The sequence below is a fragment of the Anthonomus grandis genome, chromosome 9 (assembly GCF_022605725.1).
Source record: "Anthonomus grandis grandis chromosome 9, icAntGran1.3, whole genome shotgun sequence".
Taxonomy (NCBI): Eukaryota; Metazoa; Arthropoda; class Insecta; order Coleoptera; family Curculionidae; genus Anthonomus; species Anthonomus grandis.
This window is the reverse complement of record NC_065554.1, coordinates 10,368,438-10,605,840: the sequence shown is the minus strand read 5'-3', so window position 1 is coordinate 10,605,840 and position 237,403 is coordinate 10,368,438. Positions and strand designations below refer to the sequence as shown.

Here is a 237,403-nt window from a genome sequence, read left to right as displayed (position 1 = left end):
CCATTGGCAGAAATACAGGCGATCAACAGAGATATGGTGGAAATTTTACCAGTGCCTACCAAATTAAGGGGTAAAAATGGGTTTATGTGGTCAGGTAAGAAAGGCGCAATTCATCGTACACCAAAACGAAATCTGGTTTTGCATTTACCTGGAAACAAAAACGAAGCAAAACATATAACATCGGGAACTGAAGCTTGGAAATTATGTTTCACTCAAAAAAATCTCGATAAAATTACCCAATATACTAATAACGAGATTTCAACGATTGAAATATTCAAATAAGAACGATGACCAAGATACTGATGCACCTGTTATCACGCCAGTAGGTAAGAGACCCTCTTGGACTAAGGATACAAACAGCATTGAACTCCAAGCACTTTTCGGGCTATTTTATTATGCCGGTGTTATGAAAATGGCCGGAGTTTTGACCAAGGAACTATTTGATAAAGACACAGGAATTCCAATATTCCGTGCTACCATGCCCGAGGCACGTTTCAGGTTTTTGATAAACTGCCTTCGCTTTGATGATAATGCAGCTTTTCGAGAGGTATTTGAGAGGTCAATCGTTAAAATGAAAAATCTATATACTCCTTCAGAATATATTACAATTGATGAACAATTGGTTGGTTTTACAGGGCGATGTCCTTTTAAAATGTACATCTCTTCAAAGCCCAATAAATACAGAATCAAAATTGTGTTGTCCTGTGATGCCAAAACAACTTTTGCACTTGATGCTGAAATTTATATAAGAAAAGTTTCCACAGCAACTGATGTTCCTGTAGCTCAGTATTACTGTAATAAGCTAACCAGTTCTGTCCAAGGAACAAATAGAAACTTGACCATGGATAACTGGTTTACTTCTATTGAGACCGCGAAACATCTTTTGGAGAGGAAAATTACCATTGTTGGTACTGTGAGAAGAAATAAAAAAGAAATTCCTGAGTCGTTTTTGGAACTCAAAGAAAGGAATCAAAATTCTGCCATGTTTTGCTACATTGGACATCTGACACTGTTATCATACTGTTCACCCAAGAGTGCTAAAAAAGCAGTAATTATGCTTTCGACAATGCATGAAAAAGGTGAGGAACCATTTACGACCAAGTTACCAGAAATTATTCAATTTTATAATTCTACAAAAGGAGGAGTGGATACTTTAGACCAGTTGTGCCACACTTAATCTACTGGTAGAAAAACACGTCGCTGGCCATTATGTCTGTTCTATAATTTGTTGGATATATTGGGATATAATTCAATGATTCTTTTGCGTGGCTCTGGTGAAGTGAATAAAGAAATTGTAAAGCACAGGAGAGAATACCTCAAGAAGCTTGCCCTTGACCTGGTCAGACCGCACATGATGAGTCGTTTGGAAGCTCCAACTTTGAGGCGCGAACTCCGTGAAACTATATGTAGGGTCCTCAAGATAACCACTTCCGAAGAAGTACCTACTAGGCTTACAACAACAGTGGGTAGGTGTGTGCTTTGTCCCAGAAGAGAGGATCGAAAATCGAGAGTAAGCTGTGCTGTATGCAAAAAGTTCGTGTGTTTGCAACATCAAAAAAAAATATGCTCAGTATGTGCCGCATGAACATTTTATTATGGATGTGCGTTAAAAGTGTTCTTAGAGGCTCGGTTTAAGTTATTATTTCTCTATAAGTGAATAAATTTTTCGTTTTTCTAAAATACGACATGTTTTATTTGGGGCACGGTTGTACCCCTGTGTAGCAGATGCAGAGTCGGAAATAAGTGTAGCATTCCAGGGTTAAAAGTAATCAATTGTACTAGTATTATTATTTTAAAAACAGTTGATTTCCGGTTCAATTTAAACGAAAAGCAGTACTTCTTATCTTTAACAATATGTAGACATTATTTTCATTTATGTTCTCCATGATAAATGTTTCTTAAGAACAGCTCAACTGGGCCACGTACGCTCTTCAACTAGTAGCCAAATTTAAAGAAACTGGTGCTGTCACGAATAGAAAAAGAAATCAACCGAGATTAGTCGATGAAACAGCCAAATTTGAAATTTGAGTATATAATACTATTTATTTAAATAGGTATATTAATAAGCAAAACTGTCGTTACTGGAATAACGAGAACCCACACGTATTTAGAGAAGGGCATACCCAGTACACCCAGAAAATTAATGTTTGGGCTAGTTTATTGGAAGATGGTATTATTGGCCCAATATTTATTCCAGAAACGCAACCTGATATCCAGAGAAACATTTGTAAATATACGTGAATAATTTAAAAGTAGGCTTTCTTATTGTCTTCAAAATAACGGCAATCATTTTCAACATTTAATTACATGATAATAAAAAATTTAAAAAATGCTTTTATTTATTGTTTTCCTTGATAAATAGAGAAGTTCATTTAAAATATAAAAATTTTTCAGAACATTTATTTTTAATAGTTATAGAACCACTACCCAAAATTACTTAAAATAATTACCCCTGACAAATTCATCCCCTAAAAACCACCTCAACTTTTTTTTTCAACATTATTTCTTCTAGTATTTGGAATGCTTGTAAAATTATTAATTCAATTTCATTAAAAAATCATGTGCTAACATCAACGTAAGGAAATTTTAAAATTAAAATGTTTCTGTTGCAAAAATTAAAATAACAATTTTCTTTTTAAATGCAATTTATTTTATTTATTATACAATATTTTAACATCATATTAATCTGTTTTACAAAATTTAAATCTATTATTTAATTAAATGCTCAAATTGAGCTCCGTCGGCTTCCACGCAAGCTTCCTATCGCCGAAGAATTTCTCTTGTGCAATCTGCAGTAATCATGAAAGCAGTAATTGTTCGACAGGCTTCACTAATTCGGTTTTTAAGCTCTTTAAGATTATTGGATGGACGTTGATAAATAATATCCTTTAAACAGCCCCAGAGAAAAAATCCATTGAGGTCATATCTGGAGAGCGGGCTGGCTACCTAATAGCAACCCTATTTCCAACCCACCTATGAGGAAATCTATTGTCTTAAACACTCTGTAATAAAGTGGAGCGCCATCTTGTTGCCAAATCATTAAATTGTGCTATAAAATAGGCACGACTTCTTCACACAGTGAATTTTAAAGAAAATTGAAATATTGCTATGAAGTTAGTGTACCTTCATAAAATTAGGGTCCAATAAATACAGGTTTATGCCAATTATAGTTTGAAAACGAGTCTATCTGGGACAATTTTCACACCAATAATGTGCATTATCTCTATTAACTAGCCCATTATTATTAAGGAATCTACTTTCATCAGTCCAACAGATTTGTGACAAAACTTCGGGATTGTCATGAATTAAAACCCGAAGGGATGCAATAAACTCTAATCTTTGTTGGTAATCAGTAGGGCGAAGTCCTTCTTCTAGGTGGATTTTAAAAGGGCGATGTTGGTGTCGAAAAATTCGCTGAATTTTTACATTCTCTTGCGATAGTTCGAATGGAAAAATGTGGATTTACTGCAACATAAGCAAACCAGATATGACATTTTCCTCATTTCTTGTTGCCATTTGATGATGGGAATGTTTTAAATTTGAAAATGATCCGGTGCGCATTTTTTCCTCCACTCTTGAACGACTTATATGAAGGTGTAGGAGTAAGACGATTAGGAAAACGTTCTCAATAAACGATTTCTGCTTCACGACAATTTTTTCTACACTCTCACTCTCGCGAAGTGAATTTTTAACTAGTGTCAATAGTGTTTGGAGCGTTATTGGCCAATACTCTTGTTCTTTTTAACATGTTTGAATTACTTAAATAAAATACTAATAACTTGAAGATTTTCTAAGGTTTTTAACAAAGGCATAAGTGAACTAATAAGAAAATCAATAAAAGATATTCTGTGCCTTACGTTTATTTTTTTATGAAATTGAATTATTAATTTTACAAGCATTCCAAAAATAAGCCTTTTGAAAAAATAAGTTGGGGAGGTTTTTAAGGGATGAATTTGTCGGGGGTAGTTTTTTTAAGTAGTTGTCCTATAACTATTAAAAATACATTTACTTAAACATTTTTATATTCAAAAATAAAAAAGTTAGAGCCTGTGATTGTTGTGTTGATTGTGGGACACCCTGTATATTAAATCTTTCGATAAATTTTATAATTCTGTGTTTAAGAATTTTCTCAACATAAAATCAGTAAAGCAGATCTAGTTTTTTACATTATTGGTGACTCCCTTAAAACATTGAATACACATACGGCATTCAATGTTCTAAAAGGTTACTCCAGACTTAATATGTAGTCTGAAGACTACTCTGTATAGAATATACAGGGTGTTACAATTGTGCCAAAATGTAAGGGTGGGTAGAGGGTAGATCTCGCCAAAACAAACGTTTTTTTACTTATTAACCCATAGGTCATGCGCTTATTTCGGTACCAATAAGGTATCACAAGAAAAAAGTTTAACATATGTTACAAAATAATATCGATATGGAGTGCACAGCTCTACCGATTTTAACGTTCGAGACCAATCGACGCGCGCCGGACACTCGCATTGCGTAGACTCCATAGAGAAAGTAAAAGGGGTCTAAGAGCTACTCATTTATTATTGCGTTGTGACAATGTGTAAAACCTAACTGAATCTAAATTGTAGAGTGACTGTTTAAAATGCAGAATTTTACATCGCTGAATTAACAGACCTATACCTGGCTTATGGCGCTGCTAATGGTAATGGAAGACACACGTTGCGGATTTACCAAGAACGCTTTCCGCAGCGGCGCTTACAAAGTAGAAGACTATTTGCACGTTTGCATTCAAGATTGCGAGAGACCGGATCATTACGGGTAAGATTTGTTAATAAAGTGTTATTCATCCGGATTGTTTATGGCAACGAAACATTTAATTTGCAGAAGCCGGTGGAGCCATATGGGAGAAAGACCACGTACAGTTCGTATACCAGGCATGGAAGAGGAAATCTTATCGCAAATTGGCGAATCTCCTTCCATAAGTATCCGAGCTGTAGCGCACTCGTTGCTAATAAACCATGCTCGGGTATGGGAGGTTTAACATGAACCACATCATCCATTTGATTTTTAAAAGGTGCACGAACTTCTGCTTGAGGATTATCCCCGTCCGCTATAATTCCCTTAATGGTTTTTATAACAAACGAGGCGAAGACGAGTTTACGGATGAAGCCACGTTTACCCGCGAAGGGATTTTTAACAGCCCTGTTTGGGCCGAAGAGAACCCCCATGCTATGCGCCTGCGTGGTTTTCAACAAAAATTTATGGTGAATGGTTAGGCAGGACTTGTTCATAATACTCTGGTTGGCTCGTATCTTTTGCCACTTTACTTGACATTTCTGCAAAAAACGCTTCCCGAATAGTTAGAAAATCTTCCCCTGAATGTTAGACAAAACATGTGGTACCAACACGACGGAGCCCCAGCACATTACCGGTTAGCCGTAAGGGAATATCTGAACCAGGCATATTAGGAATGAGTGATTGGCAGAGGCGCACCAAATGCATAGCCTCCACGTTCACCAGACCTGACCGCATGCGACTTCTTTTTCTGGAGTCACATGAAAGTTCTTGTGTACAACACTCCGGTTTAAACAGATGAAGAGTTAGTAGGGAGGATTGTCGCGGCTGCTGCTGAAATTCCGGAAGTTTTTCAACATGTGCTGGAGGAAATGGTACGACGCTTTCACGCTTGCATTGAGGCGGGTGATCAGAATTTTGAACATCTTTTAAATTAAAAGATGTTTTTTTTTAATAAACTTTCCCAAATATGCTTTGTGGGTTTATGTAATTTACTAACATGGTTTCCGGACAAACACGTTTCTCCGTGTCGGAGGTTGGATACCACTGCGCGGACTTTAATGCGCTATTATCCCTGAACGTCCCTTGGGTTAATAAGTCCAAAACGTTTGTTTTGTCGAGATCTACCCACCCTTACATTTTAGCACAATAGTTTCGGAAAACCCTGTATAAACCTTTCTTAATATTTGGATTCAGAAAAAAAAAATTCATTAAAAAAAAATTTACCTCAACCAAAAGCGCCAGCCGCCAAGGGCGGTTGATCAAGAGCGACTAATCTTTGTCTCCGCCGCCAAGGGCGGTCTTCTCTGAAACTAAGCCGCTAATTTAGATTTTAAAAAGCATATACCTATTATAAACCCTTAAGAGTTTATCAATCAATCAATCAATGCTTTATTGTCAAGAAATTGTTACAATTTGTAGACAAAGCTGTAAAACAAAAAAGACACAAAAATACAAACAATACACAATTAAAGAAAAGAAATATAAAACAAAATTAAAAAAAAATAAATAAATAGAATAGAAAAGAATATCTACAATATATACAGATTAATACAATTTAAAAATTGTAAGTAGTCAAAAATATTATTATAAAATATACAATTTAATGTATACAATGTAAAAAAAAATTTACAAAATGTTTAAAAAAGTAAAAAATTATAAAAAATCCTAAAATAGCTACACAAAGCATTATACCTAAACTTGTACAGATAGTAAAAATACATAATCAGCTAGTGCGAAATTTCAAATCAATGATTACAAAAAAAAAATCGTTAACTGTGTAAAAAGCTCTCTCCTGTAAGAATTCTTTTAATGCTTTACGAAATGCAAAAAAAGATGTGATGGATTTAATTTCCAATGGCAGAAGATGTGCATTTTTTTTGCATTATATAATATGGAACTTTTGACCAACTCTGAATGTGGGGTAGGCAGGTATAGATCATGAACCGTGTTTGCGTATTAGACAAACGGACTCAAATATGAATAAAGATGGAAGAGTTAATATTTGAAATTTTTTAAAGAAATGCTGGCAATGACTTCTGTATTTAAGTCTCAGTGTATAACGTAGAGCTCTCTTTTGTAGTCTAAAAATACGGTCAAATTGAGTTGCACTACATGTACCCCAGAATGGAAGGACGTATCGAAGGTGCGATTCAAAAAGCGCAAAATAAACTGTTCTAGAAGTAGACAGGCTAAGCTCCTTAGAAATTGATCTTAACGCAAAACAAGCGGAACTTAATTTTCTTGATAAAGAGTATGTGTGTCCCATTTTAACGAGTTGTCAACAGTTAGCCCTAAAAACTTTACAGAATCAACTTCGTCAATTGTTGCGTTACCAAGTACAAAAGATTGCAAGGTATTTTTATAGGACAACATTTTAGTTTTGGAAATGTTGAGACAAAGGAGATTAGAGTCGCACCATGATTCGATAGTAGTTAAATCACTAGATACGGTTCTATGAAGTGTAGAAATATCCGGATTACTCCAGGTAAAACTAGTATCATCAGCAAATAGACAGACTTGAGCGTTAATATTTAGATTAGCAATGTCATTGATGAAGATAAGAAACAAAATAGGGCCAAGTACGGAACCTTGAGGCACTCCACTTTGTATTGGCTTGCAAGAAGACATAGTCGAATCACTTCTCACAGCTTGACTTCTGTTATTGAGATACGACTTAAACCATTCAAAAGGCGCTCCTCTAAACCCGTAATATTGCAACTTTTTTAATGTCATGATTAACACAATCAAAGGCTTTACAAAAATCATAGAAAATTGTTGCTGTAGGGTGTTGGTTGTTTAAGCTAGAGTATACATTATTAAAAAGAGAAAACATAGCATCATTTGTGCATTTGTTATCTAAAAATCCAAATTGATGGAAAGTAAGTATTTTATATTTTAGCAAAAATAATAGAAGTCTTTTTTTAACTAATCTTTCAATAATTTTTGAAAGTGTGGGAAGAAGATATTAGGTATAAGGCGCTAGTTGGAAGACTGATCTTTGTCTCCGCCTTTATGTAGTGGAATTATTATCGCCATCTTAAGGTAGTTAGGAAAAACACCTTTTTGAAAAAACTGATTAATTAGAGTAATAAGATGACATAATGTACATTCGGGCAGATTTGAAAACATTTTGAGAGTAAGTCCATCAATTCCAGAAGAACTTTTGTTTTTGATTTCCCTAATTGAACTGCAAAGCTCTGGTAACACTACGGGCGTAAAGAAAAAACTGTGGAAATTTTCATTTGCAATGGGAAGATATGAAAGTGGATCATGGAAAGGAGTTATGGTACTCATTAAATTATTTGCCACATTTACAAAATAATCATTAAGGTTCTCAGATGAAGTGGAGATAGTATTCGACAAAGAAGGCTTATTTCTCAAAGCATTAACAATCGACCATGTTTCCTTAGCCACATTTTTAGATTTAGCCAGTCTCCTATTATAGTAAATATCCTTGGCGGCTTTTAAAGTTCTTTGATAAATCTTTTTGTAAAGTCTTAAGTATTCATGAAAAAAGCGCTGTCTGAAAATTTCTTAAGATGAGATAATAAGCGCATGTTCTTATCAGATGTACGCAAGCCTTGGGTAGACCAGGGGTTATATTGCTTCTTTTTAAGAGGTCTCAAAGGAAAGGATTTGTGAGAAAGACTAGATAGCGTTTTTACAAATCTAGAGAATTCTGAATCAACGTCGTCAGAGAGATTATTCCAGTCAGTTGATTGACAAAGATGCCTAAAATGTAAAAAAAATTTATCCGAGAAAATACGGCCTTATTTGCGTGGAACATTTTTACTTTTAGATTTAGTTATGGAAAACTTTGTTAACACTGCTTCATGGTCTGAGAAACCTGAGCTTAAAAAACAGTAAAATCGACAAAATCTGGCTCAAAGGAAGATACGACATAATCTATTGTACTAGAGCTGGTTTTAGTTATTCTGGTAGGTGATTTAATGTGCATGATTAAGCCAAAAGAGTCGAAAATGGACTGGAGAGATTCTTGAGCAGCACACACACTGGAAAAATCAATGTTTAGGTCGCCACATAAAATGAGTTTGCTTTTTAACGGCAGAGACTCAAGCAAGCTTAGTAATTTTTGGAAAAAAGTATTTACGTCAGCATCAGGTATTCTGTAAATACAAACAAGTAAAGATCAAAATTATTATTGTAGACAATGGAAAATTCAAATATTTTTTCAGAAACTGAATTATCGAACTTGGTTACCATTGAAAAGTCGTTGTTAGTAGACAATATCACAGTACCTCCATGAGTTAGATTTGTTCTATCAAATCTGGTAACTGTAGCGTAATTATCCACCATCACAGGCTCACCAACATGCAACCAATGTTCAGTTATGGCAACGATTTCTGAAAAATGAAGCTCTTCTAGTAAAAGAAATAAATCATTAGTTTTATGTCTTAAGGACTGAATATTTAGAGAGAAAATACTAAGCTTGTCATTGTCCAGTATTTCAGAGGGTGCTTGATCCTCTGTTCGCGTCAAGTCCTTTAAAAATTTTTATTCCTGGCGGAAGATCCACCAGAATAATAATTGCTGTTCCGAATGACTCTCTCTGATTTTTTGAAGGCGTAGCAGCTTTTCTGATGAGAAGAAGGACCTGAAGGCTGACAGATCTGCTTCAACTTCAGTTGGACCAATACCATAGGCATCATGGTACCAAAAGTAGAGCCTCCGCAAAGAGTCCACGTCACCAGGAAGTCCCTCTGATGCAAGTGCCAATCGGATGCTGGTGTTGGTATGTCCTTCAAAACACACACTGGAGGGTTGATCATGCAGATAGGCAAGGAATAGCCTAAGAGGTTTTAAGATGGAAGGGTCTCTCAGTCTGGCCAATAAATAGCGACCATCAGTCGCATCTGAGTCTCTTGATAGTGGCAATATTGGTGGAGTCAACGAGTCCATATTTGCTGCTTTATTCGCCACTCAATTATTATCGATGACAAAATCAACCTCTAATAATTCTGTTGCAAGGGATTTAGAGGCAGCAATGGCCTCCCTATCAGAACTAATTTTCAAAGATGGAACCTCTCTGGATATTGTAGCAGATGTTGATGGAACTGAGCGATGTGGCAGGTTATGGCTGTCTGGAGAGTGAGGCTTAGACTTAGACTGGGAAGGCTTAGATTTGGGCGAGGTGGTACTATTTATTTGGACTGGCGCTTTAGAGGTTTCCAAACATGAATTTATGAGAGTGCCCGGTGGCCACATACTAATATCCTTCAGCCGCTTTAAGTGATTTAAGTTCTGCACACCAATTTTGAAGTCGGAATGTGCAATGTCCTTGGTTTTTAGCATTGGGAAACATCGGATAAAGTCCGTCGTTCTTAGTTTTTCTTTGATGAAGTGTGCAAGCTGATTTCCGGTAAACGGAGGTGGGATATTTGATACAACCACGTAATGCCATTCATCCTTGTTAATTGTGTTATTTTTGATTATTCATCTTTGTTCTTCGGTGACGTCGGAACATTTGTCCTTCGGTGAAGTCGGTTTTTCTATACGATCAGTCTGGCAGGCTATCGTCCTTTTAGTTACAGGTTGGTAACTTTTAACATTAGATTTTTCTTTGGCTGATTGTTCTATGGTGCGTGCCATTTGTTTAACATCTTTCCTCAGATTCTCTACTTCACTTTTTAACTCTTCACTGGAAGAATCATGGACCTGTACCTTTACCGCCTCACCATGGTTGTTCATAAGAATTGATGACAGGTTGAAAATTTCCTGTTTTATATCTCTGATTAAATGGAAAAGAGATTCTTGTCCATTTTCAGAGACAGTATGGAGGCGATGAATGTCATCAATTTTGTCAAAGAGATTCTTCCATTTGGAGTCGTGAGAATTTCAAATGTCGTACATCTCTGAAAACACTGGAAGAAGGTCGTTATTCTTCTTTAGACAGGTTCCCAGAGCATTGACATTTTCTAAAGATATCTGAGAGTTTTGCAGCTGCGAAACTTTATCATGAAGATATTTTAATGTTGGTGAGTCGCAAACACTGCAGAAAAATCTAATGTTGTTGTATTTCTGCTGATGAAGGGCCTTTGTAGTTACCTTGTCCAGACCTGTGCAGCCCATACAGAAATTACGGCGGCATTCCCCACTGCAACGAAGTTTGTATTTCTCCTTATCCGAGACGATTTTTTGGCAGGAATCGCACTTGAATTCAGCCATTATTCTTTTTATATGTATATGTAGCATGCTAGTTGCGCCATCTGCTGGAAGTCAAGAATGGCCGCCGACTACGTTTCTTAAGTGCCGTTGACAGATTACGAACCATACCCTTTCTAGGTTCTCTCAAATGGCAATTTTTGGTCTATGTCATAGGTGACGTCAGATTAATACTATTAATAGATCAAAACAAACAAATTGGAGAGGTTAGGATTTAAACTTATGTAAAATTTAAGTTAAAAATAAGTTGTATCTATTTACGTACACTTTCTAAAAACTAATATGAATTTCGTTTGCAGACAATTTAGCCGAGCCATGGCCGGTCAAAACATGTCTAGCAAGTTCAGAGGCTGTTTAGTGGGTTCATTGTTTGGGGACTGCATGGGAGCCCCATTTGAAGGCAATGATATCTCAAGCGGAGATAAACTCGTTATACAAAGATATTTCGATAGAATGGAAGATCCCAACTTTAAGGGTACGATCTTATAAAAACTTATGAAAGTTCACATCAGTTCTTTTCACAATTTTAGATGAGTACTAAAGTTTAAAAAAATCTAACTTTAAAATAAATCTAGTTATATTGTCAGTCATCTGTGGTATGGATCATCCCACACAAAAAGTAAATTTTACTCTTGGGCCAAATGTTTATCTTACAGCATCAGTTACTTGATTTTAGGATTAATTTATATGTACATTATGCTGCAAGTAAATTAAAATTATTTACAATCTTGCCTTATTCATATCCTCACAGTCTGATTTTTTTTAACATTAAAACTATTAGGCATATTCTTCTATTAATCAATTCATTTGATATGATCTTCTCAATTAAAGAAAAGTTATGATAAACTATAAAATTGATTCTTACTCCAGGAATTAGTATTCATATAGTATTAACATCACTATTAAATTAATAAAGTATTGAGTAGTTCAAATCAGAGATTTCTTTTAGGTTTGCAACATGCCTTATATCGAATTTAGACAAGAACTACCAGATTGCCTTTTTAATAAATTTCCTTACCCGACACTAAAATATTTCAGATACCATTTATCAAATAGTCCATATGCTAGGTAAGATTCTGTGTTTTTGAGAGCTCCCCGCAATGTTTTTGCAGAATATTGTTGTTATATGAGTACTTATTACGAATCGGTTTGTTACCACACCCAAATTTGGCACATTAAGTTTTTATACAGGGTGGTCCCCTAATTACCCAAGTAACAATTTAGGTTCTAAAAAGGTTATAAATAACTCCTAGAACCTGTTTAAGAAAAATTATTGATTATGCCATTGAGCACAAACAATGTTATTTATTAGTACGCATAACCTCCTGTAGTAAAAAAAGGCCCAGCCCTAAAGAGGTTGTCGTTGCCAATAGGCCCTGGCCAATTTGAAACCAGATCGCATATCACAGAGCCTATATAGCTAATAGAAATAACCTTTATCGAACCCGAAGATGCCTAAAAGTAACCTGTGTAGAACCTGAAAGCTTTTACTCCTACCTGTTTACAACCCTTTAGCAAAGTCCTTTTAGACTTTTAGCTGGTTATATAGTTTGGCTTGTTCGCCGGCTTTTGGCATTTCAGATACATATTGAAGTATTAAAATTTATGATATATGAGACAGTCAGGGTAAAAATAAGACAACGCCAAAATAAAAAGCAATGGCGACATTTTCAGTAAGTATGACTTTATTTTAGAAAAAAATATATTATACTGGAATAGATAATCGATTTTCATTGCGCACACCAGTTTCTTGGAAAAGTTGGGTGTAATTTAACTGTAAAACACGCGCGCCTTTGATATCTTACAAATTAAACATTATTCAGTGCCAATAAAAAAATAAAAAATTTATATATTTTTATTTCTGAGATGCTTTAGTGATAATATGTACTTAAATGATCCAGTGTCTTTATATATTATCTAAATTGTTTACATATTACATTATTTTTGCCTGTATTTGAATAGCTTATAAAAATGGAAGAATTTTCATTTATCATTTCATTTCATTATCATTTATCATTTCAGGAATCATTTTTTCTTCAAAATGGACGCCTAGCAGGATATGCTTTTAAGCTGCTATAATAACTTTATCAAAAGCTATGTCGTGGGACAAAAGGCTTAGAAAAATGCCAGTGGGTTTAAAAAAAAGCTAAAACAGGGCTAACTAGCATCTTCCAGGACTTATAGGCTACTTTTAATAACCAATTAGCTGGCAAAGTCTGGGCGAATTTCAATAAATGGCTTTTAGGCATTTAGTAGGATCCATTGGCATTATTTATTACTACGCGGGATTTCTTGAGACTTCTTTATTGCAATTCAGTTTGCATTTTTTCTTGGTGGTTCCAGTTACTGTGAAAATGAAAGTGTGTTTTTTTAGCGTTCAAATTGCATTCAGGGATGTCTTGGCACAAAATTGTAAGAAGTGGTAATTTTAAAAGAAAAGTGAAGCGAAATTTCCAACGAATTACAACAACCGTCCGCAAACTGTGTTTTATTGTGACTAGTTGGTTAAACCTTATTCCATAAAGTTATCTGATTATCCATATGACTTTTAGCAAGTCCTTTAGGTGTTAAAAAATGCTATATTTTCCGGAATAGGCCGTATAAAGTGCCAAATAGTTAAGCAATTGATTCAAGACCATATTGTTCTGAATAGGTAATTTTAATGCTAAAATCGTTCTATATTGGAATTTTGATTGCCAAATTAATGCTGAAATATAACCTCTCCAAAACCTTATTATCTCATAACCATCAGGCCCTCGTTTATGGCCATAAAAACGTTATTGTTGACACTTGACTAGAACTAATTAGATTTTTAATTTACCTAAGGTTCCTAGTTCCTATTAGCACAAAATTTAACCTAAATAGTTCCATCAAGCAAGCCAATGACTATTGCAGAACCTTGGTGCGGCTAAAAGGCAACTTTAAAAACCAACTGCTTGAGAAAATGTTACTTGGGTACAGTCTAAAATTTTGCAAATAATATGGTTTGGCATATATAAAGTTTTTAGTTGCGATATAACTTTTAATTTGTCTTATAATTGTAAAATAGAGTAGACAATAATATATAGCAAAACAAATTTAATACAGGGTGGCCCAAATTTTAGAAAAATAATTGCAGTTAAAATAATTTGAACACAATATACTTTTTACCTTTATTTATTTATTGTACGGATTTTTACACTGGTTTATTCCTCCTTTACAATAACAAAATGAACAACATTCTAACCCAGCAGCCCTACAACTGCAACTATTTTGCCGCGAACATTTCGTGTAATTGCAGCTTGGTAAAAGATCGTCACTCGGGGGAAAAAGGTTAGTTACTGATTTTGGTAAGAGGCAACCATTCTCGATCTTGTATCCAAAACAAAGTGGATCAAGCAAAGTGGTATGTTCCAATGTATTTAAACAAAAGTTTTGATTATAAACAATAAAAAAAAGCTCTTAAAATATGAAATCTAATATTTGCACTAGTTGGGGGTAACTTTTCTAAAGAAACATTTTTTTGGTGATCATAAATCCAATATGTCAGTTCATTAAAATTTTTACATGAACTGTCCTTGCGGTATACTTTTACCAAAAACTCTTCTGCAAGCCGAACAGAGCTTTCAATTTCACTTCTGGTTAAACCTAAAAACAAAATAAATAAGTTGTATAATTTTATGGATTATAGTGGTTATATATTATTATGCCTTGTGCAAAGTTCAAAAGATACTTTTCTGGTTCGGCTTGAAAAGCAGCACGTTTTGTGCCAACTTTGCTCGTATAATCCACTCCAGTCAAGTGGTAAAGTGCAGGAAGTACCAAACATTTAAGACTAAATGTTTTACAACAACTTTTAAGAATAAATGTTTTAATATCTACTAAGAATTTTTTTGTGGTCTCTTTAAATTTTTCATTAATAGCATGTGCTTCTTCCAAATTTTTTTCAAGAAATGTGTCTTGTAAGTTTTGAATAGAAATTATTTCTTTTTCGTAATTAGATGAGTCATATTCTTTAAAAAATGCTTCGAATTGTAAACGTTGCAGCACTTGTTTGCGTGTTCGGGAGTTAAAGAAACAAAAGACCTGACTTTTGTTTCTTTAACTCCCTAATAGGCGTAGTTAAGTTATTAGACGAAGTAAAAATTTAATGTTAAAATATATTTTAAACATAATATATCAATTTAACACGTTAAATAAAAATTTAGATGTTAAACTCTAAGCATAATAATATGTATAGAAATTTGGTCTGTACTTTTCGAATATTTCGGCTTACGTTTCGCATTACGCTGCACACCCTCACTTAAAATGCACAAAATGATTTTTAAATACTATTAGGATCATTTACAAACTTATTTAGAATTTAAACTACAGCCCCAATTAAATTTGAAGCACATAACATGCAATTTTAATCCATCAGATTAAAAACGTCCATATAAAATGCATTGAAAAGTTGGAAAAACTTAATGTGCCAGAATATTGAGAGGTAACAAACCAAAACATGCTTAGAATGGACTAAAAAAACATTATCAATTGTAATATTGCGGGGAGCTCTCAAAAACACAGGATTTTAGTTAGCGGTTGTATTAAAAGTGGTTTTTTTTGTTAGGCTAAGTTTTACAGAATAATTTTTCAACTGAAAGTTTAAGTATGTATTGGCCATTGAATTATTTTCTTTATCATAGGAGCATTTATTAGAATCAATAAGAAAATAATCCAAAAAAACATTGTCCATTTTATAGTATCAAATATAAATCATCAGTTAGTAAGTTTTCATTATGTATAATTTCAGGGATATACATTTGCCTGTTTCATAAAATAGATAATTTTTTAGAATAGCATTATATGCTCTAAAACTGCATTTTCTGGATGTCATTATCAACATTTCTGTTGCTACTTCTAATAATAAAGATACAGAACAGTTTTTTCCACCAGGAGCCACCTTTAAAAATCTGGATATTGTCAACTTTAGTGCATTCACATATGTTCGTAAAAATTGTGCTATAGTAATTTTAAGACTTTTAGGGTTTCAAGATATATAAATCAATATTACATTTCAGTTGGTTTTGATAAGATAAATATTTTTAAACATATTTTTAATATTTCCAAGATGTTTTTGAAAATATTGGAAATTTACATTTTTATTTTAATGGAAATATTTCAAAATATATTATTATACTTATAGTACTATTTCACATCCAATTCAAATTTTAATTCACTATTTAATTTTTTTATCATTTTCGTTATGATTAATGTAAGATGATATAATTTTATTTTGTTTTAATTTCTTTTTAAAAAGTAACTAACTGATTTTCAGTTTCTGAACATCAGTTTTTTGTCTAGCACATGTTGGCTTTGCTTTTATCGTTGGAATGTAGAAACGCATTAAAAAAAACTGAAATCTTGCATTTTTTATTCCAGTACTTGTGTAGTTCAATTGATATTGACATTCAAAATTGGATAACTTTAGCTGAAACACTGCAAATAAGAATAAATCGATAATTTTAGGGTTATATTATTTGTGGTTTTACTAACTGCTAATCTATATTATATTTTCTCCCATATCTAGGACCATTCAAAAAATACACTGATGATACCGCAATGATGAAAAGCGTAGCGCAGTTTCTAATTGATACACCCGAACCAGATTTAAAACACTTGGCCGAACTCTTTACAAATGAGTTCTTTAAACAGCCCAGAAGAGGATATGGAGGAAGCGTCGTTTCAGTTTTCGAGAAACTAAGAAAGTCCAAGTTTAATGACATTTTTTTACCATCTAAAGAGCAGTTTAATGGCCAAGGGTCTTATGGAAACGGAGGAGCCATGAGGATAGCTCCCATACCCTTGTATTTTCACGACGATTTTGACAATATGTTAAATATCGCCGCTGAATCCACCAAAATAACTCACAGTAACGAATTAGGGATACACGGAGCTCTATTGCAATGTCTGGCAGTACATCAGGCCTTTTTGGCTGATCCTAATACCCCAATAAATGTTGATGAGTTTTGTAACAAACTGTTAGAAAAAATGAAGGCTATTGAAAGAAGTTATTACAATGACGTGTAAGTTTTTATTAGCCTATATAAGAAAATATATGATTTTTTATTTTTTTAGTGAATCAGACAGTGATACTCCATATTGCGAAAGAATCAAGTTGATTCAAAAGTTTTTATCCACAAAATATTCCGACGAGTATGATGATGAGGTCATTAGGGATTTAGGAAACGACATATCCGCTTTTGAATCTGTCCCTACCGCAATTTTTTGTTTTCTGAGAGCTCAGAACACGATTCCTGGCATAAAGGTATGTTAATTGACAATAACAAAACAAGGAGATAAGCGTATACCCATAGACATTTTTTCAATATTTATAGAATTCAGCCAATTAGTAATAAATTAAAAAAATACAAATACAATTATTAGTCATTGGTAAAAACAGTGTTTTATCATCAAACCTTTTTATTTAACTTAAAAACTGAATGATAACTGAAAAAAACTAACTGAATATACAGAAAGTTTCACCACAGTATACTCTAACAATTTGTAATAGGTGTTGTTATAGTATACTGTCAGGGTCGGATTTAACTTTTTGCCGCCTATAGGCTAATATATTTTTGCCGCCCTAATTTAATATTTTAAAGTCATTATTTTTTGTATATCGGAGGCATTATATTATTAATGTAAACTACATTAGAACTGCTTATAAACATTTAATAAACACATTTAACAAAAGTAAACTGTAATACACAAACACAAAAAAAAACTCAAAATTTAACAAAAGTAAAACGCAAAATTAAACAACAATTATTCTTTAAAACAAACACATTTCATAGAATATACAAAAAAATAAAAATAAAATATTAAAAAAATAAGTCTTACATTTTTTTTCGAACTTTCTTTTCTGCAAAATCATTAATGATATCGATAAAATTTACGTTATTTGTCACACCTGGTTCAATATTTAATATTGCCAAAGCTTCTAGTCTTTCTTGTTCGAGGGTTGGTCTTAAATATGTCTTAATGCGTTTCAAACAAGAGAAACTTCATTCAGCAGAACAGTTTGAGACCGGTAAACAAATGCACAATCTAAATACAATGTCAATATTTGGATATATACTTTTTAAGTTCATTGTTGTAAACCACTCATATAGTTCTAAAATGGAGCACTGGGTGTCTTTTTTAGAATTTAATACAATGCTCCAGAAAATGTGATGCTTCACCTTCAAAGTTTATGTCTAGATCGATGGGATAGCTCTCCTGTAACAGTTTTTTTGAATTCACCAGAAATCATATTCCTCAGTTGAGTAATATCTAGGAAAGAAAATTTTGTATTAAATTCTTCGTAACATGCTCGCCGTTTGAGAATTTCAACTAGAAGGGAATCAATTATAGGTAAAAAGGTTGAAACTCTAAATTCATCTCTTCCAGTCAAAACTACCTCGTTATCTCTAGTTTCACCAGGTCGTAGTTTAGCTATTTTTCTCCGTTTGTGGTCTTTTTCGTACGTTACTTCACTTAGTACACAAATTTTCTTCGCATCGTTTTCATATACGTCAAATTTGTCTCGGACTGATTTGAACAACGCAATTAGAGAATCATATAATGTAATGGTTTGAATTATATTTGTCTTTACTTTTTGTAATAATGTATTTACCACATTTATCCTTTCCAGAAAAAATCCCCAGAATACTATTATAAAAGTGGTTTCAAAGCGCTCAAGTTTTTGTCGAAGCGATTTTGCATCATTACGAGTTATTGGTTTTTGTGCAGTATCTTCCTCAAACCAACATAAAGTTTCATAGATTTCCTTTAAACACATGTTTAAAGTTTTACAGGCGTCATCTCTAGCAGACCATCTAGTTGTAGATAAGCTTTTTAAAGTCTTGTTGCACTTTGATTGTAAGTGACTCCCTCTCACAGTCGACGCACCAAAAAAATTATACAATTCTTGTAAAACTGAAAAAAAGTTTGTTGTTTCTAAGCAACATGCTGCCGCTACATTTCCAACTAAATTGAGGGAGTGTGCAGAACAAGCAACATGATTAGCTTCTGGACATACATGCTTGATTTTCGCTTGTAGGCCATTATATATTCCTGACATGTTTGCGGCATTGTCATAAGACTGTCCCCGATATTTAGGTTTTTAAAACTTTCCATCAAAGTATTAAACATATCTGCTGCTTTATGTCCAACATTTGGAAGAAATGTTAAAAACCGCTCCACTGGAACACCGTCTTGGCTTACGTATCTAACAATTAATGCAAGTTGGTCTATATGGGCTATATCTGGGGTGGAATCTACAACAATAGAAAAATATTTAGTCTGTTTTAATTCTTCTACTATAACATCTTGCACTCTCTTCGCAATGATTTTAATAAACTCCTCATATGTTGTTTTTGAGAGGTAATTTGTGGTACGCGAACCTTTTCCACCATAACGAGCAATATGGTCAGCTAAAAAGGGGTCGAACTAGGCCAAAAGTTCTATGCACATAAGGAAATTTCCATTATTAGTCGTTTCAAGTTTTTCCTCTTTGTCTCTTAAACCTAAACCTCGCGAAGATAAAGACTTTACAACTACTACTACTCGCTCCAGGACACTTCTCCAATAGGCAATTTCATTTTGTGTCCCTTAGTACCAAGTAACAAATCAATCCTTTCGAGATTATTTTGCCGGCATAAGAGATTCTAAGCACATGTTTTATGGCTGGTTGAATTTTCATGTTCCTGAACCCTTTTAACCACATTTTTCCAGTCATAAAAGCCACCCGAGCCAAACTGATAATCAATATTTTTTAAAAGCAAGCAAGCAGCACAAAACACTCGACCTAATTTTTCCGAATAAACGATCCAGTTTCGGCTAGTTTTTTCACCATTGGGTAATTTTCTTCGGAATACTGATATTGGGCAATATCGTGTCTGATCTGTACATGTGATAGTTACATGTATATTCGTTTATTATTCAATTACTAGGATCTTCTGATATGTTGACAGAACGTTCGCTATCTTCTTTTTGTGCTGAAGATGGTCCAGGACTACACGCATCTTCTGGCGTAGAAAATGTAGTCGGTGGTGTTAGATGGACTCTAGGTAAATTTACATAATTAGAGCAAGAAACTTCCTGTACTTTCTGGTCGTCCTGCTCCTGTGTATCCGAGTTGGTTAGTTTCTTAAACATATCTTTTAATTTAGGGGTCTTTTTAAGAACTTCTTCCTTTTTTTTTTTTCCTCTCTTAAATATTTGTATTGGTTTCCAGACAGTCGTTTGCGTCCATCACTCATCTTTGCTGTTTATTGGACCTAATATAATATGAAGCTATTATATACCTATTTATCACTAGGATTTTAAAAGCATTTAATTTAATTTAAAACTATTAAGCCAAAGCATAGCTGTTTTGTCGAAAACAAAACAGAGGCAATTTCGGGCAGTCCATTAGCCTTTTTTAAAAACTCTAAAACCCGTCGATTTTATTTATAACCTCCTAAGGGGGAGTGGCACCAATCCTAATGTCTCTGTTAAAAAAAATATATATATATATTTTTTAATTTATAATTTGTTTATAACTAATAGATAAATGAATAATTTGAAATAGAAAGGTACAAACAGTTTTCCTTTTCTTCCTAACTAAATTGTTTGGTTTTTACCACATGTCAAAAATGCTAAATGAACTTTTTCTAACTCACTTATAAAATAAAGTCCAGAACTTAAAACTAACGTATGCCCAAAATTGCCTCTGTTCCGATTTCCAGGCGCCACTTTGTATTTAAATAAAATCGTCAAAATTTTACCTAAATCGCTATCCCTCTTAATAAAAGTATGCACAAAAAACAACTTAAAAACGTCTATTAAAAATAAAATGATTTGCACTCAGTCCCTGAATTCACCCTCTGTTCTATTTGTTGACAATAGACAAAATGATATGAATTTAAAATCCTTTTTAAACTTGAAAACGAAGAATCAAAAAAAGAAACCTACCTTTTTATTGTTTACAATTTACAATTCAGCTCCAGTCTGCTCTAGAGCTCTAGTCTACACCCAACCCCAACCTCTTCTAACTTGTAAACATCGAGTAAGTAAAATCCGCAATTCGCAAACCAAAACTATCAACAATTAACAATTTATTAAAAATAATACAAGTTTGTAGAAAAAACACCGGCACTTCTCTAACGAATGTAAAAAATAGTGATGCGAAGAGTCCGGATTAATCGTCCGTTCAATCCGAATATCAAATTAGTCCGAATCAATCCGGATATCTAAATCGTCCGGATACACGCCGCCCGTTCGACCGACAATTAAATAAAAGCTTGCACGAAGTTACACGAAGTTCCACGTTCCACCGGCTAAGAGAATCCGAATTAAATCGTCCGGACAAATAACCCGGCAATCGGCAATATAGTCGCGTCGCCTTGTCTAAACCTATTGCTTTATCTATCCTTATTGTACTCATTTAGAAACATAAGAGACATTATGAGAACGCTCAAACTTTTTAAGGGTCGCCTGACCTTCAGAAGTTTTTTTGTAAACAAAGCATTTTTGTAGGGATATTTTGCATCGTTTAAAATACACTTGATTTATTACATACATAATTAGCTATTTTAGTTTTAACATCATGTAAAAATGCGTAAAAGCGAAATGTCTAATGGGTTGCATAATGCATACCTTATATTCAAAAAACAGCTATAAAAAACGTTTATCGGACGGTCGAGCATCGAGCCCGAAACATGGCATAATTTGCCGAACGGGCGAGACATCGAGCGGATGAATTAATCCGGATGAAAAAACCGAATTTTCAATTCATCCGAATCAATGCTGTCCGGACATTGAATTAATCCGGATTTTTACAACACTAGTAAAAAATGTAAACTGAAAAGCGACGGCGGCTCCGATCTGCGCAATATAATACATATATATGCCTGCTGATTTAAGGAAGGGCTTTCCTGGAAAGCCTACGCTGCGTATAGGTTAGGCCGAATTCAAGTGTTTTAATCAAAATAAGCCTGCCTATGACGAGTGAATTCGGCCAGATTTTTTTAAACTATTTTTTTTTTAATTATTTATTCCGATAATTTTTTTTAAACGTGATTTTGCCGCCCCTAATATTTGCCGCCCTAGGCTTCAGCCTACTCAGCCTTTGCGTAAATCCGCCCCTGTATACTGTGGTTTCACTAAGCGTGGATCGCGGCTATATCTCGAGAACTGTCAATCTGACATATTGGAATTTTTTTTGACATTATGAAAGTGATCAAGAGAAAATGCTAAAAATTATTTTTAAGTTCAAAATTTGGCCACTAGGGAGCGTAATTAAAAGCTCAATAAATCAATTTTAGTTTTCTTCAGATCAGAAACTTTGGAACATTTTGGTCAAAAATTCATTGGCATATCGACCTTTATAAGGTAGGGGAAGGTAATGACAGTGTAATTGTTTAAATAGCTATAGCTTTTAAAAGTGTAATGTAAGTGCTTTCCAATATTGTATTCAGTAGTACCCGAAAGTTTTTAGTAAAGTTGGTAGAAGACGTAAGTTGAATTAAAATCTGTTACTTTGATTTTTCGACAAATATTTAACTGGCACCGTATAATTTTGATAGCAGACTCAAAAAGTAGATTGAAATTTACTAAAAAAAAACTGAAAACCGCGGTCGGTTATCTTTTTTTACTTTTTGAGTGATTACCAAAATAAGAATTTTTGACGCTTAATACAGATATGTCACTTGGCATTAATAATTATTGGGTTTCTTTTGTTTATTTAACATCTCCTTTCGCAGTTTATTAATAAATAATTTAATTGAGTTAATAAAAAGACAATTTAATTTAAACATTATAATCCTAAAAAAATTAAAGCATGTTTAAAGGCCAACGGTAACTAAAGAACAAGAACAAAAAAAGAATTTTAGAAATGTTCTCAATTTTTTTCCTATAAACGGTAACAGTAGTTTCAATTTTCGCTTGAGAAATGGAATTTAGAGCATTTTGAATACTCTCAATCATATCTTCTCTTGTGTGTGATGGGCCTTGTTTTGTGCACAATGTCATTAATTCTTTCCCATAAGTAATAGTTCAACACAGTTAGATTGGGAGACCTAGGTGGCTATAGTATTTAAATTGCATTTAAAATTCATAACACTAGTTTTTGAAATATTTAAACACAAGTTTGTTGCAATCACACCATTTCTTGATTTCAACAATATCTCTGTTAACTGTGGTATTTAGATTCGCACTCGTGTCATGCCATAAAATTGTTGAATCATCCGCAAACTGAATGAATTTACCTGAGATCCTAAGATTGGACATGCCATTAATATAAATGAGGAATAGAAGTGGCCCAAGAACTGAACCCTGAGGAACACCATGAGTCACAAGCTGCTCCCTTGAAAGGGCACTATCCACAGAAACACTCTGCATTCTAGTATGCAAATAAGACCCAAACCACTGAAGAGTCAAATGCTTTGGTCAAGTCACAAAACACTGCTGCAGCAATATCACCACTGTTCAAGCTCAAAAATAAGGATTCAAGGAATGAAAAGATTGCATCTGATGTTCCCTTGGCACTTTGAAACCCAAATTGCTCCGATCTTATAATTTGCTTTTCAGCTAAATATGACATAAGTCGCTTTTTAACCAATTTCTCGATGATTTTTGAGTGGGTGGAAAGCAATGCTGTTGGTCTGTAAGAAGAGGGTAATTCTAAAGCTCCCCCCTTAAACAAAGGCATGATTCTGGCTACTTTAAGACAATTGGGAAATTGGCCATTATTGAAAGAATGATTAATTGCAGATACAAGTACCTCCAGTGCCGAATCAGGTAAATTAAAAAATAACCGTACATTAAGTTCATCATAGCCAGACGTATCTTTCTTCTTTATCTCCTTTAGAGTAGACTTAAGCTTAACTAGATTAGTTGGCAAAAAGAAGAAAGGATCTGGTCCAGCCCTATACTCAAAAAACTGTTCATAGTTGGAAAAACCCTGAATTTGACTTGCTATGTTACTACCTATGGTACAGTAGAAGTTATTCAGCCTATCAGGTTCAATATTTACCTTTACAATATTGCCCCGATTACCTCTTAGTTCATTTACTATCTTCCAAGCCTCTCCCTGAACATTATTTGAATTACCTAAGCGACTTTTAAAGTATTTTTGCTTTGCAGTCTTAGTTGTTAGTCTGTACAGTGCTCTATATTTGTTAAAATAGTTAATAAAAGCAAGGTTATTTATATAAAATTTCCGAATATAGTGCAGTGATCTAAGATTTCTAGCAGACACCTTAAGACCCTTGGTAATCCAATTTTTTTTTTGTTTTCGTTTTTAAGGTTTTTATCGGAAAACATTTATTAAAATTTTCACAAATAATTGCGTGAAATGACTCTAAAGGGCTTGCAGTAGACAAAAGGCGTTGCCAATCCTCTGATCTACCCAGTTGCAAGAAGCTACTATAGTTTTTTTGCTATAAATTCTGCCCCTTCTCTTTCCCCTCATTTGACTCTTGTGACCTATGCAAAAATCACATGCAATAGCCTCATGGTCAAAGAGCCCTGAATTTATAACATTACAATTAAAATCATTTGCATCTATGTTGGTGCACACATAGTCAATTTGAGTGGTAGAGTTAGAAGTTATTCTAGTTGGATTATTGGACTACAAAATTTAAACTATAAGACCTTAAAAGGTAAGTCAACTGGTTTGTAAAATTATTAGACAGATTTGACCAGTCAATATTAAAATCTCCGCACAAAATTACTTTCAAAAACCATTTAAACCAGACAATAACACTTCTAGTCTAAATAAAAAGTCACCTACAGCGGCAGCAGGAGCTCTATATAAACATATAACATACAGATCAATAGAGCTACTATATATAATTGACAATTCAAATACCCTGTCATCAGCTAAATAATCAAACTTACTTACTTTTACAGAACTAATTTCCTTAACCAATTCAGAATGCAAAAAAATTAATGACCCTCCATGCAACATATTTGAACGACAGTACTTATCAATAACAACATAATTCTCTAAATTTATAAGTTCATCAGGTTTTATCCAGTGTTCACATAATAAAACAAAACCTGGATGTTTAAGCCCTTCCAAGAATATCAGAAGTTCATCGATTTTTTTTCTTATAGATTGGATATTAAGATGTATCAAAGAATATCTAGTTAGAGGGTACTTTTGTTCAAAAGGATGAAAATATTTTTTTTTTCTATGTTATTTCTTTTAATTTTCTTATTTCTTGAAAATTCAATGTCTTTTCGAACATCTGTAGTTAAAATCACACTATAATCATTCAATACATTTACAAAATTAGATACTTCCTGCAAGTTATTTGTTGTTTTTACGTGAATTATTGTTTTGTTTATTTTATGGCTTGGAGGTTCCTGATTTACTAAATTAGACAACAAACGAGAGACAATATAATTTTTTAACTTTTTACCTAAACTATCGCAAATGTTAGCAAACAGTACACAATTTTCTGTATATCTATTTACAGTATTTAAAAAGTCACAAAGTCTTTGATTATAATTTAGAGCTCTTTTAAGATTAATTTTATCAATGTTATGTCCTCCTGTTGCCGATAAAAATATAATATTTGTCTGTAAACATTCTTTTATTTTCTTATTAATAAGTCCCATTTTGGGATATTTACCGTTAGTCAAATCATTTGTACCGCTTCCCACTATCACAAAGTCTGTTGCTGACAAGTCCTTGGTTAAGCCGCTAAGATTTTCTAGCACCTGCTCCTGTGTTGCATTAGGTTTTACAAACGATTGTATGTTAAAAACCCTGCCAATACCAGTTTTGTCAAGGATCTGTTTAAACTCATAACCGTTTCATCCCCCAATATGAAAATTCTGCGAAGCTTGGAAGGACTCTCAGATGAACAGTTTTTTTGAGGAGGAGAATTCCCTGAAAATACAGAATCCTTGGTGGACATAGAGTTGAGTGGTGGGCAAAAATTGGTGATATTGATCACTTTATTCATATCACTAATTTTCATGGAATGGTTCTTATTTTCTTCTTCTAATACTTTAATTGATATGATCATTTGGTTCTTGAGGATATTTAGCTCTTCAATCTCCTTCTGCAGCTTTTTTAGATCTTCAGTGTATCCCACATTCTCCTTCTCCAGAGTACTAATTGTAAGTATTAAATTCCTATTCAACAAACTTGGGTCATTTACCCCTTTCTCAAAATCATTTTTACTTGTTTCAAGCGAGGTTACTTTTAATAATAACTCTGTTTCTCCTGTTTGGAGTTCTTGAATTTTCTCACAAAGTAAATCATTTCTTTTATGTAATTTTTCAAGATCAGAAGAAAACTTTTGTTCTGCCTCTGTCACCTCACTTTCAAAAACCTGACTGTTTCTCCTAAGTCTTTCAATAAATATATCCTTTCCTTTTAATTCTTTTAATAAATCCTCGATTCTCTTTTCATACATCCCTTTTTCAGTTTCACTTTCATTATAACTATCTTGACATCCTTCAGAACACAAAATTTTATATCCTTGTATTTTGATGACATCTGAAATTCTATCTAAACAGCTAGGGTGAAAAACTGACTTGCACTAGACACAAATGTAATTTGAAAAGTCCTTACTCTTGCAACACTTGAAGTTACGATTCATTTTATAATACAGTTTATTTCAATTCAATATCTAATTTAAAACGCCAAATAAATTCTCAGCAGCCTTGCCCACTCCACCTGTTTTGGTGATTTACTTTTCGCACCCAATGAGGGATTTCCTGGGCCCGATAATGCATGTTATGTAAATTAACATTACCACAACTCAAATTACGAGTTTTACCACTAACTTGACTTTTCAACTCTTCCATATTTCACATGAGCTTACAACATTAATAAAATTGATCTTCTGGTTTGTCCTATGTACTTTTTATCACAATCGTTGCAATTAATCTCATAGATCCCGGGATTTTCATTGGTCTCTATTTTATCTTTTGCGTTTCCTAAAAGATTTCTGACTTGGCCGAATTTTGATAGATCATTTTTAGACCTAAGTCTTCGAAAACCCTATCAAAGCCTCTCGTCAGGATAGAGTCATATGGTATTGCAACGAAAGTTTGCTTATTTTCATCTTTGTGTAAAGTGGTAGAGTTTTTAAGATTAACTTTAAACCTATGTGTTCTAATCAGCGTATCAATAATCTTATAGTCATAACCATTAATCCTAGCAATTGTTGCCCTTTCTTTATTAAGTCTGTTATTATTTTAGAGTGAGACCAAACAATGCACCAAGAAATGCATGCTAGCCATTTTATGTTAAAAACAATGGTTAGAGTCACTAGTGTATCTAAAAATGGAAGTCGGTTATTTGTTTCTTGTTCGAAGGTAAATTTAATAGACCGAAAACAGTTATTGAGTTGTTCTACGAAATTGTCAATATTGCATTTGCTTCTGTCGAACACGGCAAACACATCATCAACATATCTTAACCAAACTCCTGGAAAGTATTGGATTGTAGTTTTTGCATTTAACTCAAAACAGTTCATGAAGAGCTCAGCTAGGAAGGGAGAGAGGCAATTACCCATTGCTGCACCTTCCAGTTGCTTATAGTAAGAGTTGTTATATTGAAAAATACGTTTAGACATGCAGTTTTGTTAATTTAATTATTTCTTGGATATTATCGAAACCATTACTTTCCAAAAGTTCAATCGGAGTTCATTTTCATTTAGAATGAAATTATTGACTTTTGAAATAAACTGTTGGCTGTTTTTGACTGAAAAACATTCATAAGGTAATGTCTCAAATTGCTTTACTAAAAATTTTGAAATGTTGGAAGTTGGAGACCCTCTAGTGCAAATAATTGGTCTCATTTTATTGACGGGTTTATGGATTTTTGGTAAACAATATAATTTTGGAATTCTTGGGTCCGAAAGTCATAACTTGAATTTTTCTGAAGAGGAAATAAGATTTTTGCAATCATTTAATGCTGTCTTAACCTGGGAGATCATTTTTGATAAAGGGTTTTAAGAAATCTTTTTATATAGGTCATTTTCAATAAGATCATCAACTCGTTTAAAATATTATTCTGCTTTGTCTAAAATAATACCTTTGTTTCCCTTGTCAGCTTTTAAATAGAAACAATCTTTTTCTCTCAGTCGTTTAACAATATTAGAACCTGATTTGTTTTTTAATTTGGTAAGATTTCTTGAAATTTGGTTGCGAATCTTTAGCAAAACATTTTTGCAAAAGTTTTAATCTTTTCCCGAAGATGCTAACATCATTAGCAAAACAAGTGTCGAGAGTAAAATAAAGAGTTTTGGTTAGTAGTAAAAATGTCTCGTAATGTGTCACATCAACCATAGGACTATTACCACAACTAGAAAAATTAGCTTCATCAGTCCATCAGATTTGAAAGAGGAACTGGAGATTTTCGTTGCACATTTCTCAAGTGTTTTTCTCAAACACTTTTGTCAAAAATTATTTTCCAATAGAGCTTGGTGCAAGAACAATGTGGATGAAGAAGAAGAACACCAAAAGATGACGAATTTGTAGATGAAGCGAAATTTCTCTCCTTAAATACGGTACAACTTTAAAGCATGCAAGACCGCTTATAACATTATCTTCATGGTTTCTTACCGGACACATTTTAATTGGAACATGCACTTCCCGTTGTCCTTAAACGTTTTGCCAATCGTCGAAATATTTTTCCGTTATAATGCCTTCGTTCAGGATATTTTGCAGCATATTTACGCGCCGCAATAGGAGGAAGTTTCAAAACACACGTATGAAAATATACGTTGAGCATGTCATAAGCCTCGGCCTTAGAACATTGAAAGGCTAGAATTAGCATTGACGCGGAACTATGGACAGTTTTTTTGCTTGCAACATATGTGGTGCAATGATGCCAAATGCTTATGTAGAAATGGCAAAAAAAACACATCATAAATATAATATAATATCATAAAAATTTGTCACTTATTTTGACAGGGGCACAATATTATTCCTCTTTAATAAAATATGAATCATTTTTTTCATAAAATATTATAAGATACTCTATAAAGAAGTCAAGATTCAAAGTTAAATGAATGTAGATAACGCATTGTTGATTCCACCGAAACAAGTAATCTTTACCAGTGACGTCGTCAAAAATATTTACATGATAAATATTTATTATTACTAGATTATGCTTTAAATTATAAACAGTATTACCGTTTATAAACTCTTTATGCATTTTTTAACGTACTCCATTAGATATAACATACTTTCGTAAAGGTACTAAAAGTATTTTTATGGAAATTAAATATTTAATAATTATTATAGATTTGTTAATAACTTTTTATTATTCTATGTTTACGACGACGGTTGTCCCTTGATATGATGTTATGACAATATCGTTATTTACTTGTGAAAAGATCGGCTTAAATCGTCCTTTTTCCATGGTGTGGCACAAACGGCACAAGTTTTTACTACTATACTAACACTGAAATAATTCAACCTTTTTCCTTTTTTATCCAAAAACTAAAGAAAAAACACAGAACTTCTGTAAACACAAAGCCGTTTATCAAGATGACATTAGCTTTTGCCTGCGGTATGCATAATATAATGGTATCCATTATATTATTGCACTAATGGATGCTGGTTGTCACAAGTTTTGCGAAAACCTCTAAATTTTTATATTAGCCTTGATAAAGACGAAAAATATATATCGTCGAAACGTCGGCCAATTAAAAACTTTGGTTTGATTTGTTGTTGTGGGATTATCCCTAATCCCGCTATTTTCACCATAATACCTAATTGAGGGACACTATACTCTGTCAACATGCAATTATCGTTTTATTATAATAACTTCAGAATTTTTAGAAATTTTGCTATTTTTACATAACTTGGATTAGTCCGATGCTTGGATAAACTGTAAATAAAGGTGTCAAATAAACGAAAAGAACCCAATAATTATTATTACATGTATTAGTATGCTAAGTGACATACCCGTATTAAGGGTCAAATATTCTTATTTCGGTAATAACTCGAAAAGTAAAAAAGATAGCCGGCTGCGGTTTTTAGATTTTTTATAGTAAACTTAATATACTTTTCGATTCTGCTTTAAAAATTATATCGTGCTATTTAAATTTTTGTGGAATAGTCCAGTTATTAATTTAAATTAGGCCTCCTACCAATCTTACTAAAAACTTTTGCGTACTACTACATACAATATTTAAAACTAGTTATATTTCACTTTTAAACAAGCCTAAATTTAAAAAAATCGGGTAAGTCTTTTAAAAGTTATAGCCATTTAAACAATTACACTTTCACTACCTTCCCCTACTTAATGAAGGTCGGTACGCCAATATTTGGCCAAATATACCTTAAGCTGATACTTTTCGGAGAAAATTTAAATTGAAATATTGATCTAGCCCCCTAGTGGCCAAACTTAAAAATAATTTTCAGCATTTTTTCTTGCCGACTTTTATAATATAAAAAAATAATTGCAATAATGTCAGATTGACAATTACCAAGATATAGCCGCGATCACGCTAAGTGAAACACCCTGTATATAAAGTAAAAAGATTGTGGTGGAAATTTCTTTAAATTATTATTTTTATCTAAACAATTCTGAAGTGATTGACATACTAAATTTGATGATATTATAAGGTGCTGAAATTAGGTTTACAGTTTTTACTTAGTATTTTTGTTCTGCAGACTGATAATATATTCAGAAGAACCATACAATATGCGATAACATTAGGAGGAGATACTGATACAATAGCATGCATGGCAGGTGCAATTGCAGGAGCTTATTTAGGAGAAGAATCAATAAATAAAGCTATTTTGCAACACTGTGAAAAAGTGGAGGATATTGTTAAATTAGCTGATAGTTTATATGCCGCCAGACCTCATGATGGTAAAGGATAGTTAATTATTATTTATTATAATTAACATTATTGTTTGTTTTGTTAGTAGTTGTTAAGTAAGCTTTGTAAGTAATTATTAGGCAAAAAAAAGTGATTATATTATATCACCATATTGTAAATATTTATACTTTTACACCTAATTCACACAAAAATGAATCAGCACATAAATTTTTGCAAAAATACATGACTTTTATAGAAAAACGTGCTTCTTAAGTATTAAGTACCTTTATAAGTATAGTTAAAGAGAAAAATGGAAGGTTTTTTCCTAATGGAACATGAAAATATAAATTATTTTTAAAATGAATAACAAACTATATATACAGATTTTTAATTTTTATTACCTAAATGTTAATATAAATTTGAATATATTGTACCCTGTTTTCCAATAGGTTTACGAAAATACTTTGATTTTATAACGTTTTTGTAGCTCTTAAGATATATAAGATTCCAATAATAGAGCATAAAAGTTGTTATAAGTACTTTATTATACCTACTGCTTGTAATATCGTGCTTTTGTTCATTAAAATCCTTCAATTTCTACAAAAAATTACTTCAAAAGTTGGACTGAAGTAAAACTACCATCATTTTTCAATATTGGTATAATTTATAGATTGGCGAACGAATATTTATTATCTCTAACCGACTCAAAACACATTCTCTATGTGTGTTCGTAAAAGTGCTCATATTGGTTTTTAAGCAAATAATTTTTCTTAACAAAGTTGCTCATAAAGGTTATAAAACAACTGATTATAGCTGACTGAATAATTGTAGTAGTGGTTAGTAGACATATTATTGCCAAGTCTGAAAGACCAATTCAATACAAATTGAGCTATTGTTTGATCTATCTCAGATGTGTACAAGTGTTCGATTAAGTTATTGTAAAGATGGCGATCATCGTAGATGGCGCTTAGACACATTTGTGTTGCTCTGGTCTCAATTTTCGTTTCTTTTTACGTGTAAAGCGTACGCAAACATATTATCGTGGTTAAATATACACGGTGTTCATTTGAAAACTTCCCACCACGGATTTATCGAAAACCACTGCTTAAAAAAAAAAACGCCGAAATACGTCAAAAGGTTTGTCAAGGGGGACAACTTTCTAACCTAAAATTACTTCACCCCCTTTCACCCATTGCCCCCAGGGTCATCCCCTTAAAAATTTTAAATGACAAGGGGTATCGAGTAATAGCTTATTTAAAAGGTCTTTCGCAGTCTTTTTTTTGACTTTTGATTTTTTTAAATCGGTCGATTCGTTTTCGAGAAAATTAGAAAAATCTTTGTTTATCTTAATTTGTTCAGATAGAAAACAAAAACATGAAAATATCAGTTTTTATTTCAATAAGTGTTCAAAATGTTTTACAAATATTTTCAAAAACATGTTGTGGGATATCATGGCAGCTGTCGATGATGCGTTGACGAAGTTCATCCAAACTTTCAGGTTGGGGAGTAAACACAATAGATTTCAAATGACACCATAGAAAAAAGTCTAACGGCGTTATATCAGGAGATCCAGCAGTCAATTCTATAGGCCCCCTTCGCCCTATCCATTTATCTGGAAACTCGTCGTCTAGCCATTGTCGAACGGGAAGAACATAGTGAGGAGGAGCGCCGTCTTGCTGGAAATATATTTCAGCCTCATCAAGTATAGCAGTGGCGGCTTTTGGGGTAGAGCCACAGTGCCATGGCTCTACCTAAGAAACGTTGAAAATAAAAAAAATAATTTATTTTTTAAATTTTACGTCAGTCCAAAAAAATATCTGTATATTAATATTTAATACCAATTATAAAATTAAAATACTGGAACCGCAGCCAGTGCAAGATTCCGCAAATTTCGCTAATGCGAAATCGAAGACGTAGTTGTCCCGCCAGGCCCCGTATCGATGCGTGTTACATCGAATAATCACAGCAAATTGTCCTTGAAACAATGTGGTAAAGCTACGGCAAATTAAATAATTTTGGGCCGGGCTCCAAACCAATAGAATCTTTTCTAGCGAAACGTGCGTGATATTGTTTGTTTTGATTATTCATGGGGCGTTCGCGGTTCCGTAGAGATCTTTTATTTTATTTGGCTGGCGTTTTCGGCTTTGTTGATGTTTTTTATTTTTGAATATTAAAAACAAAGAATAAAATTAGTTTTTTAAAAGCAAATCCATTTTCCACTTTATCATTGGAACAAAAAGTAGAAATAAAGGAGTTAGGGCGACCGTTGCCCGATTTAAATATAGAAAATTTTTTTTGAGTTATTAAAAACAATAAAATTACTTATTTGTGTACCTTACTGTAAATATGGCAAACTGTATGTTGCCTGTGACCTGAAGTATTGACATTTCCACGTAGTTTTTGTAAGTTCATTTTCTTAAATTTCAAAATTTTTAAATGTATATTTATATTTAAATTTATATTTCGATCACTCGTTCGGTCATGATAAAATTAGATCAAGGTTTGGCCCTACCTCCCCGAACTGTCAGGAGCCGCCACTGAAGTATAGGGTTTCCATCATCATCGATTTGGTTTTCAATGGATTCAGTGATAAGCGGATTGATGGTATTTTCCAACATATCCAAATAAATGTCTCCATTAAAATTTCCGTTAATAAATAATTGCCCAATCACTTTATTTACTAAAATGCCTGCCCATACATTAATTTTTTGAGGGTACCTTCTACAAATGCATGAGGATTTTCATTGCTCCAATATCTACAGTTATGCTTATTAACAAATCCATTTAGATAAAATGTGCATTCATCGCTGAAGCAGACATTCTTTACATGAATAGTATTATCATTAATCGCTTCAGTCATTTTTTCACAAAACTCAACTCGCCTATCAAAATCGTCTTCGGTTAACTCTTATATTATCGCAATATTTTCATTTTGAATGGATGAAATTTATGAAGTTTGGTAACTGTGTGAACAGAGCCTAATGAAATACCAGTGGCAGCAACAATTTTGCATAATGAAGTATTAGGATTTATTCCAAAATGACCCAAAACTTCAACTTGAGCGGCTTCATCCAAAATTCGCCGATGATCACGTTTTTTATTTGCAACAGATCCAGTTTCAGTAAACTTAGTAACAAGGTCCAAAACATACCTATGCGAAGTTATCTTCTCCGGATGTCTAGCGGTCGGGGATGTTAAACGTGACGGCAGCTTGCCGAGCACATTGATTTTGGGCACCATAAATTAGAATAATTTCCACTCTTTCGGCTAGTGTAAACCATTTTGGAAGTAAAATCTTCAATTCAACAAATAAATTTTCCCTATTCCAAGACTGTCACAAATGTAACTGACGGCAAAATAAATTCTTTATTTTCCTGAGCAACTATATATAACTAAGCAGGTATAACAATAAATACAGTTCGCCCAGGATATCTGTGTTGATGAAAAGAATGCGGAAAAAAATTCAGGTTGTTATTTAGTTTTTTCCACGTCTAATCTTCGGAATTGCTGTTTATGTTGGTAGTTTTCGTTTTAAATTATAAACGAATTGTAGATTTGGCAAATCCTAACGGGCAACATTTTGAACACTTATTGAAATAAAAACCGATATTTTCATATTTTTGATTTCTATCTGATTCTTAACAAATTAAGATAAACAAAGATTTTTCTAAATTTCTCGAAGACGAATCGACCGATTTAAAAAAATCAAACGTCAAAATAAAAGACTTCGAAAGACCTTTTAAACAAGCTATTACTCGATACCCCTTGCCATTTAAAATTTTTAAGAGGATGACCCTGAGGGGCAGAGGGTGAAGTAATTTTAGGTTAGAAAGTTGTCCCCCTTGACAAACCTTTTGACGTATTTCGGCGTTTTTTTTTAACAGTTTTCGATAAATCCGTGGAGGGAAGTTTTCAAATGAACACCCTGTATGTAGCTCTACTTGTGATACAGCTGTGAGCATACAAATCCTTAAGTGTAGTGTATTAAGTATTTTGTGCACAATTCTCCTTCGAAACATGGAGCTGAGCCGTTCGGATCATGAAGCTATTTGAAAGTTTTTGCCGAGGAAGCAAGCAGCGGTGAATTTTATCAAAGGTTGGTTGATGGTGTTTTTAAGAAAATAGAGGAAAAGTTTGCTGAAAAGTTAACCAATATGGAAAACGAACTTTCTTAAGCCAAAGGGGAGATATCAGATCTGCGCAATAAAAACAAAGGCTTGCTGCGCATGATGAATGCCCAGGAACAGTACTCTAGGCGCCTGAACATCCTCATTTTTGGCCTACAATGTCCCAGCGATGAAAACGATTCGAAATTGCAGCATTCGGTATCAATTTTGCTGCGATACAAAATGCAAGTTACACCTTCGAGATTCAGATATCAATAGATATTTCCGGGTTAGACAAAACACGTCCGAGCTCACCGTTAAACCGTCGGTCGTAATGGTAGAATTTATAAACCTAAACCAAAAATCGTGTGGTGTGTTAAAAAAATTCGGAAGTACTTTAAAGGTACGGGGATTATGGTAAAAGAGGACTTAATTAAATGAGACAAATGGTGTTTAAAACTGCATTGGTTCGGTTTCCTAAACAAAATGTGTGGATTTCACATGGCAATATTTACGAAAAATTCGGGGTCTAGTGCATTGCGTACAGAATGAGGACGATTTGAATGCTATTTAAAGGTACTTTACGGTTTGGGATTATTGCTAGCTTTCAAAAGAATCTATACTTATATCGTTTTTTATTTTTGCTTAATATAGTGGTATAAGAAACACAGAGCCACATAAGTGAAAAACAACTGTTATTTCATTTTATTATTATTGTTTTTATTTTTGAAATATTTTCTCTCTTTACTTTATATAATACAGTTTTATTCTATTTTCCGTGATTTCTAAGTATATAATTATTGCTTAAAGGAAAGTCATATATCTATAATAATTATATTATAATAATTTTTATTTTTCCTTTTTTGTAAGTTTTGGAGAATAAGTTGTTGGCCTTCTTTGGTTAACTAATAATAATTAACTTTAAGTTTCAAATGGCTGAAACCTTAAGTGATGTTAAGTTTGGTCACCTTAACGTGCGTTCACTGTCTACACGTTTTGATCACTTTTCGGATTTAATTGTATCAACTGGGATTGACGTTATGTCCATTTCTGAGACTTGGCTTAGTGATGATAGATCTTACAGTTTTCAATTCCAACTTATAAGTTATTTGTGAGAAATAGGGGGTGCGGGGGAGGAGGGGTTGTTATAAGCTGGTTAAATATAAGGTTACTATTAAACTCTTTATAAAAGAAAAAAATAAAGCTTTATCGAGATTTAAAAAGTCTAAGAGTTTACCCGATTGGCTATTCTATAAGCAACTACGAAATAGGTAGTTGGATGATTAGGCGGGAAAAGAAAGCATATTTGGAACTAAATAAAAAAAGCAGCAATATTAAAAAACTATGGAAAGCAATAAAAAACCTTAGTCTCAGAATTTCTTCTAACCGTTCTATACCTGTAAACCTTTAAAATCCTAACAAAATAAATGATTATTTTTCGTCAGTTCATCAGATAACTGCCCAGAGACAGTCGAATATTTTCTTAATCATAGATTTAGTCCTGATCTCCAGTTTTCATTTCGCTTAGCCACTGTAGCAGAAATTTCAAAAATAGTTTTAGACCTTAAATCTAATGCCTGTGGTAGTGACTGCATCTTAGCGAATATGCTCCAACATTGTATTCAACATCTTGCTCCTCACTTGACTCATGTTATAAACTTCTGTTTGGAAAGAGGTTATTTTCCTGATGTTTGTAAGACTTCTCTTATAATGCCTTTAGCTAAAATCAGTGATTTAAAGGACTACTGCGACCTTAGACCTATATCCGTTATTCCAGTAATTTCGGAAAAGTTTATTCAGACACAGATTTATGATTTCTTTATCACAAATAACACAATCCCGCAGGACCAGTCTGGTTTCCGAAAGCGGCACAGCACCACATCTGCCTTGTTAAAAATTACTCAAGCAATCATTGAGGCTTTGGATAGAGGTGATACTACAGTGCTCGTATTGCTTGACTTTTCTAAAGCTTTCGATACGTTGGATCACAGCCTGCTTTTAGCAAAATTGACCTATTATGGATTCGGTAATAAATCATTAAACTTCTTTAGGTCTTATCTTTCTGAAAGAAAGCAACTGGTGGTATTATAAGAAAAAAATTGTCTTGGATAATTTACAATTATTTGTAGGGGGAACCCAGTTAAAACTAGTTGATAAAATTAAAAATCTTGGTGTAATTTTCGAGGAAGACTTGAGATTCAAAATGCACGTTTCTGGCGTAATCAAAAAATCCTATTTTGTGCTCAAACCATTGTACGCTAATAGAAGTATCATTAACTACAAAGTATTTATACGAAAGAAATTATGCGAGTCCTTAATGCTTCTTATTATGAACTACTGTAACATCGTTTATGTTTCTTGTTTAGATAAAGTCACCCTGTATCGTTTGCAGAAGCTTAAAAATCAGTGCTGTAGATTCATTTTTAAATTAAGAAAATATGACAGTTTCAGAAAAAGTCTGTACTTTTGAATGGTTGCGTTTAGAGAATCTTTATCTTCATCAGTTGGCTATTTTTGTGCATCGATTGCTTGGTACATCCTCCCCTTTTTACCTTCGTGAAAAATTCAGCTTTCGAAGAGGTGTGCACGACGTCAATCTAAGGTGTATAAGTAAATTATCGGCTCCTCGTTTTCATTCTGCCTTATTTCACAGATGTTTTCTTTTTAATGCTGTTTCGGTGTATAATGAACTTTCGAATTCACTTAAGTGCATGTTCATTGCTAGTTTTAAAGTAAAATCAAAATCGCATTTTCTCACGTTACAGATGATCTGCTTATAATTTAAAGAGAAAATGTGTAATTTTTTTTTCTTCTTTTTTAGCTTTATGTCATTGCTTATTTTCCAACTCAAGATAGATTTCATGGATCTCACGGGTTTATCTTCTTTCTATAACTGCTATCTATGTAATTTGGTATATATTTTTGTTAATGTAATTAGAGGTTAAGTTGATTAGCCCTAAACTAGACTTCGCCTTTGTACATTTTAGTATAATAAAGACATTATGTATTTATTTAAGAATCTAAAATTTAAATAACGTCTAGGGTGTTCTATTTAAGTTTGTATTAGTTACATGTCACACCCATTTATTATTTATCGAATTTATTTTAAGTTCACACTTGCGGGGAGATCTAAGTCGTATTAAGTTGAAAGCGGCGACCGCATCGTATGTTGCAGTACAAGCAGATAATACAAGTACTTCATCTTACAAAATAAAATTTTAATTTGCGTGACAATTTTTTTATATTTATTATCATTATTGAAATTCATGAATTTACAGCCCATATACGAATCGTATGGGCCGAATATATTACGTCCGCAATGCCGATGGTGTGGAGATGGCGCCTTAAATGCCAGTGTCCGATTAAGAAACCCGTCACTAGCCGAATTTTGCGTACAGGGACCCAGACAAGCTGAACTCTGCAGCACACCCTTACCAGTTCCTCCAAGACCTTTATGCACCAGTACCAGCTTCGAGCTCAGTTTTTCCGCCCCCTTAATGACAGCCCTACTGTCTGAGCAGATTGACACGACTGCGTTGCGATGTCCGCAGTTTAGGATTTTCTCTCCAAATTTCAACACAGCAAATAAATACTTCACAAAAGGAATCAACACAATCTCTCAACTTCGAAATGGCAAAATGGCTTCGAAACAACCTATTGCACACTGATTCTACCTGATCATACCAAGATGTGTTGGTATGATTGGGGTGAACACCATAAAATTTGTTTTCAAACTGTTCAACCAAATACCATTTCTCCGACACCAGAATACAATGTCAGCTATGCATTTGCTGGCCAGTGAATGAAGATCTGCATAGTCTTCACTACCCATTATGGCTGAAATGTCATTTGCAAAAGGGTTATAGAGTGAGGACGCGCAAGTTCATTTAAAATTCGGGGTGTGTTAGAAAAAAAAATGCTCGGACACGTCAACTTTTATTTTTTAATGATGAATGAATGTATATAGGGTAGACCAAAAATGATCTACGACTATCAACTTAATTTTTTTAAATAAACACTCATTTTTTATTTTTTTTTAAATTCTGTATAAAATTTTAAGTATATTTTGTATAGCATGTCCTATACCTAACCTCAATATTTATTAAGAAAGTTGCGATTAAATTTTTTATAAATAACCATGAATTTTTGGAACAGTTTATAGAAAAAACAAAACAAAAAAATTAAAGTAAATGTTCAAATTGTTGATCATTAACTTCCTGACAGTAACCAAGTCGATATTAAAATTCTTGTAATACTTTACTTATTGTTTTAGGCCAGACTTGTTGTATTTCGGCTCTAATTCTATTTTTTAATTCTTCTAAATTTTCAGGTTTATCAAAATAAACTTTAGATTTTAGATAACCCTATAGATAAAAATCCAATGGGGTTAAATCTAGCGACCATGCTGGCCATTCAATAAAATTCCCCCTTCGAATCCATCTATTTAGGAAAATGTTGGTAAGGTAATCTCGTACGGTTCGGGAATAGTGTGGAGGGGGCGCCATTCTGTTGGAACACTCTGTTGGAACACTTCCTCACTGTAAAGCAGTCTTGAATAAGAAGAGGCAAATCATTTATAAATAGCAGAAAAATGAGTCCCAGAATAGTTCCTTGAGGCACCTTTCTCTTCATCTCACAGCCTTACTCCTGAAAAATATGCTTTCAGCCATTCTAAAGCAGTGCCTCTGACATTATAATGAGACACTTTATTTAATAGGCCTGTGTGGCTTATTATGTCGAAAGCCTTGGTAAAGTAAAAAAAGATTCCAACAGACTTCAGGTTAGATACGTTTTGCCACAAGTAGGAATTCAGCACAAGCAGCAAATCATTTTTCAATCACAGAAGATTTAAATAAGTTGCCCATGTGAGCGCAGCTTTTCCGCTTTCCCTGATATTGAAGACTACTATTGTGATATCGTTCTCATGTGGGCCTTCTTGATATGTGGGGGTAATTCAAAGCTTCTCGTAGAAGTCCATCTGCTTTAAGACCACAGAGAATTTTTAGCAATGACGACATTGTTTCGCCATAAATGTCTCAAAGCAACTAAATTTTAAAAAATATATATTTTTGTGCATTCGGTCCTGCCGCTGCGATAAAATTGGATCATTACTACCTGAACTTACAGAGTCGCACTGTTTTAATGTTTATATTATGCAAAAACTAATTTAAGTAAATTTCTTATTATGTTATAACAATTAGGATAGTTTTTTTTGTTAATTGGTGGTTAGTGTTAATGAATAAATATAAGAAAATCATCATATTCAGATTTATTTCTGTAAAATAATGTACAGTATCTCATATATATAACAAAAATTATCCTATCTGTATCGGTATATCATAGAGAATTTGCCATATGTCATCATCATAAATACAATACTTAACATGTACAAGGCAGTAATTATCCTTCATATATCCACTATTATGAGAATTACTTGTAAAAACTAACTTATCACTTAACCTGAATATTATATAAGAATAAGTTATTTTTTACATAAATTTCCAAACAAAAAAATCTCACTAATCTGAATCCGAACCTGATTCTGAGAGGCACAAGTCTTCGTCCAAGGTTGCCAGGTCGTGGCCGTTTACCTTGGATGGTGGGGGAGCGGCGGGTGCGACGTTGCCATACCCGTTCTTCATTTTGACATTATCGTTAGTGTCGCTGTCGGAGTCGCTATCACTACTTGAGCTTGAACTGAAAACAAACAAAAAATCTCCAGTTATTTTAAGATACCATTGAATCAAATAATAAAAATTAAACGTTTTATCTATAAAATCGATAGTATGCCAAATGGTTAGCTGATATTTGTTTTGTCTTTTGTGTTCTGATCTGATTTTATAATTTGAATCTTGTTAATTTTGTTTAAAAGAGTAGTTCTATTAATATAATTATAGTTAATTTTATAATTAAGTTAATCAGAGCTATGTATCATCCTTGCAATGATTTCTTATTATTTAAATTGCATTTTGGTTTTATCGAAATAGCGTCACCATATATCAAACGACGTAAACTCCCTATACTGATGATCAAGTTATTTGCTGCGAGTTAAATGTACTGTTAATTGAGTCTTTTACGGATTTATCTATTTTGTACAATTTGTCAAACAGAATACGATGTCTTATAGTGAATGACTATACTCTATTTCCTTTTTGGTGAGAGCACAGTGCCTCATTAATTATGCAAAAGTAGCATAAATATAGGGTGAGTTTTCCATTTTTCTACATGTAACAAAATGATAAACCAGGCTGTTTTTACCAATTTTAAGTGGACAAGCCCTGTATGGTCTCAAATACAATAGGTCGTAAAATTCGGAACAATGGTTTCGAGTTCATTTTTATGACAAACGGGTTGCCAGTGTCGTCCCGACTATGGATATTGATTTTAATTTTTAAGTTAAATAATTATCTGTTATGAAAAATTTATAAATAATGTTGGATTTTATCTATTATCTATTAGATAAAGATTTTTAGAAAAAGTATGGTTGGTAGGTATAACCTATATTTATTAAATTATTTATTTATTTATTTCAATATACGGCAGAGCCAGTTTACAAAAACAAAATAGATAATACAAAATACTAGACAATATAGCAATATAAATACAATACTAGAATTACAAAAAAAAATATATATATACCAAGATAAAACCTCTGAAAAAACAGTCATCAACAGGGCTAAAAACTTAGCACTATCCAAGGAACGTAGGTTAAAGTGTAAGATTATTTATTTTTGATTTGAATGACTGTAAGCCGCCGGAAAATGGATCCAAACTATTTTCATTAAAGAAACGCAAAGTCCTAGTCAGTGGAGAAAAAAACCCATAGTTGGCCGAATGAAAGGGTAAACGAAACATAGAAGAGTTGATCCTTCTTTGACAGGTGTTAAAAGGAATTGCTTCCAAGATGGTAGGACAATGATATAAACCATTTAAGATCTTATAAAACATTAAAGCATCAGAATAATGCCGTCTGACTTCAAGATTAGGGATGTTAAATTAGACACTAATAGCATTATAGTCGATCTGTTTTTGAAGGTGGTAGACAATGGTACAGTGAAAACATCTTGTCGGACTTGCATTGTCTTATTTATTTATTGTAACACGACGTTTCGGTTGGTAAGTATCTCCAACCGTTATCAAGTGTAAACTGAAAGCAAACTACTATTCTATAGGCTTATATACTAGATGTGTGCAGCGATATGGAAGGGGAGGGAAGGGAGGGAAAGTCATCCGTGAAAAAGAGTTGGGGGGGGGAAGGACACGCGTCTCTCTAGATCCTACACTGTCCTGAGAGTAGAGGCTTCCAGATGTTGGGTATTACATCATCCGAGACAAACTAAGCAAGGATGCAGCTTTCTCAACTCGGACCACACTGCCTCTGGACGGGGTGATGGAACTTTTGGAGATCTGTCTACGTAATTCTTACTTTCAGGTCAAGGATAGATTCTACGCCCAAGACGAAGGACTTCCGATGGGTTCATCTCTTTCCCCAGTAATAGCAAACATCTTCATGGAATGGTTTGAGGAACATGCAATAGATGCCTCCCGGTGCAAACCGAAGCTCTGGCTTCGATATGTGGACGACACCTTCATCATCTGGGACAAAGAGGAAAAAGCACTTCAGGAGTTTCTGCTTCACCTCAACAGTTTCAGACCAACAATCAAATTCACGATGGAGACAGAAAAGGACTCAGCTCTACCTTTTCTAGATGTTCTCGTTAAAAAGGTCGGCGGAAATCTACGAACTTCAGTTTATAGAAAACCAACACACACGGGCCAGTATCTGCACTATGAGTCCAACCATCCTGCAACCACCAAAGTAGGCATCATAAGATCCCTCTACAATAGAGCTCGAACCATCTGTAGAAACGACGAGGATCTCAAGACTGAAGTGGATACCATCTACAAAGACCTACAACAGAATGGATATCCAAAGAAGCTAATAAGTAGGACCATCCAAAGGACGCGTCCAAATCAAATCAGAGACGAGGCCACCACGACAACCAGACTTCTACCCATACCTTACATTAGGGGTACATCGGAACAAATCCGACGCATTGCCAGCAAGTACAATATTAGAACTGCCTTTAGATCTAGCACCATTATCAGAAGCGTGGTTTCAAAGACCAAACCAGATGGCATGGTGGATACCAAAAATTGCGTCTACCGGATCCCATGTGAGTGCGGTGACTCATACATAGGTGAAACGAAGCGCCCCCTAGAAATCAGAGCGAAGGAACATCGCAGCTGGACCCAAAGAGGAGAGGTTTCCAAATCCGGGATAGCAGAGCACGCGTGGCATAATGGACACAATATCCATTGGTCAGAAGCCAAGATTCTGCACAAGGAACAGCACTGGCGGAAGAGGAAGTTCGTAGAGGCAGCTTTCATTTCACAGAATCAGAGGATCTTCAGCCAGCCAAGCGTCGATATACCCAACATCTGGAAGCCTCTACTCTCAGGACAGTGTGGGATCTAGAGAGACGCGTGTCCTTCCCCCCCCCCCCAACTCTTTTTCACGGATGACTTTCCCTCCCTTCCCTCCCCTTCCATATCGCTGCACACATCTAGTATATAAGCCTATAGAATAGTAGTTTGCTTTCAGTTTACACTTGATAACGGTTGGAGATACTTACCAACCGAAACGTCGTGTTACAATAAATAAATAAGACAATGCAAGTCCGACAAGATGTTTTCATTATAGTCGATGTAATAATTACGAAAAATATTAACTTCAGCTCTATAAGCAAGGGATCTTAAGAATCTTCTTTGTACAGCCTCAAGGTGTTCAATATGAGAATCATATTAAGGGGACCAAATTACAGACGCATACTCAAGCAAGGAACGTACCAAAGAGTAATAAAGTAATTTGAAACAATAAGGTGAAAGATGTACACTATTTCTAGTGATAAAACCAAGACTACGCATACTCCTGTTAATAATATCCAAAATGTGCGGCAAAAAAGTTAGCTTGGTATCAAAAAGAACACCTAAATCTTTAACTGTATCAACTGACTTGAGTTCGTTATTGTTGATTGTGTATTGATAATTAATAATTTTATTAGAACGACCAAATGAAATACATACACACTTCTTTACATTCAGTTCCTATTGCTATTACACCACTCAGCAACACTATTTAAATCCAATTGAAGTAGCTCAGCATCAAGATATGACTCAATGGCTTTATACAGTTTAAAATCATCAGCAAAAGCAAGATGTTTTGAATGAACAATTACATCACTCAAATCTCTTATGAACAAGTTAAAAAAGACCGGTCCAATATGCGAACCTTGAGGCACGCCTGAAGATACTTCAATACCATTAGAAATATAATTACTTATCCTGACCAACTGTGTGCGACCAGTCAAAAAACTGTGACAAAACTCGACCAAAGTCCTACCAAGGCCCATAGCCCCAAACTTCTGAACCAGATGTTCATGACCAACCCTATCGAAGGCCTTCGAGAAGTCTGTGTACACACTATCGACCTGTACAGACCTCTCAAAAGCACCAATCAAATCATACTGGTAAGTCAACAGGTTAGTCACCGTAGATCTACCCTGACAAAAACCATGCTGATGATCACTAAGCAATCGCCTACAGTGCCACGAAAATCGCACAGAAAACAACCTGTCAAACAGTTTAGGAACTACAGACTAAATACACACACCTCTATAGTTACAAATATCAGTTCTATCCCCATTTTTATGAATTGGCGTTAAAAAGCTTACCTTCCAATAATCAGGACATTTGCCTGATGTCAAGCAAAGATTGAAAAGGTGATGCAGAGGCTTACTCAGAGTGCACACACAGTTTTTAAGAAAAACAGATGGGATACCATGGTTTTTCTTATGGGAATCCTGATGGGATCAGGGCCAAAAGAATGTTTGTTCGGAAGGCGTAAGATTTCATCAAATATGTCCAATAAAGAAAAAGAGATGCGATTTAAATCCAGACTGTAATCAAATTTTTAGTCAGGAGCCTTGCGGACAGGTTGCCTGTATGTAGTTTCAAAATACCTAGCAAATAAGTTTACAATATCTTGACCATTACCAGCAACCTCGGCTTCCATATGCATGCTATTGGGGTATGAATCAGACCTACGTAATCTATTGATGTGTTTCCAAAATGAAGAAGGATCATGAGAAATTTCAGTATTTAATCTTTCAATATATGACCTAAAACATTCATCACGAAGAGTTTTACATTTATTCCTCAAATTTGAAAAATTAACATAATCCATGGGATTCTTACTATTTTTGAATTTTGTGTGAGCAATCTTTTTTTGAATAACAAGATTCTGTAATTTTCTACTAAACCAAGTGGGAAAATTAGATGATTTAAAATGTTTAATTGGAACAAACATCTCAATAGCAAAATAGGGAGCATTGTAAAAAATATCAATGCATTTATTAATATCCTTCTGATTAAAAGCAGTATCCCAATTCATGCAAGCAAGGTAATTATTAATGGCAACAAAATCACAGTTTACAAAATCATAATAATAAACATCATACTTAAGACTAAAATCACAATTAATAGGAATACTTATTTCATAAGCAGAATGGTGGTTTGATGCCGGTGATAAATTTTCAGTAGCATATATGACTTTGACATTTGACAAACTTGAGAAAAACAGATCAAGAAATGTACCAAACAAATTTGGCAAGCCATTCACCTGCTTAAGATTAAGATAGTTACAACAACTACATAGCACATTTGCAGATGTTATAGACTCAGCCGTCTCAACATGCAGTCCGTTCACAGAGTTCCTCCATACCGCATATGGAAGATTAAAATCACCACAAAATAGAATATCACAACTAGTATGAACACTCACAAGATCCATGGATGTAGAGGCAAATTCCTCATAAATTGATAAAGGAGAAGCAGGAGGGATGTAGACAGCACCAAAAATGATATTCTTGTCACTGCATGATACAAGCACAAAGATGTGTTCCAGGGTTGAATCACTGGTCTGTAATAACCTGGCTTTAAAACATTTACAAACAGCAATCAAAGTGCCACCACCCCTTTGCCTCCCTGTATGTGTGTAACTTCGATATATTTCCTGACGGAAAATATTGAAGTCAGTGAACCTTAACTCCGAGTCTAGAAAATCTTCATTAAGCCAAGACTCCACCAAAATTACAACATCATATATGCAACTGTTGACAGCATACCGCAGATCAGCTATTTAGTTCGCAAACCACCTGCATTATGAAAGTATACATTTAGTTTTTTGGAGTCTGCTTAATAACATTATTCCTCTATTGTTGGACCACTTTAGGAATGCCATTAAAATATTGTATGCATAAGTTCTGTTCTGTACGTGAGCGCAAAGTAAGTTCTTCATAAGCATTTTTTACTTGCTTATGTTGAATAGGTGTTAGGTCAGCTTTTATTTTTATTTTAATTTGAGAATTATCAAGTGATTTACGATTTTTTAAAACAGAGGATGCCAGCTCACTATTAGAGAAAACCACTCTTAAAGGTCTCAATTTGTCTTTGTTCAATTTGCCTAGACGATAGGCTTTAAAACTTGGACAGGTAATATTTAGTCTTAGAAAGCACTCAGTTACATACTTCTTGTCGTGATCTAAACGAACTTTAGATTCTTCGGCATTACTCTCAGGGACATCATAAAAAATAACATTCTTGGATCTGGAAGCTCTTTCGTGCATTTCCTCGTAAATCTCTGCAGGGGTCTGCTCAGCAGCCATGTTAGTCTTACTTACCCCCTGAGATTTTAATTGATCCAACTCATACTTAAGGTCTTGGACCTCAGATTTAAGCTCAGATACCACTGAGCCAAGGTCGCCTGTCTGAATAGCCTTAATTTCATCCAACAGACATGTCAGCTTAGTGTTCTGATCGTTAATAGCATTAAAAATATTTAATATGATCAAAACAACATCCGACATCTCAATATTCTGTTTGTTTACTAGACGATCTTGAATTTTCTCTCCTAACCTCGAAAAGTCGTCAGCTGTTTCAGCGAATTGATCCTGTGCACTGTTCGAAGCATACGGCTGCGAAACACGTTTACGGGCTGTAACGAAATCGCTGTTGGCGATCGCAGGCGACGGCAACAAGTCGGACTGATGACCAGACATTACTCGACCCGACAAAGATGCCTGCTGATCTTGAACCTGATCCGGGTCACTCAACAGATTGGATGGCGCCAACGATGCACGGCACCTAACCTTAACGGCGGCACATTTTTCACAACACCAATTGTGTGAACCAGTCTTCCTAGCTTGTGCGACAACTTTATTAAAACTGGAAACCGAAAGGCCCGTGCAGCCCCTATGGAACCAAGAATTACACAAACTACACTCAACTGAACTAGAGTTTGATGAAAACCCACGACGACATTTACAACAACTACTCACGTCGGCCATCTTGTGTAAATTATAATTATAATAAGAAACATTTCTTAAAAGCGGAAAAGCCTCATTATAAAACTATGGCAAATAAAATTAAATATAAAAATTTGATTAATACCGCAATTTGATTGTTTTTTAAATCTTTAAAAAATTGTTGTAAAATTTCATTTTTTTAATACCAACCAATAAAAAATGCAACTCTCCAAACATATCTTGTCATTTATAAGAAAGGTACATAAATATAACGATCTTTTAATTTATTAACCATATTTACATATATTACAATAAAAATATTTACGAAATATACAAAAAAAAATCAATTTATAAATCACACATTTCATTGCTCTCATCGCTTTCATCCGAATTAGACATTCTCACTGTTATAACTCAGGGTTCGACAGTTTCTTCTAGAAGATTATTGAGGGTCCACATCTTTTCTTCTTCTTTTATAGCATGATTCACAGCATTGTTCCAGTTTTCTTGGGTAACGTTATCCACTGCTGCTTTCAGAAGTTCTCTTACACCTTTCAATTTAAAGGTTTTATTATTTCTAGCCACAAATCCTTTTACTTGAGCTCAAATTAACTCTATAGGATTTAATTCACAATGGTAAGGTGGCAAACGAAGTACAGTTATATTGTGTTGCTTTGCCATTTCGTCAATAACGTGTCTTTTATATTTTGATTTATTTTCTGTAACTATTGTCAGAAGCTCTGCTTTTACCGCGTCATCTCCAAAAGGTATTTCTTTTTCGGTAAGCCAGTTTTTTATTTCCCCTTTTCGCCAGCAGGATGATGGTAATTTTTCTATTAATCGTGAATGGTAGCTGGCATTGTCCATAACAATAATTGAATTTTCGGGAATTGACTTGATCGTTTCGGAAAAATAATCTTCAAAAACATCAGCGTTCATTTCTTCGTGGTAATCCTTAGTTGGCTTCGATTCGAATTCAAACAGACCGCCATTTAAAATTCCTTTATAGCTCCCAATATGTGTAATAATTAATCTGTGGCCCTTACCAGAAGGAGACTTCAAGCCAGTCGATAAACCTTCTAAAAAAGCCTAACGGGAGCTTCCAACATTTTTATCCTGACAGCACTTGCTCGCGGTGTGTCCTTCGTTAAGCCAGGTGTCATCCAAATAATAAATGTTTCTTCCTTCCTTTCGATACTCCTTAATTTGCCTTAAATACTTTCTTCTCCAACAGACTATTTCTTCTTTATCTATTAAAATAGATTTTCTATTTTGCTTTTGCCAAGAAAAATGTAATTCGTGTAAAATTTTCCATAATTTTTTCCTTCCCATTTCTGGTACATTTTCGTCTTCTGTTATAAGTGTCAAAATTTTGTCGATAGTTGGGATTTCATTCTTAAAATAAAATGAATGTACTGTCCTCCTGATGATATGTTTTGCTGTCTCATCAACTGCTATCGGCTTCCTATCGGCAGTTTTCTTTACACTCTTCTTAGGCAAGTTCTCATGGTTTTCACTTTTTCTGTCACTAAGAAGTCTGTAAATTGTTGCTTTACTTATGCCTGTTATATTGGCACATGTAGAAACTAGATTTCTAACAGTACTTAGAGGCATTTCATGCACAAGTGCATCATGTACGTTTAGTACTATAGTCCTTGCTTTAAAATCTAAAACACCTTTACACACTACGGGGCTAAACTTTGACATTCTTACAACAAATGCGCAACAATACTGAAAAATAAATTAAGTTTTTAGGATATATCTACATTATAAACCATAAAATATAACTACCTGTTTGCATTTAAGATTGCACAATTTAGGTACCTATAATACTTATACATCCATATTTACCTACCTAGACAATATCTACTTATAAGGCTTAAAAAGAACTTGTTCATTAGGTACTTAAGTAATTCAAAGAATTTATGGCTAAAATTGGCCTATTTCTTGCACTATTAAATAAATCCAACAAATGGAAACATTCAGGTCTTAATGTACTTGAAAAGTGGGACGCCAATGGTTTACGACCGTTCTATGGCTATCGACCCTTTCGTGTGCTCCTACGGATTAAGAAATGGACTATAATGCTTTACTAAAATCAAGAAATATGCCAATGCACAGATTTCCCTTCTTTAAAGTTTTGTAAACAGATTTCAAACAATAGAAATCAGAGCATCCTCAGTGCTGCAATTATCATTAAATCCTTACTACTGCTTTTAGATTATTTTATTTTTCTATAGAAACTCGTTTAATCTACTTTTTATACACTTCTCAATTAATTTAGAAAGAATGCTTGTTAGTGCCATAATATATTTGAAAGATCTTAAACCTCATAATACATCTCATTTTTATTTATCATCACTAAATAATAAAATAGGACCATTTTTTGCAATACGTACCTATCACTCATGGTTCCAACTCCATTTTCATTATCACTATGATCCGAGAGGGGCGAAAGACCCTTTCCGTTATTGACGGGCGGTTGTGGGGGTGGTGCCGATAAACGGCTGTTATGGTGCACGGCAGGTTGGGACGTAGGCGGTGGAGTAGGATCGGCGAAATCGTCCATCCCAATCATCGGAAGACTGGCAAGGGTACTGGGATTGTGTGACCTGTGAAGAAAAATTTTCTCATTCAAAATTGCGATGCATCATATAACTTTATACAATACAATAACTTAATCAAGTCTATACCTATACGAGTGTAGTGAAAATACATAGCTAAAGAGAACATTTATGATGAAACACGTAGACTTTCAGAGTATAACCAGCTGTAGCCAAATATAATGTTAGTTGCAAACCTAACCTAAAAATAATTCATTATTTCTCAATACCTACAATAAGTGCAGTGATATAAATGCTGTTAAGAAATGCTTTGCAGAATGTACTTTTTACATGTTTCTTACTTTATGACCATATCTCTGCCACTATAAAATTAAATTCTTTGTGAGTTTAGTTCAGTGTTTAAATGCTACAACTAGAAGTTTAAATGTTTTGAAGATATATTTGTGACTAGGCTGTTTGATATTTGTTCAGTTTGTGTCTTTTTTTTGAGTATTTGTGGTTTTTAACTGATAAGGAATTTTTTATTTTATTTTACAAATTCTTTTATTTTTTAATTAAGTTTGTGATTTTATTTATTATATTTTGTTATTTAGCTATGTAAGCGAATTTTCATTGTAATCAATTGTAATTCATGTAATATATATTTCATTTTATTTCAAAGTTGGATCATAATAATTCGAATTATTTATCTAGAAAAGTCTTAAAATATGATTATTATTAACTTGACCAATGTGGATTTAGTTAAGGATTTACCATGTCAGCCTCTGTTGTAAATAGAGATGTAACGTGTTCAAGTTTTTTTTCATTGTTTTTTTTTCAAATTTACTAATAGATGGTTTTTGCCCGTTCTTTGCAAAGAAAACAACTCATTTTAGTAGTAAAATATAGATAAGAATGTAAAATATTGCTTTATTTTCTGGAAATAACGGAAACATTTAATGACAAAATAACACGCATCACATATTTTACTTTTCCGGTAATGTAAGTTAAATTATAACAAATAAAGTTTTTAATATATTTATTTAAATTTAGGTTACTTTATTGTGGCATAGCCGGATAGCCCTGTATAATTAATAACGTTAATGTATCAACAAAATGGATCATGTTAATTGTAAATTCATGTATCTTTATCTGATGAGACACTTTCCCTTTCAAAATAATTCTCAGGTAGAAACCCGAGAAACGCTTCTTCAGACTCAGATAAAACTATCAACTCTTCTTCATAACTCTCCACCTCCACAACATGGGTGGCTCCTTTCAAAGTTAAATTTTGACTTGTCTTTCTATCCATCTTCCTTTTCAGTACTCCATCTTCCAATAATTTATAGCTGTGGCTTATATAAAACAATTTTGCAGCATTGTAAGCCTATTCCTTTTTTGTGTGAACATTTGCATACATTTACATTGTAATTATATATACATTTGCATGCCGTCTTTTATCTCGAAATGGCTCTTCGAATCTAGCCTGAGAACCCCAGCCACTCACCAATAAAAAGCAAGACACCAAGTCATTGGTCTGTAGCCAGGGAATCTTTGTCGCCCGTCATCACTTTATGAACAGAATATATTTAGTGCAAATTATATAGCAATTAAAAAAAAAACTAAAAAACTTGTAGGATAATAAAAACCTTTCATTTTAAAAAATTAACATAAAAGACTGTGGATTACATATGGACAGGGGCGGCTTATATTTTTTTAAATATTTCTATGTATATCAATTTGATGCTCCAAAAGAAAACTATTCCGAGGCAACTCTAACCAATATTTTCACGATGGATGGACGCAGAACGCCAACGTCCATATCGTAAAGCAAATGGCCTGTAGCGGCGATCAAAGCCGATTAGGGCGATCGGGTGTGGAACGCGGTGCGGGGGAAACGGTACTGGGGACTCGATGTGGCTGAACCCGTGATCGGATTTTCGCCTTCGCTTTTCTTTTGAATCGTGATGTGATTGTGAAAAAAGTAGAAAATGAGGCTGTGTGATTTGAAAAAAAGCTGTTTTTAGCAACTTAAGTTTAGAAGCAAAGGCGGAAATTAAGAATAACGCCGGTATTAAATATAAATCAAACACAAAAAGGGTGTAAAAGCAAACCCGGTTTTAAGTATAAATTTGGCATAAACGTTTCAATAAATTTTTGTGGTTGACAAAAAAAATTAGGTGAGTAGTTGTAGTAGTAGTAGTACGTATAGTAGTAGTTGTACCTAAAAAATGTACATTAATAAAATTTGTGCTTTATAAAATAATATTAAAATTTACTAAATAGGAAAAATATGGGTATATAAAAGGTACATTTTAAATTTCAACATTTATGTTGTATATCCAAATATTATTTTTGCGCCCCCAAACTTATGAGCAGCTACTGCATATGGTATTATATGTTCAATCAATAAACAGATAAATAAAAAAAAAATAAAAATAACCTCAATCTCAAATAAAACAATTGAACAGGCTAAAACTTATTATGATAAATATAAGATTTTGAACAACATGAACGATACTAAACAAATTCATAAAATCATAGCCAGCCAAACTGGAACTAGCCTATTATTGTGACAAATATTTTGCAAATATAGGAAAAAAATCGCTGTTGAAATTCCTAACAGCTTATTTAAAGATATAACCTACCAAATTCTACGATTCTCTTTTTGGCTTATAAACAAAACAACACTTAACTCATTATCCCAAGAATAGTACCTACAGCTCTTAAATGTGCTATTATACCTCCCATATACATATATATAAAAAAGGAACAAAAGCAGACATTTTCAACTTACGCTACCCTTAAAGTCATTATAACTTTTTAAAAAATGTTTGAAAAATTATTTAAGGTTAGACTTAGATTTTTTTATATTTTCAATTTTCCTTCCGCTTTGGACGACATAACAGATATCACATAATGGGTGGGAATGGAACAAGTTAACTTGTAAACTCCAGATCGGTGTGTTATCGGTATTTTATCTTTACTGTTTACTAAATGTTTTGCCAAGTTGTTTTTGGTTTTAAAACAAATATTAGATTTAGTGACAAATTCATTGGACTTAAAACAATGTGCGACACTAGAAGAGACGTTGCCAAAGTAAGTAATAGATCGATAAGATCTGAGGGTGTTGGGTTTACTGACTAATAGTTTATTAAGTTTTTTGAAAAAATGTTTGTTGTATAGCTTCTTAATAACATTTATAGGATATCCATTGTTGCGAGCGATTTAAAAAATTATATTTTATTCTTTTTTGAAATTAATATCGTTTAGTGGAATATTGAACAATCTATGAAAAAAACAATTTAAAGCGGCAAATTTGACCTATATGCACAACTGCCTTGGCAGCCCACTGTTTCGTCAATTCAATTCATTCAATTCAAGCGGCAAATTTTTGGCTAAAGGGATGATTAGAGGTAAAGGGTATTACTGTATTTCTGGCTGTAGGTTTACGATATATTTGAAATTCAAAATGGTTATTGTGATTAGTGATTAAAAGGTCTAAAAATGGCAAACTTGATTCTTTCTCTAACTCATAGGTAAACTGTATGTTGGGATGAACAGAATTAATGAAATCAACAACATTTTCTAGGTCGTCTTTGGTTCCATTAAAAATAGTAAAAATGTCGTTTACGTAGCGAAGCCATGTTTTTAAATGTTTTTTTAAATAAATGGTGTTCCGAAATTTGTTGTTCTAGTTTGTACATAAACAGTTCCGCTAAAAAAGGTGCCAAATTAGAGCCCATTGCTAATCCAGTTTTTTGTTCGAAAAAATTATTGTCAAATTGAAAAAAGTTTTGAAGGAGCACACAATTGACTAGAGAACACAAATCCAAAATGAAATGACTGGTTAAATTAGTGTTAGTATAAAGTAATTCTCTGAGTATTGAAATGCAATCACTCGGAGGTATGCTCGGAAACAAGTTAGTAACATCAAAAGAGATAAGCCAGGATTGGTGGTATCTGGATAGGAAATAAATGTTCAGTTAATTCAAAAGAATTTTTTATAGCAACAGGATTGTTGAAGTTTAACGTAGAAGGTAAAATAGAAGATAACCAAGAAGAAAGTCTGGAAGTAGGAGAATTCATGTAGGCAACTACTGGACGAACAGCGTAGTTAGCTTTATGTATTTTCGGTAGGTGTTATAGAGGGCAGCAGCAACTAATGCATTATTTAAATTGGTTGACTAATAAAATAAACTTCTCGTCTCATACTCTCATAGCTACTTGTGACTCAAGAAGTATGGGGTCAGGGGTGTTTTATTGGATGTTTTTAGAGAGATATTTACATCGAGGTCTCAAATTAAGCAGATAAAAAAAGTTATAGCAATCCTCAAAATGTCCCAATGAGTGGGTCACAAAGCACAGTACTTGGTCCATTATTGTTTATTTTCTACATAAATTCATTCCAAGATCTAAATATTAATCTCATAGATCTTTCATAGATGATACAGTACTGTGTTTTACTTGTTCGTCATGGGATACCTTAAAAAACTAAATTATTTTAGATCCAACTAAAATAAAAATATGGCCAAACTCTCTAAAATTATTGGAGAGTTTGGCCATATTTTATTAATGTACTAATACTATTTATGTTGCTGTTTCTGTTATTGAATCAAATATAACTTCAAAAATTTCGCTACGTTTTATCATTTCATGTATATCCATATGTAAAATCTAATAGGTTAAAGTATGGACTTCCTTGGCGCCAAGGTCTTCGACTTCCACGTCCTATCCAGTAAAAATTTGCATTTAGATACTCTCTCACCGGTCTAGCGCAGCAACACCATCTTGCATAAAAACCATATCTCGTTGCATATTTAAAGGTAATTATTCTAAATTCTAAAATTAGTAAGTTTTGTTTCTAAAAAGTTTTAATTTAATTAGATTTGTAGGTAACTTGTATGGCCCCAAGAAAAATGTGTCTATTACCCCACACCAAATATTAATTTTAAGTTCGTTCTTAAAGTTTGTTTGAGTAATGAGGTTAATTATTAAAAATTATTAAATAAAAATTATTTTATTTATAAATAAGGGATCTTAATTATGTTGAGCCTAAAAATAACGGGCGAAATCTAGTTTTGCTGAAAGATCTGCTTCCAAAATTTTTGTTGAGGCTTAAAATGATATAGATAAAGATTTTTAAAAACTTTAAAATTTGGCTTCCTCCCGTTTGGATACAATTGCGCATAACGTCGACAAGCTTTTAAACGGCAGTGATTTTCTTGGAGATGTACGCAACGCATATCTGACATTTCCGAATAAGAAAAAATTGGTGCCTAGACATTTTACAACTAAAGTGATACATAAACAATGAACACTTGAAGTAACAATAAATAACAATAAGAACGCAATAAAAGGCAATAGCTAACGTTACTAAATGTGTGAGTTTAAATTTGTATAACCACTCAACTGGCAAGAACATAAACCCTGAACAGCCTACATAACAAATATTTTAACCTGAAGAAAATAAAATTTTATCTTGAGTGCATTGAAAACTTTAAATGTATAATATCTCGAAAAGGGTGAATCGTAGCGAAATTTTTGAAGTATACCTCATTTAAGCAAAACTGTTTGCACAATGCATATTTTAAATTAAAAATTCAATTAAAAAAATGCTGTTAAATTATTAAATGATTAAAAAATGATGCTATTTGGTGTTAAATTATTTACCATTCTTTATGGGACAGCCTCTATACTAAAAATAAAACTTTACAATTAATTTCATAGATCTGGAGCTGTTCATTGATAACATAAAAAAATTAAAAATTCTAACTGATTAATATTTTGGACGACCAGAGTATTTTCAAATTGAAGTCAGTTATTTGTTCAAAGGTAAATTTAATGCTATACCCTCAAGTTGTTCATAATATAAATTTTTGTATTGAAAAATATTCTGTGACATGCAAAATTTTGTTAATTTAATTATTTCGCGGATATTATCGAAACCATTACTTTCCAAAAGTTCAATCAGATATTCCAGTTACATGTCTGGTACCCGAATGCTTGAGAACAAAGAAGATACATCAAAAGAAACAAGAATTTCATCTTCACTTAAATTAAATTATTGACTATTGAAATAAGCTATTGAGTATTTTTGACTGAAAAACCTAAGGTAATTTAAATGTCTCAAATTGTATTATCAAAAACTTTAAAATGTTGAAAGTTGGAGGTCCTATTCTGGAGACAATTGGCCGCAGTTTATTGTAAGGTTTATGGATTTTCGGTAAACAAAATAATTTGAAATTGATGAGTTCGAAGCTACTATAATGGTTTTCCTCTCCAAAGGAAACAAGGTTTTTGCAATCATTAAGTCAATAAATATTCAAACAATAAAATATTCTGCTTTATTTAAAATAACAACCTTGTTACTTTGATCACCTTTTAAATTGAAACATTTGTTTTTCTCAGTCGTTTAAAAATATTAGAACCTCAACGAAAAATAGTCACTGACAGGCATAATTTATTTTAGGCACCCGCCAAAACTCCTGCTTTTTAGTTGTCACAACTGTTGCCAGAGTCGGACTGGACCGCCGGGCAACCGGCATTTGCCCGGTAGGCCCCCACCTTCTAAATGTAAATGGGCCCCTATTAAAACTATTAAAAACACAAAAACGTAGAACAACAAAAAAAAAGTTTACATATAGACTGGCAAATTGCCCCTAGTGAGTAACCATTAAAGCATAAGCCATTAAAAAATAAGAACAGCCTCCAGCCAGGGATTCCCCGCGTTCGCTTGCTGGCGACTTGTGTGTATGTTTACGTATGCACTACGTTTGAGAATTATTTCTGTTCGCATTGAATAAGTTTTCCTTGCAAATTTTTTTGTTAATAATTTTTATAAAGGTTTAGTGTAAGTGTGACGGTGTATCTGCTGTACAGTGTATTATAAGCAAGTCAGTAAGTTTAATTTTTTTTCTATTACGTGTTATTTGCCTATTTAAATGATTTGTATGTGTTAATGTTTTAGGATAGAAAATAATGTCTAGCAAGAACGATGAACTGTCCGAAGCCGAACCACCCCTAAAAAAGAAAAAGCAGTTTTTCACGTCATTTTTTAATCTAAAAGAGCGTTTACCTACTAGTAGCCAAAATGTCATCATTCATAGCAGTGTAGTTGCAGACAAAGGTAATAACTGTAGTTCCTTGGAGCCTGATGTTCAGGATTTAACAGATTCGGCTTATAAAATATCAGAAGCTTCGGCTTTGTTATCTTCAAACTCTTCAGATTCAGAATCGGATTTATCGGAAAATGAATATGACGCTATGGAATTAACCGATATTTCAACTAAGACAAATAATGTATTACAATTTTTTTCTTCTCCTACCCATGCAACAGTACAAGAAAAGCTAAATTTTGTTAAACAACATCTAAATCAACCCACTTATTTCGATTATCCTAAGCTGCTGTTTAATCCCAGAGAAAATTACCAAACGGGGAACTCGTTGTTAGAAACTGGTTGTCTTATTCTGTGGAATTAAATAAGCTGTTCTGCTCTATTTGCATGGTTTTTAGTAATGTTAAAAATAGACAAACATTTAGTTCAGAAGAAATGAGCGACTTTCGGCATTCAACTCAACGTGTTAAAGATCATGAAGAGTCGCTCGGTCATTCCTTATCTGTGCAAGCCTACTTTAGGGCAAAAAGCAATCAGAATATCGAGGTAAAAATAAATGTTGATCTGGCTAATCAAAGAAAAAGTGAAATAATTAATAACAGAGGAATCGTAAAAAGAATCATTGATATAATTCTTTTTATTTCCAAGCAACACCTTGCGTATCGAGGTAAAGAAGAAAGTAGCAGCTAATTAGCTACTACGAATTTTAAAATCAACTGTGGCAACTTTCTTGAACTATGTTTGTTGTTAGCAAAATATGACAATATTATGAAAACCCATATCAATAAAATTTCTTGTCGAAAACATGATAACATGAAAACAAGGTAGAGGGTCTCATTTAACTTTTCTTAGTAAAACATTTGTTAACAAAGTTATTTTTATCTTGGTGAGTTTTTGAAACAGAAAATATCTTTAGAAATTCAAAAGGCCAAAAAGTTTAGTGTGCAAATTGATTCAACTCAGGATGTAAGTGTAAGGGAACAGTGTGCTATTATTGCAAGATATGTTTATGATGGTAAAGTAAATGAACGTTTGATATCTCTGATAGATTTTAAAAAATCGTCAGGTTTAGCTTTATACAACCATTTAAATGAAGAACTTAAATTAATGAATTTGGAAATCGCTAATGTTATTGGCTGTTCCTTTGACGGAGCCGCAAACATGTCTGGGCAATACAACGGATTACAGGCTCATATCAAAAATAACGCGAATTATTCGGTATACACTTGGTGCTATGCCCACGTCCTAAATTTAGTAGTATGTGATACAATAGAATGCTTAATTAAATGTAAAAATTTGTTTGGTCTTCTTTATCGCACTGCGGCCTTTTTTTCTGAATCTTATAAGCGTGATTCAGTGTGGAAAGACCAACGTAATGATTTTAGAACCTTAAAAAAGATTTGTAAGTAAAGGGCTTTGGAAGTAATTTTCGGATCGCACCAAAATATATCCGATGAGCTATACTCCAGCCTGCTCAAAGCTTTAAAATATATATCTTGCGATCAAGAAAACGAATTTGATGGTAAAACATCGTCGGAGGCAAATTCTTTATTAAATACATGGACGAGTTTTGAAACTATAATTTTAAGTTTAATATTTCTTCAAATTTTTAATATATTAACCCCAGCAACAAATTATTTACAAACCGCAGGACTAAATTTTCAGGTTGCTTTTAAAATAATAATGAATGCAAAATCCGAAATAGAAAAAAATTTTTAATAATTTCAAAAAAAAATTATGATAACACTAAGAAATTTATTGACTTAATAAATAAGAAACCATGTATTATAGAAAAGGATATACTTATTGAAGAGAACTTTCCGGTACATAGAACAAGAAAAGTCAAAAAATGCCTGGAGAAGATGCCTCCGACGAAATTTCCAAAATTACTGAGCTGGGTCTTTACAAAGCTTTTGAAATTGAGACATATAAAGCAATAATAAATCAGGTAACGTTTAGAAAACAGATTTGAAAAGCACAAAACCATTTATGATTCTTTTTACGTTTTTGATCCGCGAAATTTTGAGCAATTAGTAAAACAAACTGATCGTTTAGATAATAGTGTTTTTGAGGAAATTTCAAAACTGTCGGGATTACCTACTTCTTGTATTAAAACAGAACTAATTAATTTTGCAAAAAATTTTAAGGATCTAAAAATCCTAACAGAAGATTCTTCATGCTTACCAAAGGGATTTTATGTAGAAATAGAAAACAGTGAATCCGAATCTGATGATGATGATAATAAAACTTCTCCAACTTCACAAAAGAAAAACTGTGCAGGTTGCTTACATTGTTGTCTAAAAATACTTCTTGAACATAATTTGCATGTTGGAGCATATAGTCATCTTTATATAGTATACAAGTGTCTTTTGACATTATCTTGTACGCAAGTTGCTTGTGAGCGTGTTTTCTCCAAATTAAAATTAGTCTTAAATCGTCTTAGGTCCCTTTTAGGGCAAGACAAAGTAGAAGCTTTTATAATAATAAGTTCAGAAGCAGATTTGCTTGAAGCTTTAGACTATGATCATTTAATTGACAAAATTGCAAATTCTACATCGATGTTGCAAAAAACTTCTTATCTAATAAGTTTTTATAAATTTCTCTTTTTGTTTTTTTGCCATTTTATGTTATACTTTTATAGGACTAGAGCTTGAGTTTCTGATTTCTGTTAACGTAGCTTTAATTAGTATACTGCAGATTATAGAATATGTTCTTTGATTTTGTTTTAATATATAATAATTTAAACTTTTTATTTGTTTTTTTTTTCCATGGGTAGATAATATACCCAGTTTTCTGGGCCCTATTGAGGTCTCTGTCCGGTAGGCCCTTATGTCACCAGTTATTTACATTATTTGCTATTTACATTATTTGTCAGGTTCTTTGAAAGGTTCCAGGAAGTTCTTTGACAGGAGATAAAATAAATAAATTTTGTCTGGCGATGACTATATGCTAAAACTCAACAATAAATAAGTTTCCTGTACATTTCTTGAATAAAAAGAGATTAGATGTGCTTTAAGATAAAATATTGAATAAGCTCTTAACTGATATATTGCCAGAAATCATAACCAGATTTAAAAATAGCAATCAATTATACAAACTCTACCAAAAGAAATAACTAACAATAAACTTACTCATTTGTGGAACCATACATGCTCGATCGGCCAGGACTTCTCTGATGGTTGCCTATACCCGCATTTGGTGAGGGATGTCCGGGACTAGCTCTGAGAGGTGAGTGTTTGGGTAACAACTGGGTGATTGGCCGATCCGGTCTACGGCTGCCGGATGTCACGCGGGTCTTATTTGATACTCGATGTCCGACCACATTGTTGACTGGCGGGGTGGCGGCTCGTTGAGCGAGGCTTGTACTACCAGACGCCCCACTGGCGCGGTCAGTATGCGAAGACTGTAGTCTGTCTGTAAGATTTGGTATATTAACAAAAAAATCGAGGCCGTTTAATACACGACACGCAAATTGTTTGCCTTCCAGATTTTTGGGATTTTCTGATATTAATTCGAGATTTTATAAGTATTCAATCCAATTTATTCATGTCAATACATTACAAATGTTCACATATGTCAGACGAAAAATACAAAAATGAAAGTTGTTAAAATGTAAAACACTTATTTAAACAAGAAAATTAAAATTTAAAATCCTCGTCAGAGGAATAAAAGGAGTTACATAACAATATTTTCCTGATCTTACTCTTATATTACTTAAATGGTAAGCCTTTTATACTTTCCGGCAGCGCATTAAAATAATTTATTGACCGGTACCCTGGTCCACTGCGACACCTTTTCAGTCTCCAATAGGGCGCAATAAGTTTTATTCTGTTTCTAGTGTCATGACCGTGGATGTCTGTATATGAGATATAAGTGAACCCTCATTTTGCCCTACAAATAGCAGATTCTCAAGGACATAGTGTGAAGGAAGTGTGAGTATCCCGAGAGTTGAGAGCCTGATGACTGAAGTGAAAGCCCCCCTACAGTCATCCCGATAACCCATTCTGGCGGATACCCGCACTACTCTGCGCTGCATGACAAGGACTCGAACAGCACCAGCCGAGTGACCCCAGGCTAGTATGGCGTAGGACAGGGCAGAGTGAAAAATAGTATAGTATGCTGTTAAAAGAACTGCTGGCGAGACGTTGTTTGTCAGGTTGCGTATCACAAAAACGCTTGGCTGCTAATTTCCGGCATAGCCCATCATTGTAAATGTGGGTCTATTTGAACCACCAAATATTTCACACCCTCTACACCCTCATTCACATCGCCAATCTCCTGCAAGGAGAATACTATTCGATTTATTTTGTCATAATTAAGCAACAGTTAATTGGAACTAAGCAATTCTTGAGCCCTTTTCTGTGCAGCCTTGCAACCCTCCAGCGACATGGCGAGAGTATCAGCCGTGTAAGAGATGGTAGTGTCCTTCGCAAAGAGTGTATATCGCTCAGACGATCTTGAATCGGGTAGATCGTTTATATAATAAGGAATAGAATGGGTCTCGATATTGATCCTTGGGGAACACCAATATTGAGAACACTCTCTGCCGAGGACACCCTCCTCACCTTACCAGCTTGCCTACGATCAGATAGGTGTAATGCAAAAAGTTGTATTTTAGTTAACTTTCGCAGGAGGATGTCTTGATCAACACAGTCGAAAGACTTGCTCAAGTCGTAAAACAGCACATACTCAAAGTGCAGTCCATTGAATGACTCCATGATTCCAGTAACAAGATCCAAAGTTCCTATCACAGTACTCTTATTCTGTCTGAAACGGAACTGATTTACAGAAAAAAATTATTGCATTCAATAAAGTGAGTTAGCTGAAGAGCCATGCATTTTTCAAATATTTTTGAGATAACTGGTAGTAATGGTATGGGTCTGTAATTTCCAGGTTGTTCAGCATCTCCTTTCTTATAGACTGGAAAAATTGTTGCACGATTCAAAACTGAAGGAAAGACACATTCATTGATACATTGGTTAATTAATTTAAGTAGCGGTTTGCACCAAATTGTGCAGAATTTTGAGCTCTATTCTACATCATAATTCTGTAGTAAATTACATTCGCAGTTTGGCGAAAATTCATTAAATTCTTGATTCCATGTTGTCTACTGATAAGTGAAAGAAAATTTTACAAGCTTACTTGTTAAAAAAGTACCAAATAGGCCGAGAGTTTTCTCACTAAGAAAAACAGTGAGAGGTGAATTATTGGTCATCAAAAGGTTTGGACCAGTAAAGGAACCTTCGTTTTCGACTTTGAAATAAAGAATTTATAATGGAAACGTGTTTTAAGTGTCAGAAATCCTGTACCTATGTCAATGTTATTAGAGACCGGACCATTAAAGATCTTTTTGGACGGTCATTGCGATACGTGTAGCAACATTGTATGCAGAGAATGCTCAAAACGGACCTCCAGTGACATAAGAGCATTGATGACACAATCTTGTATCGTTCTGTATTTCTGCGAAGGCTAATTTGATACCATTAAGCAAGTGCGTAACATACAAATGGCTCTTGAAGATTTACAGAATAAGCTCGATGATTTAGACGAGAATTGTATCAATATGAAAGGGGATATTCAACGGATTAAGTCGAAAGTTTAATAATATTTATAATATTAATAATAATAATGGAAAAAAACTGATGATATAGGAATAACCTTTGGTAAACTAAAACCAGGTGACTTTTAAACAGAAAACGGTCAGATAATTAATCCTATGGACGGTCCTATGATATCCTATGATAATCTAATCAAGCAGGCGCAAAAAATAGACCATAGAACTCTAAAGAATCAGCTGACTGCTAAGGTCACAGGAATGCGACGACTACTTTATACAAGTTTTAATAGCAGAAACTTATTTAAAGCTATTAATACATATGGAGTCAGTTCATTAATTTTCTCTTTTAGTATTATAGGATGGACTAAAACGGACATCGAAAATTTGTAAAGAAAGGCTAGAACACTCCTAATGAAAGCCAATAAGCATCATCCGCGCAGTGCCGTAGAACGAACTACGCTACCTCGACAGATGGTGGAAAGAGGAATGACTGACAGCTGACTCAGCAAATTAGTAACTTGCGATCCTTTTTCTTAAGAAAGGCTGAAACATCAGACATTCATCGTGCCGTATGTGAAACAGACGACTCAACACCGCTTAAACTCCAGGAACTTGAGCTACCCATACACCATAGCACCGAGCAAGAAAAAATGCAAGCTCGGATAAGAAAACCACTACATGGCGGGCATGTTCACGAGCTTCAACAAGGGTATGTCGACATAGCGGTGTCGAACAGCTTTTTCCCGAAACTGAAGGGGCTCTTATGGCTATCTAAGACTCGACAGTACAAAGTAACAGATGACAACGGAGTTCATTCAGCATGTCACCGGTGGATGTCAAATTTTTGCACCAATGGAATATAAAGAACGGCATGATCTAGTTGCCATGATACTGCATCAAGAACTCGCAAAAAAAACTAAAGCTCTTACCAGCAGCCAAGGTACCATATTATAAGTTCTTGAAATAGAGCAACACAAATTGTAGTGGGATTACACTGTACTTACAGAGTAAGTGACAATAGGCCTGACCTAATATTATTCGGTAAAATTTCTAGGAAGACAACCCTTAGAAGTGCGGACAACCCCAATTTTTGTGCGAACAACAGGAGTAATATCAAAGAGCCTAATCGAAAACATAAAACTGCTGAACCTCAAGGAAAGCATCTATGAGCTAATGAATCTCGAATCGTCAGAAAGTTCATTGGTAACGCAGATAACGTCAACTAGTTTAAGAAACATGTAATTTTAGTTTAACTGTATTATGTGTAAATGAAGGAAACGAACAGAGTCCGATAACATGTAAAGGACGCCCTCAGAGCTTCATCCTTCTGGGATACCTGGGATAAGTGAATGTTTCCCCTTACCCAGGGGGAATTTAATTGTTCTTTGGCATGACATCTTCATAATAATAATAAAAATAAAAATAATAACTTTTATTGCCAACAACATGATATTACAATCACAAAGCAACGTCGAATACAGTGCACCATTTTGGTGCTTAAGAGAAAAAAGAAAACATTATGTACTTACACCTAATATAAAAAACTTAAAATTCGCACTTGAGAAAAATTATTAATTAAAATAATCAGATAGGACAACGTTTAAAATAATCAATTGATCAAAGATATATAGAAATAAGATAATATACATAATACAATGAACATTGATGTAGTGTGTTTCAAAAATTTACCACTTGTTAAAATTATAAAAACAGTTTTCATGGATATATTTTACTGTTTCTTCCCTAAAGATTTTGATACAGCCTATGTCTCTAATATGTCCTGGAAGAGATAGATATTCTTTAATAGCTCTAAGCTGAGGACCCTTTTCAAAGAAACCTGATTTATATAGAGGTATGCAAAGGTTACCCCGACCATATCTGTTCACTATAATGTTGTTCATTTCTTTGAAAAAGATCAGGTTTTTTTTCTAACAAATAAGGCCAATGCGAAAAAATATAACGATGATAGAGGTAAAACACCAAAAATGCAATGGATGATCATCACTTCTGAGCTCTAAAATAAAAACAGAAACAGCCTCACTGGAGGATTCCCACAATATTGTCATGCCTCTAATCTTTCTGTCCCTAAAGATAACAGATCAGAGTTTAATTTTTAGAAAAGCAAACTTTCCAAGGATGTATAGTTTACTACAAGAGTGTGACTGGTCTTCGATATTGGATTCTTCTAACGTCTCAGATACTTGCTGTACCCTTTATGATACATTCCAAGGCATTTTTGTTTCAACTACACCCCTTCGGCAACAAAGACGACGAAGTTTTCCTTCTTGGTTTACCAAGGAAATAATAAATAATATTATTAAGAAGGAAAAAGCCTTTAGAGACTTTAAATCCCATTGCACTTATTTTTATTACTCCAGATACACCTCCTTGCGTCGGGGTATAAAGTACCAGGTGGATTTAGCTTATCGAGATCATGTTATGCAAGCAGAGGATAATATACATTCGGATCCATCAATCTTTTAGTCATTTGTTCATAGTAGGAAGGGTATGTCACAGATTCCTGCATCTATGAAGGACTCATTTGTTTCATATGTAAGCCCAGAACACATTGTGTCAGCCTTTGCCCGTGTCTTTAAGAACGTGTACAGGGACATTAAGCCATTAAATCAACAGAACACTTATGTAACATGTGACTCTGACTATGTCCACATTAGCCCCACTATCACCACAGATGACATTATTAGTGCTGGTAGATCCCTGAAAAATAAAATTACCGCAGGTTCCGACGGGATCCTTAGCTTTGTCGTTAAGGATTGTGTGTAGGTACTTTCATTACCACTAAGTCATATATTCAATTTAATAATCCATACTGGCACATTTCCTGAAACGTGGAAGACCGCAAGAGTAGGTGCTTCCAATTTTATTGAAAACTACCGATCTATCTCGATCCTATACAACTTCTCCAAATTATTTGAAACAATCCTCTACCGTGATATTTTTTTTAATTCGTTCTCGATTATCTATCAACCAGCATGGATTTTTCGCAGGTCGATCATGCAGTACCAATCTTTGTTGTTTTTCTCGCCAGGTGTGTGCGGCTATTAATGAAAAATGCCAACTAGATGCGATATACACAGATTTCAGCAAGGCTTTTGACCAGATCGACCATCAAATATTGATAAACAAATTGATGTGTATGTATGGATTTTCAGAGATTCTTATGAAGTTAATGGTTTCCTACCTGACAAACAGAAAACAATTTATAGAGGTCGAGGGATTTAGGTCTGTTAGTTTTACTCTAACTTCAGGGGTACCCCAAGGTTATAACCTGGGACCACTACTCTTTCTATTATTTATTAATGATCTTTTAAATATCACTGATTGATTGAAAGATTTTCCGGAATGTTACTACCCTCGAAGACTGTTCCATCTTGCAGCATAGTTTTAACTTGGTTAGGGAGTGGTGTGTTTTACCAACTGTTATATCATACTATACGAATAAGAATTCCATAATATTTGACTGTCAAATAAGTGATGTCTCCCTAATAAGAAAATCTAAAATTTCTGATCTAGTGTTTGACAGGGAACTCACTTTTGTACCGCACGTTGAGAATGTTGCCTATGGAGCCTCAAGGATGTTAGAATTTGTCTTAAGAAACTGTAAACTATTTAATAACCCCTCAGCAATTAAAATACTTTTTTATAGTTTTGTTTAAGACTTGAGTATCGCTCTTTAATTTACAATCCCTACTACATTTGCCAAGTGAATACTTTGGAGGCCGTTCAAAGGCATTTTTTTAAATATTTGGCATATCGAAAGGATGATGTCTACCCAGATAGAGGTATACATCACACTTTACTGTTATCAAGATTTGGAGGAGTGCCCTTAGCGGAACGTCGGACGTTACATTCAATCAGTTTTCTTTTGAAGGTCATTAACAAGAAAATTGATTGCCCCCTTCCTTCTGGAGCAATTATCTTTTCATGTACCCCGACTGGAAGCAAGGTATAAGCCTGCTTTTGCTCCCAAGCAAGCTAGATCGAATTTTATGTTGCATGATACCATTTTCATTATGTCCAAAAATTTTAATCTCATCTCTGATGAGGGTGACATAAACAATTGCTTATTATAATACTTATGAAACTTATCATAATTATAGATTGTATGTAGAAATTCCCCTATATTTGTCATCTAATTTTTATGTTCTGTGTGCTGGCTGGAGGTTTGAGTACATGTTGTATTGAAATTTGAAATAAATGCTTATTATTATTATATAATGCCATCATTTAAAATAGACTGAATACAGGATATCTATTTACTTGATAAGTTATCACTAAGTCTACGCATCAGTGCACAGTTACTAGTATGTTTGGAAATAATTATCGTTCAATGCTGATTCCAGTTCAATAAAGGGTCAAGATGGACCCCAAAGACCTTAAAGGTTACCACTTTTGGAAAAGTTAATTCTTACACTAAATCATATCCTTAAGTTTTATCAAGTGAAACCAGTTCCATGAAGAAAGAGATTGGCAACATCAAGGATTCATTCATCAAGGGCACAGTTAATCTTAATCTCTTTCGAAGAACAACAAAATGAATTGATCAAGACCACAGAAACACTAAGGAAAATTGAAAAAGAAAATAATACCCTTAATTAACCATTAGCAAAATTGAGAATAAATTGATGTGAACGGAACAGAAGGGAACCGAAAATAATGTAATTATTTCTGGTTTAAAACGGCTAAGCAACCCTTTGGATTTGCCCAGATATTGTGAAGACTGTTTTTAGACGTTTGAACCTTGAAATCCCTAAAAACTCATCATTGCAATGCATTGAATAATAGAGAAAATTCCCCTATCATGGTTGAACTGAGGAACAGGATGGAAAAGGGTTTCTTATTTAGAAAAAAAGAAGGAATTGGAAAGGATAAGTTCGGAGTCATGTGGACTTTAGGCTGGAACCATTTTTTTTTAATGCGGACCTTACAAGAGAGAATCAACAACTTATGAAGCTTGCGCGCGATGCCAGGAAGCAAAAGCGCATTGAGAGTGCCTACATATACTTTTAATGGCCCATCAGTATACAGAATGTCCCGCTTAAGATAAATACAAGCCAATATCTTGGTTGTTTGTTGAGCGGTCTTTTTAATTTTTGGTAGGAAGTTGTATGGTTAAAAAGCGCATATTTTTCCTAGGGTGAGAAATGCGATACTTTATAGACATACGTTTTAATGAGGTTTGATGATCTGTTAAATTATATTGAGTGCTCCTTACCTAAGATACTCAAGTTCTAATTTTAATAAATATTAATTTGGAGTATGAAATTATATATTTTTAATTAAAATAAGATATTTTTTCAATAATTAATAAAAAATTTTTTGAAATATTTTCTAATAACAAGATTTTCACACAATTTTAGTTTTAAAAAATTTCCTAATTAAAAATATGAACAAAGCATTATAAAAATCAAAATTGTATATTTTTCTTACCTTGAGGCAAGGGCGGTCCCTTAGATTTTAATAATGCACTTCTTGTCTTCTTCAGCTGTATGTTGCAGGTTAATTTCTCTAGAGTAAGTTCCCCTGTTACCCTGTCTATTATAAGAACACACTCTTTTGTATAGGGGCGTTGGGAACCTTTAAAGACTGTTTGGGTAGTACCTGCTCCATCTAGTATTATTAAGAGTATTTTGTTAATGTGACAATAATGATAATAAATAAACTAATTTTCTAATATTTAAACTTACTAAAAAACGAATTAAAAAACTAAACTAATTAAACTAAAAAATAATTATTTATCAAGTATATTAGGTATTCATGAAGTTATGAAGATATTTGATTACTTACCAAGATGAGGTACTGTCACAGTCACCTGGCTATTATCTCCCACATCAAGAGTAGCCTTTTTATTTGTATCCACTGAAGCTGGCTTGAAATCATCTAATAAAAGCAACAAGAAAAATAATTCAAAGATGGGTTATCTAAAAAGATAATTTTATAGTGTGTGTTTGGTTTTAATGACTTTGAGACCCCATTTTCCATTTGCTTTGCAATTTTTTTTAAACAAAATATACAGGTGACTTAAGTTTTACAATAAAATATAATTATAAAATTGTTTAAAATCTATGAATGAAAAAGTACATATTTCCATTAAATTAACCATAGTAGAGTATAAGATACATAATAATATTTTTTTATTAAGACATATAAAAAACAAATTTACGATTTTTAGATCTTGTTATTGATGGAAATTTGAAGACCATTTGACTCTTGCATCCAAACTCCTCTGGATGTTTTGCAGTTAAAATAGCAGTGCAGGAACTAGGAAAGGTGGTTGCATGGTCAGTATATATTGCACTGATTGAGTCGCATCTCAGATATGAACTGCCCTTTTGGGGTGTGTGTACAAAAGGAATGTTGAATATTGTCTTTGTAATTCTGAAAAAAACTGTGAGACATCTTTGTTGGCCATTGGTTTAAGGAGTTCCTGCAGACCATTCTTTATTTCAGAGCAAATTTTAACTGCTCACTTACTATATATATTGGAGACACTTGCACTCATCTATAAATCTGATAGACCACTACCAAATACTGGATCAAATACTCATCAATTCCGTGATTTTCCTTTGCCCATACCAACATCATCTCTCACTATAAACTGCTTATTTATACAGGGTTACTGGTAATTCGATACATTCCTTTGGAGATGTGATAGGGGAGGGGGTAAGAAGTAAATTGAACCCTAATATGTATTATGCAAAAGTTGATAGTTTTCGACATATTTATTTTTTTCTGTTTTTCTTCAAAATGTAGACCTTAGTGGTTTAAAAGGCAGTTTCCAGAAAATCCGCTGTATATTTTTTTAACTTTTTAGGCAAAATACATGCTCAACACAATAGTGTTACGTTTGTAATGGCAAAAGTCCCGCAAATAGTTGTAACCATAGGTAAATTCTCGATGCAAAGTGTAATTTTTTTTTCTTAAATAAAATACTACACTTTCTAGTGGATATTTTTTGAAAAAAAATTATGCTACATTCTTCAAAATTTACGTAAAACTTTCTTATTATCTAAGCTAACTCATAGGCTATAAATGCTACCAAAAATTTTAACAGAATTTTGTATTTTTATTATTAATAGTAAGAACGCACTTGAAAAATGCCAAGTGGTATTTACTTCTATGGTATTTAAGTACTATAGCAACAATTTGTTTTTTTAATTTTATTGTTAAAAATTTGATGTGTAGATAGTCTGACAGCAATAATTGTTGTGGAAAGTAGTTAAATTACGAGTTTCGAGTTTATTTTTCTCGTGTTTTCAAAGAAGGTATTCTATTGGTTTCTGCGCTATGGAGATACGCTGAATATGCAGATATTATGTTTGTTTATGGGTTTTGCAATGGTAATGCCGCGGAGTCTCGCCGAGAATACCAACGTCGCTTTCCGAACCGCCGCATTCCAAATGTCCGTGTTTTCGCTTCGACCTACCGAGCTATCGCTGAAACTGGATCCGTAAAACCAAGAAGAGGTGACGCTGGCGCTCTTCGCGTATATCGAGCAGAAGATGAGGAGGAAATATTAAGACATTTTGAAGACGATCCAACCACATCCACTAATGCCGTAGCGCAGCAAACAGGATCATCGCAATGGAAAGTTTGGTCCACGATTCGGCAAATGGGAAGCCATCCTTACCATTATACGCCTGTCCAAGGATTGGAAGAAGGGGACCCGATAAGAAGGGTAGAATTCTGCAGATTTATTATAAATTCTGATGCAGACAATAGAACTTTTTTAACCGACATTTTGTGGACGGACGAGTCAAAGTTTAGTCATGAGGGCATTACAAATTTTCATAACCTTCATTTTTGGGCCGAAGAAAATCCCGGTTTAACAAGAGAAACCAGTTTTCAAAGAAAATTTTCTGTAAATGGGTGGATGGGACTTATTGGCCGGGATGTAATAGGACCACATTTTTTTCCCAGACCATTTAAACGGGGATATTTATGAAAATTTTTTACGACATGACCTACAAGATCTTTTTGACGATATTCCTCTCGCCGTTAGAGGACGAATGATATTTCAAGATGACGGCTGTCCAGCTCATTTTCGGCGGTCAGTTCGGCAGTTCCTGGATGAACGTTTCCCGAATCGTTGGATTGGTAGGTCAGGTCCAATAGCTTGGCCAGCACGAAGCCCTGACCTAACCCCGCTTGATTATAGCATATTGGGTCAAATGAAAGCACTGGTTTATGCAACCCCAATAATTACCCGGGAAGATCTTATCCAAAGAATAACCAACGCTGCCCAGCAGATCAGGAATACCATAACAACTAGAACAACAAAGACTGAAATGAGAAGGCGCTGCCGAGCCTGTATTCGCAATAGAGGCTCTCATTTTGAACAAGATTTGTGAAGGTAAATACTGATAAATGCGTTACTTTACAATTTATAATAAAAATACAAAACCATGTCACCTAACTTTTAAGCATTTGTATCCTGTGAGCTAGCTTAGGTAATAAGGAAGTTTTAAGTAAATTTTGAAGAATGTAGTATAACTTTTTTTCAAAAAATATCCACTAGAAAGTGTAGTATTTTATTTAAGAAAAAAAAATTACACTTTGCATCGAGAATTTACCTATGGTGACAACTATTTGCGGGACTTTTGCCATTACAAACGTAACACTATTGTGTTGAGCATGTATTTTGCCTAAAAAGTTAAAAAAATATACAGCGGATTTTCTGGAAACTGCCTTTTAAACCACTAAGGTCTACATTTTGAAGAAAAACAGAAAAAATTAAATATGTCGAAAACTATCAACTTTTGCATAATACATATTAGGGTTCAATTTACTTCTTACCCCCTCCCCTATCATATCTCCAAAGGAATGTATCGAATTACCAGTAACCCTGTATAAGCCGCAAGATTTATAATATGTCCTTCTCTCCATCAGAAAAATAGCATGCTTTAAAATGTTCAAGAAGTGCCTTAAAAATCTAATTTGTTCCTAAAGCCTATTATAGCCTTGAAGAGTTTGTTAATGATTCTTTTTAGTAATAGTTTTCTAGTTTTGTAAATTCTGTTATCTTAAGTATGTTAGCTATATTATTTTTATTTTTTAATTTACCTACCAACGTATTATATTCTTTTTTTGTATGCATGTGTAGTGATCATAAAGTGTTAATACTTCATTGTTTAGTTTGTAAGAAAATTTGTACCCAATATTTGTATCTTTTGTTATAAAGTAAAGTAAATTCTGTACACTTCGCCATTTCATTGAAGTATTCTACACAACAGACAATTTTTAAAGTCAGAGAGTGGTGAACACTCAAAATGTCAATCACAGGGTTGAGTTAACAATTGATCAAGTGCTCTATCCAGAGGAGCGTGTTGGCCATAGTTTGTTGGATGGAACTACAATACAAATAAATTATTGTTGCGCAGGTACATTAAAATTAATCAAGGATAACAATTCCGAACAGTCAGTAATAGGGTTTAGAATTTTTAAAACAACCCTTCTATGTTCCAAGATATGTAAATTCAGTCTCCCCATTTAAGCTCTATGATAATCAGACATATTATTAACATATATAAATGCTAATTTCAAGACTGTCCATACCAATAATTTCTTTTTTTTTTATTACTTTATTTCAGATTATATAAATTCATACAATACCTGTAAAAAACAAATATAAGGTGAAATGACATCAAAGATCCCCAACTACCCTATTAAGTACACAACACAAACAACCTAATACTAATAAATCAATAATGTTACTAATTCTAAGTGTTCAAATATTCTTCAATACAATAAAACTCAAGATTAGTTAAGAACTGCTTTAATTTTAGTTTAAACTGCTTCTCACTCGTAATGTTTTTTATATTGCTACTTAACTTGTTATAAAGCTTAATGCCCATATAATAAGGACCCTTCTCATATAAGGTTAAGCAATGTACTGAAAAAGGGATATTATTTGTATGTGTACTATAGTTGTAATTGATATTCGCCGGGAACCAAGTTTGGCTGTTTTTAAAAACAAACATCAACAGTTCAATATTTACAGAGCATAAATGGCCATGATTTTCTTAGATCTAAAGATGCCACGACATGATTGTAGAAAATGCAGTTTATACATTATTCTTAAGACGTTTCTGTGTTATAAAAATTTCTTGAGCCCTAGAGTTAGAAGCCCACAAAAATAATACCATATCTAGCAGTGCTTTCGAAATTCGCAAAATACAGTATTTTTTTATATGACTCATCTACATATTTTTAAACAAATCTAATGCAATAACAAATTTGATTGAGTTTTCCATTCAAATATTCTATATGGTAAACTTGGTACTGCTTCCTATTTTAAACTGGGAATTACTTATTATAAGTGAATCAGGTTTTTCTAATTTGTTTAATTTGGTCCTGAATAGAACTAGATTAGTTTATTCCTTATTTCTAGGCTGTTGTTCTTAAACCAATTATCTGCCAATTTAAATACAAACTCCCTCTTTTCAGTAAGTTCATTGATATTAGATGCTTTTACTGCAATGTGACCACACGTCCCGATTTTTCCGGGACAGTGCCGCTTTTTAGAATAAATCTTAATTTCTTATTTTAAATGCACTGTAAAAATATACAACTTATTATTTATTAAGTATGTATGTATTATGGTGAAAATAGAGAAACAAAAAATAAATAAAAAACACGTAAAATGCATTCAGAGTAAACTAAAATAGGCAATGTACCAAGTTAGATCTACTAGGTGGTGACTTGACGTTCGGTTTTTCGGTTCGGTCTTTTAGCCTTTGTAGTAAATTGTTTATTTATTTCTAGCATAATAAAAGATGTGTAAAAAAAGAGTATGCATATTTAAAGGGCTAAATAAAAAATTTCAATTTATTAAAAAAATCAAGACTCTATGGTATGGTGCGATGCTGATGCAATGCTGAAATTTTCGGTCTCGCATGGTGGAAAAAACGATATTACTAAACGTGCGACAAAGAGATAAAGAATGGACGGAGTTATTCCTTGATTTTAAACAGAATAATATTCATTATCAAAATATTTTGAAAATTGTAGAATTTGCGCTCTACTTTATTTTAATAAACTATCTGAATTTATTGGAGAGTATTCACTCGGATCAAAAATATGACAGTGAAAATCATATTTTTTTAAAATTTTTATATTATACAAGTATATGTATAAGAATGATAATTTAATTATATGTATATATAATGAAATTATCATTCTTATTTCATTCCATTTGTCCCACTTTGTCTCAATGAAAATGTGGTCACTTTATTTTACTAATAAATTTGTGTCACCTGCAAATTATGTTATATTGTAATATGGGTAATGTATTTTAAAACTGAAATCATTAACAAAAATTATAAACAGAATAGATCCCAATATGCTACCCTGAGACACTCCTACTGTATTTTGTGGTATATCTGATTTATGCACTATGCCATCTTTCTTAATGATAACTCTGTGAGATACCTTTGACTTAAATATGATCTAAACCATTCAAGAACGCATCCCCTAATTCCATATATATACAGTTTTCTCAAAAGCATTTCCCTGTTTAGGCTATCAAATGTCTTTGAAAGGTCGAAAAATATACCCACATCACCCTGATTGTCTAAAAAAGGTTCAGGTCATCAGCAAACAAAATGCCTTTAATATGATATAGAACATATTATATTATATGATTCACAAACAGATGAAATCAAAGCCGAGCACAATGAGACTTCTGTGGTAGCCTCTATGTTACATTAAAGGTATCTGACACATATCTATTGATTCTTACAGATTGTGTTTGATCCTTTAAAAAGCTCTCCAATCAAACTTGAAAAAATCCCAGAGCCAATAGCTTACCCACAAGAATCTTAAAGTTAACCCAGTCAAAGGCCTTGGAAAAATCAGTATAAAGTGAATCAACCTGATAACCTGTCTCTGAGGCCTCCAAAAGGATCATCTTATATAAAGCCCAATCCTCAACAGTAGACCTACCCCTCACAAAACCAAACTGGCTGTCATTTACCAAACCTTGACACTGTCATAACTTATCAAACACTCTAGCCATTGCTAATAGACTGCATACTATCCTGTAATTAGTAATATCATCATTATTATCAGATTTAAAAATTGGGGTGACACAACTGTGTTTCCAGTAATTAGGAAAGGTACAACTCTGATTGATTATTTCTGAATTTTCGTTGTGGTCTGGTATAGCAGCAAACAAATGTTTCATAATTCCAACATTTTAGTAGAAGAGAAGGCTTTGAAAATCTTGTAAACAAATTTAATATATATAAATATAAAATTGCTTTGTATTCAAATTAAATTTTAACTTTTAATTCAGTAATAAGAAAACATTGTGTATCAAAAACTGTCTTGATTATTTTGTTTTTGATATTATAACTTTAATTATATTTGTATCAATATAAAAATAAAATGAGACATCAATTATGCCCTTGTCGAGTCACATCTTCGCTATGGGATTTGTTTCTGGGGATCATGCACCCACTATCTCTTTAATACAGTATCTGTTCTGCAAAAAAGAGTAATTAGAGCCCTTTGTGGAGTAATTTGTGCAAAATAGAATCTTCACCCTTTGTTGCTTATATATGCTTGAAACAATAACTATTGTATTCCAAAAGCACCAGCGGAAATTGTAGCAGGCAGTTGCTTTGGAACTGGTCTTACATCCACCCTTTAGTTGTATGTAATTCCACATTCCACCATTCCACATTCAGAGCAAGTGAGAAGTTGTTTTATTTACATGGGTAAAAAAAATGTTTAAATCACCTTCTTCTTCATATAAGAAAACTTAACTCTTATATTAGATTTAAAAAGATTGTTAGTTACTAAGGCATATTAAACATTAGACAAGTTTTTTAATGATGTTTTGTCCTGATTACCAAATAAGTATGTGTGACTCCGGATCGCGCTGTTTTCAGCTGTTTTGCAGGCTTTGACAAGTTTAAATTGATTGGTAGTTTTCGAAAGTTTAGTTTTTAACGGTAGGTATTACAGTCGACACTTATTGCTTCCTGGCCTTCCTACACCAATTCTGGGGAATATGGCTCCAAGACGAAAGCATAAAACATTATCTTTAAAACAAAAGCTTGATATACTGAACAGATTAGAACGTGGCGTGAGTGGAAAAGCCTTAGCTAGTGAATACGATGTAGGCACATCCACAATTTCGGATATTAAAAAGAACAAATTGAGCATTAAAAGGTATGTGCCAAGGTTTATAAAGACGTTTTATTTTTACTAATGTTTTGTATTTTATTTTTAGTTTTATTAGCGGTTGTGATAGCGTACCACAAGCTAGGAAAACACTAAGAAAACCAGAATATCCCAGAATAGAAAAGCGATTGTTCGAATGGTTTTGCAGGCAACGTTCCAGACACATTCCTATATCAATTTTAGCAGCCAAAGCAAAGCAAATCTACAACGATGTTTATGGAAATGAGAATTTTGCAGCCAGTCGAGGTTGGATCGCAAATTTCAAAAAAACCCATGGTTTGAGAGCTTTAAAAATTTGTGGTGACAAATTATCCAATGACAAAACTGCTGTTGAGCCTTTAAAAAATATGTTGGCACAGAAAATGAAAGACCTGAATTTAATTCCTACGCAGTTTACAATGCTGATGACTCAGAGTTGTACTGGAAAATGTTACCGGAAAAAACAATTGTTCGTTCTCAAGAAAAGACAGCACTGGGACAAAAAATAAGTAAGGAGTGGGTTACTTTCCTGGTATGTGTAAATGGAGATGGTTCTCACAAATTGAGAAATCTCGTGATTGGAAAAGCAAAAATCCCAGAGCATTTAAAAATGTACCCATACCTGTAGAGTACAAAAATTCCTGCAATGCTTGAATGACATCTGCAATATTTAAAGAGTGGTTTCATAATTCGTTTATTAGGCAAGTAAAAGAGTATTTAAGAAGCCAAAATCTAACTGAATGTGCTCTTTTAATCATTGACAATGCCTCAAGCCATGGATCGCCAGAAGAACTGAGAAGTGAGGATGGACATTTCCAAACAATCTTTCTTCCGCCAAATTGCACAGCATTGCTGCAACCTATGGATCAAAAAAGGTTGACTAAATTGTTTTACCGTAAGAGCCTTTTGGCCCAGATTTTATCACAAAATGAAGAAAATGTTATCCAGGTATTAAATACCTTAAATCTCAAAACTGCAACATACTTACTGAGCAACGCATGGTCAAAACTTACTGTAGAGGTTTTACAAAAATGTTGGGAAAAAGTAATTCCAAAAGGAACGGTTTTTGGTAATGATTTAGAATACGAAGCCGATGATCTGATTTCGCTAAAGCAATTACAGGAAATGCTACGAGCTTTAACGGGTGTTTTGGCAATGCTCCAAACAGCAACAAGATAAATCCTAATAAAGTGAATAACTGGATTGAAAATGATGACAACTTGGTATTAGATGAGATAGAAAGCAACAAAATGCATTATAGCAGCGGCGAAGAATGTGAAGATGATGACGAAATTCAAGGGAGAGAGAAAGGAGTCAAAAATGATGAAGCAGTGAAGGGCTTCAATTTATGCTTAAAGTGGGCTGAAGAATATTGAGTGCCATTGCATGATATTCTTGTTCTTCAAAGACTTAAAGAAATGGCTTTTTTAATTAGCTTTATTATGTACCTACTACATAGCAAACATGTAATTTAGTTTATCCTTTTAATTTGTATGTTTTTCTCTTTTAACACATATTTGTAGGCAATTTTTTAGTTATACATATACATATAATATTCCCTAATAAAAAACATATACATATGTATGTAAAAAGACATCAAGTTTCAGTAATCCGAATTTTTCATTAATCCGGATTACCGTCGTCGTTATTAGTCTGGACTATTGAGGCTTTACTGTAATCTCTATTTTAAATAAAATTTATGTGACATTCATTATGTTTTATTGAATAAAATTACATAATATGTATATGTACAACTAAAATAAAAAACCATTTTACTTTAGTTTTATTAAAGGACATACATGATATAATATCTTCCAGATAATAATAGTTATATAATAAGAATTTAAGTTATCTAAAAAGATTGTATCAAATTAAAATTTCAAGAGGATTTAGGTATCAATGGTTTTTGTATTAAACTGTAGGATGTTGTGTTTAAATTAATTTTCAGCGGATGAAATGGAATTTTTCCTGTGAATTAATGTTGTAATACATTTTTTATCCAAGTAACACTACCCTAATTAAAATTTGTTATAATATATTTGAATTAATGGATATTTAAAAAAATGGACACTTGTCAATTAAATATCTCACTTCAACAGCTTATTTATTTTGTAAACCAACATACAAGGGCATTAAAAGCACTTTTTACTTATTTATTCATTCATTCATTCATTCATTCAATGCTTTAATCTCAAGATAATCTTAAGTGATGTAAACAGTCTAATTTATGTCACATATTAATGTTAGCATAAGAGGTAAGAGTCTAAGGGGTAGAACATATTTACTTCTCGCTTACACTGAACCATTTTATGCCAGTATAGCTCAAACAGAGCTCTTAATAATTCAAATATAAGCTTATAGCAAGAATAAATTCAATTAATGGTGGAAAAATTAAAAAAATGGTATTATATAATACATATGAGAAGACAGTTATTTACATGTTTTAATGTGTTTTATCATGCTATAGTTCATACATTCATAGCAACTGAAATAAGAATCAGAACAATTGATTTGCATCAGAATGGTATAATCCCTGTAGAGAAAATTTATTTTGGTCACCTGTCAGACAATATAAATTTCTGGTGGAAACATAATTGTGACAGGTAAATAGCAGGAATTTTGACAGATGTCCAAAATAAATTATATCTGGTGGTAAAAATATCAATGAAGCAAAAATCACAAATATTTAGAAATATTCTTCATTAGGGCTAAAAAAACATCAAAAATTGGCTGCAGAAGAAATAACATTGGTGTTTTGTATTTAACATGATGGTAACATTGTTATTTGGAAAACTGTTGATAAGAATTTAAATAATTGGTAAAGTCCAGTGCAACGATATATTAGAATGGTCACCTGTCAAAACACCAGCATTCCACCTGCCAAACAATGTCATCCACCTTCTATTTGCATTGTTTGAGAAGTAAAATGCGGGTGTTTTGACGGGTGACCATTCTAATATATCGTTGCACTGGACTTTAAGAGGTTCTCAAAGAATATGGAAAAATATTTCACATAAAAAAATCAATCATCTAATCCATGATCATGTTTAAATAAAGTGTGTACACAGACTTCTCAAAGGCCTTTGATAGGGTTGGTCATGAACATCTGGTTCAGAAGTTTGGGGCTATGGGCCTTGGTAGGACTTTGGTCGAGTTTTGTCACAGTTTTTTGACTGGTCGCACACAGTTGGTCAGGATAAGTAATTATATTTCTAATGGTATTGAAGTATCTTCAGGCGTGCCTCAAGGTTCGCATATTGGACCGGTCTTTTTTAACTTGTTCATAAGATATTTGAGTGATGTAATTGTTCATTCAAAACATCTTGCTTTTGCTGATGATTTTAAACTGTATAAAGCCATTGAGTCATATCTTGATGCTGAGCTACTTCAATTGGATTTAAATAGTGTTGCTGAGTGGTGTAATAGCAATAGTCTGGAACTGAATGTAAAGAAGTGTGTATGTATTTCGTTTGGTCGTTCTAATAAAATTATTAATTATCAATACACAATCAACAATAACGAACTCAAGTCAGTTGATACAGTTAAAGATTTAGGTGTTCTTTTTGATACCAAGCTAACTTTTTTGCCGCACATTTTGGATATTATTAACAGGAGTATGCGTAGTCTTGGTTTTATCACTAGAAATAGTGTACATCTTTCACCTTATTGTTTCAAATTACTTTATTACTCTTTGGTACGTTCCTTGCTTGAGTATGCGTCTGTAATTTGGTCCCCTTATTATGATTCTCATATTGAACACCTTGAGGCTGTACAAAGAAGATTCTTAAGATCCCTTGCTTATAGAGCTGAAGTTAATATTTTTCGTAATTATTACATCGACTATAATGCTATCAGTGTCCAATTTAATATTTATTTATTTATTCATGCCAAAAAGTACAAAGCTTTTACACAAGTCAGTCAAAAATATAACTCCAAATAAAAGTATTAAACTGTAAAATTCGTTTTACCTAAGAACAAAAATAAAACACATATAAGCCTAAAAAGTAATGCTTAAAAACACTTAACACTAAAAGTCAAGAGACCCAGCCTATGCAATAGCACTGAAATTTGAGCTCAGGAATTCCTCAAATGAATAAAAAGCATTGGTGACTAAAAAATGTTTTACCTTTGTCTTATAAGCATTAAGAGGCAAATCCTTAACGGAGACCGGCAGGACATTAAAGAACTTAATTCCATAATAAGACACGCCATTACGGGTACGCTCGAGTCTCCTAAATGGTGCCACCAAGGAGCCGCTATTTCTGGTGTCATGACTGTGAGTGCTAGCATGAGTCGCAAACCTGGGTAGGTTTTCCCTAATGAATACAAGGCACAGAAGTATGAAGGCGCTTGGTAAGGTGAGAACTCTCAGAAGCCTGAAGTGGACCCTACAACAATCCCTGTATCCAATCTGCGCAATCACTCGCAGACATCGACGTTGCAATGCAAAAATCCTGGGCATATGCGCTGAATGACCCCAGTTTAGTAAGTTATACGTCATTAGAGAGTGAAAATATCCAAAGTAAGCTGTCCTGAGAGTACCTGCGGAGACAGACCCAGACAAATTGCGAATCAGGAAAGTACACCTTGATAATTTGGTTGACAATTCATCTATGTGACCTTGCCACGTCAAACCACTATCCAATCTAACACCCAGAAAATCCACAGACACACCTAAAGATTGTTGCTGGGAATCAACGTCCCGAAGGGAAAAAATTATATTTTGAGTTTTGGACTCATTTAAGCACAATCTATTGGAAACGGCCCAGTCTCTAAACTGAGAACAAGATTCTTGAGCCTTGAGCGAAATGTTTGCGCAACTCCTATTAGTACACAGGGATGTAGTATCATCAGCATATAAATAGAAAGTGCAATCAGGGTGACAAGTTGGTAGGTCATTAACAAATATAAGAAACAGGATAGGCCCGAGAACGGATCCCTGAGGCACTCCATGCACAATCGACAAACTCTGAGACCTACATCTCCCAAAACAAACAAACTGACTTCGGTCACTCAAGTAGGACTGTAGCAGTGACAGACTTCTCGAACAAAATTTGTAGTGGTTGAGCTTTTGAAGAAGAATATTATGCTCCACACAATCAAAAGCCCTAGATAAATCGTAAAATGAGGCTTGGGAGTACAGAGCACTTTCAAATCCGTCAAGCACCACGTCACACAGGTTCTGGACCGCACCAGTGGTGGAGTGTTTCTTTCTAAACCCATGTTGGTTCACATAAAATAAAGAGTTTTGTTCAAAATACTCCTCTATTTGAGTCTTGAGTAAAGACTCAAAAATCTTTCCAATGATAGGCACCAGAGAAATGGGACGGTAGTTTTCAACATCCACTTTTGAACCCTTTTTGTGAATAGGAATGACCTTAGCAATTTTAAGACAGGATGGAAATGTGCCCTCAAAGATAGCCAGGTTGATTAGTTTGGTCAGGGGAACAATAATTAAATTCTTAATAGTCTTTATGAGTCTGATATTCAAATCATATGGATCATTGCTTGCACTATTCTTCATGCCATCAATCACCTGACGGACCTGGATGAAAGTAACTTCGGCAAAGGAAAAGCCGGGTCCGCAAGGGCCAGTCAAATAAGCTAAAGGATTCTTGGGAGGCAGAGGAAGAGTCTCTTTTAGTTTGGCAGGAACATTCACGAAAGATTCATTAAAATGGCTGGCATTAATATCACTCAGCTCCGATTCCTTTACGCTAGGGTTCAGAGCTGTAATTACCCGCCACATTGCCCCCTAATATCCCTAATCTTGAAGTCAGACGGCATTATTCTGATGCTTTAACGTTTTATAAGATCTTAAATGGTTTATATCATTGTCCTACCATCTTGGAAGCAATTCCTTCCCAATTTACTTTTTAACTTTGATTTGAAAGATGTTGTCCAGACTAAGAAGCTGCTGACTGACTTGTGCGAAACTACCGTCAATGTGCTGGCTGTTAGTAAATTTGGGAAGCCGAATCGTAATGGGCGGCAGGCTGTTAGGGTGACCCTTGGTGGTACAGACGATGTTAGGCTTGTTTTGAAGAACAAATTGAAGACTGTCGGTAAATTCTTCATCGAGACAGACATGACGCCTCGGCAGCGCAATGAGCTTATGGCAGCCAGATCGGAGTTAAAGCGGCGCAAAGAGGAAGGAGAAAATAATCTTTATATAAGATACATCAATGGTTCCCCCAGAATTGTAGCAAAAAACTAGATTCGCCTTTATTTTCACATGCTAGTGATGCCCACTTAACCTGTTTTTATCAAAATGTTCGTGGTCTTAACACTAAAACTGAGACTTTTTTTCTTGCCGCCATTGCTCAGGATTTTCACACCATATGCATCACCGAGACATGGTTGAGGCCAGAGATATCTAGTGGTGAAATATTTCCAAAGACTTATGATGTTTACCGGTCGGACCGAAAATTTGAATCCGTAATTGCCACACGAGGTGGCGGAGTTCTCTGTGGAGTTTCTAAAAACATTGTGTCTGAAAAAATTAGTTTGTCTGATTTTTGCAACAGTATTGCGCCCTCTATCGATGTTGTTGGCTGTAAATTTACTATTAGGTTACAGATATTTTACATGATTGTTTTGTACATCCCACCATCTATCACATCTGTAATTTTCGAGCAATTTCTGGATCAGTTTACACTTTTAATATCAAAGCTAAACCATAATGTAATAATAGTGGGCGATTTTAACGTGTCTGATTTCTCTATTAACTCACCTACAGGTAATCATGTTAGTCAGAAGTCTATTGCTGTGAATAATTTTGCTAACACTTTTAATCTTGTTCAATGTAATCACATCCTAAACTATAATAACAGACTATTGGATCTTGTTTTATCTAACTTCACCTGTACTGTTTCGCGTAGTGACGTGCCTTTTGTCTCGGAGGATTTGCATCACCCTGCACTGGAAATTGATTTTACCGTCTCAGGTCAACGTGTTCATAATTTTCAGCTTAATAAAAACTTATCTCATTCTTTTAATTTTAGAAAGGCCAACTTCCATCTCCTTTATGACTCGATCCTTGAAGCTGACTGGTCTACTGTGTATTTATCCTCTAACGTTAATGATGCATGCGGAGCCTTATATGATATATTGAATGGCATATTTGCCGCACACATTCCTCTTAAGCAGCAACGTAAAAGAAGATTTCCAAATTATTATTCTCGAGAATTGATTAGGAACATTTATAGGAAAGAAAAGGCTTTCAAGGACTTTAAAATGTACAATTCTCCATTCTTTCAAAATAAATTCCATTCTCTTAGACGCCTTATCAAACTACAAATACGCAATGAATATAAGTTGTATATATCAAACACCGAAAGGAATATTTCTTTGGACCCATCTAGCTTTTGGAATTTTATTGGTTCTAAGAAGGCTGGCACCAGGATTCCTGGTATGATCAGGCTACCCGATGACGTGGTAATTAAAGACCCACAAGACATAGTTGATGCTTTTGCACTGTTCTTTGGTGAGGCATTTATACAATCAAATTTCATTAACCATTCGTCGACGTCTGATAATGTGCCCCACTTTGACATTGCCAACGTTGATGCTTCCCAGATTATTTTGGCCAGTAAAAAACTCAAAAATAAGTTAACATCTGGTGTAGACGGTGTGCCTAGCTTCTTGGTTAAAGATTGCATTGGTGTCCTGGCAGATCCGCTGACCTACATTTTCAACTTAATACTGTCAACAGAACAAATCCCTGAAATTTGGAAGACTGCCAAAATAATACCTATTTTAAAAGCTGGGGACTCTGATTTAATCGTGAACTACAGGCCAATCTCATTACTCTGTAACTTTTCAAAACTTTTCGAAATTATCCTGAATCGGTCGCTATTTAGTCACGCAAAAGAACTCATCTCTGTAGACCAGCATGGATTTTTTAGCGGGCGATCTTGTGTTACTAACTTATCCTGTCTGTCTAGTCACATCTGTGAATCACTTGATGTTAATACTCAAGTCGATGTTATTTATACCGACTTCCAAAAAGCCTTTGATCGGATAGATCACTATATTTTGCTGCATAAATTAACTCAGTATGGTTTTTCAGGGAGATTATTTAATTTATTTCATTCCTACTTGATTGGTAGATCTCAATATGTCGAATATGAGGGCTTTAAATCGAAACTTTTTAACGTAACGTCGGGTGTGCCACAGGGCTCGAACCTGGGTCCGCTCCTGTTTAGTTTTTTTATAAATGACTTGATTGAGTCACTCACTTGTCATAGGCTGGCTTTTGCCGATGATTTGAAGCTATATTTAAATGTATATGGTTTGGAGGATTGTGTTTTTCTTCAGAACTGTCTAAATACATTGGAGGTATGGTGCGCTGTTAACAGGTTAGGCTTGAATGCGGCTAAGTGTAGTGTGGTCAGTTACTCTAGATCAAAAACACCCTTAAATTTTAATTACTTTATTAATGATACTATTTTGAGTAGATTAGAGCAAATTACTGATCTTGGTATAACCTTTGACTCTGAATTTACATTCGTTCCACACTTCAATAACATAGTCAAGTCAGCCCTGAGAAGGCTTGGGTTCATAATTAGAAGTTCTCAGAGTTTTACTTTGGAGTCTACATTAAAACTGCTTTTCTGTTGCTTTGTGAGATCAAAACTGGAGTTTGGCTGCGTTATATGGAACCCGCTCTATCAGAATCATGTTGGTCTCCTTGAATCTGTTCAGCGTAGATTTGCTAAGTTTTTGGCCTTCAGGCAGGATGGCATATATCCGGTAAGAGGGTTTGATCATCGGCAACTATTGGAACGCTTCAATCTACATCCATTACAACTCAGAAGAATGATCTTCTCTGTAAAATTCCTGCATGGGTTACTGAATGGATTCATTGATAGTCCTGTACTTCTTTCCGGTGTACGTTTCATGGTGCCTAGGCTTAATGCTAGACATCCCCTAACATTCTTTCTGCCAAGGCCTCATACTAACATCCTGTTGAAATCGCCACTATATACAATATGCTCTATATTTAATCGGATCTGTCACATGTGCGATATAAATTTCTCTCCGGTTCATGTGATTGTCGATATCTTGGTGGATCATTACTCTTGGGATTAAGACCCATGTGTTTAAGTTATAGTTAGTAGGTATATTGCAGTTAATTTAATTTAATTTAATTTTGTTGAATATGTGATTATCTTGTTAAACTTTTATAATTGGGTTTTTATATCATATTAATAGTTATTTGTTCTAATTCTTTGGATAACTTTTGAGAATGTGAATTTACTTTACTCTTTTTCTTTTCTTTTCATTCTTTTAGGTTTGTTTGTGTGTGTTTTTTTTTTTAACTATATTTTTCATTGTTTTGCAACTGTTTCCTGTTATTGGGCAAGTTGCCTGTTGGAAATAAAGGCTTATTATTATTATTATTATTATTAATTCCTTTTAACACCTGTCAAAGAAGGATCAACTCTTCTATGTTTCGTTTACCCTTTCATTCGGCCAACTATGGGTTTTTTTCTCCACTGACTAGGACTTTGCGTTTCTTTAATGAAAATAGTTTGGATCCATTTTCCGGCGGCTTACGGTCATTCAAATCAAAAATAAATTCAAATTCAAATTCAAATTTATTAATCATTTTGGTTATATTATAACAATTTTTAACTTAATTATATTCAATAATAATAGTTAACAGTCATTGTTTTTAACATACACCTAGATGTTGTAACATCTGTTTGTGTATGCTGAGAAATCACAAAATTTTAGTAATAATATAAAATATAACTAACCATAATCTACAACTAAACAAAAATTCTCCAATAAAATTTCCCTTCCCAAAACTATTTAAAAAAATTAAATTTATCTATATTTGAATAAATAAATTTTCTACAGACCTTACTAAAGTTTTTAATATTATTTATATTTTTTAAGCTGTTTGGTAAGATGTTATAAAATTTCGGGGACAAGTATCCTAAAAATCGTTGCCCTATAGTTTTTTTTATGTTTGGTATTTTTAGGTGTCTGTTTATATTATTTCGGGTTGTGTAGGAATGACTAACATAATTCTTATTTTTTTCTGATTTATGTGTATAAATGCATGTTGACAATATGTAAATTGAGCGTATATTAAAAATTTCTTCAGAATATAATTGTTGTGTAGGAAATCTTTTTTGTTTTTTGTATATAACTTTTAAAATAAAGTTTTGTACTACATTAAGTTGTTTTAAACAATTCTTGTATAGACCTCCCCAGACAATCACCCCATACCTTAACAAGAACTCAACCAAGGATCTATAAATTAAAATTAGTAGTTTTTCATTTAAGATATTTCTCAAAATATGAAATCGATAAATAAGTTTACGGATGTTTTGTGTTAATTTTAGAATGTGTTGGTCCCATTTTAAATGTTTATCCACAATGATACCCAGATATTTAGTAAATGAAACTTCCTTGATATCAATTAATTCAAGTTTAATTTGTTGAAAGCTGGGGCGATTAGCAGCTGTTATAGAAAATGCAATATAGTTTGTTTTTTGACTACTGAGACTTAATTTAAAAGAATCCAGCCAGTTCTTGACTGTTGCTAGACCAAGTTCTGCAGTTTTTTTTGTGTCTCCCCAAGAAATTCCGTGAAACACCGCAACCGTGTCATCTGCATATGATATCAGTGACCCGTCATGAATTTTAAGATTGGTAAGAGCGTTAATATAAGTTATAAAGAGTATAGGTCCAATAACTGTTCCTTGTGGAATTCCAATTTTTATATAAGATGGTTCACTAATCTCATTATTTATTTTTAAAGACTGTTTTCTGTCCCCCAAGTAACTTTCAAAGACCCTTGACACTGGACCTCTAATACCATAAGATCTTAAAGTATCTAGCAAAAGCTCATGCGGTACAGTGTCAAAGGCCCTTGCTAGGTCCAGAAACACTGCCAAACACTTTCTATCACCATCAAAAGCCTGATTCACTCGCTTTGTTAATTCGCAGACAGCATCGGATGCACTGAGCCCCCCAATGAAACCAAACTGATTTTGTGTTAATATGTTATTTTTTTGTAAATAGTCAATAAGTCTATCTTTCAAACATTTCTCGAAGAGCTTGGAAAAATTATTGATCACACTTATAGGACGATAGTTACCTATTTCACATTTATCACCTGATTTATATATTGGAGTGATTATTGATACTTTAAATTGAGTAGGTACTGTTCCTGTTTTAAATATTAGGTTGATAATGTGAACCAATGGTTCAATAAGGTAAATATGAAATTTTTTTATAAATTTTGAGCTAATAGTATCTATCCCAGGAGCTGAATTGTTTTTTAACGAAAAAATATGTTTAATTATTTCATTCCTATTAGTTGGTTTTAGAAACATTGAAGATACACTGTTATGATTAATTTTGAATTGTTTTTTTGGTTTTTTTATTTGGTTTTGCATATTTACTCCTACGTTTATAAAATACTGATTACAAAAGTTTGCCATGTCTTTGTTATTTGAAAATTCTTTGTTATTATTTTTTATTTTTATTATGTCATTTCCTTTAGTAGTAATTTGATTTGTAACCTCATTTATAACCTTATACATTTTGCTCATATTATTCTTAGATTCCTCAATTTTTGTTTTGTAATAGTCATTTTTACATTTATTTATTATTTTACCCAATGAGTTTCTGTATGTTTTATATTGTTGTTCTTTTTCCAAACTATAATTTTTATTCAATTTTCTTTTCATTTTGTCCCTATTTTTTATTGAACATATAATAGCAGCAGTTATCCAAGGTTTTATTTTTTTAATTATTTTTTGTTTTAATATTTTTGTCTCTTCACAGCTTTGTATAATATGTTCGACAACATTATAAAAAATTTTGGTTGCAATTTCGACATCATTAATATTTAAGATAGTGTTTTCCCAATTTTGTTTTATAAGTAAATCTTTTGCCTTCTCATTGTTTAATATTTTTATAGTTTTAATTTTTATATTATTGGAAACATTACCTGCCCGAACCTCGTCTCTAGCAAAATTAAGCAACACAGGATAGTGATCGGTAACATCAGTTTCCAAAATAAAAGAAAGATGTTTATTTTTGTTTTCCAAAAATTTTTTTTTAAGGAAAATGTGGTCAATACAGGTCCTTGATGTTAATGTGACCCGTGTAGGACCAGTTATAAGGGAGTAGAATCCGTAAGACATCAAGAGAGCTAGGTAGTTATTTGTATCAGCTGAATTTTCAGATAGAGTATTTATGTTTATATCTCCCAGAAGTATTTCTGTTTGCTGATTACATTCACGTAATAAATAATTTTCCAGGTCATCAAGAAAAGACGATACTACCGTCGAGGGAGGTCTATATATACACGTTATGCCATATTGTATATCAGTTATAGCTAAAGTTATCCTAATCAAAGTAATTCCCGACCTAATTAGTTTTATATTTTCTACTTTGTTTATGTTTAAATTATTTTTTATATAAACAACCACCCCATCATTCTGGTTACAGTCTCCCCCATTATAATACATTTTAAAGCCCTCTATATTAAATTCATTACCAACCAATTGCCATGTTTCACCCAAAACAATAATGTCGCAGGATATTAAATTATATGTTTGTAGAAAAACTATCATTTGATCAAAGTTTTTTTTTAAACTTCTTATGTTAAAATGAATGATATTTAAGATAAAATAATCTTACACTTTAACCTACGTTCCTTGGATAGTGCTAAGTTTTTAGCCCTGTTGATGGCTGTTTTTTCAGAGGTTTTATCTTGGTATATATATATTTTTTTTGTAATTCTAGTATTGTATTTATATTGCTATATTGTTTAGTATTTTGTATTATCTATTTTGTTTTTGTAAACTGGCTCTGCCGTATATTGAAATAAATAAATAAATAAATAAATAAATATTTAATAACCAACATACATAGGATATCCTTACAAAAGACTGTTTGGATGTTAAATTTTATATATGAAATTAAAAATTAATTTTCCAAGTAGCATAACATAACATTTATCAATGGTTTAGAATTTTAACTTCCCTACTTTAAATTTAAGCAAGTAGCCGAGAAAATAATTCTTTTCCTATTTTGATCTTTGACTGCCCACTCCACCTGAGACTAAAACAATCTGTTCTTGAATGTATAGAGGAATATACATATCAATAATATAAAAATTGCAAAGCTAAAGTAAAATAAATATTGCCTATTTAAAAACTTTGCCTTTTTGCAGTAGTTAACAATAAATTTGGATAGTTATTTGCTTGGAACATTAACTATAATTCCCTAATAAGTATAATAGTGTGATTTAATAACATTTTGTGCCAGTTACTTAATACTTACATCTAACTGTATGAAATGCTTTAGATCTAGGATTGGTAAAGCTCTGTCCTATTTTTAATACCCTCTCTTCTGTTCCCAAACCCAGTTTTTCTGCCATATTTTCCACTTTTACCACATTCACCCGACCGTTTTTCTACTAAAAAGCGAAACTTTTCTATTAAACAGACTGGATTTTCTTCACATTTTTACTATGTACTTGTTTAGTCACTTACTTTCCCCTAACTTTTATTTAATCATCTGAAAATCGGATTAAAACCTTCACAAGAACAGTCGGACACACGTATTAAAAATGTGTGAGAAATATTTTTGTCCCACTTTTTAGGATTTTTTTGACGTATCAAATAGAAGACGTCAATCATTTGAACTACTAAGACAGTGGCGCAACACGCCATCTAGTGAGAATATTTAAATTTTGTCCAGAAATTCGATCTGATAACCTAATGATTAATAATTCCATTGAAAGTATCAGATATTCAGTATTAAAAGAGAGTTCAATATTTAAAAAAAATGTTTTATTGTAGTCAACTAATGAGAATTAAAAACCTACCTGGTAAAACGCTACTGGTAAAACTGTCAAATTTTGACATTACCGATAAAACAGTATCCTGCAAATAATATTGACCAAAATGTTTTTGCAATAGATTTTCCAAAATATTTACTTTTTAGCGATTTTTTTCCCAAAATCTATCGGTAGAACTAAAATTCATATCCAATTATTACCCACCCCTACTGTCCAAATGTATATAAATTAATAAAAAAATCAAATAATAGATCATTGAACTCTCGCCTGATTGGGCGGGGTGGGGATGAAAAGAAAATTTTAGTAAAATGGCCGCCGTGTCCTGCGAAAGTGTTTTGTAGTCTTCAGTGATGAAATTTCCGTAATTTAGTGCTTAAAAATGGAAGAAACTAAAGTAATTTATCATATTGACGACGAAGAAACCCCTTACTTAGTGAAGATACCGATTTCGCCTGATAAAGTGACTCTGGCGGACTTTAAAAATGTTCTCAATAGGCCCAATTACAAGTTTTTCTTCAAGTCCATGGATGATGATTTTGGGTAAATAATCAGATATTTATGGTCCTAAACATAATGTTAAACTTTATAAAATAACTAAAGTAATTTGATTTAAGTTATTCCTGAAACGTGTATGATAGGCATCAATCCCTTTTTAGAAAATTTTATGCTATAAAAACCCATTATAACCAGATGTAAACATACATCCCATATACTTTTGACAGCACATAGTTCAAGTATGTGTTCTTTTTTATTGCTTAACTGGTTATTTTAATGCCTTTTGCCCTTTTATAAATATTGTCACTTGTGTATTTTCTGAAAGCAGATTGTAAATAATGTAATTTATATACCAGGATACACTTTTATTCTGATGTCTGCTTGTAACCAGTCCACCCACACTTGACACCATTGTGTAAAACTTATAATATAGCCCATTATGAATTTTTCATAATTAGGAAAAAAATTACATTCATCTAATGGACTAGTTGATTTGAATCATCTTTCTTAATTTCCATATTGACATGGAGCTGAATTACATGATAAAAAGCTGTCAATCAATACTATTTATTTATAAACTTCTAACAAAAGTCATATTTAAAAAAATATAGTTAGATGTTGAAAATAAACCTCTTTATATATAGTACTCAGGTAAATAGAGCAAACAATACCAGAGTTTTATGACCTTTATTACAAAAATAAAAATTATAACACTGCTTATTAAAATCATCATAGGTACAGTATAGGTTCCTCTTATTATGCAGAGATGAATATGCTAATAGGGATGCAAATTAGTTTTTGGGTTCTGGTAATAAGTTTACTATTTAGTCCATAAATTTCATTAAAAGGAAGCACTGGAGCTTTTTAATGAATTTATTGGGGTGATAAAGTTATAGGCTCTTTGAAAAGAATGATTTACTTAGAAATTTACTTCACTTAATAGTTAGATTATAGGTTAGAGTGCACTTGTCAGCTTCTTAACAGATATTAAATTACAGTCAAGTTGTGGTATAAACAATACATTATCCAGATTTAATTTAACAACTTTTCTAGTATCAATTAAACAGTTAATGCAGAACTGACACCTTCAATTTTTGATAATTTTGAGGCTATGAACCACAAAGTAGATTTTCCATTTAAAGCCCTTGTATTTAAACACAGAAATTTACAATCACTTAATAGTTAGATTATTAGATGTGGAAAACAGTTCTAGTAAAGCCACTGCTCAAGACTACACCTATCAGTAATCTGGATGAATGAGCCTCTTGATGATACTTGGGAAAATGCTTAAATGACATGATGAACAATTTTGTTCATCCTCAGCTGCCAGACCAGAAATGCAGACTGCCAGATGTTCAGTCTGCATTTATAACATGTCATAGCACAGCAACAGCAACATCCTTTTTTGGGTTTTCTGATCAAGCTTGTAGCTGATTCTCATATATTCTTCATCATATCTAAGCCATAGAAGGCAGGTTGTGAACCTTAATGGGACTAGATCTGACATTCAATATCTTTAAGATGGAGTGGCTCAGGGGTCCATTCTTCCATACTTTTTGCCCTTTTTACTGCTGACTTACCATCTCAGATTCATCAATGCTCCTCACATCTACAGTAGTGGAAAAATGTAGAGTAACATTTAATAAGTTGCTAAAATAAAATATTAGAAGATAACTTTTAGCATAAAATGTCTGTAGATAAAAACATATAGTACTTATAAATGGTTTGCCGATAAAAACTGTTAATTTTTATCTCATTTTACCAAAGGACACAAAAAAGAATACTTCAGAGTGGAAAAAAGTAAAGCAACATTTTTGAAATATTTATTTATTTATTTTATTTATTTATTCATCAATGTATATAACATTTCAAGTACTTATTAATAATTAACAGTAGTCTTAAGTAAAAACTATAATACTAATAAACAATACTGTGCTAAACATAATCCAAAGAGTGGGAGTAGGGCACTATCCCAAGATAGTTGCCCTAGCTGACGACTTAAATTTATTTAAAGATGTACTGAAAAAATCAAGATCTTTTGCAAATCTATTCACTGTAGAAGCTATTCTATTTATAGGACTGTTTAGTAGATAGGATGTGCTGCAAAAGGGAATGTGGAGAAACGCCTGACCTCATGTTGTGTAAGAAGATACATGCAAAGAGAAAAGGCACAGACATTCCGGACTTCTAACAATACCATTCAGAACCTTAAACGCAAAGCAAACATCAAAGAACTGCCTTCTACTTGATAAGGAGCTTATGCTCAGGTAGGACATGGTCTCTGAACAGGTAAGATCCAGGCCTGACTTCATAAGAGTATATCTGGCAAACCTGATAAACTTGTGCTGGATATTTTCAAGCCTCTCAATGTGAATCAGAAAATGAGGTGACCAAACAATATTGGAGAATTCGAGAAGAGGCAAATATATAGTGTCTTCAATGCTGACACATTAGTAAAGTCTTTGCAAGATCTTTTGATAAAACCAAGCAGTTTATTAGCGCTATTTACAGTATTTTTGAAGTGGTGGGAGAAAGTAAGACTCGGGTCCAGAAAGACACCCAAATCCTTGACTGAGTCAAGCTCCTTCAAGGGGATACATCAATAACATATTGACAAGGAGGGGAGACCCTTAAACGAGTAAACCTCATAAACCCACATTTCCCAACATTCAATGACATTTCATTCGACTTACACCAGGAAAACACTCTGTTTATATCTCTCTGAAGCACCAACTGATCCTGAGAGGAGGAAATCCGCCGAAAAATTTTCAAATCATCAGCGAAGAGCAAAAACTCAGACTCCAGTAGGGAGCCGAGGTGATTGATAAAGAGACTGAATAACAATGGTCCCAAATGGGAGCCCTGAGGGACCCCTGAAGTTGTCAAAAATGGGTTGGACAAAAAACCACCAATTTTAACACGCTGCTCTCTATCCATCAGATAAGACTTGATCTAAAGTAAAAGAGATCCGCTGATGCCGAGATCTGAAATATGAGAGATAAGAATATTATGGTTGACCCTATCGAAGGCTTTACTAAAGTCCGTGTATATCGCATGTGTTTCATTACCGTCGGCAAAAGATTTGAAGATATAGTTGCTAAAAACAAACAAGTTTGTATCCACAGAACGACCTCTGGTGAATCCATGCTGTTGATCTCCAATTATTTCCTGAAATGTGCCAGATAGAACCACCTCTACACAGTGCTCGAACAGCTTAGGAATTGCAGAGAGGATACTAATGGGACGATAGTTAGTTATGTCACTCTTATTCCCAGATTTATAAATAGGACATACATGAGATAGCTTCCAGTTCTCTGGAAAAGTTCCAGAAGTTAGGGACAAATTGAAAATATGAAAAAGTGGAAGGAAAAGGGAATGGCTGCATTCTTTCAAAAGCCTGTTTGGAATTCCATCGGGACCCGCTTCCTTTCTGCTGTCCAGTTTAGTTAATGCTGTTTCAATTGTAGTAGCACTAAGGAACACGTGGTTGATATGGTTAAATTTACATGAGGTATCGAGACCGTCAGAGACATTAGAAGGGTTAGTATTCTTGTTAAATACAGATAAAAAGTGGGTGGCAAAGAGATTTGCAATAGAAATACCAGTATCGGCCCTGAGATCATGAAGGAACATCTCATCTGGAACGGTAGAATCGCTTTGATTGGACTGAAGTCTTACAAATTTCCAAAAGGTCTTGCTATCGTTCTCTATTGCATTTTCGGCTCTCTCAATGTAGTGTCTGTAGCATTCACTAGATAATGAACGGCATTCTGAGCGCAGAACACTAAGACTGTCTGTACCTTCTATGTGCTATTTTTTTCTGAATAACTAGACTTTTTAGTTCTCTAGAAAACCATGGTGGATAATGTTTCTTGGGAGAGTGTTTTTTTATTGGCACAAACAGATTCAAACAATCATAAACAACAGAATAGAAGTTTGCAACAGTGGAATTTAAGTTATCGTTAACAATTATAGACATCCAGTTGTATGTAGAAAAGTAGTTATTTATAGACACAAAATCTGCTTGATTAAAGTTGTAAAAATATGTTACAGGTAGTTCCAGGTAATTGGACTTACTATTGGGTAGTTGCAGCTCAAGAGCAGGATGGTAAGGATCTGACCCGACTAAACCATTACATTTAGTTGTTAAAGTGGAATGAAAAGTTGTAAAGCAAAGGTCAAGAATTGTTCCATGATCATTAACCACTGCATTGAGCTGCATTAAACCTAGAAAAGTGAATGTATCACATAAAAGATTTTCTTTATCAGATGTAACATTATTTGGGGTTAAGCCATAATGATCATCACTAGGTAACCATGAAATACTAGAAAGGTTAAAGTCACCAACAATAAGAACATTATTAAAGCTCTCGCAAGCTTTGGTAACAGAGGCACAATGCGCTGCATACACAGATAGATCCATGGATGGAGGAACATAAATGCAGCCAATGCAATAATCCTCGCCATCACCAAGACGCACAGAGATCCAGATTTCTTCAAGTGAATTGTCAGTAGTTGGCAAACGATGGGATTTTAGGGTGTTGCTCACTGCTAGGAGCACACCCCCGCCTCTACTTTTTGAACTGTTACTAGTGTTGCGGTCCGTTCTATACACACAGTAGTTGGAGCTAAGGAATTCACCGTCGTTGACTGTAGGATCCAGCCAAGTTTCAGTTAGGGCAAGAATGTGGTAGTCTTCTGCTTGGGCCGCACAGAGAAATCCCTTTAGTTTAGTTTTTAAGCCCCTCACGTTCTGCTAAAAGAACGATACATCATCTATTTTAATACCCATGTAAATACTATTATAACTAAAGCATCTAAGGTCCTTGGTTTTGTCCTGCGCAATTGTAAGGATCTGTCGGTTGAAACTTGCAAAAGGTTGTACATATCACTTGTTGTCTCTTTGTTGGAGTATGGATCAATAATTTGGTCTCCTCTGTACATGAATAATTGTATGGCACTGGAGAGGGTTTAAAATAAATTCCTACGATTCTGCCTTTATAAACTTCGCATTCCAGTTCCTAATGACCATTGTTATGATGAAGCAATGAACTTGCTGAATATGCGGAGTTTACTTAAGAGACGCACTGAGAATGATTTGGTGTTTATTTATAAACTTTTGAATGGCCTTGTGATTTGTCCGGAACTACTTAATAGGATTTCATTTAATATTCCATACCATAATCTGAGGGCAAATCGATTGTTTTCTTTGCCTTATCATCGTACCAACGATGCTATGCACTCGCCTGTCGAAAGGACCTTGAGGCTGGTAAACTCTACTGGAATTGAAGTTTTAGGAATTTCCTTATTGCATTTTAGGAGTCTTATTAAGAGTTTGTTTTTTGAATTAATTTTGCTCCATGATTAATGATTTGAAATACATTTGATCATTGTCATTGATAATAATATATTTTGTTTTTTCTTAGCTAATTTTGCATTGTTAATTGTTCTGATTTTGAGAGAATATTGTTACTACTTGTAAAACGGTTTAATTATCCTTGGTATTAAAATTAAGTCTGATAATTATTGTTAATTAGTAATTAGTGGTTAGGTAGTATAGCTTTTATTTCTTTTTCAAGAATATATATATTTTTTGTAATGGGGTTGATCCCGTGTATAAATAAATAAATAAATAAATAAATAAATAAATAAATAAATAAATAAATAAATAAATCTACTGTAGGCGCTGAGACAGTGTTGGGTCTAACTGAAAATTCGCCCCTCGGCCCTGAGTGCGCCTGGGACGAAATTCCTTGACCGCTATACCGGCTGGCCAGAGGTTCGGGTCAAGTAGTCCCTTCAGTAGGAACTCTTTTACCCCTATCCTAAAGGATACAACATCCTCATTCTTATCCAATATGGCACATTTAACATCTGAGATGTTTAGTTGCTTCTCAAGGTATTTTAGAATCTGCTGCTCAGTAGTGTCCGGATTGCATCTGCCCAAATACAACCACTGACGTCTATCAGCTGCACATAGTGAAGAAGCTTCAGAAGAAGTCCCAACGATGACTGTTTGTCTGCCAGGGTTAGTTCGATGGATTGATTGTGGTGTCGACCTATTCTGTGATTTTGCTTCAGAAATGCTACTAGGCCTTGATCTGATTGGATCAACCCTTTTTGCGTAGGTATGGGCTACTGTTTCTGTTTCTATCGGCAAAGACACAGTATTGTCCGGAGACAAAGATGTTAGAGAAGTTATGTTAGTTATATTAGTTGGGTGGCAGGATGACTTTGATGGAATAAGATCCTTGAGCATGTTTAAATCCTCTTCCAGTGTTGTCAACCTGGCCTCTAGCGCTTCATTTTTTGCTTGTAGTAGTTTTAACAATTCAGAATCACTGTTTGAGGCGGAAACGCCCTTTCCTCCGATTCCTTTCTCGACCAATCTCATAAGTCCCTCCTGGAATGCAATATTAGCATCATGAAAACCACAAGAAATTTGGTTGGTGATTGTGTTTTGAAAGGATTTCATTTGAGCTTCCAGAAAAATAGCAGCATTTGTTGGGGAGCTGTTATCCGTGCTGGTTATCCGCAAGCTGGGTTTGCACACAGAACACACAAAACACATGACTCTAGTCTTCATTTGAGTGACCTGAGCCTCTGATGTAGTAAATTTTGAACATGATAAGCAATGCACGACACTACAGAAGTCGCAAACAATCTTATATTTTACCTCTCTATCTGTTAGACTTGCACCACACCTTCCGCAAGCCATGATATAGATCAAAATAGCAATTTAACAGGCTCCCAAAAACTCCAAATCCGAAAACACGGTGACTTGGAAATTATTATTAAAAATCAACAAATCCAATTCTTCAAACTCGTTGTATGTAATTAGTTTTGTCCATATTCAAAATTAACTTTTGAGTACACAACAAGTTTTTTACATGCTTCAATCCATCACACAAAGCCCCTTTAGCCTCTTGCCATGTTTTGCCATTAGAGATTAAGAAGAAGAGGGAAGTGGCTGTGTTGCTCGAAGGATAGTACAAATTAATCAAACTAGATATATTCAGAGCGATTTATTAATATACATACGCCGAAAGCCCTCTGCTACGCTCTTAAAAATAAATTGCTTTGAATATATCTAGTTTGATTAATTTGTATTAAAGATTAAAGCAGTATCATCAACAAATGACATTATTTGACCTGACAATGGTACTTTTAAAAGAGAATTTAGGTATCTTAAACAATATAGGTCCCAGTATTGTTCCTTGAGGAACTTCGATGGATACATATAATGGATTACTATAGGTATTATCTATTTTAAGGACCTGCTCTCTCTTTTCAAAATAAATTTCAAATAGCTCTAGTGGTATACCTCTAATACCATAATGATTTAAAATTTGAAGAATATTTGTATGCGGTATCATATCAAAGGCCTTCGCCAGATCAATGAAAAGTGCAATATTTTTTTTTACCAGTATTTCAATTTTTTGTTATTTAATCAATCAATTACATATTAATTTACAATTATTATGAGATGTAATATGCTTATAATATCCATACAGTGGACATAATCTGTCTCTGTGTATGCACATTCAGCTCATCAATATTAGTTCATAATGAACTTCAACCTTCAACTAATAATAGTAACATATATATACCTGATTAAATAATATTATCAAATTCAGAAATATTAAATTGACTAAATACTAATTAGTTATAATTTAATGGAAGTTAATGGCAGGCTTGATGGAATTTATTTTATTATTATTTTTTTTATTTTATTTATTTACTTTACGGGATCAACCCCATTACAACAGTAAATTAAATACAAAATCAATTGAACCTAACCATACTTAACAGTAAAATACTAACTATTAAGCAGTAATAAAGCCTACTTATAAATCTAAAATACCGAAAATAGTTTTATAACTTAAATCAATATAATAGAATTCTAAAAATACTAAAAACATACCCTACTAAAGTATAATATTCAGTATTGCACTAAAAAAAAAAAAATTAAATTAAATAATTTCTCTTATTTGACTCTTAAATCTAGATAAGGAAATGCCCAAAATTTCAACCTCCCTAGTATTGACAATTCTTAGAGTTCTTTCAATAGGAGCATGTAATGCATAATTGGTGCTATGAAATGGTAATGAAAAGACACGATACTGCCTTAAATTCCTAGATGGAATATTAAATTGTATTGTCATCAGAAGTTCTGGACAAATTATCCGACCATTCAATAATTTATACAAAAAAATTAAATCTGCATATATCCGTCTTTGTCTCAATGTCTTCATATCAAGCATTTCTAAAACAATATCATAAACATGATCATCCGGAATTCTTATTGGAATATAAGTTTATAGAGACAAAACCTAATAAATTTGTTCTGAACTCTTTCCAAGGACAAGCAATTATTCATGTAAAAGGGCGACCATATCACTGAGCCATATTCCAGCAATGAAACAACCAATGACATGTATAACCTCTTACAGGTCTCTATAGAAAATTCTTTACAGTTCCTTAGTACAAAACCCAGATTCTTAGAGGATTTGAGAACAATATTGTTTATGTGTGCATTAAAGTTTAAATGAACATCAAACGAGATACCAAGATCTTTAACTATGCTGCAATATTGAAGTGTACTTCCTTGAATGTTATATGAAGTGACAACCTTTTTAGTACGCTTGAGAAAACTTATATAATTGCATTTGCTTACATTAAAAAACAAATTGTTGTTAACACACCACTCATTCAATCTATCCAAATCACTTTGCAACAAAATCTGATCAAGTATTGATAAAATCTCTCTAAAAAACTTCAAATCATCAGCAAATAAAAGGAAGTCACTGTTCTCAAAACAGGCACCAATATCATTCACAAAAATATTAAAGAGCAAAGGTGAACAGTGCCCACCTTGTGGAACACCTGAAGTGACATTAATATAGCTTGATCTTGCATTACCTATTCGTGCCTGCTGGGTCCTCCCTGACAGGGAATTTACAAACCAATTCACCATAAGATTAGAAAATCCAAAAATATCCAATTTTTTTGCCAAAATACTATGGTCAACTCTGTCGAACGCCTTGGAGAAGTCGGTGTAGATTACATCCATCTGACATCCCCTCTCCAAGGCATTCAATTTATTAAACAATTATACAATTAATTTATTATACAATTAAAAAAAAAATTATGTCCATGATTTATCTTTAATCCATGAGTATAATTTTGTCTTTACAGTATAATATTTTTTGTTTTTAAATTGTTCCGGCAATATATTTAATAATTTGGGAGCTAGATATGTTAGACATTGAGTTACATTAAAATATTTCTGAAGTTAATTTGTATACTGCATGCGATGTATTCAGGCCCTCTGTCAATCCATACTGATTTTCTGAGAATATGTCTAGTGACTTCAGAAATGTTGTTAAGTGGTCAAATCAAATCAAAATCAAATAAAGCTTTATTCATCTAAAACACCAAGGTGTTGTTAACAAAGCTGTGGTAAAAAAAAAAACATATATATATATTTCTTTTTAAAAACAATCAACAACTGATCACAATCAATCATTAATTTAAAACATATTAGTGTAACATCAAAATAAATAAATAATAAATAGCACAACACAAATATACAAGTAAGAAATCAAAATCTAAAATATGTCCATTATTATTGCTTAAACAGTACTTACATTACAAACTCAATCAATAGACATCACATAGTGTATATTAATATATAGTTCAAAAATGCTCTGTGAAGTATTCCTCCAAGCTATAATATGCCTTATGAAGCAGGATTGTTTTTACCTGCTGTCGAAAACGTTTATATGTTGAATTTTCCGTAATGACTGGGGAAGATGATTAAATACTTTTTTTGCTCTTATAAAAAATTGAATTTTGTGTCAAACTAGAAGTAGGTATTGGTAAATTTATGTTAAAAGATGACCTGGTATTATTTAAGTTAACACAGTTATGAACAAATGGGGGAGAAAGTAAACTCAAAGTCCAAGTCTCATAAATCAAGCATCTATTTAGAGGTTCCGCGTTTCGCCGCATTAGGGCATCATCAGACCTAAGTAAAATTAACAAAATTAAATAATACGGAACAGAACGCTAATTAACAGAAAAGACATACCTATCTAAATACAAAAAACTGCACACTGACTCACACTAACATAAATAAAAATAAAATAAAATAAGTTTACACCCTCGCGTGTATCGTTATTGACTAAAATATGAATTTTAAAACGCCAAATATCACATCCAGTAAATTCTTTACATATTATTTTATAAAGAATGAAAACAAGTACAATTATGAAAGGAAAAAAATATATACAAAAAATTTTTCAAAAAACACAGGGATCGAACCAGAGACCATTGGATCTGAAGTCCGAAGCATATACCTTGTCGCCAAACCGGGGTAATGATGTAGGATGCGAGTAATTACGTTATATGAGACAAGATTAAAATTTTTTATTGGATATTATTGAAAATGAGTTTAGGTTCGAAATTAAAGATATCATTGACACAATTTAATATTGGGCTTCTCTTAGCTCTTGTAATCTCCAGCTTTTCGAGGAGATCTAGTTTTTTACCTTTTCGACACTCATGTAATATAGTTACATCATCCGACACCGAAAAGTTATGACCAGTCGATAAAAGATGATTTGCAAAGGCTGACTTTGTTTCTTTAATATTGGTGTCCTTACAATTGTTGAAAAGACTTATATGTTCTTTCACCCTAGTGGAAATTCTTCTACCAGACTTATTGCAGAGCTGCAAACCAGATTCATCCATGTTGTATATGTGCCCAGGTTTAGTCATGATATCGTTTTCCTGTAAAATGGAAACCAATAGTTCAAAGTACTCCGTTACACGTGGTCTTGACATTCCCACTGCCCGAGCAACAGACACGCCTTCAGATTTTCGTACCTATAATGTACTATTTCGCCTCAGAAACGAACTCCAACTCACTCTTTGGTCCAACGAGCCCTTTCTGGGCATTTGCGCTTGTATTCGGTACGCATTCTGCAAAAAGGCATACAATGTTTAAAACATACTCTTTAAAAATTTCAATGGGGCATCTATCCCAAATGCATGGGAGAGATGCCCCACCCCATAGTTTGCGACTAAGGTATATTCAGTAAACCTAAATAAGTTTAAATAGTCTCTTTGACATGCTATTATACAAATACCTTCTAAAATTTTGAAAACGCCTACAAAAAATAAATATTCACAAAATATTATACACTACAAAATAAATATTAACATACCTTAAAAAAATAAACGTAAACAATTTCGGCGATGTTATTACCGGCACTGACTTTCGACATCAACTACACGTGGTCATTGAAAACCCAATCGTTACACACTAAAACAACGCACCTCTAGCGGAATATATGCGAACCACGAGTCGTGGCCATCTTTCCCGATGGGGCGTCTCTCCCGGACTTACCCTACTCTTTCTAGCTATACTCTTATTTAGCTCACACTTGTTCTAATTGCAAAACAGCCAGATGCCAATTTAGTGCAAAGCTTCTCAATGTGTTTATCAAACTTTAGTTTATCATCAATAAACAACCCTAAAAATGTATTACAATTTGTGACATTAACATGCTGTGGACCCAAATGTACATCATCTAAACTACACTTGAAATTTAAGATATTTGTCTTTGAGACATTAAAAGACAAATGGTTAACATCACACCATGTTTTAACATTTGCCAAATCCTGGTTTATCACAATGCTGAGGGCATGTGAATCTGTGCTACTCCAAAGAAGTGTAGTGTCATCAGCAAATGATGTGCACCGTCCATGTTGTAGTACCAATGGTAGATAGGTCTTTAATACATTTTTCTAAAATTTTTGCAAAATTATTAATAAAGCTAATTGGGTGATAATTCTCAATCTTATTAGTTAAACCTTTTTTATGTATTGGAGCTATCACAGATTGTTTAAAGTAAGCTGGTATTTGGCCACTTGTGAAAATTAAGATTTATTCTCATGTAAATAATAAACATTTAAAATCCAATTTTCATGTTGACCTCCACTTTGTTATGTTTGTATATTGAATTGTAAAACACAATTCTTCATCTTATCTTACAGGATACTTAACTGCAAGGGACATTTTACATCATCTTAACTATAGAAATGTGACTAATTTTGATATTCTTCATGACTTTTATCACACAACAAAATTTGAAAACTGCTTTGCCTACAATGCAGTGGAATTTCTCTATGTAAATTATTTGCTGGTGGCTGGCCCTGGTCATTATTCTTTCAAAAATCAATACGCCAAGGTTTTATAACAGATGATAACTTAATTTTTTTTGCAAGTTTTAACTGACAGACCTTAGATGCTTCAGTATTCACATGGGCATTAAAATTCAATTTTTCATCAAAAAAGATATCAAGGCCTTTTACTACTTCAGTGTACCTAAGATTAACATTATCAATAGTATAGGAGGAAATTACCCTGAAACTAATGTTAATGCATTTACTCACATTCAAAGCCGAACCATTACCAACACACCATTCACACATCTATTCAGATCATCTTGCAAGAGAAAAAACTGACTTTGAATAGGAAAAGCATACACTTATGGAATAAAATAATATATCATATTATAGTTTTGTTTGCTAATAAATTGGTTTTTTTTATAATAGGGTTGTCAAGGAGGAAATAATAGAAGATTCTGCCCATCTACCATGTTTTAATGGCAGAGTTGTGAGCTGGGTATGTCTTCTAAGACTAAAATTTGAAGTTTTTATTTATTTGAATATTTTATTCTAGTTGGTATCTGCTGATGGTTCAAACCAATCAGATGGTGGTTCTCAATGCACTGATAGTGTGTCACACCAAGCAGAGCCAAGGTTACCTCCACAGGCTCCAGAATCTGTCTGCACTGACACCGAATCTATTATAAGCTCAAGACAGGGTAGAAGACATCACAAATATTCATCAAGAATCAATGGGCATCTTCCAAGGTACCTATTTTCTTGATTGCTTATATGAAATATAACTTCACTGATGAAAAAACATATTACTTTGTTTTTAGAGTTTATGAGACAGCTTCCATTGTAAGTTCTGACATTGAAACTACAAGTTTTCAATCTGAGACTACTGGCAGACATACTGCGCTTTCAGAATGTTCAAGTGTAAGCCGGCTGCATGTAGCCGGCAGGAAAAGGCCGCAGAGGCGGAGAAAACAGAGACTTCAAGTATTATTTCCACAAAAATTTACATTGTTTCCCTGATTTTATTTTATTTTACTTTTTAGGCAATATCCCGCACAAGTTCTTATTCCAGCATAACAGATTCCACAATGTCTTTAAACATAATAACTGTTACCTTAAATATGGACACTGTTAATTTTCTTGGCATATCAATAGTTGGGCAAAGTAACAAGGGTGGGGATGGTGGGATCTATGTTGGTTCTATAATGAAAGGGTAAAGACTTACAACAGTTTTTTTAGGTTTAGTTTATTTATTGTGTATGTATTTAGGGGCGCAGTGGCTCTAGATGGGAGAATAGAGCCAGGCGACATGATCTTGCAGGTTAATGATGTCAATTTCGAAAATATGTCAAATGATGAGGCTGTTAAAGTTTTAAGGGAAGTGGTTCAAAAGCCGGGGTATGGAACTGAGTTAGTGTCAATACGGTTTACTTATTTAAATTGATTAAATTTTTAGACCAATAAAATTGGTTGTTGCCAAATGCTGGGATCCTAATCCAAAAGGTTACTTTACCATTCCCAGAACAGAACCTGTAAGACCCATAGATCCTGGTAAGTAATATGTTTATTTTTCTTTCGCAAGTTTTGTAATATTTTGGATAATTTATAATTTTGATGCTTCAATGTTTTTTTTTAGGTGCATGGGTAGCTCATACAGCGGCTGTACGAGGGGATCCAGTAGCCAGACCTCCCAGTAGTTCAACTGTCTCAAGTACTTCCATCACTAGTACTATACCAGCCAATGAACGTGAGTGTCTTCTAGGTTCGGGTAGGTATTTGCACTGCGCTGCTTTGGTTTAGCACTCTTCATTTACGTTTTAGATAAGTTTATGAACTCGAGCATTGCTTCGCTATTTTTCGTTAATATTCTTATTTGAACCAGCTTTATGTAGAATCTCATATTTACAGCATATATAGCATTTACAGGTATTATAGTACAGATAACATAAATCACAAAAAATAATTTATAATTAAAGCACAAAAATTCATACATCGCAATTAATCTATAAAATATTTTTTTACAGCAATCACAAAATATGCTTTAAATCTTTCTTAATTTTATCACTTCAACTTTAGAATTTAATTTAACATTAATTAAAATAATTATTTGTTTATAAGGATTAGCCTTACGAAATTAATTAAGAATCAAGGCTTAATAATGCCATAATTAGTCTTATTTCTTTCTAAAGGGGATTCTCTAAAGACTTACATTCTAATTCACTTACATTCCTCTATCCTGATAACCAGACCTAAACTCCATGACTCTTAAAAATATTTTAAAAGGAAACACTTTTTGCATGACTAAAAACATTTGATTCATTCTCTGAAACATGCATGCACGCATTAGAGGAACTGCGAATTGACAGAGGAATGTCATTAAACAGTTTTATCGAATTAAAAAACGATCTTTGGAATAGATTTATTCTGTGTTTAGGTATTCAATAGACACATAGAACATCTGATCCCTTAATCATCTCAGAATACAAAAATAATGGCTCCTGTTCAGTGACAATTTTAGAAGTTTTAGTTCTTATGCTTACTTGAAATTTCTCTGCTAACCTCAACCAGACACTCTCGGTATACCCCTGACAATGGGGTATATTCAAACTTCTATGCCTGAAAGCAAAATGCAAACAAAGAAATTCTATTTTTTTTTGTAAGGTTTGTTTATCTTTATAATTGCCGGTCAATATACACTCCTGGACAAAATTATCGCACCACTTGATTTTCAAAGATTTTTTTTTAAGAAAGATAAAAAAAAATAATTAAACATTCTTAACTATGCATTATTTATTACCAAAAAAAATTATATTCTATTTAACAAAACGAGATTTAAGTAACTAAATTCAATACAAGGAAAAAACATCGATTTTCACTAACTTCAATTTTGATACAAAAATAAAAAAATAGACCCAAGAAAAACAATAATGAATTCTCAATATCGCCGTGTATTGCCACCTCTAGCTGCAATGACCGCTTGAAGTCTTCGCGGCATTCCTCATATCAAATTTTGAAAACTTTCCTGCGGGAATGTTTTCCCACTCCTCACGAGCAGCATGTTCCAATTCAGCTAATGTTCGGGGAGGAGGATTTCTTTGCCAAATGCGCCGTTTTAACATGTCCCAGGCATGTTCTATAGGATTCAAGTCGGGGCTACGGGGCGGCCAGTCTAAAGTGGTAATTCCCACATCACCGTGAGGGCGACCATTATCATGCATAAGTAAGAAATCCGCTCCTATGAATGGCGCAAATGGAACTACATGTTCTTCAAGGACCTCCAACACATACCTACGTGCATTAAGAGCTGGTCTAGGTATGGGCACTAACTCCGTACAGGCATCGTAGAACGGCCGTCTGGTGATCGCAATGCAATTCTCGTCTCGTCTGTAAACAAAACGCGCCTCCAGTCATTTATATTCCATACCGAGTATTGTCTTGCAAATCTTAAACGACTAACACGGTGTTGTCTGGTGAGGAGTGGTCCAGTTGCGGGTCATCTGTTATTTAGATTCGCTTCATGGAGGCGTCTTCTAACTGTACGATCTGAAATATTGACATGGCGTACTTCCCTAATCAAATCATTTAAGCTACGGCTGGTTGATGTTCTGTTTTTTTTTTTAATGGTAAACACAAGCACAAAAGGAAAGTCCTATGTCACTCTTGGAGTGGTGCTTGCGCGAAGATATTTGTGGGCATTTATCTTGAATCGCTGCAGGTTGTATGCGTCGGGAAATATGTGAGGTGGAAGCCCGTTCCACAAAGAAGATGTTCTCCAGATGAATGAGTCCCGATACAGCGACGTTCTTGGGGTAGGCAGGTGGATGTTGATGAGCCGCAACTGCTAGACGCGTCCTTCTTGCCGGAACAGCCCTGGGTGGAATCAGGCCTGCCAGCTCAGAGGAGCACTTACCGTGATAATAACGGTAGAATAAACAGAGATCGGCCACCTTTCTTCTGTGTTCCAGACTATCCAGACTCTTTGTCAGTTCTGGTTTGTCGATAAGACGAATAGCTCTCTTCTGTATAGAATCTAGCAGCTTTAAACTATGCTTGGGTGCAGAGCTCCAGACATGAGAGCAATACTCGAGGGAAGGGCGTATTTGAGCCTTATAAAGAGTCAGTAGCTGTTCTGGTGTAAACAGTTTTTTCGTTTTGAAAAGCACTCCGAGTTTTTTGAAAGCTGCCCTGGCGATCTCGGCAACGTGGTCATGCCAGGACACACTGTTGGTGACTTCGACTCCTAGAAGATGTAAAGATGATTTCATTGGCAATGTTTTCCCTGCCATAACCAGCTCCGGGCCATCAACGTTAGTCTTCATCGTAAATACTGCAGCCTGCGTTTTTTGAGTTAAAATTGACCAGATTGTTACCGCCCCACTCCAAGATTGCTCTAATATCGTTGTTGGTTGAAGCTACTTATTGCTGCCTAAGATTCTGAGAAGTTGCGGCTGTCGTTGGTTTGGTGGACTTAAATGTGGAAATAACTGTGCTATCGTCCGCAAAGCTGTAGATTGGATTGACAGTGGTTCCTAGCAAATCGTTAATATATACCAAGAAAAGGGTGGGGGATAGAATGCATCCTTAAGGGACTCCAGCGTTAATGTTAAATGACGAGAGATGAAAAGAGAGGTGTCCATCGACGGCTACTTGGATTGTTCGTTGTTCAAGAAAACTTTTAATCCAATTCAATAATGAGCTTTATATGCCGATTGAGGAGAGCTTGGTTAGTAGTCCCTCATGCCACACTGTCAAATGCCTTGGAAATGTCAAGAGCGACTGAGCGGGACTCGCCGTGCTTCTCCATGGCCTCCGTCCACAAGTGTGTGACGTAAGCCAGAACATTGCCGGTGGATCTAAGCTTTCGGAAGCCGTATTGGTGATCGCTGATTAGTCCAGATGATTCCAGATATCTTAACAGTTGTTGGTTGACTGCTTTCTCCATAATCTTCGATATTACTGGAACTAGTGCAATCGGGCGGTAATTGGACGGCAACGTCTTCTTACCCTTTTTGGGTACAGCTTGAGCAGTTTTCCAGCTTGTTGGAAATGAGCCCTGTTTGTACGATGCCGTGAACAGTCTACATAAGGGAGGAGTCAATTCGTCTGCACAACGTTTTAGTACTAGGGCTGGAATTCCATCGGGTCCAGAAGCTTTGTTTGCGTCTACGCTTTTAAGAATTTTATTTATAATTCGTTGGGGAAACGAAATTTCTCCCATTGATGAATTCACCCTTGGCAAATATGGCGGTGTTTTGCCTTGCGAGTGCAGAGTAGAATTGGACGCGAAGAGTTTACCCAGTAAGTTTGCTTTTTCCCTTGGTGTTACCACGATAGAACCATCATCTACTGTTAGGGGTGGCAAGGCCGACTTAGCAAATCCTTGACTAACGGCTTTCGATACCGACCAGAAAGATCTTGTTCCATTTGGGCCGTTTAGCAATTTGTTTTTGATCCTGTTGTTGTGACTCTCTTTGCATTCATCAATAATTCGCTTGCAGCTATTTCTGGAGGTTAAAAAGTTCCTCCAATTTTCGGTGGAAGGATGTTGACGCCATTTGCGATATGCTGCGTTTTTTGTGTTTACTGCCTTTTTGCAATTCAGGTTGAACCATTGCTTGTTGTTTGATCCGCATTTAGTAGAAAAAGGGATATAAGCTTCCATTCCTGCCAAGATCGTCTCTGTAATTTGTTTGCACATTCTGAGATGTTATTGGTTCTAAAGCAGACTTCTTTCCAAGGGAATGAGCGATAAAATTCCCGAAGATGGTTCCACTCTGCTGATTTATAGTGCCATACCTTCCGCGGCATCGGAGAATCCTGCGTTTTAACATCCAACTGGCAAGAGACTGTTATCAATTTGTGGTCCGATGTTCCTAGGGGGGCCTGTACTGATACAGTGTACGAGTCAGGGTCTGAAGCCAAGACCAGATCTAGGAGACTCGCGAACTCGCCGTCTCGATCGGGGATTCTGGTAGGTTCCTCCACAAGCTGCGTAAGCCCGCCTATGGTGGCAAATAGCTCAGCTTCTCGTCCTTCATCGTCGTTCTTGTTGCAGAAGCGCAGCCAGTTGATATTGTGAACGTTAAAATCACCCATGACGATGATTTCTGCGGTTGGGTAGTCAATTTGGAGTTGGTTAATGCAATCAACCAGGTTCAAAAAGAGCGGCCTATATTGGATGTCGCTTGGTGGTCTGTAGATCCAGCAGATAAATTTCGTGGCTCCACTGGCTATTATTTTGAACCACATAACGTCAAAGTCCGCAGGTTCAAGCGTTTCCTCCCGCTGGCAACTCAAATCGCTCTTGACAAATACTGCCAATCCAAAGTTTAGTCGAAATCGGGTGTGTAGATCGTATCCAGGATAAACGAGGTGAACATTTGTTGTTGAAGGTTTCACCTTTGTTTCTGCCAATGCCAGAAAGTGAGGCTTATTTGATTGCAGGTGTTGGTGTACTGCATTAATATTGGTGTTTAGGCCTCTGATGTTGCAGAAATTGATTGTTAGGCTTTTAAATCCGCCTGATGAACCCCCCCGACCAGCCTCCGCCCGGAGATCCGAATGGGAGGCTAGTTTACCTCCGGAACGTTTTGGTCGTGAGGGCGCCATCATGCATTAATTTTATTACTCCATTTCTCCTTTGGAAACCGGACACATCGACATGAACTCTTAGAACATTGAGGCGCAAGAAATTGTCATCTCTTTGAGAAGTAACTCTATGTCGTCCTTGTCCTGGTCTTCTTGTGTGGGTTCCAGTCTCCCGAAACCGCTGCACAGCTCGTATAACTGTTGTGTGATGCACGCCTAAAATGCCAGCCACATAACGGTACCTTCGACCTTCTCCAACTAAAGTTACTGCTTGGACCGCTTCATTTTCAATTAGATGACGTGCCGCTCTCTCCATACTCAATAAAAAGGACGGTTTATGTTTCACAACAGTTGTTTTAAATTATCACCTTAAAACGTACGAAGTACTACTGAAACTGTTCGCTTTAGGTACATATGTAACGAAAAATGCAAAATAAGGAATTTAAATGTTCAGATAAATTTGACCTTGCATACCAAAATAGAGCATAAACATAGTTCTTGTCCAGTTCTGCTTTTTGTATGAGAAAAGATATATATATATATATATATAACTATTTTAACTGTTTAGAACTGTTTAGATATATAACTGTTTTAACTGATCCAGGAGTTTATAACATCACAATATGAAATAGTGGAGAGAATAAGTCTATCACACTTAGTTTTATGATAGTACTAAAGAAAATCTTTGCTTGAATATAGATTTTTCAGTTTGCAGTAGGAAATTTGGACCAACTTATTTATATGGGAAGCAAATCTTAGGTCGGAGTCAATTATGAGACTTTTTTTTTCAGCAAATTCACTAAATGTAAGCTTTACATTATTTAAGAAAATTTGGGAATTGGCGCTTTACAAGATATAATTCCCTATTAGGCTAAATATCACTTCAGTTTTTATCTCATTTAAAACTAACTTATGTACAACATATATACACGTTCGGCGGTTGGAAAATTTCGAATATGATTTTTGCGTAATGTGTAAGAAGGAGACGGAGTAGAGCGAGAACAAACTTGGCTCCACCCTGGGCGGCTATCGCGTCGTCGTTGCGCTTATCAGTCCGGTTAAAGTTCGGTTGCAATTCCTCGCATACTTATGTACGTGTTAGCCGATCATGTTTACAATTTATTTCAACCTTTGGTACGAAGACGGATACAATAATAAAATAAAAATGGTTTTCGTGGTTGATCAAAAGATTAATATCATTAAATTGTATTGTCATGCGGATAGTGCAGAAGAAGTTGTCGGCCGTTTTATATTTGCATATCCTGATCAGCAAGTCCCTACTGCTAAAACAATTTATAATATCTGGCATAAGTTTGAGCAGTCGGGATGTGTAAATCGGTGTGCAAAATGTTCTAGTGGCGATCAGGAACCTCGTCGAACACCTGACGCTAGCATTGAAAAGGAGGTTAAGGTGTGTGCTTTTGTGGAAGTAAGTGATCCTTGTTCTAGCTCCCAAATTTCTGAAGAACTTGATATTCCAAGTCGTACAGTGCGTGATATTTTGAAAAGAAATAATTACAAAGCCTATAAAATTAAAAACACTCAAGAAATTTTTCCAGAAGATCAAATAAAATGCTTGGAGTTTTGTGAAAACTAAAGAGAAAAAATTGATCAAAATGACGACTTCACAAGTAATATTTTATTTACAGACGAGTCATCTTTTTCTCTTGTAGGTCGACATAATTCTTCAGTCGTGAGATATTGGTCTCGGGAAAATCTACATTTGAGTGTACCATTACGAACTCAATACCCGCAAAAGGTAAATGTTTGGGCTGGTATTTTAGCCAATCACATTGTAGGGTCTTTTTTTATTGATGGTACCTTAAACTCTAAGAGATATTTACTTTTATCGCAACAAAATATTATACCCGCTGTACGAAACTTGGATGTTATCTTTAAGGAAATTTGGTTTCAACAAGACGGATGTCCCGCTCACAACGCTAGACAAGTGCAGGACTATTTAACAAACACTTTTCCTTAACGGCTTATTTCCACAAGACGTACCATACCATGGCCTCCGCGATCTCCTGATCTGACGCCTTGCGACTACTTCTTATGGGGCTATTTGACGGAAATTCTTTACCAACACCGACATGAAAGAGCCGTTAATTTGGACGAATTGCGACTTAGAATTATTAATATTTCTAAGTCCATTACACCTGAAATGTTAGCCAATGTACGTAGAGAATTTTACGACAGGTTGGGATACTGTGAAGCCCAACAAGGAGGTGTATTTGAACAGCTTATTAAATAATCCATTTAATTAGAATTATTATTTTGTTTTAAGAGTTATTTTTCATTTTATTTTAGAATATTGTATTTAGTTTTCACCAAAGGTTTTTAAGATTTGAGCATATTAAATTTGTTTTTTTGACTTGCGATTATGAGCACGTTAAAAAACAACATAAATTTTTATCTTTCGTGTGCGCGTAAAATTCCAATACTTGATTCGAAGCTAACCTACCCATCTCCAAGCGCTTGCTAAATAAACTTTTGTGGGTTATCTTGGTTGCTATAGGAAAGTGTTTGCATTGAAAAATGCAGCAAGAGGTGCAAAAAGAATGCAGCCAGAGGTAGGCATTATTCTAAATAAAATTAAGATTGTAAAATGTAAGTTAAAAATAAAATTGTTAATTTACCCACCTAATTTAAATACCGAATTTTTATTCTTTTTAAAACTCAAAGCGAGTATCAAAATAGTTTGGTAGTTTAAAATTTTAAATGCGTAATCTTACTATAAACTACAATAATAACTGCAGTAAAATATTATTTCGAATCAACGCAAAATATGTGCCCCAGTGCGGAATTTTTGCCATCGCGATGCGGTCGTCGCCTCGCATGATTTCGGCTTCTGTTGTGAGGTATCGATGGAAGCGGGGATAAGTGTCCAGGCTAGAACTATTGATCGGCTACGGTCTAATACATTAAAACTCAATCCGTAAGATTCAACTCGCCAAACGTGTATAAGAGCAATTTCATTAAAATTTCGATCCGTTTTAAATTTCAAATAACCATTTATCATTACAGACCTGGTAGAACCCCTTACAGTCAACTCACCAATGTCTGAAATAGTACAAGCGATGCAGAGGCCGGACAGCGGGCTCGAGATTCGCGATCGAATGTGGCTGAAAATCACTATACCGAACGCTTTTATTGGTACAGACCTCATTGATTGGCTGTTGACGCATGTAGAAGGATTTCAGGAGAGAAGAGATGCGAAAAAATACGCTTCAAATCTCCTTAAAGCTGGATTTATTCGACATACAGTGAATAAGATTACTTTTTCCGAACAGGTAAGGATAACATTGATTTAAATAGTTTTATCATTTATTTCGTGATTTGATGATAATTATTTGATTTATATGAAGATGTTAAGGATGATACGATTGGTTCATGCTTTCAAAATGTTCACCTAAGATTCTGAAAATCTGTTGTCTTATTGACCCGAGGAATAATAACTAATGAATTGTTATTAGAGTCATACAAAGAGTAGCAATAATGTATTTATTAATAAAGGGTGATTCAAATTGAGCTTCCACATTAAAAATATTAAAAAAAAAAGAAGACATTGAAAATTATAGAAAAATATTTATTTTCCCCTTGAAGGTAGTTAATGACAATTATGTATGAAAGATGACATCATGTAAATGACCGCCGCGGCTCATGTGGCATGACGTAATCCGTTTGGAGAAATTTTCGACTACTCTGTGGCACAAATCAGGACCTATGTTGGTAATTTCCCGTCTAATCTCTTGTTTCAGCTCCGCAATGGTGTTCGGGTTATTCTTGTAGACTTTGCTCTTAAGATACCCCCATAGAAAATAATCTAAGGGAGTTAAATCACAGGATCGCGGCGGCCAATTGATATCACCGTTACGTGAAATAACGCGACCTGGAAACTTGCCGCGCAGTACTTGGATCGTTTCTCCTGATGTGTGACAAGTGGCACCGTCCTGTTGAAACCAGAGATCTTCGATGTCCATATCTTCCAACTGTTCCCAGAAAAATTCTGTTATGATGTTCCGATAGCGAACGCCATTAACCGTAACAGCGTTCTCCGCATGATCCTCGAAGAAAAATGGACCAATTACGCCTCCGGACCAAAAGGCACACCAAACAGTCACCTTTTGAGGATGCATTTTCACTTCAACAATCTGTCTTGGATTTTCTAATCCCCAAATACGGCAATTGTGAGTATTTACGAAGCCCCCAAGGTGAAAATGTGCCTCATCGCTAAAGATTATTTTCATTGGAAAATTTGCCCCTTGTTCTCTTATCCATTCGGCAAATACACGGCGCTGTTGATGGTCCCTAGGCTTCAATTCCTGCGTTATTTGGACTCTGTATGGGTGTAACTGCAAATCTTTTGTTAAAATCCGCTGTGTAGTGGAATATGTAAGGTCCAGTTGCTGCGATCGATGACGAATCGATGTTCTTGGATTTTCGTTCACACTTTCGGCAACAATAGCAATATTGTGTTCCGACCGACCTCTACGAGCATGCCTAGGAGTTTTGATGTTAGCGACGGATCCAGTTTGCTCGAATTTTTGTACCAAATTCCAAATTGTCTTCTCACAAGGCCGATTTTGTGCGCCAAAAAATTCACGTAAAGCACGAAATGTATTTTTCCTTGATCGGCCGTTTTCATAATAGGCTTGGATAATTTTAACACGTTGTTCGGTCGTATATTGCTCCATGACTGTTTTGTTTATATTTTGACGTTAGAAATGTCACGTTGCCGTTGACAAATTCAGTAGCGTTTCAAAAAAAAAAAATTGTAATGTGGAAACTCAATTTGAATCACCCTTTATTATAACAGCAATTATTATAGCTGGCCGATTTTTTGTGTTTTTTCTCAATTTTGTAAATTTTTAAGTTACTGAATGTGTCTGAAAACCAAAACCTTGTACAATGATAAATTATTTTAGTTTTAGTACCTGTGGGTTCTCATCATTCCAGTAATGACAGTTTTGCTTTTAAATAAATAGTATACTCATCACTGAAGCAAATATTTTTAACTAGTCAAGTTTCTGTCGTAATTCTATTAGTCATTATTTCACAAAACTGGATTCTTCCATCCGGGTCGTCAAGATGGCCATTTCCAGTTTTTAAATTCTCACTTTTTTCAATACAGGGTTATCCAAATTAAGTGTCCACCATTGGTAACTTTGTTATTAGTGAAAATACTACGTTGTTTAAATTAGCAAACTAGTAGCACTTTTAACGCTGATAAAAATGAAAAGAAAAAAAAAACAATTGAGAATTGTATCTTTGAGTTTTTCAGTACATATTTTTAAACGGAAACGCCTGTATATATTTTTTTTTGTTAAAACATCAAATTTTAAACAAAAAAGTTCATAATGACTTTTCGGATAGAGTAAAAATTAAAGTCAAAATAACGATAAATATTTTTAATTAACTTTTAAAATTTATTTTTGAATATGAAAACAACATGTGCTTCGCGATTTGATAACATTAAGATAAACGACGACAAATGGCTAAACAGGATATCCTCGCAACTAGAAGGCTTTGGAAAACAATGATTAACTCAAATAATGTGAAACATTAGTGTGCTTATCAAATACTCATTTATAAGCTTTATTGTGTCAGTTAGCAATTTTAAGAAAAATGATTTTCTTTTATGAAGAAAAGTGCGATATGTTAAAATTTAGTGTGCAAAAAAAACCTCTTTGAGAGCAATAGAATACGACACTGAATTATATCCCGCATGCATTCAACCGTATGAACGATATTTTCCCAGGCTCTATGGAAAATTTAGAGGCAACGAAAATGTTTTTGCTAAAACAAGGGCAAAAAAAGAATTCATAATAAGCGAGGCCACGGAACTTGCAGTTATTGGATTTTAATATATTTCGAAGCTTATCGTGAGAATTCAATACCAGCTATTCTCAAGGACTGTAATTTTAGTTATGATACTGTTTAAGGGATTTTAAAAAAGTACAAATTTATTCCGTATAAGTATCAACCAGTTAAAACGCTTTTGGCTTAACTTCTGTCGCCAAAATGTAAATAACTTTCATTACATTTTATGGACAGATGAATCAAATTTTGAAATGTTTAATAGACAACACCACCATTATTGGTCAAGAGAAAATTTTTTGTTAGTACATACAAGAGGTCCACAAGTCCTTTTTAGTGTCAACGTTTGGTGCGGTATAATTGGTTCAATAATTGTTGATATGTTGAATTTATGACGGAAATTATTAGACGAATTAGATCTTATAAGTAGAGGTTGGTACCCCTGTATGTGCACTGAAATATTACTTATATACTATTTCCTAAAAATGTAAATGTATCATATTATTCATCATTCATTTTCCTATTTATTTACAAGTGTGGAATTAAATCCTATTTTTCTACCCTATGACATAAGTTTAGAAAAAGTTTCATAATTATTTACAATAAAGTCCTTACACCTCTCATTAAAAATCTTAATCCTACTTATAGTTTTAATTTTATTTCGTATTAAGTTGTAAAATTTTGGCGGTAAATAATTTGCAAGTTTTAAATTTATAGTTTTTTTTATTTGGTGGTATAATTAAGTGTCTATTAACATTTGCCCTTGTTTGATGATGATGGTTTTCGAATTTTTTTAGTATTTCTTTTTTATTTATATAAGTATAGTCTTTTTAATCTCACTTGAATGACGATAAAAACGATGAAAGCGTGCCGACGAAAAGACCGATAGACCGAGGCCAGTTTTAAACCTACTGCTTTTCCCAGAATTATCTTAAGATGGCGGTACACTGGCAGCATACTATGCCACGGCGGATTTGCAAAGACACCGCCCGATGCAGGTCTGCGTCGGCATCGGTCCTCAATAGCAGATAAATGCCCATGCCGCAGCAAAAAAATTGCATTTATTTTAATTGGATTATTTTAAAACATTGGCGTAGTATTAAGTTATATCGTAAATTAAATAAACTTAATAATATAATATATTTAGATGAAACATGGTTTTACCCATGACGTAATTAAATACCGTTGGGTTGATAATTCCACGTATTGTGTTTTGAATACACCATGCTCAATAGGTAAATGAGTCATTATACTTCATGCGGAAAGTACAGAAGGATTTGTTAAAAATGCGTTACTTCTCTCTGCTTAAAATATTTTTCAATCTTCAGCTGATTCCCTTAAAGATATGACTGCGGCATTATTTGAAAAATGGTTTTCAAATCAGCAACATTTATCAAAATTCAGTAATTGTTATGGATAATGCATCTAACCATTCAAGAATGCTAAATAAAATACCAAATACTAGTTTCAAAAAACAATAAGCATATAACTTTTATGAAAATTAAGGACATTCCTGTTGACGACAAATTCCTATTCAAAAAGGGATTAAGGTCTTTCATTAAGATACAAAAAAAAACTAGATTCATGTAACTGGAGAACCGCAGCATATTTTTGCACTGATCTGTGTGTATATTGGACAACTGCATCGCTAACACGGTCAATATTTTGATTAGTGCGCACATTTCGTACGATTCCAGACGGATGAATAATTTCAATCCCTTTCTTTAAATTTATTTATCCAAGAATTGATGAGATGAGTTGGTACTAGGTGCTTTACTGACATTGTGAAGAGCATAACGAGCACCCAACCGACGTAAAACTGCGATGTAGGAATGATTTAATTTATAAAAGCTATGGACATAAAACGCACGTTGTTGGGTATCAAATCGATTCATTATTGCATCTGTCAATTCCGACAATAAACTTCGCACGCCTCTGAGGGCGGCAGAGTTCAATATATTTTTTTTGCGGTCGCTTAATATTTGGCTTCTTCAAGTAAGAATAAAAGGACCATACAAATATAATGTATGTATAAACCGTCTAAGTTACAGATGTCGCTGTTATACAATGAATTAATTGGATATCGCCGATCTTTCCTAAAAATTATCTTTAATATGGAGTTTTGTATTAGCCATAATGGTTGTTAATTTTTTTGGTATGTACCCCCTCCCCCTCTCCCCCATACTACAAGGCCGTACCGCAGCAATGATTCAACCAGAGATTTGTATAATAATTTGATCAGTCTAATGCAGAGAAATTCTCTAAGAACATAAAACTTATGAATTAAGATGCGCACTTTTTTTCTGTCTATTTTAAATGCTGATCAATAACTATTCCTAAATATTTAGTTTTCTTTACCTCTGGGGCCGTATTTTTGAAACCATGCGAGAATCTTCGAATGCGAACAAAGTCGAGCGGCAAAATTCGCACACGAATTAAAAGTCAAAATTTTTTGTCGAGTGAGCAAAAGAAAGAACTAATTTCATTTATGGCAGAGCACCCGGAAATAAAGTCGGGCAAATTCACCCAAGATTTTTCAGCTAAAATTGCACAAGCCTTGTGGATAAAAGTAGCAGACAGATTACAGTCTCCCTGAAGCACATAAAGAGCAAATTAATTCCATCGTAATAGGCTTGCTTAATCTATATAATTTAATAAATTGAGCATCTGAATACATTTCAAATGGGTCAAGAAATGAAGAGTACATCCTATTCCTTCTATCTGCCAGAGTTTCAATCCCTTCCAGTGCATCGACGACGTTTCTTTGCACAAGATTGTTTAATCTTACCATTTGATTATAGTTGTTTTTTTTCAATAAACAATAAAAAAACACTACGAAAATACTTAACGAACTCACACAAATTTAAAAAAATACAAAGCTAGTTTAAAAGCAAAATAAGACAATTGGCAGAATCAAATTGAAAATCGCTTACGAACTTTGAAATTCGAATGGTATATACCCATTCGAGACACCGCATGCGAATAATTTTCCGTGCGGAATCCTCTAATTTCGTATACGAATCAAATTCGAATCGTTTTAAAAATAGGGCCCCTGATATAAAGTGGTTTTCTTCACTTGTCTGAATTTCAGTCAAATTTGGTCTACTTGTGCTCGTTAGCAAAAATGCAATATAATTTGTTTTGGTTAAATTTAGGGATAATTTAAAGGAGTCTAACCATTGTTTGACAACACCAAAACCGCGCAACACTCTTTGTTTTCTTCCCATGTCTTACCAGTAAAAACAAGTACCATATCGTCAGCATATGATATAATTTTACCATTTATGTTTAAATTTAGTAAGCCATTAATATATACTACAGAGGTTTATCATTTTTTAAGTACTACTTCTAATGATCAGTGGATAGGAACATGTGGCCACATTCAGTGGCCTCCCAGATCGCCAGGTCTATCGCCACTTGATTACTTTTTGTGGGGTTACTTAAAGAACCAAATTTACAAGCGAAGCTACATAAAGTTTCTGACGATCATAATCTGGGAATGTTCGAAATGTTGATGATAAAGAAAATAGTACCAAAAACAGTTTTTTTGCTCTAGAGCCCAAACAACTAATTTGCGGACATATGTTTATTGGACAAAAAATATTTGTTTTAATGTCCCCTACCACCTTCTGAAGTTTGTCGTTTTTTGAGACAACTGGTATATATGTAGGTAGTTTCACACAAGTAAAATATTCCATTTACTGACAAATAGTCCTTTACCTGCTGTGCTGTAGGTATTGTTGCCAAGTTATTGTTTGCCTTGTCAAAAATAATCTTTTTTGTTTGATTGTCAGACACAAATCTAAAATATATTAAAAAAGTTGGAAATTTAACTGTCTTAATTTTTCAGGTTTTAGGTTTAAATAAAAATCATACACCAGCTTTAATTGTAGTATAATAAAATAAATGAAAAACACTCCAAACTACTCATTATACATCTCGAAAGTTATAGTCGCCGCCAGACATAATTTATTTTAGACACCTGTCAAAGCTCCCGCTTTTTCCTTATCACAACTATGTTGCCATCTGCTATTTACATTATTTGTCACATTCTTTAATAGGTGAACAAAATAAATTATGTGTGGTGGCAACTACAGTGTGACCAATTTGTTTTCGGGTCACCCTGATAAAAAGTTTATTTTTGGTGGGATTTTGCTCGCGTTTTTTTTAAATGTTAGGCCCAGAAAAACTGTATCATTATAATAAAAAAAAATTCTGGCATGCAAATTCCAAGGCCTACTAATGTAAGTTTTTAAGGGCCAAATTTTAAGAAACCATGCTAGGCATTTTTTTAGCAAAAAATTGTGCACACCACTGGATTCAGCATCCCCCAAAACGGCCTTATACCAAATTTCACCAAAAAATATTAAATAATAACAATTTTATGATAAAAAAAAAAGAAATGCGCTTTACTTCTAAATTGTCTCTAAAAATTATTGAAATATTGAACTATTGTGTCTAAAAATTATTGAAATATTGAATTGTCACATTTGACATCTAACCGTCAAAAGTGGTAATAGAACGTGTTTAGATAGTATTAGTAATCATGGAAAATTTAAATTTAAGAGAAAAAATTGAAATTGTTCGTCTTGTTGGTGGTAACACGCGTTCGATGAGAGAAGCTACCAGAGAATTTAATATTAGGCATCCTGATAGACCAGTAGTAAGTCTAAGTACTGTGCAACGTGTTAATAAAATTTTCAATGAAACAGGATCTGTTTCGAAAAATCTACTTAAAAATAGACATAATGGACGGCGTGGGCTCAGAAGAAATGAAAATTACATTTTGGAATATTTTAACGGCAATCCTCGAAGTAGTGTCAGAACGGCTAGTTTGGTCCTTAACATCCCCAGAGAAAGTATAAGAAGATGTTTGCAAAAAAAAAACATAAAAGCATTTAAGCCAACATTTTTGCACACCTTAGAGGATGGTGACCAGGCAAGAAGATTAGACTTTTGCTATTGGCTTCAGGGAGAATATTTAAACAACAAAAACTTTCTAGATGAAATCCTTTTTAGCGATGAAGCCACTTTTACCACAAATGGCGTAGTCTCCAGTCAAAATTGCCGCCACTGGTCCGTGCAGAATCCAGAATTTATAATAAATGCAAGGAGACAGTATTCGCAAAAAATTAACGTTTGGTGTGGAATACTAAGCGACAAAATTATTGGCCCTTTTTCTTAAATGGTAATTTGAATACAATTGAATTTTTGAATTTTCTTGAGAATGAATTTTCGAACGCATTAGAAGATTTACCCTTAAGATATCACCTTAATTTGAAGTTTCGATTAGATGGTTGTCCTGTCCATAATGCTCGTTTAGTAAGAGAGTGGTTAAATCAACATTTTGAAAACTGTTGGATAGGACGAAATAGTCCTTTCGTTGAGTGGCCACCAAGATCCCCTGACTTAACGCCACTCGATTTTTTTCTCTGGGGCTTACTTAAAGAAAAAGTGTACAAATCAAGACCTCAAAATTTAGAAGATCTACAAGTCAGAATAATCCAGGTTTGTTCAAAAATTACTCCAGAGCAAGTCCGTAAAGTTATTTTAAATGTAGGCAAAAGGAATGTAAAATGCATAGAAAACAATGGTGGATAAGTAGAAATTTCAAATATTTAGTAGCGGTTAATTTTTAATTTTTTTGTTTGTTTTTATTTTATTTGTATTTATTTTTGTTAATTTATTGTTTGTTTTTATTTGTATTTAGTTTGAAATTGTTATTTGCTTGTATTATCTTTGTTCAATTTGTTTTTTTTTCATGGCTATCTACACATTTTTAAATGTAAATAAATGCATAATTTCCCTTTTTGTTTTTTGTTATAAAATTGTTATTACTTAATATTTTTTGGTGAAATTTGGTATAAGGCCGTTTTGGGGGATGCCGAATCCAGTGGTGTGCACAATTTTTTGCTAAAAAATGCCTAGCATGGTTTCTTAAAATTTGGCCCTTAAAAACTGACATTAGTAGGCCTTGGAATTTGCATGGCAGAATTTTTGTTTGTTTAGTTATCTTTAATTCAAGTATTTTCAAAGAGTTTTGTCTTCTTGTGTTTAATTTTGTTCATTGTTTTGTCAATTTTTGAAATTGTATTTTTGTTTTGTTTTTTTAGCTTGCTACAAGCATCCTTTGTACACAAGATTATTCTTACGTAATATAGCACATTTTCTTTCTTTCTTTCTTATAATGATGCAGTTTTTCTGGACCTAACATTTAAAAAAAATCCGAGCAAAATCGCACCAAAAATAAACTTTTTATCAGGGTGACCCGAAAGCAAATGGGTCACACTGTATATTTCTATTTTTCACATTTTATTGCTACCTTCATATTGTAGCTATTTTATGTACTTAAGCGAGGTAAGCGGCTGTAGCTCAAAAATGATGGAAAATATTTTTTTGAGTTTACTGGTCGGTCGCTAGAGGGCGTTACAACTACTTAAAAATTTAAAATTAATTTTTTTTCAAAAACCTTGCAATAACAGGCATGTAAAAATATTATTGTAATAATCTCCAAACATTTCCACACAAAAAAGTTTAAACAAAAATGTCTGTCACTTGTCAAACAAAGCGGTGGGGGGAGTTTTTAGCTTGAGTGAGAAAAACAGCTGAAAGTAGGCTCTAGGTGAGCCGATTTTTTAAAAATAAGTTTTGATTAAGTCTCTTTACTGCTTTATTTTTATATCAAAAAAATAGGGGTTGTTGTCTTGGGATTTACTCTATTTCGACAAGTTATTTTAAAAAACTGTAATGTCTTCTTAGAGTTCCTCAGAAACACAGTGCCAATTTTATTGGGAGATGTACATCTGGAACTTGGGCGCAATATGTTTTTGCAACATGATGGTTGTCCAGGGCATTATTGCAAGTTTTTTAGAAAAAATTGAATTTTAAATTTTGAAGTAGCTGTAACACCATCTAGCGGCCGACCAATAAACTTAAAAATATTTTATACATCCGCTTACCTCGCTTAAGTGGCCACCCGGTACACATTTTTAAAAACTGCATAGTAAAAATACATAGAATTTGTAAAGAAAAACATGAAGTAGTTTTTAGTCTTACAACAGATTTATGAGGGTTAATTATTCTAGTGCTACTACATTTTCGGCGATCTATGCTCTGCGATGAGTAACTTAAAGCTTCAAGGAGACACGGATAGTGTTGGTCCACTTCCGAACGTTCCCAACTATATGCCATACAGTGGAACTTACAATCCCTTGGAATATATGCCAATGCCCTTCTACAGCGAAAACACCGTTTACGGATACAATAAAGAAGAAAGCGTGCTTAGCGGAAGCGGTAAGTTTGATGTTCGATGTCTTTAGAATTAGTTCATTTTTGTTAAATGTCATAGAGTAGATGCTTAAGTGGTCGATGTTTTTTTTTGAGCTTTTTTTGAATATTTAAGTAAACAAGTCATGTTGCTTCGTGATAAAGCCTTTGGATGATAATTGTATTGGTCCTTATAAATAAATTCTTGATTTAAATATTGGGTAAAAACCATCTTGGGTTAAGACTTAACACATTCGTCACATTCATTTAATGTATGTAAATATTAAAGAACAAGATGGACTTTTCAGTTCAATATATAATAAGGCTCTCTAGGCTGTTTGCATATAACATGTGATACTTGGTAATATAATAGAATTTGTTAGTCTGTTTACACTCATTTTAATCGCATTTCTTCAAAACCGGATCGTTCGCTATTAGATGATATTTTACAAAATCGTGAGAAAATTCAGGTTTTTTACGACTTACCAGTCTACCCAAATTTGATAGAATTGATTAACTATTTTTAAATATAATATTTTGGTGTATATTACAGAAACACTACTAGAAATCTTATTTGGGGATTTATGCAATTAGATAAATTTCTTATTGGATCAATTTATCCCAACAAAAATTCAAACAAAAGTGCTTTAAAGTGGTTCATATGATGTATGAAACCAACTATTGTATGAACCAAAGGGTAACTAAAATTGTTTCTGTCATCCTCCACTAAATTTATTTAAAAATCATCTACATGTTTCGGACATATAAGATGTCCATCTTCAGGGATCTATAAAGAACCGAGGAAACTTATAAGCTAAGGATAAAAAGTGTTGAAATAAAAGGTATTAAAATTAACTTACATACAATGAGGGTTTTCGTCACAACATATAACCAGCTATCATGCTACTGGCAAGATCAAAAGTTAAAATCTCAACAATAAATAAAAGGGCATCTACAATAATGATAAAAAGCCTTAATTAATTAACAAATAAACAATTGAACGTTAAAGACAAAAAACTCACATTAAGATGCATAAGAAGGGACTAAGCAGGGTCTATACAAACATTAAAATCACATAATTACAAAACTAGGATAATTGTTATGTCAACAAGAACTAAGAACAAAAGAAATATATAACTTTTCAAAAGATAGGCGCCCTATTTAAAATATGGTACCTGTAATTTGTAAAATTAGACTTTGTTAAGTTGGCTACAGATGGCGGTACTAGAAATGATACTTATAAATAAAAAGTTTTGACTCTAATATGAGAGAAAGAAAAGGCGTTATAAATTATCATTAAAATTTAATGAATTAAAAAATGTGTAGATGAATGATTAATTTGATCATTGACACATGTAGTATTATTATTTTGTATAGCTCTATTTATTTCTAAAATTTCAAGTAAATCCAGTTTATTACCTTTATGGCAGAAATGTAAATATTTAGTGTCTAAAAGAGGATCGAAGTTATGGTTATTGAGATGTATGTGTCTAGCAAAATTGGATTTGATATTTGAAGGGCAAATATTGCGTTTTCTAGCCTTTTTGATCTCTTTACAATGTTCAGTAACGCGAGTGGAGAATTTTCTACCGGTTTGACCGATATAAAAAACGCCAGTTATCACTAGAGCAGTTTAATTGATAAACACCTGATTTTTGGTCGAGGGGTTCTATATCCTTTGGGTTAACTAAGAAGGATTTAAGAGTGTGTACGGTTTTAAAGCTAAGTATTAATAAGGTAAGAGCTAAAGATGTTTTTTAATTTATGTGATATCGGACCCCAAAACGGCAGTGAAAAATATTTAGTTTCTTTAGGTTCTTTATACACTAAATTTCTGTTAAGTGATTTATTTAAATGTTTGTAATAAATTTTATTTATTACAAACATTTAAATTTAATTTAAATTAAAGACCAACAACTCTTCAACTTCAGCCGCTAAAGCTATAAATTTAGCTACGAAAGTATGGTTAAAGGAAGAAATTAAGAAACATTATTTTAGACTTAACATTATTGATCTTAAACTGAAATTCTTGTATTTTAGATTAAGTTCGTTGTTGCATGCTGCCGAATGGGACACCTTAATTTCACAATTTTTAGACTTTATTTATGATCAAAAATATATTAAATTCCAACGATTAAAAAATAAAATTCACATTTTAAAATCTAGAAAAGAAAAATCGACTTCTTTTAACCAAAATCAGACCCCAGTCTATGTTGACTATCACTCGACTAAGAAGAAATGTTTTAATGCAACTTTTTGCGAGGGTGGTGATAAATCCCTAAATGGTGATAAACACCTCAAAACATGATACCCCACGTTTCAATTTTCGCCCTAGATCGCTTAATTTACGCAACACCGTCTTTACAGATAAAGAAACACAACTATTAAACTCTGGAATTAAATGCAATTTTCATATAAGTCCAAAAAAACAAGATTTGGAACTGTTGGCGGTCGACTGTGAAAATATATTCTCTGTTTTAAATAATTTACCCTTAAAGGATACTTTTAGGTCCCAGACAGCTTCTTGTTTGACTAATTATTACAATAATTTAAACAATTTACCATCTAGATTTGATTCAAACCTTAAAACTTTAAAAGACTTAAAGAGTAAAATAAAGAGCGATGATCTTATTCTGACCAAAGCAGACAAAGGCAATTGTCTAGTAATTTTGAATAGGACTCAGTACGTCGATAAAGTAGATCTATTTTTGTCTTCTGACAATTTTTCGCATATTACTTGTAACCCCTTAGAGAAATTTTTCATCAAGTTTAAAAATACACTGAAACAGGTATCAAACACTTTAGAATTTTTTGGGACTAATAAGTTTAAGCTCACGCCTTCCAACCCTTCCACCCCCCCATTATATGGCCTCCCCAAAATCCATAAGCAAGACATTCCTATTCGTCCAGTGGTGTCCTACTGTTCTTCTCCTTGTGATAAAATCAGCTCCTGGCTGAATCACATTTTGCTTTCAGTTACCAACTTTAAGAGTCCCTTTTCCATTAAAAATTCTTCACAACTAGCGGATGAATTAAAGGATCTGAGTTTACCACCCGCAACATTTCTAGTCTCTTTTGACGTCTGTAATCTATTCCCAAGTATCCCCCCCAGTGATTGTGTTTTGTTGGTGAGAGATCTGCTTAAGGACTGTTCCAGTTTTTCCCAAATTCATATTGATAATTTATCCCTTTTAGTTGAGTTAGTTCGACAACAAAATTTTTTCCAGTTTAATGGATGTTTTTACCAGCAAAACACAGGAGTTGCTATTGGTTCAAGCTTATCTCCTCTGGTAGCAGAGATTTTCATGTCTAATTTAGAACACAAAATTAAGAACAGTTCTCTTTTTCACCACATCTTCTTTATCAAAAGATACGTGGATGTTTTTGTCATTTTTCAAGGGAATAAAGAAGAGTTAAACACTTTTGTAACTTTTCTAAATGCCTTACACCCTTCAATATCGTTCACTTTTGAAATAGAAGAAAATGAATCATTGCCTTTTCTGGATCTTAATCTAAAACGCTTCAACAATAAAATTAAATTTTCGATATATCGTAAACTCACGAGTACTGACCGCACCAACCCCTATAGTTCCAACCATCCCCATAGCCATAAACTTGCTTCGTTTCATTCATATTTCTCTAGACTTTTCTCTATCCCCGTAGGAAGAAAGGACAGACTTCCTCTCGGAGTTGAAGATCATTAAACAAATTGCAAATAACAATAATTTTCCACCGAATCTTATAAATAAAATTTATTACAAACATTTAAATAAATCACTTAACAGAAATTTAGTGTATAAAGAACCTAAAGAAACTAAATATTTTTCACTGCCTTTTTGGGGTCCGATATCACATAAATTAAAAAACATCTTTAGCTCTCACCTTATTAATACAAGCTTTAAAACCGTACACACTCTTAAATCCTTCTTAATTAACCCAAAGGATATAGAACCCCTCGACCAAAAATCAGGTGTTTATCAATTAAACTGCTCCAGTGATATCTGTGGCGTTTTTTATATCGGTCAAACCGGTAGAAAATTCTCCACTCGCGTTACTGAACATTGTAAAGAGATCGAAAAGGCTAGAAAACGCAATCTTTGCCCTTCAAATATCAAATCCAATTTTGCTAGACACATACATCTCAATAACCATAACTTCGATCCTCTTTTAGACACTAAATATTTACATTTCTGCCATAAAGGTAATAAACTGGATTTACTTGAAATTTTAGAAATAAATAGAGCTATACAAAATAATAATACTACATGTGTCAATGATCAAATTAATCATTCATCTACACATTAAATTTTAATGATAATTTATAACGCCTTTTCTTTCTCTCATATTAGAGTCAAAACTTTTTATTTATAAGTATCATTTCTAGTACCGCCATCTGTAGCCAACTTAACAAAGTCTAATTTTACAAATTACAGGTACCATATTTTAAATAGGGCGCGCCCTATCTTTTGAAAAGTTATATATTTCTTTTGTTCTTAGTTCTTGTTGACATAACAATTATCCTAGTTTTGTAATTATGTGATTTTAATGTTTGTATAGACCCTGCTTAGTCCCTTCTTATGCATCTTAATGTAAGTTTTTTGTCTTTAACGTTCAATTATTTATTTGTTAATTAATTAAGGCTTTTTATCATTATTGTAGATGCCCTTTTATTTATTGTTGAGATTTTAACTTTTGACCTTGCCAGTAGCACGATAGCTGGTTATATGTTGTGACGAAAACCCTCATTGTATGTAAGTTAATTTTAATACCTTTTATTTCAACACTTTTTATCCTTAGCTTACAAGTTTCCTCGGTTCTTTATAGATTTCTGAAGATGGACATCTTATATGTCCGAAACATGTAGGATAGATGATTTTTAAATAAATTTAGTGGAGGATGACAGAAACAATTTTAGTTACCCTTTGACTTATTAACTCCACTGCAAGTATGGACTACTTTTTCAACTTTAAAATATTGTATGAACATTTAACTTTAACCCACATTTACCAAATGCCATTTGGATTTCCCTTCGAATATTTTATTTAAAATATAAGAAAACCTAAAAGAGTTTTAGAACCGGTTCTTTTAAAGTTTTAACTTTTTGAGTGTAACCCCACACAGCTTTCTAACAAAGTAGCGCAAACCGACTTAAGGCGCTTTAATAATTCTATTGGTAAAAAAAGGGCTTATTAATTAAACGAACTGTTCGCAAAGTGTGGTAAAGTAAAAAAGTACCAGTTTCGACAGACGACACTTAAAACGAGTAGTAGAACGTTAGGTATGTAGCTCCAGTACAAACAAAATATCAGAATACGTAACTCTGTTTGTTTCAGATGTTCTTCTGATACAATCCTCTTAAATTGAGCGAAAAATACTAACTGGAGAAAGTTGATCCCAGGAACTCAAACGATAATTGTTGTACCTTTGACAGTGATGACTATAGTTTTAGGCCTTTTACTAATTAAAATATATAGTTTTAGTAGACTGGTGCTTAGTTCCTATTTTATTTTATATTAAATTTTATCCAATGCGTTAATTCTTCTACAAAAATTTTAGTTGTTCTGGTGTATCTTTTCCCATGCATGACAGATTTTCAGAGAATACATATAAATGAAATTAATAGATTTTTTATTAAGTAAGTTGAACACAAAAATTAATGAATTTTTCTATAAGTCGTCCTTTTGTAGTTACACTTTGGTAAGACAGTAAAAAAAAGTAAGAACAAGGTTAATAAGTTTTCCAAAGTTTACTGTCAAGCTTGGGCAGGATACACTGGTATTACAATAATTCTATACAGGGTATGTATTTTAAGTGGGTCTATAATTGATAAATTGGATTCAATAGGAGTTTTAAAGCGTCGAATTAAAGTTACAAATAAGGAAGATATGTCATAATAAGGTTTATTTAAGGGTAATCCTATCTTGTTTTTTATGTGCTCTTGTTCACTAAGCAAGAATAAAACTTTCCAAGGAAGAAAAAAATTCGTAAATAGTGAAAAAATTAAATTTTCTGAGTGAAGTACCTCCCTCGTTTTACGTATCCTCTTGCGCCCTTTATAAATGTTAAATCAATTATCATCTCCTTTCATTGTTTCATTTCCTATTATGTCTATCTAAATTTTAATGCCTCTCCTGTTGAATTTCTATGTTGGGTTGATCTGTGGTGCAGGCATTGCAGATTAGAGGTAGGCGAAAAACTACTTTTCGATTTCAGGATATAAAACTCTTCAACTGAGTTTTTCTCCAAATCATATTTTTAAAGTTGGCCATAATGCTAGCACCTACAATTCTCAACTGATCGGTTGCAAATTACAACTGTAGGTTTACAAACGTATTGTCTACAATTTTTTTAGGATTTTTGCGATATACAAAAATGTATGCATTCAGTCATATCATTACCAAAATCAATATCATTTCTTAAAAAAACCAAACTTTGACAGTTTATAAACAGTAAGGTGTCAAAAGGTGTTTACACCCTTTCTATTGAAATTTATTTTTTAAGTGCTCAAAATGTGCTCCGTTATTCGCGAGACGATAATAAAGTCTGTTTTAAAATTCCTCACGAGCATTCTTTAAATCATTAATATGGGGTTTTGTAAACTTTGCTTTCTAAATACCCCTAAAGGAAAAATCTAGTGGTGTTAAGTCTGACGACCGTGCGGGCCATTCCATTGCACCAAAGGAAACTGTTCATAACTGTCAAAGCGTAGTGCATTGAGCTCCATCTTGTTGGAGATACAAATTATTTTCGTTTAGTATCCCAACAACAGTTTCATCCACACAAAATTATTTGGACTCAATGAACTGTTTATTACCATACATTTTTACTCGCGGTAAATTGGTAAATCGCTTCAACTTGTATCAATTTTTTTGGCGAAGCAATATGGAAAATTATTCGCCATTTAAAATAACACTATGGGGCAACCATTTGACCTACCAAAGTTTAAGTTGATAAAATGTCTGTTATTTCCACACATTTTTGCTTACTATTCGCTTATACGTCAACCGATTTTGGTTTTTTCGGTTTGGTTAGATAGGATGTTGTATGCCCCATTAAAATGATGTATCACATTTCGGGTAACCGTTTGAAATACAAATGTTTGAGGTCGATGAAATATCCATTATTCCCAGACATTGTTGGTCACTATTTGCTGCATATTTAATTTTTTTGCACTGTTGAATCGACATTTTGAAACACGATGGGGGTTCCTATTTGACATATCAAAATGAGGTTAGCTCGAGGTGAGAAGGTGATTGACAGAACTTACAATAGAAAATTAAATGTCCTTCTGTATATCTAAATTGACGTGTTTTTTTAAAGAAGTTATTAAGGGTAGCTCGTTTTGAAATGAAAGCACTGGATACAGTATTGGCCATAATGGTTGGAACTTTTAAGAATTTTAATATTTCTGATTGGTTAATTGTAAAATCTTATTAACTAAACTCTGTGTACTGCAGATCAAAGATAAGTAATGGTAATATATGCATAAATCAAATAGCAACTGAGCTTTGGAATCAAAAATAAGCTGGACAAAATACTTGGAACAAAATCTTTTAATTATTAAATAATATACAAAACTTAAATTTCTTATCTTAAATATTATACGAATTAATATGTAGTGTGATAACCTCTTATATTAACCCCTGCTTGCATTCTTCCAGAGTCAAGAATTTTACGATCCAGAAGTTTCCATAAATTCTCAATCGGATTTAAATCCGGACTTTGGGCTGGCCACTTTAATAATGTAATTTTTTCTTGCTCCAAACATGCCTTTACCAAACTTTGAAGGGTGCTTAGCATTGTTGCCCTGTTTAAACACAAAATGATCTGGCATTGATTTAAATGTGTAGGGCTCCATTACATCCCACAGAATATCTCGATACATGAACCAGCCCATTTTTCCTACCACCCGATGAAGAGGCCCCGTACCATACCAAGAAAAGCAGCCCCACACCATCAAGTTACCACCTCAATGCTTAATTGTTAGTCGAATATACTTCTTACCCAATCTTTGGCCCCTTAATCGCGGAACATGTACTATTTCATCACTAGAAAATAGATTATATTTGGATTCGTTGCTGAACAGTACCTTCTTCCAATCCTACACTGTCCAGTTAAAGTGATCTAGTGCAAATTGTAAGCGTAGCTTTACGTTCTTCTTCCACAGTAAAAGTTTATTTGCAGTTCTGTAACCCTTAATGCCACTAGAACATAGTCTTCTTGGTACTGTCCTTGCCGAGATATTGGAAGGTTCACTTTCATTTAGTGTTAGCCAAATTTTGGGTGAAGAAAAATGGGTAATTATGAGCAATATTTAAAATTCGCTTATCCACCCGGGCAGTAGAGAAAACATCACAGCTTTAGGCCTTCCAAAGCTTTTTCCTGGAATCGTTTGACGAAATATTCTGTATCTTTTAATGATTCGTGAGACGGTGTTCTTTGGAACTTTTAATCTTGTAGAAATATTACACTGCTTAATACCCTGTTTGTAGAAGTCTATAATTCTTTGACGAATATCGCTAGAATATGATTTTCCTTGTGCCATCTTAACACAAATATATCAAATATATCGCTAATCGTTATAAATTTAACTGACCTGAACACTGGCTATTCAGGAACTACTTAAAAAATGCATATTTATGAGTTTAAATAGACAGTTCTAATCATTTTGACCAGACATAAGTTGAAAATATTTCTTATTGTCCAAACCAAGATAAGCCAAAAATATATTCTGTGGTATTTTGTTATTTAGTGATGTACAATGTTTTAGGATGCATAGTAATGGAAAATAAATTTACAATTCTAGTAATATTTACAAAATTGAAAAGTTCCAACCATTATGGCTAATACTGTATATCCGTCTCGTCTAATTTAAAACAACCTATTGATTATGACTTCGCTATTTTGTATTTAAAAAACATAAATTAAAACAAAAATAAAGCACGATTTCGTGTTCACAAAGTAGGATTATCCCTTAAACTAGGCTTTGAATAGAAGTTTTCTAGAAATGGAAACTTTCTGACTTTGTTTCCATGATTTGTTTAAGATAAGATATTTCCATTGCCAAATAGTTAAAATAATTAAAGAAAAAGACTTTTTGAGTTTAAAGAATGGAAAGAAAAGGAAAGCGTGAAATAACCTTTATTTCAACTTAAAACCAAATACATTACCCATTTATGAATAGAAAATAAGTAAATCAATCGTGCTTCTCTACAAGAATTTATTTTTGTATTAGCATGCCCAGCTTCTATGCTTTTTTGTTCAAGTGAATGCCTCTGTGTTGTACTCATTTATTATAGTTGCACCAGTTTACATATTCATTAACTTTATTTTGTTTTTATGTTTAAACATATCAATTTATTTTTATATATTTTTTTTGGAATGCTTTTTGGCTTCCATTGATAAATAGTCTAAGTTGGTTCATCTTTAGATATTTACGATTGCTGTTCCTTACATCTATTATGCAATTTAATACACAAATGATTTCTAAACATAAATCAACTTGGAATATTATAAGACTTACTTTTGTGCCATTTCATTTTTATTTAATTTTAGCAGCTATATACCTTTGATTTTGCAGTGGAAATTACACTTCGTCATTTTTTATTTGATAATACTGCAATATAAATGTTTTGTAGCAATCCACTGGAAAATTAAGAGGGCCTATTAAAGTTACTGTCATAGTTAGTTCCAAATGTATTTGCATGCATTTATATTAAGTTTAAAAAGGCTGTAAATAAAATATAATTTAAATATTTAGCTTTTTTGTGTGTATAGCTATTATTGTGTTATAGTTGAATAGATAGATCTCGGAGTGTAATTTTTTTTATTTTGCTCTTCTAAATTTTCAAATTTCCCGCTAAATTTGAAACGTTTTTTGCATCTTAAACTTTTTTGAAAACGTATTACAATTAATTTTATTTCTTATTTATTTATTTATTTGCACTTTACAGATTACACTATTACACTAGGTAGCTAATCCTATTACAAAGTAAAATCCTAAATCTAAATTATTTCACCGAACTATAAACAAATTACAGTGCTCGTAAAATTCTTTTCAGTTGAGGTGTTAAATGAGTCTATTTTATCGCGTATTTTATTATAGAGGTTACACATATTGAACAGAGGAGAATTTAGATGTCTATTGTTATATTGGCTACATATGGGAGATAAAACTAAGAGAATTTCTGGTATGGTATGCTGGCACATTAAAAGAAAGTTTACACAAGAATAGAGGATCATTAATAAGGTCATTTAGCAATTTAAAAAGATACACTATGGTAAAATTGGAAAATGGAATAAGAGGAATTATTATTGTAATATTTGTTTTCTGTAAAGAACATGTAACGCGCCAGAGATCCTCCGATTTATTTCCTCTTAATTTCTTTTTGCGGGGACATCTGAAATCAAAAACCAAAATACTTAAAAAATTTCGCTTCGATTCGCTTCGATATGACCTCGATTTGTCTCAATACATTTTAAAATTATTTTACCCAAACATCGTCGAATCTTAAAAAATAATTTTTCGCTTGGGTTTATTGTATTTTCGTAAACAACTGATTTCATGTATGCAAAAATCGAATGGGTTAAAGCCTGGACTTCCTGCGGGCCATTATATTTGTTTGGATTGGAAGGGAACTCGTATGGCCCAAAAAATTTTAAATTCGTGTTGAAAGTGTCTTTCTATAATGAGGTTCAGATTGTAAAAATTCAGCTTGTTTCTAAAATTAATAATTTCCCGTCGGGTAAAAGTCGCTTAATCCATAAACTTAATTTTATTTATGAATAAGGGATCTTAATTTTGTTGAGCCTAGATATAAATAAATAGTCATATATTTCGAACAGGTAAATCACCTAATTACAGGCAGGAAATACAAAAATAAATAAATCTTGATAAAGTTTATAAAATAAATAACAAAAAAAAAACCAAAGAGGAAAAAAACAAAAAAGAATTTAAAAAGGTTACTTAATACATCATAACCCTAACCTAAACTATAAAATAAGTAAACAATAGAAGACAGTAATAGATCAATTAACCTTGCTAATTATTGCTTTCAAAGAATCATAGAAAATATCACAATGTGTACAATAAGTATTAAACAAATAACATATATAATTTATTGGTGCTATAGTTAATATATTAGTTCTATGATGTTGACAATAAAAAGTTAAAGGAATATCTTGCGTTTAACCTGGGAATTATGTTAATTTGATTTAGTAACTCGGTATAATCAATTTTACCGATTGATGAGATAGAGCGGGCCAAATCTAGTCTTGCTGGAAGATCTGTATCCAAAAGATTTTGTACAGGCGTGAACTGCTATGGATAAAAATAAATAACAATTACTAACAGAACAGACAATAAGAAGGCAATAAATGGTAATAGAGAACATTAATGCATACTAAAAGTGTGAGTTTGAATTTTTAAAGATATTAAAGACAAATATTGCCATGAGTTTGTGGAATTTTCCTGCAGTACTCCAGGTAGAAGTTGTCACCATTGAACATCAAGGTTGCCATATATTTCGACAGGCACAAGCAGCCCTAAAGGTAATCGCTTCTCATAATATCAAGTCTAAGCTAGTAAAAGATTGCTTGAGTGCCTCTGAAAGTTGAAATATGAGAGACAATGTACCAAATGACAGACAATATTACCAATAAACTAACTATAGCATGTGTACCAGACCATCAAAGTTACCATGGAAAGTAAGAAGCAGAGAAGCTATCCAGGAAAAGATCAAAGAATAGAAATTATTAAGCCCCGAGCCACTCTGAGGCATTGCGGCAGCACTCTTTAAAACTAATATCAAATACTGGGTTATGAAATAATCCCACAGCTGGTGGTTTCAAACACCAGGACAAACGCAAACTAAAGGATCATAAGAATCTAACTTTCGTAGAAGGCCCAAATTTACCACAGACTTTTTGAACCACAACAAAAAGGTAGTAAGGATATAAAAGGTCAACCAAAAAAACCATAGAAAGGTGACAGCGAGTCTCAACAGCACCACGGTAAAAGCCAAGGCGTGCAGGAGAACATCACAGAAGGGAGTACTCTCACAGCTGCTGTTGATCCTTGTATCACACAGCCAGCTGTCACGACTTCAGCTTATCTTCGCTGTGGGATACGCCGACATCGTTCTACTAGCATGAGCATACTACTACTAGCAATATCTAGAGGTGACCCTAGATAAAAAACTCAACTACAAGAAGCATGTAATAAATAACACAAACAAGGCCACGAAAATTCCTATGTATGATTATGGGGAGTTTCACCAACAAATTTTATACTGGGTGTATAGATCCAACATTACATACGCAGCATCACTATGGTGGCATCCGGCAGAAAGAAAGGCTGATACTCAGATACTCAACAAAACACAAAGAACGGCGTGTCTGGAGCAGTGTCAACTCGCTTGCAGTCGGCGTCTGCTGTCCTAGAAAACCTGACGGAGCTACTACATCTAGTAGTACGGGCTGAAGCAATATCAGGAGCAAAAAGCCTACTGTCGAATGGCGCAACGATCCTAACGAAAGTTAGACATAATGCGCTATTCAACAAAATACAGGACCTTGGGTCCTTGGGTGTATGGCACTAAGAACGGACAAAGGTCACATAAACCCTTTATAATTAAGGAGGGAAAGGGAGTGGACCACTGGGCACAGAAGTTTCATGGCTTAGGCACGGCAGCTACTCAATATGGTACACTGCAATAAACCAACTGGGTAATAGTAGGCGTACTAGAAATAGACAACAGGGCAGGCAACTCATGGCGAACCTGGGACTGCAAGCAACAGACTTAGAGGCAAACAGATTAGGTATCCAGACTAGGTTAAAGAATGTACAAAACTGCTGGGAGGATCTCGCGGACCCAGCCAAAGAGCAAAACAGGCCAGAGATAATCCTATCACAGCATATAGACAACCATGGCGCTGCAAGAAGGATATCAAATACTGGTCGGAACTTGAGCATAAAAACTACTAGGAACAACTGCCAAAGCTGGAACTCCCCAAAAAACTTTTGGGTAGCCCGCCCCAACCCCTTCAGGTAGCGTAAGAACAATACTGTGCCACTCCAGGTAACAACTGCGAAAGGTAGCAGGGGCAAGCTAACAGGTCATGCACCCTGCAGGAAACACCTACATAAATTCGGGAAAGTAGATTCTATGCTTTTGCGAAGCCTTCAACCAGACCATGCCGACAGTCATGGGCGAAGCCAAACCTTCACCAGATAGGATAAGAACTATACCACTGGCAAAATACTGGACTTCCTAGAAGCAAAAGAACAGAATATGTGGCAGTAAATCTGTGGCGTATATCCAACCAGGTACTACTCAACGGCAAATTGTGATAGAATTTCGTCGGCGAGAAAAAAATGATATAATAGTCGGTCTGTTTATAGGCAACTACAAGCTAAACAAATACCTGACGACCTTAAGAATCACAGATAATAATCTTTGTAGGAAGAGAATCTTTGTAGGGTTTGTGGAGCCACAAAACAGAACCAGGTACAAGCAGCTACAGGCAGGAACCAGGGTTACATCTTTAAAGTTAAATCAAAAAGTCAGGCATAGATAAAGAGCTCAGCACAGTTCGAAGGCCCTACAATAAATGTTATTGCTCTTATCTAATCTACTTAAACTCTGCCTAATAACATAATCATATAAGGTCTTTAAACATCATTTTTTCACACTGAACATTTGAACTAGAATTAGAACGAGAACTACGAGAAGTTGTTGTTGAAGTTGAAGCAAAAAGGTGGTATGAAGAAAGATTTTCTAATTGCACTATTTCGAATCAAAAGACATTTCAACGAATTGACCAAAGTTTAAGAGAAACTGGTAGGCGATTCCACTTATTAAGGTGATATTATTGAGTTTCTTTATTGATTTTTACGGAGTTTTGGGAAAAAAAGGACTAATGCTGGTCAGAGAAGAACAGAACGTACGGTAAAATTGAAGGAAAATATTTTGGATGCTGTAGCTGATATTCTTTTAACGAGCACTCGAAAATTAGCCGCTTAGCATAATACACCAAAAACAATATAACATAAAGTACTTCAAGAACAGCTGTTATACCCATATTATCTACAAAAAGTGCATGAACTGGTTATTAGATCAGCAGTGAACTAATCCAAACTTCATTAGCATTATTCTTTTTACTGATGAAGCAGGGTTTTCCAAAAAAATGGCTGATGAAAATCCTCATGCCGCTGTTGTTTATCATTATCAACATCAGTTCCAATCAATTGATATCTGGGGAGGAATCATTGGCAATTTTTTGATTGGGCCATTCGTATTACCGCCACGATTGGATGGATAATTTTATTTGTAGTTCCTGCAGAACAATCTTCTGGATTTAATAGTCATTTGCCACTTGCGATCCGCCGAAACATGTACAGTCGTGATCATATAAATAGCACACCCTTAATTTTGCAAAAAAAAATTCTCTATTAATTATTATAAAGAACTAATACCGCATTTTGAAACTTCAATCCAATTCTCAGTTGACGTGTTTCGGCGATTTTTTAAAAAAGTTTTTATAATGCCTTTTTGTCACCATTAAAAAATGCTATAAAAATGTAACTTTTTTCTGTGTAATTTTAGATCAAATTTACTGATCCCATTCGAAAGAGCAGGAAAAATTATATACCCCCTATAAATTTCATGACAATTGAACCTTAAATAGTCTATAAGATAGAAAGATTAAATAGTCTTATAGATATAAAATTTAAAAAATGACAAAAATCGCCTATTTTTGCAGAAATCGTGAAAAAAGCGCTATTTTTGCCATTTTTTAAATCTAGACTATTTATTGGTCAATTGTCATGAAATATTCAAGGGGTATATAATTTTTCCTGCTCTTTCGAATGGGACCAGTAAATTTGATCTAAATCTACACAGAAAAAAGTTACATTTTTATACCTTTTTTTAATGGTGACAAAAAGGCATTATAAAAACTTTTTAAAAAAATCGCCGAGACACGTCAACTGAGAATTGGATTGAAGTTTCAAAATGGGGTTTTAGTTCTTTATAATAATTGATACAACATTTTTTAATTACAAAATTTAGGGTGTGCTATTTATGTGACCGCCACTGTATTTTATGCATGATGAAGCCTCCCTCATTTCAGCGTTGCTGTAAGAAATCACCTGAATTACGTTCGTCCAAATTGTTGGATACGTAGAGGAGGATACATTGCCTGGCCTCCTCGGTCTCCCGATCTAGCGCCATTGGATTTTTACCTATGGGTTCACCTCAAAACTTTGGTGTATTCATGGTGTACTCGGGAGGAACTTTTACAGAGATTCAGGATTCATTGTGATGTGATGATCCCAAGTTGAACCTACTTATGAAGTTTTTAATTAATTGTTTCGAATTATTAGCTTCTTTATTTGTTACATTTTTTTCAGATTGTTGTGCCTTCCTAAAAACCACACTGCATTTATACAAACAAAAACTTTTTCAGATTAAACAACTTAAAATGGTACTTTTCTGTTGTTTAAATAAGTATCGCATCGCTGAGAAAAAGAACATATAATGGTTCTTTTCAATTAAAATAAAACAGTGATTCCTTAATTATTTTCTTTCTCCAAAACGGACAACAAGATGATTTTTCTTTAGTTAAAGGTTTATATTTATTATTTCAGACTCTTTTATCATGCAGGGTGCTAAAAATGTAAGCATTAGAATATACAACTTAGTCCGCCCCTGGTAAAATAAACAAGGTAAATGTGTTTTAAGGAATCCATTTTAAGAGGTCCTTAGTAATGTTTATCACGTAACTTTTTTAATAAAGTATGTGCTTGTGAAAGTGCTTCAAAAGGTATTTCCAGCGGCATCTTTAAGGAGCCGCATCTTCGTAGGAACGTCCTATAGAAACATTTTTTATAGGAAAGTTCCATTTTATGCTTTTATTTTCTACCTGAATCCGAGAGATTTTCAACATTTTCTGTTACATTTATTATACATGAGTTTAGTCCGAATTAAGACTAAAAAATTAATTGTGATGTTAGGTCTGTAAGTATTATGCCAGCCTTTATGTCTATATATAATATGATACGGACCTAGGAGACTACCATAACACTGATTAAATATTTGCAGGGATTTAAATTATACCTATAGTTTTTATTTCATCTTTAAGTCATAACGACTATAAGATATTATAGATCAATAGTTAGACTATAGATCTTTGGTTACCTTTAATATTGTTTCTATTATCAGTGTATAATTTTCTTAGGCGTTACTTTTTGCAAATTAAAAATGTTTTGTCCATGGGAAGATATCAATACTCAAAGTAGATCTGCGAATTTCGAGCCTTTAGACGATAAAAACAGTTAAAGCGTGATGTTTCATCGGTTGACACAAAAAAGTAATTTTTGATGTTTATACTACTCTTCTAGAACGTGGTTTTTCAAAATATAATGCAGTAAAGGAAGCAGCAGATTTGACAAAAAGACCAATGAGCCCAGTGTGGAAAATCATTAGCCAAGCGGGAGTTTCAAGACGGAAGAGGAAATATTCCTTCACTTTTAAGAAACTCGACTCGAACGATGTCGATATTATAAGAAGAATAATGTATGATATGTACGGCGAACAAATGATTTCCATATTGGATACCTTGTTGCAAAGACTAAAAAAAGACAACACAGGAATAGAATGTCGTGAGACCCTCAGGAAATGTATCCTTAAAAATAGTTTCATATTTAAAAAAAAATGATAAACGGAGAGTCATGAAATCGATCCGACTGAAAACATGAAGAATGGAATACCTGACAACAGCCATAAATATAGGCAGGATGGAAGGCACATTGTTTATTTAGAGGAAACGTCGTATAACACTGATAAATTTTCAGATAAAGGCTGGGTAGATTCATCGGGCAAGTGCACAAACAAAGCTCCATCAAATAAAGGTAAGCGAATTTATGCCGGGACAAACAACGGATTTATACCAAATATTTTAGCATTGTCGGACAAAAACATAAAAACTTGTCGATTATCACGAGGATACTACGGCCGAATTATTTGAAAATTTGTTAAAAAATTAATTATTACCCAATATACCTTTAAATAGTAATGGATAACGTGAGTTTTCAGTCAAACCCTTAGTAAAACGCCGTGTACCAATGACACCAAACTACCATTCAGAATTATACAGTGCGGCTCTTAATTGTTCCCTCCCCTCTTATCTTTTAAATGCGTTTATATAAAAAAAATGAAATTTCGCACACATCATTAGCAATCTAAATTCAATTTTTTGGTCCCTAGCTCATTTTGGAAGTTAACGGTGAACAAGTTAACGGTAAACGTCTTTTGTAGTACATTTCAGAAATAAAAATGCGAAAAATGCTAAATAGTGTGCCAAATTTCAAATTTTTATATAAAGGCATTTAATAGATAAGAGGGAGGGGGGAGGCAATTAAGAGCCGCACTGTATATTTATTTTCTTTATGTTAACATATGTAAATACTTTTGTATATTAATTATGCTATGTTATACAATTTTATTTTATTAAAATTTTACTTCATTTGTACAGAGAGGTACATATACGGGATGTTACAAAATTTTGTGCAAATATTTTAAGAGCGTATTGTTGGAGTCGAAATAAGACTTTTTTTCATATAAATGTATTTGCTAAAATGCTTCCCTTCAGAACTGCAGCCCGCGCAAATTGCGCTGAAGAAAATCGATTATTTGGAACACTGACTACAGTTATACAGAAAAATCTTTTGAATATTTAAGTCATTTTTTTTAGTATTTTTGAGTGCTTTTCACATTTTCTGTCCCAAAAATGTTGTAAACCAAGATTCAGGGGGGCTTACCCTTATGATGACCCATATCTTTCGTTTCCGATAAGAATTTTGAAAATCGAGAACACCATCTAGTTAGCAATGAAAAAATCTAAAATTTTTCTAAAACGTTTCTTGCATTTTTTCGTCTCAATTAATTTCATTTGACAAAAATTATCACTTCGTTTTTTCTAATTTGAGAGTTTAATCGGGTTTAATAATGCTCCTTATTCGTTTATCTGCGATTTTTCCAAAAATGGTTAAATGTATCGAAAAAATGCAAGAAATCAAAATTTAAGATTTTTGCCTGGCTAACTAGATGGTGTTTCTAGATTTTTAATTTTCCTATCGAAAAAAAAGGTAGGGGTCAGCAGAAGAGTAAATGCTTGTGAATCCTCTCCCAAAATTGAACTTACATCATTTTTGGGGCGAAAAATTAAAAAAAAACAAAAAAACGGAGACTTGCAAATTTTTAGGAGATTTGACTCATAACTGTTGTCACGATTCCAAATAATCGATTTTCATCAATCAATTTGCACGGAGTGTACCTCTGAGGAAAAAAAACTCTTATGTTGACTCCAATAATAAATACACTTTGATAATATGTGTCCCGAATTTTGTAACACCCTGTATAATTTTTACAATATAAAATATAGTAGTACCACATTTATTTTATTAATTCTATTACCAACTGTCCAAAGCGTTTTTATTTTTTCGCTTCTAATACAAATTAAATATTATGGTCATTTTACTTTATTATTTGTGTCTTAGGCCGGTCCTGTCGTTTTTGAGTTTATGAGTTTCGCAACAGTTTTTTAACCTTTGTCGGCAGGGCCCTAGTTGCATTTTTTTCAAAATACTGTGATATGTGTCTTCTATCCATTAATCAATCTTCCGATTTGCGTGATTAGCGCTATCGCTGGTGACGTTCGAGTGACAATATTTTCTGGTACCGAGTAATTAGGTCGTACTCATGAACACTAGAAATCTCTAAAGATTTTTTAGAGTTTATGGTCGTACTTCACCTTCCTCGTCCTCTTTCACTTCCTTGTCCTCTTTCACTGGGTCTGAGAGAAAGCAAATTTTGTTAATTTGAATTTCAATAGGCTTCATGAGAATTTATTAATATTTCCAGCTAAAAATATGACTAACAGCGTTTTTAACTTCTTTCTTACTTTCTTCCGATTACCCCAAAACGCGTTATGTGCATCGTTTACTTTTTTGTAGTTTGTGCTTTGCCCTCTTGGACGAGGTAAGTCTTCCTGCCTTTCTTCTCTTTTAATTCGTTTTTTTGACATATAGTCGTTATATAAAGGAAAGCTGGTCTGTGAAAGCTGGAATGCTGATGAATTCCTGAAACTTAACTAACTGTCCTTCAAATTACGAGGCAGATGCTAACATGGCTAGCGAGAGAAAAAATAAAAAACTCCAAGTCTCAGTCTCAAAACACCTTTTTATGTGTCTTTTAAACATTTGCTAAGTACTAAGCAGGTCATCTAGCTATAAGGTCTGATGATGCTTTATTAGCGAAACATGTAACCTGATTGACACATAAAAAGATGTTTTGAGACTGAGACTCGGAGTTTTTTATTTTTTCTCTAGTTACGTAGGTCTCTTTGAGATAATGGACGAGTTTTTTCAATGGCTAGCGAAACACGTATCGAAAATAAATTAGTTTTGGTTAATGATAAAACTGTCTCGTAATTTGGGTCTCACACCAAAGTTCCAACAATAGATAGAACTACCTGTCCTTGACATCGTAACATATCCGCTCGTTGTCTTTAGTGATCACCGACCACATGGTGACATCAAGGAAGGAAATAATGCCAATTCATTCTATTTTATTATATTATCATCATATTTCATAATTGCTATTTTTTTTTTAATTCATATATTTAATTTTTTAACCTTGAAACGTTTTTAACAGTGATTATTAACTTTTTTTGTACGATATTTCTGATTATAACCTATTCCCTCTTTCCATACTTAAAATGTATTAGGAAAATTGTACGTAATTTAACTGTGTAGTTCATCTGTGGCCAAAGAGCGGTATAATTTTTTGTTTACATCATTTCGGGTTTGAAAATATGAAAAGAATCACCGCTTAAATGCAAAGCCCTTTAATTTTAAAATTAGAATGGTTATTTGGTATTCAATCTAAACTACTATTTTATACATTTTCAGGTGAAACAGTTTAAGAGTGGTACTGACAAACTTTAATGGATGTAAATAATTTGAACATTTTTATATTAAATTGATTGAAGCCTGACCCAAGTGAGTCTCATTTCATGTGTTAAAAATTTAAAAAAAAAAGTTATTCTTTCTTTTGATAACTAAAATCTTTTAATAAAATTGAGCCTAATCTATTTATTTATTTACGGGATGTCCCCATTCTAAAAAAATTACAAAATAAACTATATCCTAGCCCTAAATGTATATAATTATTCTGCCATTAACAAATATATTAATAAGATAAATAATGAGCTTAATCTAAGTATTAAATATCCAAATTTTCTATACATCAACAATGAACCTATTTAAATTTATATTAATATGTAGCAGCCCAAGATATACAAATAAGATAAACCTTTCAGAAAAATTTAAGCACAAACTAACCTTGGCCAAAAAAAAATGAATACAACAATATATAGTTTTCCCCAATTGAGTAAAAAAATATAAAACAACTAAAAACATACCCTTAAGAAAAATAGTTAAAATAAGAAAAGTAAAAGCAATCAAATTTATTTGATACTTAACACATAGTACTTAATGAATAAACTCACTCAGACACCTTTTAAGATTTGAAGGCTTTAAATCCACTAGGTCAAAAACCTAATTAAATCTATTTCCCAACATGTGGAGTCGATTAATTAGAGAAAATTAACCATAATTTATATGGTGACATTTAACCAGAAAAAGGGACATCTCTCTAAGGACTCTGGTATTGCACCTAAAGTTTATCCGCGATAACAATTCAGGGCAATCAATAGCGTTATTAATCAACTTGTGAAAAAATATCATATCACACCTAGTTCGATAGTCCTTAAGAGAAGTCATATTTAGCCTTGACTTAAGTTCTAATAAAGACGCATCTCGTACATTTAATCGCCAGGCACAAGTTCTGACAAATTTATTTTGGATCTTATCAAGACTGTAAGGTTGGTAAGAGAGAAGTGTGGAATCTTATGTTTTCCATTTTAATATTTAAATGCATAAATTAGGCTTGCATAAATTAGAATCTAAAGTTAAGTTATCTAATAGGTTACTTATGTTATCTAAATTATTTTGATCGAAAATATTTTGACTTCTTATATTAGGAATGTTAAAATTTTCGTTTTCAACTACTAATCCTAAAGATGCCCTATTTCGTATTCATATGTTTTTTTAATTTTTGCGACGGATATGGACTAGACATTAAATAATGGCAATTCAAACAAAAACTCACAGTATAATCAAGGGATTATGGTTAGCATAATAAGGGGACCAGACTATGAAAGAATAAGACATGACACTACGAATAAGTCTGAGATATAAAACTCTGAAGGCAGCTACTGAAAAGTCTTGAGTATTTCTGGTTATAAAACCAAGAGTAAGAAGGGCTTTACTAGACAAACTATCTATATGGGGTATGAAAGTCAGGGAACTCTCAAACAACACCCCAAATCTTTAATTAGCGATACTCTTGAAAGTATATTACCATTTATGAGGTAGTCAAATTTTCTAGATTTAGTAAAAGAAATGATAAAACACTTATCCTTATTAAGATGTAAGCCATTAGAAACAGACCAATTATACAGGGTGATTGATGGTTGATGGTACCTTAGACGTTTACGGAGAACGAAAAATGGATTTTTTTTGAAAATTTGTCATCATAGATTTTATAGGCGGATTACCAAACAGATGGAGTAAATGATGTGCGCGAAATATAGGCCCGCCCATCGATGCAACCTTGGCAGATTTAGACAAGGAGAATTATGCCTACTTATTTTAAATTATTTTACCGTACAGCTTTGCTTTGTAAGCAGCTTTTTTTTAAATACAATACGGTCGCCTGTAAAATGGGTCCAAACTGTTTTTGAGGTTGTGCCAGGTAATGATATGCCAAACGGTCAAATTTTAACCACAACATTTTTTGTCATTTTCACGTATAAATTCGCTCATCCTGGGACACACTGTATATTAAAAATATTTATTTTTTTATATACAGTATATTTTTTATTTATCTTTATTTTTTTTTTTTATTTGGACTTTTTGCACTTTGTTGTATGCTAGTTATCACATGTTTTATATATGTTCATAATCACTTCCTTTTCAGCAATGGTCAAATGTTTTCGAACTCTTTTCTTGGGGGGTGACAATGGGGGTGTACGTTGCGCGTCAGCCATTATTTGTTAACAAACAAATTAACAAAAAAATAAACACATCTCAACTTTTCAATATTGCGAAAATTCAAATATTCGAATAGCAGAAAATTCAACCAAAACGATCTAAAGCCGCTCGACTAATAAAATTAAATAAAACCCTATCGAGGCTCTAGGCCACACCTCCGGCGCAGAACGATCACGTGACCACTCCATCTGTTCGGTAACCCAAGTATAGCTAGCTGGTGATCTAACGAAAATATTTTTAGCGATACAGCGTTGCCGCTTATACCAAAAAGTAGTAGCAAATTTGTTATTTTAAACGGTATACCCTGTATATTATTTTATTTTCTGGTCCGCTATCGCTTTATGATTGGTTTTGTTTAAGGTGTTCCTATACCTATCTTTAGTGGTTTTCGAGAAATTAATTATTTTCTTTATTTAGCATAGCTCCAAATAAAGTTGTATTACTACGGCACTGGAACGCGAAAATTGAAATTGAAAATTGAAATTATAAACGTAATTTACGGAAGTATTGTACATTAGTTTCCACTATAAAAATTTACTCTACGTTATACAAGGTTGCTCAAAATTAGTGATTTTACCGCTAGATACAAAAATTGTCATATGTGCATTTTTTAAAATGGAACACTCTGTATATTATAACATATTCTAAAAAGAAATTGAGATCCCTTTCTAACGAGATATCATGTTCCTATATCTAAGTAGTTCGGTTTCTGAAATAAAAGCAATTTTCTGTAAAAATCGTAATATTTTGACATATTTGCTTTAGGTGGCCATGAAAGGTCATGACGCATTAATACTATGCTATTGATGTTTGACAGTTACATTTAGTTGATTAATAGTAAATACGTTTGGGTGTTTTTTTTTAAATAGTGACCTAAAAATTCATTAAAATGGAAAGAAATAACTATTCAAATGAAGTTTTGATGAATCTATTTATTATTCAGGGGCAATGTGACAAAATTGTAGCAAGAACATGCAGAAAGTTCAACGAAATGTACCCCAACTTACAAAAAATGGATAAAAGAAAATTTGTGCGAATACAACATAACTTTATACAATTTAATTCACAACTTAAAAATGATACAAGTTTACTCCAAGCCCGTAACGTCTGATGAGGACAACATCGTGAATGTTTTAGCCTACTTTCACGCATATCCACAAGCTTTCATTCGAAGTGCAGCAGATGATTTAGGCCTAACTTATTATTCTGTGCAAAAAATTCTGGGCTACAATAATATGCATCTCTTTAAATTTTCAAAAGTACATCAGCTGAAACTGGATGATTACCAACGCCGCGTTCGATATTGTGAGACACTTGACAGGTACTCAAGAAGATCCAAACTTTCTAAAAAAATAATATGGACAGATGCAGCAAATTTTTCTAGAGAAGGTATTTTTAATAGAAGAAATCAACACTTTTGGGCTAATCAAAATCCACATGCGGTTAAGGAAATGGGATTTCACGAAAAATTAAGTTTTAATGTTTTTTGTTTACCAACAGACAATCAAATAGTTTTTGTCATTTACGACGGGTCATTAAACTCCCATAAATACCTTTAGATTTTGCACTCGGTAGTAGAAGATTTTCTGGAAAATTGAACGCTTGAAGATTATAGCACTTGCTGGTTCCAATTGGATGGGGCACCCGCTTATTGCACTGAGGAGGTGACATGTGGGGCTCGGGCTCTGGCTCCACCCAAAGATAACTGGCAACCTTTCCTCGAAGCCTATTACTCTTTCCTATCCTGAAATAAGTTAAAAATTCTTTAATCCAACCTCAGCACCTAGATGCTACAGAGAAAAGTAGTATAGGAGATCAAAGTACCATAGCACGCAGTTGCAACTGAGAAGACCGGCAAGAGCAATAACAGCTAGTCCGGAAGAAACCAGTGTAACAAAGGAGGAGGTGACACGTGAGTTATTTGAGAAATTCGATGACCGCTGTTTTAGGCGTTTGGGATCATGGGATTGGCCTGCGAGATCACCTGATCTTACACCACTTAATTTTTACTTTTGTGGTAATTTGAGGTAAATGGTATACAAGACACTGGTAAACAGTAAACAGGAACTACGTCAACGACTTACCAACTGCATTAGTGAACAAGATCCTTCTGAAATACAAGCAGCGACAACACATGCTGTACAACGCAGGATTTTGAAGTGCTTAGAAGTCAATGGCAATCATTTTGAAAATGTAATGTAAATTATTTTTAATCTTAGAATAACTAATTAAATGATTCTTAATTTATGAAATAAATTGTATAAAGTTATTTTGTATTCGCACAAATTTTCTTTTATCCATTTTTTGTAAATTGGGGTACATTGCGTTGAATTTTCTGCATGTTCTTGCTACAGTTTTGTCACATTGCTCCTGAATAATTAATAGATTCCTCAAAACTTCATTTGAATAACTATTTCTTTTATTTTAATGAATTTTTAGGTAACTATTTAAAAAAAACACCCAAAAGTATTTACTATTAATCAACTTAATGTAACTGTTAAACATCAATAGCATAGCAATAATGCGTCAGGACCTTTCATTGCTACCTAAACTTAGAACATTGAAAGGCTAGAAGTAGCATACCGTGGAACTATGGGCAGGTTTGTTTGCTTGCAACATCTCTGATGCAATGATGCCAAATGCTCATAGAGAAATGGAAAAAATCACTTTATAATATCATAAAAATTTTCAGTTGTTTCCGAACAATACTACTCAAAACAATACTACTGCTCCCCTTTAATAAAATATCAAGCATTTTTTTAAGGAAATTTAATAAGATACTCTATATCGAAGTCAATATACGTTAAATAAATGAAAATAAAGTACGAAGCAACGAGAAAACGGTAATGGCATCGCAACGCCGCTCGATTGCATTGTTGATGCCACCGATACAAGTACTCTCTACCAGTGACGTCGTCACCAAATATTTACCTGATAAATTTTTATTAATTATTATAGAGTTTGACTATAAGTAATATTACCATTTACGAGCTATTTATGTGTTTTTTAACGGACTTCGTTACAGGAAGGTCCTAATAAAAGGCAGCATTTTTGTCAAAGCATTTTTATGAAAATTAAATATTTTAATAATATAATATTATAGATTTCTTAATAAATCATGTTTTAGGACACAAATTTTTATTATTTTGCATAATTTTATTGTTATATTGGATAAAACTCAGTTTTACATCACTTACTTTATATCACATTATATATACTTCTATGGTGCTGACTTTTTCAAAGGGACAGTATTGCTTCAGCGGAAAGAGTTAAAACTACAAGGATGTTCAAATTGTGAGGAGGAGTTGCATGTTATAAGATTTTTATTATGAGTATTTAGCCTGTACAATGGTTTTCAGACATTTAACAGTAACCTATATAATACCTAATACCAATTATTATATGATATTAACTTATACTAAAAAACAAAGCTTACCTGAGAATAAAGACTATGTACAATAGATTAGATTAGATAGTTTATTAGTAGAAATATACAAACAAGTACTTTTACAAGTCAAATAAAATATGTAGTATGTTGGGCTTTTTCGAAAATCATGTTATTATTTCTTAAGTATTTTAATAAAGACTTGAGAAACCTAATTCAATTTCTTTGGCGCAAATTTGTTTGTTGCAATCTTCGAATTTTAATTTTTTGTTCTTTATTTTTTTTTTCCATAATTTGGTGACAAGTGATTTAGCTTTTGAAACGGTGGAATCATCAGTGCTTAGGTCCTCAGGATATCATTTTGATTTTACCCTAGAATAATATACACAAAAATACAGTATTAATTAAAAAGAAAAAGAAAAAATTTAAAAAATATATTATGATAAACCAATTGATCAATAAAATGCATGTTATTATAAAGAAACTTTGTAATATCATACATTTGATTCATTGCATTTAACTAAACAAATATAACACAATAAAATACTATATCACTTTTAAATAAGATATATAGAATAGGATGATACATGGCATAAAACTAGTAGTCTATTTTGAGTGTATTTTTACCTTTTCCTTGGCAGAGTCAGGGAATGTATAGCAGTTAAACAAAAACGGCTTGGATGAGAAATAGTACTTGTTAAACTAGACCCCACGGTAACTATTAATCTCAGATGCAGTTATTGTTGATGATGAATGATCAGATCTGTAATTATACAAAATTTGATGTATCAAGAATATTAATCTATTTTAATTATCCATACTTGTCTATATTAGCTTCACTGTTTGTACTATATACCATTTTGGAAGCTAAAGAAGTTTTTGCACTCTTCAGGAAAACTACCCCTGCAGCTTTGAAGGGTAAATCACTTGGTAAATTAACTGAATTATCGGCTGGTGTGTTTTTAACCAGTGCATCAGAAATCCTAGTAAAAAAATAGTTTTACACACATACCTAATTTAATAAGTATTAGGTATAAATAAAGCTTATATGAGTAACACTAATACTTTTTGTGACGATTTTTTTATACTAGAAAAATATATTTAAAAAAAAATTACCTTTGAGGTAGAGCTGATTTTTTTAATAAAGTCTGGCTACTGATAATATTATCTTCCTTATATAAGAAATCACTTCTGTGATCTGAATAAACAAATATGTTCTTTTTAATTGTGTTGATTTCCATTAATAAAATCCATTGTTCCCTATGGGCATATATTAGGCAATCTATAATAAGTATTTGATATTTAATCAAAAAGCAAAAAAAATTACAGTAATAAATTAATATGTGGTGCCAATTACTATATGTATTATTGTAAGTTGCAATATGGTAAAACAAACAATAAATTATCGATTAAATTTTAGGGAAAGACAAAATTAACTTTATACATAGATATCAATATCTAAATAAATTTCAAAATTCTTTAAAGGCAATAAAAAATTAGTAATTTCATCTATCTACCTAATATCTATATTAAAAAAACATAACTATATAGGTACATTTAAAAATATAAATATTTTGGTATTTTACGCACACTTTCACATTCAAGTTTTTATTAGGTTAATATCTATAAGATCCCCTATTCTACGTTTATGATGATGGTAACCCTATGATGTGATGTTATGAAAGTATCGGTACTTACTTGTGAAAAGATCGGCTGGAATCACCTTTTTATCATGATGCGGCACAAACGACACAAGTTTTTGCCATACTAGCAATTTAAAAAAACACTAAAATGTGGCCTTTTTCCTTTTTAAATCAAAAATTAATGAAAATACACGAATCCCGAAAAGAAACAAAGAGGCCGTTTGACAGATGACATTACGCGTATGGCTCAGGCGCTTAAGCTCCGGTGTTGTCGCTTCAAATTTTTTAGAAGCAGTTTTAGGGATAAGAATGTTAATAATTTTGTTTTTTTTTGCTTAAGGATATTATATTTATTCTTTAAATAGGTTAATTGTAGTATTTATTCTTTTTATTTTAAATTTTCCTATAAAATACAACACAAATAAGTTAAATTAACGTTATAATGGTTGTTAAATTATAGCTAAAAATTTCCTCCGTTGGAAATTTGCGTCGACTTGACAACAGAGAATCGGCAAATATGTTTGTAAACAAAACACCCCTCTTGCCCCTGTGCACATGTTGGACTCAAACAAAGTTGTTGTTTACTAATTCTAGCCTTTCAATGTTCTAAGTACCTAAAGCAAATATGTCAAAATATTCCGATTTTTACAGAAAATTGCTTTTATTTCAGAAACCGAACTACTTAGATATAGGAACATGATATCTCGTTAGAAAGGGATTTTAAGTTCCTTTTAGAATATGTTATAATATGCAGTGTGTTCTATTTAAAAAAATGCACATATGACAATTTTTGTATCTAGCGGTAAAATCACTAATTTTGAGCAACCCTGTATAACGTAGAACAAATTTTTATAGTGAAAACTAATGTACAGTGCTTCGGTAAATTCCGTTTATAATTTCAATTTTTTGCGCGTTCCAGGCCGTAGTAATATAAATTTATTTGGAGCTATGTTTTGGTCAAAAAAATAAAGAAAATAATTAATTTCTCGAAAATTACTAAAGATAAGTATATACACGTTATACAAAAACAATCATAAAGCAATAGCGGACCAGAAATAACAAAGTTGCTACTCCTTTTTGGTATAAGCGGCAACGCTATATCGCTAAAAATATTTTTAATCGTTAGATCACCAGCTAAAATCAATGATGAAAATTTTCAAAAAAATTCCATTTTCCGTTCTCCGTAAACGTCTAAGGTACCATCAATCACCCTGTATAGAGAATCTATGTCTGATTATATCATCAGGCAATCAGACAAGTTTAAAATATGTAAAAATAGCTTCAGGTCGTCTGCAAATAATAAGAATTGGCAAAATATCGTTAATAAATAAATTAAAGAGCACATCTAGCCGAATGAGCTAATCAAGCATTCATTCGGCAATACATCCACGACCGTTCTGCCTAGTGATGAAGAGCTGCCGTGAGCTGTGGTGTTTATCAAATAATTAATATAACATCCCTTATATAAATATTGCTACATAACGACAAGACGAGTCTGTCCCGACCACCATTTCGGCCAAGCCTGGTCTTATCAGTACTAATTAATGACTTTCTTAGATGTATCGTTATATTATACATATTTTTCGTTGACAGGGGGAAGCTCAAACGGTTCGGATCCTTTAAAAGACAACGTGGTGGGACACAGCAGCGCGAGCGACTCTGATCTGACGTCGCTGGGTCCGAGGTCCGCCATGCCCCACGCAGGCGCAAGTGGTAACGGCAACGGCAGCAGCAATGGGTCGGAGCGCAGCAGTGGTACGCAGGTGGCAGCTAGCGGCAAAGACATAGCCGGTAGTAGACAATCTTTTAAGATCGCTATGGGCAACCCGTGTGAAATGTTTGTTGATGTGATGTAGTAGTAGAATAGTGATGTTGGTATTTGTACGTTTATGTGATATTGTTCCTTCTGTCTAGATATAAAGTTATTTTCTGTATAAATAAATCATAAAAAAGTTTTGAGATAAAGGCGATGTTTTTGACGGAAGGGATAAGATCACTAGCACTTTTTATTGCATTGGCAGCTGTTTTTTTTATTTGTCTAATGGGTCACGTTTACTAAAAGATTATTTTTCTGTCTACAACATAGGTAAGTCAGTAAAGAAATTACAAAAACCGAATTGTTATGCATATGCAAACATAACTTTCTAGCATATTAATGCGTTTTTAATGACATCATATATTTATCTTATCTAAGGAAAATTATATAATTTGAATTATTCAATATTTTATTAATAACTTAACTGCTGCATCAATACATCGAAAATATCTACTTTTATGTTTTTTAACTTAGTCTTTCTATTATATTTTTCCGAGAAAAACTCTTAATTCCCCTAAAGGACCCAGGCCAATGGCGTTTTAATATTAATTTCCTTAACTCATGCTTTTAGAGTGAAAATAATAGAAAGCGGAAACAACGATAATTCATTAATTTAACCTCTTTCACTCTAATTTCCAGCCACTCCAACCTAATATTTTTAAAATGTCAAAACCATACCAATTACTTACTGTTGAGGAACAACTTTTAAGACCATCATTTTAAAAATTTATTATTTGTTCGTGCATGTGGTGCTTTTTATTTACGTATTAGCAACTGTAAAAAAACCGTGATACAAGGACCTCCATCTATAACTCAATTTTCAAGATAATTTGCCTATAGGGTATCAAACTACAGTTATTTTTAATGTCCTTTAAATAATGTCATTTTTTAAATAAAGTGTTAATTTTAAACACTTTATTTAATATGACATTTTATTACCTTTACATCTAATATAAATCTTTTTGGGTAAGTTCGCGATATAAATTATACTAAATACTTATTATCAAGTAAGTAAAACTTTTTTTTATTGAATAAATGCATTTTTATTATTTATAGTACATAAATATTAATTTATCGGCACAAATCATGAAAGCAATGTCAAAATTTAATAATAATAACATCTAATTGCTTAGTGCGAACCTGAAATTTTGTAGCCAATATAATAACTAAATACCCTAATATACCATTCAAAAGATCCTTCAGATATTTATGATACTCTCGAACATGAGAAAATAATATACAGTGGCACCTCGATATACGAGTTTACCTCGTTCCGTCCGTGTCCGTATCTAAAAGCAATTTTCCCCAATTAAATTTATTGAAATGCTATTAATCAGTTCTAGCGCCCAAAACACCACTTCAGATGTTTTTGTTGAGTATTTTTTGAATAAGATGATAGCCTTTCGGGGAAAATCTCCATAACTCTATGCAACATATTAACGGGAATATTAGCAATTTCTTTGATAATTTTCGTTTTAAGCTCCTGAATGGTTCTTAGGTAGCCCCACAAAGAGTAATCGCAAGCCGTTAGATCTTGCCACTTTGCAGGCCCATCAATATATCGTCGTATAGAAATAACGTGTGTCGGAAACAATCTTTGCAAAGGGTTTAAGCTGTGTGTGATGTGTGAAGTAGCACCATCTTGATGAAACTAGGATTGGTTGTTTTGTGCAAATCTGTTCAATTGCTGACTCAAAACATGATTATTCATATTAGTATAACACTCGAAATCGACTGTAACAGTGATACCATTCTCATCTTCAAAGATGTAGGGACCGATAATTCCCATGGATGATATCGCACAAGTTACCTTCGGGTTGTATATGCGCCTCGTTATGTCTGTTGGTTTTAGTGCTTAACCTATTTGAATTTTTGCATATGTGAAAATTGAAATTTTTGTCCAATATTCGAAGTAAAGTAGTCTTACATATGTTTAATGCCTGAGTTCGCTTTCGAGTTGAACGTTTTCGAATATGCTCGACAGATTCTCTAACGCGATTTCTAGCATTCGTTCAGCGACATTCTCTAGCATTCTTACACTTTTTCTTGGTTTATTATATTTGACACTGACAGCTGATTCTGTGTTTTCAAATTTACGTACCTATTCCTTTATAGCAGGAGCCGAAGGAACTCTGCCGTACTGACCAATATGGAAATAAATTCGGAAATGCCGCTAGGAGGCGAATTATTTTTGTAGTACGATTTAATCACAAAAGCACGTTGCTTATCAAGCCACTACTCCATAATTACTAAATGGCATACGGTAACACATAAATTAACAGAACAACCCACAGCAACTGCTTATAATTGAGAAATACAATGCCCTAGAACTGGACGCCATTGCGTTGCATTTACTGAAAGATAGTAAAAAAACACATTTTATATCTATTAACTTATACCTTATGGCCACTAGTACCTATTCTTGTGAAATAGATAAATACCTTGCAAAAAATAACAACGAAATAGATACTTTCAAACCAATAAGCAGTTATTAACTTGTCGCGTATTTACTACTGATGGGTCCTCAGGATCCAGTAAACACTACCTTCGAACCTCGCCGACACGAACGAATACTGAAGTATGAATCTATGCCGGCGAAATCACGCGTATGGGATTGCGGAGGAGTACCGAGACAGCGAGTATCCAATGTTGCCAAACTTAAAAAATATACCCTATTTAAAAATAGGATGGGTCCTCAGGCTACTAGAGGCTACCCGTAGCTACTACCCATCAGTAGTAGCTACGGGTTAAGAAGAACAATGCCCAAAGTTTTTAAAATACCTACAGTTTCATACCCTGTGTGCAAATTTATCTTAAAAATGTACCGATTTATAGACCTGACGAGTTTTAGATGGAGGAACCACGTATATTATGATTATTAAGTTGAAGTGGCTTAGGATGAGTTAGAAAAGTTTAACATCTCATTTTAATTCCCTAAAAAAAAAATTCACACGTTCCTCGTAATTTTTGCCTTATAATTGCGAGGAATATATTCGTTAAAATTATCCATACATATTTATGTTTATATAATGTTTTTACATTTGCTGCAAAATAAAGTATATGAAGTTTAAATTATAAGAGACATTTAGTATGATTTTAAAACAATTCTAGAACAATGGTTTTTGTCACTGATTAAAAATGCACTTTTTACATATTTGTATCTGTTTTGCTTGGTAGCATGATTTACGGTAGATTTATTTTATGTTTAAATTTTTGGATAACTTTTTAATGAAAAAGTGTTGACCTAAATATTGTTATTTGTTTTTTTTTTAAATAGGCAACGAATATTTCTGAAACGAGCTTTATTATATATTTTGACAAATTTTATATTATGCTAGGTGTGATAAAATAACAATAATTGTAAATTACTAAAAGCAATAAATATTATTTCATGTAGAAATTTTGTAAATAACTTTTACAAACTTAATAGTTAGGTGAAATATTTAATTTTTACATATCGAGTAGCAATAATGCATATATATTTTTATATTTTATTGAAATAATCATATAATTGATTAGGAAGTTCAAAAACTATGTAAATATTAACCTAAATTTTATTATATGTTACGCGATTTTCATGTGAAATGAAAATCGTTAAATAAATGCATGAGCATGCCTTGTTTTATCAATAAATATAATTTGTTTATCCTTGAGCTTTTAAGTTTTATTTGCCTTTGTTTGGGGGTTATTTTGTGTTTTTCTTTATGTGGGAGGAGCCTACAAGTGGTTTTATAAATTGCTAAAAGCATACATTTTTGCCATTTTTTATTTAAAGAAAAAAGTTTGTCAACGTGGAGCTGCTTGGTTTTTGAGTTTGTTTTTCATTTAACCATTGGTTCTCTTGATTTTTTTCACTAATTTGTTATTTTATTGCAGTTTTAAGTTACCTCTAAGCGCAATTTTCACCATTCACTATATTTTGCAATGAACTTGCAAAACTTGTTTTTAGTGAAGGTAAGTGTAGCATTTAGTTTTAGTTCAGAATGGATCTTTTTTTAACTGAATGAAATTGAGCATGACTTTAATTAACACTCTAAGCTTAATTTTTTAGTGTTGATATCTGAAACATTTTATTCAAGTTTTTTTAAATTTAATCCATGCACACAAACCATTAAAATATATTTTTGTGATTATAGTATTTTTTAGATCAGATGGGAGTCGTGAGCTACCAGTTTACTCAAACATAAGGAAGAACTGATCATAAAGACGTACGAACAAATCAACTGAAGTATACCAAAAAAAAAACACAATTTTTTAACAAATATTTTATAATGGCTTAAATGTACTATATTTTAATGTTAAATGTACAGGTATTTCTCGGTAGTAGAAAGTAGACACCTTATTTAGATTCGTATTCCATGGAAGAAGGTTAATTTAGGTTAGGTGTATTGGTTATTAGTTTGATATACGTACGTAACCATTTTGTTTTGTTGTACAGCAGATTCTTAAATCAAACTGCTACAGATAATGTTCTACTTCATAAGATTCTTCTACTTTACTAACGAAAGTTATTCTGAAACCGGACCCTGCAACCCAATTTAAAGATAATTAATTCTTCTCTTATTTAAGCCGTATTTTAGCGATCTATCGTCTCGCCTGCTTAAGCATCACGCGATCATTTCTTTAAACGAATTACATCATGTCGTTTGTCAGTTTGTTTTGATTTGTGCTTATGTTGTTATTTATTAACATTTTGAAAAGTGAGTGAAAGATATGCGAACATCATGCTAATTTAATTCCTATGGCAATCCGTTTAAATTAATTCATTATTCTCTTTAATATGGTTCGTATTATACTGGGTGACACAGGAAAAAGGAAACACTTAATGATTTTTTTACTTTTCAAGATAAACAAATGAAATTTGGTATAGAATGGTTATAATAATAATCATGACATATGAAGACGTTTATTACCGTTATCACCAATAGGAAAGTATATCAGCTGTTACATTATTCAAAAATTCATCCAATGCGTAGGGAAGGCCGTGGTTAGTTGAAACAATTTTCAGAAATAATTTTTTTGTAAAAAACTGAAAATGGAGCAAAAATAATCAAAATGCATAAAGAATTGTAAAACCCTCTTTAATAGAACACGCCTCTCGTTTATAAAAAATAATTTTGTTTTCTACAAAATAACGAAAAAACTAAACACGCTGTTACAACTTGCCCGAAGTCGGGGTCAGTTGAAACTGGACTGGGGTTATTTGCAACAGTAGGTTTTATTAACCTATATTATTTTCTATAGATATTAAAAACTAAAAAAGGAACTGATAGGAATATATAATACTTAAAAACATACAAAAGGACAAGACTAAATACGTTTCGCAGTTAGTCTGCAATCTACATGTCATCATCGGAGTCGCAATTCTGACATACGAAAAATGGCGTTTTGTTAGTATACTCCTCATGGCCCCAATAATGGCACTGAGTGCACTGCACCCATTTTTCTTTTGGGCGAGAATTAATAAAAGACTCGCCACAATTTAGGCAAAATGTTTCCTCTTCCTCCTCCTCTGAGCTGCAGGGTGCCTTCGATTTTCGAGAAAGGCGGAATTCTGTTGTAGTCTCTGATTTCGATATGTTTCTCTTTACCTTTTTTTTATTCTTTTTGAATCTTTTGCTCATGTATAAGTTCAAGCTCTTGCTTATTTGGTGTGTCGGTCCAAATGGCGGATTTGCCGCGTTTTCTACCTTTTCTTATACCAGTGCGTCCTGCAGCCTGTGGAGTGGGTCGTAAATCTTCTGGAGTAAACCGATGCTTCCGAATACTAGTAGATGGACCAGGTTGTTCTATAACTTGCGGTTGTACAACTTCTAACTCATCGTTGTTTGGAGTCTTCGCAGGAGTCTTTTCAAGGGTAACAAGAAGTGATGATTTTCGTCAAATTTTGAATGCATGTTACTAGTGTCCCTTTGTATTCACGCTATTAATTTGACGCTAAAACATTACTGTACATTAACTGTAACTTTAATAATTAGAAATTCGTATTTTCAAAATTAACACAGCAAACCTTGAAAACATTAAGGGTAATTTGTTAAATAAAATAACTATTTACGGTAACACGCCTAATTTCATTTTAAAGTAATACTTTCATAAAAACTTTTCGAAATGTTGTCCTTCCATTTCAATACATAAATTAATTCTTCTTTGGAAGTTCCAACGAATCCTAGAAAATATGACTTCTGTTTAATTATTTCACACTTATCAATAACTGGTTGTCTTAGTTCTTCACGGTTATTTACAGGAACCTTGTAAACGAGAGATTTTATAGGTAACCCCAAAAGAAAAAATCCATAGCGTTTAGATCTGGCGATATATACAATAATAACTTATCTTACTGCACTACTGTTGACATGTCGTCCACTCAATGCCAAAACCACGAATGTGCAATTTTTCAATTTTTCGCCTAGGGTAAACTACCCAATTGTTGGCACCTTAAGGAGATAGCTACAAGTTTTTTTTCATAAGAAAAAAAATATATGAAATAGAGACACTTTACACAATTTTTGACAAATAAAAATCTCTAAAGAGTTAAACAATAACAAAAAAAACTCGAAATATTTATCAAAAATTAGTTGAAACTGCAAAAATTATCAAATTTAGCAAATTTCCAATAGTTGGCACTAAAAAAATTCCAATTGTTGGCACCCTATTTCACCTGAAATAATAAAAGCGAAACAAATTTTAAAAGAAACATTTATTGAGAAATGTACCTATTTATGCCTTGTGTACCCTTATACTGTACTATTTATACCCTATGTGTTAAAAATTTAGACTAACTAAATTAACAGTCATCCAGTTTATAAATTTAGCACAGAACAAAATAAAAAAAAAATAAATAAAAAATGATTTTAAACTAAAATAGGGCAATAACATGCAGTTAACTTATGAAGTTTTATTTTTAAAATCACAACTTTTACATACAAAGTTGTCATGATATATCTCGTGTTTCATTAAACATTTATAATGATAATTTCTGGTGCAAGTTGAACATTTTACACCAAAATTAATGATACTAATATTGTACGTACATATAAAGCATAATCCATTTTTTGTTATGGTATTTTGACTCAAAATGGACTCGTTCAATTTTACAGTGCCTTCTTGTTCTTTACTTTCACTCTCAAATAAATTTCTGACATGGGTTTCTTTCTTTTTTGCAACCTGTATATTATTTATTTGAGAGCTTGGACCCGCTTCTGAAAAAATGTTTGAGTAATTAGACATATTTAATTTTTTTACACCTTTGTCCTTTTCTTTTGTTATATTATTTTTTGCTTGTAGTTTTTTCACTCTTTTTTGCTTGTTTTCCTCATTTTTTAAATCATTTTCTTTCTTTTTTTTCCTTTTCCAATGCATTTTCTTCTCTTTTTAATTTATTTTCTTCTTTTTTCTTTTCCTTTTCAATTTTTATTTCTTCCTTTTCTTGAAGACTTTTTTTATAGTCAGAGGAAATTAAAACAAATGATGTTCTTGTAGATGTCCTCTTTCCGCTTCTTTCAGGTGTTTTAGGCTTTTCTAAGTAGTGTGCTATATTTAATTCGTGCGGCACAGGATCCACATTATCATCACTTTTATGTATTTCAAGCACGGAGTCATTTGCACTTTTTATAGAGATTGAGATATAATCAATTTTGGTTTCTTCTTTTCAGGTGTGTAAACATCTTCGTTCGAGATTTTAGATTCTGTTTTTTTAGGACTTTTAATTTTAATATTTTCCAAATTTGTCGATTGTCCATCTTCATCATGATCATCATATTTGTCTTCTAATATTTCATCACTTTCAGGAAATTCATCATTATTATCCATCCGAGCAATTTCAAAAACTACAGGCATGCTAAGTATTTCTTCTTCAAGATATTGAACATTTTCTTCAATTTCTGCAACCCCTATTTCATATTCATTTATTTCCTGCTCAACCTCTATAAGACTATTTTCTACTATAGAGATATTTAAAGCGCTGGATGGTTTAAGCTTGGAGTAAATGTTTCTTAAAATGTCAAAATATTTACAATTTTTATGATTTTCGACAGCTTTTCCGGTTTCAAGCTCTTGAAGAAGATCAGTATTTAGCATTTTGCAAAATAAATCATAGTCGATTTTTTTGTCGGTTTTAATTTCCTCTAGATGTTCAATTTCCCTTTGTTTCTTACCGAGACATTTAGAATAATCAATACTCTCTGGATTCCACGGAAACAAACCAGAACTTTTAAAACCGTTGACTATAGCCTCGCCCTTTAAATTTTTTAGTGCTTTATCCAATATGGGAGCAAAGTGATGTTTTCCTAATTGGCAATATGGATTTTCTCTTCCCCAGCTTAGTACTCCGTACTTCCAGAATGTTTTTAGCGGCTTAAAACAAGAAACGTCTACCGGTTGCATAATTCTTGTTGAGTTGGGATATAAAGCCACTAAAATTATTTGCAACTGACTGCACACTTTACTAAGCTCATAGGTAAGATGTGTTGCATGTCCATCAACAAATAAAATAACTGGAAATAAAATTTGCTGTTTCACAAGGTTTTTATGAAATATTTCTTTGATATAATCAATAAAAACTTCGGACTTCATCCAGCCATTTTCAGTGGAGGCAATACCCCAGTGATCTGGAACACTGTCTGATAAAGTTTTTGATATTCTCTTATTGGGAAATATTATTAGAGGCGGAGTCACATCCCCTGCAGCCGAAAAACTAAACATTACTGTTAGATTTTGCTTTGCCTGGCCCCTGTCAACTTCATAAACATTTTTCTCAGACTTTGCTGCTAGAACTTTTCCAAGTTTTGGGCAAAACAAAAAACATGTCTCATCACCATTATACACTCGTCGCGGATCTTCCAAAATGGAAAAGTATCCTTTACTTTTTAGGTACGTTTCTATATCCCCAAACCATTTTTTAATATCGTTTTCAGAAACGTTAGATGATGCACTTGTTACTGCTTCTGGTGTGCGATGAGTTAAAATAGGATGTCGATTTAAGAATGACCTATACCAGTGGTCACCTAAAAATAATATGCAGGTTATTATAAATTATAAAATCAACTAAAATAAATGTCTAAAGGAATAAGAAAAAGGATACCTGGCATGTTATTTTTAAATGGATTTGGACGTTTATCATCATCTAAAAACTGTTTCACTGATATCTGTAAATCAATTTTCCGTCTTGGAAAGCCTTTTTTCTGACTTCTGACGAGAATCCAAGCTACGAGCAGCTTTTCCTCATTTTCAGTCAGGTAAGTATTTGGACCAGGTCTAGCTTTGGAAAATTTAGCTCCCAATCGGAATTGGAGAGTAGATCTAGGGATTTGGTACTTCTTGGCTACAGACTTTTTTGTTGTTGCGCCGTTTTTAATTTCGCTCAAAGCTTTCTGAATTAATTCTTCACTATATTTTTTAATAGCATTTTTTTATTTTTCTTTGTAATTTTTCCCATCTAGAAATAATACAAATTTAGGTAGATTAATTTCACTTAAGGGATTTTATAAGGAGGAAAAAATTTGAAAAGTTTACAGAAAAAATGCAAAGTCGGAGTTACAGTAGATATAAAAAAGGTAGGAGTGTAATATTAAAGGTTAGACATAATTTGCCCGTTGATTTATATTCTGGTGATGCATTAGAAAGAACGAAACACGTGTTATTATTAATATTGTACACCCTTATATTAATATTAATTTTCCTTTCTTACAAACATTAATACAATTTTTTTAGCCACCTCAAATAACATTTTAAAATTATAAAAGCAAGTAAATTACTAAATCAAAATAGTGTGATAAAAAGGAGGTGCCAATCATTAGAGTGCTAATTAAAATGCTAAATCCAATAGTTGGCATGGGTGCCAAAGAATTGGAAAATCATCAATTATCATGCCCAATAATTGGCACCCTTAAAAAAGAGAAAAAATTTTAGGTTAGAATCGGTTAAACCATTTTTAGCTTTAATTTACGCTTTATCCAACAAATCAAATATCTACTACAGGCAATTCTTCTGTCCAAAGTACCAAAATATTACATAATTGTCAAACAGATTCTTACCTTGACGCTAATTTTTGATAGAATTCACATCACCTCACTACACTTTTACCGGCTAAAGCCATAAACAATATTACACAACGTGAACAATGAAGTCTGGTTATTGGGCAGGGTTGCCGCTATTTGTCTATTTTCTTAGAATTTAAATTAATTTGAATTCGACTTTTTTATTCAAAGAAAACTACTAAGGGTGCCAATATTTGGTCGAGTGCCAACAATTGGGTGTTTTACCCTATATGCCAAAACAACGAATGTGCTCTTAACACGTTCACTGCCACCACGGTCTATAAGACCGAGAAAAAAGTGTTCCAACTAAAAAAAATTGGTCTTATAGACCGAGATAGAATGTTACGCACAGGCCAGCTCGGTCTATAAGACCGGCTCTCAAGCGCCGCCGGTCTTTTCTCTTATGGCAGTAGGCATGAAAATAGACCGAGCCGGCCTGTGGGAAAGGTTCGCACATACCAGTTTTGAATTTCCGTTTTTTTTTTGTCTAATAAATAATAATTTAATATTAACTTATGTTTTCTTTTATATACAATTTATTTTATTGGCATATTTCGTAAAAAATGGCATAATGAAATCACTTAAATAAATGTCAACAACAATATATTTTGGATAAAGAAGGAACAAGTTAAAAAGATCAAAATGGAAAAACATCGAAACTGAAAAAAATCATATTCTCTAGAAATTCGAAAGCGTTAAAGACAAATTGTACAACAGATTAAAGACTGACTAAATCCTGTGAACTACGCTAAAACAAACATACATTTGGTTCATTAGGACAAGATTGTCAATAAGTTCTCACTTTTTTAGGTTTCTTGCGAGCTTCCATCCACTTTCTGACTTTACCTTTTCGTAACATTTGGTACATGGTCGCCTCTTGTTATACGGAAGAGTTCCAATTTCATGTCGTTTTCGGATTCTTTGTGTGTCAGGTTCAACATTATTATCAGGAAAGGATTCACATAACTTGTAGGTTGTCCGTTTGCGAAAGTCGTAAAACAATTGGCATATTTTCTTTCGTCACCTGTTTCTATATTATCCAAGAGTTTACTAAAGCAGTATTCAAAATTATTTCAAACGCTAATTTGCGTTACCACTTCAACGATTTCCTTAGTGGCGATTGATATGCTGTCATTTGATCAGACAAGTCTTGTGGACAAATCGCGCTTGTCACGCCATTTTAGAACAGATATGCCTGGTGCATTTTCTCTAATGACGTGTTCACCAATCTTCAGTTTTTTTCAATGACTTCCTTAGGTAAACCCTTACGGTTTTTTCTGAGTGTACCTAGAAGGTGTGTTTGCTTCTCTAATAGTTTAGAAGCCAGCTCCACATTAGTGTACCAGTTGTCGGTGACAACAGTTCGGCCGCAGTTTAAAATTGGTTAACATAGGTTCATTACCACATTTGTAGGTGTAGTTTTGGTTAGTTCCAAATTTTTCCCTGCATATATTTGCATGCTGTATGTAAAACCGCCATTGCTACATAACTTGAACAACTTGATTCCGTATCAGTGGCACTTGTTTTTTATATACTGCTTCATTACAAGTCTTCCTCTAAATGGAATTAAAGATTCATCTATACAAACAGTTTCTGAAGGGTTGTATAAACTCTGAATATTTTTCTGTACCTTGTTCAATACTGGTTGTACTTTATGTAACCGATCGTTATTACTGTTATCTTCATTGTTTGAAAAATGAACCATACGGAGAAGAAGTTCAAAACGATTACGGCTCATGCATTATGTGGGCATTGCAATTTTGAACATTTTTTCTTTGCTCCAGTAACATGAAATACTTGGCATTTTCACAATACCCATGTAGGAAACAAGACCAAAGAATCGTTTTATTTCAAACTTATCCGTTGGCGTCCAGTCATGTAATCGTGATTGCCTGGATGTATCATTTCTTGTACATATTGTTTGGGTCGCATACAAATTTGTTTCATCCGCTACATATGCGAAAAAATCGTCATCGATCAGTAAGAAATAAAAGTCTTCTGGATTTGATTGATGCATCAAGGCAGCAAATTCAGGAATTACACCTTCATTCTCAGCAAACCGGATAAGATTGGGCTGGTTCCCCATTGGCAATGTCCATATATCATCACCAATCTTATCTGGCATGGATACGTCGTGTTGTGTTAGGGATTCGGCATCCGATTGGTATCCCCCTCCATCAATTTCTAATTAAGCGGAAGATGTTGATTGTAACGCTCCAGTCGTGTGTGTCGTGGATTGAAAACTTGATGCCTGAGCCCCAGTCTCTAGTTCTGAAAATATGAAAAAAAAAACAATTTTACCTGAATCAAAATCCGATTCTTCAGCAGACAAGTCAATATTTGTAGCTATAGCCTCTAACCCAGCATTAGTTAGTGATCTCTGTCTTTTATAAGACGTTATTCTTCCGAATAAAACAAAACACAATATAAACGAGTAAATATTACACAAAAACATGCACAGTGAACGGAGCGGGCATTGGGCAAACAAACTAATCCACGAACAATAAAAAATACAAACAAGTCAGCGCAAGTCAAGACGGACCGTGGTATCGGACCGAGCGTTCCAAATCGAAGTCGAGATTCGTTTTCGCCGACTCGGTCTATTATAGGACCGTGAGGGAAAACAACAACTTTTGAAGGCTGTATGGGATATTTTTCAACATTTTCGCTAGAATTTCTTTAGCTATGCAGTACTATATTTAATGGCAACATTGGCCTGTAGGACAAAATTTCAAAAAATCCATATCCGTTGGCCTGGGCAAATCACCTCCTCACCTCCAGCTAACCTCACTTTAATATGTCAAATGGGAACCCCCATCGTGTGATACATCATAGTAAGGAGCGTAAAATTCTCTATTCAACGGTACCAAAAAAAATGAAATCGGTAAATGTGTAAGCAAATAGTTAGCGAAAATGTCTAGAAATAATGAATATTTTTTTTACGCCAAACTTTGGTATGTCAAATGGCTACCCCATGGTGTGATACATTATTTTAAAGGGCATTCATTATGCTATCAATGGTTGTAAAAAAAAATAAAATTGATTGACCAAGAAGCAATTAAAGTGTAAATCGGTAGGGTAGAAAAACAAATTTTATTAGTTTAACAAATTTATTTTATTAAATGTTCAAAATGCGGGCCATTATTAGCAAGATAATAAAAAAGCCTATTTTCAAACTCCTTACGAACATTGGGAAGGGTCTGCCCGCTAATATCTCTGCATTCTTGAAATATTCTATTTTTTAAATTTTCAATACTCTCAGGTGGGGTTTTATAAACTTTGCTTTTTACGTAGCCCCAACGAAAAAAGTCTATTGGGGTTAGGTCCGGAGACCGCGCAGGCCATTCGATTGCACCACGTCTGCCAATCCACTTTTCTCGAAAATTTTCATAAGACTGTTATTTCATAACAGTCTATACTTTTTTTTATTGTTATTTTTATAAGACTGCAAAGATTTTTGCAAAAAATTTGAAGACACTCTTTTTTCTCGCAAATAACGGTACACATTCTTTACTTAAAAAAATAAATAATTTGCTTAAACTAAATGTACTGTTTGTTACCACACATTTTAACTTCTAAATTGCTTGTATTTTTTTTTTTTGATGATCTATTATAAAAAATGTAAGAATTTTAAAATGATGCAGGTACCACACTAAAAGTATTCATTTAAAATACCAAAGTGTGGCGTAAATAAAATATTCATTATTTCTAGACGTTTTCGCTAACTATTTGCTTACACATTTACCGATTTCATTTTTTTTGGTACTGTTGAATAGAGAATTTTACGCTGCTTACTATAATGTATCACACGATGGGGGTTCCCATTTGACATATTAAAGTGAGGTTAGCTGGAGGTGAGGAGGTGATTGACAGAACTTCGGTAAATGCATAATTAAACGTCCCCCTGTATATCTAATTTGATGTGTTTTTTTTTTTTTTTTAAGAAAGTTATTACGGGTGGATCGTTTTGAAATGAAAGCACTGTATATCAGCACTCTAAAAAAAGGGTGTATTTTAGTGCTCATCCCAATATTAAATAGGCTTTTCTCAATTTGCACATTCGCGGTTTTGGCATTGGACGATGTGTTAGTGGCCTCTGGAGGGTGCTATTGAATGCTTAAATTGTGACCTCATAATTTGATCGCCAGAATCAAATGTCTCAAAGGCGCTTAAAAAAAATGTTTTACAGCATCTTACTCGCTAAAATACGGCCTTATTTTCCGGTTTCCGTCAACTTAATTTTTTTTACTTTTTCGTCAAATACCACTGCCAATATACTTAGGTGCTTTTTAAATTATCGAGATTTTATATATATTTTTTTGCTTCTTTATGTTATAGAGGTGGGCAACGATACCGCGATGAAACGACACGCGTAAATGAAAAAAAAATCAATTGTTGAGGTTGCCATGGTAAAAAGTTGGAACAGTTTTTTTTTACTGGGTAACATGTGGGATCTTTATAAGTATTAAATGCACAACAAAGCAAATACTCAAAATTCACATTATCACAAAAAGTCTTAATTAAAATTACGGATTCATGTTTCTCTCAGGGGATTTTTTTTACAAGAGCACCTACACAAATACAAGTTCTTTGTTAAAGGAAGAACTATTAGTATATTTTATGCGTCACTTTATTTGAGGTAGAAGTTTTTTAATAGTTGGGTTGTGTGTGTCGAAAAAATATTTCCGAGCGAAACATGTGATTTTAATTAAAGGTTTTGGATGTAGAGCATTTTTTTAGTGCTTGTGATTTGTTTTAAAAAGTATGTTTCTCAGTCGAATTTTTTTTTTAAATGACCATGGTTTATCTTGACAAATATAATTTATTTTTCATTATTGGCTTAGCCACTATGCCGTCCCGATATCTTTCCCTCGTCCTGTATATTCGCTGTTAGTTCGTTAATGATTATTTTGTGATATAATTATTTGCAATGTTTAATATTATTATTACTAATAATACTTGTATTTAAATGTAATCTGGTGAGGTGTTACATTTGATAGGTATTTAACTGGACTGAAAGCAGTTATAAAAGTGGATTAGTCTTAAGAAAGTTCTGCACCTTGAATGTAACACGTCATATTAAATGTATTATTTAAAAGCATTTATTAGAATATTTATTGACTATAATAGAGAGTTAAAATAATGCTAAGAACAGGGTATTTTTGTTTTTGCAACGTGTCAAGACAACTTTTAAAATAAACCAAAAATGCAATATTGTTAAGGCCTTGTTATATTTTTATTTAGTGCTTAAACTTTTAATAACAGAGTGATTTAGCATGTAGTTTTAAAATTTTAGATACTTTTTCTTTTAAATATTCCAAAATATATAATATGCTGTTTGGTGGCTTTTTTTTCAATGGTTATTCATTATCTTGATGAATGTATTTGGGTGAATCGTCATTTTATTAAGTCTATTCTATCAATTTTTTCAATATTATATTTGTGTAATACAAGATATATTATATAATATGATTAGCCGTCTCACTTAATTATAATAATTTTTGCAAAAGGCGGAAGGATAATTTGGATTTAAATAAAGTCTTGTATTTAGTTTACTTTGAATTTCAAGCAGTTTATTAAATTTTGTAGAGCCATCAATAAATGTGCTATTTTTGTGGAAAATACAGGGATTCATTATTATGTAACCAAAAATATTGTGTGACTGAGATATCTTCATCTCATGTTGAAAACAGAAAGTACTCATAATAAAACATTAAATGTACTGTTGTTTGTATTTTGAGAAACCTTATTTATTTATGAATGTTGCTTTGGAAGATTGTTTGCAGAATCGCTTATCGGCGGCCAAGCAAAAAGGGTAAAACAAGGGAGATCACATATTAATGCCAGAATGTGTATCATTGATGTTGCTGTAATCACTACAGTCACATCCTCTATTTAGGTCAATTAGGCAAAAGGTACAAGCATTAACTATCGACCAATTAAGAGCAGAGTTGAAGTTTCCACTTTATGCTCAAAAAATGACAGTATGGTGTGCGGTTTCCGCAAATGGAATCATTGGTTCATATATTTTTTTGAGGATGAGGCTGAAAATACCGTGCTCACAGCCCTCTTGTACCACATTTTTTCAACAGGACGGGGTAATAAGTCACACTGCAAGAATTTAAATGAATGCTTTAAATGCCTTCATTCTTTCCAGGGTATCGTTTCTCGAAACATGGAAGTCTAAAGTTACTGAAGAGGTACATAAGACTGGCATAGGAATCTCCTGTCGCTAGAAAGCGAAGTGTGATGGCCAGTCTAATTTCGGCAGAGACGCACTCTCGATAGTTCGTGTCAATTTTAGATATTTCTGGAGAAATTCTTGAGAGCATAAAATTAAAATCTCTTGGCGAAACTCGAGTAAAGTTTTTGAATAAGCTACTCCTGTCAGTTTTGATATCAGAAATCAGCTGCATAGAAACTATAGTTTTTAAAAAATGAGACACCCAAAATCTGTTTCCTTCTTTTCTTTTTCTATTAGTGCACAAAATACTAATGCAGCACAGGCGGCAAGTTTCTTTCTACTTAACGGGGCCATTTTTACAATTTTTTTATTCTCGGTTTTCCTCAAAATAAAAAAAGACCTGGATACGCGACAAAACTGCTTTGTGAACAATTTCAAACAACATGTGCTGATCGGTGGGTACTTCGTTTTGCAAGCGTTTATCAATATTCGCAAACGTTTACAAATGTTAATGCCAGTGGATACGCGGCTTTACAGGTAACAGGCAGGTGTCAAACGTAAATTATGTCTGGCGACGACTATAATAATCATCGTACACTGTAAATATGTAATGTCCGGTTTATCGGCCTAAATGTGACCTAGTTATTCGCCACGGTTAAAAAATTATTAGGAGACCATTTATATGTAAGTATACAAATTATTAAAGGAGGTTATTACCCATAAATAAGGTATTTAAAGCTTCTTCTAGTCCGTATAGAAATACAGGTTTGTCATCTTTTTCTGTGTACTTTTACACACAATAGTATGGTCAAATGTTCACGATTTCAGATTCTCCTGGAAAGCTCTCTGGAAACTATTGGTGGAATTAGTAGTAATCATATTTTTTCACTTACATTAGCTCTTTACGAAACCAAAATATTTTGGGGTACTGTAATGGTAATTTCAGGGTGCTCTCTTAAAAAAGTTCTATATACCAATACTTACTTACTACAACAATAGCCAATACTTAAGCCAATACTTACTACAACAGGCGACCATTTGGCAAGAAAGATAACCACCAACTGTGTCCTAAAAATAAATGTCGTAAAAAAAAATTAAAATCCATGTCGCTAAGTGCTCCTCTACGTCAAAATAATGGATCATTTTTCTTTCTATAGATGTTTTTCTATTTGGCCCGTCAATAGTGATTTTGGAATCCTATGTTTTGCTGGCACTTCGGATCGATATCCTCCACAATTAGTTTCTATAGCAAAATAATAGGTTTACCTGGGTACTCCGTAAGATAAGAAGCAGAACAAGTATCTATATATTTAAACGAAAATAGAAATAAAATCATTACGCTGGCGAAAGATAAGAAAAATATTTATAGTATACAGCAACCAAGCGTTATTAGATTTTCTGCTGGAGAAGAAAAATTTTAATTGGAAGAAAGACTACACAAAATGGTAAGTTAAAAGTTCGTTTTCTATTACTTATGCTATTCTTAAATAAATAATAAATAAAATTTGTAGTATGACCAACGACTAGGTGTTTATAGTTAATCATAAAAAACCTAACATCGATCATACGCATTATTGGTCACTTTTTGTCTCTGGTATAGTAAAATATGTAAGGAACTTATTAGACCCAATAAGGTATGCCCATATCGGGGTAGCGGAAAATTTGTGACTTTTAGGAAAAAATGGGTAAATCTATATTTAAATGATGTGGCTCAGATATTTTTACAGATTGGGGGATTGAAGATTACCCACTGTCTCATTGTGACGGGTTGACTGTACGCTGCACTGTTTAATTTTAAAGCACTTATATTGTTTTCTTAACTTACTACTGCTGTTAATACTCCTTCCGAAAGAGCTCAATTTATTAAATAGTTTAATTCGACAGTAATGTCTCGCGCTGGCTTCCCTTACAGGGTGACATTGTTGTTCTTGTAACGGATTAGAGAGTTCCACCTGCTGGCTCACCATACAGGGTGGTTCTTTTGATCCAGCATTTCCTCTAACATCCTACCATACAGGGTGGCTCTTCTAATCAAACCTTTCCATCTGGACCTTTTTTTTTATCCTCTCCAAATGCTATTTCCATTAGGCCTGGGTTCTTCCGTACCTATCAAAAAGTTATACCGTATCTGTGCGCAAGCGCTTGAGGTTTGGTGTCCGATTGGAGCTTTTTACCTTGATACCCGAATTTACCGATCGGTTCCGATAAATGTTGGACTGGACTCGACAATCCGTATTATACGTCCGATTACCGATGTATCTACCTCAGGGCTCAGACACCGCTGTCTCCCCGTCCCCAGTAGTGCATTGCTACTTCGTTGACACACCTTTCGATAGTCCGCTTGTTTGTTAGACAGCTAGACTGTAAAGAAGAATTTTGTAATGAAGAGATAGGCCAATAGAGAAGCCGTATTATTAATCTAACTGCATGAGTTTTATTTCGATGCGCATTGACTCTTGGAATTACTTTCTCCACTGGCTCAAAGCTACCTGTGTGCACGTAGGCCCCTAACCACATAAATCCTGAGGATGGCGCTGGCGCAAGACAAACCGTTTCGAAAATAAAACCGAGTGGCTTATTACTCGAGGAAAAACCGGCACCTAAAGATAGAAGCTCTTAGGGAACATCAGTTACACTATTGTATACGGGCATTTTAATGATACATGTGTATGTATTTTTAGTTATTATTAATTTCATCTATATTTCAAAAAAATTATATGTAACCGCCCTTCACCTCACCGATCGCTCTGTATCGGCCCCTGATCGAAAAGGTCCAGAATGTGCACCATAAAACTGTTACCAGTATTTGGGAAATATATCGGTACGAATTTTTCAAGTATTCCAAAAATCTGGATATATTTACCGAAGACCAGTGGCGAAGAAAATAAGCGTTCTTTTGCGTTGTTTCTCTACAAAATATTCCATTTTTAGATGAATCTTGTTTGCCATTACATAGAAAACATAATGCTTCCGTTGTTCGATATTGGTATCGGGAAAATGAGCACAGAAGTTTTGAATTCCGTACTCAGTATCCCCAAAAATGGTACGTTTGGGCTGGTATTTTCGGCAACCATATTATAGGGCCATTTTTTATTGATGGTACTTTAAACGCCTAAAAACGCCCTTAACTTGCTCAAAAACCAAGTTCTTCCTGCTATTCAAATCCTCCCTGATTTAGACCTGAGATCAGTTTATTTTTAACAAGACGGCTGTAGCAGGCAAATATTAAAGCGCACGAAATGCATGCATGCGCAATGTCAGATTTCGTTTTTAAGTATCGCTCTATGCGTAATATTCGATTCCCCAACCTGTATAATTCTAATTATGTCGAATATTAGTAATTTTATTAGTTTTACGTAATATAGCACATTTTTCTCTCTATTTAGTCGTTCACAAAGAAAAGACCATTTTTTGAAGACCATTGTTTGTTTAGCCTAATAGTCTTTGGTGTGATGCTTAAATTACGAGACAGTTTTACCACTAACCAAAACTCTATTTTTACTCTTGACCCGTGTTTCGTTAACGATGTTTGCATCTTTGGGAGAAGATTAACAATTTTTAAGTTTTTTCTTCTTAAAAGTTTTAATCTTCTCCCGAAGATGCTAATGTTAGCGAGACACGTGTCGAGAGTAAAAATAAAGAGTTTTGGTTAGTGGTAAAACTGTCTCGTAATTTAATTCATTGTTTAGCCTGTCGAAAAAACCTCAAACCTCGTACAAAATATCGGATAGTTTTCTAAATACCACAAGTATTTGCTTTTAATTTTAAAGGTTTTTTTTTCAATAATTATCCTTTTCACTATAGCTCTGAAATGAATGCAGAAATCGAATTGAACCTTTCACATTTTGCTGTTGCAAATTCATTTTACATTTTGATTATCTTTGTTATTCCAATTCAATGTACGGAGAGTAAATGAGTATTTTCGTATACATATAAATTTCTGGGTGCAGATGCAGGTATTTTTTTTATTATATAATATAGATATTTTTCAAATCGCGCGCTCTACCGAAGATTATCGAAATCTTTCACTCTTTCACGGTCTTTTGTAAAAAAAATATTTATTGTTTTACCAAACAAATTAATTATGATATTTACATTACTTAGCATGGTATTTGTTTGGCTGAACAATGGGGAAAATGTTAGAAGAACGATCTTTTAAAAAATCTTTACGATGATTGGGTACTGCCAGAGTATCTCTTTGTCGTAGATTTAAGCTATGGATATTTCTTCTAAATCGCAATTTGTTATAAAGATAACAAAACATTTTATATTTTAAAATTTTAAAAGTTAAACACTTCAAAAGTTTGTGCCGATTATTCAAATTTAGCTAATCAGATCTTTGAGGGTGTTATGCTAGTTCTTCTATTTAGGTCATAATAATATGATACATGCATTTTTAATCTTTTGTACTTTGTATTGATCAAGATTATTAAGGCATGAGTAGTAAACACTAACTATTAAAAGGGTTGACATGGCTTAGTACTATAGATTGAAGCAAAATTTTGCGAGTACAGAGTGGTTGAAAGTATTTGTAACCGTAATAAAGTTTAAGATTAGGGTAGGCCAATCAGTTATTTAACTTTCATCTATGGTTTTAAGGATATTATCTGTTATGTGCGTTAAAGCCATTTTACACCTATAGCCAGCTCTAAACCTGATTGATGTTTCGGTAAAATATTATACTGTTGTAAAAATGATCTATTTGTTTTTCCATCATTTCTTTAACTTCTTTTAAAAGTGTAGGTGTGCTTACAGATGACAGAGCTCAGAAGGATTTTTAATTTTGGACAGAGGGATAACTTGTGCCTGATTCCACGCAACTGGAAAATTGGTATTTAACATGCATTAATTTTTAATATGTGTAATTAAAGAAAGCATAAATGGACAGCAACAGCAAAGCAGGATTATATGTATATTAAGGAAGTCTGCACCAGTAGCTTTTGATTTTATTTGTCTAATTACTCTAATTAAATAGTTTTCGCTAAAATAAGTACGGATTGGCTTTTATCAGCGCACTCTTATACACCAGATTTTGACCCACTGAATTACCCAACTGAATGAACAAACAGAAATCATCATGTTGATTACTATTCACTAATGTAAGCTGTCATTGTCACTGTCAGCTGTGTGGTCCTGTCATCTGTCCCCTCACATACGGGGCCCTTTTATTTTGTTAAAAAATACTTTTTAAAAATAAATTAAGGAATACTATTAAAATTAAATTTTTATTCGAAATGCAAGCAGCGCTTAGAAACACTTTTTGTGTACCTTCTAAGTGGTTATTTAAAAACCCAACCGCTTTATTTCACGCAACAAGGTAAGAAATGTTAGTGGTTTTTATTTGTTATGTAATTAAAGGGATGTTTGCTACTTTTATTTATGTTTAACTTAGTTGCTGCCTTTTTTATGCAGTAATTCTACTTATTTTAATACAAACAATATTTTTCTGCGGCAGAACATTTAGACCACAAAAAATAAAACATAACCTAGCTTTATTGGAGAGGTTAATTTATATATATTTTCTTTTGTTGCTGTTTAATTTTACTACTTTAAGCTAGTCACTACAGAGATACTAAAGCTAATTTAAGATCTTTGGATTTGGACCAAAGAAGTTAATTTAATTTATAAGTCTATTTAAAACTCCAATTTAATTTAAAATCAGGTTCCTTTATGTCATTAGATCTACAAAAGGATTTTTTTCACAACAAAATAAAGTCTCCAATGATGATTTATTGAAGATTTATTTTAGAAAATTTATACAATACATACAAAATCAAATCATATACCGTCAATGCAGGTGACTTGATAACAATTTTGGCATGTTCATCCCTCTACGAGACACAGAATAAAAAATTATTTTGCAAAAAAATATGGAAAACTTGCACATAAGTTTTGGGAATATATACCTACATCGGAAAAAAACTTCCAAATTTGTTTTAGTTTTAATAAAAATAATAATAAACAGAAAATTTCAAGTCACCCGCAATACGGGTGTCTTGAAAAATGGGATTTAAAGTAATTTAAAATGAAAGTCACCCAAGTTTTAAAAAATAAATTTTAGTGCTCCTCTCCTTAACTCTTCAGGAAGCTTAAACTTCCTGATCACCTGCTCCATAGTAATGTCACTAATATCTGGCTTAAGGGGAAAAACAAAGGCATCTTTGATTTTAAGAAATGAGCAATGTATAAATCTTTGGTCTACTTTCATTATTTTTGCCAGATATCTCTGTTGCTTTTTCTTCAGTGTAGTAAACTCTACCAAGATGAAGTCCCTTTCTACCAAGTTTAGCCCAATATTAAATTGTGTCAATGATATCCTTAATTTCGAACCTAATCTCATTTTCAATAATCTCCAATAAAATTTTAATCTTGTCTCATATAATGTAATTATTCGCATACTACATCATTACCCCAGTTTGGCGACAAGGTATATGCTTCGGACTTTGGATCCAACAATGGTCTCTGGTTCGATCCCTATTAAATCAAAACATTTTTTGAAAAAATCTTTTTTTATATTTTTTTGTCCTTTCATAATTGTATTTGTTTTCATTCCTTTTAAGATAATATGTACTGGATGTGATATTTGCCGTTTTAAATTCCATATTTTAGTCAATAATGATACACAATGGTGTAAACTTATTTTATTTTATGTTTTTTTATTTATGTTAGTGTGAGTCAGTGTGTGGTTTTTGTATTTCGATAGGTATGTCTTTTCTGTTAAATAGCGTTCTGTTCCGTATCATTTAATTTTGATAATTTTATTTAGGTCTGATGATGCCCTAATGCGGCGAAACGCGTAACCTTTAATAATTTCTCCCTCCTTTGGTCTTCTACCAAGTTGTCTAGAGCGATTTGCGCTTTCTCGACCTTTTGTAAGTTTTCCAAGTTAATATTTTTTTTTTCTTGCACTGGGTTTACAAAGCAGGGCAGCTCAATATCTTCAAGTTCCTCTGATCCTTTATTTGACAATATATCTTCTTCTGGCTCGATTATAGTTTCTTTTTCCGATTCCGAAGAGCTTGAAATCTTTTGACCTGTAACGCTTTCTTCGGGCGCCACTACCAATTTCTTACGGTTGATTTGTTTGGCTCGCGGTTCTTTAAATCTGGATTCCTTAAAAAGAGATGTAACTGACTCTGCAACTAATGATGTAACACTATTATTGGCGTCAGTCTCATTGTGGTCTGGCACTTTAACAAGGACCTTTTCTCGGTTAAGCGGATATAAACCTGTAGCCTCAAATCCAGATTTGATATTTTTAACTGTGAGAGCAATCGATTTGATTGTCCTGTTCAGAACTCGGGGAAAATGATCTTTCTGTAGCACACCTGGATTTGACATTTTCCATTTTCTTAGCTGCTGTCGCCAGGCAATCTTGATTGGTCTGAAGCAGGACACATCAAGGGGTTGTGTCAAATGGGTACTGTTTGCTGGTAAGAAAATGAATCTAATATTTTCTTCCTTGCATTTTTTTATTACAGCCTCTGACAAATGACTTGCTAGATTGTCCCCAATGATAGCTTTTGGGCCATCTAGACGTCTATAATAAGGAACAATGATCTTGAAGAACCAATCCTCAAACAAACTTTGATCGAACCACCCAGACTTGCTGCGGTTGTAAATACAACCTTCAGGGCCACTTTGAGTCCAAGTGGACCCCAAATTTTCAGATTTGTAGAAAACATATTGAGGTAACAAAAGTCCAGCCGCTGTTACAGAGAACATGACTGAGTGGGCAGACTTGGTGGAATCACAAACTTTCTCTGCGTGCTTAATAGTTCTTCATATAACAGCTTTAGGCCTTTCGGGATCATCAACAAAATTTGTTTCGTCATAGTTTATTAAATTCTCTGGTGGTACGTCTTTGAGAGAAACTTCCAATTTATCAAAATATTCATATAAAACTTTTCTTGATACACCTGCCTTAGATCTTTTTATATTTTCAGCCAAATGAACCTTTAATACATCTTTATGCCTTGTAAGAAAGTCCATGCACCAATCTTTTCCAGGCATGTTGTTAGGAAACTTGATCACCTGTTTGCTGGCTCGATCCAAGTAGTTTTGAACTAATAATGTTATATCCTCCTCATATGGATAGCCCCATTCTGTCGCCGTAACAACAGCTGCTACAATGGCATTTTCTTCTCTTTTTACTTAAAACAGGTTGTCCCCCAAACTTTTTCGGGTGTTTATTCTTAGAGCACTTTCTAGGTTGTCAATTGTCATTTGTATAATTCACATATATCGGTCAGTATCGGTAGTGCCTATGGAGCGTGCTCCCGTGCATTTTGGTGATAACTTAAATATCCATCCGACCGCGTAAATTTTTTCACTTCACCCTCTGATTTCAAGTCACCCACTTTGACGGTACCTATTTTACAAAGTGCACAACTGGGAAAATTTATCTTAATGGCCATTAATTTATTGAAACCTTGTAAGCTATTAATAATATCAAAGGAAAGAAAACATCAATAATCCATGATACTGTGAAAATGTAGGATCAGATCTTACTAACAAGAACTGAAAAACTAGTAATGAATGGATGCAAATAGTTACAAACAAAACAAGTAGTTAATAAAAAAATGCTAAAAACTGAAAAAAAATGTAAATTTTAGCAATAATTGTTTGTAAGTAAGTATAGGTCAAAAACCTAACTCTGTTGTTTTTTAGTCCCATTCAAGCAAATGGCATCATCAAGCATATAGGTTCTCTAAAAAATAACTATTTTTTGGGGATGGATACGATAACAACTAAAGTGATTAAAATTCTACACATTCATGTACTTAAACCTCTCTGGCAGATAAATAGAATTTTTAAAACTGGGATTGTTCCCTTTAAAATATCTATAGTAACACCTATATACAGGGTGTTAAAAATCAATGATAAGCCAAAAATGGGCAATAGACCAGGTGCTCAGGGATTGAAAAAAAATATTTAAAAAAAACTCTCTTGAGTACTTTTTATAGAAACCAAAAAAAATGTACACCTCCTGTTGATCTTTTTAGTACTGTGGTTACAAATTTTTGAGTTTCTTAACAATTTTTTTAATGTAGGGCTGAATAACCTTTTGATAAATTACAAACTAAATTCAAACACAACTGTTCACTTTTCTAAGAAATTATCAGATTTTTGCTCAACTTGTGTAGAAAATTGTGTCTTTTCACCATCATTTCCCAACTTTAACTAACTATTCTGGAAAAGAAAATTACTCCACTGTTTATCAAGTGATTTCAAAAGTTGGTATATCTAACCTAGATTTCATAATGGTACGATACTTGCTAGATTATTGGTTCAATAGGAGTGTATTTCTTTTTAGTACATAGTCAAATGTTCACCGCTACTCTTAAGCTAAGTTAATAATTGAACAGTCAATGCTTAAATGGTATGGTGTACAGGGAAATATATTGAGGATCTTTGACAGCTTCCCTACTGGGAGAAGCCAATACATCAAAATTAGCAATACTTTAAGTGACCCACATAAAATTGTACCAGGAATCCCACAGGGCACAGTATTGGGTCTCTTATTATTCAATATATAAACACTCTTTGTAAATAAATAGTAAAATATTAGCATATGCAAATGATACTCTGATGATCTTTGTAGGTAATATGTGGAACGAAGGCAAATCTGAATTAAAAACACAGATGAATAAGGTCAAACTATTTATGGATTGCTTTAAACTAACTTTATATGAAAACAAAACTAACTATATACCATTTTTAGTCGGATCAATAAATAGACCCAATTTTAATGAAATAAATATGGATTCTTGGAATGTACTTATCATAGAAGTCAGTCAGACAAAGTATCTTGGAATATATTTATTGACCAAAACCTGAAATGGGAGCAACACAGAATTTCTAAGCCACAAACCACTTCTTTCTTTCTACAAAATCCTCGTAGAACCATTACTCTCCTATGGAATACTATTTTTTTACTTACTTGTATATACCGCCTGTCCTCTGGGGATATCAGTGTGTTTCTTGGCAGGTTAGATTGTCTTCTGTCCCAGCTCCCTATGCACTCGCGTGTCATCTTGGCTGGAGATTTTAATATTAATTATTCAGAGATTTCCTTCCTCAAAGCATTTCTCTTGATGGAATCTTCAAATCATTTGCACTCACCATGCATGTTAATGCACCCACTCGTATTTCGTCCTCTTCATCGACCACTATTGATTATTTCTGCAGTAATTTGGACGGTGTTACCTGTTCAGTGCACTCAGTGGGTATATTGGATCACGAAGGGGTGTATGTCCAATTCCCTGGTGACTTTAAAAACAAATCTGGCCGCCGCATTAGGAGAGTGTTTAGTGGGAACAATTTGAATTTATTTTCTCAATCCATTTCATCTGTTAACTGGAATACAATTCGGGCTGCTCCACAACCATTTTCTTCCTTTTATTATACATTACATGATAAAATAAATATCTGCTTTCCCTTGGTTAGACTTAAATCCAAGAGACGAAAACCATGGATCACCGCGGGACTAAAAACATCTGCCCAAAATTTGCGATGCTTAGCAAGACTTCGCAAATCTATTGACAATCAATTCATCAGGTTTTATTTTCAGGATTATCGGAAAATTTATAGGGGTCTGATAAAAGTCAGAAAGGAACTGTATTACAATGAGCGCTTAGACTCGTCCGGTAACAGACAGAAGGAAAGTTGGTTAATCATTAACGAATGTAGGCAGTCTTCTCGTCGGCGGTTGGTTGAATCGGACTTGGGGCCCGATGATTTCAATGACTATTTTTCTAATATTGCTGAGAAGTTACTGGAAGCAGTTGCCAGTGACGGCGATCCATTGCAATATCTTAATCGGAATGCTGTCAACCAATCAGTCATTTTCCACCCTGTAGATGCCACCGAGGTCCTTGAAACAATTCAGTGCTTGAAGAATCATATCTAGGTCTTCGGGTTCCGATGGTATCTCTTCACGTCTGCTGTCACTTCTGCCTGCGAGCGCTTTAGGTGCTCTGGTTTGGGCAATAAATCAGGCATTTTTTCGGGGCGAGTTCCCATCCTGTTTAAAGGAAGTTTAAAGGAAGCATTATCCCTCTTCATAAAGGTGGTAGCTTGGACCGACCCTCTAACTTCCGTCCCATATCAATTTTGTCTATCCTCTCCAAGGTTCTTGAGCGGCTTGCAAAAAAGAGAATTGTCTCTTTTTTGACCAAATACAATGTGCTGTCCCCTAATCAGTATGGATTTCAGTCATCTAAGGGCACGCAGGATGCCATTTTCAGAATCTTGGAGAGTGTGTATCTATCTATGAACTCCAAGGAGGCTGCAGCAGCGGTGTTCTGTGATCTGTCCAAGGCCTTCGATTGTGTGGATCATGGAATACTGCTGTCAAAGCTTGATTTTTATGAATTTAGGGGAGTGGCTTTGGGGTGGTTGAAGTCATACCTGTCTGGCTGCACCCAGAGGATGGTTGCATCTGGATTTTCGTCAGGGATAGCACACCTTAAATGTGGTGTACCTCAAGCGTCAGTGTTAGGTCCTATTTTATTTTTATTATACGTTAATAACTTAAGCTCTCTATCACTGCATGGACTAGTGGTTTAGTTTGCTGATGATACTAAAATTCTGTGGCATAACAAAGATCAAAAAGTAGTCAGATCTCTCATAGTAGAGGACCTTCACAAAATTAAAGAGTGTTAAAAAATTTAGGAGAGAACTAAAGAAATTAATCTTACCAAAAGCTTACTACAGCATTGAAGAGTATTTTAACGACTCATTTTAATATTTAAAATTAATTATATATCTGTTGATCAGATTTATTTTATTATTTTTTTTATTATTCTTGTTTTATGTTGGTTCTCACCTTTTCTTTTCTTCTTTTTTGGTTTTTTTCTTTGATTATATAAAATATGCTTCTATGTACAATCAAAATCGATTCTGTATTCTGTTACTGTCCTGTATAACCAAATAAATACTAGTATTATAAATTCTAGGATTAGGAAGCTTTTAGCACAAGTTTGTAAACTTAGCAAATTTACATAGTAAAAGTTATTCTATAAAAACCTAGATTATACTTGCTCATATTCATAGATTTTATAATACTCTAATAACTAATATTAGAACTGTATATATTTACACAGTTTATAACTATCTTTATGAAAACTTCAACACAATATCACTGATAAACAACATGATATCACAGATGCAGTACAATAAGTGTCACAAGTCAACTCTTAAGTATGCCAATGAACAACAAAAACATTAGTCAGATTTGTAGATTACTTTGCTTCAAAAATCTATAACTTGCTTCCAAAAAACATAAAAGATATTATAAAATCCAAGCAATTTATTTTAAAATACTTTAAGAAACAACAATATACTATAACAAATTTCTCTTTAATACTTTATCTTATTTACTATTAACTAGGTTTATTAATTGTCACTTTAATTTTAAGATAATACAGAAAACTACCTAAATGAAAAAACTGTGATTAATGTGTGCATGATTTCTAAAATTATTATAATAGTAAAGACAGGAATACTTAATATAGGCACACACAGATGCCTGAGCACCTAGCTGCATAACAATTACATTAAGTTAGCTAATAATTTACAATTTTGAAATATCTACAAATTATAAATGCAAATAAAATAAATAAATAATAAACTTATATAACTTTACACAGTTGTGAGTAAAACTTTATTGAAACAATGAAATGCTATATTGAGACATTGTTAAACAGATTTCTATCTCTTTTAACTTTTTTTTTTAAGTTACAACTTCAAATATTATCTCTAAAAATAAACTTTTCAAATAAATAAATTAAACAAACATTAGAGATTATATTTATAACTATTGTCACATACCTACTAAGATCGACCAAACTTTCAATAATGCATAGTGCACTATAAAATAGTATTATATCTTGTCACAATTAAAGATTCACATAGTTTTGTCCTGGTCTTACAGCTTATGACTTATTTTCTTAAAAACATTTGAAAACATAATACTTAAAGGTTAAGCCTATATGTATAAATCCTAATTTACAAACATAACAACCCCCTCCAATCCTAATAGAGAAGCTACTCACCAAAAAGCAATACTCTGTAAGAGAGCTTATATCTGAAACTATATACAATATCCTGCTTAGAGTTTTGAGTATTGAAGCTAAATAAAAATTGTTTATTGATATATTAAAAATATATCAGCAGAATAAATGAACTGTCTTAGCTGTGAGTTCTGGTACCGCAGATATGACACATTGAAATAGTTAAGAAACTTTGATATTCAATCTGACAACCTGAGAGCAGCTCATTAACACGTTAACTGCCGTGGGACATAAATGCGGTCTCATGTTACTTTCAATAATAGCCGCGTGACACATGTAGTGTCATGTGTATGTACACACATATGTATGTAGCTGTAGTGTCTCAGAGGTAATTGATGTCTATTATAGCCGTGTGAGCCTTGATCGGCGTCTCAGTCCTATATAAGTTACATGGAACTGAAAGAACGCGGCTGTAACTGCCTGGCACTATTTTTGGTTTTTGAATTTGAGACTCGAAAGTGGATCTTCATGGTTTCAAAAATAAATCATTCATAAAATTAAAATGTATTGAAAATGAACATTTTTATTGATTAAAATACAGCATAAAAGCAAGAAAGCTAAAAAATAAACGAAATACATCCAAATTCAAACATTTAAAAATTATTTGGTTGTATACAGTTATGTACCTGAAAAAAGCGTCCATATTCTCTTTGAAGCTTTGATAACAAATAACGCATCAACGTCTGTTACCAACATTTTTCAAGGAATGTTGACGCCTTAGAAAGTTGAAAGGCTTTGAACGTTCTAAGATTGACGCTCTTCCAAAGCAACATTTTGCCTGGGTTGCTTAATATATCAAGACCTAAGAGACTGTTTATGATCTCCTGCTTGAACTTTGTGATGGACAGTTTTTCATTAGCTACTTCTTGATGCAAAATATGTGCATTTACCAAGCACTGCCAATAAGAAGCTCAATAGCAAGCTTATGATACCACTTCACCCCTCTGCGTAATGAAGTGGTGTAAGACTTTATTTGATCCTCAGTTTCTCCTTTCCTGAGCTTTTTGCTAACAATTTGCTTAGAATTCATTTTTTGATTTGACTGAAGAGTGCCAACTAAGTGAGTGTTCCTGTCAAGTAAAGCATGTGCCAAAACCATACTTGTATAATAATTATCTGCAAAAATAATACGTCCTTTGTCAAGTAAGTCATTTGCAAGAGTGAGTACTACTTTTTGTGATAAAGATTGGCCCTCTACCCGATCTTGCCCACAATAAATCAACATACTGTAAATATATTCCTTTTCGATGCACAGCTTATAAAGTTTTTTTTCTGAGCTTGTGCATTCCGAGGAAAAAGGATACCTAATACGAATGCTACGTACGACTCTGCTTCACGAAATGACAGGCTCAGGCAGGTGGAAGTGAGACGCAACATTTGTTGCACACGGCCATTGATTTAAGTTTTATGTATTGAGGTCGGGTGAACAAGAGTGTCATATAAAAATTACCAAAAAGTTTCTAATTACATTTTTTTGGTAAAACAAAATATTCATAAGTGTTCTAGAACACCGCAATTAACTTTTGAAAGGAAAAAAAAGTTGGCTGGAGAGACTGTTTTTTTTTCAGCATTACGGCAGTCAACGTGTTAAACAACTTACAAAAAAAGCAAGACACCTCATCAAACCCATAAAAAGATTTTTTGCAGTTTTACTATAATTTTTTTAAAAACCTGACAGGTGCACAGAGAAGAGACTGGTTGAATTGAAGAAGAAGAACTGTTTACATTTAAATACTCAGTTATACATGCCCAGTATATCCTTTTCTATTTTTTTTTAAATCAGAGCAAAGAGGCTGACTGGTCTTAAATCTGTTATTACTACAATACAGACAATCCAGTCCAGAAGTACACATAATTCTGACTATTAGACCTGCAAGATTCCAACCTATGTAGCTCACTGGTGTCAACATTTTAACAATGATTTAAATCTGTATGACATATTTCACTTATGCCATTCATGCAAGCAAATACACCTTCAAATTCCTTCAGAGCCCTTAGAAATACAATCTTTCATTATCACAAGTTCTTGTATAATTAGATCCACCGATTTGTTTTTATTTTATTAAGGTCTGCAAATTTTTAATTAATTGTATTATTTGTTCACTGAATTTTTTGATGCACACATCAATGAAATATTTCGGACTTGACTTTTTACCTTTTCTTTTTGTATTTTTATGTGTATTATAAATTGTACCACAGACAGCTTTTCAATAAACTTGACTTTATCCATTCAATTTTTAATATATGTATGTATCCAATAGTGTATTATTCAAATTCAATTTTTATTTTTATATAGGCATCAGTATGCATAGAAATTGTCATCAGTTTATAAATCACTTTAATCATTCTAAAATTATGTGGAAAATATACATAGGTTTAGTGTTTAATTCTACTTATTTATTTATTTAATTATAGTGTTCAAAATGGTGCAAGATGGTTTCCAGATGAAGAATATTTTAACTCATTCAAAGGACCCGTGATGTATCCTGATGATACCACAAAACACTGGGCTTTACAACCATGGCGTCAAAGTGAATCGCCCATTGAGAAGGAAGTGAAGAATGTTACAATCAATTTTGGGCCACAACATCCAGCTGCTCACGGTGTATTACGTTTGGTCCTTGAGTTGGATGGAGAAGTAAGTTTTCTTTAGTTCTCTAGAGCCCCAATTCTATTGTGTAATACTAAAAAGGCTAACAATTTAAAATTACCCATTAAACAAATATTTGTTTTATTTCCGTTTAAGCAATAAAAAAATAAATAAAAAATATGCTAATATACAATATATCAGCTGTTATATATACATGGGCTAGTTCCCTGAGACCTCTATCAATCAATTATGTGAAACTAGAAAACTTTGTAAATGTTGGTATTTTTGTTATACTTACTAGAAAAAGATATCAACTTAACTAAAATGCATTGGTTAATTTAAATGCAACATTATTTATATTAATATATTTTTAAAATAAATTTTAGATTAAAGCTTCAAATAAAGAAACATTTAATTGTTTCTATAATTTTGTTCGACTGTTTTTAGAGTTGCAGTATTTTCTTTTTTTATAATTACTAAATTAAGATTTATCATTTAATATTGTAGGACAAATATGTACAATATCCTTAAACAACAGCTGTTTAGATGTTCCTTATGTTGTTAAAGTTCCTTGATTATTTTAAAGCATGATTCAGTTATTTTCTATATTATTTTTTTTTTCTGGGATTATGTGAAGGGTTAGGGGAAAAAGCAGGTAAGTCAATTTTTTTGATATATTGAGATATTGGAAGCATTCAATTCAGAATTAGCGTAAGTATCTTTAGAAAAACTTAAACTGGATAAAAAGCATGCTAGTCAGCCGATATACGGCTTCAAAGTTTTCCTATAAAGGAAAAAAAGCAAGTAAGTCAAGCGAAAAGAGGAGTCAGTAATTATTACGAAACGCCGCCGCCGCCATTGCCACCTGGCACGGTTCCTGCTACCGCATTATTAGTTTGTCAACAGCGTTTAAAGTTAGATTGTTTTTCGTTTACTATTGTTTCGTTAGTTTTGTATCATCTGTTTAGCTTTGTGTTTGCGACTATACCGTAATGTCAAGCTCGGACGAAAGTGATAAACTTCATAGTGAGCCAAAAAAAAAGAAACTGGTCGGATGTCTGATGTAAATAAAAAATTAAGACAGTGCAGAAAAGTTTACAATCAATGGGTTGTGCACCTAAGGATAGAAGGGGTAAGCATTCTAAGGAACACAGACAGCAAAATAGGGTCACTGCAGCTTTGGTTGAGAACCATATCAAAAGTTTTAAAAGTCGCCAGAGTCATTATAGCCTTAAATATTCAGGTAAATCTTATTTGCCAGAAAGTCTAAATATAAAGAAAATGTATAAACTATTCAAAGAATTACACCCTGCAGCAGTGATATCTTAAGATACTTACCGGATGATTTTCAACACGAAATTTAATATTTCTTTTGGGTATCCCCGCACGGACACTTGTGCAACTTGTGATGAATATACAGCAAAAATTAAAGCTTTATCTGCGGAAACTGATAAACATCAAATTCAACAGCTAACAACAAACAATATTCTTCATAAGAAGCGGGCGGAATGTTTTTACAACCATAAGAAGAAAGCCAAAATCCAGGCAAGAAAAAATAAAAAGAAAGAAGCTATTTGCATAGATTTCGCTAAAAATGTCTTCCTGCCGCAGATAGCTACCAACGATGTATATTATAAACGTCAACTTTCTATGTACTCCTTCAATGTCCACGTTCTTGCACCTGGTGAGTCAATTTTTTACGTGTACGATGAAAGTGTTGCCAAAAAAGTACCGAACGAATTGGCCTCATTCCTTTTTCATTTTATTATGAACTATTTGGATGACGAAGTTCAGGAATTGGACATTTTCTGTGATTCTGCAGGAGGGCAGAACAAAAACTACACGATATTTAGATTCATTCATTACTTTACGAACAATCGCATCCATGGCCTCACAGACATTAAAATTACATTTCCTATACGTGGACACTCATACTTGGAGTGCGATAAAAATGTTGGTCTATGGAACATAAAAGCACCAATGGAAATACCAAAAGATTTCGAAGAAATGGTGAAATTATCACGATCGAAACCATCCCCTTTTACTGTGATCAGTGTTACTAAAAGAATTGTATTGGATTGGAAGATAATGTTGCTATCACAGTATGCCGCTAAATGCCCTTTTAAAACGCAGCCTATCAAAGTCATACAAGCTTTTTCTAGCCATAGCCGTTTGTTACAATATCGCACCACGTACTTTGGAGAAATGCTGACAAGCATTATTAGAGCACCGCGGCATAGTCAATCATTGCCAAAGAGGTTGTTTGAGCTTACCTCTCCAGCTTACAATGGTATGTTCTATTAAATATTATATTTTTTTACAAGCATCTTGTGGAAAAATATTACTTTTCAAACTAGCTAGATAAATAAATATTACTTAGTTTTAACAAAATCTTATTTTTTTAGGCCTCCTGCCAATTTCCAGAGCCAAATTCAACGATTTGCAAAGTTTAATGAAGTTTTGTAGCCCTCTGCTGTCAAGTTCTTTCTCAATATACCCCATGACTAATTTAATGCAAGTTAAAATATAATTTATTACAATCACCTTACATTGATGTGGCTTTTTTTTCAGGTCTGGATCAATCTGGATACAACCAACATCATGCTGGCTTTTTACTTTCTTTGAACATAATACTGTAGTTATTTTTATAAACAGTCTTTTGATAAGCTCTCATACTGATTTTGTACCGTTTTTAACATTAAATTGTGTTTTTCTCAGTTTCGTGAACAATTGACTACCTGCTTTTTTCCCCTGACCCTTCATGTGTCAACCAATAACAAGTGGGATATCATCGTCTTTAGAGAAATAATACGCGTTTACATAACACACTAAATCACATTTGTTTTGCCACAAATTAGTCTAACCCAGTTGTGAAAGTCCCCTGAAAACGCAAATCAATTTCTGTGACCTAGAATTACCCATGCTTTGTTTAAGAATATAGAAATAACTAAACACCTCTCTTAAAATTAATTAAAAGAATTACTATAATATGATAAAATGAAGGACAAATATTTGATGAACATAAGAGAAATCATCATAATGAAAGTCTAATCGCAATTTAAAATAAAATTTTATACTACAAAAATATAATTTTTTTGTGATACAACATTTTTTACTAACTATGCATGCAATCAATCGATAGCACATGTATAAATCCAAAAAAAGAATTTGGTTAAATATGAGATACCGTGGTACCTAATAGCAGAAGCGAGTCGAAGGAGAATGAATATTGTGTAGAAACTTTCGCTTCTAGGTAATTTGTAGTTTCACTTAAATCGTTTGGAATATTGTTAATAGTGTTAGTTATATTCTAAACAATGATCTAAATTGCTAAGTGTTCTGCATAAAGGGACATTGGAAATCAGTGGATGAGTTTTAGCATTAGGTAACTTCATCTTAGGTGCATGTGTCTGTTGTGAAATGGGAACAGCCAATAACACCTCTACAAAAGGACAAAGCGCTCCAAAAAATTTTGCTCGTGACGTCACGCGTTTGGGCCATGCACTTCGGGTTGATTTTCAGGTGAATTCGGCTGTTGACGCTGCCGTTGTTCGTCCGCGGAAGGCTGCCTGCAACGCTGCCAGACTTTGCAGATTGCCGTGAACATTAGGATGCTGTATTACTATCTTAAAATAATTAAATCTATATCTTTAACTGCTCTTACTTTACAATTTAGTTAAAAAAAAAGAGTGCATCCTTATTTCTCTTTTCATAATTTAAACTTCCATTTTTTCAAATTTTATCATTTATCTAATACCTTGTTACTTGCCAATAGGAGTTCTTTCTATATAAATCTGACAGCGGCGCATCTACTAGTTGTGCCACCTGATGAAACGAGAGGTTAGGTTGTTTATATTTATGTTCTGTTGTTGCCGGTATTTCTGACGAGATCCGCAGTAAACATTAGCTCATTTTTGTGTTTTTTTTCTAAAATCAGTTTATTTCCGCGAAACGTGTATGTTATATTTATGTAAACTCTTCGCGTACTTTTAAATCGCAAAATCGTACTTTCGGACTAGAAAAATCCTCTGAAAAACCGGGTCTCCGGCGCGCCGCGGTTTTATTTGTTTATATCAGACTTTAATAGTTCAGTTCGTGTTTAATTTAATGTTTTTCTCCTAGTTCGGCTTGTAGTTTATACCAGGGTGTAAATATGCCTTAAATGTGTTGTGTTCCGGGTTGTAACGGAAACTATAAAAACGGACCTAAAGTGCATGTCTTCGGTTTTCCTAAGGATATACCTAAATCTAAGGGGAAAATGGGTAAAAGCCATACACAGAGATGACTTTGAGCCCACAAACAACACCAAAGTATGTGAAGCTCATTTTCCTGAAGGTAGTATAATAAAGAGTACTTTATTATACGTTTTATTATACATATTAAGTTCAAGATTCCAACACAGGTAAAATTTTTACAATAGAATTACTAAAACCATGGCTGAAACTTTTGAAACTTTTCTATATAGCGAGCCAGTTTGTGTTTTAACATCAAAATTTAAAACTCCATATACTTCCCATAGTTTATATGATTTATATGCAATACTTGAAGCAATAGACCTTACTATTATTACCCTGTCTTTGGAGGAAAATGTTACCAATAATGACAACCCCGACTGTGACTTAAATCTGCCACCTACAAATACTGCTATCGAGACTGCTACCAATACCCTTGGCAATACTATTCTCGATCATGCCAAACCATCAAATGACATAAATAAAATGAAATGTGTGTTCCATTTTGTGTCAAACATACTAAAAAGTTTTAAAAACATTGAAGACAACAAAATAGTGCATTCTTTAGATTTTATTTGTGAACAATTAGCTTTGTTTACAACTGCAAAGAAAAGGTACAGATATTCAAGTAGTACAATAATTTTGACTTCTATAATCTATACTATTAGTCCTCATGCATACAAGTATTTAAGAGATTATGGATCCCTAATTTTACCACATCCTCAAACTATAATGGGTATTTGTAAACACATGACCGATCCCCACATAGATGAAAAAAAAATGTTTTTAACTTATGCCTGAAATGTGTTTAGTTTACTAAAGGATCATGAGAGATTTGTGACACTCTTTTTTGATGAAATTCATATTGACCCTTACATGGACTATAAAGGCGGTAATATCACTGGAACATCAGTCAATAATAAGTCTCTAGCTTCAACGGCATTTACTTTTATGATTACAAGTGTGTGTTCCAGCTTTAAGGAAGTAGTTCACATAGCTCCCATCTCCAAAAGTACATCAGACATACTTTATAATTTTATTAAGACAATTATTGAAAATTTAGAGGAGATTGGGTACATAGTTTTTTAATAGTGTGATAATAATGCCATTAGTCATTTTTCAACTGCAGACCAACTTAGCATTGTTTATCCTCATCCCATAGATAATCAGAGACCATTATTTTACCTATTTGACACAGTTCACTTACTTAAATGTGTATTTAATAATTGGCTTAACTCTAAACCAGACCAAAAATTTTATTTTCCTGATTTTGACACCTCGAAGAAAAAATGTGCTTCTTTTTCTGCAATTAAAAAATTACATGAACTGGAGTATACCTAAGCTTTTTAAGCTTTTAAAGTCAATATATGTATTTATGTGTATATAATAACATTTTTTTATACTTAATGGTATAAAAAAATACCTAAATACGTATGTTGAATTTTGGCGCAGATGTAGGGGAGTTGGGAGTCTGCATTTAATATTACACCATAATATTTAACCTGACATTCAACCAGAACTAAAACATACCTTTAAATGTTTCCTGAACTCTATTCTATTCCTAGCATTTTTTAAAATAAGCCAAATATTGAGATATTAGCATATGAAATCCCTTGGTTTTTAAAAATCGGTGGCCCACATCGATGACGTCACGCGCCAAGCACTAAGGCCTTGTCTTTGAGTAGGTGTTGGAACAGTGTTTATGTACATAAAAAGCATAGACTATAAACCTAGGAATAAGGTAAATAAATTATCAGTGGTAAATATTATTGAATATGGTACACTGTAGAATGTAAGGTAAATGACACTGTTTTAATAATTTTTGCTATATATGTATACCAACAGAAAACATGGACATAAAAAGTCCTAAAAATATCTTAGATAACATTATTGATGAATGCAAAAAAATATTTATAAGTGGTCATTTTAATATTGAATTTTCAAAATGTAATTTGGACAAGGACAACGTATTGTCACTTTTAACTTCGTTTAATTTAGAACAGACTTTTTTACAAAGACTAGAATCACTTCCATCTGTGGAAGCTGTCTTTTTTTTTTTCAACAAATTTTTTGTAAATCTTTAATTTGTAAATAGTTTAGTTTTAGAGGGGTTTATTTCCGACCATGCTGCCCAGAAAATAACTGTAGATTGTAAGCAAACGACTGAGAATAAATTTACTTTACATATTATATGTATCTATAAAAGACATTTTTTAAAACTCTAAAAGAACAAGATTGGTCGAGGATGTATGAGACTAATAATGTGTTTTAAGGATTATTTAATCATTGGTAAAATAACTAACAACTCGACATACGAAGATAATAAGCAAATAAAGGAATGCAAAAACAGATTGGATATTTTATTAACAACAGTCGTCATAATATTTACAAAACCCAATACAAAAATGTAAAGAAAGAATATGGCGCTTTGTTACGAGCAGCACGATCGAAGATATACAGGGTGTCCAAGATAAGGATGAACTGCATGATGGGGATCCCGGAAACGGTAGGAGATACGAGGTCGGTTAAATTAGAGAAAAGTTGCGCAATTCGATCCTCAATTAAATACATCTTAAAATTCCGAATATTTCCGGAGATATCCGAAAAAAAAAACGAAATTTGGCAAAATGGTTTTTATTTTTTACCAGCTCAGATACAAAAAAAAACGAAATCACTTTTTCATTGTTAATTTTTGTGCTTTACAATTTGATGTATAAATTTTTTAAATCCGACGTTTCGTCTCTGAGTTATCATCATCGATATGGATCGAAAAAAGAAAGTATCCTGAGAGAAACCAGCCTGGTCGTTCTATATTTAGGAGACTGCTTCAAAATCTCAAGGAATACGGTGCTTTCAAAAACCTGTATCCACCAGAAATAAGGCAGTAAATGAAGAAAAATAAATAACAATACTCCAGTCAGTTGTTGAAGATCTTACATCAACAAGGAAAACAACAAAAAATACAGGAGTGCCAACAACGGCTCCTGTTGTTTTAAAAAAGAACGAATACCAGCCTTATAAGTATCGAGTTTGTCAAGGTCTCAGACCCGGGGAGGATACTCGACAGCTGACATTTTGTGAATTGTACACCAGAAAAAGTCAAGAAGACGTTAATTTTCCCTTCAAGTTAATATGCTCAGTCAAAGTATGGTTACAAATAATGGATTTTTTAATTGTTTTAATTCCCATTATTGGTCAAAAGAAAACCCACGAGAAAAAAAAAGAATCCAGGCACCAATATCAATTTGGTTTTAATATTTGGCTAGGCATTTTGGGTACAAACATATTAGGGCCATTTATCAAGGTTCGCTGATATCTAATCGTTACCTAAATTTGCTTCAAAATGATTTAGAAGAGCGACTACACAGCCTTCCACTTGGAATAATTAGGGATTGTTGGTTTCAACAAGATGAGACGCCTCCTCATAATTCTAGCGCTGTACGAGAGTATTTAAATTAATAATTTCATGGTAGGTGCATTGCGACGTATCCACGATCGCCAGATTTAACGCCTTTGGGCTTTTTTATGTGGGGATATCTAAAAAATTATGTCTATAGGCGAAATAACGCTTCAAAAAAACTTTTGAATGAAGTAAAAGCTGAGAGCAAAAGTCAAAATGCTTTAGTTAGTTAGTTAATCCTTGCTCTTTTTTAATATGGGTAAGCTCTAAATGTTGTGTCGAGGTTCACTTTATCTTCTTTGAAGGACCACCCATGAGGGAACTAAACTCTCCTTACTTTTTTATGTATTTATTTGAAATTAAAAGTACAAATTGTATGCTTTTATGCTTCCTACAGCCTAAAGTTATAAATCGAGTCGTGAACGTGAACGTAACGTGAGAGAAGCGAGAAGAGTCTATCTTTTTGACAGGGCCGCTGCAACATCAAACCAGCGCGCTTCAGTTATTCACGCTGTTGTCGCGTTTTTCACTAATTCTTATTTACTGAGACGGAACATGCCGCCCCCGTTGAAAAGTCCTACTTTTCAAAACAAGTATACTATAGTACTATACAATAGTACTAAAGATAGCTAGAATCTATGATAACATAACATGAAATAAACGAAACATGGATTCTTAATTTTACATAATTTAAGCACTTCAACGTTTATAAGTTTTCCACTGGTAGAACACAAATCTTCGATAAGGATCTTCTTGACGTTGTCCCATTAGCCAGGCGAACTGAAACAACCCTCACGACGTTGTCCGCTCCTGGGTGCAACTCCACAATCCGCGCCATAGGCCAGCGCAAGGGTGGCATATTGTCCTCCACCAAAACCACAAGCGTGCCCACCTTCACCGTGTTCTCGAAGTTTTTCTTCCACTTCGTGCGTGTCTGGAAATTGGCCAGGTATTCTTTCGACCATCGGGTCCAAAACTGTTGATACAGCTGCTGCAACCTCTGATACCTGGATAATCTGGATACGGGAATGTCTCGTACATCGGCTTCAGGAGAACTGGCTAAAGAATCGCCTATGAGGAAGTGGGACGGTGTCAAAGGAATGTAGTCATTTATATCATTGGAAATCGGTACGAGAGGACGCGAATTTAAACATGCCTCGATTTGCACTAGTAATGTGTACATTTCATCAAAACGCAGCGACGAATTGCCCAAAACTCTTTTTAAGTGAAACTTTGTTGATTTCACTGATGCCTCCCACAAGCCGCCTACATGGGCTGATCGCGCCGGTATGAAATGCCATTTTATTTCGTCTCGTGCCAAAAATGAGGTAATCGTCTCATTGTGCGCTTTGCTATTTAATAGTGTATAAAGTTCCATAAAATAATTGTTCGCTCCAATGAAATTGGAACCGTTGTCCGAATATATGTCGCTAGGTTTGCCGCGTCGAGAGCAAAATCGTTTTAACGCGTTAAGAAAGCTATCTGTCGTCATATCCGTTACTAACTCCACGTGGACTGCTCGCGTCGCGAAACAAATAAAAATACATATGTATGTTTTAATTAACTTACTTCTGCGTAATGTACCCTCTTTGACATATATCGGTCCCGCGTAATCTACCCCACAATTCGTGAACGGTCTACTTGGTGTGACTCGTGAACGCGGTAGAGACCCCATTAAAAACTTACTTGGTTTTGGAGCTACGCGGTAACATCGTACGCACTTGTGAATTATTCGTTTAACTGCATTCTTGCCGTTAATTGGCCAAAATTTTAGTCGAATAACTGATAACAGGTTTTGAACACCCGCGTGTAGGTTTTTTAAATGTTGCTCTAAAATAATAAGGTCAGTTAACTTATGTTTGTAAGGCAAGATTATTGGATGTTTCTGATAATAGTCTATATCAGAGTTTGTCAATCTACCTCCTACCCTGAGAATGCCATCGCTATCTAAAAAGGGGTGTAGACTGAGAATCTTACTATTACTGCAAACATTTTCCAATTTTTTAAGATTCGCGATTTCTTGCGTAAAACATTCACCTTGTGCCTTTCGAATTAAAAGTAAATCAGACTCATGTAGCTCTTCGACGGTTAATACATCGGAAGAAGCTTTTATTTTCTTTAACGTGCGATTTTTAAATCTACTAATATAAGCTACCACTCTACGTAATTTCTTCATAGTCGAGAACTTGTCAAAAATATTTATATCATTTTCTAACGCTTTATTCGCAACATTTAACGATATTGTTTTTGTTTTTAACTCAGGTAAATTATCCATCATATCTAAATTTTCATCGAGCACACAATTTTGAAAACCGTGTCTTAGAAATTCGGGTCCGTAAAACCATATTTGGTTTTCGATTAGTTCTTTCGGGTCTAACCCACGTGAGATAATATCTGCAGCGTTTTCTTCACTTTTGACGTGCCTCCAATTTCCTATACTAGAAATTTCTGTAATCTTTGCAACTCGGTTAGCTACAAAGGTCTTGAGGTTACATGGTTCAATTTTAAGCCACGATAACACTATAGTCGAGTCCGTGAAATAAATAGTTTTACAAATGTCAATATCGAAAATTTTCCTAATTTTGTATACTAACTCCGCGAGTAAGTGCGCTGCGATTAACTCTAATCGAGGTAAAGTCTGTTTTTTAATAGGTGCTACTTTAGATTTTGCCGTTAGAAGTTGTATTTGTTTTTCGCCGGTTTCGTTTACAGAGCACAAATACACACATGCGCCGTACGCCTTTTCAGAACTATCGCAAAACCCATATAGTTCGATTGTCGCTGGATTAGAAACCAAAACTTGACGATTTATTTCGATTTTATTTAGAAGAGGAATTTGTGAAAGAAATCGTAACCAATATTCTTTTAAATTGTTGGGTAATTCCTCATCCCAATCTAATTTAAGTTGCCATAATGTTTGAATAAGCAACTTTGCGTTTATTATGGCTGGGCCTATAAGTCCGAGGGGATCGAATATTTGCGATATAACAGAGAGTACTGACCGTTTTGTAACTTTATTATTACTAATTTTAACGTTTACAGAATATTTTAATATATCCCGACTTGCATCCCAAAATATCCCTAATGTTTTAAGTTCTTTCTTGTCGTGAAATATAACTAAGTTTTCTTCTGGTTTTTCGGTTGTCTGTAAAATATAGTTTAAAATTGACCTTTCGTTAGATGACCATTTTCTTAAGTTTAAGTTGGCCTGAGATAAAACATCCGTGATTTCGTGATAAATTTCTATTGCTTCACTAATCGAATTTACGCTTAAATATAGATCATCCATGTAAAGCGAGTCTTCAATAATTTTTGAAATCCTGGGATATTTTTCTTTATTTTTTATAGCAAGCTCTTTTACGCACCGGGTCGCTTGAAATGGTGCACTTGCCGTCCCATACGTCACCGTAATTAGTTTATAAACTTTAATCGGTTCATCGGGATTCGTTCGCCATAAAATCTGTTGAAACTCGCGTTCGCTAGGATCGATTAAAATGCATCGATACATCATTTTTATGTCCGCGCAAATAACATATTAACAAGTCTTGATCGCAAAAGAATCGAGAATAGATCTGATTGTATCGTCGGTCCGGCTAAAATCATATCATTAAATGAAACAGCGGTTTCACTTTTCGCGCTCGCGTCGAAAACTACTCTGCATTTTGTCGTTACCGAGTCTCTTAAAACTGCAGAATGTGGCATAAAAAATGATTGATTTGCGATCGATTGGTCCGAGTCTAAATAACATTTAAAGGTCATGTGCCCCAAAGTTTCATATTCGTTCATAAAAGCCGTGTATTGATCCTTTAAGTTTTTATTTTTATTTAATCGCGTTTCTAAGTGTCTGAATCGTTTGAAAGCCACTGATTTAGATTCGCCTAGTTCGCCTTCAACATTTTGATTGAACGGGTATTTTACGATAAACGTTCCGTCGCTACTGCGCGTCGTCGTTTCTTTAAAATAGTTTTCGCAATATTGTTCATTTTTTGACAATATTTTTTCATTCGAAATTTCTTCGAGTTGCCAAAATTTCTTTAAAGATTCGTCTAAGTCCCGATTCGTAATTTTCGCAAAATTACAAACTGTGTTTTCGTATTGTTCGTTAAAACTTAAATTCCCGCTAAAAATCCATCCTAAACAGGTTTTTTGTAGGATTGGCATGTTATTTCCTAGTTTTATTTTTCCGCTTTCGAGCAATTCAAAAAATATGGCAGCACCGAGTAACGCTTCTATTTCCTTTGGCACATTAAACTGTTCGTCTGCTAAGTTAATGTTTTTAGGGTAATTTAATAAGGACTTATCAAATTTAAAAAGTGGCAATTTTTCTGTTATAACGGGTAAAACTAAAAATGATAAACCTATCTGAAAAGTATTAAATCGCGATTTTATATTTGTGTAAGCACGATGCGAGATATTCGTCACGATTTGGTTAACTCCAGATAAAGGTAAATTTATTTCTTCACATGATAAATTTAATTTTTTACATAGGGATTGGCTAATTAAATTTGACTGGCTTCCCGAATCGAGTAAAACATTGCATTTATGCCAACACCCGATATTGTCGGCAATAAATATCGTTGCAGTCGATAATAGGACGTGATTTTTATTAAATGTCGAGAAAGAAATAGATTCATCAGACATTCTTGGTTCATTTATTTCATTATTATCGTTCTTATTTCCATCCTTACAATTAAAACCATCCATACTGCAGAAACTATGAACGTCCGGCCTGATTTGATCCCTCATGACATCAGCTCGTCCATCCGAGTCGCGTGAATCATCGAAGTTTCTTATTTCTCCATCCCTTTGATTTACTTCGCCGTGTCTTGACGGCTGCTGCGCTTGCTGCTGCTGCTGATTTTCCCGCTGCGACGTCATCGGCGTGGCTTCGGTTTCTCTCCGTCCGAAGTGGCGCTGGTGAAAGGAAGTGTTGCCGTTGTGAGGCGGAGGTTTTCTCGTTGCGGGTCGATACTGATCGTTATGCAGAGATGTGTTGTGTTTTAATTCACATTTCTTACACCCCCTGGATTTACAATCAAATTTTGAATGCCCCGGTCTCAAGCAATTCGTGCATAACCTGTGCTTTTTTACTTCGTTATATTTTTCGGATAACGATAGATTTATAAAGCGAGGACAGTAATAGATGAAATGAGTTGTTTCGTGGCAAATATAACATTTGTTTTCAAAGGCATTCGGGTTAGGGGTGGAATAAAAACACTTTGGGTTATTTATATATATTTTCTTTTGAGGTTGAGGATGTGTATTTTCGCGATTTGCTGATTTTGTACTGTCAAAATTAATGTTAATTGCCTCAAGCGTGAAGCATTTTTTAGTTAAAAATTCGGTTAATTCTTGCAAAGTTGGTAAACTGTTGTTCGATTGTTTATTTTCCCATTCTCTTTTACTTCTGTCATCAAGCTTTTGTAAAACGATGGGAATTAGAAGCGTGTCCCAATATCGCACGGGTAATTCTAACTTTTCAAGGGCCGTTTTATGTTGGTGTAAAGTGTCGAGTAGCTTTCGTAGCTGGGCGGATGATTCTTTTACTACGTTTGGGAGATTAAACAAAATATTATTTACATGGTGATTTATGATTGCCCTTTTATTTTCATAGCGGTTTCTCAATAAATCTAACGCGATCATGTAATTCACCGAGGTTACGTCTAAAGAATCAATTAGTTTTAGCGCGTCATCTTTACAACAAATCTTTAAGTATAAAAACTTATCGATTTCACTGAGGTCGTGTCTATCATTTACCACCGAATTAAAAACATCTATAAACCCATACCAAGTCTCGTACTTTCCATGAAAATTTGGCAACCCCAGGTCTGGTAGTTTGGCTACAGCGCCCGTGCCCAATGCCAACGTTTGCTGAGGTTGAGGCATTGCCAAACCGGAAGAATTTATTTTCGCGCGTTGATTAAATTCGTATTCGGATAAAAGTTTCTTCGCGTACGAGATAACCCTATAAAATTCAGATTCTGTGTCTAAACGGTAGTCTTTTTCTTCTGGCAATAAGAACTCTAACCGTGTCTGAATCCGATCAAATTCCGAGAAGTCCTCTTCAACACTCTTTAAACGCGTTTCGATTTGAAATATTTCGTCTTTATATTCGCGCAAAAAATTAGAAACCCGATCTAATCTTTCACATATTACTTCACGTGCGTGCTTATATTCCTGAATTTCATCATCGGCAATGGTTATATTTTTCTTACCCATTTTTGGCTCGATTCTTGTCAAAAATGGCTCTTAAACTCGATAATACTTTCGTGTCAATATGCCAAATGCTTAGGCAAACGAGATATACCGTGTAAAATCAACGACCGTTTAAAAAATTCGTGTAAATTAACAATATACGATAAATAAAAATATATACGTGAAAAATCGAGTGATTTGGCAACGTCGCTTGACGCTCCGATTACGTGTACACACAACGAGAACAAGGAACTTTTGCAAAATGGCCGAGTCAATAAAATTATGAAATATGCGAATACCAATTTCTAATTACATAATATACTACGGAAACGAGAATAACTAACGAGAAAATACGTGAAAGAAGGATTAACGTGAAGGATAGGCTGGATAGGAAGCATAGAACGATCTAACCTTATTCGTGTGTCGAGATGCAGGCTTCAGATTTTTCCATTCGCCGCCATTGTTTACCACCATAGGCCGTGTTGCTTGGATCTTGAATCCGCTCGATTGGACCAAAATGTTGTGTCGAGGTTCACTTTATCTTCTTTGAAGGACCACCCATGAGGGAACTAAACTCTCCTTACTTTTTTATGTATTTATTTGAAATTAAAAGTACAAATTGTATGCTTTTATGCTTCCTACAGCCTAAAGTTATAAATCGAGTCGTGAACGTGAACGTAACGTGAGAGAAGCGAGAAGAGTCTATCTTTTTGACAGGGCCGCTGCAACATCAAACCAGCGCGCTTCAGTTATTCACGCTGTTGTCGCGTTTTTCACTAATTCTTATTTACTGAGACGGAACACTAAATGTTTTTTTGAATGGTTCTTTATGGCCTACTATGACACAAATAACAAATTTTCATAAAAAATTACTTTTTGACCATTAAATAGACTTTCATACACAGGGTGTAGTTTTTGTTCGGTCCATATAAAAAATAAAAGTTGATGGTGATAACTCAGAGACGAAACGTCGGATTTAAACTATTTATACATTAAATTGTAAAGCACATAAAGTGACAATGAAAAAGTGCTTCAAATTTAACCGACCTCGTATCTCCTACCGTTTCCGAGATCCCCATGCAGTTCATACTTATCTTGGACACTCTGTATAATGAAAAAATAAAAATATCTGATAATAAACCCAAAACAATTTGGACCATCTGTAATGAATGTAGACCAAACCAAAGTAACCAATTGTATAAAAGTAAATCCCATCGAACCTGCAATATCCCATCGAACCTGAAATTAAATACAATCATCATATATTATCAAGTGTACCAGAATTGCTGAATATATAAGAGAAAAAAACATTTATTTGCAAAATAAATCCCATTCTTCAGTATATGTAACAGTAACTGTGTAGAACCTCTGAACTATCAAAATAAATTTAGCAATGTAATTGATGAAGTGTCGGCATGTTTAATTAAGGGAATAATTCTAGATTTGTGAAATATTGTGTCTTCTGAGAAATAACTCCTTCAAGCATGGTGTTTTTCCAGATTAATTAAAAATAGCTGTTATTTCGAGAAGTTAGAAGTCCTTTCATAAGGCGATCTAAATTTACTTGAAAAACTCACAAACCAAGAAGCCTACTACCAAGTTTTTCAAAAACTTGGTACAACAAATTCTTTGAACTTGCATTGTCCAAAAGACTTTTTGCAATTTATTGAACCCACACCAGCAGGTCTAGACTTTAAATAAATCCACTCAAACAGCTATTAATTGGGAAGGTACTTATGAGAAAGCTTGAACTGTATGTTGTAAGAGGAAATAATTGGACACAGTTTTATTCTTATGTGACTAACAACTAACAGAAAACAACTGTAAAAATAGAGAGGAATGGATGCACATGTCTAAGATATTACATAATAAGTTAGGTACAGAGTACAGATTAAATACAGGTAGTATATTGGATCCTATTTTATTCATAACTTTTGGGATTGATTATCTTTTTCCATAACAGATGTTCAATCAGAAAATATTACATATTATGTATGCATAATAATGTTTGGAACAAAGTTATCAAAAGTACAAAAACCCACTAGCTTGCTTGTTCTCAATGAAGAAGTAAATATTGTAAAAAAAACAAGTTGTCTAAACTAACGTCAATGAATTTCTCGATGGGTCGGCTCATATATCCAATCTTTAAAAAAAACTTAACTCAGTCTGCTATGAAGTACGAATATGGTAGGTACATCATATATGATGGAAACCACGCAAAATATAATGTTATTTTGCAAATTTGAAATCTTTTCTAAGGTATGGTATTGTTGAGGTAAAAACCATATTTGTACAAACAACAGACAGTATAGAAACAAATAAGATGTTTTAAGAAAATTCAGAATAGGGAAATTTGTGTGTTTTAGAAATGAGGGAATTTTAACTGTATATGCACTTTATGTAATGGAATCATTGATTTGCTTTTTCAGGCTCATAGATGACTCTGAATTACATACATGTAACGCAAGAACAGTAAATGATAAATACCTTATACACCGTCTAGCTATGATAGAAAAGAGTCCGTATTACGGACAAAAAACTTTAATACCAAAGTGAAACAGCTTTTAATAGAATTAGAACCATATTGCATGAGTGACATGGAACTGTAAAGATAATTTTTATATTTATTTGTCTATTTATAACGCTATTTCATTCGTATTTTAATTGTATCTTATGCATTAAATATTGTAACACAATTAAAATAAATAATTTTTAACTTTAATGTCTTATTCCAGATAGTAAAGAGGTCTGATCCTCACATTGGACTCTTACACCGAGGAACAGAGAAATTAATTGAGTACAAAACTTATACTCAAGCTTTACCATATTTCGATCGGTTGGATTATGTTTCGATGATGTGCAATGAACAGTGCTACAGTTTGGCTGTTGAAAAGTTGCTTAATATTGAGGTACCTCTTAGAGCTAAATATATCAGAGGTAAGTAAATTAACTCAAGTGAATTTATAAAATAAATTTCAAACAACATGGGTGTCTTTAGTACTGTTTGCTGAACTAACGAGAATTCTAAACCATATCATGGGTATCTGTACACACGCCCTGGATATTGGTGCTTTGACACCGTTCTTCTGGCTCTTCGAAGAACGTGAAAAAATGATGGAGTTTTATGAGCGTGTATCCGGAGCTAGGATGCATGCGGCTTACGTTAGACCAGGTGGTGTTTCATTGGTTAGTGTCAATTTAAATTTTAACTAGGCATCACTTCAGTTGCTTATTTTATTGGGTATTACGTCACTTATAGCAAAAATTTATTTATAAAATACTATCTCACACGCTCAAAAATTGAAACGAAGAAAAAATAGACTTACTCACGTATGTAAAATAAATATGAACTTAAATCTTTAATGATATCTTTCGTTATACTTAATTTAATTTAATTTAGTTCAATAAGTTTTAAATACAATAATTTACTTGAGGTATAATAGATTTTTTTACCTAGGAGCTGAGGTTTAATCTATTAATCTTTGAGCTCGTTTATTCTTTGTAATATCCTACCTTTTTCATGAATATTAAAATTAAAAACGATAAAAACAAGAAGACCTACTTTTTTAATAAAAATACCTAATTTAAACCAACGTTTTGGTAGTTATATCTACTACCGTTATCAAGGTAAATAAAGTTAAATTAAATTAAATTAAAAATATGAACAAAATATACTTATCTTTTAAATTTCTCGTTAATACTTCCTTCAAAACTCCTTCCTAACTAGACAATACTTTAAATACTTTTTTATATATTTTCACAGTTGATTATTAACTTGACAAACTGTTTTTAAACATCAGCTCCTAGGTATATAAAAAAATCTATTATACACTGCCGGACAAAAGTGGAGAAACAAAGTGTCTTTTGTATTTATTTTTATAATAGTGTATTTGATCATTAATTTTTTTTTTTTTTAAATATAATTTTCTTTCTAGTCTTCAGTACCTCAATTGACAACTAATATATTTTATTCTTGTTTTTACAGGGGACAAAAGTGAAGAAACACTATTTTTATTTATTTTTTATACACAATGTATTAGTTACTTGTACATACAAAGACTAATAATGTGTAGCAAAACCCTTATTTTTTATAACTTCAGCACACCGACTTCGTATAGAGTTCATTAGGCTGTCAATATAATCTGCTGAAATGGAATTCCACTCCTCTTGAAGAGCTGTGAACAAATCATCTTGGTTTCTAAATTTATCTTTATTTTTTTGTCTGATTTTCCTATCTAAATGGTCCCATAGGTTTTCTATCGGGTTTAGATCCGGACTTTGTGCGGGCCATTTCATAAGGGACACATTGTTGTCTTCAAACCATTTCTTTACCGCAAAAGTATTGTGGTATGCTTCGGATCATTATCCTGCTGTAACGCCAATCGAAGCGGCATATTTTCTTCTGCGTATGGAAGCATATGATCCTGAAGAATTCTTAAAAATTGAAATATGTCCATTTTTCCTTCAACTTTTCTTAATGGTCCTACTCCTGATCCGGAAAAGCAACCCCAAACTATGATATTGCTTCCTCCATGTTTCACAGTTGCCCTGGTGTACTTTGGATTAAGTCTAGTATTGGCAGGACGACGAACCCATTTCATTCCATCAGATCCGAATAGGCAGAACTTACTTTCATCAGAAAATAGAACCGTTTTCCACTTTTGGGTTGTCCAATCAAGATGTTCCTGTGCAAATTGGAGTCTAGCCAATCTATTCTTTTTAGAAATGAATGGGTTTTTGACTGGACGACGGCTATAAAGTCCAAATTCAGTCAAACGACGACGAATAGTACGCACAGATATCGAAACCCCAGGTATTTCATTATACATTTCTGTGGCGGGCATAAAGGGATGTTCTGTTGCCAACATTTTTATTTTTCTCTCAATAACTGCATTCGTTTTCCTTGGCCGTCCATACCTTGGACGGGTAGTCACACTATTATATTTTTTAAAAGCAGCAATAGTTTTTGAAACTACGGATCCATTACGATTAATTTGCCTAGCAATTTCACCTTGTTTTACACCAGCTTAAAATTTTGAAACAATTAATTTTCGGAGATCAATACTCAGATCTATTCCGCGAGGCATTTTGCACAAATCGTATATAACAGTTTAACACTCAACGTTAAGATCAAACTAATGATAAATAATCACTTTAAATACCAAACAAGATTTGTTTGGAATGTTTATTCACTTTTGTCCGCATAAAATAGCATAAATAATTTTTTGATCAACTGATAAGGAAAATACAAACAAGAAGGATGTGTTTTTATGCTGCAATAATAGAGCTAAATATTTTCTACTAAAAATGTAAAATAATATCTTGTATGTTAAGATGTTATTGTTAAATTTGTAAATGTTTCTTCACTTTTGGCCGGTAATGTACCTTAAGTAAATTATTGTATTTTAAACTTATTGAACTTATATTAAATTAAGTATAACGAAAGATATCATTAAAGATTTAAGTTCATATTTGTTTTAAATACGTGAATAAGTCTATTTTCTTTTTTTTTTCAATTTTTGAGTGTGGGAGATAGTATTTTATAAATTGATTTTTGCTATAACCGACGTAATACCCAATAAAATAAGTAACTCATTATGAATTCGTCCCAACAATACAGATTTTACTATTATTTAGGTATCACTTAACAAGCATTTTGTTTTTAGGATATGCCAATAGGTCTAATGGATGATATTTATGAATTTAGTTCAAAATTTAGCGAAAGATTGGATGAAGTAGAAGATTTACTTACTTCAAATAGACTATGGAAGCAAAGAACCCAAGATATCGGAGTTGTGTCTGCCGAAGATGCTCTTAATTATGGATTTAGGTTAAATTTTACTAACTTAATATAAGCCAGTTAAAAAAAAAAGACATTTTAGTGGTGTAATGTTAAGAGGTTCAGGAATCAAATGGGATCTACGTAAAACCCAGCCTTATGATGCTTACGATCTAGTCGAATTCGATGTGCCTATTGGTAGTAAAGGTGATTGTTATGATCGTTATTTGTGTCGTATGGAGGAGATGCGTCAGTCGCTGAGGATTATTGAACAATGTTTAAACAAAATGCCCCCAGGCGAAATTAAAACTGATGATGCTAAAGTTACGCCGCCTTCCAGACATGAAATGAAGGTAATCCCAGACAAATATATACGATTTTCTCAGGTTTATTGCACTAAGGGAGAAAATAGAGCAGTTTATGTTCTTCGTACAGTGTGTCCAAAAAGTCTGAAAAAATACCGGTACGAATTACCTAATTGAAAAACGCTCGGATACGCCAATTTTCTTTTATGTTTTTAGATTTCTGAAAAATATACAGGGTATGTCAAAAAGACTGGACAGCTATCAATTTTATTGTTTTAAATAGAACACCCCATTTACTAATGCATTTCTGGATTCTATGATAAACTCTGAACACATTTTATGTATAATACCATATACCAATCTTGAACTGTTTTTTTATCAATCAATCAATCAATCAATCAATCGCTTTATTGTCAAAAAATTTTACAATTTGTAGACAAAGCTGATAACTAAAGTAAACATAAAAACAAACAAAACACACGAAAATAAAATAAAACTAGTAAAACAAATATACAAACTTATACAAATCAATAACTGTATGTGGTCAAAAGTATGAATAAATAAATAAAACATAATTAAAAACTATACAATTGCATGTAGACAATGTCAAAAAAAAGGGAAACCTAAGAAAGCATAAAGTATATATATAAAAATATACAAAAGTGTTAATTAAAAAAGTATAAAAGAAAAGTAAGATATAGATATAGCTACTTACCCCTTAGTAAAATATGCATTAGTACTACTACTTTCGTTTTAAATAGTGTAAATCTTTCGATTATGTCATATTATAGGTCTTCAGCATCAAATGATGGCTTGTTCTTATCTGATGTTGAGACATATTTATCAAGTATGAATAACAGTAATGATAATTTTAGTGTTTTTCTAGGAGACATATATTTTGACATTCTCAAACCAACGAATCACTCTGTTAATAGATATTTATCAGTATTGTCCTCCTTAGGATTTGAACCTTGTATTAAATCATTTACTAGAGTAACATCAGACAGTCAAACCTGTATAGACCATATTTTTATTAAAAACGGTCTAAGTAAAGTAAAAACATGGCTAAATTCTCGTAAATTATCACTTAATCTCGCTAAAACAATTTATGTTGCTTTTCCTCTTACTGAATCAAATAGACCTTTATGCAACTCAATTACTCTTCGACAAGCCAATACAACAATATATGAGGTAACTCGAAAAATTCATCCATTATCCCAAAGATGCTGGTCATACACTTTTATAAAAGGTAAAAACACGGAATCTACAGCATCACAAATATTATTTATTATTTGTGATGCTGAAGATTTCGTGTTTTTACCTTTTATGAAAATATATGAGGTGTCACATACTAAATACATAAGCATAACTGAGGAGTGACTTATCAAAGCTAAATCTAGTTTCTCAATAATGAGCGATTTACAGCTAAACCAAAATGGTTTAGAGTAAAATAATGTGTAAAATTGAGAGTAATACATCCGCAGATATAAAAAATTACGTTGTTCAAATCAAAAATAGCAGAGGTTTTTAAAAAAAGTAATAAAATTCTAGGACAAAATGCGCTTTGATTCATCATATAGGACAAAATGCGTTTTGATTAGTCACTCCTCTAAATATGGAATTTGATTACCTATTTTTTAGTTAGAATTTATTATTTTACGTTTTTTTAATTAGTATTTTAACAACAAATAAAAATATAAAACCTATTTAGGGGTTTTCAATAAAATTCAATGCAGGAGAAAGATTTATTGAGATTTATTTATTAAAAAAAACAAAAGGTTTTATTCAAAAGGTATTATTATTTTATAAAGGTTTAAAGGTTAAATCTTTATAATCTTTTATATGCCAATCGGTTCCTAAAATGTTGATATCTGCAACCTCTTTATAAATTCTGTGGTATCCACTAGGGTCAAGAATTTCTTCAACTCTTCGCATTTTCTTTTCAACTTGGCCAAAGACTCGATCCGGTGGTAAGTATGAGTGGCCGCGAACTGGAAAGAAACAAGTTATATTTTCTACGTATTGCGGAGACTCTTTAAGCAACCAATAGGGAAGAGCGTGCATGACATGTTGGTTCTTATTTTGACCACCGCAACCATCTGCAAAGAGCCGATTGGTGTTAATGGTATCATCCAACTGAATATTCTGCAAGAATTTGGTTAAGGCTGAGCTTATTTTCAGATCCCCGACCAGCCTGTGTTTCGTCCCGTAAACATAGAACTGCGGATGTTTCATTTCGACATCTGTTACGCAAAAGCCATAAATAGATACCTGGCGTGCATAAAAACACTCTCCAAGGAGAATGACAATTTTGTAGTAGTGGATCTTTGTCTTTATATCTGCAAAGAAAAAATTAAAATTGTTTAAAAAAAATTGGTTAAAAAAGTTCTAATGAAATGATAGGTCTATAATACAACCACTGTTTGTACACATCAGTAACATCCTTTTTTGTAATCCTATTAGCATAGAATATTGTAAAAACTAACTTTAATACACTTATACACCATCACACACATACAGATACACACTATATACATTCTTACTTACCTATTTTCATATTCTTGTTCTCTTTTATGTTTTCGTTTTAACCTTTTGCGTGAACTCTCACTATGCTCACCTACCGACACACCTTGATCAAGATTTATGTTTTATTTTGGTAATAAACAACAAAAAGTGCATTTACTTTACTTAAATTTAAACACAAAAAAAACAGCAGCACGTGTAACAAAACAAACAACAACAACAACGTAACTAGATTGACAATAATAATGCCGGCTGGTGGCGCTGCCAAGCAGTAAATGGACATAATGCGAAATGAAGCGGTTAAAAGTCAGGACATAATGCGGTTTGATGCGTATGACAGATTTTGCCATTAAATTACTACGGGACAAAATTTGATTTCATACATGCTCTATATGGGTATGCCTGCATCGGGCCTTTATGAGTTCAGAACCACTTCAAACTCATTTTTGTCGCAGCTTGGACAAAATGCGTTTTGATAAGTCACTTCTCAACTATAGATCAACATCTTAAATGGTCAAAACATATTCATGATGTAACAAACAAATTAAGAGGTCTAATTCACAAATTTTACCAGATAAGAAACATATTACCTCGTAAAATTATAACTATGATATACAAATCATTACTGGAATCAATACTAAGATATGGTGTCATAGCCTTGGAAGGATTTTACAATAATGCTCTCAGTCAGTTAAATGTAATTCAGAATTACCTATTAAAGATTATTTACAGAAAAGACTATATATATTCAACAAATCAACTATACAATGAAAGCATTTTAAATGTTCTATACTTTTTAAGCAATTATATTTATTGTTTTAGAAATAAAAATAAACCGCATGTAGATCATGCTTATCCTACCAGGAATAATTATAATAATATGTTGATTGTCCCATTTAGAAAATTTGATGGTAACCAGAGATTTGTATCTGTAGTTGCACCAAAAATATATAATTTACTAATACGCTACCTAACAGTATAAGAGAACTGAAAAATTATTATCAATAACATCAAACATGCATAATCTGTTAACATTTTTGTAATTTATTGTGATGTGTTGTCAGATTGTTTAAGATCAAATGGGTATTTGTTGGGGATTGTTAATGTAAAACTCTCTCAATGATCATTGAATATAAATTTTGTTATTAATAATCAATATTGTTAGTAAGTTAAGGCTACAGGTATACATTATTTCATTTGTGTTATAATTTAATATTAGGAATGATGTATAATAAACTTCTGCACATACAGGTGCATGAAACAAATTTGTGAAACTCAGATCTAGAGATATGTTTGTAGTGTACATTTTCTAAATAAATAAATAAAAATGTCAAGGAAACAATGCCCTTTTTTAATAAAGGTATTGTAATAGAAACTTTGGTATAAAGCAGAACTATTTAATTAAATGTTTAACATGCTTTCCTTGCACTTCTTGACAATACGCAAGGTTGAAATAAAATTTATCAATAAAGTTTTGAATCATTTCTTGTGTAATTTGGCCAGCTTCATTTGTTCGGCGTTGTTTTAAATCCTCTATATTTTCAGGCTTAGTGACAAATACTCTATTTTTCAAATGGCCCAAAAAAAAGCAATCTAAAGGGGAGAGAGGTCTGGGGACCTAGCTGGCCATTCTATGGTACCCTCCTGGCTATCCATCTATTTGGAAAAGTAAAATTTAAATAATCACGCACCTCTCGACTATAGTGCGGAGGAGCTCCATCTTGTTAAAACATACATTTGACACTTTTCTGCAGTTTGGACCAGCCAAACGTCTAATTTCAGGAACAATGCGGTTTTGACACATTTCTACATACTTTACGGAAGTCAGGTTTACCTCAATAAAGTAGCATACATTAACTTTTTGGGAATACTGGGTACGCACTTCGCGCATCCAATGTGGATTTTCATGACCAGTACCTGCAATTTCGGCCTTTTAAAATGCCATGAAGCATAAACGTAGCTTCATCCGGAAACACAATGTTATTTAATACGTTCTGATCTTAGTTTAGTTTTGCCATGATTGTTTCACAAAATTCGACCCTCCTGTCAAAATCACCTTCCAAAAGTTCTTGTACCAAGTGAATTTTATAAGGACGGAATTTACTTGTTTTTAAAATTACTTCAATTACGCTGCCATAAATTATTTACGCATTTTACGCATGCCATAAATTAGCGACCTCTTCCTATGGTCTAACACGATCTCCATAATCCCTTAACCTTATTAATGTAATTTTTTGCTTTGTCACCTAATTGAGCCATTTCGGACAATATTGAACTTAGCGAAGAAGTCAAATCTATTAATCAAAGTCAAACTATTGCACCAAAAAAAATGTACCCCAAGAAGGTACCAAGAGTTGAATAACTTAGATTTTAAAGCCTGATAAGGTTTTTAAAAATTTTGCTTTCAATTGTTGATATTTCGTAAATAGTTCAAAATTAATTTATAAAATGTGTTTAGAATTTATCATAGAATCCAAAAATGCCTTTAGAAATAGGGTGCTCTATTTAAAATAATAAAGCTGATAGCTGCCCAGTCTTCTTGACTCACTCTGTATATTTTGCAGAAATCGAAAAACCTGAAAAAAAAAATAAAAGAGAAGTATCGTGTTCGAGCGTTTTTCAACCAGGTAATTCGTTTGCCTGTAAATGGTATTTTTTCCAGACTTTTTGGACACACTGTATATCTGTTTATGGGATATATGACCTTAAAAATTACAAAACTTCGTGTAGAGCTGAAACCATATGGTGTTGTCTTATCATTCTAAAGATATTACATTCTTTGGGATTAGTAAAAACTTTATATGACTAAAAATATGTGAAATTATGTGTCACAGTGTAATATTTTTTCTATTAAAATCAGCTAAGCGCTTTCGGTCTGTTAGACCACCCTCAGAGCCGCTCTGTGACAACAAGTAAACAGGATATGGATTGAATAAATGTAAAGAATAATAATGTAGAAGCAAAATTACTTGTGAAAGAGTTAACAAAAAAACATACTACAATTCATCACCTGTTTGCCAAACCGACGAATGTGATTTTTGAATTTTTCACGGGAGCCATTTAAAGAGTAATAGGAAATTTATATTTTGATTTATATTGGTTTACATTGTAAAATTTTGTTAAAACTTAGTATATTAACATATAATTTTAACTTCTAATACTTAAAATATAAATTTATAAAAAACATTTTTTTTATGTTAAAAAGCACATTCATGATTTTGGCAGATCAAATATTTTATAAAAAAACTAATTCCTGATATGAAAAGACACTTTTATTTTTTGCTTATACAAAAATATAATAAAAAAAAACCAATCTCTTTTTACTCATAGTCAGACTTCTCATCAAAATTGGGTTCCGGTAACCGATCTCTCATTTTATTATCAGTCTTTAAACTTCTTTATTTTTTTATCAGTGCAGGAATGGTGCCGTCTTTGCACATTTTTTTTCATATTTCCCCAAGTCCGCATATTTTAATTTTGTAATTGGCAAATTACATTGGTAAACTTTTTCTATCAGTAGTTCTTTTTTTGGATAACGTCCCTTGCTTCTTTTAGCAGCTTCCTCCAAGAAAAAGGACTCTTTAAAGCTGTTTTATAGAAAATCTTCTGAGGCTCTTTTTTCTCATAATGAAGCCAGCAAATACTTCGCCAAGGAATTTTTAACTTTGTTTTTAAAAAGGAATATGACTTAAAATTAAGAAAATCATCAAACATAAAGTTTATTATATTAAAGGGCCTTGGATTTATTCGTGTGTCTCGTATGAGCTGTGCCCAACCTTCAGGCACATAAACATGCACAAACTTTGATTTTTTTTAATTTTAGAATTGATTAAATAGCATTCTATCTCCGAGTGTCCTGTCTCAAAAAATTTATGATTTAGCGTTTGAAGGGTTTATTGTTTTAATACATGTAAACATAAATATGAATATACCATAACATGTAAATATAAATAGCGTTAAATGTCGAATGTTTAAAATCGAAAGGACCGGAAACGCCAACATCACGAATGTGTCATATTCGCGATTTGGCGAATTAAGAAATAACATGTTTTCACATTACCGAAAATATGATGCTGTGTTGCCGGTTTATTTATTATGCAGGCACATTCGTGTTTCAGCAGATTAAAATAATTTTAATTTTAAATTATTTGGTATGGAAAACGAGAAATTAAAAAACTTTCACATTCGTGGTTTTGGCAGACAGGTGACATAACAACGAACGCAAAATGCATGGCATGGACTATCAAAGGTTTAAAAAAAAGGGAAACTCACACACAAATTTAAAATAAATTAAAAACTGCAATAACACAGATATTGGAAGACAATATAAAAGTAAATGTTAAAATATCTCATCTCGCTATGATTAAAAAAAACATCAACAGTGTTATCGCACACCAGCTAGAACAAGAGAATTACTCACTATTAAAAATATAAATAGTATTTTTTTATCTAAGGAAAGTACATTTACAAGAGGTTGCATTTTTTACTGAAAAAATATAATTTTTAATTTTTTTAATTCAGCTCTTTTCAGAGAAAAATTTAAAAAAAGTTATGCTTCTTACGTTTATTTTATTGGTTCTAATGTTGAGGTAATGGGAAGGGTTTTAATTTAATTTTAATTTCTCTGGCTATTTCGAGATCCTCTCTGCAATCTAGAGCTTTAGGGTTTTTGGATCTATGGCTATCTATGATGACTATCTATGACTTTACTGTGTTCGTTGGGCGAAAAATTGTGTTGTGAAAAATGTCTAAAAGCGGAATGTTCCTTATCATTTTGCCAATACCTATATGTGGCAGGATAGTATGCATATTTCAGTTTATAAACAACACTTTTTTGAATTTGAGGTAGAATTTGTTTATTGTTTATGAGAAGCGAGCGAAGAGTTGAATTGAAACATACTTTAATACTAGTTTAACAATTATTTTTTAATATTCCAAAAATATGATTATAAAAATAATCAATTAATAAGCATTCCCTTGGACAAACCACTTTCACAACTTTTAGCTGCCCTATTTCTAGATAATATATAGAAAACTTCCATTTCTGCTGAATAAAAATAAAATTTGGAACCGGTTTAGATACGTCAATGATTATTTCATAATAGATCCCATCGATACTTTAAACATTCTTAATTTTGTAAATAATTTATATAATCATCTATTAAATTCAGTTTGAAATTGTGCATTGATAAAAGCCTTAATTTCTTAGATATCACATTCACTAAAAGGAACAACCACCTCTTCTGAAAAAAAATCCGAAAACCAATTCAAATCGACCACATTATCCCTTTGTAATCTAATCGTGACCTATTACACAAAATGGCCTTCCTTAAATCGCTACGTTATATACAGGGTGTCCGGAAGCTAGATGCAATCCTTTAAGGGGGTGATAGCTGACTTAATTTCAAACATTTTAAGCTAAATATGTGTAGGTCGAAATTTGTTTATAAATTTTTTATGGCAATTTTTGCATTTTTCTCAAGAAATACCAAAATTTCACACTTAAACGGTAATAGAGCGCAAGTTACAATTAGTATCGGAGTTTCAAAGTTTATTTTGTTTTGTCTAATGTGTATTAATAAAAATACGATCAATTTCAAGCTTCTGTGTAAACTTATTAGAAAAAATAGAGATATTGAAACGTAAAGAATAAATATGGAGTTAAAATAAAAATGCTTTGTTTTATGTTTAAATAATTGTTATGAAAATGCTTTCATCGTTCAAACCTCTCTAAAAATATGCCTAGCTTCCGCCCTTGATTTTAAGATATCACTGATGTCGATGCCTGGCCAATTCTCAAAATTATGGCCACTTTTGTGTGGCAGGTCATGTAAACAAAACTTACTGGATTGGTTTTCTATTATGGGACAGTTCAGGTAAATAAAAAGTAATAAAAACAAAATTAAGCAGAGGTACCTAATAGTAGATACTGTAGGATAAGGGGTACCTAGTAGGTACTTTGGGGTGGGGCTTACAAGTTAGGTACTCGCTTAATAAATAAAAACGTGTGATTTTAGCCTCTTATTGTTTAGTTTCACTCTCGCCTCTAATTTTGTAAGATTATCAACTTCGTACTTACTGCATCCACTGTTTTTTAAATCGAGTGTCTGCCCGTTTTATTAAATAGTATTGTAAAATGGAATTTACCAACCAAGAGTACGCTGACATTGTCTTCACATATGGACGCGCTAACGGTAATGGAGCTTTGGCACGACGCTTGTACCAGGAACGTTATCCAGATCGGAGATTACCAAACTTCAAGGTGTTTCAAAACACCTTTCGCTGTCTTACTGAAGTTAAAATTGGGAATAATCCGGCACGTGGAGTCAACCCTTGCCATAATAATGTAGAGATTGAGGAGCAAATACTGGAAGCTTTTACCGCAGACCTTACTACAAGCGTAAGAAAAGTAGCTGAAGACCTTGGCCTTTCTAGATGGAAGGTGTGGACGACCATGAAGAAAGATGGACAGTATCCCTTTCATGGTACGGGGGTGCAGGGCTTACAAGAAGAAGACCCTGCAAGACGAATTCAGTTCTGCCGCTTTTTATTGAACATGGACATCGAGGACCCGTTATTCTTAAGAAGTATCTTGTGGACAGATGAGTCCAATTTTTCCTGGGAGGGTATTACCAACTGCCACAACCTCCACGAATGGGCTGCCAAAGATGCAAATCCGCATTGGAAAAAACAAAAATCATTTCAGAACAGATTTTCGGTTAATGTGTGGGCCGGAGTAATAGGCAGGACTATTATTGGGCCACATTTTCTACCAGAGAATTTAAATGGTGCCAACTATTTAGATTTTCTACAAAACGATATCCTTGTTCTTCTAGACGAAGCTGGATTATTGGAACGAGAAAGACCAATAATCTTTCAGCAAGATGGTTGTCCAGCGCATTGGTCCTTGGCTGTCAGGAATTACTTAGACGACTGTTTTCCGGACGGTTGGATCGGTAGAGGCGGAACCTTTCCTTGGCCTCCTCGATCGCCTGACCTAATTGGCCTTGTTGGATTTTTTCATATGGGGCCGGGCAAAGGAGCTTGTATACACCACCGAAATAAGAACAAGAGAAGAGTTGATTCGCAAAATAAATGAAGCATTTGACAGGATGAAAGAAGATATGACCATAAGAGTAACCACCACCGAAGTAACAAAAAGGGATCGTGCCTGTATTAGAAATAATGGATTGCATTTTGAACATGAACAATAAATAGTTTAAACAAAATTGTGTTTTATTTAACATTAAAACCTAAAATAACCCCACAATCGGGGCTCTAATGCTTAGTAGGCTTATGAGAGGTCTCAGTCTAATAATTTTTGTTTACATGACCTGCCGCACAAAAGAGGCCATAATTCTGAGAATTGGCCAGGCATCGGCATGAGTGATATCTAAATATAAAGGGCGTTTCAATGTCTCTATTTTTTCTATAAGTTTACACAGAAGCTTGGTATTGATCGTATTTTTATTAATACACATTAGACAAAACAAAATAAACTTTGAAACTCCGATTCTAATTGTAACTTGCGCTCTATTACCGTTTAAGTGTGAAATTTTGGTATTTTTTGAGAAAAATGCAAAAATTGCCATAAAAAATTTATAAACAAATTTCGACCTACACATATTTAGCTTAAAATGTTTGAAATTAAATCAGCCATCACCCCCTTAAAGGATTGCATCTAGCTTCCGGACACCCTGTATATTCCATTGTACCCAACTGATTTCCTTAATGAATCAAAAAATACTTAACCCAAGCAGCATAAATGTGTTTGAAATTATCATATAGCACGCTATATAACATTATAAAAAAAACTTTATTATTGTTGAACTTGCTTTTATAAGCATTTATAAATCGTGTATAAACTCAAAAACGGCCCACGCTAATAAAATATTTTATATAGGATTATAAAATCGATTTTAGTCCATAATAAAGCATTTACAAAATTATTTTATTAATGTTATATTGTTTTATTACTAACTTATAAGACTATTTAAATACAATTATAAAATATAAATATTTTCAACACGATTTGTATTCGGCTGAGATTATTTTATTCCACTCATAGAGATTAATAAAATTAACAATGTTTATAAGCTCCATACCTTCTGTAAAAAGAAAAGATAAATGGCGAAATTGAAAAGAACACCACGTCTATCATGGCGGCTTAGCTGATCATACCTGTAATTATTATTATATAAGGAAATATTATTTTAGGGTTCTCTGGGCGAATATTTTCTTGCGCAACGAATTTTACTGATATTATAAGTGCATATTCGCATCTTATTTTTGATGCCCCTTCGGAATATTAAAGATTTTGGATAAGTAAAAAGAATTTCTTAAAATTACGATTAAAAAAATTGGCTTTTTTCGCACAATTTTCCATTACATTTATATTATGTACATAAATAAATTAGAAATATCACAAACTCAATCGTAGCTCAAGTCTGTTTTACTTAAAATTGCATATGCATTTAATTTAATTCGTAAAAACCAACATGGCGGAAATAAACCTAAATAAATGTCATTAAAAAATGGCGTCATCAGATAAATCTATTTAATTTTATAAGAAACACTAATATAACATAATTATTTTATCTGGAATAAAAGTGATATATATTTTTATTATATACATAATCCGCTTAAAATATAATTGTCTCCTTCAAGAACGCTATCAACACTTTTGAGATGGCGCTTTTATAGGTCTAATATTCAAGAGGAAAGGTTTGAATTTGCGGATGATTTTCGTTATTCTAAGAGATCTGAAGGAATAATATTTGGAATTCTTTTACTAAAAATCTTAACTTATAGTTGATTGCCCTCAACCTTAGCTCACTACTGGTCTCTATGTTTTTCGAAATGTCACTAAGTTCATTAACCTTATTAGTACTATTTATAGCTTCCACTTCATCATAATCGATATGTCAGCATTCTGACCAATTTCCAATAAATAAAACACATTACTTGTATTCAGTGTATATAATAAATTAAAAATTGCTGCCTATCGCTTTCGTCCGTAGGCCATCATCAGGGCTTAAGACATTTTCAAAGCAACGACACTGTTCTAGAAAAACGGTACACCACATATTGCCTATGGTTTCTTAAGTACTAAAGAAAATAAGTATGTACTCTCTATTAACAAGAATTAAAAAATGTAACCGATCCCAAGCAGTCTGTCGGTAATTACCGTTCCTAAATGGTAATAACCAAACGCGTTTAAGCGGTTATTTTCTTTATTTCTAAATATCAGACACTTTTCAACTTTTTTAAAATTTGTACTTAAAATCATGAATGACATTCTATAGAAACAGATTCTATAAAAAGGTACCAAAACAATAATTCTAGGTAGATGTATATTCTGTCTAGATCCTCTTGAAGACTGATGTTAAGAGAAGCTACAGATCCAAACCAGTTTATTTTATATACCACGACATTTTGAATTATAATATATTATATAATATATATATATATATATATATATATATTATAGTAACATATTGGGGAATATCAGATTCGCTTTTTCTTTAGGATGCTAAATAACTAAATATAATTTTAAACTTTACTCATGTATTTTATAATTAGGTAAAAATAGTTAAGGTAGCAATCTAAAGTAGATAATAAGATTGATCAAATAATTTTTTTTTAAATCGTGACTAGTATTTAGTACAAATAATGAACCTGCCAAACAAAAATTAATTTTAAAGAAAAATGCAGAAAATAAGGATAATTTTAAACTTGCATTTATTTTAGACTTCTATGGAAGCCCTGATTCACCACTTCAAGCTTTACACTCAGGGGTACCAAGTACCACCTGGAACTACATATACAGCTGTAGAAGCTCCAAAAGGTGAATTCGGAGTGTATTTAGTATCCGACGGAAGCTCAAAACCTTACAGGTTAGTACTAAATAATTTCTAATTTTAATTGCTTAATATTCAAACATTTTTGCACAGGTGTAAAATTAAGGCTCCAGGATTCGCCCATTTAGCAGCACTGGATAAGGTGGGTAAAAATCATATGTTAGCCGATATTGTGGCTATTATAGGAACGCTGGATATCGTATTTGGTGAAGTCGATCGATAATTTCTTTCTAGTTGTCTTTGTTTTAAGAATTTGTTTGCGGATTTAAAACGCCTAACATATTCGTACTTTAAGTATTTAAGCAAATTGTATATTGTTAAATAAACTAAGGAATTAAGATGTTTTTATTTTTTACCAAATAGTATGAGTAGGTATACGTTCATATCTAAGTTACATTTGAAAGTAACAGTCTGTTAATCTGCTAAAACTGAATATTTTAAGTTATGAGTCTAAAAATGATTACAAAAAAACATGAAAAATGATAAATGAAATAACTGGTACTCAAAAAAAAGGTTCACAAACTCAGTTCAAAGTGAAAGAAAATGATAAGATGGTAACTGATGAACTTAAAATTAGCAATATATTTAACGATTTTTTTATAAATATTGGGACCAATATTCAAAATGTCATTACAAGAGACAAACGTATAAATCGAAAAGTAAGCTAAAGTCCAATTCCTTATTTTTATTCCCAGTATAAAACAATGAACTTATAATACATATAAATTTTTTTTTAAATAATTCAGCTCCGGGGGAAAATAAAGTATCAACAAATTTAATAAAAAAAATACACATTTACATTTCAAAACCAGTATGCTATTTAATAAATTTAGCTTTTACGTCATACAATTTACCTTTGGACTGGAACGTCTCAATTGTGATCAAATAACCGCTATTAAAGTACTAATTATAGACCAATCTCTGTTATAAATAATATTGTAAAGATATTTGAAAAGTGCCTAAATTCAAGAATAATGAACTTTTTGGACAAAAACAAATATTTTACACGATAGGCAATACGGCTTTCGAGATAAAAAAGTACTGAAAATGCAATATATGATTTAGTTGATAGCATTAATATTTATTTACAAAATAGGAAAAAAAAATTGCGGTTTTTATGGATCTTTCAAACGCCTTCAAATTGAAAATTCAAAAACTTTTTATTTATCCCAAAATAAATTACACTTCATTTTTAAATATAACAATAATCTCGGTTGATGATAAATAAAGGACTACCCTGCGATTAATAAACCGATTCACAAGTCTGGAACTTATTTTCAGAAATGTGTAGAGCGCCTCAAAAACTAAAACCTATAAAAAACTAAAACCTAAAGAAAAAAAAATCACTATTTATACTTAACAATAAAGTTAATAATTTTCAGTTTATGACAATAATTTTGGTATCCGGTCAAGCACAAGAACCCCCCATAGGTCACTAGGAGAATAGCACTAATAATTCATTATTATTTATAAATTGGACTGACAGAGAACGCACAGATCTAGCCACAAATAATTTCAACATTTTCTCACATTTTCATTAAATTGTATGTTGCTCTTGCAAAAGTTTATGTTTAATGTGTTTTGAAAATGTAGATATTGCTAAAGTTTTTTTTCAATTGGAATATTGTTCCATATTTGAGGTGCAACAAAAGCAAAGGATTTTTGGAAATTTGCAGAACGGTGTTGCGGTACAAGAAAATTGCCAGTATAGCGAGTTTGGTGATAGTGATCTCTAGATATGAAAAGTTGATATAAATATGGCGGTTGCTTGGATTTTAAAACTCTATAAATAAAATTGGTTAAATGTAGCGTACGTCGATTAGCCATAGATAATATTGAGTGTTTATTTAAGTGTGGAGTAATATGATCTCTATACAAAATATTATATGAAAATCGCAAACACGCATTTTGCAACTTCTGAATAGATTTAGAAATTCTGTTAGTCAAAGAGTTGTGATAAATGATGTCACCATAATCCAACAAAGATAAAACAAGAGAGTTACCTAAATAGTATTTTGCTGTTGAGGGTAAAAATCTGTTTACTTGATATATTTTCTTCAATCTTAAATAGGCAATGCAAAGTTTCTTTTTTATATGCGTTTCGAAAGTTAATCTCGTGTCAAGGTAAACACCTAAATTCTTGACTTCTGTGACAACAGGCAACCTTTCATTATCTATCCTAATATTTAAATGTTGATTAATATTTGCTATTCTGGCTTTGTTCTTTCCCAACAATATTACACATGATTTTGCAGCATTTAGCTTAAGATTATGATTATTTGCAAAACTTCGAATTTTTTTTAGGTCATCATTAAGATTCTTCTGAAAATGTGGCAATAGATCTTGATTAAATGAAATGTACAGTTGGGAATCACACTTCGACACTGTCTCGCATGACATTTTATGTAACCGCTTAGAAAAAATAGGAATTCGGAATGGACCATTGAGTTTGTTGAGAAATTATTTGTCAGGGACAAAACAATTTGTGAAAATAGGAAACACAATAAGTTTCTCTAAATACATAAATGCCAGGCAATTCCTGGGCTGAAGTTTATATCAAGCTGAGGTGGGTCTTACCAAGATCTATTATTGGCTTAATAACAGCCTTTTAAGGCTAAATTATAAAAAAAAAACTAGTTTATGACTTTTAATGCAACCCTGACAGATCAATCCGATATTAATGAAATCACTATTTATAACAATAACTGCTTAAATAAAGTTACTTGTAATTGCATAAAGATAAAGAAGGTTGAAGGCATAAAATATTTATGGGTTATGTTGGATCAATATTTAAAGTGGGAAGAACATATTACTTTTTTGAATAAAAAAATTAGGAATATATTTTACAAATTCTATTAACTACGTGATATATTAAAATATTGTACCGTCATCTGGGGTGAATTCGGACGATTTTCAGGTATTTTTCCAAAAAGCAGCTACTTTTTTTTTTTTTAAATCTCAAAAAAATAAATAAATTTCTTATGTCTTTTGTCGATTCATTGTACACAAGAAATAAAAATATATTCTCATTTGTTAATATTTTTTTTTAACCTAAATAGTGTCCGAATTCACCCCTATGTGTGGGGTGAATTTGGAGACCTATTGTTTTTTGCCTATATTCGAATTTTGATATGCATTGGGGTGTAGTCGGACACAAAAATTGAAAATAAAAAGTTTCCCACGTCTCTAGATAAAAAAAATAATTTTTTTTGGATATGAGGAAAACACAATAATTGAGAAACATAAGATATATTCATAAGCATTTGTTCACAAAATAAATAAAACAACTAATAACTAAACAACTAGTTAACTCCTTTGTTAACTGAAAAAATATTCTAAGAAATAAAAAAAAACATATTATTTAATTATTATAATAATATATTATTCTAAGAAGTGCTTATATTGCCCGGAAATTTAAATTGGTATCGGCCTCTTCGTGCGTCTTTTACAGATCTGAAAACAAGAAATAGTTGACGTCTTTCAATGACACTTTCATCTTTAGTTTGGGGGTAAGTATAAAAATCTCCCATCTTGGAAGATTCGTGCTTTCTCAGAAAATAAACCATATATATCTTGATCCAAAACTTCCTTGACACAGGCGACATAGTTTTTTATTGTCTTTAAGTTGGTCAATTTTACTATGACAAAGGTGTCAGTTGTTATAATTGCGGCTTTTGGATCCTCAAAAGCACCCTGGACTTCGTTATTATTTCCGCTTTGATTATTTTCTCCATCAAGTTCATTTTCTTTTTCGCTTTCACCATCAAATCGTTCATCGGTTTCATCCTCATTTGACAGATCTAGTTCATATGATGAATCTGATGATGAAGAGGAGATCCTTCTGTTTGGATGTTGTATAGCTTTTCCGGGAGCCACATTCAGCTTTTTGCCTCTTCTACGCGTCGGTTCTTCAGTAAATCGTTTATCTTGAATTAAGCCAACGAATGTTTCAGACCATTCATCAGGAACATCATCCTGAGCCTTTGGAACTGGAATTTTGTTTAACACTATCTCCGGATTCAAGGGAAAGTGGTTTTAAAAACTCTGGGAAACTCTGTTTTAGGAATACATCCCTTATTTTGTAATTTCCAATCTGTTAATGCAGCCCGCCATTTTTTCTTCAATGGGGAAAAATGCCACGTCTAAGGGTTGAAGAAGGTGCGTGGAATTTGGCGGAAAAAGAACGAATCTTACATTAAATCTTTCACATTCCTCAAGAACATGTAAAGACACATGGCTTGACAGATTGTCGCCTATTATTATTTTTGGGCCTTGGAGATTTTTCAAATATGGCAACGCAAACTTATCAAACTAGTCTTCAAAGGTGGGCCCGTCGAACCATCCGCTTTTTGTACGGTTGTAGAAAGCGCCTTCTACTCCCCCTTCCACCCACGTGGGATATAAATGTGTAGCTTTATAAACTGGGTAAGGCGGTAGTAATTGGCCAGATGCAGAAATAGCCATCATGATAGAGATGCTGCTTTTACTTGAATCCATTATTCTCTCCGCTCGTTTTGAGCCTTTACGACACTTTACAACACTTTAACACGACCCGGGTCATCACTCATGTTAGTTTCATCGTAATTGACGATGTTCGTATCTAACACTCCCTCCAACGTGTCCCTCAAATTCGAAAAATATTCGACAATAGTTTTTCTATTCACGTTTGCTCTGACACGTTTAATGTTTTGTGCGAGTCGCTCAGTTAGACGCTTGTTTCGATTCAAAAAACAATAAACCACTCTTGCCCTGGCATATTATCTCGGAACTTCGCTATCCTCATTCCCTTACGATCCAAATAGCTCCTGACAACATGTCGTATATCGGATCGTGTAAGGGGAAAGCCATTCACCAAATTTTTGAACTCCCTCTGCCAAAAATCTTCCTTCCTCTGCCGAGAGTGCAGTTTGCCCTCCTTGTTTTTTACTGTGCTTATTTTTTAGCTTATCGCTGATGGTTGATTTCGGAATCATATAGGTTTCTAAAGCATCACGAATAGACCTTCTGCCCCGTCGAACATCCTCTAGGGCCCGTTCCAAGGTCTCTGGCGTATAGTTCATAAACTGGACACCGAGTTTCTTCACATATTTACGTGGCATGGCTGTCCGAATTCACCCCACCTAGTGACAAATTTTAAAGTTAATCCAAAAACAAACGTTACTCAGAGATTTATAACCTACTATGGTCCAGTTCTTTTTAATAAAATGCCTGCAGATTTAAAGAAATATGTTACTAATCCAAAAACCTTTAGGACTAAAACCAAACAGTTTCTATTATAGAAAATCAAACATATTTTGTAACATTATTTTATAACTATACTAAATAAATATCTCAAATCTTGTGAAAGTTCCTGTCAGTTTTCCGTCCGCCTCGTCGCCATGTTCGCCTCATCTTCGCGTTTATTATTTATTATTATTATCAACACACACCATCTCAGCCAATTGGCTGGATAAAATTCACGCACCTCTGGATACAAGTATCAAAAGGGTTGGGCTCTGTCGTCATACCTGTAAAAATTATCTCACGGTGCGCTTTGGAGGTCGATGTTCCTGTGCAGTCCCTGTTTCAAGAGGCTAGCTTCTAGTGATTTCGGTATAAGCCCTGTAGATGATAATAATACTGTGACGACTTCCACCCTATTCGCATGCCATTTGTCGGATCTCAAAAGCTAGATCTACATATTTACTTACCTTCTTCTAATACTTACTTAATACGTTGTTATTTGGTATCGCGATGTCTATTAGAAGGACCGACTTGACTCCTTTATCCACCACCACTATATAAGGCCTCACATTCATCACCTGTCTGTCGGTGATAATGGGCCTGTCGTAGTAGAGTTTCAAGTTTTCGTTCTTTTCGGTTTAAAGTGTTAATAAAAAGTATTAATTAAAGTATTAATAAAATTATAATCCAAAGTCTCTCTGTTCTGGGTATGCCGGAGAATGTGTTCTCTTTCTCTCCTGTATCATTCATAAAAGTAAAAGAGATTATTGATGGCTTAAATAATAAGACTAGGCAAGACATCTATGGGCTAAATGTCAAATTAATTAAGTCTGTTAAAAACATTATCATAGCTCCAGTAACAAAACTAATAAACAGATGCTTCAGGAAGAACACTTTTCCAGGTGTGCTCGGATCAGCCAAGGTAATACCTATTTATAAAAAGGATGATCCTGATAGGCCCGAGAACTACCGTCCTATCTCCTTGCTGCCCATAATCTCAAAAATCTTTGAAAAATGTATTGCTGCTCAACTTGTGAAATTTTTTGAGGGTAACAATCTTTTCACATCCAGCCAGTTTGGTTTCAGGAAGGGTAAAAGTACTACTATGGCCTTTTTGACTTAGTTGATAACTTGTTAAATGCTTTTGATAGCTTGCAATATGGCAGTGTCTTGTTCTGCGATCTGAGCAAGGCATTCTACTGTGTTCCCCATAATATATTGCTGCAAAAGCTTTCTAAATATGGACTCAGTCCCAACAGTGTTAAACTTCTCGCTTCCTATCTGGCCAATAGAGATCAGATGGTAAGTGTTGGTGGGGTGTCATCAGCAAAAAGTGGGATAACCATAGGTGTTCTCCAAGGATCTGTTTTGGGGCCTATCCTCTTTTTGATCTATATAAATGACCTACCATTAACTGAACCATCTGGTGAATTCACCATTTTTGCTGATGACACAACAGCAGCATGTGCCAGAGATACTCTTGAGACCGTAGAGAGAAAATTGAGAGTATCGCAGGGGGGCATTCAGGAATGGTTTATGATGAACCGATTGCATCTCAACGCAGACAAGACCAACAAAGTTATTTTTACTCTGGGACCAGCTGACATATCAAAGGATTTTTCTGTTAAGTTTCTGGGAGTTTTATTGGATCCTCTACTTCACTGGCATTCCCACATTAATATTGTTGCCGGAAGGCTAAAAACATCTATATATGCCCTTCGTCGCCTAGCTGGATGTTTATGTGAATCTGGCTTAAGAACAGCCTATTTTGTCACCTTCCATCCCTTAGCCACATATTCTATTCTAGCGTGGGGTCATGCCCCCACAAACAAAAAGGTTGTTTTCACTACAGAGAAGGGCAATCTCAATTTTGGGTAGGCTGAGTTGCAGGGAGGATTGTAGATCTGTTTTCTCTATGAAGGGAATACTTACCCTACCTTCCGTATATATATTGGAAAATCTTTTATGGGTACACAGGAATAGGGATCGGTATAAAGTACATGGTGATATACACAACTATGGTACTAGAAACGTAAATAGGCTAGTTCCAATTTACCAACGCTTAACAAGGTGTCGGAGTGGTCCCGGATTTCTAGCTGTTAAGTTATATAATAAACTTCCTACCGACTATGTGGATTTAGATTTGGAACGTTTTAAGAATAAAATAAAACAAATTCTAGTCACTAATGCCTTCTATTCAACTGAAGAGTTTTTAAACTTCACATTCTATGTGTGATATTGAGTACCTACCTATATATTGCATTTTATTTAAGACATATTCTGATTGTGTATTGTTCATAATATGTATATCAATCACTGTGTTTTGGTTTTAATGAGTTTTATGTAGTGTTTCAGAAAAAAATTTATTATCAATTTTTATAAACAGTCAACCTATTTTTTAACTTTTAACTTTAACTTTCTAATTCTTGACTTGTGTGAATACTATTTGATTATAAATCGATTGAATGATTGATTTATTGAATAAGTCCCTACTTGTTGGCCAATTTTTGATAGATGATGTTGCAGACCTGATTATGTCGATGAAGATAATCGGTATTTGCCAACAAGCTGCACCCAGATGTTATGTGCTGGATTGTTTCCAATACTTGGTGACACTTTCTGCATTTGTCCGACTCGGTGTTTTGATCCCTAATGATGAATTTCTTATAGTTGTTAGTATTGACGACTTGATCTTGCCATCATAAACCCTTCTGTCTCAGGAAAGAGTTCGCCTCGAGAGAGCCACCTGTTGGATGCTTCCTTGTCGATATGAAGTTGGTTAAGGTCGTGATAATGTTGACCATGTAACTCTTTTTGAGCCTATTCCTCCATCTTTGTAGTGTCCGATTTTACTTCAGACGTTAGAGGCGAGATTAAGATGTGTATAGATCTTATCTGCCTTCGCAACGGTATTATGGAGGCTTGAGGTTCGAGCTTTGGTGTAGAAAAACTCTCGTAAATTACTTACTTGTCGGGAATGTAGATTGCTAACATCGACTTGACCTCGTCCTCCCTCTCTTCTCGACAACGTCATTTGGAGGATTGATGATTTTGGGTGGTGACAACTATGTTTGGTCATAAGGGTGCGTGTGAGCCTTTCAATTTCTTCCAAATCCGTTTTAGTCCATTTGATAATGCCAAATGAATAAGTCAATACAGGCATGCATAGGTGTTAATTGCCTGAATCAGATTACCTACATTCAATTTGGATTTACGTAAGAACCTTACCCGTTGTGTATACTGGACCTTAATCCTAGTTTTAGCTCGTTTATCTTTGAGCAGTCTGGCTTGTTGAAATCCCAAATATTTGTTAGTCTCGCCATTCTCCGTAGTCTGAATTATGTCACCGTTTGCGAGCTTAACGTCTCCACCCACAATGACACCCTTCTCGATGTTTAAGGTTTTGCACTTATTAAAACAAAATTCCATATGGATGTCACTGGAGAATTTTTGCGTAGTACAGCAGCTGTCGCATTTGTTGTTGACTTGCTGCGTAAAGCCATGTACAGGATATGCGAGACAACAAGATTGGTGTTTCTGTTGGCTGTGATTTTAAAACCATATTTGGTGTCTTTTAACATGGTAGATAGTGGGTTCATTGCGAGGCAAATCACAATGGACTTAGAGAGTCGCCCTGGTAGATTCCCCTACGAATAGATATTTTGTCCGTTGTTAAATATTTACCATTTAAGTTGAGGTGTAGGTTTGTCCGCCAGGTTTTCATTATGGTGGAAAGAAATGTAATTACGGTAGGATAAATTTTGTATATCGCTAAAACTTTAATAATGCAAGAATGCGGCACGCTGTCGAAGGCTTTTTGTAATCTACGAAGGCAGTGAATATATTTCTTTGGCTGCGTGAGAATTACAGAATCTACAATAAGCTGTTCTTTACACTCGTGGTGCTCTCGCTTACATCCCTTCTGCTCTTTGGCTAAAACGTTGTTAAGTTCGACATGCCTGTAAATGCGGTTAGTTAAACATGATGTTAGTATTTTATATAATATTGGTAGGCATGTAATGGATCTTCAGTTTGTTCACTCTTAGGCAGCATATTTGTCATACCCAGTGTAAGGAACCTTGGTGTGTCTTCCGGATGGTGGAGAAGGTGTGTTAACTGAAGTGCCAGAAAATGAATATTACTATTATTATTACTATTATTGTTATTATTATTATAAATAGTATGTATGTGCCATCTATTGGAGGAGGTAGTTTGCACAAAAGCTATTTTAGCTTAAGCCGATTCCTCTTCTCTGTTTTTTACTGGGAATTGTTAGAACAATTGAAGAGTTGTTGAACTTTTTTTTATGGTATGTTTGTATAAATTCCTATGTAAAAATAGTTTTCTGTTACTTACTTTTTTGAAATAAATTTGAATTTGTTGATTTGATAATTCCATTGCCAACAGTAACAGAGACATGTACGGTGCTAATTTACGTTTAGTTATCCGGCCGTCCAGGAACTGTCCGTCCTTGCCGGCCTTGATCATATTAAAGACTGATGTGAACAGAAGTTATAGATCCAAACGCGTTCATGTTATTCTCTAAACATGAAAGAGTGGCGTTGAAGTCCGTCAAAAATATTGGTAAAATAATCAGATCATAATGCGAGCCCTCATGTACTTATTCTGATGAGACTTTTCACTTAGAAATGTCTCCATACTCCTCGATCTCAACAACCTGGGTCAACCTCGATCGATTGACCTGGAGTTACAATTAAACTTAAGACAGTCAACTCAAAACAACTGAACTCCCTAACATAATCGGTCGTCCAGGAACTGTGCAACTGTCCGTACTAATGGACTGACGTTTATATACAATATAAACGTTCAGTGAAACATCGTCTATGCGACAAAAAGAGTAATATGCATTCGCATTTTTGATATTGACAAGAAGAAAAGAAAATGGAGAAACCTTTGAAAACAATTGTGTTTGCAAGTTAAAGTAACTTATTAGAGTATAATTATGATTGTGAACCATGAGTTAAAAACTTTTTTTTTTAATTGAAGTTCATTTTGCTGCGATGCAAAGCGGAATTGAAACTCGTGTAAAAGAACATACTTAATTAATAGAAAACACAACTGCATGTTTTTGTTGGAGGGGGTTCGGGTTGCATCTTTTGGAAGTTTTCGAAATTAATAAGGCAATAAAATCATCTAGTTATGTTTGTATCGACGAAGAATCTAAGTCTGAAAGTAACCTGTTTTTTTTTCTTTGAATCCTCTAAATCCCCATTCTCGTTTTTAAATTTAAAACTCTTCCTTTAAAATATAATTTGTTAATTTATATTTTATTTAATTCCCCCCTTAATAGAATCTGATTAGTCGACAGTGGTTCGGGTTTCGGTGCTTTGCCACTGTTCCTCCACAAGAACCCTTTTACCCTAACATGTATAAGACTAGCTAGTTTTAATATGAATTATTAGATGTTATCACTTTTTGGACAATTTTACTATTTATCTTTTTGATTGTAATCAGTGTTGGTAATTTTTTTTAAATTTATTTGTAGTTCTGGTTCTTTCATTGTGAATTTGCCCTTTGTACTAACTTCTTAAATAGTGTACTATTTTAAATATAAGTATATTTTAGAGTCCCTTATGATGATAAGTTATTTTACCGAAACGCATCACTCTTAAAAAATTGGCATTTTATTTTTTGGAGTATAGACTTCCTTCTTAGAAAATATCTTTCCAATTAAAAACATTTACGGTTTTTGCTTAAATTAAAAATGAGTTCACGGCCTTTCGGCAATCGCACTTTCTTGAAACACGCAATCAACTTATTTTTAGACAAAATAGATACCATAAAAGAATCAATCTGATAAAAACTCTTATATCCTAAATAAAGCAATCAATAAATATTGTTTGGTTATCGTATCTGTGGCTACGAAAGGAAATCGGATAAAAAAGTTTGACGTTGCCGGGAACTAAATTGCTCTTTTGTAATTGAGTGAACAAGTGAATATTTCGGTAGTAGTATTGAGTAAAGACATATATTTAATCGTTTTGTTACAATAAGTTCTTCTTCTAATTCGGCTGCTAAAATGTTATAATTTTAAGAAAATATAAGGCAGAAATGCCAAGAAAAAAAATAAGGAAACTTTCAAGAATGCAGGTATATAAATAGAAAAAACCAAGAAAATTTGAAATTGTCAGAAAAAAAATAGCTAAAACAATTATAAAGATATTAATAAAATCTAAAGGGAGTAAAACAACGCCAATGCAATGTATGGCAATATAAAAAAAATCATTAAAGGAATTAGGCAAGACGGAAAATTAATAAAATTTAGCAATCCCGAGAAAAGAATTTTAAGAAATAAATAAATAAAAATAAATTTCAGGAAGATCCGGGAATACTGATGTCTGAATGTATATGAAACTTTAAAAAAAACGCAAGAATATTAAGATTTAACTAGTAAATTGCTCTTGTAATTGAGCTAGGCAAAAAGTAATTTTAATTGAAAATTCAACGTACAATCATAAAATAACAATTTAGAATTGTTATTTTTGTATTTAATGTCTATACTTTTTTACTACTGTTTATTATTTAGCTGCATCCGTTAAATTGTCAACTCCACGTGAAAGTGTGTGTCAAGACGGTTTAATCACACCTAAATAGTTGCTATACTCGATGCTATGGAGAAACATGACGCCCGATTGGACAAATATTTCACGTACCCCTTCATGGTATTTGGTTATGTGTAAAAGTATCCACTAATATTGAAGTATTCAATATCAGTATTTTTCTAAATTTATATGTTTAGTGTTAATAAAATTCTAACTAAAAATTAATAATTTAATATTTATACTAATAAAAATAGTGATGAAAAATAAGGTGATTCCAAGTTGGCGGAAAACACTCAACTCACTCGGTCAATTAGCAGTTAAGAAGTTCTTTCATCTTTTGCAATTGGCTACCGCACTGCGCTTTTTCAGGCAGTAAAAAGCCGGACAGTTTTCCAGCGCCATACAGATTGCTGACGATTTTTTTATGATTGAGAAATATCGACTGACAAATTTTCAATGTATTAAAATTTAAAAACTGATCATTTTTGTTACTTGAGAAAGCGGCTGCCTTCACCCCACCCACCCATTCTGTAGCAAGTGACGTTCACTACGCCTATCACTGCCTCTTAAGCAATCCTTCAAGTCTTAATGCATGAAGACAAAATCACTGACAAAAAAATGTCTCCCGTACTATTTCTTTTGTAATGTACAGTGCTTTCATATCAAAATAAACCAACATTAATACCTTCTTTAATTAAGACGTTTAATTTTATAATGGACAAAGTTCAGGTCAGTCACTTCCTCACCTCCAGCTAACCTCACTTTGATATGTCAACTGGGAACCCCCATCGTGTGACACATCATTGTAATCAGCATTAATCGGTTGACGTACCAGCAAATAGTGACCAAAAATATCTGAGAATAATGGATATTTTATCGACCTCAAACTTTTGTATTTCAAATGGCTACCTTCAGTGTGAAATTTTGTACTATTATTTAATTAAATGTTTAAAATGATGGCTACCGATATATTGGCATATCTTTTAAGAATTCTAAACATGTAAGCTCGTAGATATTTTGTATTGGCTTATTTGCTACGGTTTTTTTTCCGAAAAAGGGCGTTATTTATAAATATTCGCATTTTATTATCACAGATTTTACTTCAAAAGTAACTTGTACTAGTGTTATTATTTTCAGTTTGAACGAAAAGCAGCACTTCCTATCTTTAACAATGGTGTACAGCATAATGAATTACTTATTGGGTATAACGTCACTTATAGCAAAAATCAATTCAGAAATTACTATCTTAAACGCTCAAAAAAAATTGAAAAGAAGAAGAGAATAAACTTATTCACGTATTTAAAAGAAATATGAACTCAAATCTGTAATGATACCGTTCGATAGACTTAATTTAAATTTAAGTTCAATTTTAAATACAATAATTTATTTGAGGTGTAATAGATTTTTTATATACCTAGGAGAAAACTTCTTCCTAATTCGAAAATACTTTAAATACTTTTTTTATATGATTTCACGGTTTATTAATAGTTTGACAAACTATTTTGAAAGATAACAAAAAATTCAAAGGTTACTTCTTTAAAATTAAAGGGGTGTGATCTTAATGTAAATTAACGATAGAAAATATATGAATATCAAATATTTTAAATCATTAATTAATTCTGAGAATACCCTGTACCTCTCTTTTTATAGGTGTCTCTCTTTATAGGTGTACAGCATAGCTGAACGTGTAGACATTATTTTAATTTATGGTTCCCAGGCCAAATGTTTTAAGGAAAGCTCAACGTTTTAACGAAAGGCATCTAGATCAAAATGTAAGCCCGGAGTATATTCGCCAACTAGTTGCGAAATTTGAAAAAGATAAGAGAAATCAACCGAGATTAGTTCGACGAAACGGCTCAAATCGAAATGCAGTTTGCAATGATTTCAAATTTATCAACTCGTCAAGCAGCTGTAGCAACTTAGGCACTTAAATTTCATTAGTTTTATTGCTAAAAACTGCAAATATTGCAAGAACTTAGTGACGACGACCCGGAGGATTCTTCTGTCTGAGTCTTGTGAAATAATTACAGATAGAATTTTGAAAGAATCTCAACTAGTTAAAAATATTTGCTTCAGTGATGAGTGTACCTTTTATTTAAATTGGCATGTTAATAAGTAAAACTGTCGTAACTAGAATGACGATAACTCACACGTATTTAGAGAAGGGGGTACTGGGTATACCCCCAGAAAATTAATGTTTATGCTGGTATAATGGTAGATGGTGTTTTTGGCCCATTAATTATACTAAGAAATTTAAATGGCGACATGTATGCTGAAATCATACAGAGATCTATCAAATCACTAATAGTGCGGGAATTAGAAAATCAGAGAGACATATACGAAAATTTATCTTTAGAAGAACGCTTACTACAATTCTAACAGGATGGAGCACTTCCTCATTATGTAGTTCCGGTTAGGCAATGGTTGGATGATCATTTTGCTAACCACTGGATTATATATTGCTAATAGCCTCCTAGATCCCCGGACCTAATACCTCTTGACTTCTTTTTGTGGGGTCACCCAAAATCTGTGGTTTTCAAAAAGCAACCAGAGTTACTAGAGCAACTCCAGCATAGAATTGTTCAGGAATGGCGTACTATATACAAAGAAACATTTGTAACTGTACATGAAGAATTTAAAAGTAGGCTTTATTGTCTTCAAAATAACATAAATCATTTTCAATATTTATTTAAATAATAATTAAAATTTTCAAATAGTGTTTTTATTTATTGTTTTCCTTGGTAAACAGAGAATAACTTTCTGAAATATGGCTTTCTATGGTATCATTGGAAAGCGTTTTTCAAGAGCTTCAAGATAATATATCACTCGACCCATCTTTCTATTAAAGATTTTAGGGTTGTATCTCACTCTGTTTAAGGGGTTGCAGGTAAGGGTGAGATAATATGCTTGTTTCTCTTCCCCCTTGATTTTATAAAAACTTTTCAGCGTTTTTTTGATTCAGTTTTCTAATAATAATAATTTATATAGCCATTTCAACTCATTTTTGTCACCGTGGATATTTGTATGTATCATTATCATATTATGTTTTAATTAACTTGAACTTTGATTCTCGGTTTCAAAATTATTTTAAATTATTATGAGAACGAGTGAATCATTCTTAATAGGTTGTTTGATGTATTTTTAGGAACCAAAAAAAAAACCGCTTGAGTAACTTTTGTATAAACCGACGATTAGATTAAATTATTTTATTTAAATATACTGCAGACGATTTTTCCAGCTCGACAAAATCAAAAAGGGAAATTTTAAAACTAAAGTGTTAAATCATAAATGGTTATCAAATCTATAATAATCAAATATGATTTTTAAAGTAATTCAGTCAATTAAAAAAAAAGTCAGTAATAATAATACAGTCAATCTGGCAAACAAAAATGTCAGTTTTAAAAACAAATGCAGCATTTGTTTTTTATTAGTCTTTAGTGGCCTTTAAGGAACTATGAATTAGCTGTAATTATAACTGAGTTTAATTATCCTAAGTTTTTGTTTACGTTAGTCTACATATCTATCGTATAAGTTAAAGCTTTACGTAAGAAATGAGATATCAAGGAATGAACTACATTGTTTAATTGATGTGAAAAACAATTGAAGAAATTTTCTTTTCCTTTGCTTTTTTAGTATTATATCTCTAAAATTAAAATAAATGAAGTAAAATTTAAACTGCTTTAATTCTTTATTATACAAATTGTATTATTTTTTTAGTAAGTATTTTGTTTTTTGCTTTTTGTACCTTCAACTCAATAATTGCATAGGGACAAGTGCGAAGTTCTTCTTGTGGGTGTAAATCTCTGTGTTAATTGTTAAATTGGGTTACAGTATGTTTAGTCTTCTAAGGTTTACGTTCTTTTTTCATGTGTAGGTGTAGCTAATATACTTAAAGTAAAACTTTTACATTTACATTTTTGTAATAATAACAAATAAATAAAATATATAAATAAATAACGTCTTTATTATTACTTCATAAGTGAATACAATATTATTAGAAAATAATTATGTGCACAGTATGAAGGGCACAACTGGCGAACTTTAATCTTGTGGCCATTCCTCCACGTAACCAATCGCACCGAACAAAAATAAAATAAAATTAAAACAAAACCAAAACAAAAATAGATATTGTGACTTACAACCAATCAATGAAAGATAAACGTAAATAAAACTATTTAAATTACTGAAGTTCTAACAAATATTGTTTAAATTCTAGTCATAGGTAACTAAAATTGCAATCTTTAAATATCATAGGCAGTTTATTATATAAACTAACTGAATTGTAGCTAAACCCTCTCTGAAACAATGATATTCTATGCTGAGGCATGTTTAATAACTTTTTATCTCTTAAAATACGACTATGTACAGCATCCCTAAAAGTAAGCTTTTCATATAAATTTGAGCCAACCCAATGCCTTAATACTAGCGGAAACCTGATCAAATTTTCTCAATTTATATATGAATCTACAACAAATGTTTTGGATATATTGATTTCTTTTTTTAGTTACAACACGTAAGAATGGATAGTATACTATAAAACAATAAGAATCTATTGACTTGATTAGTGAAAAAATTATTCACATAATTTTTTTCTAGTCTTAAAATTTATCATATGTCTATTTCCATATAGCATTTTCATTTTCACATAACTCGACTTCTTTAATAGGGTTGAAATGTGTTGCTCAAAAGTTAAATTTACATTATTATATGTATAAGCCCAAGTTTTTACCATAGTTTGTAAATACCAATATTTTGTCATCAATTTTTATAGATTTAGGCGATTTTAAAGATTATTTCTCTTAGTTTCTGCACAAAAAAGCAATAATTCAGTCTTGTTCGAGTTAATTTTTTAATTGTGCTCCTTTGAAAATATAATGATTCTCTCCAAGTCTTGATTTAAAAGCTTAGCCGCTTCCTCTGGGTAGACAGGATCAAAGCTAAGCAATAATAATGATTGTGTATTATTAGCTTAAAAGATGAGAAACACGGTATCCAAGCTTGTTGGGCAAATAAGATGTATACATACTAAACAGAACTTGGAAAAGTCCCAGAATGTTTGCTTAATGCACTTTACCTAACGGTTGTACTATTTTTGACTTTAAATGAGCAAATTTAAAATGTTTATTTTCTGAAAGAGTCAGCTTAAAATCTTTATAAGCTATGTTCTTGTGGATAATATACGATTTCTGTTTCGTCTGGAATTGTAAACAATATACTGTACTGCCATTATTAACGTGGTTTATAGGAAACAGATTCAAGGTGTAATTTCTTAGCCATGACAAATAAAATTTTTAGTAAAACATAGTACCGGGCAAATAAAAATAAAGAGGAAGACCAAAGAAGCTACCACCAAAGAAGGAATCTTTGGTGGTAGATGTTGTCCACTTGCATTGCCCGGTTCAATACCACCACATAAGACTTAGGCGGCCTGAAGTGGTTTCATGGAACTCACGTTTCGCTGCCATGTCGATGTGTCCGGTTTCCAAAGGGGAAATGGAGAAGAAAAATAAATGCATGATGGCGCCCTCATGACCAAAACTTTCCGGAGGTAAACTCGCCTCCCATTCGGATCTCCGGCCGAAGGCTGGTCGGGGGGGTTTATCAGGCGGATCTAAAAGCCTAAAAATCAATTTCTGCAACATCAGAGGCCTAAACACCAATATTAATGCAGTACACCAACACCTGCAATCAAATAAGCCTCACATTCTGGCATTGCCAGAAACAAAGGTGAAACCTTCAACAACAAATGTTCACCTCATTTATCCTGGATACGATCTACACACCCGATTTCGACTAAACTTTGAATTGGCAGTATTTGTCAAGAACGATTTGAGTTGCCAGCGGGAGGAAACGCTTGAACCTGCGGACTTCGACGTCATGTGGTTCAAAATAACAGCCAGTGGTGCCACGAAATTTATCTGCTGTATCTACAGACCAGCAAGCGACACCCAATATAGACGGCTCTTTTTGAACCTGGTTGATTGCAAAACCAATCTGCAAATTGACTACCCAAGCGCAGAAATCATCGTCATGGGTGATTTTAACGTTCACAATATCAACTGGCTGCGCTTCTGCAACAAGAACGACGATGAAGGACGAGAAGCTGAGCTATTTGCCACCATATGCAGACGAATTGACTCCTCCCTTATGTAGACTGTTCACGTCATCGTGTAATCAGGGCCAATTTTCAACAAGCTGGAAAACTGCTCGAGTGCAAGCTGTACCCAAAAAGGGTAAGAAGACGATGCCCTCCAATTACCGCCCGATTGCACTAGTTCTAGTAATATCGAAGATTATGGAGAAAGCAGTCAACCAACAACTGTTAAGATATCTGGAATCATCTGGACTAATCAGCGATCGTCAATACGGCTTCCGAAAGCTTAGATCCACCGGCGATCTTCTGGCTTACGTCACACACTTGTGGACGGAGGCCATGGAGAAGCACGGCGAGTCCCGCTCAGTCGCTCTTGACATTTTCAGGCATTTGACAGAGTGGGACAGAGGGACTACTAACCAAGCTCTCCTCAATCGGCATACAAAACTTATTATTGAATTGGATCAAAAGTTTTCTTGAACAACGAACAATCCAAGTAGCCGTCGATGGATACCTCTCCGACAAATTTAACATTAACGCTGGAGTTTCTCAAGGATGCATTCTATCCCCCACCCTTTTCTTGATATATATCAACGATTTCCTAGGAACCACTGTCAATCCAATACACTACAGCTTTGCGGACGGTAGCACACTTATTTCCACATTTAAGTCAACCAACCAACGACAGCCGCAAGTTCTCAGAATCTTAGGCAGCAACAAGTAGCTTCAACCAACAACGATATTAGAGCAATCTTGGCGTAGGGCGGTAACAATCGCAGGCTGCCGTATTTACGATGAAGACTAACCTTGGTGGCCCGGAGCTGGTTATGGCAGGGAAAACATTGCCAATGAAATCATCTTTACATCTTCTAGGAGTCGAGGTCACCAACAGTGTGTCCTGGCATAAACACGTTGCCGAGGTCGCCAGGGCGGCTTCCAAAAAACTCGGAGTGCTTTTCAAAACGAAAAAAACTGTATACACCAGAACAGCTGCTGACTCTTTATAAGGCTCAAATACGCCCTTCCCTCGAGTATTGCTCGCATGTCTGGAGCTCTGCACCCAAGCATAGTTTAAACCTGCTGGATTCTATACAGAAGAGAGCTATTCGTCTTATCGACAAACCAGAACTGACAAAGAGTCTGGATAGTCTGGAGCACAGGAGAAAGGTGGTTGATCTCTGTTTATTCTACCGTTATTATCACGGTAAGTGCTCCTCTGAGCTGGCAGACCTGATTCCACCCAGGGCTTTCCGGCAAGAAGGACGCGTCTAGCAGTTGCGGCTCATCAACATCGAGTCCACCTGCCTACCCCAAGGACGTCGCTGTATCGGGACTCATTCATCTGGAGAACATCTTTGTGGAACGGGCTTCCACTTCACATATTTCCCGACGCATACAACCTATAGCGATTCAAGATAAATGCCCACAAATATCTTCGCGCAAGCACCACTCCAAGAGTGACATAGGACTTTCCTCTTGTGCTTGTGTTTACCATAAAAAAAAAAGCAATTCCACCATTCTCGTCCCATTGAGGCGAATTTTAGGAGGGTTTTCGACAGGGTTAAGTCGAAAAATAGGAAAGCCAGAGCGTACTAAATTTTGTAGATTTTTGTCTAAATTCAGCCATATCAAAGTACTTGAGTATTTAGATACAAAGTTGGCTCGTTGTTAGATAACACTGGGTAGAAAAATGGCAAATACGGAAAGTGATGAAATGATAAATAGATTTGTTAACAAACGGGAACAAATTAGGCAACAACTTAAAAATATTTTGATTTTTTATTCGTGGTAGATATTAATACCAATTTTGGGGAGTTAAAAGTTAGACTAGGCAAAATAGAACCTCTTTAAGGGACTTATGAGGAAATCGTTTTAGAATTAGACGAATCTAGATTGGATATAGAAGATAATGATGACTTTAAAGAACTTTACCAAAGATGTGTTGCGTTTGCTAGGGGTTATATAGAAAAATATGATTAAGTAAATGAACCGATGGTAGAATCGAACAGTATTAGTAGTACTCAACAGGTATAGCAATAGTGTATTAAAATCCTTGGAGGTTACTAGAAATAATGACTTAGTAGCAATAGAATTATGCACCAAATGGTTCTATATAAAACTATTAATCATTCAGGCTCACTTAAAAGAGTTATTTGGTATTCCGGATTTAAATAAAGAGGCACATGAATTATTACAGGGATTAGTTGCTAATATAGAAAAGCACACTAGAATCAGTGGAATCGTAGAATAGACTTATTATTTTCCTTAGAAGAAAATTTAAAATTTAATAATAAATTGTAAGAAAAGTCGATAGCTGAATATAAGGCTAATTCTAAACTTTACAATTTTATTAGCTATTTAGAAAATGTTTTGTGTATGGGCTTTTCCACACACGGTATTCTGGGTTGTGATTTTTTCTTCAATAAAACACCAATTTTTCGGTAAATAAGTGTAATTAGAAGAATGAAATAAAGCACTGCACTAACCGTACAATTCTGTTATTGTTGTATAAAATATACAAATAAAAATTTTACAAAGTAAAATTCTGATTCTAACCGAATCTTGTGTTATATACTGTTTAATGACCTGTTGGCCTAAAGTTAAAAGTGTGAATGTATATAAAAATATGGATGGAGTGGAGAATGTGGCTGTGTAAAATGCTTACATAATGAAACGTTGCATTTTTGATTATAGAAGGATCTTTGTACTATTTGTCGGCTTTAGTAAGGAAATTGAATAAGCGGTTTTAAGAAATTAAATCTAATAACTCTGTTTATAAAGCTAAGACTGTTTATAAAACTTAATATGCCGCCTGTAATAAAATATTAAATTTATATCATGCGGCTGGCGCGGCGGCTAAATAAATTATAGTCTAAACAGAAAATCAAGCTAGAATATTAGGTATGGTTGATTATAATGAAATCGAGGTAGGTATAAATAGGTGTGCTTTGGTGGGAAATATATCTGATAACCTTAAGTATAAACTTACTAACCTAACTGGTAATCTTAAGTGTGAAGTATGCAAGAGCAACTATTTTGAATATTTTTGTAAAAAGTTATTGGCGCTAGATGTACAAAAACGATCTTTTAGGATTACATTACAAGTATTTGCGCTCAAGTCCTCAATTTAGAAACTGTATATCTAGTGGGTGTAGAAAATGTAGAGATCGACATAATACCATTGTTAACCATGTTAGTAGTGTAGATGTAGGTAGTCAAAAGCAAGTGGGTCAAAACCAGGTGGTGGTCTTGTGTAGCAATCATAGAATTCCGATGCAAATTGTTTTGTCGACTGCAGTCATAGAAATCAAAAATATTAAAATCAATTTATTCAGTGTCGAGCCCTACTAGATAGTGGATCCCTGGTTTCCCAATTTTGTCACCGAAAATCTAGCAAATCCATTCAGGATTCATCATCCGGACAACGGAACGATAAAGTCTATTACCATAGTTCTAGAAATTCCAGAAAATATTAAGTTGGCCGATTCTCATTTCTACAATTCTTCGCAGGTTGATATTTTACTAGGGACAGCCATCTTTTTTGACTTGTGTGCAGAAAAAAATAGGTTCAGCAACCAGAAACCTATCTTGCAAAACACGGTTTTAGGGTGGATAGTTTCAGGCTATTGCAGGCGGTGAAAGAAGACAGGTCAGGTAGAAGTTCAGTTCTTAGTCATCATGTGCTGCTCGATGTTTAAGAGCACTTAAAAAAGTTCTGGGAGCAGTTTCCAGTTGGAAAAAAGTATTATTCAAAGGAGGAAGAGGGATGTGAAGAGTTATTTTAAACAACAACAAGTAGGGACGAGGCAGGTAGATTTTGCGTAACTTTACCCATAAAACCTTATTTAGAAGAGTTAGGCGAGTGTTTAGATATTGCGAAGAAAAGGTTGTATTCATTAGAAAAGATTTTAGGTAAAAATTCTATATTAAAACAGAAATATGACAAGTTTTAGAAGAATACGTACGTTTAGGTCTTATGTCTAGGATCCCAGAAAGTTAGTATAGGTTTAATTAATAGTAAAGGTTTGCTATTTACTCCATCATTCGGTAATCAACGAATCAAGTATAACAACAAAACTCCGTGTTGTATTCGACTCCAATGCTAAGACTATGTAGTGGCATTTCAATAAATAATGCGTTAAAAGTATGAGTTATTCGATATTTTGGTTAAATTTCCTGAAAATGATATCGTTTTAACAGCAGGCATCACTAAGATGCAGAGGCAAATTAATATCATTCCTGAATAAAATATTTTCAATGGATTGTATGGCGGCATAGTCGTAAAGCTGATGAGGTAGAGTATTTTCGTGTAAATACGGTATAACTTACAGGACTCTTCAGAGTCCTTTCTAGCCACTAGGTGTATAAGGGAAATAGCAACCGACTTAAAGGATAAGTCACCACAAGTATTTATTCACCACATTCTATTCAAGAGGCAATTAATGTTGGACGAGCATTATAACAGAACTTAAAAAATTATAGGTTCCAGTTGCGCAAATGGGCCTCAAATAG

The 237,403-nt window shown here is 33.4% G+C and overlaps 5 protein-coding genes across 14 annotated transcripts; 4 read left to right on the top strand and 1 right to left on the bottom strand.

Annotated features, from left to right (window-relative positions):
- The first annotated feature begins 11,050 nt into the window (after positions 1 to 11,050).
- Positions 11,051 to 31,132, top strand: LOC126740547 (ADP-ribosylhydrolase ARH3-like). Of its 3 annotated transcripts, none has more exons than XM_050446627.1 (5): positions 11,051 to 11,156; positions 11,250 to 11,425; positions 16,499 to 16,994; positions 17,047 to 17,236; positions 30,586 to 31,132. In XM_050446627.1, exons 2-5 carry the CDS (start codon positions 11,266 to 11,268, stop codon positions 30,796 to 30,798), a joined length of 1,059 nt encoding a protein of 352 aa, XP_050302584.1. In that variant the 5' UTR covers positions 11,051 to 11,156; positions 11,250 to 11,265; the 3' UTR covers positions 30,799 to 31,132. The 3 variants fall into 3 exon arrangements, with proteins under 3 accessions (XP_050302584.1, XP_050302586.1, XP_050302583.1); XM_050446629.1 differs by lacking the exon at positions 11,051 to 11,156 and adding an exon at positions 11,178 to 11,196; XM_050446626.1 differs by lacking the exon at positions 11,051 to 11,156 and having other exon boundaries at positions 11,192 to 11,425; positions 30,586 to 31,131.
- An 8,965-nt stretch (positions 31,133 to 40,097) lies between these two features.
- On the bottom strand, positions 40,098 to 89,276 carry LOC126740237 (ell-associated factor Eaf). The gene is made up of 7 exons (XM_050446172.1): positions 89,141 to 89,276; positions 88,929 to 89,064; positions 68,235 to 68,327; positions 67,878 to 68,057; positions 60,001 to 60,283; positions 49,608 to 49,820; positions 40,098 to 40,540 (listed from the first exon to the last, which is right to left on the bottom strand). The coding sequence occupies exons 2-7, from the start codon at positions 89,023 to 89,025 to the stop codon at positions 40,363 to 40,365; spliced, it is 1,044 nt and encodes a 347-aa protein (XP_050302129.1). The 5' UTR covers positions 89,026 to 89,064; positions 89,141 to 89,276; the 3' UTR covers positions 40,098 to 40,362.
- Positions 89,277 to 89,556: 280 nt separating this feature from the next.
- LOC126740501 (segment polarity protein dishevelled homolog DVL-3) lies at positions 89,557 to 166,211 on the top strand. Of its 8 annotated transcripts, none has more exons than XM_050446554.1 (13): positions 89,558 to 89,988; positions 102,568 to 102,637; positions 102,695 to 102,888; positions 102,960 to 103,122; positions 103,182 to 103,351; positions 103,408 to 103,536; positions 103,595 to 103,689; positions 103,775 to 103,906; positions 111,754 to 112,019; positions 121,632 to 121,839; positions 150,611 to 150,808; positions 154,710 to 154,787; positions 154,985 to 166,211. In XM_050446554.1, the coding sequence occupies exons 1-12, from the start codon at positions 89,828 to 89,830 to the stop codon at positions 154,724 to 154,726; spliced, it is 1,803 nt and encodes a 600-aa protein (XP_050302511.1). In that variant the 5' UTR covers positions 89,558 to 89,827; the 3' UTR covers positions 154,727 to 154,787; positions 154,985 to 166,211. The 8 variants fall into 8 exon arrangements, with proteins under 8 accessions (XP_050302512.1, XP_050302511.1, XP_050302508.1 ...); XM_050446551.1 differs by having other exon boundaries at positions 154,980 to 166,211; XM_050446553.1 differs by having other exon boundaries at positions 154,970 to 166,211.
- A 5,955-nt stretch (positions 166,212 to 172,166) lies between these two features.
- Positions 172,167 to 215,349, top strand: LOC126740502 (NADH-ubiquinone oxidoreductase 49 kDa subunit). The gene is made up of 8 exons (XM_050446556.1): positions 172,167 to 172,368; positions 182,543 to 182,765; positions 199,280 to 199,481; positions 199,543 to 199,730; positions 202,211 to 202,374; positions 202,427 to 202,676; positions 214,902 to 215,047; positions 215,105 to 215,349. Exons 1-8 carry the CDS (start codon positions 172,286 to 172,288, stop codon positions 215,232 to 215,234), a joined length of 1,386 nt encoding a protein of 461 aa, XP_050302513.1. The 5' UTR covers positions 172,167 to 172,285; the 3' UTR covers positions 215,235 to 215,349.
- On the top strand, positions 183,345 to 188,635 carry LOC126740503 (uncharacterized). Its single transcript, XM_050446558.1, has 3 exons — positions 183,345 to 185,007; positions 185,123 to 185,231; positions 185,289 to 188,635. Exons 1-3 carry the CDS (start codon positions 184,059 to 184,061, stop codon positions 185,449 to 185,451), a joined length of 1,221 nt encoding a protein of 406 aa, XP_050302515.1. The 5' UTR covers positions 183,345 to 184,058; the 3' UTR covers positions 185,452 to 188,635.
- Positions 215,350 to 237,403: the final 22,054 nt, after the last annotated feature.

Bases quoted from the DNA above. Each gene is read 5' to 3' on its own strand.
- LOC126740547 (XM_050446626.1), top strand. From the start codon at position 11,233: ATGAATTTCGTTTGCAGACAATTTAGCCGAGCCATGGCCGGTCAAAAC. The intron at 11,426-16,498 runs GTACGATCTTAT...TCCCATATCTAG, and splicing joins GGAAGATCCCAACTTTAAGG to GACCATTCAAAAAATACACT. The intron at 17,237-30,585 runs GTATGTTAATTG...TTTGTTCTGCAG, and splicing joins ACACGATTCCTGGCATAAAG to ACTGATAATATATTCAGAAG.
- LOC126740237 (XM_050446172.1), bottom strand. From the start codon at position 89,025: ATGGCAGAAAAACTGGGTTTGGGAACAGAAGAGAGGGTATTAAAAATA. The intron at 68,058-68,234 runs GTAAGTAATCAA...TAATAATACTAG, and splicing joins TGTGACAGTACCTCATCTTG to ATGGAGCAGGTACTACCCAA. The intron at 60,284-67,877 runs GTAAGAAAAATA...CAAATCTTACAG, and splicing joins GGGACCGCCCTTGCCTCAAG to ACAGACTACAGTCTTCGCAT.
- LOC126740501 (XM_050446547.1), top strand. From the start codon at position 89,828: ATGGAAGAAACTAAAGTAATTTATCATATTGACGACGAAGAAACCCCT. The intron at 102,638-102,694 runs GTATGTCTTCTA...ATTTTATTCTAG, and splicing joins ATGGCAGAGTTGTGAGCTGG to TTGGTATCTGCTGATGGTTC. The intron at 103,907-111,753 runs GTAGGTATTTGC...TTATCATTACAG, and splicing joins TGAGTGTCTTCTAGGTTCGG to ACCTGGTAGAACCCCTTACA.
- LOC126740502 (XM_050446556.1), top strand. From the start codon at position 172,286: ATGCAAGCAGCGCTTAGAAACACTTTTTGTGTACCTTCTAAGTGGTTA. The intron at 172,369-182,542 runs GTAAGAAATGTT...ATTTAATTATAG, and splicing joins GCTTTATTTCACGCAACAAG to TGTTCAAAATGGTGCAAGAT. The intron at 202,677-214,901 runs GTAATCCCAGAC...CATTTATTTTAG, and splicing joins CTTCCAGACATGAAATGAAG to ACTTCTATGGAAGCCCTGAT.
- LOC126740503 (XM_050446558.1), top strand. From the start codon at position 184,059: ATGATTTTCAACACGAAATTTAATATTTCTTTTGGGTATCCCCGCACG. The intron at 185,008-185,122 runs GTATGTTCTATT...TTATTTTTTTAG, and splicing joins TACCTCTCCAGCTTACAATG to GCCTCCTGCCAATTTCCAGA. The intron at 185,232-185,288 runs GCAAGTTAAAAT...CTTTTTTTTCAG, and splicing joins TACCCCATGACTAATTTAAT to GTCTGGATCAATCTGGATAC.